Source organism: Sprattus sprattus (genome assembly GCF_963457725.1).
Source record: "Sprattus sprattus genome assembly, chromosome: 8".
NCBI classification, from domain to species: domain Eukaryota; kingdom Metazoa; phylum Chordata; class Actinopteri; order Clupeiformes; family Clupeidae; genus Sprattus; species Sprattus sprattus.
This window is the reverse complement of record NC_137927.1, coordinates 690,025-978,382: the sequence shown is the minus strand read 5'-3', so window position 1 is coordinate 978,382 and position 288,358 is coordinate 690,025. Positions and strand designations below refer to the sequence as shown.

Sequence of the window (288,358 nt, the reverse complement as noted above, 5' to 3'; positions counted from 1 at the left end):
TCGCTGCTTGGAAAAAGCAGAGCCCCTCCTAGGGTCACCATAGCAGAGGAAAGCTGATTCGACCGCCGAATACCTGCGGTCACAGCCACATATGCCCTCAGGGCCCGCACAGGGCACAGTAATTTCAACCTGTCTTCCCCCTCAGGGGGAATAAGTTGCGGCAGGTGGATAGGTCGATTGAGGTTGACTGTGTAAACCTTCAGAAGAAACTGAATTCGGCCACAGGGTAATCCCTGGGCCATCCAGACTCCACCTCAACAGGGGCCGCTCATGGACAGTGCATGGAGCTTTTTAACATGCTTCGCCAATGCGACAGCGACGAGAAAGCCGTCTTGTTAGAGACCCACTTTAGCTCTGCCTGAGCCAGGGGTTCAAGGAGACAACACAAGGCATCAAGCACAAGGTGCAGATCCCATGCTGGGGTGCGCCGTGCTTGTGGGGGGCGCAGCCCTAGTGCGCCCCTCAGAAAAAAGGGGACACCAACCTGTGGCTCCCCACCGTGTCATTATCCACCAGAGCATGTCGGGAGGATAGCTGCCACATACACCCCAAAGGTAACCGGGGACCGGCCCCCATCCAGGAGTGACTGGAGGAACTCTAAGGCGCTAGGGACCACGCAATGCACGGGGCCCTCGCCATGCGGCAAACAGCTGCCACCTGTTCTCATACTGCTTCCGGGTAGAGGGTGCCCGGGCATTCAGTATGGCATTACGGACAACGTCCAAACATCTGTCAGCAGTGGGTTGGGCCCTGCGGGGCCAGACCAACAGCTGCAACCGATGAGGGTCAGGATGCCATATCCGACCCTGTAACTGAGACAGGAGATCCTTCCTGTCGGGGAGGCGCAGCGGCATCCCGCTGCAGCCTGCACAGAAGTGGGAACCACGTCCTCCCTGGCCATAAGGGGCTACCAGCAGCAGTCTGTGGCCCTGCTGGAGAACTCCCTGTAGAGTTGGAAAAATCAACGGGATTGGCGGAATGCAACTCCCTGGTGATTGATATGGGAGACGGTCGAAACCTTGTCTGACCGCACGAGCACATGTCGGCCTTCCAAGAAGGGCAGAAGCCTGCAATGCCCTGTGCACAGCCCGCAGCCCTAGAGCATCAACAAGGTGACACCCTGAGTCTCCTGTGCCAGTGCTGCTCGGCGTCCAGATGAAAACTGTGAAGCCACCACTGGAGGGGGCGTAGCGACAGCAGGCCTAGGGGAACCACAGTAGCAGCTGCTGTCAGCTTCCCCAGAAGGCGCAGAATTCCGCGTAACGCAACTGCCTGCCTTCCTGAACTGGGAAAGAAGGTGTAGGCTGTCGTACAATCGCCGTGGCGATGGACAAGCCCTCATGGCCACTGAATCGAGAGTCACCCTGAGAAGAGTGTGATCTGCGATTGGACCAGGCAGCTCTTTGTTAAATTGAAGGAGATGCGTCGTGTACAGGGCCATCTGAGCCCGGGACGGGGCACAAGGGGCCAGGCGTCAAGGTACGGCAAGATTGTCATGCCCTGCGACTGTAGGGGTGAGAGGGCTGCCGCCCCACCCCTGATGAAGGCACGTGGGAAAGGGAGAGGCCAACTGGGAGCACCCTGAACTGAGGTGATGTCCCTGAAACGCAACTGCAGAACCCGTCTGTGGTGTGGCGCTATGGGTACATGAAAGTAGGCATCCTTGAGGTCTACTGACGTAAACCACTACCCCCTGGTTATTGTACGCAGATCCCCTTGCCATGCTCAGCATGCGGAACCTCAAGACCCTCGGGAGCCTGTTGAGGCCCCTCAGGTCGAGGATGGGATGGAGTCCGCCATCTTTCTTTGATACTAGAAAGTAGGCTGAGTAGAACCCCCCGGGTTGTGTCAGGGGGTCTACCGGCTCAATGGCACCCCTGTCCAGGAGGGTGGACCGCTCCTGGGTAAGGGCCCGGGCTTTCGCCGGGTCTTCATGATGGTCATTTTGACCCGGCCATAGGCTGGGGGTCGGCGTCGGAACTGAAGTCGGCATCAGTGGGCTAGGTGGAAACCACCCCGGGTCCCTGATAGAAGCAGCCCAGTAGCTGAGCTGCAGCTGGGAACGCAGACGGCCGGCCACTGGGCCTCAGCGCCTGGCCCCCCTGCCCCTAGGGGCTCTGGGGGGACGATGGGCCGCGCACGAAGCGTGAGGTTGGCCTGAGGGCTGTCGCTCTGGACTCTGAAGGCCCGCGCTTGCCGCTGAACAGGCTGTGGGCGTTGGGCCCCGTAGTGACCCCTTGGGTGGAACTGTGACTGCGAGCTGCGCCGTGGGGCAGCCGCAGACCTTCACGGCCTAAGTCGGATCGGCAGAGCTTGGTTGCATCGCTGGGCCGGGGTCATTTATATTTACATTGTCATTTAGCAGGCGCTTTTATCCAAAGCGACATACAATGTATACACATTTCTACATTTACACTGATGGCACACTGCACATCAGGAGCAATCAGGGGTCCAGTGTCTGTTCAAGGGCGCTTCGACAGGAATCGAACTAGCAACCTCTTGTCAGCTGTTCAGGTGACAGACCCCACAGCTGCTCTGCCCCAGCCAATCTAGCCGCCCTCACTGCCTGTGGTATGTAGCTGCAATTCATGCAGGGGTTGTCTGAAAACCCTGCCCTCAGGTGCTCGACACAGAGACAAGAGGGGCATCGCTCATGGCCACCCTCCACCTGCAGAGGGCCATGCAGACCGCACGAGAGTGGTTGCTCACCATGTCTGCAACCCACGCACCACTGAGAGAGAACGGTAGTAGTTAGCCTCAGTAGAGGATAATGGTCCCAACATAATGGGGACAATCAGAATAGACTAGGCGCAGGGAAAGGTAGGCAGGAACCGGTGCCTCCACCGACAATATTCACAGGCCATCAGTTACAACCCACACCTGTGCTGGGAGTGGGGAGCGAGAGCACTGCCCTCACCAGGAGAGGGGAATGGCCACACTCGATGGGTTAATCAGCATAAATATAGGATAGATATAGATGCAGAATAGATGCCGGGAGAGGGAGGCAGGAATTGCTGCCTTCACCGACAAAATATTTGCAGGCCAAACTACAAACCACACCTGTGCTGGGAGCGGTTAGCGAGAGCACTACCTTCACCAGGAGCGGGTGGATGGCCACACACAACGAATTACACGGTGCAGAGCAGATGCCGGGAGAGTGAGGCAGGAACCGCTGCCGTCACCGACAAATACTTGCAGGCCAAACTGCAAACCACACCTGTGCTGGGAGCAGGTAGCGAGAGCGCTACCCTCACCAGGAGCGGGTGGATATCCACGCACAATGAGCTACACAGTGTAGACTAGATGCCGGGAGAGGGGGCAGGAACCGCTGCCTTCACCGACCAATATTCTCAGGCCAACAATTACAAACCACACCTGTGCTGTGAGCGGGTAGCGAGAGCACTGCCCTCACCAGGAGAGGGGAATGGCTACACTCAATGGGTTAAGCAGAATAGATCTAGAATAGATATAGATGCAGAATAGATGCCGGGAGAGGGAGGCAGGAACCGCTGCCTTTACCGACAAAATATTTGCAGGCCAACAGCCACCAATACATGCATAACATGGTATGACTGTCTGCATGTATGGCCTAGGCCAGACTACTCTGTAAAGTGTCTTCGAGTATTTAGAGAAGCACTATATAATTGAATTGATCAGCTGGTTGATACAGACCACACCTGTGCTGGGAGCGGGAAGCGAGCACACTGCCTTCACCAGGAGAGGGTGGATGGCCACACACAGAACTGAATAACAGTATAATACTGGGCTTTCCCTCAAATATTGCAGGGAGAACTTATTTTAATGAATCTGACTCAATTCAATTGAGGATTCAATTTAGTGCCAGGGCGCCGGAGGCGGGGTGCGAACCATGATATCTGGCGTGGTAACCAATGGCATGTCAGGTGGGCTAAGCATCACTGAAGAAATATAGTTAACTGTAGTGATATAGCCGTTCACCATGCGCAAGTAATTCAGCTAGCGGAATTGCAATTGCGTCTCCTCTGAGCACTGGAAGAAGAAGCGAAAGCGCGTCCTTCCAGTGGCTATGGGTGTGGGACAACCACTATGACAATCAATCTCTTTTAGCCACAATAAAGCAATCTACTGCCAACTCCACCGCTAGACTGGGCCAGTGGGGGTAGCGTAACAATCGCAATAACACAACAGTGTAGTATGGACGGTGGGAGACACGCGGACACGCAAGCCTTCACCAATTACCAAACATACCAGCGATTTGAAAATGAGTTAAATTAAGGTACATTTTCACTTTGAAGCCCCGGAGGCAGGATGTGAACCCTGGTCGCTTGCGTAGTAACCGGCGACTTACCCAGTGGGCTAAGCCTGCTTAATGGGTTACAGATTTGAATTTTTAAGTCTATCTTAACCATGCAGTATACGCAAGTAATTCCCCTAGGGAATTGTAACTGCGTCTCTATGAGCGCTAGTAGAAGGAGCGTCTACATAGTATTCGCAAACACAATGAATGGTGGGGGAGGGCGAATGCAGCCGTCACCACACTTAACACAAATAATTCCCCTAGGGAGTTGTTACGCTAGTAGCATAGCGCAATACAATGAATGGTGGTGGGAGAGGGCGAAGCAGCCGTCACCGCGATTAACACAATAATTCCCCTAGGGAATTGTTACGCTAGTAGCGTAGTAACCGCAATACAATGAATGGTGGTGGGCAGAATTAGGGAATTACTACGATCACCAACTTCTTGCGGCAACAGCTGGTTAAGCAACGTAACTGGCTGTCTAGTGGTGGGAAGGGCGAAGACGCTACTTGACCACAGACAGAGTAATTACGGCCTCGCATACCCATTGGCACGCGCAGGCGATGCCAAGTTGTAACCAGCGATAATAAGAGAACCAGGGTACTTATCCCACAGTCGGTGCGGCCTCTGGAGGGTGAGAAGTTCACGGCTCCGACAGTGTCGCGAGGCCAACGGCACGGGACAGGATAAGCACCAAACTTTTTTTTTTTTTTTTTAAGCTTTTTTAGCTTCCTTAGCTTCTTAGCAAACACCAAACCTGCGTAGCGAGAAGATGAAAGGGACAGTTTCCCTGACCCCACCGGAAGATATAAACTATCCGGGGGTCATCTGGGTCACGACGTGACAATTTTGGTATTAGTCCTCGAACCTGCGCATGCGCGAGATGGATCATCCAGTGCTTGAAGCACCGTCTAGCGGTCAGTAAGGATGAAATAGAACAGAATACTATGGCCCAAGCCCAGTCGTTAGCTCCACGCCTCCCATTGCCAAGCTGACATTTCTCAACATTCTGTTAAGTCTTAGCTTAGCTTAGCTCACTTGTGGTCCTTAGCCCAAATGTAGTGTAACGGTACTAAAATGTAAGACATTTCAGACAAAGTTATTTCAGTTATTTCAGTGTTGCTACAGTCTGTCAATATGATTTACAGCCATTGCCTTTCAGAGGGAAAGCTGACAAACTCCCTCAAGATCATCCCAGATGGCCCGCAAATATCTTACAACATTACTGGTTTCCATCTTCTGGCTTGTTGTGAGTGCTTGGTGAGTGATAGCTATTTGCCAGGTCTCTCAGTCACCACCAGCCACTGGGCTGCATTTATGGGACTGCACAAATGGTGTGATCCATTTTGTCATAAAATTTTGCCACAGACATCCTAAAAAAATCTGCCATCCTCGTCTCTGGTACAGTTGTGTGTGCAGAAGTACCACCACTTTCTTTTGCCACTAGCAATTTCGTAGCAACAAAATAATAATAATAATACATTTTATTTATATGGCGCCTTTCAAGAGACCCAAGGTCGCCTTACAACATTGAAAAAAAAAAAATACATTGAATTATAAAAATACATTGAAAAAAATACATTGAATTATAAAAAAAATACATTGAATTATACATTATACGGCAACAACTTTACAGGTTATAGGCCTGCTTAAACAGGTGCGTTTTGATTAGTTTTTTAAAAAGAGCGATTGAGTAAGGGTCAATGTTCCTGATGTCAGGGGGAAGGGAGTTCCAGAGGTGAGGGGCAGAGCGGCTGAAGGCTCTGGATCCCATGGTGGACAGATGGGCTTGGGGGACGGTCAGGGTGATGGAGGAAGCAGACCTGAGAGACCGGGTAGGGACATTGATGTGGAGGAGGTCAGAGAGGTATGGAGGGGCGAGGTTATGGATTGCCTTAAATGTGTGGAGGAGGATTTTGAAATTTATGCGGTGTTCAATGGGAAGCCAGTGGAGTTGATGCAGAACGGGGGTGATGTGATTGATGGATGGCGTCCTAGTGACGATACGGGCAGCAGCATTTTGTACCAGTTGGAGTTTATGGAGAAGTTTGTGTGGGAGACCAAAGAGAAGGGAATTGCAGTAGTCCAGGCGGGAAGTGACAAGGGAGTGAACCAGGATTGCGGCGGTGTTGGGAGTGAGTGAGGGGCGGAGGCGGATGTGAAAGTAGGCAGATCGAATGGTGTTGTTGATGTGGGTATGGAATGATAGGGTGCTGTCGAGGACAACACCCAGGCTTTTAACCTGAAGAGAGGGGGTAACCAAGGAGTTATCTATGGTGAGGGTGAAACTGGGGTGTTTGGTGAGGGTGTGTTTGGAGCCAATGAGGACTGCCTCAGTTTTTTCACTGTTAAGCTTCAGGAAATTTGAAGAAAACCAGGATTTGATTTCCTGTAAACAGGCACAGAGGGAGGAGGGTGGGAAGGTGGAAGTGGCACATTCCTGCTCAGTAGACATTTACTATAAGTCACTAGCTAACTGCTGGTGGACGAGCCTTTGGGTTTACTTTGGGGAAAGGAGTTCACAATTGTTGAATGTACATTGGTGTTGAAATACAGTACATTCCTCTCACAAACCTTCAAACCATGATGCAAGCATCAAAAGAAACAATTGAAAAAAGCATAATTACCTTTTTTACATCTCTGACTACAGAATGCAAAGTGTTTGCAGGGCCCAGTCTCTATAAAAATAAATGAAACAAATGAAGCATCAATAAAGATATCTGTCTACTTATCTACTGTATATACAGTGCCACTTGAAAGTATGTGAACCCCTTGAGCACTTAAGCGTTTTCTGTTGTTTTACCATGATTATTCATTTTTTTTATCACCAATTTTCCATAGATGAAATGTCAGGTTTATGTTTATCATTTGCATGTACTTGTTTAGAGGAAATTGTTTGAGTAGCCGAAAAACTACATGAAACATGGAATTAGTCCATTTCAAAAGTAAGTGAACCCCCAGCTGAATTGATAAAGTCAAGCAGGTAACAGATTCAGTGAAACTTATTTGGGTGATTTAATTAGTCAATTGAGCAAACCGATCATCTGAGACATACTTAGGGAAAGGTTTGGGCAAAAACAGATTAAAAGAGAGAGGAAACCAACCAAACTACTGTAGTGCCAAGGTGTACCCACACAGATCAACAATGCCGAGAGGAAACGAGATATCCGAGAACATCAGGAAGAAGGTACTGTCAGCCCATCAGTCTTGGGAAAGCTATAAGACCATCTCCAAAAGATTCCAGCTCCATCCATCCATCCAAGACAAATCATTTTGAAATGGAGGGCATTCAACATGACCGCATCTCTGCATAGAAGTGGACGCCCATCAAGACCATCACCAAGACGCACCAGAAGAAGAATAAATCAGGTAAAAGTCAACCCACACATCACCTCTAAAGAGTTTTGGACCTCTCTGGCAGCATCTGGGTTAAATGTACATGGGTCTACAATCAGACGAAAATTGTTGGTTTTGATCGTGACAAAATAATTCTATCTCGGACTCATCTGTTTAAAGAAGGGACTTCCAGAAGGCCTTTAGTTTATCCACGTGCGCTTGGGCAAAGTTAAAACGGGCAGTTATGTTCTTTCTTGAGAGCAGAGGCTTCCTTCTAGCAACCCGATCATGAATGTCATGTCTATTCAATTTTCGTCTGATTGTAGACCCATGTACATTTACCCCAGATGCTGCCAGAGAGGTCTGAAACTCTTTAGAGGTGATGTGTGGGTTGACTTTTACCTGATTTATTCTTCTTCTGGTGCTTCTTGGTGATAGTCTTGATGGGCGTCCACTTCTAGGCAGAGATGCGGTCATGTTGAATGCCCTCCATTTCTAAATTATTTGTCTTGGATGGATGGATGGAGCTGGAATCTTTTAGAGATGGTCTTATAGCTTTCCCAAGACTGATGGGCTGTCAGAACCTTCTTCCTGATGTTCTCGGATATCTCGTTTCCTTTCGGCATTGTTGATCTGTGTGGGTACACCTTGGCATTACAGTAGTTTGGTTGGTTTCCTCTCTCTTTTAATCTGTGTTGCCCAAACCTTTCCCTAAGGATGTCTCAGATGATCGGTTTGCTTAATTGACTAATTAAGCACCCAAATAAGTTTCACTGAATCTGTTACCTGCTTGACTTTACCAACTTAGCTGGGGGTTCACTTACTTTTGAAATGGACTAATTCCATGTTTCATGTAGTCTTTTGGCTACTCAAACAATTCCCTCTAAAAAAAGTACATGCAAATGATAAACATAAATCTGACATTCCTTCTATGGAAAATTGGTGATGAAAAAAATGAAAAATCATGGTAAAACAACAGAAAACTCCTAAGTGGTCAAGGGGCTCACATACTTTAAAGTGGCACTGTATCTATTTATATATAAATATAAAAGGGCATTTACAAATATATTAATATATAACATTTTGTAATTATAACACTTATTATGTACTTCTTCATGTGTACACGCATTAATTGAATTATATGTTGATGTAATATATTGTAAATGTTAATATACAGTATATATAAACATACAACAAAAAGTAAGGAAATTTGTGTTTGGAAGATTATTTCTTTGTTGTAACAATGCTTTGATGAGCAGCACAACTGAGTATGTGGGGTGCGCTCATGTAAAATGTGCCAAAAAGGAGAATTTTGGAACATTTTTCATGGGCGCAACCCACATACTCAGCTGTGCTGCTCATCCCACAAATGCATGTTCCTTACAAATGTGGTACCATTTAAAAGGGAACTAAACAGGCTTTCCAATGGTATACGTTGTATTGCCGAGAAGCATTGTTACAACAAAGAAATTATCTACCAAACACACATTTTCTTACTTTTTGTGCTATGATATATATGTTATATATACTGTATGTATATATATATTTATAGATATTTTTTTACAGTGGTGCTAGAAAGTTTGTGAACCCCTTAAATATTTTTGAAAATAACTCATGACCTAAAATGTGATCAGATATTTAAATAAATAATACAAATTGATGATGAAAATTGATGATGATGTATTGACCAAATGACCATACATTAAATTATCCCAAATATTTACCATGAATATTTAAGGAATGTGAAAAATTAACCACAGCTTTCATAATTCAGCAGTGGCACAACTCTTTTTTTAAGCATCAGTTAATGTATAACTCAACATCTGCTTAATGAAAAAAATGGGTTAGTCTTGAAAAATATAAATTCATCTTGAAAAATATAAATTAATCTTGAAATATATAAATTATCTAGGATTTCATTTTCAAACTATTCAAATTATTCATAAGGGACTTTTACACCTATAAATTACATACTAACATTAAATGACATTAATAACACACCAATGAAATGTTCCGTCTCAGAACGGGTTTGTGCAAAAATCTACTTGTTGAGCATGAGTAAAGTAGTCTAAAGTGCAGTCTTAATTACCGTATTATAGAGCTCCTCCAGGTGTGGTATAGTGAGTAGGTGATGGATGTTGACTCCATTCTCAATCAGTAGTTTAACAAAATCCACTCTGTCTAACACCAATGCATCCATCATGGCTTGCTCCAGAGAGATGACCTAAAACAAACATACACAGACACGACACGACACATGTAGGTGAATATGATTAAAGCTTCAGAGAGATGACCTAAAACAAACATACACAGACACACAGTGACAGGGAGACCACATGTAGGTGAATATGAAACATACAAGAGTTTCAATGCCAATATTTCAGATAAGTTATTTTTAATCAATGCCGATTTTGTGTTTTTCAATGTCAAACTGAGGTCCCGTCCAGATGGAAACGGGATGAGCCGTTGCCGAACAAGACCAGTTTGGTTAAAACTTCGGATACTTGTAAACAGGGCCTCAAAGTCTCTATGCGTTTATTTAAAAAGGGTACATTGTTGAACATTCCCCAGAAAATGTAAATGCACCGGAATTAGCTAGGTTTGCTAGTTTTCATCCGTTGTCCCTTGGCATGGCATGATAATGAGATATGGAAATAAAAGAAAGAAATAATAATACAAAATTATATAATTAAAAGAAATAATAATAACACAAAAAGATAAGCAACAGTTTGACAAAACAGTGCAGTTAAGAAAACTAATTGTAAAAACCAGACAGACATACAAGGTAAACAACAGTGGAACAGTTTTACCTTCCCAGCCCCTTTCTCTATTGCTTTACCCAACCAGCCAAAGCCAATGGGTCCCACCTATGAGCTGGGTTATGCTCAAGGTTTCTTCCTGGGCTGTGATAGACTCCAGAAGTGAGCTCATTGCTATACAAAAAAAGCGATTGTCATTCAGCAATGCCGAAGGTGGACCGAATACATATGTCTGACTAAAATATTGCTATTTTAGGGTGGTGCTTCACATCAGAGGCAGTGTAGTTTACTAATATTTATTTGAACAGAACCCAACATGACCCAGGTTTATAAACATGGTACTAATATATAGAATAGAATCGTGTACCCAGTTGAGCAGCTCCAGTTTGCGTGGGTCCGTCTCCTCTGGAGGCTCTGGCTTGGCCTTGCCTGCCTTGCCCTTTTTCCCACGCGCTCCCTTCCCTTTCCCAGCCGCCCGCACAGCTGCTGGGCTCTTGGTCTTCTCAAGCGGTGTGCTTGTGGTTGGAAGGGCACCCCCCGCCTTCATGCATATACAGAGATCAAGCACACATGCACATTCGACTTTAACATTCACCTGAAAGCTGAAGATCTGAAGAACAAGTAGTACAAATGGATACAACTATAATGCTGTGTCTGTACATTTTGTAAACTGAAAGAGAAATGTAGTGTTGATTTGACATATGTTCTTTATTTGGAAACAATCGTCCCCAATCGGTCCCCGCCACAAGGTTCGCTAGAGGACCTTACCAGAATGTTTTTGACGTTCGTAGCAAGTCTACGTTTGGTACTTCTGTGACGTTCGCATGAGTCTTAAATCGGACTTTTAGGGAACGTTCTAATTTGGTCTCTCAGCACACGTCCCCAGGACGTCCTTTAAAAACGTCCCCATTACCTTTATCTGTGGTCCTCTGCGCGACGTTCTCATGAGCCATATAACGGACTTTTAGGGAACGTTCTGATTTGGTCTCTCAGCACACGTCCCCAGGACGTCCTTCAAAAACGTCCCGGTAACCTTTACCTGTGGTCCTCTGCGGGGCGTTCGCATTCGGTCATTCAAAAGCGTCCCCTTGACGTCCTCTGATGGTCCTCTCTGAACCAGAGGTTCCGCTAGAGAAAATTTTTCATTTGCCGGACATTTTAATGATAAGCCGGCCAAATATCTATTTCTGTTTCTAAATTAGCCTATTGAAGAAAACTGACGGTCTGCGTAGCTTAAATAATAACATAATCAGGTAGTTCAGAATGCAACATGTTTATTTTTCTTAGTTTACAATGGGAAAAAAAACATGTCTGGTGCGCGTCAATAAGTGGCCTTTAATCGCAACCTACTGTGGCGTTAAATTGAGCGCCCCAACATGGTCATTGCTCTGATTATGTTCAATGAGAGCAGAGATTCTAAAATTATTCGACCCTCTTGTGAATCCTTTGCGTCTCCTTTTCGCAGTGCTAACAGAACATTTTACTGTGACTATCAATTACCTCGCACCTTAGCCGAGAGAACTTGTCACTCCATAACGACATGAACGCCCGACATTTCGGCTTTTTCTCTGTTAATGCTGTTCGAACATCTAGGGCTTCAGGTATTCAGTTTTTGGAAAGTTCACTTTCTACATGAACTAGTTCAGTTCATAGTTCATAATTCAAAATGTTGAACTAAGTTCACAGCTCCAAAAAATTAACTTGTTCAGTTCGTTTTTTCAATATGCTGCGAGTGCGAGCTATAATTTTTCCAAATCTCTATCTGTCTGCCATACCGTTCTCGGCTCCTACGCAACTTCGGTGCGCTCACGAACGGGCTTGGACAGTATAATGAAATGAAACGCGTTCAGACGCAACACTGCAGGTATTACAGGTTCATCCTCGTCAGACGGTTTACCCTCATCAGTCGTGTTTGGCCTCTGAAAAAAAGCTTTTAAGGCTAGTCTGCTTGGCCATGTTGGATCCTTCCCACTCAGTTCGCTCCTTGTTTGCAACCGACGGTTTGCGCTTTATTTAAAATGCAGCAAATGCGTGTTGTTTAATAACTTTCACTGCACGAAAAGTAAGATTATTGGGCCTGTACACGCTGTGATACAGCCGCGAATGATCACCATTCCTGGTTTGGTCGCGGACATTCCCCCGAAATATCCGTCTGCCGCATACAAACCGAATTTCCCGGAAACAGACCGGCGAGGGGAGGGGGGGCGATGTGTTTAGCATTCTCACCTCCCGCTCTTAATGCTCTTATTAGCATATTGACTGTCAGCAGTCTAGCCACACACTGCCCCATAAAAACGAAATTAATAATTTACTCGATAATAATTTAATTGATATTCTGTCCGTCTGGGTTTTGCTCCGGGGTTATCACAATTCTTGATTTGCCTTTCGTTTTCAGAGTTTAGAGTTCTGTCTTTAGGGTTTTGCTCCGGGGTTATCACAACTCTTGATTTGCCTTTCGTTCTCAGAGTTCGAGGAGAGCAATGTACTTTCGAGGCTGTTCCACTCATATTCCGGAGCTTCCTCTCTGCAATGTTCTTGAGATTCACTTTTGGCATGTAATTATACAGAAACGGGCTTACTCTGATACTGAGGAAGTAATTTCGCAACTTGGGACCTGTTTGCCACTCGTGATTATTTAAGCTGTGTCTTTCAGGAAGATTATGAAATCTTGCGCGAGCTTCGCGAGTTTCGAACCTGCGTTCTTCAGGTTCCCGGTGCTGTGCTCTCGCCACTGACCCACCGTGCTGGTTCAGAGCTAGGCTCGTCGGTGCGAGAATGTAACTGGTTTATCATTCCCCCCTCCTCTGGGGTATTTCTCTTCTGTTACTGGAGCTTCTGATCTAGTTATAGTTAGTTTAAGTGGGAATTGTTTAGTGGACTTATGTGAAGTTTTAATTATGTAGCATTCCATATGGGACTAGTGGAAACGGGATTTCTGTTGGGGAGTTGCCATGGTAATGGGTTGACTTAGGTGTGGTTGTTCTAAGCACGAGTGGAATACGTTTTATTAAACGGAGAGCTACTGTCTCTCACAACAGGTTCCTGTTCCAGTATGCTGATGTTATGCAGGGAGTTCTTTCTTCTGCTATGTTTTGGTTGGGGGGAGTGCAGTGTAATGCAATTTTGCTTAGTTTATATTCTCTTACGTAACGTGGACGTTCCTTTTTGATGGGTGGGACGAATGTAGCATTCCATATGGGACTAGTGGAAACGGGATTTCTGTTGGGGAGTTGCCATGGTAATGGGTTGACTTAGGTGTGGTTGTTCTAAGCACGAGTGGAATATGTTTTATACGTTTTAATACAGAGAGCTACTGTCTCATCCAAAGAGATTCATTATCAGTGTGAGTTATTAAGAGAGCGCTAACTCTGACGCTACAATTATGTTCACTTAAAGGCGCCCGAGGCAACATTAGAGGCTTGAGACTCGAATAACAAACGTTAAATGTCTAGTCTTTTTTTACACATAGTAACACCATATCATTACATATCTACATTCAAGGAGCAAAGATGAGACGTCGTTGTGTGGTGAGAACTGATACAAAAATCGCCTGGCTTCTATTTTCCACGGTAAATCGCAGGTTATGCTAGAAATGGCTTTAGCATGGGTGGGATGGGTAGAGATAACATCTTTCCATCCAGACACAAATTTAGCTAATCGGAATCTGTAAGTGGTTTCCAGATATATATATAGTCCATCTGTCTTATTTGACGAAGCAGTGAGTTAGCTGTCTTTCAATATCTCTTGTCGAATTATCTCACATGTTTACGGTGGTATGTGTTTAAAAGTGTTAACTTAGGCTATGTGTAATGTAATGTAACTTATATATTATTATTTCACCTTAATGTTCTTGAGATTCGTTTCTGGCATGTAATTATACAGAGGCAGGCTTACTCTGATAACAGTCATTAAGAGTCGTTAACAGTCGACTTGGGCCAACTTTGGCCATGGTTGCCACTAGTGGGGATCGAACCTGTGACTTTCAGGTTTTTGAAATCAGTGAAGCAGTGACGGGGTGCCTCCTCTGGCGGGGGGTGTTTTCAATCCAGGTCAATTAAATTAACATATGAAAACCTAGGCCTGGCCAAGGGGAAGGGGGGGGGGCTTTCACACCAATGTGGGCTTCTACGGCAATGCACAGGGTCGAAGACTGTCGTAAATCCCACATTTCATGCAGTGTTTCTAACGGCAGATTAGCCTGTTCCTTTAAAACATAATAAGGGCAGTGCACGTTTGCTTTATAGGCCTAAATATTAGGATTGTTGTCAATTTCAGATTGTGTTTGCGAGGCGGGATTTTTAAGAAATTCCAATCAGACAATTTGACCGGTGAGCTCATTCGTTCTGTTGCAGCATCTTTGCTGAGACTTGATAGACCTTCCTATGTATGCATTGTATTGGAATCCTGCAGACATTACATTTATAGCACAGATCAGTAGAGAAGCATTTATATTTCTTTTATTTTCTCATTATTAGTTTGGCTAGTTATTAGGCTCTGCCTCCCTGACCGCACGTCCGTGACGTGCCATGGATGTTAATTAAAAAAGGAATCATTACGGAAAACCCTCAATGCGTAGTGACTGAGATCGCTACAATATCAATATGCTTTTCCTCAAACCCTCTGTGGAAAAGCACTGTGATAAACGTGTTAAAGTCACAAAATAGGAATCAGACAGTGGTAGTGCAGTAGGTAGAGAAGTGGTTTAGTAATTGGAAGTATGCCGGGTCAATTCCCAAGCATCGCAATCAAGTTTGTAAGCGTGTGTGTGTGTGTGTCTGTAAATCATATGAAATGTGCTATCTAAATAAACTTGAACTTGTGTGTGTGTGTATGTGTGTGTGCCCTGTAAGCAAAATGACGGCCCGCAATCTATTATTATTACATTTTTTTCATTTAGCTCAGCAAAAACGGTCTTTCCCCCCACCGTGCCTGCTACGTCCGCGGTGCGTCCTTTTACCGTCCTTGAATAACGTCCCCAGGACGTCTAAAACACATTTCCCAGAAGTCACCACAATGCCCTCAGGACGTTCTTGCAACATCCTGCAGAACATCCCCAGGACCTATAGAAACACGTTTTCCAGACGTCACCGCAATGTCCTAGGGACGTTCTTGCAACTTCCTGCAGAACGTCCCCAGGCCATATAGAAAACGTTTCCCAATTGTCACCGCAACGTCCTCGGGACGGTCTTGGAACGTTGTGCAAAAAGTCCTAGAGTTGTCAAGGGAACCATACACATTTACGTTTTAAAACGTTCAGAGAGACCATTACAGGACGTCGAGGGGACATCATTTTGCTTACAGGGTTGAAAACATTCTGATCAGATAGTCTGCCCCTTCTTGTTATCATGTGCAGTACGGTAGTGCCATAGGAGCTGAATATAAAACTAGAATCTTATGCCTCAGTGTCCCCACCTTTTGTCTTTTAACCTCAAAATGTAGCATTTTATTTGGGTGTAATTGTAAGTTTAATATTTCAACTATTAAACTTGTTTGTGCCATGCAACCAAGACACATTCTTATTATGTGAAAACCAAAATAAACCTTTTTCTGATTCTACATAATTACCACTAAAATAAGTAAACTGGATTATTTCATTTCAGATGTTTAATTAAACATTTAAGTTAATGTAGGCTACAGCGCCATTCATGAAATAATGAATGAATTAATGTTTTTGCTGTATACTGTGAGGGCAGATAGCTTAGCTCCTGAGTAAGATGTGAGCCAAGCCAAAGGTAAACAGCACTCTGGTAAGTTACATTACCAAATTAAAAATTACATTTCTTACAAAAAGCTTTTCACTAAATGTCTGATTCCACCACACAATTGATGTAACGTATCAATTATTGATAGATCATTAAGGAGTCATTAATAACATGTAGTTACATTAAGTTGTAATGTTATTATAGTAACAAATGGTTTGTATGCAAGCACTTCATTTTTAGATGAAAAGAAATAAGACTATTTAGTTAGACCAATTAGCTACTCATTAGCTATTGGTAATAATTAACAATTATCAATAATTGTGTTATCCCATTCTCTCCTGGCACTGAGTGCACACAGGCAGGAGGGGGTTACTGTGGTCATGGGGACGCTCTGTGTATGGGGTGATTATCATGAAATCTCATAATTTAACATATTTAGCCTGCAGTGGCGCCTCCAGAAAATTATTCCAGGGGTGGCCAGTGGGGGCCACAGCAAATCTTAGGGTGGCATACAAAAAACAAAACAAAAACATAACCCAATTTAATAATCTACTATTTATTCTAATAAATCTATATCTATGTAATATGGTGTATACAGACATATTTTGATCTCTTGACTGTTAATGGCAACTCTCAAACAAGCAATCTTGTTTTACATGTGTACGTATACTATACAGTAGCCTATTTCACAGTAGCTAAATAGTAGTACCATTTATATAACTGTACTTTTCCTTGACAATTACTGTAGTTTAATTTTGATGTTTAAATGAACAATATATTTGAAAACACCCCAAAAATATTTTTGATATTGCTTTATTGTGCAGTGCACAGATTTACAGCACAGGTTATAATAGGTCAATTTAAATAGACAGTTAAACTATTAAAACAATTAAACAGTTCCATCTTAGAATATTGCCTAAATATATTCACAAGCTTGCCATCTTCAACAAAATCTGTATGAACAGAAATGAAACATTGAAAAAACAATGGACAATACATGAACAGTTCAGATACATTAATTTGCAATGAATTTACAGAAATTGGATTGCTTTGTTTTTCCTTGAAAATAAAATTAAGATTGCACTTTGATAGAGCAAATGACCAAAAACATGTAGCCTAACCTTCTCAACCGAAATTAATCCTCAGGCATTCCTATCAAACTTTCGGATTCCTGGTATATTGAAACATGATGCCATTACATTACTGATGTTAGCCTATCTGAAATATCCATTTCAGTAGCAAGGATATCTATTTTATCTCTGTAACTTTACCTGCTGGCCCAGGAACCATCGCTGACACAGCGTGTTCTGTCCCTGATCTATCCACCTCTTCCAGTTCATTGCCTGTTCCTCCTCATTCTCATTCTCCCCTGGCTGTTTTTCCGTTTTTCGTTTCATCCTCTGAAAATTGACACACCATTTCAGTATTAGTTGTTAGCTATGCTAACTTTCCCGCTTAGCAATGCTAGCGTGAATTCAACAATAATAAAAACGTAATGAGTAAGTTCAGTTTTAAGAATGAAGTAAACATATGTATGTATTTCCTTTGAGAGTTCACCATTGTGTGATATACATACCCACTAGAAGTTTTCTCGTCGGAAATGTTGTCCAAGTGCTGTTCAAAAGGTGTTGTCCAAGTGCTGTGTACTACTACAGTCTCTGTCTTCCACGTTTCCTTCAAATCTCTCATAGTAGGCCGTAAGGTGAACATGGTTTTCGTTTCAGCCCGTTCCACTCACTGGCATCTACACAATCTTTAGCTTATAAAAAAGAACGAGTCGTGGTTAGTTGCCAAAAAAAAGTTCGTCGCTGATTTTCCAGTCGATTGTCTATATGGCTTTGTTTTATGCAGAACTAGAGACTTCAGAGCGTAATAAGATTTTTGTCGGGAGCCGTGCCACGGTTCGACACGTGATCATGCTACACCAATGAGAAGGCTGCATTTGTCAACAGAATGGAAAAATGGCGGCTCCCGTGTGGTTAGAAACATCGTTAAAGATAGAGGAAAACATCCGAACGTCCTCAAAAGTGGGCTAAATTAATTCTAATTAGTGCTGTATAGATAGCCGCGTCCAAGAATAACAATGAGCCAAATATACGATAATGTTATTTTTATGTTAAGTTATTTACATCAAGTTTGACATACATGGGAATACCCATTACTGAAGATCTTACATGGACTGTGAACACCCACCGAAGAAATCAAGGCAAAGACTGTACTTCCTACATCAGCTGAGGAAGTTCAGCACCATCAGCTGTGTGTCCTGACAGCATCACTTGGTATGGGAACTGTACAGCCTGTGACTGCAGCACCGAATCATCAGAGCATCTCTCCATATTCTGCAGGAGACCTGCAAGAGAAGACCTACCTACCAGCGCCCAAGGTATTGTAAAGGATTCCTAAAATCCTGACCATGGACTTTTCAAAACACTGAGGTCAGGCAAACGTCTCTGCTGCTACAAGACCATAACAGAGAGACTGAGGAGGAGCTTCTTTCCTCAAGCATTCCTTATCCTGAACACACACAATGACTATAAAACATCAATAACACCTTTTTGCACACACTGCTCTTTAAACTCCCTCTTGCTATTTATGAAAAATATTTCTTGATCTTTCTTTCTCCACACTCGCACAGAAAAAACAGTAGTATTTTTATGTATGTGACAAATAAACCTCCATGTATCAATAAAAGGCAGTAATTGTAAATACCAATGACCATCTGTTTGTTCATTCATTCATTCATTCTTCCACAAATGAAAACAACACTAATGAACCATAAAAACACTCTTCATGAAACATGAAATATGATAAATAAAACTGTACAAAACTGAAAAAGAAATAACAGATTAGGGACACTCAGTCCTCACTGTTAGTGTCAGTGTCAGGACAGTTATCTTCCAGTTCCTACAGCAACGACATAGGTCAACTACATGCAACACAATCCTGCAGAAAAATATCTGTCTGTCTCACAGGCACCTTTGCAGCCACAGTGTATCACATGCAAAACACTGTCAGGGGCTGGATTTCTAGTCATCCAGGTGACGTGCAAGTTCCCATCCTCTATTTGCCAACCATATCAAGCAGGTGATGGAGCACTTATATTATGTTTGAGACAGGACCTCATAATTGCAGCCTGGTAGTTTGCCCTTTTTGCAGTGCTGATGGAGGGCATCAGTGGTAGGGGGAATGGATAATTCTGGCAAGGCTGATGATGTCATACAGAAAGCCTTGAACCTAGCTTTATTTACATTATCAGCAGCCGACTGATCATATAAGTGGCATACATACTGGAAAAGAAATGCAAATGTTGACTGCTCCAAGTTTAAGTTAGTACCTAAACTTTTAAAAGCCTTTAGGTACTCATCTTTCTCACATGCAACAGAAAATGTCTTTCTTTTTCCTTTGCCATAAAAGGCACTTGTGGAGTCACACCCAGAGAATGTTTGAATTCCGATCAAGGCTGAACACACACCGGTTCCAAGAGCTGATGACACCTTGGTAATGTCAATGATACATGTCCTGTTGCCAGTCCCTGTGAAAACATATAAAAGTGCATGGCAAATCTGTCTGCACACTTACAGCAATGACTGCCACATCTGTAGATGCCAGACAGTGTAGCGGGTTAAAACGGAAACAGGGTTCACCTTACAGCCTATATTAGGATGTGCATGTGTGTGAGTGTGAGTGTGCACACACTGGGCACCTTCACGAGGCTTCTCTCCAGTCTTCTCTTCCACACACACACACACACAAACAGAGTTGAAGACCTTGTAAATGTTTTCCCACATAGTATGTTTTTGCATATGAAAATGCCAGTGAAAATGCCTTTACATATTGTAAACATATAAAAGGTCAGGCACATTTATGTGGACCTTCCCTGCCATGTACTATCAGGTGACGTTTTAAAGACCCAGCTTGTTTAGAAGTTTTTCCACATGGCATGAGTATCAACATATGCATTTAAGAAGGGCAAACTTCACACTTCAGAATTCAAGCATTTAAGTGGCTTTTCTTCACTGTGCAACCGCTGATGGCATTTCAGACTTGATGTCCTAGTGCAGTGTTTCTCAACCACTGGGCCGTTGCACTTATCATCCTTATTACTACTGTATTTTGTGCTGTGTCTTATTGATATAATGTATTTAACCCTTATTTAATGTTAATCACAATTACAAACGAGGGTCTGACAGGGCTTACAATTAGGTGTGAGTGCTCCAGATCAATGAGGAAAAGTCAACCCCCTCGCTGGATTTCTAAAGTTGAAAGTTGGGATGATTATTGTATTTCTGTAAGTGTGTGTGTGTGGGAGAGAGAGAATCTGGGAGTGGAGCTGTAATGTTATAGGGGAATGAGGGTTTATTGCTGTGAATGAAATCTCACCTGTGAGTGTGTGTGTGCGTGTGTAGGCTATGTGTCGATGTGGAGTGAAATGTGTGTGTAGCCTACTGTATGTGGGGTGTGTGTGTTTGTATGTGGAGTGTGTGTGTGGTTGTTGCCACCTTAAGGTTTTGCCCATTTTCTTAAATCCATAGTGTCAAAGTTAGTTAAACTCGCAGGCAAACATAGTTTTTGCAGGGGCAGTGAACCAGCTCAAGGATCACCTTTGGAGCTGGTGGAAGTGACATCCAGAGTCATAATTCTTGTCTTTGTTCATCTGTCAGACGATGTCATCATTTCTTTGTGATTTCTAAGAAATGCTCATGAGTTCTTACAATGTTGCATGGAATTGTTTGTGTATCATCTAAGCCTATGATTTCTCATAATTAAGATCACCTCAGCTGACGTAGGAAGTACAGTCTTTGCCTTGATTTCTTCGGTGGGTATTCCCATGTATGTCAAACTTGATGTAAATGACTTAACATAAAAATAACATTATCGTATATTTGCCTCATTGTTATTCTTGGACGCGGCTATCTATACAGCACTAATTAGAATTAATTTAGCCCACTTTTGAGGATGTTCGGATGTTTTCCTCTATCTTTAACGATGTTTCTAACCACACGGGAGCCGCCATTTTTCCATTCTGTTGACAAATGCAGCCTTGTCATTGGTGTAGCATGATCACGTGTCGAACCGTGGCACGGCTCCCGACAAAAATCTTATTACGCTCTGAAGTCTCTAGTTCTGCATAAAACAAAGCCATATAGACAATCGACTGGAAAATCAGCGACGAACTTTTTTTTGGTAACTAACCACGACTCGTTCTTTTTTATAAGCTAAAGATTGTGTAGATGCCAGTGAGTGGAACGGGATTCGTTTTCTAAAGGACTTTTCGTGCTTCACCTTGCGGCCTATAGCAATCACCAACAAGCAACGTCAGGGAGGGGGAGCTAGCTACAATGTCAGCAAGAGCAGCGCGCTGTATCTTGCTACAAAATCGTTTTCACATTACGAACAACTATTGTGAATTTAAAAAAAATCTCGAGTACATTAAATATTTAAAATAAATATGCATAATAAAATTTGTCTTAGGGGTGGCAAATGGGTTGGCAAAGAATGATTTTGGGGTGGCAGCAGCCACCCCTCGCCACCCCTCGGTGGCAGGGTTGCCAGGTCTGTGTGACAAAACCAGCCCAATGGCCAATCAAAACCAGCCCAAAACCAGCCCAATGGCCAATACAACCAGCCCAAAACCAGCCCAATATTAGACAGGGTTTTTCCTTCAAAAAATTGTGCGACTGTGTCGTGACTGCTAGATAGATAGTAGTATATCAGCTAGACATAGATAGTAGTATATCAGCTATCAGCTATGACAGCTAGATAGATAGTAGATATCTATTTTTTTTTCGCGGTGGGTCTGGGAGTCTCGTGGCAGACTGAAAGCATGGTGCTTGTGTGTATGTGGCCGTGTCCCACGCCGCGTCACATGCCCCATGTGTGTACGTGCTGATCTGAAGTTTGGTAGGATTTGGGTATAAATAAATCATTTAATTTAAAATATGGATTTGTATTCATATAATTTGCATGCAAAATAGGTCTTCACGAACCAGCGGACAGAGAATTTAACCCGCGGCAACACTTCAAAAGAAGCCCAATTCCGCGGTACAACCGCGTACCTGGCAACACTGCTTGGTGGCGCCACTGTTAGCCTGCTATTTGTTTAGCAGGAATTGAGGAATGCTGTGAGGGCTGCTTCTGTAACGTGTTTCACAAATTGTAGATGGGGAATGTGACTTGGCTTGAAAATAAATCAGTCACAACATTGGTTTTTGCCCTAATCCCTGTGGGAAGAGTGGAGAGGAAGAGGCCGAGGAGGAGGAGAAGTAAAGACATGAACAGAGCCTGCCAATGTATTATCCTGAATGATATTTCAGATATAAACTACAAAACTAAGGCAAGCAATGGTAACCAGAGTATTCGATCAGGATTGGACATGAAGAGGAGATAGATGTTTGCTAATTTCTTTGGATTGGCTGCACCAATTCCTTATTTAAAAGATAATTAACTTTAGATGTAGAATATCCAATAAAACAACTTTTCATTTTTTGCTCAACTAGAGCTGTGTACATAGTCTCTTTCTCTCTCTCTCTCTCTCTCTCTGTCTCTCTCTCTCTCTCTGCGTTTCTGTGTGTGTGTGTGTGTGTGTGTGTGCGTGTGCGTGTGCGTGTGCGTGTGCGTGTGCGTGTGCGTGTGCGTGTGTTAGACTTACAGGCAAGTTGTGACCAGTAAAAATCTGACTGCGGGCGATGTCGACTCTGTTCCAGGCTAGGGCCAGGCTGAGCTGGTCACATGCAGAGGCATTAGTCCCTAAAGGGAAGGAAAACACACTAAATCGTTGAGATGACTCAAACGAATTTGCCATTACAAAAAGGATATGGGAATTGTTTTGTAAAGGGATACACCAGAAGATGAGCACTGCATTTTCAAAAAGTTAAGCTAACCGAAACGTATTAATAGGTAGCATTCTCAATGTGGAACTTTTCCCACATGTTTAAAACTTTCCTAAAAATGAAAACAACAATGTTTGACAATTAAATTACAGCATCAGTTTCATTAATGAAGTGTCACACCTCGTATGTGGACCTCTGCCTCTCTGACTGGACATAAATACACAGCCCAATATATACAGCTGAACATTTGTAATAGTTAGAGTAGATAGAGTAAAAAAAAAATCCTATTTTCCTTCGATGGGAGTGAAGCAGAATCCTATCTCTCTCTGACCATGAGTGAATGAGTGAATGACATCAGAAATTTGCGTCCCCCAGAAATCTCAAATTATAATGAAGTTTTGGAGTTTAATTAGATCTATATTAAACCTTTTTTGTCTGTATGTATTACCCTGCTAGTTGTTTGTTACATAGTAACATTTGACCTGTTGTGAGGAAGTGAAGAAGGCTCATCAATATTAAGATATAACAGCTGCCACACTAAAAATGCTAGGTTTTTCAACCCAAATGTTGAACTGTCCAGCAGTTTTCCACATGCACTGGAAAAAGGCTTAATTATTGAGTGATATAAAGGCTTAACCTTTTTTTATCCAGCACAGAGACATGCACTTTGTGCAATGATTGAATAGGGTCGTTTACATGTGTGTTTTTTGTAAGCCGCTCTGATGGAATCGGCTTCGCGAGATGGTGTTAAAAATTCTAAGGGAAGCGGCTCTTGTTGTTAAGCTGTTTCATGGACCGAAATGTAGTCCGCTTACCTTGCCTTGGGCATGAGCAAAGGGGGTTTCTCCCACTTTCTCCCGCGAGAGCGCGAGACGACGGAGATGTGCTCCCACTCCCACATCAGCCTTCTTTGTTTACTAACAACATCAACATGGATCCGAATCGTGCACAGGCAGCTTCCGACGCCGTTCGCTGTGACGAAATCATTAATTTGCGACACTCTCCATGTGCCGAGACGTTTTGCAATCTGCAGCTCGTTTACTGTTAGTTGACGAGCCTACCAACGACAACGACTACCAACGAGTTCAGAGAGTTCACGAGTTCAGAGTTCACGCCTCATGTTAACAAAGACATTAACAAACATGAAATATCCACCTAATGTTATCAAAAACTTGCATCCCCGACTGACACTCCGTACAAATCTCTGTACAAAAAATATGATTAACTCTTTTCAGTGGACTTGTTGTCACTGAACGATGACAACCTTTAAAAGCCAGATATCTGCTGTTGTTTTATGGCTGATGTGATGAGCACTTGTCAGTATTAGGGTTGTCACAAACACTTAACAAATGGCATTCATATTAGTATTAGCCTCCAGCAAGATATTAATGAAAACGACATGGTGACATCATAGCATTGAATATACACGTATAGCGTTGTCTTTCTAAAGTTTAATTTTGACAATGAACTGGGCTTCGTTTTTGCAGCCAAATTGAAAGCTAGATCAACGTCTTAATAAACGAGAATACATGCAATAGGGCCAACCCATATGCCTTAGGCTAACCTATCTTTACAAAAGGGCCTTCTGCAACAAGAAACACGACCTGTACTGATGGAAGACTAAATGCATTACTTGCAGAATATAGCAGTTAACATTACTAGCGTGAAATATGCGGTTTAGTAACGTTAACCACACTGCATTATGATCATTGTACTACGCATCGTCAAAACTCTGTGAAAAATCGCTTGTCGCTAAACTAGGCTAAGGCTACTTGTGTTAGGCTGTATGTGGGTGACCTTGGGGGTGTTCGTGTTTATAATCACATTTGCTAACCTGTCGTTCTGAGAACTCTCTGAAAAGTTCGGGGAGCTCCTGCACATGAGGCCATGTCTCCCCTGAGATCACTCGCTGTGAGTGAGAGCTGCCTGTTGCATGTGTGAGAGCTGGGCAGCCCCGCCCTGGCAGTCAATGCGCGAAGGCAGCCTGACAGGGAGCGGAACAGCAAAATCAACTACGTCACTGCGTCATCTCCACGTAGGCACGCATGCGCATAACACTCCCGATAAGCGGCTTACCTGTCACCACTAGCTACATGTTACATCGGACTTGTTTAAGCGGCTTACCGACCGGCGTAGACTACCTCTCTCGATCGGATCAGACATCCGCCTAAATATAAGCGTTAGTTACATGAGGCTTTCAAGCTATAAGCGGCTTAAACGCCTCATGAGCGGTTTATATTGACACATGTTACCGCGGCTATTGACACATGTAACCGCGGCTAATGATAATTGAGCTGCAAACTAATTCGATAGATAGCTAGTTCAAATTATTCGTAGTGATTCTCAAAGATGGACATTAAAGTCCTGCTGTGGTAGATACATTGATGCAATACAAGAGCTTGTCTAACAAATCCTGGCTAATTTAAATAGTGACTGATGCATGTCTTTTGGGTTTGATGTAAAGATATAATGTAAAATGGATGGAACAGTGGATATCATTTTCATGATGGAAAGTAACACTTTGTTTTTAAAATTATCCTAGGCCTGTTACATTGATAAATGAACACATTAAATATTCGACTTGTACTCCAAAAAATACACCCATGAACAATTGTTATGCTTCCAAGCTACTACAAGATAGAGAGGAGTTCTGGAGAAAATTATAAAAAATCCATGTTTTTATTGTCTTTCAGATCCATGATATGGATGTATAAGAAGACTACATGAGGAGTGCAGTGAGGAGACAGAGCTGAAAGGGTTCCCTATAGCTAATAATTATGCCACACAGAAAGAAATTACAAAATGCTTTGAAACAGTGTTTATCAGTTTCTAAGCGTGCCGCATTGTATATTGGTCACTGGAACATTTCAGATTGAATGCTGGTTATTAACAGGTATCCTACATTTATGGTTGGGTTTGTGACCATTCATTTGTGACATTACCTTTCAGCAGTGCAGTAAGTATGGCCATCTCAATATCCTGTTGGCCTTCTGAACCCATGCGGAACACTGTAATCTGGAAACAGAAAATGAAGTATAGTCAGGAAAACTCTTGAAACTTTTAATTCTTAGCCAACTGTACTGATGAAAAAGCAGAGTAAAATGGAAATGACTCCTTGAGTGATTTAGTTGCTGACTAGTCTAGTTTCGCCTTCACAAATTGAGCTGAGTGTATAAACCAGTCAAATTTTCACATGAAAGTCATATATGCATCTATGCTAAGTTTTGTTCAGCTCTCTGAATGTGCCACAAAATGTATTAATTTGTTATGAAACCATGTAACAACTTAATTAGGGCTGGGCAAGTTAACGCGTTTTTATCGCGTTAATTCATGAATTATTTAACGCCGACAATTATTTCATTGCGCGTTAACGCAGGTCTTATTATTTTGTTCAAAGGCTTTCATTTTGTAAAAGTCTGCTGCGAAACCAGAAATGAATAAACCATAGATATATGTCTTGTCACATTGCCCATAGATATGTACATAAAGGCTAGATGACTCACGGCGGAGTCTTGAACGACCGCAGAGGAGGCCGTTTTGCGACAGGATAGCTTCCGGGATGGATAGTGGTACGTTAGGTAACGTCAGTGATCTTCACAATCGTTTACACTCTTATCTCGCTGAAATCTTGACAGATTTACAAATGTCATTACCTTGGTAATAATTCTGGATGCTTGAACATGTTGAAATGTGCAGCTTAATTGTGTATCACGGCTATTGTGTATCAGTCATTTTACATCAATTGGCGAGGCGTAATTGTTCTTTCTTTTCAATATAACTTAAGTTGCACATAATAAAACTGAAGTTGCACATGATTTCCAATCGGGTTGGTTTCTTAAACATCTTACATTATGATTTCGACAGGAAATTGCTGACTTTGTTGCCAATGAAGATGCCAGACTTTTGTGCAGCCTGCTCTATTGAAAGTTCCCTTGAAACGAGAACCCGTGGGATCACCTTAATTTTATTATATCAGTAATATTGTTTTTATAAAGGTGATAATAATGGTATACATTTATCTCCTGTTGCCATTCTGTATGCTGAGTTTTAGTATCCTAGATATTGATTTTACATAAATAGCTTGTGCATGTGTATTTATTGCACCTATCTGTTTTGTTCAATGTTATTTTCATATGAAAACCCATGTTTATAATTCTTCATAAGTATGCAGTGTCATAACTACATATATTACGTTTACAACAAACCAACCCGTTTGAAAATTGGTTGAAAATCGAGCAAGTTCTGGTTATTTAAAAAGTATGTACCACTACCAACACAATGTTAAGGGTGAGCGAGCTATCCTGTCGCAAAATGGCCGCCATCTGCGGTCATTCGACTCCGTTGGCCAGAAACGCGGGCAAGATATCTAGCCTTTATATACATTTATCTCCCTCTGGAACGAAATAGGTGGTTACCATTGACAACCAACGTAACGTTTTTTTTTGTTGAAAAAACAGCCTGTTCCAGGCACTACTTTCTCTAACGGGAGCACTAGGCTTCAAACAAGAATTCATCAGGTTACTATGCATATTAAGTTACCTAAAGATAAAGAAAATTCTAAATAATAATAATAATAAAAACATTTTTGGATGTTGTAAACGGGAGGTAAGCGGGATAACGGCCTCCGAGCTGTGCAGTTCTACAAAGTTAATGGACTTCGCTGCGCGTCGTGGAGTTCTTTGCCCCGCAGCGTCCATTAACTTTGTAGAACTGCACAGCTCGGAGGCCGTTATCCCTTACATATCTATGGCGTTGCTGGCCAACGGAGTCGAACGTCCGCACATGGCGGCCATCTTGCCAGCCCGATCATCCATAATATGTACTTTTTAAATAACCATAACTTGCTCAATTTTCAACCGATTTTGAAACGGTTTGGTTTGTTATAAACGTCAGAGATGTAGTTATGACACTGCATACTTATGAATCATTATAATTATAACTATGGGTTTTCATATGAAAATAACTTGAAACAGAACAGATCGGTGCAATAAATTAACACATGCACAAGGTATTTATGTAATTTATGTTAAATCAATATTTACTCAATATACTCAGCATATAGAATGGCAACATAAGATATATGTTTACTTTTATAATAGGAATATTACTAACCTAATAAAATAATTTGAATTATTACATGTTTAGTTTAAACAAGTAATATTTCTGTAGTAACTGCTACTATATAAAAACTGCACTAAAAGTGTTTTCTGGTTTCTCACTCTAACAGGGACATTTGGTAAGCTACTGAATATAGACTGGTTATACTGCTCCCTGATGAAAGTAAAATGTTTCTGCTGTTAACTCAGAAATTGCCTGATTACATTAATGTCCTGGGAGTGGCAATGAGCTTTAATTTTGTATTTGCTTATTTAACATTGTTTAAGTTGAGATTTACACTGAATATTTTAGGTACCTGCTGATATTAAAAGTGTTTGCACAACACATGTTATGGCACTTTCGTTCATACGGCAGAACATTTAAAATAAAAGTGCGCTGTACACTACTTTTGATTTTGATTTGATTATCGAATTTTGCGTATACAAATGCGATTAATCGTGATTAATCAGGGAAATCATGCGATTAATCGTGATTAAAAATTGTAATCGTTGCCCAGCCCTAAACTTAATACAATTTGTCCATGAAAAACGAATGGCCCCTTCACTGGGGTCACTGCACCCACTAAGGGCAAGCCTGCCCGAGGGGGCATGTTGTAAGGGAGACCGGAGGGTAATGAAGTTATTTTCTTCACTGGGAATTTTTTCTCCTAAGAGGGCACATCATGAGTTTGAATAAAAAAAAGGCACCCGTAGGGAACCTCAAGTGTATCCTTTTGTAAGGTCACCACACAGGGCACTGCATCAACTCCATTAGGACACGTTATCAAACCTCCTTGCTCTACAGGACACATCTTTGTATTTCATGAAGGGGCATTCAAGAGTGCACTCAATCATTTCTTTCCCATATAAAGGGCAGCAAGGGCATTTCTTCTTAATTTCACCACCCTACAGAGCACTTTAGCCACACTTTTTCAACCATGGCCCCCCTGCCACCTCCCCAAGTCTGCCACTGCACTGTACTGATATACCCTTTACACTAAGAGGTTGTGCCCTGTACTGATATGCCCTCGATTCCCACATGGGGCGCTGTAGGCTCTGAGGGGCAGGTCCTCCCCAGACCTTCAGTGCTCAGGTGGGCTATCTCCCGGGCCTTTCTGTGTGGAGTTTGCATTTCTCCCCGTGTTCACAAGGGGTTTCCTCCACTAAGAACCCCAACAGAAAAACATGCAAAATAACAGAACACATGTCCATCCCTGACCAAAGATGGACAGTTCACTTCACCTGGTCCCCGGGCGCTACAAGCTGCCCACTGCTCCTGGGGGGTCTTTGATGGTAAAAAGCAGAAAATAAATTCACCGCGACCTCACTAAGAGGTTGTGTACTGTACTGATATGCCTTCACACTAAGTGGTTGTGTACTGTACTGATATGCCTTCACACTAAGAGGTTGTGTACTGTTCTGATATGCCTTCACACTAAGAGGTTGTGCACTGTGAGTACAACAGCTGAGGCTGATTAAATGTTTAGTCTATTATAGAATAGAATAGAATACAAAAGCCTTTATTTTCATTGTATTTACATACAACGAAATTTGGAGTGATTCTCCTGTTGGTGCGACGAGGGACAACATATAACACAACAACAACATATAACACAACAATATTGCATATCTAAAAAACGGTAGGAATTGCATAATATATATATAAATATTAAGTGTGCAACAAAGCGCCGTGGAATATATTAAAGTACCTATGTATATATTATCATACAATTTATACAGCAACAGCACACACCTTAACAGAATATATATATATACTTATATACAATATATACAACACCAGTACACAGAATAAGAAATACAGAAATACAGAGATGGTATGTGTGACTTGCAGTCAATCAATAAAGTAAAGTTTAGTGCATGACTGTGTTTAGTGTTATGACTTCATGTTACAGCACAACAACTGGTTCTCAATGCCAGCTTTGAAACCTCATGTCATGGCCTTGAGTCACACAGATGAATCTCTAAAATATATGGAAGGACTGTGTGTTTCTTCTATTGCATCCACTTTGGCAACTGTTTGCTGCTTTCAGTAGACAGGCTTTTTCACCTTCTCTCCTTCATCCTTGCTTTTCTGCTCTACCTGTGACATGTAACTTTAAAAAGTCACGCTACGTGATGAATGACCACTCACTTGGGGAAATACAGCTTTTTTGAAGACACATAGCAGATTATTCTGCCCACAGTTTAGAAGTGCAAGAACTGTACAAACACTGAACTGTGTAATCAAAGCGTCACCACTAAATGGAAACCAAATCTTAGGCCTCACCAGTTCTCTCTTCTTCATGCAGTCCATGACCATGAGGTAGATCTGCTGGGCTTGACTCCGGCTGTAGTTGAATGTCTTCTGTATGGTGACCAGCAGCTGGTCCCTCACACCATCACTCATCATCCTGAGGAACAGAATACACATGTGGGAGAAAAGAAAAATCTAGATTTGCATTCCCTGAAGGAAATATAGGTGCTACACTCTATACCAGTGGTTCTCAACCGGGGGTCCGCGTACCCCTGGGGGTACGTGAAAGTAGTCCTATACTGTCTGACTCATTGTTTCTCTATCAATCAATCTATCTTTATTGCCTGTATCTGTCTCAATATATATACACTACCGTTCAAAAGTTTGGGGTCACCCAGACAATTTCATGTTTTCCATGAAAACTCACACTTGTATTTATCAAATGAGTTTAAAAATGAATACAAAATATAGTCAAGACATTGACAAGGTTGGAAATAATGATTTTTATTTGAAATATTAATTTGGTTCTTCAAACTTTGCTTTTGTCAAAAAAGGCTCCATTTGCAGCAATTGCAACATTGGAGGCCGTTGGCATTCTAGCTGTTAATTTGTTGAGGTAATCTGTAGAAATTTCACCCCACGCTTCCTGAAGCACCTCCCACAAGTTGGATTGGCTTGATGGGCACTTCTTCAGCACCATACGGCCAAGCTGCTCCCACAACAGCTCAATGGGGTTGAGATCTGGTGACTGCGCTGGCCACTCCATTACAGACAGCATACGAGCTGCCTGCTTCTTCCCTATATAGTTCTTGCATAATTTGGAGGTGCGCTTTGGGTCACTGTCCTGTTGTAGGAGGAAATTGGCTCCAATCAAGCGCTGTCCACAGGGTATGGCATGGCGTTGCAAAATGGAGTGATGGCCTTCCCTATTTAAAATCCTTTTTACCTTGACCAAATCTCCCACTTTACCAGCACCAAAGCAGCCCCAGACCATCACATTACCACCACCATGCTTGACAGATGGCGTCAGGCACTCTTCCAGCATCCTTTCGCCTGTTCTGCGTCTCACAAATGTTCTTCTGTATGATCCAAACACCTCAAACTTTAAATTTGTGCAGAACACTTTTTCCCAATCTTCCTCTGTCCAAAGTCTGTGTTCTTTTGCCCATATCAATCTTTTCTTTTTATTGGCCAGTCTCAGATATAGCTTTTTATTTGCCACTCTGTCTATAAGGCCAGCATCCCAGAGTCGCCTCTTCACTGTAGAAGGTGACACTGGCATTATGCGGGTACCATTTATAAAGCTGCCAGTTGAGGACCTGTGAGGCGTCTATTTCTTAAACTAGACACTCTAATATATTTGTCTTCTTGCTGAGTTGTGCACCGGGGCCTCCACCTTCTCTTTCTACTCTGGTTAGAGCCCGTTTCTGTTGTTCTCTAAAGGGAGTAGTACACACCTTTGTAGGAAAAGTTCAGTTTCTTCGCAATTTCTCACATGGAATAGCCTCAATTTCTAAGAACAAGAATAGACTGGCGAGTTTCACATGAACGTTATCTTTTTTGAGCCATTTTGAGAGTATAACCGAACCCACAAATGTGATAACCCTAGAACCCCCAACCAAACAGCAAGAATTCTGGCTCCCAATGACCAGTTATGTGCCCAAGAAGTACACAGATTAGTCCTCATTAGGGTCTACACAAGGTACACCTGATCTCAACTGGTGACGTTTATAAAAGAAACCTGTCCAAAGAATCATACTTCACACCTTCAACCTCACCACCATGGGCAAGACCAAAGAGTTGTCCAAGGACGTCAGAAATAAGATTGTAGACCTGCACAAGGCTGGAATGGGCTACAAAACCATTGGCAAGCAGCTTGGTGAGAAGCACACAACTATTGGTGCGATTATTCGTAAATGGAAGCAACACCAAACAACTGTCAACTTCTCTAGGTCTGGGGATCTACGCAATACTATCAGTGATCATCCGAAAGGTGCAGAATAACCCCAGAACTACACAGGGGGAGCTGGTGAATGATCTCAAGGCAGCTGGGACCACAGTCACCAAGAAAACCATTGGCAACACACTACGCCGTAATTTTTTGAAGTACTGCAGTACTCGCAAGGTCCCCCTGTTCAAGGAAGCACATGTACAGGGCCATCTGAAGTTTGCCAATTCATACTTGAATGATTCTAAGGAGGATTGGAAGACAGGATGTGGTCAGATGAGACCAAAATCAAGCTCTTTGGCATCAACTCAAACAAGTGTTTGAAATGGGGAAGAATGCTGAATATGACCCCAAGAACACCATACCCACCGTCAAGCATTGAGGTGGAAACATTATGCTTTGGGGCTGTTTCTCTGCCAAGAGTACAGGACGACTCCACCGCATCAAGGGGACTATGATGGGGCCATGCTACGTGGAATATTGGACTTGAACCTCATTCTCTCATTCCCTCCCATTGAAAATGCAACCTTAAGGATTTGGAGAGGATCTGCAGTAAACCTGGTGACCAACTACAAGAAACGTCTGATATCTTTGCTTGTCAATAAGGGTTATTCCACCAAGTACTAAGTCATGTTCTGCTAGGGGTTCAAATACTTATTTTCTGCATCAATGCAAATGAAGTCATAAATGTTATAAAATTCAGTTTCTGGATTTTTTTGTTGATATTCTGTTTCTCACTGTTAAAGTACACCTACCATTACAATTCTAGATCACAAATTTCTTTGCAAGTGGCCATCGGCAGGGGTTCAAATACTTATTTTCCCCACTGTATGTGCAAAGTATTATGTATGAACTAATGTTCAAAGCAATGTTCAAACATTTGTTTTTACCCATTTTCCTCTGAGAACTTGTGAGCAAATGAGATGATGTCAGATGCTCGTCCACTGCCATCACAGACCACCACAGGCACAGGAGGTTCCTCACGCAGGTGCTCGCACACAGTGGCGACCACATTAGGGCCTCCCTCCAGGATCAGGCACACCAGAGGCACACCCTGGCCCAGGCCTGTGAAGCACACGTGAACAAACACACAGAAACACCAGGACCTCTGATGAGGATCTTTTGAAAAGCAGTTGAAATTATGCTCCATGTGAACTCTTGGTAATGTTTTATTTTAAGCAGTCTACATCTTATATAAAAGTTTTAGACTCAAGGGGACAGATTATTTTGTCATAGATTTACAATGTAATACTTTTTAAACATAATAAGTATAACAGTGCATGTGTCTCAATGTTCAGGTACAGTTACATTGCGTAGCCTAATGATTTAGATTTATGTCTAATTTACCAAATACCATTAGATGTAGGTGATTATAAGGAATCAGAAAAATAGTTTTGTTCTAACCCATGCAGTTCCTGTGATATGAGCCAATATGTAAATGTGCTTTTTACAGCTCCCACATGAGGATGAGTAGTACAGCTTCTATGTGCCATTATGAATGATCCTATGAAGTTTAATGCAGATCGGCCTTTCACACTTCCAAAGACTGACTGCTGAAATTTGATTGGCCATTTTGTTAGCACGTGGGGCCAAGTATAAGTATACCACATTTCAGTTCCTTGTCGTAGAACACTACGACATTACCAGATGGGAAGTGACATAGTCACACATCCAATTTCGAAACACTATTCATTCACGCCTGGAAGGCTGAGACACGTCAATCATCTCCTGAGCCCGCCCCCTCAGGAGTGCATAAAAGCCACACCTGACGTGTCTCTTCCTCTTTTCTGATTTTGCGTTGCATGTACAAGGTACTTGTAACAACAAACACTTTTTTCTATTACGCTCAAATTATTATAATTATTGCAATCCTCGTATGCCACATACTCTTCGTAGTTGGTGAATTGGGTTCCACCCATCACTGGCTCTGGGTGCTACGAGTTTGGCTTTAATCTAAGAAACTCGAGGTATTGTATCTAAACTGTTACCAGCTGTCCTCGGACTAGCTTGCTAACCTTTGCTGCTCAACGTGTTTCGTTGTGATACTTGCACTCGTACTAATATTCTTCATTTCAGTTATGTCCAGGCAGTGGCCTCGTCCCGGCCTGCGACGTTTTGTGCTAACCTTTTCACATTTCAGTCCGTCCAGTTGGCGTTCATTCCGAACTCCCCTTGGCACGCTGCGCAACATGGCTCTGACCGGAGCTGCAAGGTTAGCTCATTAGCTGGCTAGTCCACGGACTATCCTGCAAAATGGGTCGGTCCCTGACGACTGTCCCTCTTGGGAAGGTAAACGAATGTTTTTCTACCCTCACTAAGGCTTATGGTCTTAAAACTCAAGTTAGCTATTTAGCTTGTTAGCGGACTAGCTCACTAAGACTTCATAGAGTTAGCTACCTAGCTTGTTAGCGGGCTAGCTCACCTTGCTATGAATGTGAATATCTCTGTCTACTCCCGCGAGTTTGGCTCATGAGAGTTAGTTAGTAAGTAAGTAAGAGTTGAGTTGGCTATTTAGCTTGATAGCGGACTAGCTCACTCAGGCTTAATGGAATTAGATACCTAGCTCGTTAGCGGGCTAGCTTATCTTTGCCTGATGGCTTGCCATTAAGAATGTAACTACTCTATCCCTCACTACCGTGAGCGCGAGTTAAACTTCAGAGAGTTGTGTTGGCTATTTAGCTTGTTAGCATCTACTATCATACTAAAGCGCCCATAGGCAATTGTATTGTTGGCGCTATATATAAATTCAATTGAATTGCATACTCTGTCACTCCCGTCACTGACGTGAGTCTGTGAGTTAAACTTCAGAGAGTTGAGTGAAATGTCTAGCTTGCTGGCTTGTTAGCTTGCTTGCTAGCTTGCTGCCGACAGCAGTGTTGATGAAGTTATTGAACTCTCTCTGTACTAATGTTTCTCTTGTTCTAGTGCTTCAGCAGGCTTAATGCCTCGCGTGCTGGGACTGCAGGGATGCGAGGAAGCAGATGTCTGCTCAAACTGGAGTTACACTCTCAGCTGAGCAGTGCACACCTCCAGCAGCAAGTGACAGGGAGCCCTGCTGTAGCTTTTACTGCCGCAACCGCTCCCAGCTGGTGGAGCTCCCTCACGGTTTCCAACCAGCCCATCCCAGACGTGGATTTTCTGACTGGATACGGAGAGCCTGCTGGATGGAGAGTTCTACTGTGGCCCTCCTGTGTCAGCCCCCACTGAAAAAGACTGCCCATGGCGCACGTGTGACCTCAGGTCGAGCACGGTGTGGTCTCCCAGCTGTGCAGTACACGCCTGCGTCAACGGGTAGCAGTGAGCCAGGCTGCCGCTTAAACGGCCGTAGCCTCACGCAAAGCGCCGTGATATCACAGGCACCAGTCCTGTAGACTCACCAGTAGTCATGCGTAGGTGAATGCCCCTCATAGCATTCGCCACGGCACCCATGGGACCATATGTTTTAAGCAACATGATGCTGTTTTTTCCCCAGATCTTGCCCCCTCCCCTACAGAAGAGGGCACAGCTCAAACAGCGACAGTTTTCCCCGCTCCAGCATGCTACCTGCAGCGGGGGAAGGCTGAACAGGTTCCAGCGCACCTGCTCACCTGCCATTTGAAGAAAGGGGAGGTGGTCCCCTACCGCCAGTAAGACTGCCTGCCGCTCACATGCAGCCTGCATGTCAGGCACAGTGTATCAGTCTGCAAAAGCATTACCCATGTCACAAGCATAACCCATGTCACGAACATAAGTCATGCTTGGTAAGTTTCCCCTCAACATTTCCTTCACTGTACACATTACCCACATTCTGTCAATGTGATGGTGTGCCCCCAGATCTTGCCCCCTCCCCAGCAGAAGAGGGCACAGCTCTAAACAGCGACAGATTTTCCCCGCTCCAGCATGCTACCTGCAGCGGGGGAAGGCTGAACAGGTTCCAGCGCACCTGCTCACCTGCCATTTGAAGGAAGGGGAGGTGGTCCCCTACCGCCAGTAAGACTGCCTTCCGCTCACATGCAACCTGCATGTCAGGCACAGTGTATCAGTCTGCATAAGCATAACCCATGTCACAAAACATATCATGTCACGAACATAGTCATGCTTGGTAAGTTTCCCCTCAACATTTCCATCACTGTACTCATTACCCACTTCTGTCAATGTGATGGTGTGCCCCCAGTATATAAACCGTCAGGGGGGGTGTTCGCTCTCCGTCGCTGCATCGCCTGACATCCCGCCTGCTCTTGTGGGCAGCAGCTCGCATCAGTTCCCTCAGAGCAGTTCATGTTCCGGGCCACCGCAACTGGGGCGCGGACTTGCTGTCGAGGGGCAATCCACAGGCTGCAGACTGGTGTCTTCACCCTCAGGTGATCGAGCAGATCTGGCTACGTTTTCACAGAGCTCAGGTGGATCTGTTTGCCAACAGAGAGAACGCCCGCTACCCGCTCTGGTTCTCGCTGGGGGGAGTCAACCCCCTGTTAGGAGTAGACGCGCTGGGCCACCAATGGCCGAACATGCGTCTTTACGCTTTTTCCCCGATCTTTCTCCTTCAGCAGGTGCTGAGCAGGATAAGGGATGAGGGCAGAGAATTAATATTAATAACTCCAGGTAATCACCCTTTAACGTCACGCTTTTGGCTGCCGTTAGGCGTCTCAGAGTGCACGAAAGGCACTTAGTACCCTCATGGGATCTGCTGGTGGTTTTACGCGCTCTCACAGGTCCTCCGTTCGAGCCCCTTGTGACAGTAGACATGAAACTTGTTTCATTTAAAACCACGCTGTTGTTGGCTTGGTGCCAGCAAAACGTGTGATATTGTAAGGCTGCGAGTTGGAATTCTCGCCACACTTTCATTAGATTCTATATGTTAGATGTGGCTATTCCTTCTTTCTTGCAAGAAGTCTTACACGCTGATAATTCAATAGCTCCCCAGAGCCTGTGAATGGTTATTAATATGAACGTTTGCCAGCTTTTACACGTTAAATGCTGACGTTCCGATAAATGGGGAAATCATGTAGACAGACGATTGGAAATCGCTTAGTCTGCGTGAGAAGGTTATTGATAACGTATGTGTTCATTAGCTTTTATACTAATGCAGATGAACCGTTATATGAGAGACTCATGTAGGCAGGTAATGTATGTGTTTATCAGCTTTTATATGATAAATGCAAATTAACCGATATAAGGGGGAATCCCGTAGGCTGGTGATCAGAGATGTTGTAGCCTATGTAAAGAAGGGATTGCCCCGTGATGTTAACCGCCAGCTGTCGTGAGAACCTCTTGGGAGGTCAGAAGTACGAGGAGCTGGCTAAGGTTTATTGACACTGTATTTTTCACGCTTGAAGGGATACGGTTCCCATCTGGTAATCTCGTAGTGTTCTACGACAAGGAACGTCTCGGTTACTTACGTAACCTCAGTTCCTTTAGTGGAACCGCAGACATTACCAAGGTTGCGTGTACAGTGTCCATTCTTCTTGGAGTGGGTGTGTTATTTTGTTACGCTCAAATTGTCCAAGAGGAAGAGACACGTCAGGTGTGGCTTTTTATGCACTCCTGAGGGGGCGGGCTCAGGAGAAGATTGACGTGTCTCAGCCTTCCAGGCGTGAATAAATAGTGTTTCGAAATTGGATGCGTGACTATGTCACTTCCCATCTGGTAATGTCTGCGGTTCCACTAAAGGAACCGAGGTTACGTAAGTAACCGAGACGATTTTGAGCGTAAGCAGATCTTGAGATATTGACACATATCAGTTCTCGCCCCCTATGGCTTAAGTTTCACAAGATTTTGCGTACGTCCATAGAATGTGAAGATATTGATAAAAAAAACAGGCAGTAACAGAAATAAGCCCAATGAAAAGTAATTCAAGAAACAATATTAAATACCAATTATTTATGTAATAATAATAATAATAATAAAAATTATAATAATAATAACAACAACAATACCAAATACCGAAGCTAAGACTACATATTGGATTGCATTTTTTTTAACCTGGAAGTAAGGCGCACAGTAACTCTGCAAGGTAAAGCGTGAATGGGTCTCTCTCTCGTTACCTGTATATTTCTCTGCTTTTTTGTCCTTTGCCAATCACATCTCTAATATAGATATATCTATAATTCAGTTTCAACATAAGGACAGTTTAAAGCAGCCTGTCAGTCCTGCTTTTGTCCAGTGTGCCAGCACATGATATTGACCAGGAGGGAGACATCCCCGCAAACAGGGAACGTCCCCAGGACGTTAACAGGACATTCGCAAGGTCCCCAATCGTCCCCAATTGGTCCCCGCCACAACGTTCGCTAGAGGACGTTACCAGAACGTTTTTGACGTTCGTAGCACGTCTACGTTTGGTCCTTCTGTGACGTTCGCATGAGTCTTAAATCGGACTTTTAGGGAACCTCATAATTTGGTCTGTCAGCACACCTCCCCAGGACGTCATTTAAAAACATCCCCGTAACCTTTACCTGCAGGTCCTCTGCGTGACGTTCGCATGAGCCTTAAAACGGACTATTAAGGAACGTTATAATTTGGTCACTCAGCACACGTCCCCAGGACGTCATTTAAAAACGTCCCCGTAACCTTTACCTGCAGGTCCTCTGCGTGACGTTCGCATGAGCCTTAAAACGGACTATTAAGGAACGTTATAATTTTGTCACTCAGCACATGTCCCCAGGACGTCCTTCAAAAACGTCCCCGTTACCTTTACCTGTGGTCCTCATGCGTGACGTTCGCATGAGCCTTAAAACGGACTATTAGGGAACCTTATAGGTCTGTTAGCACAAGTCCCCAGGACGTCCTTTAAAAACGTCCCCATAACCTATACCTGCAGGTCCTCTGCGCGACGTTCACATGAGCCTTAAAACGGACTTTTAGGGAATGTTCTTATTTGGTCTCTCAGCATACGTCCCCAGGACGTCCTTCAAAAACGTCCCCATTACCTTTACCTGTGGTCCACTGCGGGACGTTCGCATGAGCCTTAAAACAGACTTTTAGGGAATGTTCTTATTTGGTCTCTCAGCATACGTCCCCAGGACGTCCTTCACAAACGTCCCCGTAACCTTTACCTGTGGTCCTCTGCGGGACGTTCGCATTCAGTCCTTCCAAAACGTCCCCTTGACGTCCTCTGATGGTCCTCTCTGAGGTTCCGCTAGAGAATTTTTTTTTTCATTTGCCCGACATTTTAATGATAAGCCGGGCAAATATCTATTTCTGCTCTTCTATCTATTGAAGAAAACTGACGGCCTGCGTAGCTTAAATTATAACATAATCAGGTAGTTTAGAAAGCAACATGTTTATTTTCCTTAGTTTACAATGGGAAACAAAAACATTAATGTCTGATGAGCGTCAATAAGTGGCCTTTAATCTCAACCTGCTGTGGCGTTAAAATGAGCGCTGCAACATGGTCATTGCTCTGTTCAATGAGAGAAGAGATTCTTAAATTATACGACCCTCTTGTGAATCCTTTGCGTCGCCTTTTCGCAGTGCTAAAAGAACATTTTACTGTCAATTACCTCGCACCTTAGCCAAGAGAACTTGTCACTCCATAAAGACAGAAATGCCCGACATTTCGGCTTTTTTCTCTGGTGAAGCTGTTCCAACATCTAGGGCTTCAGGTAGGCTATTCAGTGTTTGGAAAGTTCACTTTCTACATGAACTAATTCAGTTCATTGTCCATAATTCAAAATGATGAACTAAGTTCACAGCTCCAATTTTCAATATGATGCGAGTGCGAGCTATAATTTTTCCAAATCTCTGACTCTCGGCTCGAACTTCGAGGCGCTCACGCATAGACAGTATAATACAATTCAGACTCAACACTACAGGTATTACAGGTTCATCCTCGTCAAAAGGTTTACCCTCATCAATTGTGTTTGGCCTCTGAAAAAAAGCTTTTAACACTCTAAGATCCAAGGCCTTTTAGACTTTTCTAAGTTGTCTGACATGCCTTGATGTTTTTGTACATTTTGCTTAACTAAAAACATTGATGCACAAATGGAATATATGATTCTATTCTAGAAGACCTCAGCAATAATATTAGAAAAGGGTTCAATGTTTCCATGGTTGTTCTTTTTATGTCTCTAAGACGAAAACTCAAAAATAAAAATATCCCGGACGAGGGATATAGACCTTTTAGTGTTAAGACTAGTCTGCTTGGCCATGTTGGATCCTTGTCACTCAGTTCGCTCCTCGTTTGAAACCGAGGGTTTGCGCTTTATTTAAAATGCAGCATGAGTGTTGTTAAATAACGTTCTAACGGCAGATTAGCCTGTTCCTTTAAAACATAACAAGGGCAGTGCACGTTTGCTTTATAGGCCTAAATATTAGGATTGTTGTCAAATCCAGATTGTGTTTGCGAGACGGGATTTTTACAATTTGACCGGTAAGCTCTAGTATACGTTCTGTTGCAGCATCTTTGAAGGCCTGCGGAAAGCTAAAATGTTAAAGCTAGACACTTGATACACCTTCCTATGTATGCATTGTATTGGAATCATGCAGACATTACATTTATAGCACAGATCAGTAGAGCAGCATTCCTATTAATTTTATTTCATCATTCTTAGTTTGGCTAGTTATTCTGCCTCCCTGCCCGCACATCCGTGACCTGCCATGGATGTTAATTAAAGAAGGAATCATTAAGGAAAACCCTCAATGCGTAGTGACTGAGATCGCTACAATATGCTTTTCCTCAAACCCTCGGGAAAAAAATGACTAAGTTTGTTGGCTGTCTCACACTGTGATAAACGTGTTAAAGTGACACAATAGTAATCAGACAGTGTTAGTACAGTGGTTAGAGAAGAGGTCTAGTAATAGGAAGGTTTACGGTTCAATTCCCATGCCTGCAATGAAGTTTGTAACCGTGTGTGGCTGTGTGTGTGTCTATGCATATCATATGAAATGTATAATATAAATAAACTTGAACTTGTGTGTGTGTGCGCCCTGTAAGCAAAATGACGGCTCAGCGATCTATTATTATTTTATTTTCTTCATTTAGCTCAGCAAAAACGGTCGTGCCTGCTACGTCCGCGGTGCGTCCTTGAATAACGTCCCCAGGACGTCTAAAACATAGACAAATATATGTCTATGCGTCTAAAACACGTTTCCCAGAAGTCACCACAATGCCCTCAGGACGTTCTTGCAACTTCCTGCAGAACGTCCCCAGGACCTATAGAAACACGTTCCCCAGACGTAACCACAATGCCCTCGGGAGGTGCTTGCAACGTCCTGCATAACGTCCCCAGGACCTATAGAAAACGTTTCCCAGTTGTCACTGCAACGTCCTCGGGACGGTCTTGGAACGTCGTGCAAAACGTCCTTGAGTTGTCAAGGGAACCATACACATTTACGTTTTTAGAACGTTCAAAGAGACCATTACAGGACGTCGAGGGGACGTCATTTTGCTTACAGGGATGAGACGAAGGCCTGAAAAGAGGATGAGTCCTCCTTCAAGTTGTCCAAAAAGGTTGGCAGCGTCATACTGCTAAATATGTTATACTGCTAAATATGTTATACTGCTGAATATGTCATACCGCTGAATATGTCAATCCGCTGAATATGACATACTGCTGCCATGTCATATTGCTGTCATGTCATACTGCTGAATATGTCCTAATGCTGAATATGTCATATTGCTGTCATGTCATACTGCTGAATATGTCATAATGCTGCCATGTCATCCTGCTGCCATGTCATATTGCTGAATATCTATCATAATCCGTACCATACTAACTGTCAGCTAACCTGTTGAGGGGTTACATGTTCCACTTACGTGTGTTGATCTTCTGAAGAGAGACGTGTTTCTCTAGTTGTCTGCGTAGCCGCACTTCTGCACCATATTTACCATGAGTGCCATTATCCACCAGGATAAAATGTGAGTGGCTGTTGTTTAGGACTGACAGCTTACTCAGTGGGTTTGACATGGTCTGGTATGGCCGTGTCACCTGTAAAAACCCCAAAAATATTATGTTAGATGATATGTGATTGTGGAGTCACTAGAAAAATGTCAATTATAAAGAAAGATGTACCATCAACACAAATCCAGACAATCCTCAAACAATCCTCAAAATGTTCAGAATCTGAGCTTTGAGTTTTGTGGCAAGCAGTAGGCTAGTAAATTGGAAACACATTGAAACTGTTATGTCCTTTTTTTTACTGATTTACACTATGGCTGTTATGCAAACACATTACACAACTGTGAAGTGAGGAATTATTTTTTTTTTTTTTAAAGTACTAGATAATAAGCAGGCCTTGTTTTAGTTGTATTTGCATAAATAATTGTTGATAGATTGTAGCCCATTCCAAAAAGGTTGAAAAACAATAAAAGTGTTAATTCATGATAGGTTGCTATCATGGGAATTGTTGAAACAAGTGTAACAGTTAAAGCGGATGACAGAACGGCAGGAACAAGCATTTATGGAATCATCTCCCATTTTTATAAGATATGGTTCCTCTTCACCATTGCCAACTCAAAAAAGTAAAGACTTTTAAGTCCTATTCAGTCTTGTGGTACGAACCAAACTTTCTCCAGCATTGTCCAAAGGGCAGCCGTGGCCTACTGGTTAGGGTTTCAGGCTGGAAACCGTTGGGTGGCCGGTTTGATCCCCGACCAGTAGGAAAAATGTGGGCGGGGGAAGTGGTAGACCACTTCTCTCCCATGCCCACATCCACGGCTGAAGTGCTCTTGAGCAAGGCACCTAACCCCGATCACTGCTCCCCGGGCGCCGCCAAAGGCAGCTCACTGCTCCGGGTGACGCCCGACTCACATTGATGCGTTGGAATGCGTTGATCCAACGGAAGGCAGAGGAGGAGTCTGGCGCATGGGGTTCTGTTGAGACCGGAGACCTTATAGTGAGATTGACAGGTCATCAAACCAATCAAGTCACTAGCAAGCTTTTCCCCTTTCAGTAGTAGCATGCTATCATTAGACAGGGTGCTCAGAGACCTCGCAAATCCTATGATACGTATTTTTCAGTTACAATAAAGGGGTTTTTACATTGTACAGTGTCTATTTCTCGGTAACTTTTAAAAAATCTAACCAAAAAAAAGTCAAACAACCAACTTGTAGGTACAAATACGACCATCTACGGAGTTTGGCAGCCATCTTTTTTTTTTTTAGTTTGCCGCTCTGTAGACGTGAGCATGTACGGGATATGATTGGCTAGCGCCTGTGCTGTCAGTTATGCATGAAAGGCAATATGATTGGCTGATGCATGCATTGCCTCTCGAAAAGTTCAACCTTCTTCAACTCTTGCCGCAAGCAAAGCATGAAACGCAACGCACGCGAACCAAACGGAGCCACAATTCAGTTCGGCAAAGGATGACGTCACCCCATGCAAAGTGAATGGGGATGCGTTAACCCTGACGCATCAACGCCTTCCAACGCAACAATGTGAGTCGGGCGTTAGTGTGTAACCTCACTTCACTGTGTGTGTGTCACTTCCCTGGATGGGTTAAATGCAGAGGTGGATTTCAGAGTGTGTGTGTCTACACCACCTCTGCCATAGAGAGGACTTTCACTTTCAAAACCCAGAACATCATACCACATGTATTCACTAACAGACTTACAGTACATCTTGGCCAAAACCCACAGCATCATACCACATGTATACAGTAGAAGACTTACATCTTGGCCAATGAGGTCCTCCTTATTCTCCACAATTCCCCAGGGGGCAATTCCAATGGCACAGACTTTCCCTCTAGATTTAGAGGAGTGCTCTTTCAATGCATCTCCCACATGACGCATCACACCTGCAAACCATAAGGCAACCATTAAAGGAATCATTGCATGCACATTTTACCACAAGTTGATATGGTTCCTTGGGGTCTTACTGAGATGTGTTACGTAGGGTGTTTTGTATGTATACATGTTGTAGGCCTACATGTATTCTGGTTCGGTTTTGTGTTGTTGTTCTGTCTCCACCTACTGTTTTCATTCTCCTACTTCTCAGATGTGAGCGCCTGGTTCCAGTCATCAATCACCACACCTGTCATGTAAATCCCATCAGCCATTCCCCACCCTTGTTTGTGTTAGAGAGAGCTTGGGTTGAGCTCTGGTTGAGCTCTGGTGGGTTTTGCTTGTTTTTTTTATTTTCCTTTAGTTATGTAAAGTTTCCATCTTGTTGTACATTTGTGAACCATTTACTTTGGTTTTTAGCAGCCAACTTTTGTTTGGTCTTTTGTTAAATCTTTGGTTTTGCGCACAGGGACAAGGGTAGGTAAGATACCCTGGGTCTACATCCACTGTACTTTGGGGTGCTTAGCACCTGTCAATGGGTGGTGGGGTTATTATATTGGGTTGGGTTCCTGTTTTTTGTGTTGACTGCACCCTCTCTTGCTCAACCTGCTGCTTTATGATGCTTCCTTCTACTCCGAGCCACCAAGGGACGTAACAAGATGTCTGTAACATACTTTGGTCAAAATACCACAAGGGTAATTTAAAACAGCCCTGCTCAGAGCAACCTTTTTTGAGTACCTGTTCCTTTAAATGCGAATGAGCCAATGTTTGTACATTGGCTAAGGTCATAGTGTCTTACTTACTCTTTCAAATATTAAAAGTTACAAGAAGACTACTGCTGCAAAAGACTACTTTTGTGTACCAGTATTGATCCCATGCCAACTTTCCATTCAGAGAGTGACTGAGGCGGGCGGAGTGGGCACCTGTGCTGACGCCTCCAGTGAAGATCCAGGCTCCTGTAGTGACCGCTGCTTTGATCAAACCTTTCCCAAACACCTGCTTGAGTTTGGGCTGTAGATCAAAGTTCTGCAGCCCTCCGTGGACTGAGATGAGAAGAGCTGGGAGCTCCTGCTGCCACTCCTGAACCATCAGCTGAAGCAGTGCATCTGGTTTAGTTTCATGGGAGACTCTGATATACTAAGAATGGGTAAACACACACATACACACAGATTGAGACACAGCCAGTTTATCCATAAACAATTTAAAAGATAATTTTCTCACTTTTACTTACAGTGGATATGTAATGAATAGATAATAGGTGGAAGCAGTGATGATAGAAGCCAGGCATCAACCATGAATTACAACACTGAAGACCTTAGTGCTCTCCTAGACCTTAGTGCTGCTTTCGACACTATAGATCATCTGATCCTGTTACAGAGACTTGAACACCACGTTGGCATCAAAGGCTGTGCCCTATCTTGGTTTAGATCTTACCTCTCTGATCGCCATCAATTTGTTCATGTCCATGAGAAGTCGTCAAATCACACCAGAGTAAGCTACGGTGTCCCACAAGGCTCTGTCCTTGGACCACTGCTTTTTTCCCTCTATATGCTACCCTTAGGTGCTGTCATAAGGAAACATGGCATTAACTTCCATTGCTATGCTGACGACACCCAACTCTACCTATCAATGAAACCTGATGAAATTGTACATCTACCCAAGATAGAAGCTTGCCTCCATGATGTAAAATCTTGGATGACTAGCAACTTCCTGCTCCTCAACTCTGATAAAACTGAGGTTATGCTTGTAGGCCCCGATCAACTGAGAACTACACTATCTACCCATTTAACCACACTCAATGGCTTCCCAACACCCAACACTAACATCAAAAACCTTGGTGTAACTATCAACCAAGACCTCCTACTTGACTCACACATAAAACAGATCTCAAAGACATAATTTTTTCATTTACGCAATATTGCCAAAATTAGAAAGGTCCTATCCCTCCAAGATGCAGAAAAACTAATCCACGCATTTATTACTTCCCGCCTCGATTATTGTAATGCTCTCCTGTCCGGATGCAGCATCAACACAATAAAGAGCCTCCAACTTATACAGAACGCTGCTGCTCGTACACTCACCAGAACTAAAAAATATGAACACATCTCACCGGTACTCGCTTCTTTGCACTGGCTCCCCGTTAAAAGTAGAATCGACTTCAAAGTACTCCTGCTAACATATAAAGCCCTAAACGATCTGGCTCCAAACTACCTCAAGGAATTAGTCGTCCCCTATTGCCCTCCAAGGCTGCTCCGTTCCCAGAGTGCAGGCCTCCTGGTAATTCCAAGAATATCAAAGACCACAATAGGAGGGAGAGCCTTTAGCTACCAAGCCCCTCTCCTCTGGAACAATCTCCCTGCCTCCATCAGAGCTGCAGACACCGTGCCTATATTCAAATCAAGACTTAAGACATTCCTCTTTAGTGCATCCTATAGCCAAAAGTAACCGCGCCAACAAACCAATCACCTGCTGTACCAGCCACCCAGACATATCCGAACACAAATTAAAATATTACTTGCATTTAGTACCGCAACATCAAATGTGTTTCCTGTTTGCCGAGTGGATGCATGTACGGCCCCGGCAAACAGATCACAACAAAAAACGAATTAAATTACTACTTGTAATTTAGTACCGCAACATCTAATGTGTTTCCTGTTTGCCGAGTGGATGCATGTACGGCCCCGGCAAACAGATCACAACCAATAAAACAAATTAAATTACTACTTGTAATTTAGTACCGCAACATCAAATGTGTTTCCTGTTTGCCGAGTGGATGCATGTACGGCCCCGGCAAACAGATCACAACAAAAAAACAAATTAAATTACTACTTGTAATTTAGTACCGCAACATCAAATGTGTTTCCTGTTTGCCGAGTGGATGCATGTACGGCCCCGGCAAACAGATCACAACAAAAAATAAATGAAATTACTACTTGTAATTTAGTACCGCAACATCAAATGTGTTTCCTGTTTGCCGAGTGGATGCATGTACGGCCCCGGCAAACAGATCACAACAAAAAACAAAATGTTAATGCCAGAAAAACTAAACATATCTAAGTACTGCAATATGCAACAGGCAAACCGACAAACAGGTGACATGTCCCTGGTTGGTGAAATGATTCATCTGTGTGTTTGTTTGTGCTGATTCCCGACTGACAGACCTGCAGACTGATTCGTCATTTCCTGTTTGTTAGATGGATCAGGAGGAGCCTCCTGGGCCTGATCACTCCCCTCCTCAGCCCGCCCCGAAACGCCCCTGCAGACCAGCTCCAGAGCAACACCAGCATCGCCCACGCCGCCCTGCTCCCCATCCTGGGCCCTCAACTCAGTCATCATCCCCTTGACGACTTCTCCCGCTGGATGTGACGACCCCCACTCTGGTCATCGGCAGCTCCATGGTCCGAGATGTCCACACCCCCCCCTTCAACAAGCGGCCCCTGCAAGGTCCACTGCCTCCCCGGAGCCAGGCGTGTTCCAATCGCTGTTGGAAGTGGAACTTTCCCTCCCCACCCCCACCACTCTGCACGTAGTCTCTCTACCTGGTCTACCTAGAGAAACCCTTGGCCAACCGCACCCACCGCCACTGCATTGCCGTACACCTACTCTACCCAATACCCTATGCTAGCATTTATGTACAATATACATTATTGCCTCCACCGAATTGTTTCCCTGTCCCTACATCCCCTACCCCTGAATCAGTAACCCTATTGCCACAGTAATCTGGCCTTGTCTGTATCATGTATTTACCACCAGATGTATGTACACATATGTCCAGTGACCAAATGCTGGCTGTGTATTGCCCCTGTTGCTTCCTTTCCCCTTCTGCCACACTACCCTTCCCCTTCCCCCCTTCCCCCCGTCCCACCTTCCTGTCTCCACCCGGCCGACCTCAAGCAGATGGGTCCCCCCTTATGTGCTGTGGTTCTGCTTAAGGTTTCTTCCTGCCCAACAGGGAGTTTTTCCTTGCCCCTGTTGCCGTTGTGCATGCACTAAGGGGGTTCAGGCTCTGGGCTCTGTTAAGCGCCGAGAGGCAATTGTATTGTTATGGCGCTATACAAATAAAATTGAATTGAATTGAATTGAAGGGGCTGCAGTCTTAACACTAAAAGTCTGTAGCCTACCACATTGGTGTAAGCAATCAGTATTAATCTGAAAGCATTGTTGGGGCTTAGTTAGCAATATATCACACAAGCTGTTGCATTGTTGGGGCTTAGTTAGCAATATATCACACAAGCTGGTGCATTGTTGGGGCTTAGTTAGCAATATATCACACAGCCTGTTGCATTTTTGGGGCTTAGTTAGCAATATATAACACAAGCTGTTGCATTGTTGTGGCTCAGTTAGCAATATATAACACAAGCTGTTGCATTGTTGGGGCTTAGTTAGCAATATATAACACAAGCTGTTGCATTGTTGGGGCTTAATTAGCAATATATAACACAAGCTGTTGCATTGTTGGGGCTTAGTTAGCAATATATCACACAAGCTGTTGCATTGTTGCGGCTTAATTAGAAATACAGTATATCACACATGCTGTTGCATTGTTGTGGCTTAGTTAGCAATATATTACATGAGCTGTTGCATTGTTGTGGTTTAGTTAGCAATATATCACATGAGCTACACTGCTCACATCATTTGTAATTGCATACATGGACAAAGACTGGTTGAGTTGATGCTCTTTGAATGTATAATGGCTGTTACTAGATCGAATCGCACTAGGTAGGTCATTCCACCATTGAGGTACCACTAATTTGAAGCATCTTGTTTGCCATCTCTTGCTGTGGAGAGAAGGCAAAGACAAAAGACATTCTACAGAAGAACAGAATGATCTTCCTAGATCTTTTTCTTTCGTAGGGCGAAGTGATAGAATCCACGTAATTGCATAGGTTACAGTATGCAATGGCTGACTGTTGTGGCGCGACAGTGGTGGACGAAGTACACTTACTATGTACTTAAGTGAAAGTATAGATACCTTGTGTAAAATATTACTTCAGTAAAAGTGAAAGTATGCACTTTAAATTTCCACTTGAGTAGAAGTATAAAAGTTTTTGCCTTCATATGTACTTAAGTATTAAAAGTAAAAGTACCTTGATGTTCAAATGGCCTTCTATCATTTTCACATCAAAGCTCCTGCTCAATCAACTGATATAAGGTGAAAATACTAATGCCACTGTTTAAATAGTGACTTACATTTGTCTATTAAAAAGAATATTATTAGTATTATTAGCATTAGTATTTTTTTTTATATCACTTATATTATAAGCACAAAACATTGAAAGCTATCTATTGCCATTAGGTAAGACAAAGTGGTTACGAAATAACAGCACTAGAGAACAATTATTTCATTTTACTTTTATTTCAACATTTATTTATAAAAAATGTGGATTAAAACATATACTCCTTAACTATATCACATCTGTATGTCTGTATCTGTATGTCACAATTTATTTCAGTCAAACTGCATTCAACTTGACAACCTCAGTGGTATAGCCTCTAGTGGCTATAACACTAGCTTGCTTAGCTAAGTGGGTGCGCAAACATCCTGGCTAGAATCACAAACACTCAAAAGTGTGCCCCACTACCAATTTCAGTATTTTCCATTTCAGTATGCAGGTACATATTCTACGAGCAGCAGTGAAACGGTACTAAATAACATTTCAATGTAGCCTACTGGATTGAATCGGATATTCCATCTCGCGCTGAGCCCTGACGGTGTGATTGTGCACTCTTTTTCCTCGTTTCCACCAAGGCCGGGCCGGTGCCGGGCCAGTGCCCAATCTGGCACCAGTTCTTGCGTTTCCACCAAAATTTTGCTGGTGCCGGAGCTGAAAATCCGGCACCGGCCCGGCTCCCTGGAGTTGCTGGGCCCAAATCGGGCACCAACTACGTCACAGAGGTGGGCGGAGTTAACCCACCAGAAACAGACATTTCCGCCGCCATTTTTTTTAGCTGTCAACCAAGATGATGAGTGAAAACGATGAAAACGTACATGGAAAGTCGATCCAGTAATGGACCATGGATTAAATAAATACCTCGATAGCAATTTAGCCATCAACAGAAATGAAAGACAAAATTGAAAAGTCAGTAAGGAAAACTAAAATATATGAGGAAATACGAGGAGAGTCGGAGATTGCAGGGTTCAAAAGGACAACATACCTAATAACAAACACATTAAAACTAATAAAGAAAGCTTTCATCCATCAAAATGTGTTGGTTTGTCTGCCTTGTATACATTAAGGGCCTGATTTACTAACATGCGACCGCTGCTTAATCTGCGCTCGCACATTAACGCACGGTGTTTTTGCGCATTTTACTTGGTATTTATCAAACCAGATCTGCGCTGAGCAAACTGTGTTTACTCCGCCCTATATAGGGCCTGATTTACTAACATGCGACCGCTGCTTAATCTGCGTTCGCACATTAACGCACGGTGTTTTTGCGCATTTTCCGTGGTATTTATTTAGGAAGAGAAAATGAAGGTTCAGCGAAGTGGAGATAGATATGTTGGTTCACGTTCGCTCAATCACTGAACCTGATTCAATGTGTGCGCTGCTATATTGTTGTTCTGCCCGCCATCACCTACAGCGAGATGTTTAAAAGAACACGATTATAAAGAATATGCTATTGGTGGCATTAATGCATAAACTGTCTATTATAACAATATAGATGTGTACATGGCGAGATTAATAATTTCTACAAGGGACATGGGTTCACTATAATATATATGGACGTGGGTGCAATCAATGGTTCATATTACGTTCAGAAAGTTTGCGATTTAAAAAAAAGTCCTGTTTGATGTCTCTAATTTCAGCTGTGGCAGTGGGGAAATGTATTGACCAGTGCGCCGTAGCAATGCCTCGAGTACCTGTGTGAATATTTGGCTGAGTGAAGGCTGAGATATACCAACTGCTGATGCTATAACTGTTTGAAATGATCCGATGGCAATATTTGCAATGTTGTCCGGAGTTTAACATGAATATGATCTGCGGTTGGAGGGTTCCATGTCGTCTCTGATGTGGTTCAGTAATTGAAGCATTGTGTGGCTGGTTAACCTGTACCGTCTAATGATTTGTGGATCGCTTAACTGAAAAAGTGTTATAAGAGTTGAAAAAAATATTTCTGTAGGCTGTCTCTGTCTATATCTTCGCCTTGTTTTTATAACTTTCGCCATATCAACGTTTTCAGACTCAATGGAAATGCGCTTCCTGGTTAAGACGTGCTTTTATGAGGCAAAGAATTATCCCGCAAATTAAAAAATAACAAGTCTATAAATTTGAAAAATAAGAAAAAAAAGAGAAAGAAAACCAATTACAAAATTACACAGATACCTTTTTAAAAAGACAAACATTGTTTTTTAATAATATACAGACCACATAGTTGCATCATTAACTGACCGTGATATAGTGCTGGTTCCTTATCGCAGAAGCTGCGATATAATAAACGGGACTTGACCTAGTGTCATGGACTTGTTCGAAGAACTTATTCATTCACGCCGCTAGGCAGGGAGAAGTGCGCCGGGCTCTGGCCCCGCCCCCACTGGAGCCTATAAAACCCACGGCGCGCTTCTCCATTTTCCTTTTCAAAATCTTCGCGTATGATTAGGACGTTCCAAGGACTATTCGACGCTCCATTCCAGACGGTCGTATTACTTGTTTCTATTTGAAACCTAACTCGATATGAGCTGGTGAGTTAAAGGTTCTCTAACCTTCACTACCTCAAGAGTGCTACAAGTTCGACTCGTCGTACAGAAAGTCGAGTTTCACTGTCTAACTTGTAAGGCTGGCTGGTCTCTGACCAGCCTGCTAGTGTGGTTTGATAGCCTACTAGCTTGGGTTGCTAGCCTACTAGCTTGCTTGGTTGGCTAGCCTACTAGCATGGGGCTAGCCTGCTAGCTTGGGTTGCTAACCTCTAGTTTACGGTGATAGTGTGCTCTTTTAATCTTTCTTGTGTTTCAGATATGTCGCGCCAAGCATCACTGACGGTGGGTATGTCTGGCCCAAAGGGGCAGTGGTTATGACACTCATGTGGGAATGTGGTGCTTGGTGGGCGCTACCCACACGGGACGACAGCGCACTGCTGGTCGTGGCAAGGGCCACAACAAACACCCCGCCACCTGAAATTCGGTCGTTGACCACGAAGCGGGGTGAGGTGGAACCATGGCCACCAAGGAAAACTACACGTTGCTCACAGGCAGAGCTCATGTCAAGCACCGTAAAAGTATTCCACCAAGCACCACATTCCCACATGAGTGTCATAACCACTGCCCCTTTGGGCCAGACATAAGGCATGCTTGTGTTTCTTCCCCCACGGTGTTCGTACACCCAATTGTATTCGTACAGTATGCGGGGGACACCCCAGATCTAGCCACCCCAGAGCTCTCCCTAGGCAGAGCGGTGGCAGGTCTAGAACTATTGAATAATGAGCGGGCCTAGGTCCCGACCAATTCTACTTGAAGCCCAGCTTGGCAAGCTGCGCGGACAGTTGGCTCACATTAACAGCGTCACTGTGGGTGTTTAATACAATAACAGTGGGTTACGTACAGCAGTTCACCCGCCCCCTCCAAGGTTCGGCGGTGTGACCCGGTCAGTTCAGAGGTTTGCATATGCTCCACTCAGTCAGCGGTGGTGCAAGCCTGCCATCTAGTGGAAGCACACTTCGACCTGACTTGTTAATACAGAGGCAAGGGCGCTGGGTGCCTCTGAGCTATGCACGGACACTTCATCATCCCCAAGACGGATAGAAGTTGTCGTCCAGTACTAGATTGATGTAAAATGAACAGAGCACTTAATAAATTGAAGTTCAGTATACTGACCCCACGCACGCTCGTTCAGTTCATACACCCAAACGATTGGTTTGTGTCGCTAAGATCTAAAGAAGGCATATTTTCATATACCAACTCGCCACAGACATCAGAGATTCTGAGGGTTGCATTCGGGGGAACTGCATGCCAATTTTGTGTTCGCCTGTTCGGCCTGTCTTGGCTGCGTATTCACGAAATGCGCAGAGGCAGCCATCGCTACGTAGAGAGAGGGAGGAGTACGCATTCTCACTTGTCTCTATGGCTGGTTAACATGTGCCCACTCAAAGTCAGCGGTGGTGCAAGACTGCCATCTAGTGGTAGCACACTTGTATCGACTCGGCTCGTTAGAAAAAACAGAGGCGAAAGCGCTCCGTACCTCGACATTGCGCTCCATTCCTAGGCATTGAACTAGACTCTACCTCAATGAAGGTCAGTATGTCCCCAGCGGGAATAAAAGCCATCCAATCATGCACACGCCGGTTCAAGCGAACACAGGCGGTAACGTCCCTCTGCCTTCAAAGGCTACTGTGGATGATGGCATCAGCCGCGGTAGCGCTGCCTTGAGGGCTATTACGCATGAGGTCATGTCAAATTATGGTACCTCTCCCTGAGGCTCAACTCCACTGAGGACAGGTACGGTAAGCTGGTGGTGAACGCCAGATGCATGATAGAGGGTCATCATGCGCGTATAAGAACGGACAACACCTCCGCTATGGCATATATATAAACTGCCAAAGAGGGTTCGTTCTCAATTACTGTTTCAATGGGCGAACCGCCTACTCCGTGGACAGCGGCGTATTTCCCCCTAATCAGAGCAGTAGGTTACACATGCCAGGCCTGCTCAACTACGGAGCAGACCTGTTATCAAGAGGCAACCCCCGGGCGGCAGACGGGTGCCTGCACCCTCAGGTGGTAGAACTGATATGGCAACGCTTTTACAAAGCAGAGGTGGACCTGTTTGCCAACAGGGAGAACACCTGTTGCCCACTGTGGTTCTAGCTGGGGGCGACAGCCCCCGATTAAGCATAGACGCCTAAGCAATGGCTGAGCTTACGTCTATATGCGTTTTTCCCCCAGAGCTGTGGCAGCTCAGAGTTGTCACCTGAAAGGCATAGGCTCCTAGCCCCAGGTTCATCTGACTCAGTGGTGGCAACGATACAGAGCACACGCACCGGTTCGACCCGGTCTCTATATACGTTAAAATGACGCAATTTCGAGAGGTGGTGTGGTTCGCATCAACATGATCCTATCAACTGCGCGCTGGGCGTCATTCTGGAATTTCGCCCGCAGTTATTTGAGGAGGGGAAGGCTGCTTCCACTCCCAAGGTTTACCTAGCAGCCATCTCCGCCGGCCACGCAGGTATTTATAATAAACCCCCGGGCTATCATCCACCAGCGCGGCTGGTGTGAGAAGTATCAGAGTGCCGGGCAGGCACCCGGTGCCGTCATGGGATTTACTGATGGTGTTACGTGCTCTGACAGGGCCTCCATTGTGCCCCTATAGACAGCGGACATAAAATGTGTTTCGTTGAATACGGCGCTGTTGCTGGCACTTGTGTCAGCAAAGCGCGTTGGTGACATGCACACCCTGTCCGTCAGTCCATCGTGCCTTCAGTTCTCGATCGCTGGGGACAAGACAGGGATGATAGCCTACCTAATGCTGCATACACACCTAAGGTGGTAGCAGCACCGTTTCGTAATCAGGTGATTGAGTTGGCAGTGTTCTTGCCTCCTCCGTTTGCTTCGGCAGAGGAGGAGCGTTTCAATACGCTGTGTACGGTGCGCGCTCGCCGTTGTTGGAGCGCACCAAGACGTTCCGACGATCAGATCAGCTGTTTTTGTGCTTCGGGGCACGGGAAAAAGGCAGACCTCTGTCTAAACTGAGCCTCTATCATTGGATAGTATACAAGTCTTATAAAGGTTTGTCTCTGGATCCCCGGCAAGGCGGCGTGCGCACTTCGTGCACACTCGACGCGTCGGGTTGTCTTCTTCCTGAGCCTTGTTAAAAGGCGTCTCAGTGGAAGAGATATATGAGGCAGGAAGCTGGAGTTCTCGCCACACTTTCATTAGATTCTATATGTTAGATGTGGCTGAGACCAATTTTTTAGTTACAATGCGTTCTGCAGCCAAGCGATCTCCTAATCGCCAGAGCCTAGGAGTAACTAAATAGTACAGGTGTTCATCAGCTCTTACGTTGTAAAAGGCATTGAACAGAGCCCTAAACATTGACAGTTTAGTTGGTGTTAGAAAGTGCTCTACAGGATGGCGATCTCCGAATCCCCAGACCCGGAGGAGAGTTACGAGTTTTATGTGTTCGTCAGCTTCTACGTGGTAGAATGCAGTGAACAAAGACCTAAACGGTGACCGTTTAGTGGTGTATTAAAAATAACTCTAGGCTTACGATCTCCGAATCTCCAGAGCCTGAAGAGAGTTACGAGTTGTATGTGTTTGCCAGATTCTACGAGGTAGAATACAGTGAACAAAGCCCTAAACGTTGACAGTTTAGTGGTCTTTTAAGAAATAACTCTGTAGGCCGACGATCTCCGTATCTCCAGAGCCTGCGGAGAGTTACGAGTTATATGTGTTTGTCAGCTTCTACGTGGTAGAATGCAGTGAACAAAGCCCTAAACGTTGACAGTTTAGTGGTGTAGGCTATTAAAACTAACTCTGTAGGCTGACGATCTCCGAATCTCCAGAACCTGAGGAGAGTGTTTTGTGTTCATCGGCCCTATTGAAGGAGTGCCATGAACAAGATACTAAACGTGAGAAGGTTTAGTAAGATATATGTTCATCAGCCTCGGCTTGGCTAACGCAATGAACTAATTAATGGGTAATCCTATGATCAGGGAGATCGGTGATCCCCTTGGCATATGTGCACATTGAGAACCTAGCGTTCACAAGCACGGGTAAGGCCCTATGAACGTTCACCACTTACGTAACCTCGGTTCCTTAAGCACAGAACAAGATATAATAATAGGTGCGTGATACAGTGTTTTTTCTTCTTTTGGGTTGGTGTTTCGACGCTCAGATTTTGATCCAAGGAAAATGGAGAAGCGCGCCGTGGGTTTTATAGGCTCCGGTGGGGGCGGGGCCAGAGCCCGGCGCACTTCTCCCTGCCTAGCGGCGTGAATGAATAAGTTCTTCGAACAAGTCCATGACACTAGGTCAAGTCCCGTTTATTATATCTTGTTCCGTGCTTAAGGAACCGAGGTTACGTAAGTAACCGAGACGTTTTGTATTGTGTGTACTGTAGAAGACGTGCCACTTGAAAACGATAGCTCTTGACTAAGCAAGTTCGTGTAGTAGCTAGCTAACTAGCACTAGCTGCTGTAAGGTACTCCTAAGGTTGTTATGGCAACTGGTTAGTATATATATGGTTCTCAATCTGTGGTACGCGAGCGCCCTCTAGTGGTACGTGGAGTATGCACGAGAAAAAAAAGTACCTCCAAGTAATCTGCGAACGCAAGCTGTACTGAATTTTTTTTTCAAACTTGTTCGTTGGGCCAACCCAGTTCATCATGATGACCTTTTTATTTCGAGTCTTCAGGTCTGTTCAAAATGGAAAGTAGCTGCCTCGATGCCGTTATAGACAGTTGTGGTACACTGCAAGAACGTTATGCTATTGTTATGCTATGTAGGCTAACGTGCCAATGTCAGACAGTTGGCTGACAGATGCCCGCAAATCACATCAACCATATTTGCTGGTTACAATAACGGTGTTATTGGATATTGCAGTGTCTATTTCTCGCTTACTTTTTAAAAAATCTAAGCGCGAAACCGCCAAAAATTGCACATTTACATAAAAGACACGGCGGAAAACAGAGTTTGATCCGGAGTTTAGCTGTTCATCACGCCACTGGATTGGAAGTCAATTTTTCAGGCTCTTGCTCGCCCCCTTCATTTAGGCAGAGGTTAGGTTTGCCTCCTCTATGTGCGTTTTCACTGTGGTTTTATGACAGATCAGCAAGATTAAACAGCTTCTACACATACGTGAAATACATTACCTATTCTATGGATACAAACGACATATGAAAAAAGTGTCTACAAATATTTCAATTAAAGTCAAACAATGAGAAGGTAAAAGGCATGAGCTCCACCCAGTTAATGAGGGATTGCACAATCTGAGATGAGGCACATCTCGTCGCTGCCTCACCTCGCGAGTCGCCTCTCTGTTCGAACAGGTCGGATTTTGATTATAAATATGATTGGAATCATACAAAAATTACATTAAAAGCACAGATCAGTAGAAACATATTAATATTTATGTTATCATTATTTTTTTTTTTCTTTTCACAATGACTTTTGCTGATTGGGTTGGCCTGTGCCCGTGCAACATTCAACACAGGAATGTTTAGGATTAAACTGTTACCAGACCACAAAATTGTTTACAACAGCACAAAGTTCTTTATAGATCTAGCCTCTTAATTTTGCTGTCAAAGTGCACCAGATTGATGCATTGAACTTTAAAATTTGCAAAATGTTCTTATATATAAAATATATTCCTGGGGAGCATGCCCTGGACCCTCCTAGAGGGTGTGCATCGTTGACATCTTTTTCATCCCTGATGACTTTTCACCCCTGAATACTTGTTAAACCTCACTAGATTGACTGGTATTTTATATCCCCATTTGCTGGGTAGGCCTATGTTTTGATCAGTAATTAGTATTGTCACCTTGTAAGTTTTTAAAAACAATACATGAGTTTACATACACTTAGTTGCTTCAGTCATGTGAACAATAAATCATTATTAATATGAATGCCTTCTGTGTATTCTCTATATAGTTACAGGCCTACGCTACTTTATTTTAATTCTGGTGGTACTTGGAGAGCCAAATCATTTCTAAGGTGGTACTCGTGGTGAAAAGTTTGAGAACCACTGGTGTATTAGCTAGGCAACTCCGGTCATGACCTGCATTGCCACTCGTCTGATCTACGTGAGGAAATATAGAAACCCTTGGCCAAGTAAACAGAACTTTAACTTTAAGTCGTATGGTACTAAAAAGAAACATAATATAAGTTTTTATTTAAAATTAATTTGCCTTCTCGCTGGAAGAAGACCACTCGTGAATAACTCACAATTGTAACCAAAGTAACATGTCACAAGATCCCATAACGTTCAGTTTTGGTGCTGGAACAGGTGGAAACACAGGCCGGTGCTGAAAGGCAAAGTATAAAGTCTCGCCAAATAAAAATACTTGAGTAAAGTACAGATACATCTATTTGTCACTTAAGTACAGGATCGAATCTACTTCGTTACTGTCCACCACTGTGGCGCGATCATATGGATAAGCATGTTTTGGTCGAAATGCATCTCTAGTTAATCTTCTTTGTTTGCCTAGGGTGTGTATGGCAGCCCCTCAGACGGCATGGTAAAAAAAGTTTCATGCCAGCGCCTCAAGCGCCATCAATAGGTTGAAGTTGGGGGTACATTTATGCATGTAACTTTTAAACCATATGGCCGATGCGGTGCCATTTTGGAGCAAGCCAATGGATGTTCCTCAATTGGATTTAATTGTGGTATTTGTCACAAGTGAAAACCTCAGGAAAATTATCACATAGATTTTGATTGATTTGATTGATTTGCATTCAACCATACCAGCCAATCAAAAGCTTTCAAACAGGAAGTGAGCCCATATCTCTGCAACACTTTGATGTATCTACAATAAACTTATCTTTGATGTATCTACACCAAACGTATCTATGATGTATCTACACCAAACGTATCTATGATGTATCTACACCAAACGTATCTATGATGTATCTACACCAAACGTATCTATGATGTATCTACACCAAACGTATCTATGATGTATCTACACCAAACGTATCTATGATGTATCTACACCAAACGTATCTATGATGTATCTACACCAAACGTATCTATGATGTATCTACACCAAACGTATCTATGATGTATCTACACCAAACGTATCTATGATGTATCTACACCAAACGTATCTATGATGTATCTACACCACCCTTATCTTTGATGTATCTACACCACCCTTATCTTTGATGTATCTACACCAAACTTATCTTTTATGTCTCTACACCAAACTTATCTTTGATGTATCTACATTAATCTTGGACAGTGGACTGTCTCAAGATCATGAGTCCAGAAAAAAATGCCCCATTTTATCCCTCTATGATCTGGATATGTTGTGATCTCATTCAATGGCGAAGCCACCAAACAGGAGGTGGGGTCATTTATTAGAACCGTAAGCACCAAACACATGGATTCTTGCCTTTCAAAAGCATTTGCGTTTGTCAGTCAACAACCGATGACATGCACTGAAAACGTTCAGCAAAGCCGCTAAACAGGAAGTAAAGTCAACATTGGTGAACATTAACCTTGGTATATGGGCTGTGGTCAAATAGTCTTTTTTGCTTAGGATGGTTCCTAACTGAGTGAAATGACCTGGAATTATCTAAGTGGCAGCCATTATAAGCACTGTACGAATTCCCTAAATGTTCAGGAAAGCTTCAGTGCTTCCTTTCTCATCTATAGGCTACACTGGACCATCCTGTACAAAAGAGAAGGAGATAATGCTGCCCCACAATTCCTCAATATGATCCACGTCAGTAGTATCCACCTTCACATAACCAACATGATCCACGTCAGTAGTATCCACCTTCACATAATCAACATGATCCACATCAGTAGTATCCACCTTCATATAATCAACTGATCAACATGATCAGTAGTAACCACCTTCACATAATCAACTGATCAACATGATCCACGTCAGAAGGGGAAGTGCAGTCAGATTCTTTTAGAACTGTGGTTGTCTTATGAATTCTTCTCCAGGGATTAGGGAATATGGGTGTCAAATGTGTAGGCCTAAAATACTCTTGGCTCTATTAAGTTGATAGCCGGTTATCATGAACATTCAAGGCAATAGTGATTGACTGGGCCAGCTATAGGTTGTTTCTTTCTTTCACAAAATAGCTTGCCTTAGCCTCAGCCATCGAGAAATTGGTTCAAGGTGAATGTTAACACTGGATGCTCACTGGATGCTGCCATCGGACACGACACACCAGTTGACCTAAAAGGGAGCATTCTTTTGGTAGCTGATGCTCAATGTAATTTTCTCTCTCTTTTTTTTTGCCAATATATGAATGTCATACATTTACAACGGTATTCTTAGCCTGGATACCAGCCCAAACCCCGCCCACAAAAATTTTGGTCAGGGAGATTTGGTCTGGCTCTTAGCTAGTTGCGAGAGTGTTTCATCGGACAGATAAAGCCGGACCAATCAAATTGTCAGGACGGGCTTTATACGATTATGGACAGATTATCAAGCGGTTCATTCGAAATCCTCCAAAAGATGGCGGCGTATCCGGCTTGTAAGTGGGACATATTTTATGTAAATTATGCTATCTACACGACTTTTTTATGTCTACATTGACTCGGTTAGTTGTATATGTGCAACACGAATGTTGCCGAGGATTGTATGTCTTAACTGAAGCGCTCTAGACCATTATTGTTAGGTCATTGCTAACGCTACACCAAAAATCCATTAAAATACATGGTAGCTAGCTATAGCCTTGTTGCTAATTAGTAACGTGAGCAGGCATATCTCAACAGATATCGACAGCGTATTCATTTTAAAAGAGGAACAGAGAAACGCGATCAAGGCATTTGTCTATCGAAAAGATGTTTTTGCCGTCCTTCCTACGGGATCAGGTTAAAGTTTTAATGTATCAGATGGTCATACTACGTTGCTCTGATTGGTTCTAGGTATCCAATTGAGCGAAGAGGCATTTTTTTTCCTGGTTCGTTGAAACACGCCCCATAATCACAGCCCAATAGTTCAGTATCAGACTCATATTCTGACTAGAATTATGAGTATGACATCGTCAGGCTAGAAAGTTCTTGGTTTTTTTTGGTCTGGGTTTAAATCTCAAAGTCACCACTGACAGCTCAGGAAAACTGTCAGTCCCTGCAAAGGAGACTCCATGCCACTTACAATAACGGAAATGATGGGAAATGAATCCTCTCAAAGGGGCTTTAATGCTTGACCTCATCATGCACTGCTCCCACAGAAACAGAGACACTAACCATGGCCTTGACCTCATCATGCACTGCTCCCACAGAAACAGAAACACAAACCATGGCCTTGACCTCATCATGCACTGCTCCCACAGAAACAGAGACACAAACCATGGCCTTGACCTCATCATGCACTGCTCCCACAGAAACAGAGACACAAACCATGGCTTTGCTGCTATGACCTCCTCCTTGGAATTCGATGACACCATAGGCATCTGTCGGTGAAGCCTGAGTGTGTTTATTCACTGACCATTTCTCCCCTTCCACTCTATCCTCTTCATTCTTAACAGCTGGGCCTGATAGGAGTCCCACATGCTGACTGGTCAATCGACCACAGCAACATCTGTTTGAGGAAAGGAACAGGTTTACAGAAATTACAATATTACACCTATTCTCTGTCACACACACACACACACACACACACACACACAGAGCTAGAGAGAGTGATGTAGCGGTGATGTCACAAACCAAATCAGGGCCATATTGGCAGAAAAGCCTTTTGTAGCCTACATCTTTAGTTGGATTTTAAGAATTGGAAATAACGTTTTAGCTTAATCAATAATTGTGGGAAATGGCGTTTAAACTGCTTGCTTCAACAGCTAAGCCAATCAACAACTAGCTTACCAACCTAATGTTACAGTGCACTATTTCATTTTGAAATTAAATAATCATACTTACTTTCCCAGTTACAATATGAAGGCTTTTTTTACTGATACTAGTGACAAACCCTTATTTGTAACTTAACCTTAAAGAGCTGCCACTGTTAACAGATAAGCTTTATGCAGATGTCTGGATACTGGTCAGGAACTTCTTGTGGAATCTAGATAGGTTTGAAAAGGATGCCTGGAAGGTCGTGGGGACTGGATAAATTATCTTTGTAGTTTTTTTAGAATAGAAGTCAATTGGGCCATGTATTCAGAGGGTTAAGGCTATTCAGCCCTATAGCAGGCTATCAAACACAACCACACACATCTATACACACAAAACACACAACATTCAATTTCACTGAAGATAGCATTTTTGGTTTGGTACCTAGTGGGGTCTTTACTTGGAAGGATGTGAATACACTCTCTCTTCTGAAATGTCTTCTCAATCCATACCTTTGGAGTCTGAAGGGGGAGAGGACAAATGAAACAGCCAGAAATTACACATTGTATGAAGACAGAGTGCACATCAGGGTGATCTAAGCACAAAGCAATAGTCTAAGGCATTGGGTCAAACGAAGCACCTGAACAGTTTGTAGATGAAGAGTGTAAATCAGTTCAATTCAGTTCAATTAAAACATGGTTCCTGCAGATCTTTAAAAAGTAATAAAAAGCATTGAGCTTGTTTATGTAAAAAAAAAAAAGGCCTTTATTGGTATTCAAAAGTCTTAGAAAGGCTTAGACATGCCCTTATTAAATGAGACACTACTTAAAGTAATACACAATTCACTAATTTCAGGATACGTTCCACAATCATTCAAAATAGCAGTTTTCAAACCATCTCTCCAAAAAAAATCTTTGATCCTGATAATCTGGCTAACGATAGATTTATATCCAACCTCCCTTTCTTAAAAAAAAGTCTCGAATAAGGGGATGGCAAAGGAACTCATCTCCTTACGCCATAACACAATATCCAAGACTACCTCCAATCTGGCTTAAGAGCCCATCACAGCACTGAAACAGCCTTAGTCAAAGTTCTGAATGACCAACTCATCGAATCTGATCATGGGTACATCTCAATACTGGTTCTTCTAGACCAGTGCTGCTTTCAACACTATAGATCATAATTTTTTGGTACAGAGACTTGAACATCATGTTGGTTTCAAAGGTTCCCTGTCGCAGAGGACTGCGACATGACAGATGGGACGTGACGTAGTCACGGGTCCAATTCGAAAACCCTATTCATTCACGGCGGAAGGCTGAGATGCATCAATCATCTCCTGAGCCCGCCCCCTCAGGAGCGCTTAAATACGAGCGCCTGACGCATCTCCTGTCTCTTTTCCAATTTCGCATTGCGGTACAAGGTACTTGTAACGACAAACATTTTTTCTATTATGCTCAATTATTATAATTATTGCTATCCTTGTATGCTACCTACTCTTCGTAGTTGGTGAGTGGGGTTCCACCCATCACTAGCTCTAAGTGCTGCGAGTTATTGGCTTTAATCTAAGAAAGTCGAGTCATTGTATTCTAGCTGTTACTAGCCAGTCCTCGTACTAGCTTGCTAACCTTTTGCTGCTCAACGTGCTTCGTTGTGATACTTGCACTCGTACTAATATTCTCTCATTTCAGATATGTCCAGGCAGTGGCTTCGTCCCGGCCTGCGACGTTTGTGATAACCTTTTCACGTTACAGTCTGTCGAGAATGGCATTCCCTACAAGGATCCCCCTCTGGCAGCTGCACAGCATGGCTCTGACCAAAGTTACCAGGTTAGCTCATTAGCTGGCTAGTCCACTGACTATCCTGCAAAGTGGGTCGGTTCCTGACGACTGTCCCTCTTGGGAAGGTAAACAAATGTTTTTCTACCTTCACTCGCTTACTGCCGCGAGTTAAGGCTTATAGTCTAAAACTCAAGTTAGCTATTTAGCTCGTTAGCGGGCTAGCTCACTGAGACTTCGGCTGAATCCCATTACTCTTAAAATGCTCTCTTAACAACCTTGGTGTCTTAGAACAAGAGAAGGAAAGGCCGTCTCAATCTGCTTAATTATTTTTTTCTGGGTCTTCGATACCTTAAAATACGTCACATAATGGTCATTTTTCAAGGAACCATCGATGTAGCCTTGATGCTGTCTATTACCCACAAACCTGTGCGCCACGACCCTCTGGCAACTGAAAAATGTAAACAAAGATGGCGGACCAACTCCGCTGACGGTCGTGTTTTGTATGTAAATGTACATTTTTTTCGTGCTTAGATTTTTCAAAAGTTACCGAGAAATAGACACCACACTATCCGATAACACCATTATTGTAACCAGCAATAATGGTTTATGTGATTTGCGAGGCGTCAATCAGCCAACTTTCTAACATCAGTACGTTAGCCTACGTAAGTTAGCTACGTAAGCTACGTAAGTAACCTACGTCCTTTCAGCATACTAACGTCATAAAAGAATTTTAAGAATGTAAACAACTCTATCCCCGTCACTACCGTGAGCCCACGAGTTGAACTTCAGAGAGTTGTGTTGGCTATTTAGCTTGTTAGCACCTACAATATCATACTAAATCGCCCAGAGGCAATTGTATTGTTGGCACTATATAAATATAATTGAATTGAATACTTTGTCACTCCCGTCACTGGCGTGAGTCTGTGAGTTAGACTTCAGAGAGTTGAGTGAGAGGTCTAGCTTGCTGGCTTGTTAGCTTGCTGGCTAGTTTGCTGCCAACGGCACCATTGATAAGGTTATTGAACTCGCTCTGTACTAATGTTTCTCTCGTTCTAGTTCCTCAGCAGGCTTAATGCCTCGTGTGCTGGGACTGCAGGGGTGCGAGGAAGCGGATGTCTGCTCAAACTGGAGTGACACCCTCAGCTGAGCAGTGCATACCTCCGGCAACAAGTAGCGTGGAGCCCGGCTGTAGCTTAGACTACTGCAGCTGCCCCCGCTGCGCCGACCCAGTCCTTCCCTCCCACCTGGTGACCGCACACCCAAGGCGGTGGAGCCCCCTCACTGCTTCCAAGCAGCCCATCCCAGATGTGGATTTTCTGGATACGGAGAGCCTGCTGGATGGAGAGTTCTACTGTGGCCCTCCTGTGTCAGCCCCCACCACTGAAAAAAGATTCTCTCCCCTCCAGAATGCTACCGCTGTTCCAGCGCACCTGATCGCCTGCCATTTTGAAGGAAGGGGAAGTGATCCCCCACCGCCAGTAAGACTGCCTGCCGCTCACATGCAGCCTGCATGTCAGGCACAGTGTAGCAGTCTGCAAAAGCATTACCCATGTCACAAGCATAACCCATGTCACGAACATAACGTGTCACAAACATAAGTCATGCTTGGGTAAGTTTCCCCTCAACATTTCCACCACTGTACTTATTACCCACATTTTGTCCAGCAATGTGATGCTGTGCCCCCAGATCTTGATCCCCCTCCCCAAAACGAAGCATGCACAGATCTAGACGGGGGCTGATTGGCTATAAGCGAGTTCACTCCCGACCAATGGTTCAGCTCAACCTAGACTTCTGTAATGCTCTCCTGTCCGGATGTAGCAACAACTCAAAAAAGAGCCTCCAACTAATACAGAATGCTGCTGCTTGCACACTTACTAGAACAATCTGAACATACAGTGCCCTCCACAAATATTCACACCCCTAGTGAATGAGCTAAACAGGCTAAAAAAAAAAAAGTCTTTGCTGTTAATGCTCTTGGTTTTTCACTCAAAATATTCACAAAAATCTTACCTTTTCATTGAAGTAAAATAAAAATTAAATAAATATTTTTCCCCAAAACGTGTGCCACAATTGTTGGCACACCAAGAAAAATCTTTAATTAAAATGTAACTGAAGTATATTTCCAGTCATATTTTACATTTTTAAGTTCACCTGTTCGATAAGGAACTCTTATGAGATCAACCATGACTTCCAGTTTCACTGGCGTACAAATATGAGGTGACACAGGCCAAATTCCATTAGTCATTCATCACTATGGGAAAGACCCAAATAACAGTGACGATGTGCAACGAAAAGTTGTTGAGCTTCATATATCAAGAAATGGACACAAGAAAATCTCTAAACAGTTGAAAATACCCATTTCCACTATCATGGCAATAATTAAGAAGTTTAAAGCGACAGGAGATGTTAAAAATTAGCCTGGAAGAGGACGTGTCTGTACATTGACCCCACGCACCGTGAGGAGGATGGTTCTACTGGCAAAATAATCTCCAAGGATCACAGCTGGAGAATTGTAGAGGTAAGTTGAGTCATGGGGTCAGAAAGTCTCCAAAACTACCATCAGACACCACCGACATCACCACAAGTTGTTTTGGAGGGTTGCCAGAATAAAGCCTCTGCTGTCAATCAACAACAAACTAAAGCGCCTACAGTTTGCCAAATGTAAGTCAGACTTTCAATGGGACCGAGTTATATGGTCAGATGAGACCAAAATAAAGCTTTTTGGCAACAAACATCAAAGGTGGGTTTGGCGTAGACAGAAAGATAGCCATATAGAAAAGCACCCCATACCCAATGTGAAGTATGGTGGCGGATCTTTGATGTTGTGGGGCTATTTTCCTTCCAAAGGCCCTGGACATCTTGTTAGGATACATGGTATCATGGATTCCATCAAATACCAGCAGATATTAAATGAAAACCTAACAGCCCCCTCCAGTAAGCCTTAAAATAGGCCATGGTTGGACCTTCCAGCAGGACAATGATCCTAGTCACACCTCAAAATCAACACAAAAATGGTTCACCGACCACAGAATAAAGGTTTTGCCATGCCATCACAGTCCCCTGACCTAAACCCCATAGAAAATCTGTGGGATGAGCTGTAGCCAAGTCTACAAACGTTGATCTCAGATTCTGAAGGATCTGAACAGATACTGCACGTAGGAATGGTCTCAGATCCTGTGCCATGTGTTCACTAACCTCATCACGCATTATAGGAGAAAACTCAGAGCTATTTTCTTGGGAAATGGAGGCTGCACAAAACATTACATTAAGGGGTGCCAATAATTGTGGCACACATGTTTTGGGGAAAAACATTTATTTAATGTCAATGTTTTTTTTTCTTTTAATAATTTCACTTCAATGAAAAGGTAAGATTTTTGTGAATATTTGAGTGAAAAACCAAGAGGATTAACAGCAAACACATATTTTTTTTTATAGCCTGTTTTGCTCATATTCGCTAGGGGTGCCAATATTTGTGGAGGGCACTGTATCTCACCTGTACTTGCCTCTCTGCACTGTTTCCTTGTCAAAAGTAGAATTGATTTCAAAATACTCCTTCTAACATAAATAACATAACGGCTTAGCTCAATTCAATTATATGACCTCAATGAATCAGTTGTCCCCTACTGTCCACCAAGACCACTTCGTTCTCAAAGTGCAGGTCTCCTTGTAATTGCAAGTATATCAAAAAGCCCAAAAGGAGGCAGAGCCTTCTGCTATCACGACCGCTCTTGTGGAATAATCGTCCTGCCTCCATTGGAGAAGCGGACACCCTTTCCATCTCGAGATCAAAGCAATTTCTCTTTAGTGCATCCTATAGTCATGAATAATGCATTAAAACCCAGCACCTGTCGCAACATACTTGTTGCCAGCCATGTTGTTGTGTCTAGCAGCAGTGAGCTACAGACAGAACATGTCCTACTGTGTAAGAGGGCCTTTACCCGATTCTGGAGGATGTCTTTGTAGAACTAAAATTCCCATGCACCATGTTAGCCAATGTAACTAAATGTAACTCAACAGAACTAAACATAAACAGCACCACACACCATGCCAGGCAGCCTCTCCCCATCCTCTCCTTTCATATCACATTATGCTGAAACATAAATACTAATAAAATGGCCATACGTATTACATACTGCTTTTTGTTAACTGAATTTTATCTCTTTATCTTAAATATCATTTCATGTTTACTAACCAAATCTTCTCTTTCTTAAAGCGTGACCTTTGCCCACTAATGCAGATGGCTGACAACATTGTTCCTCATCACCATAACCATAAGTACTACTTAATACACATATTAGACAGCCGGGCTCTGCCCACTCACTGTGTCTCTCTTTTCTTTACCCACTAAGCTGTTCTACAATATTGTAATGCTCTCTTCCTATCTTATCTAATTTTTTATGTGTCATGGCTTTACCATCTTATGTGTGTATGTATCAAGTAGCATCAAGTTTTTAAACAATATAAAGATTGCATTTTGCCACGTCACCTAGACATAGTGTGACGTCACGTAGACGTAGCGTCTGAAACCGATACCAAGCTATGTATACAAGACAAGGCATATTTTGCAGGAAGTGTTTCAAAATGTAGATAAGCTCAAATAAGTTCAAATTGATGTTAAAAATGCGTTGTGGCCATAATCCCCAAAGGGGAGTTTGGAGAAAAAAAGGAGCACCATTTGTCACCAATGTCATGAAGTCAGGCAAAAAAACTGAAGCCAGTGAGAGAAAAAGTCAGTATTTTGAGGGCCGTGCTGTGTGTACATTACAGTAGTTCAGTCTAGAGAAGACAAAAGTATTGATTTGTTTTTTGGCATCCTGCAGAGAAGACTGGAGGTCTGACTTTATTGCTATTTCTGAGACTGCTGAGGCAGATGGCTGTTGTAGTGATGTTTTAAAAACACAATAGTTACCTCAGGTTTCATTCTAGATGCCACATTTCCTGACAATGTTTGTACACAAGAATTATACACAAGACACAAGAATTTTCAGTAACATCACATTTTACAATTGATTACAGGTTTAAAGGTTTTAGTCAGAACAGTTATCCGGGTGAGTCAGAAATTGCATTGTGAAAAACCTTCCTTGATCCAGGGATTAAGGGACACCGCCACTGCCCATGCATTGTTATTTTCATACAATCCATGATCGCTTAATGGGAAAAGACTGAGAGCAAAGCTGATTATTTCAATCCTACTGTGCTTATTTAGCCATTTTATGACTGTGCTGCCAGATTAAAAACCATCTGATTGTTACACATGAAGCTGAAGTAGGATTGACTGCAGCTGTTCCACTTTCTCTCTGATTATATGGACTTGTTTAAACCCCCTAGCAGCATTCTAGTCATGGGCAGTAGATCTAGAACTGATGCAGCCTTCTAGACATGAGTAGTAGATCTAGCACTGATGCAGCATTCTAGTCATGAATAGTAGATCGAGCACTGATGCATCATGGGTAGTAGATCTAGCACTGATGCAGCATTCTTGTCATGGGTAGTAGATCTAGCACTGATGCATCATGGGTAGTAGATCTAGCACTAATGCAGAATTCTAGTCATGAGTAGTAGATCACTGATGCAGCATTCTAGTCATGAGTATTAGATCACTGATGCAGCATTCTAGTCATGAGTATTAGATCACTGATTCAGCATTCTAGCCATGAGTAGTAGATCACTGATGCAGCATTCTAGTCATGAGTATTAGATCACTGATGCAGCATTCTAGTCATGAGTATTAGATCACTGATGCAGCATTCTAGTCATGAGTAGTAGATCACTGATGCAGCATTCTAGTCATGAGTAGTACTAGATCTAGCACTGATGCAGTATTCTAGACATGAGTAGTAGAGCACTGATGCAGCATTCTAGTAATAAGTAGTAGATCACTGATGCATCATGGGTAGTAGATCTAGCACTGATGCAGGAGTACATGTGAGTGAATGTGTTGCATATCAACCATATGATACTGAAATGTCAGACAATGGTCTCACCAAACAATATCTAACACCAAATCGACACCACATACTGAATCCTATCAATATTAAACACCACCGACTGAAACCCTATCAATATTAAACACCACATACTGAAACCCTATCAATATTTAACACCACATACTGAAACCCTATCAATATTTAACACCACATACTGAAACCCTATCAATATTAAACACCACCGACTGAAACCCTATCAATATTAAACACCACATACTGAAACCCTATCAATATTTAACACCACATACTGAAACCCTATCAATATTTAACACCACATACTGAAACCCTATCAATATTAAACACCACATACTGAAACCCTATCAATATTTAACACCACATACTGAAACCCTATCAATATTTAACACCACATACTGAAACCCTATCAATATTTAACACCACATACTGAAACCCTATCAATATTTAACACCACATACTGAAACCCTATCAATATTAAACACCACATACTGAAACCCTATCAATATTTAACACCACATACTGAAATCCTATCAATATTAAACACCCCATCAACACCACGACTGAAACCCTATCAATATTAAACACCACATACTGAATCCTATCAATATTAAACACCACCGACTGAAACCCTATCAATATTAAACACCACATACTGAAACCTATCAATATTTAACACCACATACTAAACCCTATCAATATTAAACACCCCATCAACACCACCGACTGAAACCCTATCAATATTAAACAACACATACTGAAACCTATCAATATTTAACACCATATTAATACCATACTGAAACCCTATCAATATTAAACACCACATACTGAACCCTATCAATATTTAACACCATATTAATACCACATACTGAACCCTATCAATATTAAACACCACATACTGAACCCTATCACTATTAAACAACACATACTGAACCCTATCAATATTATACACCACATACTGAACCCTATCACTATTAAACAACACATACTGAAACCCTATCAATATTTAACACCACATACTAAACCCTATCAATATTTAACACCATATTAATACCACATACTGAAACCTATCAATATTAAACACCACATACTAAACCCTATCAATATTAAACACCACATACTAAACCCTATCAATATTAAACACCACATACTGAACCCTATCAATATTAAACACCACATACTGAACCCTATCACTATTAAACAACACATACTGAAACCCTATCAATATTATACACCACATCAACACCACATACTGAACCCTATCAATATTAAACACCACATCAACACCACATACCGAACCCTATCAATATTTAACACCACATTAATACCAGATACTGAAACCTATCAAGTTTTGTTTTGCAAGATTGCTTCGCAAAGAGTATTCAATTCAATTCAATTAAATTGTATTTGTATAGCGCCAAAACAATACAATTGCCTCTAGGCGCTTAACAGAGCCAAGAGCCTAAACCCCCTTAGTGCATGCACAATGGCAACAGGGGCAAGAAAAAACTCCCTGTTAGGCAGGAAGAAACCTTAAGCAGAACTACGGCACATAAGGGGGGACCCATCTGCTTGAGGTCGGCCGGGTGGAGATAGGAAGGTGGGAAGGGGGGAAGGGGGAGGGTTGTGTGGCAGAAGGGGAAAGGAAGCAACAGGGGTTGTACAGAGCCAGCATTTGGTCGCTGGACATAGTATGTATACCAAAAAATCAGCTGGCCCTGACCATGTAAGGGTAAGGGTTCTGAAGGAGTGCAGTGAACAACTAAGCCCTATATTTGCTCAGGCTTTTCAAATGTCCCTGGACACACGCTACATTCCCAAGGCCTGGAAATCCTCGCTTATAGTACCAGTTCCAAAGGTGTCAAAACCATGTGTTTTAAATGATTATCGTCCTGTTGCCCTTACGTCCATCATAATGAAGAGTCTAGAGAGGATTGTCCTGAAACATGTTCTTGATGAAGTGCAGCACAGTACTGATCCCTTACAATTTGCCTATAGGGTTATGAGGAGCACAGACGATGCTCTACTGTACATGCTCCACAACATTTATTGTCATTTGGACAGGCCCAATCGGTATGCTAGGGTTCTTTTTATAGACTTTTCGTCGGCGTTCAACACAATCAGGCCCCACTTTATGATGGAGAGGCTACTGCACTTGGGTGTGAATGCAAATATAATTAGATGGGTTGAGTCCTTTCTGACGGAGGGGACACAGTGTGTTAGAGTGAACGAGGCTGTGTCCACCCCCATTTTAACAAACACAGGGGCTCCACAAGGGAGCGTAAGTTCACCTGTATTGTTTACTCTCTATACAGATGCATGCCAAAGTAACACAGCCGATCATATTACAATTAAATTTGCTGATGATACAGCTATTGTAGGGTTAATACAGAACAAGGATGAAACACAATATAGAGACTGGGTGGACCAGTTTGGAGACTGGTGTAAGTCCAGCTGTCTTATTCTCAATGCAAGGAAAACAAAAGAGTTGATTATTGATTTCAGGACGGGGAGTCACATCCACCAGAGTATGGTCATAAATGGGGAGGGGATTGATGTTGTGGGGAGTTACAAATACCTGGGAACAATAATAGATGATAAATTAACATGGGGTTGTAATACAGATGCTATCTATAAAAAGGGGCTGCAAAGGCTCTATTTTATGCGGAAGTTAAGGCAATTCAGAGTTGACAGAGACATGATGCGTATTTTTTACAACTCTTTTGTTGAGAGCATTTTATGTTTTTGTTCTGTGGCCTGGTACTTTTCACTGTCAGTAGCAAACAAAAATAAGCTTCACAAGATAATTAACATGGCCAGCAAGATGCCAGCCATTAAATAGCTTGGCCATGACTGTTGAAGCAAGGGTGGTAAGAAAGGCACATAGTATTTGTAATGATGTGTCACACCCTTTACATCAGGCGTATGAGTTGTTGCCTTCAGGCAGGAGGTTCAGGCTGCCTTCATTACAGACAAATAGAGCCCGTAAGTCTTTTATACACACCAGTACATCCCTGTTAAATAAGAATCCAACTGTAATGTAACTACACTCATCACCACACTTTTCCATTGTATTGTATTTTGAGGGGGTTGTGTATTGTAATGAGAGCGTATTGTCCTGTCCTATGTCATGTTGTGTTCTGTCTGTATTTGTCTTTGTGTCTTTTTTCTGTTTTTGTAACTATCAGATGCACTGTCAATGGCACAGAACAAGTTTCTGCAAAGACAAATAAATAATCTATCTATCTATACAGGCATCCGGTGGTAAATACATGATACAGGCAAGACCAGATTACTGTACTAATCGGGTTACTGTTACAGGGGTAAGGGATGTGGGGACAGAGAAACATTTCAGTGTTCAGAAATACATACACTTAGTTGTCTTAACTGTGACTTATGTTGGACTAGACTAATGCTGGACATAGACGACTCTTCAATTAAAAAACAGCTGTTGTATGTGTTTGCTGCCAGTAAACATCCTAATGAAAGCAAATTTTTTCAATGAAAATACATCACAACTAATACACACATTTATTTCCTACATAAACATTGCATTCATACAAGTGAACTGGCTGGAAGAGCATTGCATATTACATATCTGCTTGCCTTGGCATACTTTATAATCTATACTTGGCATACTTTCTCTTCCTGCTTTACAATGCTGATGCTGTATCAGTCTGTATGACAATGAAACTAAAGAATGCTCAAAAATAAAGAATGCTCAATGTGACTTAGGAACATTTATGTATAGAAAAATGTATTTATATACATATATAAATAAATCAACACTATTTAACTTATACAAACTTTAATATTTTTTTCAGTTGTAGGGTCATAGCTAATGATTATTTGCTAGTATTTTGCCATGCATGGATGTCTGGCTCAACTGTGGGTTTTTTATGAGCAGACTGGGCTACAATATAGATCCTCTAAGGGACCAAGATGGGTTAACTGTTGACTGTTAACTATTGTGTGTTTCCCTATTCTCTACTGCTTTACTGTGATTGTTTGGCCCACTATGGGCAGTGAAGACTGGCAAAGAGAAATCCAAACCAGACAAGAGCCTTTGGGTTAAACATTCTCCCATGAGATGAAACCAGTAAAGATATGCTAGTCTGCCCATGCTGAGCACTCTTTGCCCAAGGTCCCTAGAAAATAATACCTTAAAAAGTAACCTACATTTGTCCCATTTCTCATTTCTATTTTCCATATTAACTGATCTCGGACACAACCACTAGGGCCGTAGGTTTTCCCTTTCCCCCCCATATATTGAATTTTTTTAAAAAGTTGAAATCGTTCAACATAGTTTATCATAGCTAATTAAATCTGTGGCGTAGTCACCAACCAGGAAGTGAGCTCATAACGTTTTTGATGAATCAAATTTGGGACATGGATCAACTACCACTTCCTGAGAATGTGCAACAAAATATTGCATCATTTGACCACTAGGGGTCATACAATGTAAGTAAAGACACATTTTGCTGTACAACTACTGATGAATTCTTGCATCTGGCTATATATTTGGGTCCTAAAGCCTAGACAGGGCATATCAACCTAATGGGTCCACCATGTTGGATTTTATGAAAAGGTTTAGAATTTTCACAGACCACAAATTTTGTCTTAATTCATTTTGGCATAGATGATCTTCGGGCCAAGCCTGATTTTTGATTTTTGAAAGCGCTTGTCTGTGACAGCTAATCGATATGACTTCAAACTGCAATAGCAACTGTGTCATGTTGAACTGCAGCTTGCACTGTTATTTGTTATGTCTTTTTCTTTGCAGTATTTAACTGGTTTGAGAAATCTGACAAAGAAAGACTAAATCCATTCATCCATTCAGACATTTTGTTTTTGAAAGTGTCAAAAATTACTGCATTCATTTCATTTTTGAAAGTCTCTAACATTAACTTCAAACTAATTTATTTTTTGAAAGTCTCTAACATCAACTTCAAACTCTTTTTCTAAGCTGCAAAGTGGTATTTTTTTTCTTGTAATATTTGGTAGAGAACTCTCATTTACATATGGTATCATGTGGTCCACCAAACAAATGAAACATTCTAACTGGTAACATACTAAAATATAGTTGCACATAAAAAGACTAAACCTCCATATTATATTACATATCAGTGTTCCGAAGGGGACAATCTAATTGTCCCATTACTTGAAGGTAATTAAGCAAAATGTAGGATAAAATAAAATTGGACAATGAAATTAACTTAATTTAATGAACCCCTACTTTTCAATCCCTTAAAACCTAGTGCACAACATCCAACAATATGTGCAACACATTCAGGTCTGCATACATTGGCATGCATCCTCTGCCAAAGGCAAAATTACACTTTTAAACTTTGGACCCAAGCGATGAAGTAATATCTGAACAGGCCTACATAGTACAGTGGAAGCAAGTTGCCAGACCAATATTTTTAATCAGAAATTCTCATCAGGTCAAGAGAAGGAAGAGCTGTGAAGAATGCAAGACTGAGAAACATTTGATCTGAGAATGGGACACTTTTGAACTATGGATGTATTGGCCATTATGCAATATATGCATACACATATGAGCATAATGTGCCATATTTACACACACATATGAGCATAATGTGTCAGATTTACAAACACATGTAAACTGTGAGAACAACTCATTACTCTGCAACCACGTCATCATTGGAAGGAAAGAAGAATTTCTGTGATGATCGATGTTAATCTTAATGTTAATGACTTTGAAATGATTTTGCATCATCCCATAAAATAATTAGGGTAATCCTTTTTAAAGTCAGCAGTTTACATAAATACATTGTTAGCCACAGCACTTAATGTGTAATAGAAAAAAGTCCATTTAGCATATATTGTGTTTTAGATTCCATTTGATAGGTGTTCAGGTGAGCAGTAATGTGAATTGTAGTTGTGCCATACCTTCTGAGAACCAGAGATGGTGCGTTTTATGGAAGCATGTCTGAAAGATCCGCTCTTTCTTCCTCCAGGTGCCCGACTGTCCATACTCTTCCCTCCTGAGCTGACACTTCAGACTAGAGGCAATCTTCAGGACGATGTGTGTCTGAAAACAGCCTTTTCTGTGGGAGATCCACACCCAATCTAACAAGACTATACCAATACAGACAACATCTACACTAAATACACAATCCACCTCTAAATAGGAAAGTGGAACACCACATAATAAGACTGGGCATATAGCATGCCCTGCATGACAACTAAAATAGCAGCTTATCTATCTGCTAAAACATAGGCTCTCTTTGCCCCCTTTCAATCCCCCAGTCTCTATTCCACTCTCTCATTCTCTTTTTCTCTGTATATAATCAGGCTTAATGGAGCATTACTCTTTAATGGCAGCGATTAAATCAATTGAGATTGAAGATAAATCTAAATCTACTTTGTAAATTCAGTGACATAAAGGTTTTAAAAATAAGAAAAAAAAGGCACGTGATAAAAGTGGCAGACTTTCTGCTAACAAGAACATCAACAACACAAGACCTAATTTGGATGCTCAAATTCTGACCCCTATGCCTGAAGTCTGATGCAGACTGACTGAAGTCTGTTGCATAAAAGAATCTTGTTAGTACTTAAGAGTTTCATTGAGTGACATAGTCTCTAACAATATTTGTTTTAAAACCATTTGTGTGTAGCTTTGGCTGTATGCCTGAGGTCATTGTCTTGCAGACTGAGGTCACACTTTCTTGCAGACTGAAGTCACGGTTTTCTTGCAGACTGAAGTCACAGTTTTCTTGCAGACTGCATCAGGTTTTCCTCCAGGATTTTCCTGTATTTTGCTGCATTCATTTCATCCTCCCTCACAAGTCCCGTCACGCAGTTTTTGAGGACGGCCCACTCAAGGCAGGTTTACGGTTGTGCCATATTCCTTCCAATCCTTTACTCTTTATAATCCAAACATTCCATTTTTCAAATGTGATGACCTTGTGGCACAAAAGGGCTTGTTGTCATGGTTCATAGCAGAGATAAAATGTACCCACTAATATAATCAGGAGAAACAAACCTTTTAAATGGTATGAAATAAACAAAGAATAAACTATCAAGTGCAACACACATTGTTATTTTAATAATAAAATCAAAAATCAATCAAAAAACAAAACAAAACAGAGGAGAGAAAGAGAGGATGAAGAAGAAGATGAGGGCTCTAGCTGATGGTGACTGATTCTCCATATGCTTCATTTTACCCAGAATATAAAACACACTGTGTTGTTTTTGTTTTATTTATGATTACAAATTCATAAAAAAAACAGGAAAAACAACGGTACTTACCACATTTTTACAAGCAAGCAATCAGTAACTTTATTAGAACCACAGCGATATTACGACAACAATATAACAAAGGTGAACTAAATATTTTACATGTAAAACAAAATATGCACCACAGTTTTTCCACCTGATCAACCTGCAGAAACCCTCAGCTTACAACTGCCCTTTCCCCCCAGACCATTATGCACAAATCCTCCTCTGCTTAAAACACATACTGTGTGCCAGCCTGCTTACATGTCATATAATACATAATGGCATTACTGATGGTTTTCTGCTTCATTGCTCTGCCTATCCTCATAATAGTAACCTTGTGAGGACACTGTATGCCCACTAAGCTGTAATAGTAACCTTGTGAGGACACTGTATACCCACTGAGCTGTAATAGTAACCTTGTGAGGACACTGTATGCCCACTGAGCTGTAATAGTAACCTTGTGAGGACACTGTATGCCCACTGAGCTGTAATAGTAACCTTGTGAGGACACTGTATACCCACTGAGCTGTAATAGTAACCTTGTGAGGACACTGTATGCCCACTGAGCTGTAATAGTAACCTTGTGAGGACACTGTATGCCCACTGAGCTGTAATAGTAACCTTGTGAGGACACTGTATGCCCACTGAGCTGTAATAGTAACCTTGTGAGGACACTGTATGCCCACTGAGCTGTAATAGTAACCTTGTGAGGACACTGTATGCCCACTGAGCTGTAATAGTAACCTTGTGAGGACACTGTATGCCCACTGAGCTGTAATAGTAACCTTGTGAGGACACTGTATGCCCACTGAGCTGTAATAGTAACCTTGTGAGGACACTGTATGCCCACTGAGCTGTAATAGTAACCTTGTGAGGACACTGTATACCCACTAAGCTGTAATAGTAACCTTGTGAGGACACTGTATGCCCACTGGTCTACAACCAATACTTTGAAGGCTGGTTCTCTCCATTTTTATCCACTAATAATTCTGTATATTTCATGTACAACCCCAAATCAGAAAAACTTGTGACAGTATGGAGAATCCAAATTAAAAAAGAGAGCAGCGATTTATAAATGTACCTTACCCCATACCTTTCATACCTTAAGACTTGTTTACAGGTAGAATGGGACAAAGTTACACCTGAAATGCTTCCTCACTCGGTGTTTTCAGTCCCTAAACGTCTTTTAAGTGTTGTGAAAAGGAATGGCATCATAACAAAGTGATAAATGCTTTACTGTCCCAAATTAAAAATATATATATATTGTAAGAATCAAAATTAAATGAGGTGTTTACTATAAAAAAAAACACAATACAATTCATGAGGTAATACATCAAATAATGTTCTGTTGTATTGTTTTCAAGTAATACAGGTCAAAAATAATTTACAAATTACTTTTTTAGTTTTAATTTAAATATATACCGTCCCAACTTTTTCTGATTTGGGGTTGTATATGCCTTCCACCATGGTTCTAGAAATCATATACAGTATGTATCATGAACACATGTCTCATTTGTGGTGATATATACTGTATATATATAAAGACTAGTGCTGTCAAACGATTAAAATATTTAATCGCGATTAATCGCATTTTTGTCATTGTTAACTCAAAATGAATCGCGATTAATCGTAAATGTATTAATCGCAATTTTTTTTTTTAATGCTCGTATCAACATGGAAAAGTGGATTGGCTTGCTTTATGCAATATTTTATTTGATTGAAAAACAACATTGCCAAACAAGGCGGTACAAAATGAAATTATAAAATCCACATTTCAAAAAACAAGGACTCAGCCTATAGTGCAGTTAAACCATGGCTTAATATTTTCTTTTTTTCAAGTTTGCTGTGAACATAGAAGTCAGGCCTCTTATTTCAAAAACAATGAACCGTAACAGTTAGGTTACCAATAAAAGGTAAGTTGTTACATAGAAACACAGAGTGGGTTTGGGGCTGATTGACAGTAGACACAAGAAACCTACGCCTGATCTAGAACATCTTGAATGCCACTCCAAGAAACAACTCCTCTCGCTAACTACACACACACACACACACACACACACACACACGCACGCACACGCACACACACATGCACACACACACACGCACACACACAGACACATACACTAACTACACAAAACATTTTCATCTTTTAAAGAAACAACTCCCCTCACTAACTACCAAAACATTTTCATCTTTTAAAGAAACAACTCCCCTCACTAACTACCAAAACATTTTAATCTTTTCATCTCTAACTTACATTTTCTGTGACATAGCTAACAGCTTTTTTTAACTCCTCTAGTACGGTAACGAGTGATTTCAGGATGGCAACAGAGAAACTATTGGAGAAATTCACGCTGGCAAGATAGATTTTCCTAAATCTTATGTCCTGGTGTTGTATTACAACGTTGCTAATCCTGAAAACAGAAAAGAATCATACCTAGATTGAAAGCATCCTGTCCAGCTGCATCACTGTGTGGGGCAGTAGCTGCACTGAACACGCAATGCATAGTGAACACAGCTGGTAAGATCATTGGTGCCCCCCCCCCCCCCCCCCCCAAAAAAAATCACTCAGGATAATGAATATTTATGTTCACTTAGGTGCAATGCACACGAAGTCTAGGGCCTCCGAATCGGATTTACTTTTCACACCAATCGAATCTTTTAATTTCGTACATACGGAGGCTGGCAACGACAGATTTGCGTAAACACGGAGGCAGCAGATTGTGGTGAACCGACTGTAGTACATCCCCCACGCCTGTTGGTGTCGCTCTAACGGTGTTACAAACAACTGGCAGACAACTGAAGAAAGCGGAAAATAAGACAAGCGCATGCGTATAAAACAAGCGCGACCTCAAACTCCACTGCAGAAGAAGAAGGAGAGGAAAACAAATACAGACGAATGCGAAGAAGAAGAAGAAGACAAGAAGACAAGAAGACAAGAAGACAACCAAAAGAACCGAAAGAACAGACAGAACATGGCAAACGCCAAAAATGTTATGGTTTGGAGTGACGATGAAACCGTGCAGACGAACACCAGCCCCCGTACCGATTCAAATCTACTCACTTTTTACCCCGGACTGCGATCGTTGCAGAAACAAGGTGCGGATAGAGAGTGTTCGTATGGATGATAGGGCTATCTGTATTAGCTATCCATATCAGTTTGACAAACTAGGCTCCATGTAAACGACACTTTAGTTTTAGGAAATGTCTTGTCTTATCTGTTGTGCCTGTGCACCTTTATATGTTTCACCGTGGGAGAGTGGGAAACGTCTTATTGATTCCTTTGTATGTCTTGACATATTAAGTTATTGACAATAAAGCTACTTTGACTTTGACTTTTTTGAAGAAGGCTGTATGCATTTATCATTTGATCTGACCTGTCAACACCGCCCTTACATTAAGTATGGTAGTCTGGCTAGATACTATTCTTTCCCAGACTGTATCCTTTCTTACACATCTTTAGACTTTTAACATTTCATTAGTATTGTGGAAACTGGATGAGCATGTGACTGCTATGTATCTTTCCACTGGTCCTGTCCTTCTGTCTCTTTACGCCTCATCATAAGAGCTGATAAGAGAATAGATAAATTAAACTTAGGCCTCTTTTTTCCCCACCGAAAATATACATATTTTCCTAAACTGAAAATATTTTCTGTTTCTTTGAGAAGGTGCAATAAAACATTGCAATGACTGGGTGTTGACTGCTTCCTTCATTTTGATAGAGATACCAGTGTAATGTTGCCGTCATAGGCTATGTACAAGGCTTGTGAAATTAATGTGAGCATTGGTATTGATTTTTTAGAAACTAAACAAGTTTAGCTTGATCAGTTGGAATGAAGGATTCAGTTTTGAGTAATACTTACTTAACAAACTGAGTTAAATTGATGGCTCGGGAATGGTTGATTGAAGTTAATACGTAACTTGGTTATTAGTACATTAAACTTGCATTTTCCATTCCATTCAATTTAGGGTGTAAGTAGATTGAACATAACCAACTTAATTTGCACAACACAAGGCAACAAGTTAAAACATATTTTTCAGGGGGTTGAGGGGTAAATTTGAAGTCATGGTTTTTTCTATCAGTGTTAAATTCCATTATCCTGCAAAACACTGTTTAAAGATATATAAAAGAAGATATGTAGAAGATATATATATATATATATATATATCACTAAATGTAACCACCACTAGAGTAAAATACCTGTATGATATTAAAGTATGTTTATATACAGTGTATTGGTGGTTACATTTTTCAACAAACATATTTATTAAATCATTTCATTAATCAAAGCCAAATATACTTAAGATATACATTGCACATACAAAGTTTTTTGTTTGATCTACAAGTCATGAGTAGTCATTTGAACAGTGGATGATAACCATAATACACACATGTGTGAATTAGTGTTAGGTAAAAAGGGACAGACACAATTTTAATTATATGTACTATGTTTTATTTTTAAATATTTGTCCACAGGTGACATAGCATTAAACATCATAGTTTGACCTTAAAACAAAAGTGTGTTTTAAACAAAATAACACAAAAGTACCCCATGCCACCCAAACATAACATACATATCTATAGTACCACAACAAAGCATATTTACATCAAAAAAATAAAAAAATGTTTAATAGAAAAAAGAATTCAAACATTACATAAATAGGGAGATTACTATGACACGAGGACCGGTGTACTGTTTTTTTGGAGAACCTGTCTCGTTGAATTCTACCAAGCCTGCATGTTAAAGCATTGTGAACTTTACTACGCTGTCTGCATTGAGTATAATTGTGTGGTTACACTCAGTCCTGTTGAAGGTATCATAAACATATCCCAATATTCCTGAGCGCATTGTCTTAATTGTTTAAATCTTACCAAACCATATTAGACTAAATCAAATTTAAGATCATTAATGTATATATATATATATATATACACATATATATATTGCTGCAAGCAACTTGGTGCCATCATTTCAAGGTCATGTTGAGGCTAGAACTTCCCAAAAAAGTTATGGCAACACTTCCAGTTTGGAAGCTTTGACATAAAATTTGATGCGTCGCCTTTGTGCTTAGTCTCCGATAAAAATGCAATGTTCCTTCTTTCACTCAATGGCCCCTGTTTTGAGGACGATAACGCCCAGTCGCACCGAACTCTCCCGTGACGCATGGAATGTTCAATATGGGCATGGCAAAATATTATTCTCTGACAGGGAATATTAGAATGCATCAATCATAAACCCTTATTTCCCAAGTGTGATTTATTTAAATATTATGTTCGTTTGGAAGAGTAGTGCATTATGCTTACATATTTCTGTATCAGCAAGGAAGCAGAGGCAAACCTGTGATACGGGTTCATGCAATTAATCATGCCTGCAAAGTGGTTTGAATATTATTTTGAAAAACCTTTACCAGCAAAGTCTGTAAAGGATTCTAACCCATTTTTGTGTATTCTAATACAAAAATGTAACTGCACATCAAAACGCTTTGCTGCTTTTCTTTGTTTGAAGGCTTTGTATGACCATAGAAATGTGTGTACAAAAATACAAGGACCATTCAGAAGGGATAACTATTTCTGGTGACATTTGATTGGCTGTTAAAAATAACAGTAAACAGTCAAACAGAATACTTAAGTGACCTTTTACACAGCAAGCCTCAACTGCAAGCAAGCTGGTGAACAAAAGATATATGTTGACTTCGGGTGGCCATAAAATATCAAACTCTGTGGCCACAACATATCAAACTCTAAATTGAAAATGGCATGAGGATGTAAACCTCCTGGACTTGTCTGTGATAATCTCTGTCACATGTCTAGTGACTAGACTGATCCATGAAACATTCATGTGGCTCTGGGCCAGATCCCTTTCATTGTTTCATTACATTGGAGGATGATGCTGACATGTTTAGACAGAGGAGATTGCTCTATGTCCAAGCTAACATGTTGCTTAGAAAATTCCACCACTGTACATATGATGTAAAAATGAATTTGTTTAGAGCCTACTGCACCCCTCTCTATACAGCTCCACTCTGGGTGAATTACAAGAAGGAGAGCTTGCGTAAATTGAAAGTAGCCTATAATGACTGTCTTAGGATACTGTCTTATTGTCTTGACATATTAAGTTATTGACAATAAAGCTACTTTGACTTTGACTTTTTTGAAGAAGGCTGTATGCATTTATCATTTGATCTGACCTGTCAACACCGCCCTTACATTAAGTATGGTATTCTGGCTAGATACTATTCTTTCCCAGACTGTATCCTTTCTTACACATCTTTAGACTTTTAACATTTCATTAGTATTGTGGAAACTGGATGAGCATGTGACTGCTATGTATCTTTCCACTGGTCCTGTCCTTCTGTCTCTTTACGCCTCATCATAAGAGCTGATTTTTAAAAATGAATTTGTTTAGAGCCTACTGCACCCCTCTCTATACAGCTCCACTCTGAGTGAATTACAAGAAGGAGAGCTTGCGTAAATTGAAAGTAGCCTATAATGACTGTCTTAGGATACTCCTGAAGAAACCCAGGAGTACTAGAGCCAGTCAGCTGTTCTGTAGTAGAGGTCTAACCACCTTCATGGCCTTGCTGAGGAACCTTACTTTTAAGTTTATGTGTCGGATGGACCGCTCTTCAAATGTTATAATTGATCTGATGACAGACCCTGGCCGCAGCTCTGTCAAGTACACATCTAAGATTTGGGAACACTGGCATAAGTGCCTTTTTTAGCCCTTCTTTCCTTGTGTATTTATATGTATTTATGATTGTATGTATGTATATTTATATGTAATGTATTGATTTTATGTATTGTACATCTTCCATGTGGGCCTTGAGCCTGTAATAAAGTGTATTATTGTCACTTTCATCATACTGAATACTATGCAGAACAGAGATATTGCAGCATTCTGTTCCATGTTCCAAAATCTCCATGATCTATTTGGACTTTATGATGTATTCATAATCTCATCTAAAGCCTTTAAATGGAATGTGCAAACCTGACACTACAGCACATATTCTGTGGCTAAGCCTATTCAGTCTCTTCATCTCAACCCCTACGTAATAGGGTGGTCTTTTTTCTGTTGTATGCGCCAGTAGTTTCAGTTTGACGACTTAGGCACTGAAGGTGAAACTATGAGGCCGTCCAAGAACAAGGCAGAGGCTGAATGCATGCGTTTAAAAGCCAAGTGCAATATCCAACCATGATGACATGGAATAAAGAGTTTCTCATCAGGCCTGGACATGAAATGGGCAAGAGTGTATCCTGTTGCACTGTTTAATGTGAATGCTGTGATGGTACTGTATGACGTTGCACTGTTTAATCTGGACGCTGTTATGGTACTGTATCACGTTGCACTGTTTAAACATGGACGCTGTGCTGTGATGGTACTGTCCGTTCACCTTTTTCGTAATGTCTTGCCAGTACAATGAGTATGCCCTTGCCTTTTCAGTGTATTTTCTGGAAACATTGGCATAAATACATTTTTTACACCATAATCTATCACTCAAACGATACAACTATTGACTACATAATCTTTCAGTATCACGCAGACGATAAATATTGACATAAAATATGATTAAAGGATGTTTTTAAGGGATTGAAAATAAGAAATGGGCAGAAATCACCCACTTTGGAATAGCTTTTCTAGGCTTGTTTGGTAAATCCCAATGCAGTATACATTATCCCGCTTATTATACGACTACTTAATAGAACTACTTAGAGGTGGTGCATAGCAACCTATCACTTGCTGACAATTTACAGTTACAATGAATTCCCGTTACATTATATGAATGGACTAATTGCAGAATGATATAAAATATTTGAATTAGAAGCACAAAACCTGTTGCAAATGGCAGGGGTGATTCATATTTTGCAGTGGTCATTATAAAGAGATATCGCATCCCCTAACACTGAAGGGGGCCCATTCAAATCAATGGAACTTTTGACAACATTCTGAGAAGCTGAATTATAAGATGATTCATCCAATAACACCAATTCCTCAAAGACTGTATTTACGTATATCTATTTGGTTGCATTTTGACAATTTTTAAATGAAAATTGATTGAAAATTATTCAAATTCATGTTTATAAAATTTGGCTGTAATAGAATGATCATTTTTAAGATTTTAGTATAGGAATATTTGAATATGGGAAAAGATGTCAAATTCCTTGTTGGGGTTGGGGACTTCCGGCAGCAGCCAAACCTCTCACAGTACAAAACAACAACAACAAACCTCTCCTAGAACTTAACAACAACAACAAAGTAGCTTTTGTGAGCACTTCTCTGGGCTTGTCAAGTGGGCAACTTCCTTTGTTCATTGAATTAGGCCTAAAACACCTCTAGAATGCTCAACAGTGGAATCTGGAATCCTACACCCACTCCCCTCTATACTCAAAATAGGTTAGGACACAACAAAGGGCACACCTCAAGATACACCCAAGCATTAGAGACACCTCCCCACAACAACCATGACCGGATATCAGTCTATACTAGGAAAGACATCATAAGAGGTTCCAACAATGAATTTAATTCGGTTAGCATCCATAGCCCACAATTTTCTCCAGCTGATTAAGTGTAATAATGGCAACATTCATTTTAAGTATTTAGAAATGAATGAGTGCAGAGGTTTGGACAATCCCTGAATTTCAAATAGTGCAATACAAAAATGGGAGGCAGTCACGTCAAGGCTTAAAAAGAGTTAGTAGCAAACGTTTTTTTTCAGAATCCTTTAAGAATCCTTAAATTAGGTCCCTATTCCCCACTCCAACTCTATATGTAGTGGCTTACTTAAGCAATAAGCCCCAAGAGGCCGTGCTTTGTGCTGATTATAGAACAGGTAAGGGGAGTTGCTAGGCACGACGTGAAGCGTCGGAGACTGGAACAATCAGTTTTAGAAATATGGCTTCCGTCTTGATGTGTATTACATTTACATTTTACATTCAAAAAAATAAACATTTTCATCAGAACTTGAACTTTACCCTGGCCACGACCTTGGTTTTGTTTTGCTCTATCAGAAGAGTGCTTTGAAAATAGTATTTGGTCCCTGTCCTCTTATCTTGTGACGATTTTTGTGCACCCAAAAAATAGGGCCCAGTGTGTAAGAGTTAAGAAGAACATTTAGAAGAACCTTTTCACACTGACTTTGTTCACTGACTTTGTTCACAGCCATTGTTCACATTCTGATTAAAGTAGGGCAGTTTTTATCCTGTGTGCTAGGAGAAGCTAAGTGTTTCTCTGTGTGTTGGAGCTGTGTGCTAGGAGAAGCTAAGTGTTTCTCTGTGTGTTGGAGCTGTGTGCTAGGAGAAGCTAAGTGTTTCTCTGTGTGTTTCTCTTTGTGCTAGGAGAAGCTAAGTGTTTCTCTGTGTGTTGGAGCTGGGGCGTGAGCGTGCCAGAGGTGGGCTGTGTTGGCTCTGGACGCTCCGAGGTGGTTTCTTCCCCTGCTCCTCCTTCATGAAGAGATCCACCAGAAGGGCCTTCTCCCTGTGGATCTGGAGACTGATGTCTTTGGGGATGTCAGGGATCAGCCAGTCGATGAAGTCACTCATCAGCATCACAGCATTCTGCAATCAGAGGTAAGATTATTTGGAGCCTTATTAAAAAGGTGCTGACAACAATCATGGCTATAATGGCTTTCAGGGGAGCCTGGTAGAATAATTACAGACGCATGTCTGCAAGATAACGTGACGTGTGATTGCTCAACAGCAGCAGAAAATCATAACCCTTTCCCAACAAATGACAGATTATACAGCTTTAACACTGATTATTATTATTATTATTATTATATAATCTGGATCACATGAGCATACACCACACAGGGTTGGTTTTTTGATTCATAAAAAAGTATTGAAAATGAGCAATTATTTGCTAATTTGTTGTGTGCAATACTAAAGTGTAATAATATTCTATCCATCCTCCATGCTTTAGGCGTAAAGAATGTCAGAGATACTTAGAATACTTTGAAATCCTCAAATACCACAGAGTCAGCTGGTATAATGAGTGTACATTAGGGTATGGACAAATAGTCTTACTGTTGTAAGATCAGAGAATTTCATAGAATGTAGCAGATTTATCCAAAAATACCCTGAGCAACTAAAGAAACCCACGTCTTGGAAAATTGGAAAAGTCTGATGGTTTAATGTGTATGCTGAGTATACCTAGATGCTTTGTGTTACGTGGGGAGCCGTATTGTGCCCGTCTGTGCGCTGGTTTCTATCTGTCCCCCTCTACAGGTGACCTGGTGTCCAATTGGGACGCATTTGTGGGCGGGCCTTCGCCTATAAAAGACGCCCCTTGCGCGTTTCATGGCTGTCTTTCCAGCTCTCTGGCTTTTTGGCTCTCCCCCGTTCGTCCAGCTACACCGCTTCCGGTTTTCGTTGGGCCTGCTGCACGGCGCTCCGCTGGTGCCCTGCTTTATTGTTATCATCGTTACCAGAGTTTCGTTTACTCGCAGTTTAATCCAGAGTAAACCTTTTGCTTTATGTGCATTGGAGGTTGGTGGTGTTTGGTGGTAGGCTTTTGGAAACGCTTTCAGATCAGGTTAGTCTAGAGTAGAAGGCAGTTTACCCGGAAGACTCACCACATTCCCGTGTCCTTTTATTTAACGCGAGCAGCTTATATCTCCCTTTTATTTCCAGCAGACAGTGTGAGTGTTTGCTTTCTATTTTGTTACTGATTATTTTCATCACCACCTTCTCCTTCCGTTAACTCTTGGTTTGTTAATAAATATATTTACTTTCACCGTCACCAGTTCTCTTTGGCTTCTTTATGTTATGCTACCATTTCGTTACGTTATGGTTTTGTAACATAAATGGGGGCTCGACCGGTTTTGAACCAAATTCTTAGTTAAAACATTAGCTCTGATTAACTCTAACCCAATCTTTTTCGATGTGGGCGCACTGCTCCGCACAGCTGCCTACTGCGGTTGTCTTTTTAACCATAGTCTTGGTGACTTATGCAGGATATGCCCAGTGTTAATTATTTATTTATTGCCTTTGCTGTGGCAGCGAAAGATATCGTAGTATAGTAATGTTTGACATAGATGCGTTTGTGTTGTCTCCGACTCCGGAGGCATTATTGACGGCTAAACGCGATGATCTGGTCCGAATCGCTGGCCACTACAAACTGGAAGTTCGTGGTTCTCCAAGGCTAGGTGAGCTGCAGGAGAAGCTCACTGCAGACTTGCGTGGTCTTGGATTGTTGGGAGGTGAGAGCCCTGATGAGCCCGAAGCCGGTAAGACCATTCGCTCTCCTGGCCAGTCTTCTACAAAGTCTGGTTTAGAGTGGAAACGTTTAGAGCTGCGGGAAAATGAAATTGCGTGGGAACGTTAGAAACATAAGTTGGAGGCTGATAGGCAGACTCTTAGAGACCGTGAGCGAAGAGAACAGGAGTGCAAATTAAAGGATATGGAATACGCACAAGCGTTACGTATCAAAGAGATGGAGTTGAAGGCCCGTGAGGCTGGTGTACTACTTAGGCCAGAAAGTTTTGACGTGACGCGAAACATTCGCGTTGTCCCTCCCTTCAGAGAAGATGAGGTGGATAAGTTCTTTGCGCACTTTGAGCGTGTTGCAACAACGCTTAAATGGCCCAAAGAAGCTTGGCCCATGACTCTCCAATGTGTCTTTGTAGGCAAGGCGCAGGAGGCGTACTCCTCGTTGAGCATGGAAGACGCGGCGGATTATGAGAAGGTGAAACAGTCCGTCTTGCTTATTTACGCGCTCGTGCCGGAGGCTTATAGACAAAAGTTTCGAAATTATCGTAAGCCTGAATCCCTCGCACATGTAGAGTTTGTTAGCGAAAAAGAGATGCTCTTTGATCGTTGGCTAGGCTCTCAAGAAGTTACATCATTCCAAGCTCTTCGTGATCTCATGGTTCTTGAGGACTCTAAAAACTGTCTGCCACAATCAGTCGCAACTTATATAAGTGAGCATAAAGATTTGACACCTGCTAGTGCTGCCGTGCTTGCTGACGAGTTTGTACTCATGCACAACCGTATGCCTGCTCTCACTCATTCTCTGCAAAATGTTTCAATTTCCCCGGAGTTATATGAAGTTTCTGACTCTGTCGCTCCTTCTCTCGAGAAGCGTGCGCCTTTGGGTTTCAGAGGAACCCCAACGTGCAGCTACTGTAAGAAGCGTGGTCATGTTCTTGCCAAGTGCTTTTCGTTAAAACGCAAGAACCAGGCACAACAATATGCAAGTTAATGGGTTCCTGGATCTAATTTGTTTATTGCTGTTTTGCCTTTTGTGAATGACCCTAAACGTGACAATTTTCGCTCCGTTCATATTGGACGGATTCGTTTTATGCAAAGTATGTTGCCTTTAGTGATCAGCCTTGTACTAGTTCAAGGTTTTGAGATGTAATTGTTCTCATTGAGACTTTTCTTGTTCAACCTTCACTCTTTGGTGGCGACCCCATGTTACATTTGTCGCCATCTCTTTCCGATGCTCCTAAATTGGCTGAGCCGAGAGCATCTTGTACAGGAACTTCAAAATGACCCTTCTCTTCCTACGCTCTTTTCTGCAGTTATGTCCGACGAGGACATTGAGCGATGGCCTCATGGCTATTTTTCTCGAGATGGTGTCTTAATGCGCAAGTGGAGACCTCTTACGGCCCCGGCACAAGATGAGTGTAGAGTTCCCTATTAAATTGTTGTACCTGGGCGAGTCACTCGTTCTTTCTATGTGCCAGGTATGACCGTGATGTTGCTAAATATTGTCGTACGTGACAATGATGTCGGCGCCTTGCGCCCAATTAAGCATCATCCTTATGGCGCGCTTCCACACGGGCCTTTTCAAGGGTTTTAATGTATTGGTTATTGTTAAATAAATTGTGTCTTTAGTCAAAAACGAAGTTCGTCTTCTCTGATGAGTCCAATTTTCAGCTTTGCCCAACAAATGGTCGTCTGATGGTTAGACGGAGACCTGGAGAGGCCTACAAGCCACAGAGTCTTGCACCTACTGTGAAATTGGACTCATCAGAGAAGACGAACTTAGAAGACCCTCCAGTCCGCTTTGGTTAAATCCTTATGGTCTTTTACAAACCTCAGCCAGGCAAAGTACAACGTTGTCCCGGAAGAAAAACTTGCTTCCTTTTGCTCTGACAATGCTCCCCAACTCTGAGAAGTGTTTTTTCCAGCAGGGCAATGCTCCATGCCCACACAGCCAGGCCAGTAAAGGTGTGGATGGAGTACCACCAGATCAGGACCCTGTCATGGCCAGCCCAATTTCGAGACCTGAATCCCATAAAAAAACCTCTGAAATGTGATCAAGAGGAAGATGGATGGTCACAAGCCATGAAAAGAAGCCGAGCTGCTTGAATTCTTGCGCCAGGAGTAGCATAAAGTCACCCAACGGCAATGTGAAAGACTGGTGGAGAGCATGCCAAGACACATGAAAGTTGTGATTTTAAATCAAGGTTATTCCACAAAATATTGATTTCTGAACTCTTCCTAAGTTAAAGCATTAGTATTAGGTAGTTTAAAAATGAATATGAGCTTGTTTTCTTTGCATTATTCGAGATCTGAAGACACTGCATCTTTTTTGCTATTTTGACCAATTGTCATTTTTCTGCAAATAAATGATCTAAATGACAATATTTTTATTTGAAATTTGGTAGGAATGTTGCCAGTAGGTTATAGAATAAAACAAAAATGTACATTTTACTTTAACTAGTAGTTAAATAGTAAAACCAGAGAAACTGATCATTTTGAAGTGGTCTCTTAATTTTTTCCGCGGCTGTATCTAACAAAATCACAGATTTCCCTCCATTTCCGTCAACGAGAAAACTTCCATTGTTAAAGTTGATAGGCTAGAGAAAAATATCGAAAAGGAAAAAAAAAGTATTGTGCATCCCTGGTGTTTCTATCGGCGATTTTGAAATAGAGGTTGCCGACCTGACCTCGTCTGGCATCTGGGTGGGCAAGTTTAAATCACTAAACGATCAGCTGGAAGGAATCACACGTCAGCGAGCACAGCTTGCGAGTGAACACAAGTGGACTGACATGGGAAAGCTTCCATCTCAAGACGAACTGCTTCTAAAAACTTGGAATTAACTGCCCATTACATATCGCACATTGCAATATGTTAGTATTGCTGTGTTACCCATGTTCGGTTCCACTTATGCATGCGAGAAATCTTTCTCACATGAAAAATATAAAGGCGAACCTGCGCTCGCGTTTAAACGACGAAAGCCTCAATGCTTGCATGAAGCTTCACCTCACTGAATATGAGCCAGACTACAAGGCCATCAGCAAGTCTATGCAGCACCAGAAGTCGCATTAATCTCTGGTAGGCCTAATGTTCAATTTCGAGTGTAGAGTTGTCAACTTTGTTAACTTCATGTCGTTGTTACGCTGTAACGTTGTTAACTTCTGTCATTTCCCATTGCCATTTACATTTCAAGTTACTAGTAGGCTACAATAACTTTTAAAACTAGTAGAAAATGTATTTAAAAAACTCTGTTGAATAAAAGAAAACTGTTAGTTAAATATCCAAACTTTTTCTTGTAACTGTCTTTTTGTGACTCTTCTGAGGTATAAAAAAAATGGTAAAAGTGGCTCTCCAGGCAAAAAAGGTTCCCGACCCCTGCTCTAGGTTCTCGCCCTTCCGCCTGATGGATGGGCGTGAGCCACGTCTCTTTTGTGAGGTAATTCAATTCACCTGAAACTTTTTGAATGTAGTATACAAATATTATAGACTACGATGTTCTGTCATGTTATTTGACATTGCATTACATGATACATTAGGTCACTGGCGTAGACTCTCCAGAGGAAGTACTTGTGGCCAGTCCAGAAGAGGCGGACGTCGAGGCCTATGTCGAGGAGCGACACAGGAGAGATGGGGAGGTTTTTGAAAAGGTAATTAAATATTTAGCGAGTTGACACCTGTTGCGTTTAGAAAATGTTAACAAAGGTCAGTTGTGAACAAAATTGCTTTCGTACATAACCAGGTGCATGCAAACCTGGAGAGGGCCCAGCAGAGGCAAAAAGATGCCTACGGGAAGCGGATAAAGAAGGGGACCAAGAGGTATATGATCAGGCCAGGGATGGTGGTGTTGAAGAAGAATGAGAGGAAGCGTGGGAAGCCAGGCATGACGATGAAGCCTACTTGGCCAAACAAGTACAAGTAAGTAGACATGTTTCGTTTTCAGTGGTTTCTGACGTAGTGTGGTGGTTTGAGGCACATTAACTTATACAACATATGCAACCCCATCAAAAAGAATGCTCTGAAGCTGCATGTGAGAAGTATAAGTTACTATGGAGTAACTTGGCACTAATTTCACATCTTAACAATTTCAAGGGTGGTGAAGGTGGAGGACCATTTTGTGGAGCTGGAGACCATGGATGGAATCCCCCTGAATTCCAGGACACCCTACGCGTCAGTGAAGCCAGTTCGTATCAGTATGTGCTCTACTGTTATACTTATACTCATACTAATGTTAGTCTGCTATGCCTAAACATCTTTTCTTACTTGCTCTGGTGCATTTCCAAATTTGTCATTTATGTGTGCACAGTAGTCAGAGAGAATAAAGTTCACGCCTTTACTCTTTTGCCAGGGTCCCAGACAGGTCACCCCATTGAGGAGATTGTAGAGGTTTCCTCTGACAGCTCTATGTCGGGGAGCGACACCCTTGAGGTGCGTTGAAATTCACATGTGAACACCTGTGGGAATATCCATTACCAACCCTCACAATCACATGTGCCATAATGCTTAAGTATTACCAGCTCGTCATTCTAAAAAATAACCAAACTGTGCCTTCACAACAGCGTCATGTAACAAACAGTACTCTGAACATGCATGTTTCTCTTTCAGGTGACTGTACCTCCTGGCACACCGTCCCCACAAGAAGAGACAGGACAGTCTTATGGTCTGCCCGGCTCTGTGACAGAGGATTACAGGCATCATCAGGACGATGCTGCTCCAGCCCCAGTCTTGGTTGGATGACTCTGCCATCGATCATGCCATGGCACTCCTGAGGTTCCAACACCCCCATGTCGGAGGCCTCCTCTCCACCACCTCCCTGGCCCTATTGACACCTCTTCCAGCACCAACCCAGGGATTCGTACAAATAATGAATATTTGTGGGAATCACTGGGTTGTGGTAAGTAATGTCGGCTGCAAGGTAGGCGAAGTAAACATCTTTGATTCCCTGTATCGTACTTGCACCGATGACTTTGTTGCCCAAGTCACTGGCATTCTTCAGTTTGCAGGGAAGACAGTTCGCCTGCAGTGGCCAGACGTCTAGGGACAGAAGGGGGGTGCAGATTGTGGACTGTTTGCCATTGCAAACAGTCTTACTCTCTGCAGAGGTGAGGATCCTCGCATGGTACAGTACCACCAAGACCACATGCGGACTCATCTCTGTTCCTCTTTACATATTATTTATTGAAAAAACTAATGAAAAACAGAAGATTTAGCTCTAGTATTAATCATTAGAATAGGTTTAATTATTAGTTATTGCCTAATTTAAATTGTTTAAATAGTTTTATGTGTCAATCATACATACAGTATAGGGATGCATTTTTAGATTTTACAAAAACAAAAAACAAAAAAACCCTCTCTATGGCCTGTACCTTGACGTTGGTGAGAGGGCTTTCTACTAAAACAGGACTTAGGAATAACATGCCACATCCATGTATCTGAGTGCACATCTACTGTTTGTGTGATCAAGACTTGTCATCAAGCCTTCTCTGTTACTTGCTGCCTTTCTCTGTGTCCCTTAGCGGTTCGAGGTGTGATCGTGGGCAGGACTGTCACTTAACAGCTGATCGACTACACCAGCGCGAAGGAGCTGCCCCTGTGACCTGAGTCCCATTTCATGACTCTGGAACATTCGACATGCACACATCACATTCCACACATTACAACTACTTATCACTTTGTGATCAACTTTAATAATTAAATAAATCTATCATTTTGTGATTGCATTCCAAAAGCCTCTGCCGTCCTATTACCTTTACGGTAACAGCGATAATGAAATTTTGAGTTGTTTGGGGAACAAAATTATTAAATATGTATTACTATCAAGTGCTGGTTAAGTGTTGCTTACCTATGTATGCTAAAGAGTTTTCAATTGGTAAAACACATTTGAGTGAAATTATGTTCTCAAACAGAGGTGGTGCACACACCATAAAACAAGTCAAAGTGCCATCTTAAGAGTGCAGGAACTCTTTCTTTATCATGGGATTTATTGATGGAAAAACATTTCCATTGAAATGGCCAAATAACTCCAAAATGTTTTACATAAGGTATTAGCTTATTTATGGAGCAAGATGGCTGGCTAGGTGGGAGAATGAACGTTAACTTTTAATTGGGTAAATGTATTATGATATTTACTACCGTGTAAATCAATTTCTGCACATACAGTGCCACTTGAAAGTATGTGAACCCCTTGAGCACTTAAGCGTTTTCTGTTGTTTTACCATGATTTTTCATTTTTTTATCACCAATTTTCCATAGATGAAATGTCAGGTTTATGCTTATCATTTGCATGTACTTGTTCAGAGGAAATTGTTTGAGTAGCCGAAAAACTACATGAAACATGGAATTAGTCCATTTCAAAAGTAAGTGAACCCCCAGCTGAATTGATAAAGTCAAGCAGGTAACAGATTCAGTGAAACTTATTTGGGTGATTAATTAGTCAATTGAGCAAACCGATCATCTGAGACATCCTTAGGGAAAGGTTTGGGCAACACAGATTAAAAGAGAGAGGAAACCAACCAAACTACTGTAGTGCCAAGGTGTACCCACACAATGCAGAGAGGAAACGAGATATCCGAGAACATCAGGAAGAAGGTACTGACAGCCCATCAGTCTTGGGAAAGCTATAAGACCATCTCCAAAAGATTCCAGCTCCATCCATCCATCCAAGACAAATAATTTAGAAATGGAGGGCATTCAACATGACTGCATCTCTGCCTAGAAGTGGACGCCCATCAAGACCATCACCAAGAAGCACCAGAAGAAGAATAAATCAGGTAAAAGTCAACCCACACATCACCTCTAAAGAGTTTCGGACCTCTCTGGCAGCATCTGGGGTAAATGTACATGGGTCTACAATCAGATGAAAATTGTTGGTTTTAATCGTGACAAAATAATTCTATCTCGGACTCATCTGTTTAAAGAAGGGACTTCCAGAAGGCCTTTGGTTTATCCAAGTGCTCTTGGGCAAAGTTGAAACGGCAGTTTTGTTCTTTCTTGAGAGCAGAGGCTTCCTTCTAGCAACCCGATCATGAATGTTATGTCTATTCAATTTTCGTCTGATTGTAGAAAGTATAAATAATCACTTTGTAAGGAGGATATAACTAATCCCTTGCACATTTCAGCCTCTGAGTGAGGTTTTGACCCTCCCATTAGCAAATGACAACTATTCATATGATAATTCAGTGATCACCATTGGTTCCTGATGTGTCAAGAAAACCTGTAGGTGGTAGTGGGGCACAAAGACATTCCAGGGCTATTACGTCATGGCCATTGTCATTTGACCAAGGTGTCAGAGAATGTTCACACCTCTCTCATCAATATGCATAGTGGTCTAAGTGAAGAAAAGTGTCACTTTCTATAATACTCATAATTAGTATAGAAACCACACACACTTTCTTAATGCTAAACTCACCTATGTGGAGCAAACACCTATGTTTATGTTTATGTTTACAAGGTTCAGAGTAAAAAAGAAAACTTCCAAAATATTAACAATGTGTTTTTATACAAAGTCTGAGCACCTCTAAAACTAGATTTCATTTTAGGGTCTTTAGATTTCATTTTAATAAAAAAAACTTGTTTTACTACATTCCTCATGGTTTTAAGTTGGGTGAAATATACAAAAATATCAGGCATGGCAGAACACTTAACAGAGTCAAAAAAGGCCTTAGTGTTGTAAGTGTTAAAGGAGGAGTCCTTGATCCAAATTAAGTTTGAGACGTCCAAAGCGAGCTTTAAATAAACAGAATCGGTGATATTAAGTTATTTGATACGTATTTATTGCCGTTATTACCTATTAATGTTCGTTGTGACATGAAGATTCTATATCATTCACGTGAAAAAGCAAAACAGCTGATCGGAACGTCTGTTGCGTCATCCGGAACTTCTCGCTAGCCGGCTAAACAGCTTTTCGCTCATGACAGCTCCTATTTGGCCCGTAACATAAGCAGATATAAAGGGAGCAGAAGTGATCTGTGGTATAAATGTCACTTACAAGGGATTTAAGCGTCTTTGGGTACTTAGAAAAGCACTTTTTAAGTCTAAGGTATTATTATTATAATTATTATTATGGGGTTGAGAGTACAGAATGTCTACTCCACTAACACCTGGAGCTCTTAGCCACATTTTGCCACTCTAAACACAAGATCCAAATGTTAAATGTTGGGTAAAGGATTCTGTGCTGACCTTTTCTCTAAAATATTCTGAGGTTATAGCTGGTGCACACTGGCCTAGAACTATGCCAGATAGTGATGCGGCATGGGAAGTGCATCTCAGTGCGAAAGAATAACTCAGGACATTTTAGGTAGAGACTATCAATCATTCACCTCTGTCCACATGTCCAAATGAGACTGTTACTGATGCAGTATTTCACACCAAACCATCCTTTACTACTGTTGAAGCAGGCATGGAGTCACAGGGCAGCCATGAAGGCCTGATGTCAGACACTTTTCTAAAGGGTTACGTAACAAACAAGAGTTACGTACAAAATTATCCTACACCAGAGAGAGGAGCAGAGAGGACTGGTATCTAGCAGAAACTTTTATCCAAAGTAACATACAAACAACCTGCAACAATCGGGAAACAAAGCTGCTCTGCGCCCAATACACCCTCCTGACTCTGCAAACCTCAGTCAGTGGGAGTGTGAAGACTGAGAAGTTGTGTTGACTGTTGGCTCATTAAAGCATAAATGAAGTGAAAGTGACTCTATGGCAGAGGTGGTGCATTTGACCCATCCAGGGAAGTGACACACACACAGCACCCAGTGACACACACACATTGAAGTGAAGTTACACTAACCCGGAGCACTGAGCTGCCTTTGGCGGCGCCCGGGGAGCAGTGATCGGGGTTAGGTGCAAACCTCAGTCAGTGCGCACGCACGCACTCACACAACACGCACGCACGCACTCACACAACAGATTGACTAGTGAACAGTGGATGTGCAGACGGATGTGATTGCTGTTTCCCCACGGACCCTATTCTCAGAAGCTCCGGACGCTACTTCCTGCTAATAGGCTTGCTACTGAGTCGCCTTGTCTAACCCCGGAACGCTGCTTATCTGCTTTGTACTTAAGTATCCCAGTGACTGCGCTCACTATCACTACTTTTCACACTACATCGAATCTGGGAATTCTCTCTCTCCCCCCCCTATTTCCTGTCGCTCTCAGCTAACGCTTAGCTGGCCATGGCGTCTTATTCGACCCCTGTCCGTTGCCCGACGTGTAATATGTTTAGCGACTCTCTAACAACTTTCAATGGCCACAATACTTGCACTAAGTGTAGGCTACTGGCAAGCTTTGAACAGAGGATATCTCTACTTGAGTCGCGTCTCCTCAGCATTGACTTTATAAGTTTGTTAACCCAAACTAGCGATATTCAGCATGCAGATCTACACTAACCGACGATACTCTGCCTTCTAGCTCACCCGTGATAACACCGCAACCCAAACCCCACAATAAATGGGTGACTGTAAAACGAGGAAGTAGTAGAAGACACTCAAAGCCCGTATCACACTCGTATCCCAATCCCATCCCAACTTCAAACCGTTTCTCTCCCATTAATACCACCGATACTGATGATAAAGTTCTCGTTATTGGCGACTCCACCCTGAGCCATATCCAACTCACAACCCCGTTACAAACAGTGAACTGTATATTGGAAGCTAGAGCAAATGACATCGAATCCCACTTAAAACTAATCGCTGATCGGAGATTCTCGAAAATAATTATTCACACAAGCGTAAACGATGTCCGCCTACGGCAATCAGAAACCACCAAGCTTATTTTTTAATCGTCATTCACTACCGCAACACAAATGGCAGACTCTGTAGTGTGTTCTGGCCCTATGCCTATTAACCGCGGTGACAAAATGTACAGTAGACTATCGGTACTTAATAACTGGCTAGCAGAATGGTGCTCACACAATAACGCAGATTTCATAAATAACGGGCCAACTTTTTGGAGGAAGCCTGGGCTACTACAAAAGGATGGCATCCACCCCTCCAAAGTGGGTGCTAGCCTCCTTTCACAAAACTTAAAACACCACCTAGCCCAAACGTACTACTGACAACCAATAACTAGAACTGGAAGGCAGACCTATTACCCAACACTAACTTCTGCTGCACCAGTACACTCTCTGCCCATATTAAACCACATACAAACGGTATCTATACCCAGAATACATAAACCCAACGCAAATCATACTAGAAGAAGTATTAATCAGGAAAACCTAATAAAGATACAAACCTTATCAGCACAAAATTAAACTTAATTAAATACTAAAACTGGGCCTTATTAACATTCGGTCCCTAACATCAAAAGGTGCACTTATAAATGAGCTGATAACAGACAACAACAGCAAAATATTTTTCATAACTGAAACCTGGCTAAGACCAGATGTGAAAGTGAAAGTCCTCTCTATGGCAGAGATGGTGTTGACACACACACTCTGAAATCCACCTCTGCATTTAACCCATCCAGGGAAGTGAACACACACACTGAAGTGAGGTTACACACTAACCCGGAGCAGTGAGCTGCCATTGGCGGCGCCCGGGGAGCAGTGATCAGGGGTAGGTGTCTTGCTCAAGGGCACTTCAGCCGTGGATGTGGGCATGGGAGAGCAGTGGTCTACCACTTCCCCTGCGCACATTTTTCCTACTGGTCGGGGATCGAACCGGCCACCCTACGGTTTCCTGCCTGAAACCCTAACCAGTAGGCCACGGCTGCCCCATATGAACGCATGTATGACGCCTTCAGTTAGTAGGTCGATATGAGGTGGGGGAGTGCATATGCCATTTACTTTGCCAGCGGTAGGAGCTGAGGTGAATAGATGAATTCATAGCCTTAAATTAATCTACCCCTCCAAGTCATGCTAACTGCCACATCCCCCGCAGCACTGGACGTGGAGGTGGAGTTGCTTCAATTTCCCTCGCTAATCTAGGTATTTCCCCAAGACCTACATTTAAATTTACATCATTTGTACTTCATCTTATGCATCCAAACTCAAAAGCCACTAACCCCGTCACTCTTGTGACACTATATAGACCACCAGGTCCCTACACTGAATTTTTATCCGAATTATCTGATTTCCTATCCGCCCTGATTGTAAATTCTGATAAAATCCTGATAGTGGGAGATTTTAATATCCATATGGATAATGAAAATAATAGCCTTACAATTGCATTCCAATCACTGATAGACTCTATCGGGTTCTCACAACATGTAAACACACCAACTCACTACCATAATCAGACCATTGACCTTGTATTAACGCATGGCCCAGAAATTGACCGCCCTTTAGTTCTACCCCAAAATACTACCCTCTCAGATCACCACCTAATTACATTCAACATGAAATTAGAACTCCGTCCAACATCGGAAATAACCCACTTCTACAGCCGTTGTCTATCCGACAGGACTACAGCTGAATTTATATCAAAACTACCCTTCGCCCTCACCTCAGCTCCTACCGCTGGCAAAGTAAATGGCATATGCACTCCCCCACCTCATATCGACCTACTAACTGAAGGCGTCATACATGCGCTGCACTCAACCCTTGACGCTGTTGCACCACTAAAAAAGAGAATAAGAAAACTAAAAAAACTGGCCCCATGGTACACGGATCAGACTCGTGCACTTAAACAAACCACACGAAAACTAGAAAAAAAATGGTACTCCACCAAACTTGAGGTATTCCTCCTGGCATGGAAGGATAGTCTTCTAAGCTATAAACGAGTACTCTTTGAGGCGAGATCAGCTTACTATTCTTCATTGATTGATAGTAATAAAAACAACCCAAAGTTCCTATTTAACACTATTTCTAGGCTAACAAAAAACCACAACATAATCGAACATTCGGTTCCCATAATCTTTAGTGGTAATGATTTCATGACCTTTTTCAATAATAAAATCCTCAAAATAAGAGAACAAATCCATAGTTTCCTCCCCCTCTGTGACCCTACACCCCTTCCAAAATGCGCCATGGCAACACCCCCTCAACCGGGTGCTGTCCTTGAATTCTTCGCATCCACCGACCTCCCTGAATCCTCCTTGATCCTCTCATCTAAATCATCGTCGTGCCTACTAGACCCTATCCCCACAAAATGACTTAAACATGCACTTCCCTTATTAAGTGAGACATTACTCAATGTAATGAATAATTCACTCATTTCAGGATACGTCCCACAATCATTCAAAATAGCAGTGATAAAACCATCTCTTAAAAAACCTAACCTCGATCCCGATAATCTCGCTAACTATAGACCCATATCTAACCTCCCTTTCTTGTCAAAAATACTTGAAAAACTAGTAGCTAAGCAACTTACTTCCTTTCTACAACAAAACAAAATTGAAGAAACCTTCCAATCCGGTTTTAGGGCCCACCACAGCACTGAAATGGCCTTAGTCAAAGTCTTGAATGACCTACTAATCGCTTGTCTGGGAATTCCCTGCCCCTTCACTGCATTGCATTTGCTCAGTTAGTCTGGCCAACTACTCATCAGCGATCCACTTCACTCACGTAATTGGACACGCCTTTAACCAATCAGACCAACGATACTATACAACGATACAACGATCGGTAATAAAGCAAACACATATTTTTTCTGTATGAATTGTTCCAGGGCAAGTTTCTGTTCTGTTTTCAAAGAAAACTTGCCTTATCGAAGTTTTGCGGTGCTTCGGCGGCCACCATGTCCAATGTTTAAAAACTCTCCGTGCAGTAGATTTTGTAAAGTAGCCGTGGTAAGTTTAAATCCGCCAATGGCGCGCCAGGTAGCCAAAAGCCAGTTTGTGATTGGCTCCAAGGATTCTGGAAATCTTGAAATGAACGGGTATCCAAAGTTGGCCAGACCCACTGCAGAGGCAAAATCAATTTGGCCGAAAGAAGTGGGGCGGGACTTCCCAGACTAACTAATCGCATCTGATCATGGGTGCACCTCAATACTAGTTCTTCTAGACCTTAGTGCTGCTTTCGACACTAAAGATCATCATATCCTGTTACAGAGACTTGAACATCACATTGGCATCAAAGGCTGTGCCCTATTTTGGTTTAGATCTTACCTCTCTGATCGCCATCAATTTGTCCTGTCACCAGCCTGTGTATACTGCAACCCTAAACAAAGCTTACGACTAAATAATGTTCTAATAAAAAAATATTTCATCTGTGTTTGTGCAGGTTGCAAGTTGCAGGCAGTGTATGTTGCACTGTGAAAGAGTGCTATAACAGATCTCGGGTGTGACATGCAGCTGTCCTCACTCACCAGAGCTAAAAAAAAAGAAAGAAAACTTACGACTGATATATCCATATGTACACTACCAAACGAAATAACAACTGCCAGTATTACTAAACATATCTTTTCCCTTTCTCTTTCTCTTTCTCTCTCTCTCCTTCCATATCAAAAAAATAAAATGAAATATTTCATCTGTGTGTGTGCAGGTTGCAAGTTGCAAGCAGTGTATGTTGCACTGTGAAAGAGTGCTATAACAGATCTCGGGTGTGACATGCAGCTGTCCTCACTAACCAGAACTAAAAAAGAAAACTTACGACTGATATATCCATATGTACACTACCAAACTAAATAACAAATGCCAGTATAACTAAACATATCTTCTCCCTTTCTCTTTCTCTCTCTCTCTCTCCTTCCATACCATATTGCTTATGCCTATAATAACACTGATAAAATAGCCATATTGCCTACTGTTAAATCTACTACCCAAATGTATCTCCCTATCTGTTTCTGAAATTGATGTCTACTAACATAAATGTTCTCTCTCCCTTATAGCATGTTCCAATCGCTGATGGAAGTGGAACTATTGCTCCTCACCTCCACCACTCCGCATCTACGCACATGGACAGCTGAACTCTTCCCACTCACTTTCTTCCTTTTCTCTCCCTACTAATCAGGACTATCTCCGCTATGGGACGCTGCTATAGTCTCTCCACCTGGTCTACCTGGAGAAACCCTCGGCCAATCGCACCCACTGCCACTGCATAGCCGTACACCTACTCTACCCAATACCCTATGCTAGCATTTATATAGAATATACATTATTGCCACCACTGAAATGTTTCTCTGTCCCTACATCCCTTACCCTTGTAACAGTAACCCTATTGGTACAGTAATCTGGTCTTGTCTGTATCATTTACCACCGGATGTCTGTATACATACTATGTCCAGCGACCAAATGCTTGCTGTGTATAACCCCTGTTGCTTCCTTTCCCCTTCTGCCACACAACCCTCCCCCTTTCCCCCTTCCCACCTTCCTGTCTCCACCCGGCCGACCTCAAGCAGATGGGTCCCCCCTTATGTGCCGTGGTTCTGCCTAAGGTTTCTTCCTGCCTAACAGGGAGTTTTTCCTTGCCCCTGTTGCCATTGTGCATGCACTAAGGGGGTTTAGGCTCTGGGCTCTGTTAAGCGCCTAGAGGCAATTGTATTGTTTTGGCGCTATACAAATAAAATTGAATTGAATTGAATTGAATTGAATTGAATTAGGTGCCTTTCTCAAGGGCACTTCAGCTGTGGATGTGGGCATGGGAGAGCAGTGCTCTACCACTTCCCCCGCCCACATTTTTCCTACTGGTCGGGGATCGAACTGGCCACCCTCCGGTTTCCAGCCTGAAATCCTAACCAGTAGGCCATTGTCTGGATGTAAAACTAGCCTGACCTTGGGTCGCTACACAAAATCAGGTTTTAAAATCATCTGCGTGTTTGTTTGAGAACTAACTTTGAGGTAAAACATTTGCGTATTAATGACAGGGACAGTAAGGTATCTTTTGTGTTAGAGGAACAGAAAAATGGAAACCAGGCATGGACAAACAGCACTGTCTGGCCAATGGGGCAAAGCACGGGATTGGAGATTGCTGAAAATGAGAAATCATTTAAAAGGAAAAAGCTAAAGTAAGCTGAACTGGAAGTGGAAGCGAGGGAACGCGGTTGGCAAGCACAGACACTATACCAGGGTGAGAGGTTTCACAGCTCAATCTACCACAACATTTCAGTCACTTCACTACCGGTGTCACAGCTCAATCTACCACAACACTTCTGTCACTTCACTACCGGTGTCACAGCTCAATCTACCACAACACTTCAGTCACTTCCCTACCGGTTGGTTTCACAGCTCAATTTACCACAACACTTCAGTCACATCACTACCAGTTGGTTTCACAGCTCAATCTACCACAACACTTCTGTCACTTCACTACCGGTGTCACAGCTCAATCTACCACAACACTTCAGTCACTTCCCTACCGGTTGGTTTCACAGCTCAATCTACAACAACACTTCTGTCACTTCACTACCGGTGTCACAGCTCAATCTACCACAACACTTCAGTCACTTCCCTACCGGTTGGTTTCACAGCTCAATTTACCACAACACTTCAGTCACATCACTACCAGTTGGTTTCACAGCTCAATCTACCACAACACTTCAGTCACTTCTCGAATTGCTGTGCTAGCTATGGAAACTTTAAATAACCTTAGCATAAACGATTTCAATGGAAGAGTTACATTTGCATGAAATGATAGCTATTTCATCACAAGCTAGCAGCTGCCAACTGTATGTACCTTACCTATGTGTGTTAAGAATGATACTATGAAATATGATAAACAACCAGTAGACAATGTGCAAGGTGCCAATTGAATGTTGATTTTACATGTTGCTGGTGCTTACTCCCTTGGCTAAAACAACACGGCGACACAACTGTCTTTTATTCTTTTATGGTCGAGATTGGAGGCTTTGAACCCAAACCAGTTCAAAACGACAGAGGTGCCCCCTTTTCTTTTTAACCAATTCTTCATCATCCTGCTCTTGAGCAACATCACTTTCTGCGTGTTCGCTCATCCTCGATTGTTCACTTTTGCACTGATAATAATCTCTATATTTGAATAATATTAGTATGTAGCCTACTAAGTGTTCTTGTTACAAGCCCTGTTTCGATAAAGCCTGTGTAAAGTTAATTTGTTTTCAATGTACCGGTAGGCACCTGCAGCTTATAGACATGTGCGGCTTATTTATGTTCAAAATAAGTATATATTTTTTTTAATCAGTGGGTGCGGTTTATATTCAGGTGCGCTCAATAGTCCGGAAATTACGGTACTTAGAAAGCGCAGAGCTTCACCGAACCAAATGCCGCATCTCGCAACTTCAGCGAAGGTGAAACTAGTCAGATCCACTCAAAATTGAATGTGTTAGTCCTACGTGATCATTCAGAACTGTCTTAACAATGTTCTGCAGGTGACATGTTAGTATAAAAGAGTTGCGTTCATGAGCTCTCAATTCTTTTGTCTGGGATAATAGCTGATGGTTCTTCTATACAGTTGAAAAGACTTTAAAAAACATCAGTAAATAGTTTTGTTCTTGAAATTCCTCACGTTGATTACACTGTGACTATGGACACAATCATCTTGCAACATTTAAACAGGACACTTAATATAGAGGTTATTATCTTCAAAATTGGAAGCCTCTAGCATTAAAACCTTTTAAGATAATAAATCACAGTTTGTTCGTCTGTGAGCACGTCAAAGATGGTTCTGTGATCAGGAAGTATTTAACATCAAGCTGACTATTAGTTTAGAAGGTCACACTTTATGGAGTTACATTTTCAAGAATATCTGAGTTGGTCAAACAGAACTCATTTGTTGATTTGAAGGGGAGTGACCCTATATAAATGAATAAAATCGAACTGTGCCTAAATACATTTTGAAAATTTCAAATCTGACCAGCAACTGAAAAATGTGCAGAATTTATTATTTTAGTTTTTTGCACTGTAAAAAGACATAAGACCAGCAACCAACTAATGTTAAGTCTGTACACACATAAATGAACACAGAATCACCTGAACTCACCTGAAAAATAATGACGAATGCTAGCCTGGCAGCGAGTATGGCCCAAAACTCTCGAGAGAACTCATAGGGTGTCTCTGACCATGGGGGGTCCCTGTAGTCCTTATACCTGATATTACACAAAGTACAAGTTTGGACAGTTTTTACATTGCTTAAATACTTAATGATGAAAGTTGAATTATTTCTTAGAGAAGCAAAGTTAATACGTTTAATGAGTCTAAATGCCTCAATGCCAGTCAGGGAAGTGCTCATCCAAATGGCAACAGTTGTAGGCCAATGAGGCCACAGTGTGATGCCAATTAAGATAACAAATATATTAATAAGCACTTTAACCATTTAAAGTTGACTTTGGTAGCTTGATTAACAAGGTGCCCTAGTATATCTGGCCTGTACCTGCAGAAGTCCACACTGTAACCCAGGTGCATAGGCTGCAGGGGTGCAGTCCCAGGCTGGAAGTCAGACACATTAAAGTAGGAGAGGGTGTGATTGACAAATCCATGCAGGGTGCCATCTGGACTATACATGTACTGGTAAAAAAGCCGTGGAATAAAGTCAGACGTGAATGCAATAACGAATGCCTGGAAAAAAGGAAAAAGAAGTGATAGTCAGCAACATATCTGTACACTTCTGAATAACCTTTATAATCATTAGATAAAACTTTATAAACACAAATTAAATGCTCACGTTCACAATCACTGCCACTTTGCTGAGCCCTCTTAGAAGGTTATACCAGATACCTACAAAAAAAAACCCTGAATTACATTATTTTAATAATTGACCACTATCCTGGATCCCATCACATCACCATAGTTGCTTTAAAGCAATGAAATATGTATGCGACAGATGAGGAATACAGAAGAACGCATGTTTGCCTTTCATTTATCAAACTCACCAATATCCTTTGCCCTTGCTGCAGGAGGTCTTCTCAATTCTGTGACAAACTTCTTAGCGTCCAGTCGGATCTCAATGACATTGTTCAATAGAGCAAAGAGTGGGGCCAGGGGAAAAGACGCCACAAAGAGTGTCACCATGCCAAACTGGATAACTGTTGGAAAGACAATATAAACATTGGAACTATTTTAAAATAAGCCAAGTTATATGGTTGATGCTTTACCAGACCCTGCCATCAGGTTAATAGTTAAAAATCATTCAAAATTGTATCAACTCTCAATAATTGCATTATTTGTAAGTTCACACGTAGCTGATTTCCTTTTATGAACATTCAAAACAAATACTTTAGAATAATATATTACAGTTAGAAAACAGTTATGTCTAACCTAAATTGAGTACACCTGTTATGTCCAATTAGCCTGAGTGCATGAACATGTTATACAATGCACTGTGAACACCAGAATGTTCTGAATTTTGGTCCTTAAAATAGCTATTCAATATGGTAATTTGTATGTTGATTGTCAGAAACCTTCCAGAGGTAACATATGGTAGCAGTGTTCCTTAACGTGAGAAGCCCAAGATCAAGCAGAAGTTGGTTCATCTTGTATTTAAAACCATCAAAACTGTTAAATCTGAGATGTGTCAAAGATGGAAATAAATCAGAAATGTTTTACCTTTTATACCTATTTTATGCTTACATGTGAATTTACTTAACAGCATACACCTTGATCTGTTATTATTTACAATCAGGTCCATGTGCCAATCATTTGTTAATAATTAAAGAAGGTTATTAAAGAAGATTAATCATTTTCACATGTAGGTGTACAGTCAGGTTACATGGGGATCGTGAGGAAACAGCCCTTTTCAAGTCCAGCCTCAAATTCTGGACTCTGACTTGATCACTTTACAACAGTAACATTGTTGCTCAAGAGAACTGCTGTTGGATGTTTTCATTCTCAGTAAACTCTAAAGACTGTTTATGCATTGACTTTCTAACATATGAATAGCTGATTAGAGATATTTTCATTAGCAAGCAGGTGTAGGGATGCAGCTAATACAGTGTCCACTGAGTGTACTGAAACATATGGATCAAAAGCTCTTCAATGCAAGCTTTGTTGAACTCAGAGAAGTGTTTGTGTGGGTGGGCATCCAGTGACTCACTCATTTCCATATACTCTGGGTTGAGGCCAGCAAAGGCCCCCAGGAAGTGGTCCCTCTCATGGCGCTGCAGAGTCTTCTTCAACTCCTCCTCCTGCTGAGCGTCCATTTTGGTCTTTCGTCGCCGCATCATCTTCTTCAGTTTACTGCAGTACACAAAATTGTGTTTGACTACTTTTTACCGTATATCTTTTTTATAATCCATGTCAGCAACACTGGTAAATCAACTAACATGTTCACATGTCAATACTAAAGCAGAAAATATTATATTCTTTTCAAAATTATAAAAGAGCATGTTACAACTGATTGACCATTAAAACTTGTACTTGTACTGGAGAACTCTCTGACCTAAGGTAGACAACAATGTCACCACATAGGAGAGATTTGTCTGGAGAACAATCATTTCTTTGCACAAAAGCGTTCAAGAGTAGGGTACAAGAAGATTAGTAAATCACTGTTATAATAAAGAAGACTGTACTTTGATACAAAGATAATAAATTCAGCTTTTGATGAGTCATTTTCGCTTATAAAAGTAAAAAACAATTGCAAAGCAAGAGCTTTAGAATCCTTCTATGTCCTATTGCTCTCTCTCTCTCTCCCTCTCCTTCTATGTCCTTTTGCTCTCTCTCTCTCTCCCTCTCCTTCTGTCCTATTGCTCTCTCTCTCTCTCCCTCTCCTTCTATGTCCTTTTGCTCTCTCTCTCTCTCTCCCTCTCCTTCTATGTCCTTTTGCTCTCTCTCTCTCTCTCCCTCTCCTTCTATGTCCTGTTGCTCTCTCTCTCTCTCTCCCTCTCCTTCTATGTCCTATTGCTCTCTCTCTCTCTCTCCCTCTCCTTCTATGTCCTATTGCTATCTCTTTCTCTCCCCCTCCGTCTATATCCTATTGCTAATTCTTTTACTGATAAAGTGGCCACAATACCCACTTAGCTAAATGTATCTCCTTATCTGTTTATCAAAATGTTCTCTCTTATAGTCTGACCTTTGCTTGCAAATACTGATGGATGTGGAAACATTGTTCCTCATCACCATATCCATTAGGCACATTTACATTTAGTGGCAGACAAACTCTACCCACTCGATTTGTCTCTTTCTTCCCCTCCTAGTCCAGACTATCTTCTCTGTGGGATGCTGCAGTAGTGTCTCCACCTGATCTACTGTAGAAACCCTCGGCCTACACTTACCCACCCCCACCACACTGTCATGCACCTATTCTACCCCTCTCTGGGCTAGCATTTTCATATAATGTAAACTATTGCCACCATCCACATAGTTTTCTGTTCCTACTCTACTTACCCTTGTAATAGTAACCCTAAAGGCACACTGTATACCCACTAGCTGTATCCAATACTCCAATGCTCTGTCCTTCACTACCAATTATGTAGTAATCATGTATATACCATATTAAGTTTTAATTTATTATGTACATTTACCACATGTATGCTGTGTACATCTTTCTCTATCTCTAGCCAGCTGGCCTCGAAAAATAGCCTGACCAACAGAATTCTGGTAGTATCAAAAGAGCCTTATTTGATCAAATGAGTGTCTCCAAATGCACTTTTGCACGAAACCATGATATGTGAATATGATCAAATGTTCTGATCGAATATAAGATCAATTATTGTGCATACCAAGTGCTTACAGTTTTTCTCAGTTGCTAAAACTAATTTTTTCAAAGCATGCCTCGGTTTCTCTTAGCTCTAAACACAAATCCCAAAACCACTCACACAAAATGCAAAACCCTTTATATCTCCTGCAAAATGCTACTTTGGTTTCAAAACACTATTATGTCACCTCAAAAGGGTATTTTGTTTTCAAATGACAAACACAGACCATTATTTGAGTGGACATTCTAAGCATTGATTGAACACTGATGTGCTCAATGGAAAACACTACTATAAAATGGGAAAACACTAGTATGAAGGCCTTATCAGGAGCATTATGCCTTTTTTATCTATATTGTTACCGTACACTTTCTCCTGTTGTAAATAGGGATGCAAATTATCGATGAATTCATTAATCATTAGTTGATAATCTTATCGATCGACTTTCGATTAATTGATAAGCGGCGTTTTTCACCTGAGTTTCAGTGCTTCAATAGGGCCTTTATAAATATCAGCTAAATAGTTGAGTTATTATATTACATTACATTATGATAATTATATTCTATTCTATTATACATTCCTCAAGTAATTATGCATTAGGAAAAGAAAGCAGAAAAGTTTTTTTTATGGTATAACAAAATACATTCTTTAATTTAAAACAAAGAAATAAATTATGGACTGGCTCAGTTCTTGCATTTGAAACAGACGTAAAAAAAAAAAAAAAAAAGAATAGAAGAAATTAAATAGAGAGCCAAACAGAATATTATTGAGCCTATAGATTATGAAGAAACTGCATCTAGGCTATTACAAGCTAAATAGCCAACACAACTCTCTGAAGTTTAACTCGCGCTCACGGTAGTGAGGGATAGAGTAGTTACATTCTTAATGGCAAGCCATCAGGCAAAGGTAAGCTAGCCCGCTAACGAGCTAGGTATATAATATCATTAAGCCTGCCTGAGTGAGCTAGTCCGCTATCAAGCTAAATAGCCAACTCAACTCTTACTTACTTACTTACTAACTCTCATGAGCCAAACTCGCGGGCACACGTTAGCGCGGGAGTAGACAGATATTCACATTCATAGCAAGGTGAGCTAGCCCGCTAACGAGCTAACAGCTAACCTGAGTTTTAAGCCTGAACTCGCGGCAGTAAGCGAGAGAAGGTATAATACAGTGTAGCTATGATTTCAGGTTGACCAGGTGAACTGGTGGTGCCATGCAGGACAGCAGCATGCACGGCGTTCAAATGATAACTGAGTGAGCTAGTGGAACTATTGTATTTCAATACTGCATTACACAGAGAACATTTGACTTGCCTGAATTAACAATGTTGAAGTGGTCCCACACCGCACTTCTTTTCGCCCGCTTCATTTTGTTTTCAACCGGTCTCTCACGCTAGCGCCCTCTAGCGATTAATCGTGATTAATACATTTTGATCGAGCAACCTCTTGATCGACAATTAATCTAAAGTCGATTAATCATTTGCATCCCTAGTTGTAAATTATTATAACTGTATAATGTTTTAACTCATATATAAAACCACACAAATATACAACTTCAATATTTCTTTTTTTCCCAAAAGTGCTGTAGCCTTTACATCAGAGCAAACACAACTGAATGTGAAGATGATTTGCACAGAACAAACAATAGGATATAGGCCAGTACAGTCAACTAAAAAAGAAACATTTAAAATAAAAAAGAACAAAAAAACTATGCTGCATCCTGTTCTTGCTCAAGACAATATTGACAATTGTTGTGTTGTGAAACATATTACAGTAAAATAACATTGGATTGGATCGCAATACAGTACAGTTGTGGAAATGTATATGACTTACATAGTCATAGTCATAGTGTTGCTTATGTCTCTTCCAACATCATGGCTGTTGTTGTTAGGTCTATTGCGCTTTCACATTTGGAATACTGTCCAGTTGTCTGGTCTAGTGCTGCCAGAAAACATCTACTGAGGCTCCAAGTTGCACAAAACAGAGCAGCCAGATTAGTGCTTAATTGCTCCTCACGATCAAATGTCATGGAAATGCACAGAAAGCTATCATGGCTAACTGTAGAAGCTAAGTGTGCATACCACACTATAAGATTCATGCATAATGCGATATGGAAAAAGACCCCTAATTTCTTTTGTGAAAGGTTGCTACGCACAGGCTTTAGCCATTCATATACAACGCGTCAGGTTTCCAATGGTCTTTTAGTGACACCGGCTCCACGTACAAATTATATGTTTAAAACTGTTCTCTTCAGAGCTTCTTTGAGTTGGAACAAGCTGCCCTTTGTTATAAGAAATATAGAGAATAGCACAACTTTTAAGAGGTCAGTAAGACGTCACTTTTTGTCATTCTTAGAACAGATTCTTGAGTAATTTATTAGCTATTAAAAGCGTAATTGTGTTTGTTAGATCCTTTTTATCTGTGTGATTTTGTGTAGATCGTGTTTATATTCTATTTATGATGTATTGATTGATGTATATTTTGTGACACGTGAATGCTACAATTTGATGTATTTTTCTATGTATCACTGTGTTTTATATCCATGTATACTCACGACGGACCCCAGGGAGACTAGCTACCACTCTATGGAAGCTAATGGGGATCAAATAAATAAACAAACAAATAAACAAATAGCATAATTGTTTGACTATCTGAATTTCTGTCAAAAGGCACCCTGTACACCTGCTTTATTCTCAAGGTGTTCTGCCTTAGAACGTGGTCCACTGTGGCTAGGCTCACTGTATTGATGTTTAGGAACATGTCTTGGTCATCAATGGTTGCACTTTGTATTTGTTTATAATTTTACAAATACAGTACAATGTAAAATACTCTAAATACAAGAATACTATGCTTCTGATAAGGCATTCAAACTACCGTATTTTCCGGACTATAAGGCGCACTTAAAAGCCTTTAATTGTCTTAAAAATCGACAGTGCGCCTTATAATCCGGAGCGCCTTATATATGGATTAATTTTGGTTGTGCTTACTAACCTCGAAGCGTTTTGTGTGGTACACGGCGCTCTGTCAAAATGTTTTAGTACGACTTTGGTAAACAACAAAGCTGCACCGCTTGCAGCATTACGGTTAACGTACTTTATATAAACCCTCGAACAGTACACAGCTTCCGACCACTGTTGCTCTCTTGTGGCTCGGTGTTGGAAGTGCCTTCTCCAACAATTTGCTGGAGTTATGCGTTGCTCTCTATCCAATAAATAGAGAATGTATTTCACTTATGTGTAGAACCTATTTAGAATGGCTAACCTTACATAAAACGGCAGTGAAAGAGACTGGAGGCAAATAGTACCTCTGCCTCAACGAGGGGGGCTTGTGAGTGCAAATCAGCATGCTAACATTATACTTATTAGCAGCGAGGCTAGCTAGCTACTATGTGTTTTAAACGATTTATGGTCTAAGCGTTAGCAGAACTTCAGTTAAGACCTACAATACTCAAATACATTTTGAGAGTTATTGTGAATACACTAACGTTTGATTTAGCGGTATCAGACTGTTTTTTTTAGGTGTTACAACTGAACAAGGTTGGGAATTATTGTGAATACACTAATTAACGTTCGAACAATGTTAAGAGTTATTGTGAACACGTTTAATAAAGTTTGATGAAAGACTGACTGTTTTGTTTCGCTTACTGCGCCTGTTACGACCATGGCGGGTCTAGGCCCCACCCCTTGATATTGCATGCCTGTTCTTCCTCTGTCTCTTCAGCAGGTAATTAGAAGCAGGTGGACAGCGGGTGATTGTAAACAGGTGGACCCCATGATTGGCTGGGCTACAAAAGCCCTGATCAGTCTGCAGTCAAGAGAGCGTTGGAGTGGACCGTTGGATTGGAGTGTTGGATTGTTTGTTGGATAGCGTTGGATAGCGTTGGATTTAGTGATTGGATTTAGTGATTGGACTTGGGATTTGTCGTTGGTTTTGGATTGTGGTTTTGTATATTCGTCGTTGTTTGTTTTGTATTATCATCTAACTAACTTTGCACAACATTGTTTGTTTCTACTCACAACACTGACATTCACCACACATTGGCTGTCATTATTCGATTAGAACTGTATAACTATAACCTTTAATAAATAACTTATATATATGTTTTTATATAAATTCTGCGTGGTCTCCTCTTTATGTTTCGGACATGGAGCTATGATCGTAACACGCCTTATAGTCAGGTGCGCTTTGTATATAAAAAAAGATCGAAAATAGTGTTGAAAAACATGACACTTTAAGTAGAATGAATAATCCCTGAGTTATTATTAAGCCTGTATGTTTTCAGTTGTTTATTCTGTGTGGCAATCAGTCTGTTAGAATACTGATGTGTTTGATTTAAAAGAACATTCTATGTCAGTTAGTTTGTAACGTCTCTTAGGTTGGATGTGCTGTATGTAACCTGCTTTAATGCTGAGAAGAGATCATTAGTAAAAGGGCTATGCCATTGCCTATTTATTCTCAACACAGTGTCGACTCTCATTATTGAAACCAATAGGTTATGGGCCCAGACTAAGCTGAATAGAGCCGTGAGATAGTTTTCGGAAAACTTTGAAGAGGAAAGATATGTCGGAATTGAAGATTGCGATTATTCCACTGAATGGCTCTAACTATCCAACCTGGAGAGTGCAATGTCGGATGGCGTTAATGAGAGATGGCTTGTGGGGAATTGTTGACGGCACCACGGGCAGTCCTAGCCGCTCAAAGCCGGAGGATTTTGAGAAGTATGTGTTACGGAAGAATCGCGCTTTATCTACAATTGTGCTATCGATCGAACCGTCCTTGCTTTACCTAATAGGAGACCCTACGGATCCCTCTGCTGTTTGGCAAAAGCTGGCCAATCAGTTTCAAGCAAGAACATGGGCAAACAGACTGGCACTAAGACGCAAACTTCATGCACTTCGTCTGAATGATGGTGAGTGTGTTCAAGATCATATTAAGACTATGTTAGAAACATTTGACGCGCTGTCAATCATCGGAGATCCGATAGATGACGACGATCGCGTAGTTCATCTGCTAGCAAGTCTGCCAGAGTCATTTAATATGATAGTTACTGCATTAGAAGCAAGTGTTGATGTTCCAAAAATGGAAGTAGTGACAGAATGATTGCTGCATGAAGAGCGCAAAATGAAGCAGCGTGATGCTGATACAAGCAGTGATGTCAAAGCCATGACCAGTAAGCAGAGATTTAAAGGGACAGGTCCGAAATGTCATCATTGTGAAAAGTTTGAACACATTAAACGAAATTGCAGAGATCTGATCACAAATGAACAAAATGGAGACAGGCATGTTCAAAAAGGTTCAAAGCAAAAAATGAACAAAGCTGAAGTGAAAAGAAAAACAAGTTCAGAAAGTGAAAGTGTTGGGTTAGTAGTGAGTCAAGCATTATCTGTGAAGTCTGGTGAAAGACTGAAGAGCTGGATAGTGGACTCTGGAGCTACTTGTCACATGTGCAATGACAGGAAGATGTTTGTTGAATTTAGTAGCTTACAGTCAACACAAGAAGTGACACTGGGTGATGGATACTCAGTACAAGCAACAGGACAAGGTGTTGTAATGCTGGAGATGATTCTCGCTGACTAGAGATGCGCTGTTGGCGGTTGCACCCGCGGACTCCGCGGTTAAACCGCGGATCGGGCGGGTGACGTGACAAAAAATAATATTTTAATTAAATTGGGCGGGTGGCGGTTTACCCAACGAAATTCAAAATATCTACACGTTGTTAAATGTCGTTACCTACATCCAAGCACATTTTTAAATAATCAAATTTTCATCAGGCAGTAAATTGGCCTAGTTCCGTGTATGCATACAAAGCAAACAAAGGAAGCAAAAAAGTTCAAATTAAGTGACGACCCCATGTCGCGTCTCTTTGCAACGCCGCAAACCTGCAAGCTATGAGTCAGCTGTCAGTATTGGAAGAAGCCTTAACGTGTCGTAGATGAAACTGCCTGGGTTATTTTGTTTCGTTAGGCTATTAGTTATATTTTAAAACAGCCAGTCATTGTAGCCTATACCACTCGTGGAATAAGGAATTTCAAAGAGCTGATGGAGTGATTTGACTCAGAAGTGACATTGGGCATTGGCAGCGCGAGATGTTCAGAACAACTTAAACTTCTAGCTCAGTAACTTCTAGCTCAGTAACATCACCAGCTAAGAAAGAAGGTAAGAAAAATAGTCGGAAAACTTTGATTTGCAAGGCAAGCAGGCAAGTGTTGGGGTTGTTACAGTATAAAGCCTACAATGCGGTGAAATTTCGGAATTAGGCTAACAGACTCTGCGTTTCCTTCTAAACTAAAAACAAGGCTATATTACCATATTCAAATGGTGTACCAAATTGCGTTTTATTACAATGATAAAAAAAAGTGTAGGCCTACTAGCCTATGGTAAGGTCAGGTTTGCCGATGTGCTTGGCTATTTTAAAGTTTCTCCCTGTGCATCGATCAGAGACAGACGTCACTTCACTGATAATATTCTGGGGATAGGCTACAACATAGCCAAAAGGCTTTCATACTAGGGGCTTTATCCTTTAAATATCTTTGAGGCATTGGATCAGTCTCATTTCAAGAACTTTCTAGCCTTGTGTCAGCAGCGCCTATACCTAAAAACAACAGGCGGATGGCGGGCGGGTGCGGTTTTGAAAATTGGTCAAAAAAATTGGTGCGGATGGATAGCGGACGGATCATGCGTTTTGTGATGCGGTTGCGGATGAAATAATAGCCCATCCGCGCATCTCTATCACTGACACAACTCAAATGTGTAAGCTGAACAATGTCTTGTATGTTCCACGCTTATCATACAACTTGTTGAGTGTATCCATGGCAACACAGTCAGGGAAGATTGTGAAGTTCAAGGAAGATGAGTGTAGTTTGATGGAAGACAATGGAAAGCAGATTGCAGTTGCAAAAAAGGTGGAGAGTCTGTACTACATTTGTTGCAAAGACCATGAGAAAGCAAATTCAGCTGCCACTGAGAGCGTGCACAAGGAGACGAAAGAAACTGTCTGGCATCGCCGCTACGGGCACCTCGGAGTGCAGAATCTAAAGATGCTAGCCAAAGAACAGTTAGTGGAAGGATTAAACTATGATGTGCTTAAAGACACAGAATTCTGTGAGTCGTGTGCTGAAGGCAAACATCATCGTAGTAAATTTCCAACTGATGGCAGAACACGAGCCAAAGAACCACTTGGTCTAGTGCACAGTGATGTATGTGGAAAAATTAATGAGAAGTCACTGAGTGGAGCAGAATATTTTCTCACGTTCATTGATGACAAAACTCACTATGTGTGGATGTATGTTCTGAAACGCAAAGATGAAGTCTTCAACAAGTTTATTCAATGGAAAGCAGAAGTGGAAACAATTACTGGAAGGAAACTAAAAGTTCTACGCACAGATAATGGAGGAGAATACACCTCAACAGAGTTCAAAGACTTTCTGAAGACAGCAGGAGTGCGACATGAACTGACTGTTCCGAAGACACCCGAACAGAATGGAGTTGCAGAGAGGATGAACAGAACCCTGATTGAGACAGTGAGGTCAATGCTCGCTGATGCAAAGCTGCCTCAGAGGTTTTGGGCTGAAGCTCTCTCAACAGCAGTCTACCTGAGAAATCGGAGTCCAACAAAAGCTGTAGCTGGCATGACACCGTTTGAAGCCTGGACAGGAGAGAAACCCGAAGTGGACCATCTGCGTGTGTTTGGATGTGATACCTATGCCCACATACCAAAGGATGAAAGAAAGAAGCTAGACCCAAAGGCAAGAAAGTGTGTTATGCTGGGATATGGAACCGAAACAAAAGGATACAGACTGTATGACACAAAACAAAGCAAAGTGTTCTACAGTAGAGATGTGATGTTCAATGAAGCTGTCTGTGGCGCTGAGAAGTCAGACTCAGGAAATCAGAACATTGAGTACAATCTGGTTGAATTTGATTACACTGACAGTGAAGAACAATTCGTCACTGAAACTGCAGAGCCTGAGATCCGAAGATCAGGAAGAACCACAAGACCACCTGATTGTTATGGAGAGTGGGTGACTGTTGCCCACAGTAACCTGCATGAACCTGAAACCGTGCGTGATGCACTGACCAGTCCTGAGAAGTCAAAATGGAAAGACGCAATGCAGAAGGAGATGCAGTCTCTGTATGTGAATGAAGTGTGGGATCTAGTAGAATTACCTGAGAGCAAGAAAGCCGTGGGAAGCAAGTGGGTCTTCAAGGTCAAAGTTGATGCCTACGGGACAGTTGAAAGACACAAAGCTCGCCTGGTGGCTCAAGGTTTTTCTCAGAGGTTTGGATTTGACTATGATGAGACATTCAGTCCAGTCGTCAGATTTTAGTCTGTCCGCACTGTTGTTGCACTTGCAGCAAAACATGGACTGAAGTTACATCAAATGGATGTAAAGACGGCCTTCTTGAATGGAGAACTTAAAGAAGAAGTCTTCATGAAACAGCCAGAAGGGTTTGTCGTGAAAGGAAAGGAAAACTTTGTGTGCAAACTGAAACGCAGCATTTATGGACTGAAACAGTCTCCTAGATGCTGGAACATCGTTCTTGATGAGAAATTAAGGAAGATGGGATTCATGCAAACAAAGAGTGACCCCTGCATATATACAGCTGCTGATGGAGAGATGTTTTTAGTTGCTGTTTATGTGGACGACATAATTCTTGGAGGGAGGAGTGACAGCCGTATAACAGAGGTTAAGAAGGAGCTTGCAAGATACTTTGACATGAAAGACATGGGAGAGCTCAAACACTTCCTTGGAGTGAAGATCATTCAGCGTCCAAACGGAAACATCTGGATGGGCCAGACGTCTTACACAAAAAGTGTTTTGGAGAAGTTTGGAATGGAGACCGCCAAAGCTGTCTCTACCCCAGCTGATGTGAGCACAAAGCTTGTCAAAGCATCTGAAGACTCAGAGAAGGTTGAGCAAGCGCTGTATCAGTGTGCTGTGGGTAGCCTACTCTACCTATCGACCAGAACAAGACCAGATATTGCATTTGCTGTCAGCAATGTGGCAAGATTTTGTTCTGATCCAACTAAGCAACACTGGACAGCTGTGAAGCGTATCTTGAGATACCTGAACGGAACACAAACACTAGGTCTGCTCTATTGTAAGGAAAGAGAGGAAGAGTGCATTGGATACTCTGATGCAGATTGGGCAGGAGACCTCAACGACAGAAGATCCGTGTCTGGCTATATGTTCAAGATGAGTGGCGCAGCAGTAAGCTGGAGGAGTAAGAAGCAGCCATGTGTTGCTTTGTCTACAGCAGAGTCTGAGTACATGGCACTAGCCAGTGCTGCACAAGAGGCAGTGGATGCGACAACTGCTGTCAGATCTGAAAAACAGTCCTGCTGGAGCAACAGTTATCTTTGAAGACAACCAGTCAGCTATCTGCATGGCCAAGAATCCGCAGTTTCATGGACGTGCAAAGCACATTGACATCAAGCATCATTTCGTTCGAGAGCTAATTGCAAGTGGAGCAATGGAACTGAAGTACTGCAAAACTGAAGACATGATTGCTGATATGCTAACCAAAGGCTTATCACAGGCGAAGTTCACCAAGTTGAGAGAAATGGCTGGACTTAAACCATAAGTCTAAATGGACATTCTACCTGCTAGTGAGAAGGAGTGTTGGAAAACATGACACTTTAAGTAGAATGAATAATCCCTGAGTTATTATTAAGCCTGTGTGTTTTCAGTTGTTTATTCTGTGTGGCAATCAGTCTGTTAGAATACTGATGTGTTTGATTTAAAAGAACATTCTATGTCAGTTAGTTTGTAACGTCTCTTAGGTTGGATGCACTGTATGTAACCTGCTTTAATGCTGAGAAGAGATCATTAGTAAAAGGGCTATGCCATTGGCTATTTATTCTCAACACAGTGTCGACTCTCATTATTGAAACCAATAAATAGACCATTCATTGACAGTGCGCCTTATAATCCAGTGCGCCCCTATAGTGCAGAAAATACGGTAGTGTTTTACTGTCATAGTAGTGTTTCTTACCCATTCTGTTCTAAATGTCCAGAGAATGGATGCAATTGAGAAGCGGCTTATGTTTGGTTGAACCCTCTGGCCAGCCTCCTGCATGGTCAAACCCATGTTGACCACATGGTTGAACACATTGGCCTGAATGTCATCAGAGATACAGTAATGGCTCTCCTTCTTGCTCTTCCTCTTCATCCTTTTACTCCTCCTCCTACACCTCCTCTTACTCTCACTCCTCTGCCTCTCTGATCACCTCTCACTTCAATGTTGCCATAAATTGTTCTCCAAACCAGGAGCTTAAGTTTTGATTTAAAAATGGAATTGCATTTGAAAATGGAAGTTTTGCCTTTTGAATAGCAGTGTGTTCTGTATGAAAACAAGGAGGTTTTGGCATTGATGTTGATGTTGGCATTGGTGTGCAAAGTAGAGAGGATGGTGTTTAGTGTTTTGAAGAAAGTGTGGCTAACAATTGAAATCTGTGTCTAAAGCAGAGAATTGTGCTTATAGTTTAGCAGAATTGGTTTAGGGAGTTGGCACATGAGGTACAGGTTGTGGTCATTGTGCCATAAGTTCCAGTTTTTCAGTGTTATCAACGGAGAAAAACTGTAATACATTATTTAATGTAGCACGTAATATTGAATCCACATGACTTAAATTCCCCTGTGCATCTCAAGATTAACACTCTTAACCTATGGTCATCACTGTGATGTGGTGTGTGGTGTGTGTGTGTGTGTGTGTGTGTGTGTGTGTGTGTGTGTGTGTGTGTGTGTGTGTGTGTGTGTGTGTGTGTGTGGTGTGGTGTCCATGGTTGCGGTGCATATGAGGGGACTTGCTTACGGAATGCCAATCTCAAACAGGTTGTTCTGTATGAGCTGTTTTCCCAGCATGGTGATGCATAACTGGATGCATAACTCCATCAGACAGCCAGCATGGGCACACTGTGAAATCAAAAAGAGACGGACAACATGTAAATAAAAAAAATTATAAACATTTTAAAATACATACACTCCTTCCATAGTTCTCTCTCCTCCTAATGGGCACTGTTCACATTTCCATCAAATAAGGTGCAAAATAAATAGAAACTATAGCACCTATAAATGTTTTTATCCTGTTGTTGTCAGAAGAAGCACATATAAATGTTTTTATTCTGTTGTCAGAAATAGCACGTATAAATGTTTTTATTCTGTTGTCCGAAGTAGCACATATAAATGTTTTTATTCTGTTGTCAGAAGTAGCACATATAAATGTTTTTATTCTGTTGTCAGAAGAAGCACATATACATGTTTTTATTCTGTTGTCAGATGTAGCATGTATAAATGTTTGGGATATTCTTATACTCTCCCTCACTAAAGAGTTTGGGTTGCATCATTGAAATGACAACGCCCCCTTTTAGGGGAAAACAAACTCAACCATTGTGGTTCACCTGAATGAATACCTGGACCAATCTGAATGCAAACTCAACCATTGTGGTTCACCTGAATGAATACCTGAAGCAATCTGAATGCAAACTCTTTCTGCATTCCATTGCAGCCAAGAAAAATTGACATTTTATCATTTTGTATTTACATCATGGATATTTGTTTACTGCTGGCTGAGCATTTTATAAGTCAGACAGGCTATGAAAAAATATCTTTGCTGTTTATCCTCTCAGTCTTTCACTCGAAATATTCACAAAAATCTTACCTTTTCATTGAAGTAAAATTATTATAAAAAAAAAAAAAAAAACATTGACATTAAAAAAAGATTTTTTCCCAAAACATGTGTGCCACAATTATTGGCACCCCGTAATGTAATGTTTTGTGCAGCCTCCATTTGCCAAGATAAAAGCTCTGAGTCTTTTCCTATAATGCATGATGAGGTTAGTGAACACATGGCACGGGATCTGAGACCATTCCTACATGCAGTATCTCTCCAGATCCTTCAGAATCTGAGGTCAACGTTTGTAGACTTGGCTACAGCTCTTCCCACAGATGTTCTATGGGGTTTAGGTCAGGGGACTGTGAAAACCTTTATTCTGTGGTCGGTGAACCATTTTTGTGTTGATTTTGAGGTGTGCATTGGATCATTGTCCTGCTGGAAGGTCCAACCAGGGGCTGTTTTAAGACTTACTGGAGGGGGCTGTTAGGTTTTCATTTAATATCTGCTGGTATTTGATGGAGTCCATGATACCATGTATCCTAACAAGATGTCCAGGGCCTTTGGAAGAAAAACAGCCCCACAACATCAAAGATCCACCACCATACTTCACATTGGGTAGTGGGTGCTTTTCTAAATGTATATGGCTATCTTTCTGTCTACGCCAAACCCACCTTTGATGTTTGTTGCCAAAAAGCTTTATTTTGGTCTCATCTGACCATATAACTCGGTCCCATTGAAAGTCTGTTTTACATTTGGCAAATTGTAGGCGCTTTTGTTTGTTGTTGATTGACAGCAGAGGCTTTTTTCTGGCAACCCTCCAAAACAACTTGTGGTGATGTAGGTGGCGTCTTATGGTAGTTTTGGAGACTTTCTGACCCCAATACTCAACTAACCTCTACAATTCTCCAGCTATGATCCTTGGAGATTATTTTGCCAGTAGATCCATCCCCCTCACGGTGCGTGGGGTCAATGTACAGACACGTCCTCTTCCAGGCTGATTCTTAACTCCTGTCGCTTTAAACCTCTTAATTATTTCCATGATGGTGGAAATGGGTATTTTCAACTGTGTAGAGATTTTCTTGTGTCAATGTCTTGATTTGTGCAGCTCAACAACTTTTCGTCGCACATCGTCGCTATGTTATTTGGGTCTTTCCCATAGTGATGAAAGACTAATGGAATTTGGCCTGTGTCGCTTCATATTTGTATGCCAGTGGAACTGGAAACCATGGTTGACCTCATAAGAGTTCCTTATCAAACAGGTGAACTTAAAAATGTCAAACAACTGGAAATATACTTCAGTTAAATTTGAATTAAAGATTTTTCTAGTGGTGCCAATAATTGTGGCACACATGTTTTGGGGAAAAATATTTATTTAATGTCAACAGTTTTTTTTTTTCTTTCAATAATTTTACCTCAAAGAAGAGGTAGGATTTTTGTGAATATTTTGAGTGAAAGACCGAGAGGATAAACAGCAAAGACATCTTTTTTTATGCCTGTTTAGCTCATATTTACTAGGAGTGCCAATATTTGTGGAGGGCACTGTATGTGTACATCGAGAATATCCAAGATAGATTTATAGCATTAACCTATAACACAGATTTGCTTGTGCATGTGCCATTCTCCCAGTAAAGGGAATGGGATATTTCTGGGTTAGGGATAGATGAATCAGACTTGGGCAGTGATGGTTTGTGAAGAGTGTCTGGAAGGAAGAGTGGGTGAGTGGGTGGGAGTTCACTGACTACAAAAACTAGGTCCTACCTTAGTATGGTGCTTAAAACTTTTCACATGGTGTAATTACTGTATACAGTTTAAAAGTAACACAGTAATACATTGGAAATTCTCATGGTTTAATGTTTGTAAGCTGTAAGAGTTCTATAAACTTTTTTTCATTTAAAAAATGAACACAATCTGTCATGTACACAGTGGTCCCCAGACTGTTGTACATACATTTCCAATGAGGATTTGTTTATAAATTAAATACAATTTTGAAAAACAAGGAATTTCCCAGTAATTCTAACAGAAGTAAGTAGTGTATATCTGCCAAACCTAGGTATATATACACAGAAACCTTAGTTCAGGGACAGAGACACACATGAGACCATACATAGAAGAGATGAGAAGACAGTAAATAGTTACCTCCTCCATGCGGTAGGTCCCCACAACATAGAGATATTTGCCAGGTCGCCCAACAAGCCTGTAGAGAGAAGATGGATGGGCTTTCAGTGGCCATGACTCTAGTAACTGATCATCCCTCTGCACAGCACACATACGAACATCAGAGCAACAGTGCTTCAGGGAAATTAAACCCTTCCTACAGAGGCTTGCAAAATAATTCAACCCCTCTGAATAGTCATCACCATTCTCACAATTACAAAAGATACTTACACATATTTTTCCAATCAATATATTTATTTCGATCATTTATGGTCTAGTATATTTCCAGAGCCAAAATATTGTATTTGTCTGTTAACATACATTAATTGAAACCTCTTCTATACTACTTGCATAAGTATTCAAAAATCTGTGTTTTTGAGTTCCAGATCAAATTATGTGAATACTGCAGAGGTAGCACTTATTTCACTTAACTAATCATCATTAGGTGCTACCTATGAGTGGTTTAAGTAGAGGTGTGCTCGTCAGAGCTGCATGGGGCGAAGAGAGCGAAGCCAGGGCGAAGGGCATTTGTGTATTCAGACATTCATCTACTGCTGACGGAGCATTTCATTCAAGTCAGATACATTTGATGACCTCTTCCTAGACAAGGGCTTTAACCAGTTCAAATAAACAATATATTCTTCTTTAAAATCCTGTCTGGATATGGGTTATCTTCGAGGATACCAAGGTTACTCTGAGATGGCTTAATTGATGAATTGCATTAACCCTTAACACAGATGTGCTCCTGCTTCCTTGCTGATACAGGACTATGTAGGCATAATGGGCCACTTTTCCAATAAAGATAGATAGATAAATCAGACTTGGGCAGTGGGGGTTTGTGATTGGCACATTCAAATGTACCCAGTCAGAGAAGAATATATTTACACACCCTTATCCAAAATCTACAGCTCGGAAAGTTTATTTCAATGTCTGGAACTGGGGTGGCAAAAAAGTTTTAGAAGATCCACATTAAAGCATGGTTGGAGGTTGCTGACTATGTGGGGTTGGGTTTTCAATGGTCAGATGAGACCAAAATGGAGCTTTCTGGCCAATTCTTAAAGCACTACAAGTGGAGTTATATTTTGTATACAAAGTTCAGGAGGAGCTAATGGGGATGATTGGCAGCCTTCAACTCACCCCACTTCTGCATTATAGGATATTTAAAGCTGCCCTACCTTCCCCTTACATCACACGCAGTCAGCAGACACGCAGTCGGCTAACATGCTATCCTTGTTATAGGCATTCCAGGATCACGGCAAGCTACCAAGCCAAACATGCTTCTTATCAATTGCTCTAAATCAAGTGATAGGTGAAAAATCACCCTAGTTAGTTCAGGACTCCGGAGCTGCATGTAAGTATATTTATTAGACAAACAAACACAAACAATTGCAATCAGGCTCCCCTCCCAGCACAAGGCTGAAAGTGAAGGCAATGATAAACCCATCGCACAAGGTTTATATAGTCAGAAGTTTAGCTTTCAGCAGGGATAACCACGTGGTGGATTTTTCACGTCCGAGGCTCCCTGTCTTGCGAGGATGGCAGTTTTGCACAAGGTCAGAAGAAGCACAGTTCCCTTCTTATCTCCTCTGGTCTAAACATGCTCTTGTTCATATGCAGACTAAGTGGCACCTAATATTCAAGTTACACACACACAGAGAAAATCCATGTTCCTACTTACATAAGCACATGATTCATACAAGGAATATATGAATACAAGGCACTTGACTATTATTAACCGTGTTTGGAAATAATCTCTATCATCAAGCATTTTGTCAGGCGAACTATTGAAACACTGTCTATAGTTCAAGAAATAACATTTTAAACAGTGAAATATGGCAGTGATAAGTCCATGACGTGGTGATATTTCTTATCCCTCAGAACTAGAAAACATTTTAGAATTTCGAATTTGAATGGGATGATTGATTGAAAATAAAAGTGGTAACACTTAACACATAACACATAACATAACATCTCACATTATCTATATATATATAAGTATCATATTTTGAGATTGTTGCAGCCATGTATGTGCTCGCCAAAGTCTTTTTCATATTTTTTGATCGGTAAATATTGTGTGTTATTATGATATCACATTCATTAAATGGGGCTGTTGCAATTTCTATTATTAGCATTGATGTACATTCACTGGAACAAATGGTTCCTACCTTCCCCTGAAAAAAGCCAGGTAGACAATGGGTGTGAAGGCATTGACAAACTTTAAGATAAATGTCTTAAAGATGAGTCTCTCCTCAAAACTCTGGTCTGTCTTAGGAACCTCTGGAAAGAGAACACAAAAGAACAAACAGAAAGAAGCTAAAGGTCAGCAGGGGCTTTTATCCAAAACGTGAGACAATCGGCACGTCAGCTACTTATAATTATTAACTCAGTACAAGTGCAAGAAAGAAAATAAGATGATAAAGTCTAGACTATTTGTCTGCCTACAGAAGATTCCAGATCAGAAACAGAGAGACCGCACATGCCACAGATTTTCAGTAAAATTTTGATCAACACTTTCTAGAACAGTGGTTCTCAACCTTTTTTCAGTATTGTACCCCCTGTGAAATATTTTTTCAGCCAAGTACCCCCTAACCAGCGCAAAGCATTTTTGATTGAAAAAAATATGTTATACACAGCGCTTTGCCATCATTGTCTGATTTATTAAACTGTCAGCACTGAAGATTGAACATTGAACATTGTTGCATTGAACTGAGTGCGTTTGCAATTACATTTTAGTAAGAAACTTGTGCTTCACTGAAAATCTTTGTCAGTCTTGGTGGCAAGGAGGCAACTGCTGTGATCAAGCTCTTCTCCAGGCACAGTCTGTTTCTCTGCTTTGTTTTGATCACAGTCATTGCAGAGAAGGAGGCCTCACATAAATATGTGGAGGCATAGGGTAGTAGCTGCTTCAAAGCTTTCTCTCCCAGGTCAGGGTGCTCCTGCTTCACACAAATCCAAAACTGTGTGAGTGTGGATGTGGCAAACTTCATCTGGAGCCCACGGTCAGATGACACTTCCATGAGTGTTTCCTGATTAGTGACAGAGCTTCCACATGCTTCGGACAAGAGAAATGGGTTTTTCACCCAATCCAGCTGTGTAGATTTCTCCTCCATGTCAGGAAAGTAGGACATTGAAAATTAAAATGTTGAATCAAATTGGTCTAATGTCCCACGATGACCAACTGGACTGGAGCTCTGTCCACATCCTCACTAGAGAGAAAATCATCCATCTGAGGAAATCAGGTGAAATCCCCCTGTGCAGAGGCTCTTCTCCACAGCACTACTTTCTTCGGGAAGTCTACCACCTTGTCATGCAGGTTTAAAATGCTGGTGTCCTTTCCCTGCAGACATATTCAGTTCGTTCAGTTTGCTGAATATCTGCCAGATAGCACATATTTGCAAGCCAGTCTGTGTGGCATTGGGGGATCTGTGCTCAATCAGAAAGGTCTGTACTTCACATCGTAATTCCAACAGCCGTTTGAGTATTCTCCCTCGAGAAAGCCAACGCACTTCTGTGTGCAGCAGCAGTTGTATGTGTTCAGCTCCCATGTTTTCGCGAAATAAAATCGCGCTTATTATACAGTTACTTGCCAAAACGATAGAAGACATTCCTCCAGAATACCTCTTTTGAATGAGTTTGTTGCCATTTTGTGATTTCCGCTAAGAAAAAAATAGTTCTGCACGCAAATGCTTAGCAATCCACCTTCTGACTTCAAGTTTCAATGACTTTCCGTTACGTTAACTAACCAAAATACTTGCGGAATGATATGAAAGATGTGAATTAGAAGCAAAAAACCCGTTGCCAATGACAGCAGTGATAAACTTGCCGCAGCAGTGAATATCAAGGAATTACAAACCTGCGAACGCAGACATTTAACCCACATATGGCCCATACAAATCAACGTTCATTTTGGAACATTCTGAAGAGCCGTATAATAACTATTTTTAAATTGTTTTTGAATGGAGGCTAATTTTAAATATATCTTTTAAAAATCTCACGTACCCCCTGGACTACCTTCACGTACCCCCAGGGGTACGCGGACCCCCGGTTGAGAACCACTGTTCTAGAACATGCACTCAAGTGTTGCTTTAGCCTTGTGCCTCGGGTATCTGTCCTCTTGATTGGTAAACCCTCTCCCAAGCCTTACGTTGCTTTAAAACAGACTGCACAGGCTTTCTTACAATATGGTGTACAATGTCTTTCCATTAATTCTCCCTTCAATTCTAGAAGGTTTCGTAGTTCCAGTTGATGAGAAATATCCCCACGGCATAGTTACCACTGTGATATGATGCTATAGGGTTGGTGGATAGGAAACTCTTCTTAAGCCCTTAGTAGTGGTAGATTTGAAGACAATACAACTGTCAACTTTTGGTTAAAAAATACCACACTCCCATATGCACCCAACCAAACAATACATTTACAACGAAACAATACATTGAATGATCTATGATCAAAAACTTAAGGTTTAGAACTTTGTTCGTACTGTGGAAAAGGGGTTTTGTGCAAAAAAATTAATAATTCAAAAACCCACCAAGGACAGTGAGCCAGCGAGCCAGGGCCCCATAGATCTCATCCATGATTATTATGATGATGAGGTTGATGACCGCAGCGGTAGACTTCACAGTTGCACGCACATTTGAGCGGAAGGTAGATGTAGAACTCATATGCAAGGCTGTTTTGATGGAGATCCGGTACAGGACAACCCCAAACACAATGGCAAAGGTAACAGAAATCTGTGCAATGGAAGAAAGGTAGAGTCAATTCACGATTTCCCTAAACTGTTTCTGTTAATAAAATGAAATACAATCAATATGGGAAAAGATGCTAATGAGTTTTAGCATTTGTACAATTAAATGTCTCCAAATACTTTACCATAAAACACGTCATGATATAGACGGTCATATATGCAATCTTTACCATAAAACACATCATGAAGAAGATGGTCATATATAAAATCTTTACCATAAAACACATCATGATGAAGACGGTCATGTATGCAGGCATCCTGTCTGTGCAGGTAAGTTTCACCTTCTCATTCTGAAACGGAAAAGAAATGGTTGTAATTATGAATTTAATTATTAATCAAGTTCCAAATTGTTAGTTGTAAAGAACTGATGTCCACTCAATAAGCATATTTAAGTGCAAAGTTCTCTATTGAACAAATGTGGGGGTTACACAGGCAGGAAATAAATCTTACATTCAGCATCAACGTGAGACTAAACTATACCCCGAGGCCCCTGATTTCCCGTGAGGTCACTCAAGGGTCCTAAAGGTCCTAGAAGTTATATGGTCCCATATACGTACTGTAACGGTATGACAATTTTCAACTAGAAAATGCATTTCCTGAAGGAAATACCAGTGCATGAAATGCAAAGGTTAAGAAAGGAAGAAGAAAAGAAAGAAGAGTGAAAGAAGGAAAGAAGAAAGGAAAGAAGAGTGGAAGAAGGAAAGACAAAAGGAAAGAAGAGTGAAGAAAGGAGAGAAGAGCGGAAGAAGGAAAGAAGAGTGAAAGAAGGAAAGAAGAAAAGAAAGAAGAGTGAAGAAAGGAAAGAAGAGTGGAAGAAGGAAAGAAGAAAAGAAAGAAGAGTGAAATAATGAAAGAAGAAAGGAAAGAAGAGTGAAGGAAGGAAAGAAGAGTGGAAGAAGGAAATAAGAAAAGAAAGAAGAGTGAAAGAAGGAAAGAACAAAGGAAAGAAGAGTGAAAGAAGAAAATAAGAAAGGAAAGAAGAGTGGAAGAAGGAAAGAAGAGTGAACAAGAGTGGCTCTGGATGAAGAGATAAAGAGAGAGTGAAAATATTGAAAAAAGGAGATAAAAATGGAGTGAAGAAGAGAGATTGAGTGTGAGAGAAAGTTGACTGAGAGAGAAAGATGGAGAGATGGAGAGAAAAAAAAGTAGAGAATGGATGGTGTCTTAATGTTCCTAGTTACAGTTAAATTGAGAGGGACAGAGAGAGTAGAGGTTCCTTTGATTTGGTGCAGCTGTCAGTGAAGCACAGGTGCAAGCCAGTTTAAAGACCCTATTATGATGTCATAATGGCCCAATGTAAGTCAATGGGAGAAATTTATATTTGTTTTTCTTTAATATCTTAAAAAGTATAAAGTTTAGAACAGTGAAAAATACATAGCATAAGTGTCGTTTACAAGACCTACGCGTCAAAGTTTGAATGAAGTTTCTACGTTAAGCGGTTCGGGCTGAATTAATCGCAGAAAAAGGTAACAAGAATAAGAAGAAGAAGAAGAAGAAGAAGAAGAAGAAGAAGAAGCCTAGGAATAACAATACAGGGCATTTCATGCACTGTAATTAATGCCACTTGTCACAAAGGTTCAAACAAAAACAACATTAGATGAAACACATACAATAGTTTAGTTGAACCCATATAATTTGAGACCATCAGTGAACAGGGTAACACAGATAAATGTGGGTTCGTTTCTCAAACAAAGTCAATCACAAGTACTACAACCATACAAGTCCAGTAGCCTACCATCGGAGACAGAGGCAGAGGGTGGCGCTGGCGTGCGAATGTGTGTGCGGCGATCGGATATGTACGTGTGTGCGCGGGGCTCTGGAAGCCAGGTCGGAAAGTCCGTGCGGAGGGGTTCTACACAATAAACGTTCCAGAAATAATTGTAGTCTTTTTTCACACAAAAATAACAGATTCACCAGCAAGACGCTGTTCCAGGCAAACGAAAAATAAAGTGTCCAAGCAAATCTCAATTCACAAGAGGCCAAACATTCACAACACTCCAAATACAATTCAGGTAACCAAAACAATACCTTGCTAGCAAGACGCTGTTCCAGGCAAACGAAAAATAAAGTGTCCACACAAATCTCAATTCACAAGAGGCCAAACATTCACAAACACTCCAAATACAATTCATGCAACCAAAACAATACCTCACTAGCAAGACGCTGTTCCAGGCAAACTAAAAATAAAGTGTCCAAACAAATCTCAATTCACAAGAGGCCAAACAATCACCAACACTCCAAATACATTTCGTATATGCAACCAAAACAATACGCTTAACACAACTCGTACAAGCAAACAAAACAATAACCAACGTTTATAACAAAACAGGCTCATACGAGAAGCTACGCTTAACACAACTCGTACAAGCAAACACAATGATACCAGAAGTTTCTATCTAAACAGGTACATACGAAAGCTATGCTTAACACAACTCGTACAAGCAAACACAATAATACCAGAAGTTTCTATCTAAACAGGCTCATACGAGAGGCTACTCTAAACACCCCTCGTATAAGCAAACACACTAATATCCAAAGTAGGGCTAGGGCTATGCGGCTGTTGCACCGGGGCTAAAGGCCCCCACATACTTATCCGACCCTGCTCTCCGATCTCACGAGGCACGCCCTAAAACGCCCTCCTTGAAGTGGGACCACACCTTTGAGCACCTCGGAGAGCCATCCGAGGGTGTCGGATAGCCTCTGGAGCACCGCTTGAATTTTCTCACTATCCGATCCAAGCTATCCGACACCCCTGGCTAAAATCACATTTCCTGTTTCGTTCCCTATATGACAGCACCGCCGTTTTAAAAAAATCGCTGAGAGATCGCTGGGAACCTGGGGCTGGAGGTCCAGGAGTGCATTAGGAGTTGGAGGAAGATCAGGGACAAGTTTGTAAAAATGAAAAAAACTATGAAGGGCACCAACGGCGATGCAGGAGGAAAACCGAGATCTCTCTTCTTCCTTGCTCTATCGGGCTCTCGCCGCATATAAAGCATAGGGAGACGTCGTCTAATTACAGCAATAATAAAAACATTTCTTGGTACACCCGTGTATTTTCCGTTAATGATCAGAGGCTGTTGTTGTGAAATGAATTACTAACGACAATGACCAAGCTCGCTGTTATTGCCGAGTATTTTCTATTATTATACCACACAAACAGTTCTGCTTTTTTACGTCTACAATTCAGGTTTGTAAAAATTAAAAAAAAACTATGAATGGCAACAGTGGCGATGCAGGAGGAAAACCGAGATCTCCCTTCTTCCTTGCTCTATCGTGGCTCTCGCCGCATATAAAGCATAGGGAGACGTCGTCTAATTACAGCAATAATAAAAACATTTCTTGGTTTTCGAACAGCCTCTTTGTGTTTGAGCTAGCAGAACATGCAGTGTAAATGATTAAATTGTAAAAGAACCTGAATTGTAGACGTAAAAAAGCAGAACTATTTGTGTGGAATAATAATAGAAAATATTCGGCAATAACCGCAAGCTTGGTCATTGTCGTTAGTAATTCATTTCACAACAGCCTCTGATCATTAACGGAACATACACAGGATAAAAACAAACGATTTCTTATTTTATAGTTCTACTGTTGTTGATGATGATGTAATGGCCTTGTAACATCATAATAAACCGTTGGTAATCTCCACAGCCCCTAGTAGAACCCTGCAGGTAAAGGTGAGTCGTACGATCATCAGATTAGAAAGGGCGTGTCTCTCGTGAAGTCGTACGAGGTGAGTTGGATAATCCTGCAGATGCCTTAAGGTGTTAACACAAAACAAACACAGTTCCTCACATCAACCTTAGATATCAGCCATTTGAATTCCTCTCAACCTGGCTTGCTTCTAAATTTCACCAATGCCTTCTCTGTCAGTCCTCTCATCTGTAATCCTAAATCAAATGTAGAGGTGGGCGATATATATCGTCTGCGATAATATCGTCATTGTTGTTCAAACGATGTGCAAAATTACATTATCGAGTATTTAAATGACTTCGCCAAAAACAATGACACGCACAGGGAAACTGTTCACATCATGTTCTTAATATAGCCTACGGCGCAGCAGCGCTCCCCACAGCACGGCACTCACACGACTAGTGGGCCTATGTGATCACGTGACATGGCTTCTCGCATCCACTTTGCAACAGGTTAACAGCGAACGGTGATGTCTGTTGTGCCTCCGTTGGTGTTGCATAAAACGTGAGTTTTATTAAAACATAGCGTGTGTAATGTGTAGCTATTTCATTCCGTTTGTTTACCTTTCCTGCTGCAGGGGAGTAAAATGCTCCATGGCCGAAGTAGATTACATGTTTTTAACTTCGGGGTTAATTCCCTTTCCTTTACGTCTGCTGCTGGTTAGTAAATACAGACAGCAGGAAAGGTTAGCAAACGGAATGAAATAGCTACACATTACGCACGCTATGCTTTAATAAAACTCACGTTACTCACATACAGGTTAACACTTTTACAGCACATAAATGTTTGTCGCTACATCCAAACTATGAGTCACCGTTGTCCCTCCCTGTACGTGCTCTTAAAGGAGCGGCGCCATTTTACTTAACGTTCTTGCAATGTGAATCATTTAATTTAAATATGCTTATTGGCCTTATTGTGTACGCTTGTGCGTTTAACAGCGCTTGTTTGTGAGAGAGAGCATTTAACTGTTGATGCCCCAGAATATAAAGCCAGGCTATTCATAAAAAACGTACGTCAATGTGGCATTAGTACTATGAACAGTTGAGAATTGATTCCGTCGGGCTCGGTTCGGATTCGAAAAAAATATATTTGAATGGCTGTCGGACCGGGCCGGGCTCAGACATAAAAATTCTTCCCGATCCATGTTCTAATGCTCGAATTTGTATTTTTGTACAATCTTGGACAGAATTTTAAGTTTAATAAGGCCATAAGCACTGCTGTTGATGTGCAATAATTCTCATGGATGCATGAAGCACTTTATTACAAGAGTTCAATATTTCTGCATTGCAGTTCAATAAAGTTATTTTTGTTTAAAGACAAGAAAGAAGTGTTTTCTTTAAACATTGTGCCCATTAATGTAATCTCCACGAAGGTATAACTCTGAGATTTCCAATCACATTTTTTTTTAAATATCGTCTAATTATCGTTATCGTCAGGAATTATCTTATGTATTACCCCCTTATTTATGTATTTTTGATTTTAGCCAGGGGTGTCGGACAGCTCGGATCGGATATTGAGAAAATTCAAGCAGTGCTCCAGAGGCCATCCGACACCCTCGGATGGCTCTCCGAGGTGCTCAAAGTTGTGGTCCCACTTCAAGGAGGGCGTTTTAGGGCGTGCCTCGTGAGATCGGAGAGCAGGGTCAGATAAGTATGTGGGGGCCTTCAGTGTACAGGACAGTGCGGTTGGCTCACAGCGGACGCTCCAAACCCAATATAAGGAAATAGGGACCAGTGGCCTACTTTGTCGTTGTCCGTCACGGAGATGCAGAGTATTACTCTTTCTTACTCTCTCTCCCTCTCCCGCAAAAACCCCTATTTCAAAACTCATCAGGAGCTGTGCTGATTGAGCAACAAAGGGGGTGTGTCCTCTACCTCAAGCCTGACGGCTATCGCGGCTAATCAAAGGTGCCGTCGCTCACGTCAGGGCGTGTTACTAATTTGAGAGTTGCACTTGTGCGTCTCCTGGGCAGGAGCGTCACAGTACATGTACACATTATATGACAATAGTGTCATATTTTATGAGGCTAATATACTGTATATTAGATTGATTTATAAGACTGATTTGTGACTGATCTTTATTTTAGACCACTGTGGAAGAGCCTATATTTTGTGTGGCACCCCATGTGTTCAACTTAATTGATGTGCTTAATTGATGTGCCAAGAGAATCTTACCTTGGAGCTGTGAGATTCCTTTTGAAGGGTTTTCTGCATTACTCTGAACTCATAATCAGGTCGTGGATGGTCCTGGGCAGCAGTGAAGAAAGAGACAGAATCTTATTCAATCTCAGTTCTGGCCCCTGGGGTAACAACTTAAAATAATAATGACATGAAAAGAGGACAGTGACAGGATTTGACACTACTACAAGAATCTTGGCCCCTACAAATGTCTGAATATCATACATATAATATCACTTAAATATAAATATAAATAAAACATAAACTGTGTAGAATTAAGGGGGATCAATTAGCAGAAATGGAAATATGGTAATCATTATTATGTTTTCATTAGTGTATACTATAACCTGAAACTATAAATTGTGTTTTCGTTAGCTTAGAATAAAACCTTGATATCTACATTGGGAGCGGGTCCCCTTCTAAGGAGCCTGCCATGTTGCACCACCATGTATCTACAGCAGCCTAGAACAGACTACTGGCTCTCGAAAGGGCCTTTCACATTTTTATGTTGAAGTGGCAGCATGAATATGGTGACAAAGACAAAGAAGAATAAGAGGAATAAGGGGTTGTGGGTGCTGGCTAACCATTTTGTTCTGTGAGAAGTTCGAGAACCCTAATTTTGAAAAATGGAGGATCATACTTATTATTCGCCGTTGTGTTGCGAATGGATGTCCAAGCATGTGAGGAAATGTAAGTGAACTGGCCCTAGACACCTTTACACTAGACATTCTTGTATCATGTATTATGTGTACTTACTGTGTCAATCAGATCCTCCTCTTCAAGGCCTGTGAGGTCCCAGATGTAGTTCAGCCTCATCTGCCTCCTCTTCCAGTGCTCCATGAACATAGTGGCTGGAAAGAGAAGTGGTGGGGAGAGTTTAGACAGATGACTTTGATTCTCTTTGAGTGGAAGGGAAGTTTAGACAGATGACTTTGATTCTCTTTGAGTGGTGGGGAGAGTTTAGACAGATGACTTTGATTCTCTTTGAGTGGAAGGGAAGTTTAGACAGATGACTTTGATTCTCTTTGAGTGGAAGGGAAGTTTATACAGATGACTGTTTCTCTTTGAGTGGAAGGGAAGTTTATACAGATGACTTTGATTCTCTTTGAGTGGAAGGGAAGTTTATACAGATGACTTTGATTCTCTTTGAGTGGAAGGGAAGTTTAGACAGATGACTTTGTTTCTCTTTGAGTGGTGGGGAGAGTTTAGACAGATGACTTTGATTCTCTTTGAGTGGTGGGGAGAGTTTAGACAGATGACTTTGATTCTCTTTGAGTGGTGGGGAGAGTTTAGACAGATGACTTTGATTCTCTTTGAGTGGAAGGGAAGTTTATACAGATGACTGTTTCTCTTTGAGTGGAAGGGAAGTTTATACAGATGACTGTTTCTCTTTGAGTGGAAGGGAAGTTTAGACAGATGACTTTGATTCTCTTTGAGTGGTGGGGAGAGTTTATACAGATGACTGTTTCTCTTTGAGTGGTGGGGAGAGTTTAGACAGATGACTTTGATTCTCTTTGAGTGGTGGGGAGAGTTTAGACAGATGACTTTGATTCTCTTTGAGTGGTGGGGAGAGTTTAGACAGATGACTGTTTCTCTTTGAGTGGTGGGGAGAGTTTAGACAGATGACTTTGATTCTCTTTGAGTGGTGGGGAGAGTTTAGACAGATGACTGTTTCTCTTTGAGTGGTGGGGAGAGTTTAGACAGATGACTTTGATTCTCTTTGAGTGGTGGGGAGAGTTTAGACAGATGACTTTGATTCTCTTTGAGTGGTGGGGAGAGTTTAGACAGATGACTTTGATTCTCTTTGAGTGGAAGGGAAGTTTATACAGATGACTTTGATTCTCTTTGAGTGGTGGGGAAGTTTATCCAGATGACTTTGATTCTCTTTGAGTGGAAGGGAAGTTTATACAGATGACTGTTTCTCTTTGAGTGGAAGGGAAGTTTAGACAGATGACTTTGATTCTCTTTGAGTGGAAGGGAAGTTTATACAGATGACTGTTTCTCTTTGAGTGGAAGGGAAGTTTATCCAGATGACTTTGATTCTCTTTGAGTGGAAGGGAAGTTTATACAGATGACTGTTTCTCTTTGAGTGGAAGGGAAGTTTATACAGATGACTTTGATTCTCTTTGAGTGGTGGGGAAGTTTATACAGATGACTTTGATTCTCTTTGAGTGGAAGGGAAGTTTATACAGATGACTGTTTCTCTTTGAGTGGAAGGGAAGTTTATACAGATGACTGTTTCTCTTTGAGTGGAAGGGAAGTTTATACAGATGACTGTTTCTCTTTGAGTGGTGGGGAGAGTTTAGACAGATGACTTTGATTCTCTTTGAGTGGAAGGGAAGTTTATACAGATGACTTTGATTCTCTTTGAGTGGTGAGGAAGTTTATACAGATGACTTTGATTCTCTTTGAGTGGAAGGGAAGTTTATACAGATGACTGTTTCTATTTGAGTGGAAGGGAAGTTTAGACAGATGACTTTGATTCTCTTTGAGTGGTGGGGAAGTTTATACAGATGACTTTGATTCTCTTTGAGTGGAAGGGAAGTTTATACAGATGACTGTTTCTCTTTGAGTGGAAGGGAAGTTTATACAGATGACTTTGATTCTCTTTGAGTGGAAGGGAAGTTTATACAGATGACTTTGATTCTCTTTGAGTGGAAGGGAAGTTTATACAGATGACTTTGATTCTCTTTGAGTGGAAGGGAAGTTTATACAGATGACTTTGATTCTCTTTGAGTGGAAGGGAAGTTTATACAGATGACTGTTTCTCTTTGAGTGGAAGGGAAGTTTATACAGATGACTGTTTCTCTTTGAGTGGAAGGGAAGTTTATACAGATGACTGTTTCTCTTTGAGTGGAAGGGAAGTTTATACAGATGACTTTGATTCTCTTTGAGTGGAAGGGAAGTTTATAAAGATGACTTTGATTCTCTTTGAGTGGAAGGGAAGTTTATACAGATGACTGTTTCTCTTTGAGTGGAAGGGAAGTTTATACAGATGACTGATTCTCTTTGAGTGGAAGGGAAGTTTATACAGATGACTGTTTCTCTTTGAGTGGAAGGGAAGTTTATACAGATGACTGTTTCTCTTTGAGTGGAAGGGAAGTTTATACAGATGACTGTTTCTCTTTGAGTGGAAGGGAAGTTTATACAGATGACTTTGATTCTCTTTGAGTGGAAGGGAAGTTTATACAGATGACTTTGATTCTCTTTGAGTGGAAGGGAAGTTTATACAGATGACTGTTTCTCTTTGAGTGGTGGGGAGAGTTTAGACAGATGACTGTTTCTCTTTGAGTGGTGGGGAGAGTTTAGACAGATGACTTTGATTCTCTTTGAGTGGAAGGGAAGTTTATACAGATGACTTTGATTCTCTTTGAGTGGAAGGGAAGTTTATACAGATGACTTTTATTCTCTTTGAGTGGAAGGGAAGTTTAGACAGATGACTTTGATTCTCTTTGAGTGGTGGGGAGAGTTTAGACAGATGACTTTGATTCTCTTTGAGTGGAAGGGAAGTTTTTACAGATGACTGTTTCTCTTTGAGTGGAAGGGAAGTTTATACAGATGACGTTGATTCTCTTTGAGTGGAAGGGAAGTTTATACAGATGACTTTGATTCTCTTTGAGTGGAAGGGAAGTTTATACAGATGACTGTTTCTGGGGAGAGTTTAGACAGATGACTTTGATTCTCTTTGAGTGGAAGGGAAGTTTATACAGATGACTTTGATTCTCTTTGAGTGGAAGGGAAGTTTATACAGATGACTGATTCTCTTTGAGTGGAAGGGAAGTTTAGACAGATGACTTTGATTCTCTTTGAGTGGTGGGGAGAGTTTAGACAGATGACTTTGATTCTCTTTGAGTGGAAGGGAAGTTTATACAGATGACTGTTTCTCTTTGAGTGGAAGGGAAGTTTATACAGATGACTGTTTCTCTTTGAGTGGAAGGGAAGCTTATACAGATGACTGTTTCTCTTTGAGTGGTGGGGAGAGTTTAGACAGATGACTTTGATTCTCTTTGAGTGGAAGGGAAGTTTATACAGATGACTGTTTCTCTTGGAGTGGAAGGGAAGTTTATACAGATGACTGTTTCTCTTTGAGTGGAAGGGAAGTTTATACAGATGACTGTTTCTCTTTGAGTGGTGGGGAGAGTTTAGACAGATGACTTTGATTCTCTTTGAGTGGAAGGGAAGTTTATACAGATGACTTTGATTCTCTTTGAGTGGAAGGGAAGTTTATACAGATGACTGTTTCTCTTTGAGTGGAAGGGAAGTTTAGACAGATGACTGATTCTCTTTGAGTGGAAGGGAAGTTTATACAGATGACTGTTTCTCTTTGAGTGGAAGGGAAGTTTATACAGATGACTGTTTCTCTTTGAGTGGAAGGGAAGTTTATACAGATGACTTTGATTCTCTTTGAGTGGAAGGGAAGTTTATACAGATGACTGATTCTCTTTGAGTGGAAGGGAAGTTTAGACAGATGACTGATTCTCTTTGAGTGGAAGGGAAGTTTATACAGATGACTGTTTCTCTTTGAGTGGAAGGGAAGTTTATACAGATGACTGTTTCTCTTTGAGTGGAAGGGAAGAGTGGAAGGGAAGTTTATACAGATGACTTTGATTCTCTTTGAGTGGAAGGGAAGTTTATACAGATGACTTTGATTCTCTTTGAGTGGAAGGGAAGTTTATACAGATGACTATTTCTCTTTGAGTGGTGGGGAGAGTTTAGACAGATGACTGTTTCTCTTTGAGTGGTGGGGAGAGTTTAGACAGATGACTTTGATTCTCTTTGAGTGGAAGGGAAGTTTATACAGATGACTTTGATTCTCTTTGAGTGGAAGGGAAGTTTATACAGATGACTTTGATTCTCTTTGATTGGAAGGGAAGTTTAGACAGATGACTTTGATTCTCTTTGAGTGGTGGGGAGAGTTTAGACAGATGACTTTGATTCTCTTTGAGTGGAAGGGAAGTTTTTACAGATGACTGTTTCTCTTTGAGTGGAAGGGAAGTTTATACAGATGACTTTGATTCTCTTTGAGTGGAAGGGAAGTTTATACAGATGACTGTTTCTCTTTGAGTGGAAGGGAAGTTTATACATATGACTGTTTCTGGGGAGAGTTTAGACAGATGACTTTGATTCTCTTTGAGTGGAAGGGAAGTTTATACAGATGACTTTGATTCTCTTTGAGTGGAAGGGAAGTTTATACAGATGACTGATTCTCTTTGAGTGGAAGGGAAGTTTAGACAGATGACTTTGATTCTCTTTGAGTGGAAGGGAAGTTTATACAGATGACTGTTTCTCTTTGAGTGGAAGGGAAGTTTATACAGATGACTGTTTCTCTTTGAGTGGAAGGGAAGTTTATACAGATGACTGTTTCTCTTTGAGTGGTGGGGAGAGTTTAGACAGATGACTTTGATTCTCTTTGAGTGGAAGGGAAGTTTATACAGATGACTGTTTCTCTTGGAGTGGAAGGGAAGTTTATACAGATGACTGTTTCTCTTTGAGTGGAAGGGAAGTTTATACAGATGACTGTTTCTCTTTGAGTGGTGGGGAGAGTTTAGACAGATGACTTTGATTCTCTTTGAGTGGAAGGGAAGTTTATACAGATGACTTTGATTCTCTTTGAGTGGAAGGGAAGTTTATACAGATGACTTTGATTCTCTTTGAGTGGAAGGGAAGTTTATACAGATGACTTTGATTCTCTTTGAGTGGAAGGGAAGTTTATACAGATGACTGTTTCTCTTTGAGTGGAAGGGAAGTTTAGACAGATGACTTTGATTCTCTTTGAGTGGAAGGGAAGTTTATACAGATGACTGTTTCTCTTTGAGTGGAAGGGAAGTTTATACAGATGACTGTTTCTCTTTGAGTGGAAGGGAAGTTTATACAGATGACTTTGATTCTCTTTGAGTGGAAGGGAAGTTTAGACAGATGACTTTGATTCTCTTTGAGTGGAAGGGAAGTTTATACAGATGACTGTTTCTCTTTGAGTGGAAGGGAAGTTTATACAGATGACTGTTTCTCTTTGAGTGGAAGGGAAGTTTATACAGATGACTTTGATTCTCTTTGAGTGGAAGGGAAGTTTATACAGATGACTTTGATTCTCTTTGAGTGGAAGGGAAGTTTATACAGATGACTGTTTCTCTTTGAGTGGAAGGGAAGTTTATACAGATGACTGTTTCTCTTTGAGTGGAAGGGAAGTTTATACAGATGACTGTTTCTCTTTGAGTGGAAGGGAAGTTTATAAAGACTGTTTCTCTTTGAGTGGAAGGGAAGTTTATACAGATGACTGTTTCTCTTTGAGTGGAAGGGAAGTTTATACAGATGACTGTTTCTCTTTGAGTGGAAGGGAAGTTTATAAAGACTGTTTCTCTTTGAGTGGAAGGGAAGTTTATAAAGACTGTTTCTCTTTGAGTGGAAGATCTGTGGAACTCCTGTTATGTTTTCTGATAAATGTTATCTACAACCTACCAACAGCAATAAACATACCACCTATACTCAACCATCCAAATAATCATAACTTCCCTGATTTGCAAACCTGTATGTTTACATGACCTGCACTGATTGTTTGTGGCATAGGTGACATAACCAATTGCCTGCGGTGCCAGCGCGTAATGGAAAATTTGAAAAAGATATGTTGGGTACCCCCTATGAGTGGTTAAAGCAGAGATCTTCTGGATATAAAAATAACTCTGTCTAAGGGTAATCAATCAGCCAGGTTATGAAATAACAGAGACCATGAAGAGTAAAGAGACAAGGTGATTCAAAAGCTTGTGGAAAATACAAAATATAAAACTAGTGTTTTGATGTTGAATTGAGCAACACTTGTTGGGTACAGTGCCTGTGATAATGGAACATGGCCAAGGTCTCAAGAAATAGCACTCAATCATGCTGATGTTCTTTTACTTAGTTAGGCTACTTATCTAGCCTTATGTAGTCATTTAGCACTGCAGAAGTGTTCACAATTAAAATACTGAAAATACCTTCATAAACCAGAAAATGGTGATTAACTTAAGTTATGTCAAAGATCCAAGTCACCTCAAAAGTGCCTGTGGATACAGCAGCAGCACTACGGGTGCGGTGCCAAGAAGTTTTCGAGCTGTATATCAAGCTCACCTAGTTAGTGTAGGATTTTGGTTACTGTGATCATCGACCATGGCGTTTGCAGTTCAGGAAACTGGCTCTTTTTTGGGGGTAGTCTATCTCTTTCTCCAGATTTATGCAACACATCTAACGCTAGGCATTGTTTGCATTACCAGACACTCCCACTGTAACAGTAAAAGGACATAGCAAGAGTGAGAGAGTAGGCTGACAGGCTTACCCCACAGAGCCATGAAGACAGAGAAGAAGACAGTGGCTGGGTTGTCAAACAGGTGGCTTGCTCGGGCGGTCCCACAGGCTGTCTGGAGCTTCCAGTAGCTACAGGCACGATCGCAGAGAGGGCACATGGTGATGTTGTTGCGAGGGTCACAGATCTCCATGCTGTACAAAAGGTTGAACAGAAATATGGTTTTGAATGTGTGTAATGATAATGCTAAAGGCAAAGTATGAGGCAAATGTTTTGCTTTAACTTAAATGTCATCAACATCCTACTCTAATGAAAACCTTTTGAGCTTAACTGTACACTTCCATTGCAGCGAATTTTCCTTTACCGTCTTTCAGATTGTATGCGAAATTCGCTGTGGGAGAAATCTGAGCAAAATTGAGCCTATGCAAATGAAACCATGTGAGAACCAATGAGATCGGTGTGTAATGTGTCTCATACGTGACATTCCCTAGAGGGGCAGGAGTAATGTAAAACAGTCTGACCAAGATAGCAGAGGCTCAAGGCTTCATGCAGCATGAAAATATTTATATAACTATGTCTGAGCGACTGTCTAGTGTAGATCTTCATTTCATTATTCGGAGCTAGTACTTTATAGCTAGCTGACAGGCTAATTGTTCTATAACTACACTTGCTACTAACAGGATTACCAAACTTGCTTGCTGTTTTTGCGACCACAACCCCCAAACAAAAAGTGGGTAGGTAAGGCTGCAAGGTGTTTTGCTGCAATGGCAGCCTAGCGTAAGAGTGCTATTCTGTACTATAACTACAACTGTGAGAGGGCTGGAATATATTTATTGTAACATTACAGGTTTTGCAAGCAAAAGCTCCACCTAAGCGATACCAACATTAACAGCAAAACTACAAATGATACCACCCCCTTTACGGTGCAAACCCATGACACCGTTATGAGCGACGCGATTTCTAAACCCAATGCATTTCAACTGGAGCCAATCCATTGTGACATAGACCAGTGATTTGGGCGACGTGACCGATGAAAATTCGAACATGTTGAAACTTATGCAAATGAGGAGCGATTTTTCCTGGCAGAGGCCAATGAGATTGTTTGGTGTCGTCTTTGACGGTTTAAAATTGTAGGACTGTGGCATCGTTTGGTTGTTTAATTTGCTAAAAAGAAAGGCTTGGGTGGCATTGTAAGGGCTTGTTGTTGCTCCTGGTATGTTATATATTTAATCCTGGGCTTATTTGAACACAATGACAGTTTTTATATAAAGACAAGTGACTAGATAGCTTCTAACTGACTAGCCTGCTCACTAGCTCAATAGTCCAGTCTGTTATGCCATTTCCACACGCTACACCACGCCCACTCAAAGCGATGGAACTTGGTCGCGTCGCTGTCATGGGTTTGCACTGTAACGCTACGGCTACACCAGACGCGGAAATTCTGCCTTGCGGAAATAGAACGTTCACCAAGCGGATATTTTATGGAACCGGCTACACCGGACGCGTTAAAAATGAAACCAATATCGGTTTTGCTGTCTTTGTTTACTTATTTTATCAATCAAAGTTCCTCCATATCCCTTCATCTGGATTAGAGTAACATGTTTAAGTATGAAGTCTACAGAAACCCGTTATTCAAACAAGATTCAAGTAACGTTTAATTTATGGCAGACTTGGTTACCAAGCAAACATCAACGGACATAAACCATTTGAAACTTGCAGTGCTGCCGTGACTAGACGGAAGGCACTTGCCACGTATTTCCTTTGATTGTATACTAAAATATTATCAATCAATAATATCCATAACTTACTAAATGTAGCCTATTCATAATTAGCTCATAAACATGAAGTGCGACTTTGTCTCGTGTGGTGTACAGTTGAGACACCCATTTAAACCCATTGATGGTGACCAAGCATTACAAATACATTCAACTTTCTTTTAAAAGACAACTGGACAAAATAAAGCACAAACATAAATCCATAGGCTACAGGCTACAAAACATGGCCAACAGTCACACATATACACATTCATATACACTGCATGCCTTTTTAATTTGTACTATGAGTAGCATAGGCTATATCACAATCAAGTTGTACCAACTGCACCCGATCTCCCATCTTGCTTATTTAGACCCCAAGATAAAACATTGTTATAATTTTCATGTTTGAAAAAACACCCATTAATAGAACAGGTCTAATATCAAAAAATATAACATTTTATTTTCATTTGCTTTGTTTGTTGTCTGACTTCTAAACTGCTGATCGCGGGTACAGTTGATACATTGTGTCTCAACTGTACCCCGCTGGCCACCTCACGCTTTTCGCTAAATTATGCAATGGCCCTGCATGGCATGATGATAGCATGGAATATGTAGATTTATAGTTCACAGTTTAACGTTTGCAATAATGTAAGTTGCGTTTGTTGATGAGGTAAGGTTAAATAACATATTCATTGAAGGGACACGATAAAATCAATATCTTAGGTAGGCTAGTTAAAAAAACTTTCGCCGACATCTCTGACGTTATATGCAGGTGCAAACTAAAAATCACGTTTTATGATTGCTGCGCATGCAAGTTATTGTTAAAGACATCCCAACCTGCAAAAAGTCATTTCAGGGAGGTAGGCTATTCCATTTCAGGGAGGCCTACGTATTTTTGTTGTGGTCCCTAAAAGTTATAAAAGCATAATATCATTCTATAGGCTATAGCCCTATGTTCTTTGTGAATTATGTTTAAATATGTAGATTAGTCTACTTATACTATTTATTAGCATATATGCTGCTAAAACTATCCTATTTATGTCTACCTATCTACTTTTATTTGAGGCACACACGCACACTGCCTCATGCACTAGATCCCTATCCCTCTCTGTTGTGCGCTCGCTACACAGATTTCAACGCGGTTTGGAGCACGTCTGTCTGTCTTGTTTGCTCGCTTTAGATTCCGGGAGATTTTAAGTAATTTGCGGGCATCCCTGTGGTCGTAAAGCTGTCCTCGTTTTTCAAGTTTATTAATGAATATAAAGTAATTAATTCTTGAACACTGACAACTATCTTACTTGCTATATATCTACTTACACTGTCTATATAGGTCTATCTTCTACACTGTCGTATCTTCAAACAGAAAAGTAACGTTAAAAATGCTCTTGAGGGTTTTGGAAAATAATCGGAGTTGGCCTTCTTCATTATTCACAGCAAATATATAATGAATGTCATTACATTTCATTGATTTATTGCCATACTCTATGTAAAAAGGCCGACGCAAACCTCGCGGAAAATAGAAACCAGTCTATTTCTTAATTTTCCGCGCGGAAATGTCGGCGCGGTACATTCCGTTTCGGCGTCCGGTGTAGCCACTCTCATTGCTTTCAACGGTTTCGAACTCTGCTGCGTTCTCACCGCGTCCGCAAAGCAAAATTTCCGCGTCTGGTGTAGCCGCGGCCTAAGCCTCATCACATTCAGCTCATGCTGATGGAATTCCACATGGTTAATTGTTCATGACAAAACATGTTCTAAATCATAGACTGGCCATGATCCCTGATACCTGTGGCACATGACCATAGACTTTGAAAATGCCCTGGGGACTTACAAACCTGGGAATGTTATCATCTACAGTTGCACAGCCGTACAGGAACACAATTACGCCCACAATGGCTGCCGGGATCAGCATTTGAGTGTATACACCCAGCCAAGCAAAGTAAAGGGCCACCTTCTCCCCAAAGTACTTTCTGTTGTGACGGAGAAAGAGGTCAGCATAAAATGGATGACAAAAAAAATGCAAAGTCATAAACATGTGACATTTGATTTCCTAATAGCATCAGAACGACACTCAGTAGTCACTCAACAGAAATGAAGAGGATCTGGCAACGGCGCAGCACCTCTTTAAACTTCGATCCTCAGGACTTCTTCCTGAATCATAATTATGTAAACATTTGAACAAATATGAGCTTTATAGCCGACACTGCTAGCTACTTAGGTACTGGTCAGATGGCCGAATCCATGTCAAACAGGAAGGCAAGGCAAGAAACACAAGCAACACTTACAACAGTCTTAAGCATCACTAAAAAAAAAAAATTATAATAATACTAATAATAACAACAAAAACAACAATGCCCTTTGTGTAGTTCTATGAAAGAACGTTCTAGTTAAAAAGCACAGAGGGTCCCTCTTTGTGTGCTCCTCACCATACTCACAACAGCACGGCTGAAAACATACATACGATACTTCCATGGTCATCTTTAGACAGAGAGCTGATGGCTGATTGCATCATATCATACCTGATGAGGCCAATGGGCTGGTACTTGTAGAAAATGCTGTAGCACGCCCACTCCTCATACAGGGTCTGTGGAACAGAATGAGTTCAACATAACATATGTAAGGGATATACTACTTGTGGGATCATTTTAATCATACAATAAATCCTTTCAAAAAATACAGTGGATTTAAAAGCAGATTACACAACAAGACCTAATATAGTCTGAGTCCATTGCTGCATGAGGTCCACATTCTAGATATTTGTTTTTTGAAGTATAAAGACGACATTTTACTCTCAATTAAGTTTTAAAATTCACGGTCATGCACACTTTTATTTATTTATTTATTTTAAAACACAGACATGCACACTTTCATCTATTTATTGATATTTGACCTCTTTGGTAGAAATTAGGTATGGAACTAATGACTGGGCTTTGGCCACCATCCATGTAGAATCCATGTTGAATGATAACAGACCCGTTGATCTTTATTTAAACACTGGAACTTTTCAAATACAGCTTACAATTATACGATAGGCTTGCTTCTTACTGATGTCCACTACAGTTGACAATCTTCTGCTCTAGGATGCTGTACACACCGGGACATTATGTGTCTTTCTTACGTACTATTAAACATGTATTGGGTTTTTTTATAGTGCAGAGCTTAATGTCTGGACTCAGTCTCACCTTCCGGTCATTGGGTTCTGCCTGTATGCCATCAATATCTCCCTGTAGGAAAACACAAGTGACAGACACACAAAAAGAAATATATCATACAGACCTCTTACTTAAACGTGCATGCATGCATGTGTGTGTGTGGGGGGGGGAATCATCATAATGCCTTAGCATAGAGCGCAAAATAGGTAACACTGCACCCTGCAATTTTACACATGTAGTGTAATATACTAATTATAAAACAGCCAATTGATGTGGTGTTCGTTTATGCTTACATCCTAATCCTTATGGATGGAAATACAGCCTTAGTATTCCCTCATGTTTTAGGTTACACTAAACTACATACTTGTGTGGTAACAATGTAACAAGACTTCTGTAAGAACTGCTGTAAGGGTGTGGAGTGCGGTTTCATCAGTTTATGGCTTGTAGTTAAAAGTGTGTTTATTAAATTTAGTATACCATTATATTACTTGAGGCAACTTACATCATGAGGAGGGTAAGCAGAGGTATAAACTCCATTTCCAAGGAGGCTGGTAATTCCTGCATAACATGGATGTATTGTTACATTTTCAGATGTTGTAAAGAGATATCACAAGACACATGAAAGTGAGAGCCTGGGCTTCCAAGGAGGTGTATTCCAGAAGATAATGATTGCATGATATATTGCATGACTAAATCTTAAGAATAGGATATGGTACATCTTCACTTCTCTGGCAATGACTTGATTGGATTCATGAAGATGTTCCGGGGGCGCTCCTTCGCGTGCGACCCAGCAGCCTGTGTCTCTACCTTTCAATGTTTGGAACTGCTGAAACGGACTCTTTAAAACTTTAATTTCGTGTATGAATGTGTCGGTAGTCCCACAAAAGACTTCATTACCCACAATTCCCTTATCACCTAAACTGTTATCTGCATTTCAGTACTGAGACAGCAATTGGCTGAAAACAAGGTGGTAAAAACCGTGACGCACTTTCTCATTTAAAACTGCGTTGAAATGATACATTCTCTCTCTTTGCGCTCTTCTCAACACTGGCTTTGCCAGGCACTGCAACATTCCTGCAACATTCCGGGCGTAACTACAGTGAAACGACGACATCAAAGCAAGGACAACTTTTTCATCTCTTCTCTGCCTCAGGAACATCGGATGCGCCAACACTTTTCCAAAGGACTGGTAACTTCGACTGGGCAGCTAGCTATTCACAACCTGGCTAAGCATAGGACTGTTTACATATGCCATTGTTCATGTATTGTATCTGTTTTGTTTACCGAACATAACTGATATATACTTTCATTGTTAATTGGTAGTTGGCTTCGCCACACCATCTAAGGGAAATCGTTAGGATTGCTTATCAGACACACGAGTCTTGCATGCATCACTAACCATCTCTTCTAACATGGCATCTTAAATCACATACGATTACAAATACATTGGCCTTCATATAGCCACACACGTGAAGCACAAAATCGAACTTCGCGCTTCACACCACACATGTATGTTCACGAACGCGTACACACATGCACGCGGAACTACGTGGTCAGACAAAGGGACACACACACATACTTTCAGGCGCGCTCCTAAAAGCGCAACTCAGAGCGTACGCTCGCGCACACACACACTCCCTCTCTCCCTTACACATACATACAGTATACTCCTTCAATTCATTAGTTAGATACATTTAGCTAGATTACATATTGTGTGTTATTCTCTTATCATTGTGTAAATAAATACTTTGATTTATATACGCTGGTTTATTTAATGTTACACAAGAATGGACGTTGTCAACCTCTTCTATTCAGAACTCCAATGACCTTCAACCATACTATTAATAAGGTAACTTTGTTTGTAGTTATTAATTTAATTATTAATCAGAGTTCCAAATTGATAGTATAATATATTTTATGAGACTGATATATTTAATGAGACTGATTTGTGGATTATCAACTTAATTGATCTGCCTTTGTGTTGAATGGTTGATCCCTGTCCAATCGGGTGAGATTACCAACATATTGTTGCTGTTGCAAGGACAGCGCCAGTGTGTCTTGGTGGCCCTCGTGGAGACAATATCACAATTCATACACATTTGCACCCACATTTACCCGGCGCCTGCTCATTATGTAAGATACCTACATAATCTGGTACTCCCATATGAGAATGGTACCCATTTTACCTACAAATCTGTACTGTCAGTGATTTTCAGCCATGCAAATTATTGGAACTCTCTTGGAGCTTTTTGTGCTCTTCCTCTCGGTATCGTTGGTGCTGGGTTCCCCAGCCTGTTTGGAAGCAGGTGGACGCGGAATTACCAGGAGAGCGTACAGCAGAGAGTTTCTCCTCTCGTTGCGGACTTCAACCTCTGGGATTATCCCTAATACCATCCCGAGGGCTCTGCAGTATAAACCGCCGGCCCCGAGGTCTCGGAAGAGGGGGAAGAGAGGCGGCCTACGCCGGAGACTCAAAAGTCTTCGGTTGGACAATCGCCGCAAGTTACCACCACTCCCCACTATACTGCTATCAAATGTGCAATCCATCCGCAACAAGACCGACGAACTGGAATTATGGACTAAGACTAGAGGGGAGATACGGTAGTCGTGTTTACTCGCTTTCACTGAGTCATGGCTCACCGACCAGGATCGAGACGAGGATCTGTCAATAACTGGGTTTGAAAAGCCCAATTCGGCTTGACAGTTCATCGGAGACGACAGGGAAACGCAGAGGAGGAGGGGTGTGTTTTTATATTAATGAGCGGTATTGCAACATCATCACGGTCAGGGAAAAAATCTGTACCGCCGACATAGAACTGCTTTCAATCTCACTCCGCCCCTTCTACCTTCCGCGTGAGTTTCAACAACTTTTTTATACACTGGTATATATTCATCCACGCGCTAATGCAGCAGCTGCTGCTCAGCTGATTGCAGACACTACGCACAAACTGGACGAAATTTGCCCCGACGCACCCAAATTCATTTTGGGGGATTTTAACACTTCCAACACTAAGGCCTTTTTTGACTGTTAAGTATTCTGCCATGCCTGATATTTTTGTATATTTCACCCAACTAAAAACCATGAGGCCAAAGTGGCATTTATGATTATATTCTAGAACACCTCAGCAAAAAATGAATGAAAGTAAAAGGAATGTAGTAAAACAAGTTTTTTATTAAAATGAAATCTAGTTTTAGAGGTGCTCAGACTTTGTACAAAAACACATTGTTAATATTTTGGAAGTTTTGTTTTTCACTCTGAACCTTGTAAACATAGGTGTTTGCTCCACATCGGTGAGTTTAGCATTTAAAAATTGTGTGTGGTTTCTATACTAATTATGAGTATTATAGAAAGTGACACTTTTCTTCACTTAGACCACTATGCATATTGATGAGAGAGGTGTGAACATTCTGGGACACCTTGGTCAAATGACAATGGCCATGACGTAATAGCCCTGGAATGTCTTTGTGCCCCACTACCCCCTACAGGTTTTCTTGACACATCAGGAACCAATGGTGATCACTGAATTACCATCCCCTTATCATATGAATAGTTGTCATTTGCTAATGGGAGGGTCAAAACCTCACTCAGAGGCTGAAATGTGCAAGGGATTAGTTATAATCTCCTTACAAAGTGTTTATTTATACTTTAGTTTCTGTATGTATTTAAAAAGTAAAGGGTTCAAGGTTGCTCTGGGTGTTAGTTTTATGTTTGTAGGACAAAAACTCGCTGAGATTTTAAATTCTATTAATAAAAATACCACAAAGTGCCCCACGGGGCACCTTAGTGCTGGAAGGTTTAACCACTGTGATTTGAGTAGGACTATGAGAACTTATGAGCAATATGTGAATTGCGCTACAACACAGAAAAAGACGTGTATTGATCTGTGTTATGGGTCAGTAGGTGGGGCTTACAGCTCCATACCCATGCCGTCCTTGGGAGCTTCCTACCACAACAGCGTTTACCTCATACCAGTGTACAAACCCTCTTTTAGACGCTTAGAACATGAGGAGAGAACTGTGAAAGTCTGGTCTGAGGACAGTATCTCCTCACTTCAAGCATGTTTTGAGTGTACGGACTGGGAGTGCTTTCAAGAGGGGTCTGAGAACATTGATGAACTATCAGACATTGTATCATCATACGTCACATTCTGTGTGGACATGGACATTATCCCCACTAAGACAACTGTCACTTTTCCGAACAATAAACCATGGGTGACGAAAGAACTTAAATCTGTCATTAACAAGAAAAAGAGGACTTTCAACACTGGGGATATTTGGGAGATTAAAGCAGTGTCCAAAGAAGTAAAACATGAGATCAGGAAAGCTAAAATGAAATATAGAAGGAAAGTAGAAGAACAATACAGTGGGGGGGATCTTAGAGCCGCCTGGCGAGGAATTAAGTCAATGGCATCATTAAATCAACAACCTGAAAGGAGGATGCCTGTTTCTGTTCAAGGGGTTCAGTCATGTGATCTTCCTAATGCTTTTAATTTATTTTATTCACATTTGAATCATCTGACTTCTCTGACAATATTTCTGGGTTGAGAAACACGTTGGTTCCAGATAATTACATAATGATATCTCAGGAACAAGTAACATCCTTGTTGAAGAAGGTCAATATTAGGAAGGCTGCTGGTCCTGATGCTGTTTGTGGGCGCACATTACGCTTCTGTGCAGACCAACTAAGTGGAGTATTCACCTGCCTCTTCAATATGTGTGCAAAAGAAGGCCATATTCCCCAAATATGGAAGAGCTCCACCATAATCCCACTAGCTAAACTAAATAAACCCAAGGAGTTGAAAGATTTCAGACCAGTAGCTCTTACGTCCTTGGTGATGAACATTTTTGAGAAAATCCTTTAAGCTGAAATTATGTGTCACAACCTTAGCTGCACGCTCCTCTGTTTCTGTTCCTGCTCTTTCTCCATATGCTACTCCAACCCGTTCATCCTCTCCTGTGTTTAGTATTTCCCTCACTACTTAAATTTTCCTCGATGTTTGGTTACTTACCGATACTTCACCAAGCTGGATCTGCGAAGCGCATACAACCTGGTGAGGATCCGGGAAGGAGATGAATGGAAAACTGCATTCTCCACTACCACTGGTCACTATGAATACCTTGTTTTACCGTATAGGTTAGTCAATGCTCCTTCTGTGTTCCAGTCATTTGTGAATGAGGTTCTCAGAGACATGCTCCATAGGTTTGTTGCTGTTTATATTGATGACATTCTTATATACTCAGACAATGTTCAGGATCATGTAAAACATGTGAAGGCAGTACTTAACAGACTGCTTGAGCATGACCTCTTTGTCAAAGCTGAGAAATGTCTCTTCCATCAGTCTTCCATCTCATTCCTAGGCTACGTGTTGAATTCACAGGGAGTGCAGATGGATGAGGAAAAGGTGCAAGCTGTTCTGAACTGGCCGAGGCCCAAAACTACAAAGGAACTTCAAAGATTTCTTGGCTTTTCTAATTTTTACTGCAGGTTTATTAGGAATTTCAGTTCTGTAGCGGCTCCTCTGACTTCTCTCCTGAAAGGATCTCCTCGTCTTTTTTCCTGGTCACCTGAAGCAGAGGAGGCATTCAGGACTCTCAAAACAAGGTTCACATCGTCCCCTCTGCTGAAGCATCCTGACCCTGCGCTTCCTTTTGTTGTAGAGGTGGATGCCTCAGAGGTGGGGGTAGGTGGCATCCTGTCTCAACGTCAAGGTAATCCTGCTAAACTCTTCCCATGTGCTTACTTCTCCAGGAAGCTGACCAAGGCTGAGAGAAATTACGATGTGGGTAATAGGGAGCTACTGGCCATCAAGCTTGCCCTGGAAGAGTGGCGTCACTGGCTGGAGGGGGCACAACAGCCTTTTGTGATATTTACAGATCACAAAAATTTGGAATATATCCGCACAGCCAAGCGGCTCAACCCCCGACAAGCCAGGTGGGCCTTATTCCTCACTCGTTTCCAATTCACCATCTCATATCGTCCTGGTTCAAAAAACACCAAAGCCGACTCACTCTCTCGCATGTTTGAAGCAATACCACATCCTGACACCCCAGAACCCATTGTCCCTCCCACCTGTATTGTGGCCCCCATTCGATGGGATCTGGAGAGAGAGCTCCTGGAGGCTTCAGCTCAGGACCCTAAACCACCTGAATGCCCTCCGAACAGGGTCTACGTGCCTGATTCTTTGCGCAGTCGTCTCATTACCTGGGCGCACACATCTCTTGGCACGGGTCACCCTGGCACCACTCGCACACAACAGCTGCTATCCTCTCAGTATTGGTGGCCTACCCTAAACAAGGATGTCCAGTCTCATGTTCAGTCGTGTAGTGTTTGTGCTCAATCTAAGGTTCCCCGACACCTACCTGCAGGCACCCTGGAGCCACTGCCTTTACCTCAGCGCCCGTGGACCCATCTGTCCATAGATTTTGTCACCGACCTGCCTCCATCTGAAGGTAATACCACAATTTTTGTTATAGTGGACAGATTTTCAAAGGGTTGCTGTCTTGTTCCTCTGCCGTGTATCCCCACAGCTCTCCAGACTGCCGAGGCCATATTCCACAATGTCTTCAGACGTTTTGGCCTCCCTGAAGACATCGTCTCTGACCGGGGCACTCAGTTCACCTCACAGGTTTGGCGGGCCTTCATGGAGAGGCTGACCTCATGTCATCACCCGCAGTCTAATGGTCAGGTGGAGAGGTTAAACCAGGAACTCAGGCGGTACCTCCGAAGCTACTGTCAGGACAGACAGGGTGATTGGTGTAGATTTCTCCCCTGGGCAGAATACGCTCAAAACTCACTCAAGCACTCCTCTTCCGGTTTGACACCATTTCAATGCTTTTTGGGTTTTCAACCACCACTTTTCCCTTGGAATCCAAGCAGTACTAAAGTTCCAGCAGTGGAGGAGTGGTATACTCGTAGCGATGATGTCTGGTCTTCAGCTCACGTTCACCTCCAGAGGGCCATCAAGAGGCATAAGGAGGCAGCCGACCGCCATCGCCGAGAGGCTCCAACCTAACATCCAGGCCAGAGAGTGTGGTTATCCACAAAGGACATCAATCTCCGCCAGCCATGCAGAAAGCTTGGGCCACGCTTCATTGGACCATTCAAGATCCTAAAACAAATAAACAGGGTAACATATCGCCTGCAATTACCATCACAGTTCAAAGTCTCACCCTCATTTCATGTTTCCCTCATTAGGCCGGTGGTTCCAGGTCCACTGCAGGAGGCAGAGCCCCTGGACACTCCACCTCCAGTATTTAATGTTGATGGAGAACCTGCATATGCTGTGAGAGCACTGCTGAACTCGAGACGGAGAGCTGGCCGACTCCAATACCTCGTTGATTGGGAAGGGTATGGCCCAGAGGAGCGATCTTGGGTGGCGTCTAATGACATCCTGGACCCCATGTTCAAAGCAGAATTTCACCGGAGATGCCCTGACCGTCCTGCTCCACGTAAGCGAGGCCGTCCCCCCGGTCAGCATTCTAGAGCATCTGGAGCTGCTCGTCAGAGGGGGGATTCTGTCACAACCTTAGCTGCATGCTCCTCTGTTTCTGTTCCTGCTCTTTCTCCATATGCTACTCCAACCCGTTCATCCTCTCCTGTGTTTAGTATTTCCCTCACTACTTAGATTTTCCTCGATGTTTGGTTTCCTCGATGTTTCCTTTCCTCAATGTTTGGTTCACCTGTAGGCAATGTGTTAATTTGGTTATGTTCTCCCCTCTAGCCATTGTGTTAATAAGTTTAGTTCTCACCTGTAGCCAATGTATTAATTAAGCTCCTATGTAAGCCTTGGACTTCTCCTTTGTCTTTGTGTGTAATTGTTTGTGAACAGTAAGACATGCTGTGTTCTCCAGTCCTGTGAACTTTGCCTTTTTTGCCCATCGTGGCACTTTGATTTATTTAAGTAAAACACGCCCTGAGCGTTTGCATCCTATTTCTTGTTTCAAGTCTCCAGTTTGTGACATTATGTCCTTGGTCACTGGAAAACTGGATCCATTACAGTTTGCTTATCAAACTGGTAGAAGTGTGGATGACGCAAAACGTTTTATTTTAGACACAGTATATAAACATTTGGAGAAGCCTGGGTCCAATGTTAGGGTTTTATTTGCAGATTTTTCTTCTGCTTTCAACAAAATGCAGCCACATATTCTGATCAAGAGATTGGCACATGATTTTTAGATACCAAATCAACTATTTCTGCTTTTAAAGTTTTTAACAGATAGAATACAGAGAGTCTTTGTAAATGGTCAGTTGTCCCAACCTATTGCTTCAAATACTGGCTCGCCGCAAGGTTGTGTACTCTCTCCCTTGTTATTTATTTTGTACACAGATAGCTGCAGGTCTTCCCAACAAGGAAGCTACCTAGTAAAATTTTCAGATGACACTGCATTGCTATCTTTATTCCAAGGTCCACATTCCAGTCATGGGCTAGCGTTGACCTCATTTGTGAAATGGTGCGACAATAATTTTTTAGATTTAAATGTAGCCAAAACAAAAGAGCTCATAATTGATTTTAGGAGGGCAAAGACAGAACCAATAGCAAGTGTCATACATGAGGGGGATGTGGAAATCATTGATTCTTACAAGTACTTAGGTACAATATTTGACAGTGAGCTTAAGTTTCATATTAACACTGAGACAATTGTCAAAAAGGGACAACAGAGAATTCATCTGCTGAGGAAGCTAAACTCCTTCAGTGTCTCTAAAACTATTCTACGTAACTTTTATCAGTCTTTTATTGAGAGTCTGTTAACTTTCTCTTTTTTATGTTGGTTCAATAGCCTATCAGTCAAAGACAAGAACAGTCTCAGTAGCATTGTTAACACTTCATCAAAGATTATTGGAACACAGCTATAGTCTGAGTGCTCTGTTTAACAAACAGGCAGTCCAAAAGGCTAAAAGTATCATCCGTCAGCCTGATCATGTGTTAGGTGGTGAATTTTCATTAATGCCCTCTGGGAGGCACTACTATTCTGTCAGGGCAAGGCACTACCTATCTGTCAGGGCAAAACCAAAAAGGTATTCTGGATCTTTCATCCCTACAACCATTAGATTATTATTAAACAAGGTTGTAGGGATAGAGTACACTACTGACAATTTCATTTACTGAGCGCTGTTCATCACTGACAGGACAGGGTGTTTGACTGTATGTGTGTGTTAACTGTATGTGTGTGTTGATGCATATGCATACTTATTTATAAGCTTACTATTTATTGTTGATTGATGGAGACTGGGACTGCAAACTTCATTGCCCACTGATGGGATTAATAAAGTTTTCTGAATCTGAATCTGATGTTGTGTTATCTTGCTTATGAATGTGTTATTAAATCCTTACGCAGGTACCCTTAAACTAAACCGTTACAGAGAACCCCTGAAATGTCAGATGATGCATTGAAAATCTCCACTCGTGAGGAGGCGTGTCTGACAGACTAAAAGTATGCCTCCCTCTCTTGAATTATGTTTTGCTTTTGCATTGAGCTTTTGTTTGAATCACGATTGGCTAAATTCTTGGTCCTTTGCTTTTTAATTTGTACATGTTACCAATTGGATCTATCATTTGGCAACACAACATCTCCTACCATTCATATGCTGATGATACCTAACTTTACCTATCCATCTCCTCTGATGACCCCAGTCTGGTAAATGACCTCACTTGTTGTATCTCCGACATTAAAAATTGGATGGCCCAAAATGTTCTAAGGCTAAATAATGCCAAGACAGAGATTCTGGTTGTAGGCCCTAAGGCCCTTAGAAATCACTTTCAACCAATTCTTACCTCCCTCTGGGCAAAACCATGTGAGAATGTTAAAAATGTAGGAGTGACCCTTGATGCAGATCTTAATTTTCAAAAGCATATATCTAACATTACTGAGACAGCCTTTTGCCACCTCAGAAATATTTCTAAAGTCTGTGGCTTCCTGTCTTTACAGGATTCTGACAATTAGTTCATGCATTTATCTCAAGTCGGTTAGATTACTGCAACGCACCCTATGCTGGTCTAACAAAACAGATGTTAAACAAACTTCAACTTATCCAAAATGCAGCTGCTAGAATAGTCACTAGGACTTCAAAATTCAAATCATATCACCCCCTGTTCTTAAATCACTTCACTGGCTCCATGTACAACAAAGAATTGAGTTTAAAATACTCCTTCTTGTCTATAAATCACTAAACGGCCTTGCCCAACCCTATATTTCCGATTTGATTTCTTTTTATGATCCATCGCGTTGCCTAAGATCCTCCAATAAATGTCTTCTCACGACCCCAAGAATAAACACCAATGCTGCACACGGTGCCTTTAGTTACTGTGCCCCAACCCTCTGGAATAGCCTACCTCTGGAGTTAAGGTCATCGCACTCAGGGCCTGATTTACTAAAAGGATTGCGGCCATTTCAGGCGTAAAATAGCGGGTGTAAACATAAAACGGTATTTACAAAGGAAGCGCATTTGAGTAGAAGCGCATATTCGCGCTGTGTGGGTGTGAGCCGCAAACAGGTGGGAGGGTATAAGGAAACGTGGGCGTGTGCCACCAAGAGAGGCATTAGGTGCGCCTAATTATGTATTCTGTGGTATTTACTAAAACCGACTGGCGAGCGTGCATCTCTAATTTGCGGGATAATTCTCCGCCTCATAAAAGCCTTAACCAGGAAGCGCTATTTTGATTGAGTCTGAAAACTTCGATATGGCAGCAGTTATTAGAACAAGGCGAAGACCGAGACAAGAACAACGCGCAGAAAAAATGTTTTCAACACGAATAACACTTTTCCAGTTAAGCGAACCAGAAATCATTAAAAGGTACAGGTTAACCAGCCACACAATACTACAATTACTGAACCAGATCAGAGACGACATCGAACCCTCCACCCGGCGATCATATTCCATTCCATCAGTTGTTAACCCTCTACTGCAGGGGTCTTCAACAGGGGGTTCGCGGTACTGCAGGGGGGTTGCGAAATCTTTGGTTGATAAGACAATTTTTTTTTATATAAAAAAAAAAAAATAAATAAAAATTCAACCAATTTTTTTTCCCACAAATTTTTATGTCTTCCGAATCAGAATTGCATTTATTCCCTTTAAATTAACATTAACATAAATCCAACATATTGTAGCGAACGTTTAAATTGATCGAGAAGACGTTATCTTTCAGTCCAATCGACACATTCAGCTACCCACAGGAGCTTTCTCAAGCTGGGCACCGGTTCACTCACAGCACCTTTCATGCAAATACGACAGCACAGGCACTAGCCAATCGTCTCTGCTCAAGTCTAAAGAGCGCGAAGATCAAAAATAAAAGATGGCGGACCAAACTCCATAGCTGGTCTTGTTTGTACCTATAAATTGTTAGTTTGACATTTTTTTGCTTCGATTTAAAAAAAAAGAAAAAGAGAAATAGACACTGTACAAGGTCAAAAAACGTTAATTGTAACTGAAAAATAAGTCTGAGAGGATTTGCAAGGTGTATGAGCCCCCTAGCTAATGTTAGCATGCTACTACCTACAATCTTAACAACTTGCTAGCGGTGTGATTGGTTTGTTGACCTGTCAATCTCACTATAACATCTATATGTTGTCAACACAACTCCATGCGACAGACTCCTCCTACGTCATCCGTGTCAATCAGGAGTTATTGAAAAGAAGATACATCTCACTAATGTGGGAGGATGTGTGCCATCGACAGATGCTTGAGGATTCACTGTCCCTTTTTTATGTATGATAAAATAAAAACATATATCTTTGAATTATTTTAATAAGTTGTTATTAATTGTTAGCTCAGAGTTGTTTGCAAGATGTTTGTTTATAAATGGCAGTGGCACGGCCACCCTGTACCTTTCATGTTGTTAAATGTTAAATTAAATTCAATGTTAAAAAATGTTAAGTTAAATTTGTTGTTCAAAAATGTTAGGTTAAATTCAATGTTAAAAAATAAAAATGTTAATGAAATTAACCTTTGTATTATTTGAATAGCTTAGTATTGAATACACAATAACAGGGTAGCTATGTTTATTTGGCACTAGGCCTAGTATATTATAAACAATATTTTATGCAATTTATATAGTAGGGGGTCCCTGCTAACCTCGCCGTCAGTTTGGGGGTCCCTGGCCTGAAAAACGTTGAAGACCCCTGCTCTACTGCATGGTGTTGCCATATGGCAACATTCCCTTTCTTGGGCCATTTCTTGAAATTTGAAAATAAACATGAGCTCTGATTAGTCTGGTGGTATCCAATGATATGCTTTGATGACATCACATGACACTACACACCCTTGCACTGCCATTTTGTTCACACACTTCCGATCGCTCTGGTTGCTGAAGAAGTGCTCGTCAATCTGTGAAGATTTTCATAATTTTGTCATACTTCTTCAGAATTTTAAATTCCATCAAGCATTTGGGGTAAGTTCTGGTCTTTTTTAAATCATTGTCACATTGTTTTGATACAACTATTACCTTTTTATTCAATAAAATAGGTATGTTGCCATATGGCAACATTGTGCCGTAATGGAACAATATTTGCCCATGCTAATGCAGTAGCTTTGTATGAATGACAATGTATGGATGCACTGATATAGTTAAATGGTTGTATTTTTACTCATATATTTATATACAGTACTGTGCAAAAGTTTTAGGCAGGTGTGAAAAAATGCTATGAACTAAGAATGCTTTGAAAAATGTAAACAATAAATGTTTATTTTTTATCCATTTACATGGTAAGACTGAGCACAGCAACAAGACACAACGTAGTTATACTGCATCAGCAGGGTCTCTCCCAGACAAAGATTTCAAAGCAGACAGGGGTTTCAAAATGTGCAGTTCCAGCTCTTTTGAAGAAGACGTTGAGGATCGTAGACGCAGTGTTCAGCCAAGGAAACTTAATGCAGCTGATGAAAAACACATCAAGCTTATTTACCTTCGAAATCGGAAGATTTCAAGCAGTGGCATCAGCTCAGAACTGGCAGAAACCAGTGGTACCCAGGTACAGACATTTACTGTCCGGGGAAGTCTGGCCAGAAGTGGTCTTCATGGAAGAGTTGCAGCCAAAAAGCTCTACCCCGACAAGGAAACAAGGCCAAGTGACTGAACTAAGCACGTAAACATAGAAACTAGGGTGCAGAAACATGGCAGAAGGTGCTCTGGACTGATGAGTCAAAATTAGAAATATTTGGCTGTAGAAGAAGGCAGTTTGTTTGCTGGAGGCTGGAGAGAGGTACAATAATGAGAGTCTGCAGGCAACAGTGAAGCATGGTAGAGGTTCCTTTCCAGTTTGGGGCTGCATTTCTGCAAGTGGAGTTGGAGATTTGGTCAGGATGAATGGTGTCCTCAATGCTGAGAAATACAGGCAGATACTAATCCATCATGCAATACCATCAGGGAGGCGTATGATTGGCACCAAATGTATTCTGCAGCAGGAACATAACCCCAAACATACAGCCAATGTCATTAACAACTATCTTCAGCTTAAAGAAGAACAGAAAGTCCTGCAAGTGATGGTATGACCCCCACAGAGCCCTAATCTCTACATCATCGAGTCTGTCTGGGTTTACATGAAGAGACAGAAGAATTTTAGGAAGCCTACATCCACAGAAGATCTGTGGTTAGTTCTCTAAGATGTTTGGAACAATTTACCAGCCGTGTTCCTTCAAAAACTGCGCAAGTGTATCTGGAAGAATTGATGCTATTTTGAAGGCAAAGGGTGGTCACACCAAATATTGATTTAATTTAGAATTTTCTTCTGTTCCTTCACTGCATTTTGTTAATTTATGAAGAATTGATGAAAATAAACTGTTAACACTTCCATTTTTGAAAGCATTCTTAGTTTACAGCATTTTTTCACACCTGCCTAAAACTTTTGCACAGTACTGTATATTTTTATATATTTATAAAATAAAGTAAAAGTAAAGTATAAAAGTAAAATATATTGATACATGCATTATCAGTTTGAATCATATGTTTTTTTTTAAATATTGTTGAATACTTTGAAAATTAATTTAATATTTTGTACACAAAGCTCTTGAAAACATTGTAACTAATAAAAACAATTTAATTTAAAAAAGACTGAAAAGGTATGTAATTATCTATGAATTTCATGTCATTTTGGGAGAAAACACATCAAGAAAACACATCAAGCAGTTCCATTGTCGCACAATGTTGCCATATGGCAACGCACCTAAAAGTACCCCCCAAAAAATTTAATTTAAAAAAAAAATAATGAATATGTTAATTTGAGTCCATATTATATATGAAAAAACACTGTAACATTTTTTTCCATGACTGCATAATAATGCGTGCTGTAGAGGGTTAAACTTCGGGCAACATTGCAAATATTGGCATCCGGATCATTTCAAACAGTTATAGCATCAGCAGTTGGTATAGCTCAGCCTTCACTCAGCCAAATATTCACCCAGGTACTCGACGCATTGCTACGGTGCACTGGTCAATACATCTCCCCACTGCCATAGCTGACATTAGAGACATCAAACAGGACTTTTATCAAATTGCAAACTTTCCGAACGTAATTGGAGCCATGGATTGCACCCACATCCAAACAGTCCCACCTTCAATCCACGAATACATTAACCGAAAGAGAAAGCACACATATTCAATGAATGTCCAGGTCATTACTAACGTGGTAGCCAAATACCCTGGATCTGTCCATGACAGTTTTATCTTCCGGAATAGTGCCATCTATCCAAGATTGAGCAAAAGGGATTTTGGAGAGGCCTGGCTACTTGGTAAATGTATAAGTTTCAGTGGGGATATATTGTAGTGAACCCATGTCCCTTGTAGAAATTATTAATCTCGCCATGTACACATCTATATTGTTATATTAGACAGTTTATGCATTAATGCCACCAATAGCATATTCTTTATAATCGTGTTCTTTGAAACATCTCGCTGTAGGTGATGGCGGGTATCGCCAACAGCCATGGATAATGACACCTATACCTAACCCAGCATCGGCCGCAGAACAACAATATAACCGTGCGCACATTGAATCAGGTTCAGTGATTGAGCGAACGTGAACCAATATATCTATCTCCTCTTCGCTGAACCTTCGTTTTCTCTTCCTCGAATCTCCATGGTGGCAGTAACATGCAGGCGGTTTCTCCCGTCTTTTACCCGGTGTGCTAAATAACACTAAAGGGCGGAGTAAGGCGCCGATTACCCAGCGCGGATCTGGTTTGATAAATACCACGGAAAATGCGGAAAAACACTGTGCGTTAATATGCGCTTTGGCAAAGGCGCAGATTAAGCTGCGGTCGCAATGTTAGTAAATCAGGCCCAATGGGCCGGGTTAGGCGCTAAGGACAAGATGACGTTCTTGTTTGATAAAAAGGGTGAAAAACACTGTGCGTTAATTTGCGCTTTGGCAAAGGCGCAGATTAAGCTGCGGTCGCAATGTTAATACATCAGGCCCTCAGTGTTCTCTTTTAAAAAGGGAAATAAAACTTTTGTATTTGCTTCAGCCTATTCATGACTATAGGTCTTTTTGTTTTTAACACTTCATTTTATTGTTTTTATTTTATTCATTTTACTGTTTTTTATTTCATGTATATACATATACATATATATACATATACATATTTTGCTAAGTGTGCTTGTTTGCTTGTTTATCTCAAAGCACATTGTGTCTATGTACACTACCGTTCAAAAGTTTGGGGTCACTTAGAAATGTCCTTATTTTTCAAAGAAAAGCGCTGTTTTTTTCAAAGAAGATTACATTAAATTAGTCAGAAATACACTCTATACATTGTTAATGTGGCAAATGACTATTCTAGGTGGAAATATCTGTTTTTTAATGAAATACCTACATAGGTGTATAGAGGCCATTTTTCACAACCTGATCGGAGATCAGCCTAACATTTCTCAAACTGGATCTACATGTTGATGAGACAGTAGAGGAACTGGAAGCTTATATCGACAAGTTTTACCACAAAAACATAATGCCGGCGGACAACAAACCCGACGGCAAACGCACTCGAAGTGAGCTGGTCTCAAGTGACTTGGATGAGTCATACTCCGATATACGTGAGTCTTTAAAGGCCAAATAGCAACTCCAGAAGCTTAATCTACTTGAACAACTGACAAATTATGTCAAATACCTGAAAGCTTCTGTCGAGTTCAACAACTCACTAATCGAGGTGCTAAAGGCTGACAACTCCTCTCTCAGAATTGACGTCAACAATCTGAAACGCTTGACAGATGAATTTCAACACGACAAAGTCAACATGACTAATGACATTCTTGATTTACAGTGCAGGAGTATGAGAGACAATATTATCGTTCATGGACTCGCTGAAGTAAAAAATGAAACTCACCAGAAATCCGAAGAATTGTTAAAGTCATTCCTGTCCGATAACCTGAAAATGGACGTTAATGAAGTAGAAGCTGTCCACTTTTACCGAGTCCATCGCCTGGGTAAAGCCAAAGCTGACCAGCAGAGGCCCCGTCCCATCGTGGCCAAAACCATTGACTCTAAAATGAAGTACGCTGTTATGTCCAAGGGTGGGGAACTGAAGGGAACCAATTATGCCATCAGCGATCAGTTTCCAGCTGAGATTATGAGAAGACGCAGGCTTCTTTATCCGATCATGGCAGAGGCAAGGCAAAGAAACAAAAGGGCTCGCCTTTTTGCTGATAAACTGTACATCGATGGGAAGCTATACAGGAATTATCGCATCACATACTGGCTGGATGGGGGCGAAGAGGCCAGTTTTCATGAGGATCACAGGGATCCCCCGGGTCGCACTCTCCAGGCTCCAAAACACCGGCATCAATGTTCCCTCTAACCTTGTAGACATATTGATGCATTTGCTGTCATCTTTTTTGGAAACCTATGGCAAACGCAGGCTCGTGGTCATTTTCGTAAGGTTGCGTGGTTTACGAATTGCTCACAGTGCTGAAATGTGCGCTCAGAATAAAAAATATTTGCTCAGTGCTGAAAAAAATTAGAGGGAACATTGACCGGCATGCTTCCCCAGCTGCTGAGAACAATGACGCGTGCTGATGATGTCATTGTCAGTTCTTTCAATCATCTACCAAGTATGTTTTCATCTGTCTCTCCACTCTCTCTGTCGTTTTGATGAACATGACTCAGTCTCTCTCCCTCTCGCTCTCTCTCTCTCTATTGCTATCTTTTTATTTATTTTTGGCTTGGGAAACTTGGTTAACCGTGGGCTACTCACCCTCATCCTTGGGCCTATGGGTTTAAGGCTATTTGTGGTGGCCTTGGGTTACTTTGGCTTTTTGTTTTTTCCGTTACTTGATCTTCCTGTCTATATGTTTGTTTATGTTCAGTGTTTGCTTGTCTGGTCTATATATGTATGTCATTTATGTGTTTAACACTTTATATTTTGTGATCTTTGCTTATGGTTATGTCGTGACAGTCCTCTATGATTTTGTGACAGTACTCTTAAACTTATACCAATATGGATAGTGTATAAGGTCTTAAAATAATACATATAAATATCAGGAGCCTCAAACATAAAATTGATTTATTGAGGCCATGGGTTGAACAACACAAACCGAATATAATTACATTATCAGAAACCTGGCTCAACGACAAGATATCGAACAATGAAATCAAATTAACAAACTATGTCCTATACAGAGCAGCAGGGCCGTTGCTAGGAATTCTGGGCCCCCTGAAAGAAAATTGCTGTGGGACACCCCCCCCCCCCCCCCCCCCGCCCCCCCAACTTGTCATCGCCAAAGATCAATTTTACACAACTTTTTTTCTTAGACTACTGTATATGTATTATAATTTGTACTGACTTTATGTTTTGACCTTGTGATCAGCATCACTGATATTCAGGATTTGCTTCAGTATCTTACGCCCCTCGTCCTTATCCGACAATGAATGTCAGGAACTAAAATCGGAGTACGGACAACTAATGCCCGTTGGCGTTGAGGATGCAGATTAGAGCATGGATCGGGCCGAATTTTTCTGTCCGAGCCCGGCCCGGTCTGGCAGAATAGTAACCGAGCCCGGACAGAGTCCGACAGCCATTAAAATATGTTTTTTTCGAATCCGAACCAAGCCCGACGGAATCAATTTCTCAACTGTTCATAGTAGCCTACTAATGCCAGATTTACGTACGTTGTTTATGAATAGCCTGTCTTTTTTTAAACTGGGGCATCAACAGTTAAATGCTCTCTCACACAAAAAAGCGCTGTTAAACACACAATGGTGCACAATAAGGCCAAAAAGCACATTTAAATTAAATGATTCACATTGCAAGAACGTTTAGTAAAATTGTACGGCTCCTTTAAGAGGAGCACGTACAGGGAGGGAAAATGGTGACGCATAGTTTGGATGCAGCACCAAAGATTTATGTGCTGTAACAGTGTTAACCAGTATGTGAGTAACGTGAGTTTTAATAAAGCATAGCATGTGTAATGTGTAGCTATTTCATTCCGTTTTGTAACTTTTCCTGCTGTCTGTATAGGGAAGGGAGGTAAAGGAAAGGGAATTAACCGCAAAGTTAAAAACATCTAACTAATCTACTTCGGCCGTGGAGCATTTTACTCCCCTGCAATCCCCAACTACGGGCAGACAGACAGCAGGAAAGGTTAACAAACGGAATGAAATAGATACACATTACACACGCTATGCTTTAATAAAACTCACGTTTTATGATACACCAACGGAGGCACAAGTCTTACCATTGAAGATCTTTTTGCACGCCGACGTTCGTTATGAAACTATCTACATCCAACCATTGAGAGTTGCATCAATCATATTTCATTAAAACGTCACACTTCTTACATTGGACATATCCAACAGCCTAATTAGAATCTGCATCGTCTATAAAGCAGAAATATCTCCATACAGTAGATTTCCCTTCGTTAAGTATCATTTTAAACTCTCCAGATGACAGTTTCTCTTTAACTTGCGCGAGTCTTAATGTGCCTATGGACCAAACCATATTTAAAAAAAGGGGGTTATTGCTCGGAAAAAATAATATTTAAAAAAAAATGTTGCTTGATTTTTTTCGCTTTGTTTTATCTCTGATGCATTAGTATGAACATAAGATATGCCTATACATAATAATATAATCATAGAAAGGGAAGCTTACATAATAGGCTACTGGGGTTTTTGTGGGCCCCCCCTGGGCTGTGGGCCCCTAGAATTGTCCCAACCTTTCACCCCTTTACGACGGCCCTGCAGAGCAGATAGAGGTACAAGGGCCGGAGGCGTTATCACATATGTCTCATCCAATCTTGCCTCCGAGCTGGTTGTGCCCACAGTTGAGCCGGTCCACTTTGAAGGTATCTTTGTGAAAATCATCCTACATGAGAGCAAATACTTAACTATTGGAAATATTTATAGACCCCCTTCAGCTCCTGCTGAATCCTTCAAGTGTATTATATCTACTATTAACTCCATCAAGGACAAAAATGAGCTGGCACTTCTTGGAGATTTTAATAAGGACTGGGCAGACAGATCTTCTTATACAGCTAAAAATACTATTAGGAATTTGAACCTAACACAGCTAATTAGTGAGCCCACTCGGGTCACACCTACAAGTCAATCTTTGCTTGACTGGATTCTGGTCTCACATCCGAACAGATACATTAAATCAGGGATAATGTCCGACTGCTTCAGTGATCATTGTACCATCTTTTGCATCTGGAAAATAAAGTTGCCTAAGCTCCCTTCGAGACTAATACAAATTAGACAATACAAGAAAATCAATGTTGATGCATTCATTAACGATCTTATTTCAATTAACTGGGACCGGTACCAAATCATATAAAATGTTCACGATGCATGGGCATTCTTACACTCAGAACTCACAAAAATGATTGATAAACATGCCCCTTTCAAAACTATTAAAGTTAAGGGCAGCCATCTTCCGTGGATCTGATCTCATTAGCACCTTCAAGCAGAGAGATAAAGCCTGGGCTGTGTATCGCAGGACAAGAGATCCCGCTGACTGGGAGAAATACAGATTGCTGAGAAATAAAAGCAAAATCTTGACCAGAAACTCTAAATCAAATTACTACAATGAATCACTTACCAATGATTATAAAAATACTAAACAATTTTGGAAAAAAATTAAAACATTAACCAACGCACCAGATAAAACCGCTCATCATACTCAGTTAAAAGTCAACAACACAATTTTACATAATCCTCTTCTTGTAGCTCAAGCTTTCAATCAACATTTCTCCTCAGTCTGTACTCCCACAGCTGATCCCTATGTCATTAACAATACACCACCATGCCACAGCACATTCTCCTTCAGGAGAATTACACCGGTTGAAGTTCTGAACACAATTAATGACCTCAAAGTATGCAGTGGTCCCGGCTTAGATGGCGTAGAAGCCAAATTTCTTAAACTTCTCATGTACCCTCTTTGTGACCTTTTTAATTTATCACCATCAACCCATGACATCCCCTCCATATGGAAATGGTCTCGAATCACTCCACTCTACAAAGCAGGTAATCAACTTGACCCCAATAACTACAGACCAATTTCAATCATTTGCTCAATAGCTAAAGTTTTCGAAAAATTAGTATATAACCAACTGTCTAATTATCTGTCCAGACACAACATCCTGTCACCTGCTCAATCTGGTTTTCGTCCAAAACACTCCACAACTACCGCTTTACTGAAACTCACCAATGACATACACTCTGCATCTGCTAATCGTAAACTGACCGGTGCAATCTTTATTGACCTTACCAAGGCTTTTGACCTTGTCGACCACTACCTTTCTCCTCAATAAATTATATTCCATTGGTATTTCACGAAACGCTTTACTCTGGTTTAATTCATACCTGCACAATAGAAGACATTGTGTTGTCATTCAGGGCACAACATCTGACCTTGCAGTTCAGGAACGTGGTGTGCCACAAGGCTCAACACTAGGACCACTTCTGTTTTCTATATTTATTAATGATCTTCCTTCCATTTTCTCTGGTTGCAACGTTCAACTCTATGCTGATGACACAGTCATATACACGTCACAAACTAACCTTAAACAAACTCAGTCAACATTGCAACTTAACCTCAATTATCTCGAATCATGGCTCAGAGAAAATAAATTACTTATCAACAAAACAAAAACAAATACAATGCTCTTCGGGACCAATCAGAATATCAAAGCACAAACTTACAGTCAATCCTTCAATATTTCTTGCCTTGATGGTACACTACTGCATAGAGTTGAACAAACAAAATATCTTGGTCTCTGGCTTGATTCAACTTTATCATTCAAATGCCATATAGATTACATAGCCCGGAAAATTAACTTCAGCACTGGTGTTCTCTACCGAAATAGAAACTGCTTTACATTTACAGTACGAAAGAGACTAGCTCAACAACTCATACTACCAATACTTGATTATGCAGACGTAATTTATCAGACCGCCCCTAAAACACACCTTCTTCCGCTCAATTCAGTTTACAATCAATTATGCAGATTCGTCCTTGACTGTCCATACATGACCCACCACTGCACCCTTTATGAAACACTCAATTTTCCATCTCCCACCTCAAGAAGACACCAGCACTGGCTACAATTCATATTCAAATGCATTTACTTCAATTATCCACAGTACTTAAAACAACTTTTGGTCCCATACACAACTTCACATCACCTCAGGCATTGTTCACAAATCTACTTCAATACACCTACATCATCTGGCAAAAAAGCATTTATATCCAAAGCTCCCTGTGACTGGAACAATCTACCAATCCATATTCACTCCATAACATCACTCAACCTCTTTAAAACTGCACTATCATCCCATCTAGAGACCACCTGTTCATGTTTTTAATAACCATCATTTGAACAGATATATGACGCAATGATATATGTGCTATGTCCATGTGTTTTGTTTTGTTTTGTTTCGTTTGTCTTGTCTTGCTGAATTGTACGATAAAATGTCCATATTGTAGTTTATAGGACCCCCTTGAAAACGAGATGATTCATCTCACGGGATTGTTCCTAATAAAGAATTTCCAACAACAACATAGATCTGTACAAGGTAAAAGGGATTTTAAATAGGGAAGGCTATCACTCCATTTTGCAACGCCATGCCATACCCTGTGGACAGCGCTTGATTGGAGCCAATTTCCTCCTACAGGACAATGACCCAAAGCGCACCTCCAAATTATGCAAGAACTATATAGGAAAGAAGCAGGCAGCTTGTATGCTGTCTGTAATGGAGTTGCCAGCGCAGTCACCGGATCTCAACCCCATTGAGCTGTTGTGGGAGCAGCTTGGCCATATGGTACACAACATGTGCCCATCAAGTCAATCCAATTTGTGGGAGGTGCTTCAGGAAGCGTGGGGTGAAATTTCTACAGATTACCTCAACAAATTAACAGCTAGAATGCCAAAGGTCTCCAATGCTGTAATTACTGCAAATTAAGCCTTTTTTGACAAAAGCAAAGTTTATATTAATTACTAATATTTCAAATAAAATTCATTATTTCCAACTTTGTCAATGTCTTGACTATATTCTCTATCCATTTTGCAACTTATTTGATAAATACAAGTGTGAGTTTTCATGGAAAACATGAAATTGTCTGGGTGACCCCAAACATTTGAACGGTAGTGTATATCATATGAAATGTGCTATATAAATAAACTTGAACGATTGCCAGTAGATTTGACATAATTCATGCACTGTATTTCTTTTAATGGATTTTGCTCTTGTATGTAATTAAATTGTTCAGCTCCACTTAATTCTGTGGTCTATTAACTGGGTCTTCAGAAAATTGCCTCTAACTGCAAAGGAATCAGTCAGATGTAGAAGTGCATTCTAACCGTGGGCCAGTGACATTAGGGCCTAACTTGTACACAAACATTCCTATGTTCGGTCTACACAGACATTCTTCTTTACTACTTTCCTGAAGTGTGTGGATGAATTTCTGATGGCAAGACGTGCATCCCACTGATGTTGTGTAATATAGTAATATTTTGATGCTCCTGCTGAGAATGTCAGTTTTTTAAACCAGTATAAATTGGCCTCTAGAGGATCTGTAAGGCCCAATGCAAAAAAGTGTGTCAGAGATAAGGTTTACCCATGATGTATTTTGTCCGTGTGCACTTTGTTCTCTTCAACACTCCATACACCTGATGAAGAAAATGCAGCTTCATGATTTTGTTTTTTACATTTTAAGCATGTGGCAACCAAGAGTATGCTACCAATTTGGTTATTATTGGTTGACCTTTAAGTCAAATGAACTTCATTAACTCATATCACAGCAATGAATGAATGCAAATGCTAAAAACAGTAACAGTTAGTCGTAGTGTGTGTAGTACTTACGATAGAATTCCTGGTTTTGCTGCTAAAGAATGAAGCTCTGTCTGAGAGGTCAAACCTGCCAAAACAATAACAGTAAACATTTCCCTTAATTATTGCTATTGTATATTTGTTTCAAATGGTTATATGTAATAATTGAATTAATCAGGCAGGATGTGCATCTCCTCTGGGAGCTCCAGTGAGGGCAACTGGGAAGCCTTTTGCTGTAGTAGTTTTTGTGTTTGTGTCTTTTGTGCTTGCCTCAATATGCAGGAGTTATGCTTGAACCTGGGTAGCATTTTGTGAATAGTGGAGACATCAAATATTTTTCCTCATGTTTTTTTCCCTCCCTTAAAACTATACTAAACAAAGTCTTTAGCATGTGAATCGAACAGTTAATGAAGGGGCTTGTTCTACTGTCCTATGGCCCACTGTCCTTTACCCTTGCCCTTAACGTCTCCTGTGTCCTGTCTGTGGCTGTGTGTAGCATATCCTGTGTACTGTCTGTGGCTGTGTGTAGCGTGTCCCGTGTCCTGTCTATGGCTGTGTGTAGCGTCTTCTGTGTCCTGTCTATGGCTGTGTATCGAACAGTTAATGAAGGGGCTTGTTCTACTGTCCTATGGCCCACTGTCCTTTACCCTTGCCCTTAACGTCTCCTGTGTCCTGTCTGTGGCTGTGTGTAGCATATCCTGTGTACTGTCTGTGGCTGTGTGTAGCGTGTCCCGTGTCCTGTCTATGGCTGTGTGTAGCGTCTTCTGTGTCCTGTCTATGGCTGTGTATCGAACAGTTAATGAAGGGGCTTGTTCTACTGTCCTATGGCCCACTGTCCTTTACCCTTGCCCTTAACGTCTCCTGTGTCCTGTCTGTGGCTGTGTGTAGCATATCCTGTGTACTGTCTGTGGCTGTGTGTAGCGTGTCCCGTGTCCTGTCTATGGCTGTGTGTAGCGTCTTCTGTGTCCTGTCTATGGCTGTGTGTAACATCTCCTGTGTCCTGTCTATGGCTGTGTTTAACGTCTCCTGTGTCCTGTCTATGGCTGTGTGTAACGTCTTCTGTGTCCTGGCTATGGCTGTGTGGAGACACTACCGCTTCCCCTTCTGCAGACGTTTGGAAGAATTTGCTTATGTTGGTCTATTAGCAAAGTAGCAGGAGTCGGGAATCAAAAAGTTCAAAAAGTTCCTGTTGTTAATGAATGGAGCACAGGACTGAAATTACTGTGCGAACAAGTATTGTTCAATATCAGCACTTGTGTAACACGTGTTTTTATGACCACTGCTACATGCGCATTTCAAACCCTTGAAATACTTCAGAAAGCCCTCGGCAATGAAGCAATGAGCCAGTGAGGTGTTTTGAGTGGCATTCGTATTTGAAGATGGGTAGAACGTCACTGGAGGACAACAAGAGTTTAGGGAGACCCACCACAAGCATAACCCCCAAAAACCTCCAAGGAAATGTTGCATCAGGATAGTTGGATCACCCATAAGGGAAATCTCTGACATCGTCAACGTTTCATTTAGAACAGTTCATGCAATCCTCTTGTCCAATTTGAACCTGCACCGCATCACTGCCTAGTTAGTGTCCAGGCTCCTGCCTCCTGAGCAGAACAAGCACCTTAAAGTGTGCAAGGATCTCCATCAACAGGTCTGGGATGACCCAAACTTCGTTTTGAGGATCATCACCGGTTCCGAGTCGGGTCTATGGCTACAACCCAGAGTCCACATTCTGAAGTCTGAATTCTGATCCTGATGTGTATGTTCATAAAAGACATACATGGAGTGTGCAAGGATCTCCATCAACAGGTCTGGGATGACCCAAACTTTGTTTTGAGGATCATCACCGGTTCCGAGTCGGGTCTATGGCTACAACCCAGAGTCCACATTCTGAAGTCTGAATTCTGATCCTGATGTGTATGTTCATAAAAGACATACATGGAATTAAGGTGTACACTGCCTTTTCCAAAATAAAGCCAATTGAAAGTCCATTTCAAATTTGCTCTTAGTAAAGCCTTAAGTGAACCACGTTTTCACAGCTTCACAAACTATCTTTACCGATGTCAAGCAACACTCAAAGACAGTGTATCTTTGTTAACGAAATCAGACTCGTCAGACTCCTCTATTGCACAAATCTGCCATGTAATGGAATAGTAGTTCATTTAGCAATCCTGATCTCGGGAAGCCTGAAGATGTAGCTCTAATATAAGGCAGCCAACAGGATGGGCATAGTTCACTGTTAGATGGCTAGCTAATGTTACAGCCTCAGTTGTTTACATAAGTAACTTAACCCAGTGTTAAGCACGCTGCAACTCTCATGGTATGCTAATCATCCATTGCATAACATGCTAATAGTTCCTTGCAATAAATAATCATCCAATCTGAATGTGATCCATACATATTTTGTTAATTTTGGCCAGCTGTGTTTTGCATTGAAATGTGTGATATTAGATCCACAAATGTTGTTGATCATGACATTAGGCTAAACTTTCATCATGTATGGTCAAACTTTAAATGCATAGTGGAACGCATCAGAGTTTCTTCAGAGTTTCTGAACAGGGCTGGCCTAGAGGGGGTGCAAACGGTACTGTAGTGCTTGCGTGTTTGCTTATTATGACCAAAGCAGGTCACAGACATTTCACCACTCACTTCGGCTCACAATGTTATTATAAGTGTTTGACAACATGGGGAAGATTCCTTACAGAGATAGACCTGTGTCTGTCTACCTCAATAACTGTAAAAATATTAGAAAAATGACTGTATGATCGGACTGACTGTATTGTACCGTTTTCAATAGTTTTTGTCCCTAGTAAAAAAAAATGACCTAAAAGATGGGAAAACAGGGACCAAGTTAATAAACACAGATGTTTCCCTTCAAGGCTATTCTATTCCATCCAAAAAATGACCAAGAAACTGAAGCTACCTTACAAAGGTGCAGAGCAAATCCTTAACAGAAAAGTGCAAACCAACTCTACCCAGAAAACAAAGATAAGTGCACAACTGTGCAGGCAGATAAAAACATCATAATCTAATAAATCTAAATAGATACCTCTCAGTTCCTCAGCTGGTAGTTACCACCTATGAATCCCCCAAAAACAGTAATCTGATTTTCAACTGATAAGAGACACTGGAATGCTGGCCTACTAAACAGAGTTTCAGCCAATGAAAGGCTAAATTAAATAGATACTGGGTGGGGGACTAAAAAAAATGTTAGACAAACCTAAATTGAGATGATAAGATGCTGTGTGACAGCATGATGTGTGACACCATCTCCTGAGTACAATAGAGGACATGTGATGTACTGGGGTGTTTTGGTGCTGGTAGTCTTTTTGACAGAGTAAAAGGAATCTTAAAAAAGGAAGGCCATTGCTCATCACTCCATAGGTCCATCCCCATGCCAACCCTGTGAACAGCATTTGACTGGAGCTAATATCATCCTACAACAAGACCCAAAGCACTGCTTCAAACTATGACAGACCTAATATCATCCTACAACAAGACCCAAAGCACTGCTTGAAACTATGACAGACCTAGTTAGGAAAGAAGGAGTCAAGGAGTAATGCTGCAAAGAGGATTTTTGATGAAAGCTAATTTTCAAGAACAAACCCATCATTTCAAGCTGAAATCATCATTTTTAACATTGATTCATTTTACATCTTATTTGACAGATGAAGATATAAGTTTTGAACAGTAGTGGATACTTCTAGCATTATTAAGCATAATTCCATACTCACAGGTGCTGTCTCTCTCTGGAGAAGGGGTAGCTCAAAGGCTTTGCAGTTTGCCTCTTGCTCTCTTCAACTTTTGGATGTAATGGTTCTGTCACTTTATGAATAAACAGATTGATCTTCTCTACTATATTGCTGCCTTGCTTGACTTCATACATCTGTACGTGAATTCAAAGAATAAATAGATATTATGGTTATAGTCAGAGGGGGCAGGATATGGCACCTACACCGTCAGATCATATAATGGTTATAGTCAGAGGGGGGAGGATATGGCACCTACACCGTCAGATCATATTATGGTTATAGTCAGAGGGTGCAGGATATGGCACCTACACCGTCAGATCATATAATGGTTATAGTCAGATAGGGCAGGATATGGCACCTACACCGTCAGATCATATAATGGTTATAGTCAGAGGGGGCAGGATATGGCACCTACACCGTCAGATCATATTATGGTTATAGTCAGAGGGGGAAGGATATGGCACCTACACCGTCAGATCATATTATGGTTATAGTCAGAGGGGGCAGGATATGGCACCTACACCGTCAGACCATATTATGGTTATAGTCAGAGGGGGCAGGATATGGCACCTACACCGTCAGATCATATTATGGTTATAGTCAGAGGGGGCAGGATATGGCACCTACACCGTCAGATCATATTATGGTTATAGACACCGTCAGATAATTTGCAGTTCACACCTTTTTGGTGGGCATCTTCAACTTCATAAACTCTGCCTCTCTGCAGAGAACACTCCACGGTGCATGGATCTTCAGGAAACCAATACCAGGGATTGTGGTCTAACATGATACAAAAAGATGATGAATGAATTGCATTCATGAAAAATTGTAAGAAGTATGATTTAGATATCCTGGTCTTGCTCAGCTAATTTTATGACAAAATTCAAAATGTCACGCTCACCCCTTCATCCCTCTCCAACTCTAACCCCATCTCCCTAAGGTTCTCTTCAAACTCCTCCCGCCGGAAAAGCTGGTCATCTTCATGGTAGTCTGGCTGATGTTCCTGTGCAGCAATTTCTGGGTCCTCTTGGGTATCTGGTGTTTGGCGGGTCCGTCTGAAGCTTCGCATCAGGCTTTCCCTCATACTCCGTGCCAATGAGCGCGAGGGCTTCCGCCGCATACTGGTAGGTGTCTTCTGCACATGGTAGGTGAGGACATAGTCTACAGTAATAATATATGATACAGCATGATTAATAACAATATATAAATAAATATATAAATATAAATTCCCAGAACACAAAGACCTAAAAAATAATGTATATAAAACTTGTTAGAGGCCAATGTCAATGCATAACTGTTAAAACAAAGTTGAAATGGGAACCCTTTCAGAGCTAATACTGCCTGATATAACAGGCCAGTTATACATTCTGTGTGTGTGTACATCCAACAGGGGGTCGAGAAAATGTTGTTCCCTGAAGGTAGAGCCAGTACCTATCTGTCGGAGCCCATCTCTAAAGTAAGGTCCTTGCCTTCCCACTTTTGATGCTTCATCCGCCTTCAGTGCCTTCAGGGGCTGTCCAAACAAAACAAAACACAAAAGCACATATAACTTTCCTTCAACCTTCGTTGTGATTTGGGTGGTTTCATTATATAAAAACTATAAAATAATCCAAAATGATTTCATGATTTTTTTTTCGCCCCTTAAGTAGGCTTCAGTGAGTAGCCTTTTAGAATTTTGAAATTCATATGATTCCAATAACTGCTTATGCTTATGCAAGAACTACATACATCACAGTGTTTTTTAAAGAAATTGATTAAAATATAAAGATGATTTTAGCTATGGTTGGAAGCACAATAATGGATACTACACTCCAGACTTCTTCTCAGGACCTGCAAATCTTTTCCAGGAAGGGGAACTTAAGGATGACAGTATGGAGGAGTTCAATCTTTTCCAGGAAGGGGAACTAAGGGACGACAGTATGGAGGAGTTCAATCTTTTCCAGGAAGGGGAACTATAGGACAGTATGGAGGAGTTCAATCTTTTCCTGGAAGGGGAACTATATGACAGTATGGAGGAGTTCAATCTTTTCCAGGAAGGGGAACTATATAACAGTATGGAGGAGCTTCAGAGCAACCAACCAGACGTACCTACAGAGTTCAACACTGCTGATGATTCAAGTAACTACAAGTCAACTACCCTGGAGTGTTGACTTAAAGATCACAGCATCCATCAAACTTAAGGATTTAATTCATAGACTATTTTGTGTACTTAGGAATGTACTTGTTGCTGTAAATATATCAGCCAAAGTTTTTTTTAAATTAGTTTCAAGTAGTATTTAAATAATCACTTCAACATTTTGGGGTGACTTAGCCCTACGTAGCAGATGTTTTGCCTTGCAGTCGCCATTTGCCATGTGAGATGAATTGATTCATTTGAAATTGGTTTCATGTGATACCTGCAATGTTTGATTTAGACCCATTTTTAAGGGCCCTTTTTGGGCAGTAGAGAGCAGGGGCCATTCTGTACTGTGTGTTCATTTTAGATGGTACATCAAATGTTTGATCAAGTGCATTTGGATGAATCCAAATTGTGATTTTTGGTTCCAACCACTGCGTCTTCGTAAGACGCAGAGACGGTGAGTGGATGGTTTCTATGTGTTTCCCATTGTGAAGCATGAAGGAGGAGGGGTGATGGTATGGGGGTGCTTTGCTGGTGTCACTATTCGTGATTGTTTTCAAAATTCAAGGCACACTTAACCAGCATGGCTACCTCATCTGGCCATCTCATCTGGTTTGCGCTTAGTGTGACCATAATTTGTTTTTCAAGAGGACAATGACCCAAACACACCTCCAGGCTATGTCAGGGCTATTTGACCAAGAAGGAGACTGATGGAGTGACCCCAATCACACCTCCAGGCTATGTTAGAGCTATTTGACCAAGAAGGAGACTGATGGAGTGACCCCAAACACACCTCCAGGCTATGTTAGGGCTATTTGACCAAGAAGGAGACTGATGGAGTGCTGCGTCAGATGACTCAGCAAGAGTACATTATGTCAAAACAGTTATGTATTCATAACCTGTTGATATTTTTAGTAAGTGAGTAACAAAAAATATTGTATATAGCACCTTCAACACAAGTTTCCTTGTACCACTGTCAGGTAAGTATTTTGTATTTACAGTGGAATATAATAGGAGACAAACTTACTATGGCCTGTGCCTCCCCACCATTCGTCCCCCTCTCATTGGCTGGCACAGGAGCGTAGGCGTCATTACGCCACATATTTCCCTCTTGGTCCAAGTTGGACAAATGGTCTCTTGAGCAACTCTGAACCAAAAAGGTTTTTCCTGTAGGAGACATATGGGAATTTGTTGTGACTGTTCAACATAAGAAAACATTTTTATCTTCCAAACATTACACAGTTACATTATAGTTGCACTGCTGCCAATTGCATTCTATAGGACACATTTACATGACCATTGAACCATGTGCAAGAAATAGAAAATAAAATGAACCATCATTGAATTCCTTGGTTCAACCTGACTCAGTGCATCCAGTGAGGTGAATTTCCACCGTATTGGATTATAGCCTTTAAAGCAGCCGAGAGAACAAAATTGTTAACACCTGTAGCAAGCTAGGTATTGCATGTTCCATTAGAAGTTTTGGTCCTACATTTCTGTTTTTTTTCTGCCGGACCAAAGGACTACTCAGTGAATAGCCAGCTATTGGGAATGACAAGTGTGTTTATACGTACTTCCATATACCATGAAAATGGTTTTTAATCAAAACTAAAAACAACATTCCATGACATTCTCTGTGCTTCTACAAAATAAGACATTAGTCTAATCATTTTGAAATAATTGAAGGTTCACACTCAATAGCCTTCCTTTAAACCATGAATAGTCATCATTAGGTTTAAGGACATGGTAATTTGTGAGGTTTGCAAGCCCGGTCATATTTGTCTCTGAGGGTTATAGTCCTGACCCTTTAAAGAAACCCAGTGAAAACCTTTCACATTATACCTCTGCAAGTGTGGCTTCAACCTGAACTTCTTCATCTAACCAAACTGTGCAGCTTCCCATCATAGAACGGTGTAGGCGTGATGCCCTAAGCCAAATTACTACAAAAATGCATTTGGAGAGCTCACCTCGCTGAAAAAAAAAAATAAGAAAAACTTGCAGCTTTCTCCTCCAGCATGTCAGCATAGAAACTTACAGAAGTTCACATTTTTGTGGTACATAGGGAGCAGGTGGCAGCAACTGTACCATATTCAGGAAGCAAAAGCAATGATCGAAATTAAAGTTTCTTGTAAAACACGTTCAAAAACAGAAGCCTGGTAAAGCAGGTCTGTAGCATGTAGGTCACAGTCTACGGTATGAGTATGGGGTAGGTCACAGTCTACAGTATGAGTATGTAGTAGGTCACAGTCTACAGTATGAGTATGGAGTAGGTCACAGTCTACAGTATGAGTATGGAGTAGGTCACAGTCTACAGTATGAGTATGGAGTAGGTCACAGTCTACAGTATGAGTATGGAGTAGGTCACAGTCTACAGTATGAGTATGGGGTAGGTCACAGTCTACAGTATAAGTATGGAGTAGGTCACAGTCTACAGTATGAGTATGGAGTAGGTCACAGTCTACAGCAGGGGTTCCCAACATTTTCGACTCCGAGGCCCAACAGCTCGGGGCCCAAACAGACACCCCGCTTATATGAGCAATCTATATTCCATTAGGCTAATTGAATATAAAATCCATTCATTCTAACTAATTAGCGATTGTTAGGTGTCACAAAAAGCAACATCAGCACCTGCTACAGGTGGAAGTCTAGAAATGAATAAAAGAAAATCTAACTGTAGATCTGTTTCGACCTCACTCTGACCATCACTACGGTCTAAAATGGAATGGTAACCGTTGTTCTGCCTTTCATCGAGACATATGTCAAAAAAGTCATGTCCATGACCTCCGGAAGCAGAACGACACGCGTTAATAAATAACAGCGAATGCTCCCGGTTCATCCTCTCACCTTGATCGCCTCGTACGAGACGTGAGTATACCTAATGAGACTACACACAGGTGCTGGGAACACTAGGGCCCTGTTCCCAGTAGTCAATGGCACACTGCGCCCCCCAGATTCCCTTCCCCCACACTTCTACTCCACTGACCACTGTAACACCCTGATGTCATTTTTTAATACAAAAATAGCCACCATCCACCAGCAACTAACCCCTCACATGTCTAGTTGTCCACCCCCTCTAGTTCTCAACTCCCCCATCTCTGTACCACTTTCATGCTTACAAATCCCGTCTGCCGGCGAGTTATCAGATGCCATCCGGAAATCCAAATCATCCACCTGCCAACTCGACCCCCTGCCATCCTCCCTGGTTATAGCCTCCCTCCCCTCTCTACTGCCCCTGATAACTGCCATTATCCATTCTTCCATGACCTCTGGTTCAGTCCCATCTTCTCTTAAATCTGCTGCAGTGACACCGACGCTGAAAAAACCTGGTTCAGACCCCAACAACTTCAACAACCTTCGTCCCATCTCCAAACTGCCATTTCTCTCAAAAATCCTGGAAAAAGTAGTGGCATCACAGGTCCATGCCCATCTTTCCAACAATAACCTCTATGAACAATTCCAATCCGGTTTCTGCCCCCGCCACAGCACAGAAACGGCCCTCATCAAAATCACTAATGACCTCCTGATGGCAGCTGACTCAGGACTATTATCCATCCTCATCCTTCTCTACCTGAGCGCGGCTTTTGACACCATATCCCACTCCACCCTCCTTGACAGACTAGCCTCCATTGGCATAACTCACACACCCCTAGACTGGTTCCGCTCATATCTCTCTGGACGTACTCAGTTCATCCAGTTTAAAATCATTCTCATCCCACCCATCCCCCCTCTCCACTGGTGTTCCCCAGGGCTCTGTCCTTGGCCCTATCCTATTCATCATATACCTCCTCCGACTTGGACTGTTTTTCCGTAAATACAATATTCATTTCCACTGTTATGCAGATGACACCCAGCTCTACGTTTCCACCAAACCCACTTCCACCTTCCCACCCTCCTCCCTCTGTGCCTGTTTACAGGAAATCAAATCCTGGTTTTCTTCCAATTTCCTAAAGCTTAACAGTGAAAAAACTGAGGCAGTCCTCATTGGCTCCAAACACACCCTCACCAAACACCCCAGTTTCACCCTCACCATAGATAACTCCTCGGTTACCCCCTCTCCTCAGGTTAAAAGCCTGGGTGTGGTCCTCGACAGCACCCTATCATTCCATACCCACATCAACAACACCATCCGATCTGCCTACTTTCACATCCGCAATATCAACCGCCTCCCCCCCTCACTCACTCCCAACACCGCCGCAATCCTGGTTCACTCCCTTGTCACTTCCCGCCTGGACTACTGCAATTCCCTTCTCTTTGGTCTCCCACACAAACTCTTCCATAAACTTCAACTTGTACAAAATGCTGCTGCCCGTATCATCACTAGGACGCCATCAGTCACATCACCCCCGTTCTACATCAACTCCACTGGCTTCCCATTAAACATTTAAGGCAATCCATAACCTCGCCCCTCCATACCTCTCTGACCTTCTCCACATCAATGTCCCTACCCGGTCTCTCAGGTCTGCCTCCTCCATCACCCTGACCGTCCCCCAAGCCATTTGTCCACCATGGGATCCAGAGCCTTCAGCCGCTCTGCCCCTCACCTCTGGAACTCCCTCCCCCCTGACATCAGGAACATTGACCCTAACTCAATCGCTCTTTTTAAAACTCACATCAAAACACACCTGTTTAGGCAAGCCTATAACCTGTAAAGGTCCTGCCAACTGAAGTTGTTGCTGTTGCTGTATTATGTATTACTCAATGTTTTATTCACTGTTGTAAGGCGACCTTGGGTTTCTTGAAAGGCGCCCTATAAATAAAATGTATTATTATTATTATTATTACATATCTCAGGTAAGTCCTGATTACATGCCATTTTCTAATAATTCGCTACCTAAATGGTACAGGTGCCTTGTGCCCCTGAGAATTGATGTGGTTTTGTGTGTTTGAGCTGTGCTCAGCTCGTTTTTTCAGGTAACCTTTTTGTTGAATTATATGCGCTAGATTTCCGGGTTATTTTGAGTTTGTTTACATTGTGCCTATACAGCTGTTCGCAGCCGTGGGTTTTGTGCGAGCCTATAAGGTGCGTTAGCGCACTGGTGTGGGCCGCCGTAATACTTTTGTTCTGTGTTTTACTGCTGTTGGCAGCCGGAAATCTTGTAGCCTGTCTGACACTGCTCAGACTGCCTAGCGCTTCTCTCTGTCGTGAATTTGTGGCTGTTTGTCCTACATTGCACGGTAAGTAGTTTATTATTTTGTTTGTACTGCTTGTGTGTGCCTGCTAGGTGCATCCACGCACTGTGCAGGACACGACTGTACTCCTGTGGCATACCCTGTACCCCTGTTACAGCTGGTTGGGTGAATGTGCACTGTGTAACTGTACTGTGCCTTCTGCTTATTAACTGGGTCAGCCTGCTAGGTGCTTTTAGCGCTTGTGCAGGCCTCTGCAGTGTCCCTCTGCCACGCCCTACACCCCTGTTCCCAGCAGGTGGGGCTAGTGTGCGCCTGCTAGCTGCATTCGTTCACTGGTGCAGGCCATCATTTACTGTGCTGTGTTTCCCGTGTTTTTATTAGGAGCCTCCTCTGCAATAGCCTTATCTGCCCCGCCCTATACTCCTGTTTGCAGCTGATGGGGCTAGTGTGTGCCTACTAAGCGCATTCGTGCGCCGGTGTGGGCCACCACTGTGGTCCTGTTGCATACCCTATACCCCTGTTTGCAGCTGGTGGGGCTAGTGTGCGCCTGCTAAGCGCATTCGTGCGCTAGTGCGGGCCACCATAACACCTGGGTAGATTGCTGGAGGACGACGCTGGACATCAGCCTAGGCTTCTAATGGCTTCTCACTACTGCAGGATCTGCAGGGCCTCCATGAGTTCCAGAGATGGGCACAGGGAGTGCCCCACGTGCCTTGGAGCTGCCCACGTGCTGGAGGACGTCGACAACCCCTGCAGTGCGGCCTGCGACCTCTCCAGGGAGGAGCGACAGCGCCAGGCCAACCAGGTGGGCGGACATGGGCGTGTGGACAAGCAGGCATGGGCGTAAGCGTTCGCGTGACCAGCAGCGCTACTCCCCCCAAGGGCCTGCTCAGGATGAGGCACCCAGACCTACTAAGCGCCCTGCCTCAGCTACGGTGGCGGAGAGCGATAGCGCGGAGTCGCGCCAGATCCTCTCAGCTCTCCAGGCGCTGTCACGGAGGATGGACAGGCTGGAAGGCCAAGCTCCATCATCTGCCTCCATGCCCCCTGGCCAGGAAGGTCCCCTCTCATCCAGGCCTGAGAGCTACGGTGAGGAGGAGGAACGGGGCGATGTGGACGTGTTATCCCTCTACGCCCCCCAAACGGCAGTGGACGACACCACAGAGCGGGGCAGCATCGGGGGAGATCTGCATTCCGGATCTGCAGAGCCGGCTGACGACTCTACAGAGACGAGGGAGGCCCCGGTTGGCTCCCTGTTGCTACGGGTGCTGAGTGCGGCCAAGGTCCTGGGCCTTCAGGCGCCTACACCTACCCCAGCTTCTGTTGGAGGTGTTTGGAAGGGCGTTTCCAGCCCTGACCCACCACCGGGTATACCTGTCTCGGACGAGTACAGCTGAGACAGGGCTGGGGGACATGCCGCCAGTGGAGCCATGGGTTGCCGCATGGACGTCCCTGGGCCTCTCCTGTGTATCCCCCAATCCGTGGTGCCCTCGGAAGGAGTGTGCAAAGACTGACAGTCTGGCCACTCGGGCTTTCAACGCATCAGCACGAGCGGCCCGTATGGGTAATGCGTTGGCCATCACCCTGGCGGCTCTTCGGAAGACACTGAGCCCCGACGATCAGGACGGCAGGGCCCTAGTGGACGCAGCGCTTTCGTCACACTCGCAGCTGACGAGTGACGTGGGTGACGCTATGGCCTCGGCGGTACAGTGCCGCAGACAGGTTTGGCTGGCACAAACCTCCCTGCCCGAAGCCATGAAACAGGAGCTGCGCAGCCTCCCAGTGACACCAGGGCATGTCTTCCACCCAGGGTCCCAAGAGAGGCTTGACCGCGCTGAGCGCACTGCAGCATCGAGGGAAGCTGTCCAGCGTGCGTGCCGTAGGTCGGGTCCAACTGCCGGCCGGCCGCCTATGACCAGGTATAGGCTGCGGCAGGCCACCCAGCCTCCCCCAGCAGCTAGCATCCCGGTGGCCCTTACAGGACTGGCGATTTCGTGCGGCCCGCCGAGGAAGGCCCCCAAATTCCAGTCGTCGAGGCGGTCCTGCATAGGAGGCAGGGGTCGCCCGTCGATTGTCCATCCCAGTTGGCACGAACTTCCTGGGAGGGCATTGTGCCAGACCCTTGGGTTGTGGCTACGGTGGCTCGGGGCTAACGAATACAATTTCGACAGCGACCCCCTACATTTTCAGGGGTCAGGGTAACATCCGTAAAAGACCCAGTTTTAAGCTCCGTGCTCGGCAAGGAGGGCCAGGAGCTACTTCTGAAAGGGCCGTCTCAGAAGTACCGCCCAGCGCACTGGATTTTATTTCAAATATTTTTTAGTACCCAAAAAAGACGGCGGCCATCGGCCTGTTCTCGACCTCAGGCCCTTGAACCGGTTTCTCAAGGTGCTGCCGTTCAAGATGGTCCACACAGGAGTGGTGATGCGATCCATCCAACAGGGGGAGTGGTTCACATCTCTGGACCTGAAGGACGCTTATTTCGGAGAATTTTGTATGAATATTGGCGAGAGCTTGGGTGGCCGATATATAATAACAAACAGTACCGATTCGGTTTTGAGCTCTATAGCAAAATATTCAATTGATGTAAATTCATCTATTCACCTACTAGCTCAGTGATTTTGAACAACAGTTTAGATGAGAAAATAGCTGCGACTCCTCCACCTCTTTTTGATTTCCTAGAAACTTGGTGGAAGCTGTAATCAGGAGGACACGCTTCTATCAAAGTTGCTGTTGCTGTGTCATCGTTTAGCCAGGTTTCTGTGAGACAGATACAATCTAAATTGTTTTCTTTAACCGCAACGTCCGCGATTACAACGTGGTGTAAAAAAAAAAGATGGGAAAATAAATTGTTTTTTTTTAAGATGGAAAATTTTGCACACAGTCAGTGTGTCTCAAAGTTACACTTTGCACAGGACCCTGTAATACAGTGTCCTGTATTACAGGGCCCTGACATCTACAGTGCACTCCCCGTCACTCAAGGGTGGTTTATCAAATAGAACACTTACGTTAAGCACCTGGTGGAAGTGACGGACACAAATCTGCTCGCGATTCCCACGAAAACGAAATAGCCAGCTATCTAGCATAACTGCCATGCAATTCTAATGGTAATGCTACCTAGCTTGGTATGCTGACTGTCGGTAGCCTATACATCTAACGTATGCTAACTGTCGGTAGTATATAATACCAAGATGGCGGCGCGTGAACAACGCAAGGCTCAGCGTTTCTCCAGTATTTGTAAAATAGTAGTTTTCTGCCTATTTGTTTCGAGTCTGTTCACTAAGAACAGCCTTGCAAACCTATCTTATAGCCGTCAGCAACTTCTGGACATCGGAACATGCGATTCTGACAACTTTATCGACAGTCTCCGGCTCATTCCAGAGATCTCCAGGACAGCGGTACCTATCAACCCGGCTACGCCGACCGGAAGTGCTCACAGGCGGCGTCGAGACCGTAAACAAAAGCGGGGTACGCGAGGAGGGCTACGAGCTAGGCTAAAGCTAACTCCTCACCGGCTTTCTCTACCCAGCATTTTCCTCGCCAATGTTCGGTCTCTGGCGAATAAGATGGATGAACTGCGGCCGCAGATCACCACTCATAAATGGATTATGGACTGCAACATCATGATTTTCACTGAAACATGGCTCAACAGCGGCGTTCCTGATAGCGCCATCGAGCTAACGGGGCGCTACATCCTCCGAGCAGATAGAACAACAGAGGACTCCGGTAAGACCAGAGGCGGTCAACTATGCATCTATGTAAACTAGGGCTTTGACTCCGAACTTCGAAATTCGAATATAATTCGAATATCAAAAAATAAATAAATATTCAAACGAATATTAGGCAGCCCTTAATATTCGAACTTGTTATGGGCATTATTTTTTTGTAAATGTCTTTGCTTGAACGTTGTTTTCAATTCAGATTCCGAAGCTTTTTCAGGCATGAAGTTGTGTGAATCGCGAGCTCGTTAGCAAAGCTGTCATTGGCAGTGGCGGTCCGTGCATTTCACGACTAGGCCTTCAGCGATGTCCTACACAACAGTTAAACTGAGTGAATCCACCTCTTAATACCATTATTATGACGCCATGGCTCTCGAGCCATATATTTATACAGAAAGGCAGTATAAGTGAGCATTGAATCACCTTAACATAGTCGAGTACAACAGACTTCATTAATATTTCCGGAGCATTTAAAATCAATACACTCGTATTAACAATTAAGAGTAGTAAACTGTCAGTTATATGATCGCTTGGATACTGTCACAACTTCAAAATAAAAGGCGATTTTCAGGGATTAGTCTACAAAGTTTTATTAAGTCCACCGAAAGTAGCCTATGTGAGCTTTAACAAGTTTGTCCACTAAACATCACATTGTCCCACCTGCAAAGCAATTACATTAAACTGACCCGATCCTCACGATATCCATTTTTTTCTTGAAAGGTCCGTCTTGAAAATGGCGTTTCTATTATATTAGCGACCAGATCGATATCTCCTTCTCCTTCAGCCATTGTGGGTTGAAAATAAACTTACATTTCCGTTTTCGCTAATTCACCACCACCATTCGCCAACTAAAATGAGCACTTCCTGAGGCACTGCGTCAGTCTGCCGCACTAGTGCGAATCCAATCAAAGTACGTGTACGTGTCACGTTCAACGTGATGCCTGCTAGCTTGCCCCAATGTCGCCAACTCGAATTCTGATTGGTTATCACAACTGTCTGTTTCAGTTCATTCAATTTAAATGATTTAAAAGTTCATTGACGTTGACTGATACACTGCCCTCTGGTGGACAAAACATATACAACTTAAGTTTTATACCATATAGGTCTTACTGAAGGCATTTAATGGTCAAACTATTATTAATAAATAATCGAATATATTCGAATATTAATATTAATAAACAAACGAACTTCGAATATGATTTTTAGGCAAAAGTCAAAGCCCTAATGTAAACAAAGCTTGGTGTACGGACACTGCTATCATCGTGAGTCACTGTTCTGCTAACCTTTAATATCTCATGGTTAGGTGTAGACCGTTCTATCTGCCCAGAGAGTTTACATCTACTGTTGTGACTGCAGCCTATATCCCCCCAGACGCTAATGCTAAGCTGGCAATGAAAGAACTGCATTCTGCCATTAGCAAGCAACAGACTTTACACCCGGAGGCAGCCTTTATTGTTGCGGGTGACTTTAACCACTCCAACCTGAAGACTGTACTCCCCAAGTTTCATCAACAAGTCTCCTGCCCCACTAGAGGAGACAAGACTTTGGACAAAGTATATACAAACATGGCTGATGCCTACAAGGCAGCCCCCCTCCCCAACCTAGGTCAGTCTGACCACCTCTCTTTGTTCCTTCTCCCCAAATACACACCACTCATCAAACGTGTGAAACCCACAGTGAGGACAGTTAAAGTGTGGCCAGAGGGAGCAGACTCTGCACTACAGCACCGGTTTGAACACACGGACTGGAGTGTGTTTGCCACTCAAGCCACACTGCACTCCCACACGGACATTGACTCCTATGCCTCATCCGTTCTGGACTTCATCAACTCCAACATTGACAGCGTCACCCGAGCGTATCACCACCTTCCCCAACCAGAAGCCTTGGATGAACAAAGAGGTCCGCCTACTACTGAAGGCACGAGACACCGCTTTCAGATCAGGTGATGCTCAGGCCTACAGTTCATCCAGGGCTGACCGGAAGAGGGGCATCAAGCAGGCCAAGCACTGCCACAGCTAAGGATTGAGGAGCACTTCAAGAACAACTCCGATCCCCAACACATGTGGCAAGGTATCCAGGCCATAACTGACTACAAACCCACCAGCACCACCCCCCATAACAGTGCGGCCTACTTCCCTGACGAGCTGAACAGCTTTCATGCACGCTTCGACAGAGACAACCAGGAGGCTGCCATCAAGGCTGTGCTCACTTCAGACCACCAACCTCTCACACTCTCCTCCACTGACGTGTGTGCTGCACTGAGCAGGATCAATGCACGCAAGGCCGCTGGCCCTGATGGCATCCCTGGACGGGTGCTCAGGGCCTGTGCTGGGCAGCTAGCTGAGGTCTTGACTGACATATTCAACCTGTCTCTGGCCCAAGCTACTGTCCCCCCGTGCTTTAAAACCACCTCCATCGTGCCGGTGCCGAAACACTCCGCTGCAGTGAGCCTTAACGACTTCCGCCCCGTTGCACTCACCCCCACAATCATGAAGTGCTTCGAGAGGATGGTCCTGGCTCACCTCAAAACCTGCTTACCACCCACACTGGACCCTTTTCAATTCGCCTACCGCAAGAACAGGAGTACGGAGGATGCCATCTCCACAGCATTACACTCCGCCATTTCTCACCTTGACAGTAATAACACCTATGTGAGGATGCTGTTTATTGACTTCAGTTCAGCCTTCAACACTGTCATTCCCTCCAAACTGATCACTAAACTCAATCACCTGGGTATCAACACTTCTCTCTGCAATTGGATACTTGACCAACAGACCCCAGTCTGTTCGGTTAGAGAACCACACCTCCTAAACCCTCATCCTCAACACAGGCGTGCCACAGGGCTGCGTGCTTAGTCCTCTGCAGGGATTAAAAACGAAATATTTTTCATTTCGTTTCGTTCTGACCAGAAACGTTATTTTTGTGTTCCGTTCCAGTGTTCCTATGCTTCTCTTCATGTTATTAACCGGTTAGAACCTTCTTTTCAAAAATGTCATGGGGGGGGGGGGTGCGGGGGTGCGCGTGCCTAATGTTTGTCATTATGCGGGGGGGGGGGAATTGGTGCGCGTGTTTGTCATTATTCGGGTGCGTGCGTGAAGCCTATAGGCTAAATGCAATGCGCACTTTTCCAACGTTGTGGAAATGGAGTTTGCCTACAACTTATAATAAATAATGAAACAACATTATATCACCTTGCAGCTCATGAAATTAGGCTGCAGGACCATTTAAACGCAAACATGTCTTTCGAACTGAAGTCCGTTCAAAAAAAAGAAAGCAAAAAATGCAGCAGCTTAGACCCATGGCTATTCAAAACAAAATGACAACAAACTCAGCCGGTCACATTTAGGCCTACATTCAAATTCGGAAAGCATCTCCAACAAAACGTTCTCCATTACGCGCAAAATAAACACAACTCATGTCCATAGCTAGAGGCCTATGCCTACTCTCTTCTATTAACTCGAGAGTTAGCCTATTTGAAATGGACAACAGATAGCTTACATACCAAATTGCTAATTCAGTTTAAGGAAAAGTATGTCCTCCAAAACATTCTCCTTCAGATTGCTGCGCAAAGGAGACAGGATATATTTGAGAGGCGAAAAGGCACGCTCTGCACTGACCTAGGTAACGGGCACAGGCAGCACAATCATTGCAGATCTGTTAGGCTACTCGCAGCTCGCTAGTGTCATCAGTAGTTTCACTTCAGCCAGGCGGTCTGGGTAACATTTAGCGGGCAGGTAGCCAAGCCCATCACTTCCGGAATAAAACTTTATTTCAAGATTTATTTTAACAATAACAATTATTTTATTCCCACAATATTTCAAGAAAGGTTATTTGGAACGAAAAATAACGTTATTAACCGGTTATTTAAAATTGAAAATATTGTTTTCACTCCGGAACAGCTGAAATTGTTTTTGTTCCGGTTTTCGATTACGTTCATCACAAAATTTCGTTCTTTACCGGTTTTCGTTTTCGTTCTTTGAACCGTTTCTAATCCCTGGTCCTCTGCGTGCTTAGTCCTGTTAGATACAACAGTGATTGGCCTCATCAGTGACAACGATGAGTCGGCCTATAGAGAAGAGGTCCAGCACCTGGCGGTGTGGTGCGCCGACAACAACTTGGCTCTTAACACCACAAAGACCAAGGAACTCATTGTGGACTTTAGGAAGAAAGTTGGCACACACACCCCCATCCATATCAACGGGATGGAGGTTGAGCGTGTTGCCAGCTTCAAGTTCCTGGGTGTCCACATCTCCGACGACCTTTCTTGGACCCTTAACACCTCATCCATAGTAAAGAAGGCACACCAGCGTCTCTTTTTTCTGAGGAGACTAAAGAAGGTCCACCTGTCTCCTCAGATTCTGGAGAATTTCTACCGCTGTACCATTGAGAGCATTCTCACAAACTGCATCTCAACATGGTACAGCAGCTGCTCTGTTGCCGACCGCAAAAGACTGCAGAGGGTGGTGAAAACTGCCCAACGCATCACCGGTTCCACTCTCCCCACCATTGAGGCTGTCCAGAGCAAGAGATGTCTGCGGAGGGCATGCAGCATTATCAAGGACAACTCTCACCCCAACCACAGACTGTTTGCCCTCCTCCCCTCTGGGAGGCGCTACAGGGTCCTACGTTCCCGTACCAGCAGGTTCAAGAACAGCTTCATCCCTGCGGCTGTCACCCTGCTGAACTCTGCTCCACGGGGGTTAGCCCCCCCACCCCTTCCCACACCTCCCCCAGTGACTGTTCCCTCCCCCCCCCCCCTCCAGCAACTGAACATTTGCACCACTCACTTCTCCCCCCCCCCCACCCCTACCCTGGCTTGACTGCCACTCACCCTCCTCTAGCCATTGAACATTTGCACTGTACTTCACTTCACCCCCCCCTGGCTTGACTGCCACACACCCTCCTCCAGTACTGAACATTTGCACTATACCTGACTCTCCTCCCCCCCCCCCTAAACCTGGCTTGACTGCCACACACCCTTCTCCAGCCACTGAACATTTGCACCATATTGTCTTTTTAATACTGTATCCACTTTACTCCATTACCTGTATTGATTGTACTTTTCTACCTCATTCACTTGATTTCACTTGTTACCACCAGTTTACTTTCACCTGCAATGTATATACTTATCATACCTCACTCTTACCTCAATTGCTGCTATTCAATTTTGTTTATACTACAATTCTGTATCATATTTAACTCTTATTGTACATATCCTATTTATTCACTTATGTCCACCCTACATTTGCACATACTCTGCACTTTTATTGCTATTTTGCACTTACTGGTTAGATGCTAAACTGCATTTCGTTGTCTCAGTACTTGTACTCTGTACAATGACAATAAAGTTGAATCTAATCTAATCGTGAAATCAACCAAAATACTCATGTTACTGGCTTTAATTTGATAATGGCATGTTAGTAGAACATTTAATATCAGTACAGTTGTTTAACACTGTCCCATGACTGACATAGCCATCTGTCATTGAACTGCCCATGCCACATGCCCCCGCTCGCCAAGCGAAGTCACCCGATTTAGATGTACCTTCTTCGGACTAGCCTCAGGCGCTGGGTGGGGATATAGCCCGATAGCTTGGTATGCTAACTCTCGGTAGCCTATACATACTCATGTCACTGGTATTAATTTGATAATGGCATGTAAGTAGTACATGTAATATCAGTACAGCTGTTTAATTACTGCTGATATTTACATTTAGGGTCTGTAGCCTGGTTATCTACAGCCTCTGCCACCGTAGCCACCGTTAACCATCATGTCCGCCATTGTTTTCGTAAAAAAGTGAAAAGCTGGCTTGGGCTCCTCCTGTTCCGTACGTAGCCAAGATGGCGCCCGTTAGGGCGAGTAGTGAGCATGAAATCACACTATTATTTTTGACTGTTTTGGGGGCATCATCCGGGCACTTTCAGTGCTCTGGATTCTGCTGATTTTGTCAGTGTGGCGCCCTAAGCCCTGAAAGTTAGGGCTCAAGGGGTCGAATTGGGACACAGTCAGTGATTAAAGCCGCATAACGGATCAATTGCTAATCGCTAACGAGATGCTAGTGGCTCAAACTAGCGAAATCTCTTGAAATGTGCTTACTTTGACACTCTGACCAACTAGTTAGTCAACAACTGTCCTAACACAGTCAAACATCAAGCAAAAGCAACACAAGACGGCAAATAAGCTACTTACTAGTTCGGCAGACAGTAAAAACCGGGCAGCTTCAGGCGCACCTACATAACGCATATTAAAAGTAATTTTAGCGCTCCAATTTTTTCAAAGCTGTTATTTGAAGGTACAACTGCTTATCCTAACCCTGAAGTACAATTACTGCATAAGGCCACTTTAAAAAGTGCATGCCTTGTGTTTATACTTGACTTTGTTCAAATTACTTAAATGCGCAGTGGCAAAGCCACGGATTTGTTTTTGTAATGAGCAGTAAATAAAAACGTAGTATGTGGGAAAGAATGTTTTACACTAAATGTATCTAATATTGTGTTGGTCATATTTAAATCATTCAGTACGTTTTGTTGGAAAAAAAGAGGATAAAATGAAAAGAAATCGCAATATTTGGGGGGAAAAATCGCAATTACATTATTTCCCCAAATTGTTCAGCCCTACTATTTATTCCATGCAAGTGGCTCATCATTGGTAAAACTAAAAAAAAAAAAGCCTGCACAGTATTAGCAGTTGTCACACTGGTGATTTCTTCAAAACTTGGGGCACAATCTCAAAACTAAAATATCTCGAGTCACCACCATTACAGACAAAAGAGCTTTTTTCCCGTTATCTGAGAGTGCTGCAACTCTCATGTAGCTTTTGAAAACTCAAAATCACTTTTGAAAAGGATCACATCTACATTACATTTTGTTTTCTCTGTCCACACGACAAGTAGGAAACTATTCTGAGACAGCTTGCAACAGCACCAATGTTTCCATAACAATGCCTTTGTAACACCACCTGTAGTCAGATATGAAATAGCTAGCTGGTTAGATAGCCAGCAAAGTTACCCAACTAGCTGACAAGCCAGCAGTCAGTGGAAGTGTGTTTGTTTTTGACTGTGTACAACATCAGTCAAAAAGTGTATGCTTACAGACTTCAGCCTCCTCTGACCAAAAGCTGGTAAGTTACTGCGCCAGTGACAATGGCTGCCGTCGCTCAGTGTCTTCTTCAACTTTGTACTTTTCTTGTTTTTCAAATGTTATTTTCTTGCTTTGTTGTTCTTGTTTCAGAACTAAAGTGTTAATTAAGCCAACAGACAGACTCTCCTGGATATGACACTAAATTTGCCATCTGGAACTACACAGACAACTGTCCTTTGGCTGGATGTAACGTTAACCTACCTTATTTACCTTGGTTACCAGGGCGGTAACGTCACCAGAGGAGGAAAAGGGGGGAAAGGTCCTGGGGTCCTGGTCAAGCTGAGGAACAGACAACAGTGTTACCCCCTTCCTAGTGTTCTCCAAGAACTCTTACATCTTTGTTTGTCCCTGACTTGGCTATTCTACATGAGGGTCTCCCCATTCATTGCAGACAACAACAGTCAGACAAGGGTCAACAAACAACGGTGTGTGGATGTAAACAATATCGATGGGGTATTCTCCTGACCCTGAACAACACTGGGCAAAATAGGCTGGAATCCAGAGATCTTGTGTTGGAAATTTCCAATGACAAAGCACATCTCCGGAGTAGATTTTGGTCATATCCAGACTAATTAAAAATCCAGGAAAATATTGATGATTTCTGGCTCCGGATATGTGAATGCAAGTTTCCGGAGATCTGGTGACTAGATATTTTTGACGTTGAGATGGCCCGGTATATCAACGGCTTGCGGATGAGGAGCGGTTAAGGATGCCCACACCAAGGCGGTCGTCAGAGGAGTTGGCTAGTGCTTGGCGGGCTTGGCAAGTGCCCGCCTTTTCCCAGGGGCTAGCCCTAGAGAGGGTACAGGGAACGGCAAATATAAGAGACGTTTTGAGGTAAGTTTGATGAGTATAATTTATGAACAAAATGCTAACAAACGTCATGTATACAAAATGTTTTTCGAAGTTGTTAGATTGTAAGAAGGTAGCAAGCTAACCAAACTAGCTAATAGATGATTAAACTAGCTGCTAAATATCCCAGGAATCCGCTAGCTTCCTGTCATTAGGTGGGTTTCCATCTCATGTTTTAATGCACATTTCTCTATATTCGCATAGAGAAAATGCACATTAAAACATGGGATGGAAACCCACCTATTGACTGACCAATGCGCAAACTAGTGAGAAGTTAGCATTAGCACTAGCGCTGTACTCGACTGATTTACCATCGTCGTTCGGGAATAGCTATTTGATCAGTTATGTGGTTGACATAAATGCCCGTTATCAGTCCAGCGATAACACAAGCACAATCACACTGTCATTTGGTTTAATTAGACATCCGGAATGTCTGGATAACTATAGCTACTAGCAAGCTAATGTCTTAGGTCTTAGCAGAAATCATGTGAAAGTAAACCCATGATGCTAGATAGCTAGCTGCTACACCCGGTAGCCAGGTCAGATGGCCAATTCACCGCAGAACTATCAAGGAAGCTAATAGCTACTAGATGGAGGCATTGAGTTTCTGTCTACCGGTAGCCATGTTACTATGCATAAATGCTGCCTTCCTGGCCAATTGCCACTGCCATTTAAATGTATGTTGCTAGAAGACAATGAGCAGTATTTATAAATATTCTACAGCATATTTGGTTTTCCACTTATAATTGTGAATTATTCAGATATGCCTTTGATAGTTTGGAATCCAAAGTTTATTTATGAGGCATCATTTCTATCACCCCTACCTACTCCTCCCTTCCAAAGATCCTCTTCACCCATGTCTGATTTTCTGTGTGTTGTGATGCAGGGCAATAAGTGAGGTGAAGGAGAAGGTGGAGGAAATGCAGAAGTCGGTGGACCGCAATTCTGCCCCAATCGAGGAATTGCTGGGGTCAGGCCAGCAGCCTTGCCAGGGGAAAGTGCCACATGAGTTGTCGGTATGGTATTTTCAATGCATGAGTTGGATTTAAAATAATAGTAATAAAAAACCTGTGACCTGTATGTCTTTTTGTTGTTGTTGTTAAACTAAAACACCATAGTTGATTGTGTAATTTAACAGGCGTTTTGCTAACAATATGTTTGCACACATTTGCTTCTCCCTCAATGTGATCCCACTGTCAGGCACGAGTGAGGCAAATACATCGCAGTCTGGGCGAGTCTCTGCAGTGGCAAGTTGGTCCTCAGGATTTGTAAGTTCAATTTCAGAGCTATTAGTTTGAACATGGCAGCATTTTAGAAAATGTATCCAGTTGACTAACTTTACAGCTAGATAGATTTCTAAGGACAGCATGATACCTCTTAAATATCAAAATAATTTAATGAATAAATCTTCTCATCCCACATGCTACTGAATCACAGTGCCAGAGGAATTAAAATACCCTAGAGCGACACCTGTCCATCTGCCTGCCATCACCATGCTTCACTTAAAAGCAGGGTTTACTGTTCATGGGTATTCTTGATTCTTTATCCTCCAGACATAGCTACTCCAAATTCTGTTCCATTGCTCTGTTTATATCCTTGTACAGTATTCTGTTCGGTTCATGCATGATTCAGGTACAAAAAGACAGTTGTTGTGAAGGGGTGGGATTATTTGGACATAAATGTAATAGATTAAGCATCAACGTACACTTTTCCCCTCATCATGTAATTGCATTGCGCTTAAAATGAATTGATCTTCAATGCACTTATACATAGGTCTGTTTCATTCAACCAAACTTTTCTAACTTATTGCCTGTGCACATTACTGTATTTTATTGTTGTTCAGTTTCAAGCCGTCTCACAATGAGGAGGTGACTCATGCTGTCATTCAGACCATTGTGGATTCGGGGGAGAACTGGGGAAAGGAGAGCCTAATAAGAAGTAAGATACTGTTACTGTTAAACATCTAGGCTATAACTTTGCAATTATTTGGTTTTCTGTGCTATGTAGTCAAGTATTTTATTGTCAGATGCACAGTACAACAGAGTCGGACTGGGCACTGAAATTCTTAGGACAGGACACCGCACCACAACTAACATAACATAACATAACTTAGTTTTGCTGATGTTGAGAGAGAGGTTATTGTATTCTTCTGTTTTATTCATTGGTTTGTTTCAAACAGGAGCCTGCAACAGGTACCTTAAAAACTTAAAAAGTCAGCGGAAAATGGACCTGGTGGGGAGGACAGAGGAAGTGAGGAGAAAAAAACTTCTCCGAAGCAGGCGAGAGTGGGTACACTGCAAAAAATGCTTTTCTAACCCGCCTTAGGGAAGTACCGGACATTAGGCACGCGCCCCATGAAACCCGATCGTCCGTTTTCGGCTAACGGAGCACTTTTTTCGGCAACCCTTGCCGGGGTCACCGGATGCCGTGAAAAATAGCAAACACGTCTGGCAATTACCTAGATTTTTGCCGCTGCCGCCCGGGAGCGTCGGTTTGCCGGAGTGGCCCCCAGGGGCCGGTCAGGAATTCTTCAAAGTTTCGGGCCATGGGTCCCATTTGTCCCAGTACCGCTTTTGGCCACAAGGCGGAGAACAATTGGGAACAATGGGGGACAATTGGCAGGCATTTTGGAGTGGAAAATCCTGGACAGTCGGGAACTGTTGGGACATTCAAGGGGAGCACCTGGGGAGCTCATATGTCCCGAATGTTCCCATTTGTCCCGAATTTATGGGACAATTGGGAACAGTTCTGCCAATTGAGAGCCTTTGCACCCTAAATGTCCCAACTGTTCCCATTTTTCCCAGGGACAACTGGGAACAGTTCTGCCATTTTAAGTTTGGGGGGGGGGGCAATCAGAGCCTGTATGCATGGGACATTAGAGAACTTCTGGGACAAAGGGGACAATCTTTCGTGGCCCCTAGCTCCTCCCCCGTAAGGGACACTGACACCAAAATTTGCAAAGAGACAGCCATTGGGGCCTTGTATGAGGTCAAAAGGTCAAAATATTTTTAAAACACTTCTGGCTCTTATTTGATTGTCCTGACTTCTCCATCCGGAATGGTATAGGCCGCTTAGCCGACAAGACCGTTGTGAAAAGTCGTTCCAATCGGGGCTACTTTTGTTCCGTACGTCTCCCAGAACCAAGCTCGAAATATGTTGTTCGTGGGTCCGTGTCGGTCGCGTGAGCGTTGGTCTTGACCTCGTGGCACGTACCGTTTTGCCGCGGGAGACGGGACAATTGGCATGCGTTTGAATGGGTTTTTGGGGGATTTTTTTGCAAGGGAAAATGAATGAGAATGTATACCCAAATGTCCTTTACTCAAGGCTCCTCATCTCCTCAAAAAACTTGTCCAAAATCATCCAAATTTGTAGGGACGTTGCGTCTTTTGTCCAGGGAACACCGGTTCGAACGGCGAGACGCATGGACCTTCCTTTGGCAAACTCGGTCGGGGAACGCGTGACAGTCACGAAACCAACGCCCTCTAGTCCGCCATGTCCCATTATGCGACATAGTTTGAGCTCGAGCAGATCGGCAAATGTTAGGTGCAAAATTCCTCAAACAAGGGATGTCTGACACTAGTTTGGGACAATTGAGAACTTTTGGGACAAATGGGACAATCTTTCGGGGCCCCTAGCTCCTCCCCCGTAAGGGCCATTGACACCAAAATTTGCACAGAGACAGCCATTGGGGCCTAGTATGAGGTCAAAAGGTCAAAATATTTTTAAAGCCCTTCTGGCTCTTAATTGATTGTCCTGACTTCTCCATCCGGAATGGTATAGGCCGCATAGCCGACAAGACCGTTGTGAAAAGTTGTTCCAATCGGGGCTACTTTTGTTCCGTACGTCTCCCGGAACCAAGCTCGAAATATGTTGTTCGTGGGTCCGTGTCGGTCGCGTGAGCGTTGGTGTTGACCTCGTAGTACGTACCGTTTTGCCGCGGGAGACGGGACAATTGGCATGCGTTTGAATGGGTTTTTGGGGGATTTTTTGCAAAGGGAAAATGAATGGGAATGTATACCCAAAAGTCCTTTACGCAAGACTCCTCATCTCCTCCAAAACTTGTCCAAAATCATCCAAATTTGCACGGACGTTGCGTCTTTTGTCCAGGGAACACCGGTTCGAACGTCGAGATGCAGGGACCTTCCTATGGCTAACTCCGTCAGGGAACTTGTGGCCAAAACGAAACCAACGCAGGCTAGTCCGACTTTAGGTGCTATGCGACATAGTCCGATCTCGAGGCAATCGGACATTGCCTCATGAAAAAAGCTAAAATCAAAAATCTTCGTCACAAAAATTTCCGAGGGAATAGGGTGGAGGGGTAAAAACTTATGAGAAAGGGTTGGGGCATTTGGGGGGCTTTAGGGAAATTTGGGTAGGACATTTGGGTTGGAATAATTGAGAACATAACTGACATATGGGGGACTTATGGGACATTTGGGTAGGGACATTTGGGTTAGGATAATTGGGAACATAACTGAGATTTGAGACACTTTCGGGACATTTGGGTTAGGACGTTTCGGAACATAACTGACATTGGAGAACTATAAATACAAAACCTACATTTTTGATGAATGAAAGTATTGATGAACCTGAAACCCCACCCCTCCCCTTAATTGAGGGATGGGCTTTCGAATGAACCCACCCTTAAGATGCTACGTGCTTTGAGCAAAGAGATAAGATGATTTAAACTTTTTGGCCTGAAGGGTTCTAAGGTTTTTCATATATTACTTTGGCCATGAGGGTCACACAGGAATGCAACCACTATGTACCCCCACTAAAGTGACCATGGCCTTTCCAAAGAGCCTAAAGTTGAGTTTGTGCGACCTTGCCTTGCAGAGATACTCCAATGCCAGGGGTCACATTTTATGGACTCATAAATCTGGAACAGAGGGTAGAGCGGTCACAATTCTTATCCCGCTATCGTAATTCAATAATTTCCTTTCCAACGAGACCATGTTCAACCTTGTACGTTATTGCTGGACCGAAGGAAGGGAAAGGTACAACCTGGGACCATGGGACTTTTGAGGCACTCTTGGGACATATGTGTGCCCGAAAATAGTGCATGGTCGTCGGACTGACTGTTTTGGCTCGGGGGGGGTATGGGACACTTGAGAACATAGCTGACATTTGAGAAGAATGAAAACCAAGGAAAGTAACAGTGACTCTCTTAAGGTAAAGTAACTACTAGTCTCTTCCAAATATGCAGGGACGTTGCGTCTTTTGTCCAGGGAACACCGGTTCGAACGGCGAGACGCAGGAACCTTCCTATGGCTAACTCCGTCAGGGAACGTTTGGCCTAAACGAAACCAACGCAGGCTAGTCCGACTTTAGGCGCTATGCGACATAGTCGGATCTCGAGGCAATCGGACATGGCTTCATGAAAAAAGCTTAAATCAAAAATCTTCGTCGCAAAAATTTCCAAGGGAATAGGGTGGAGAGGTAAACACTTATGAGAAAGGGTTGGGACATTTTGGGGGCTTATGGGAAGTTTAGGTGGGACATTTGGGTTGGGACAATTGAGAACATAACTAACATTTGAAGGCACTTAAGGGACTTTTGGGTAGGGACAGTTGGGTTAGGACAATTGGGAACATAACTGACATATGAGGCACTTTCGGGATAATTGGGGTAGGACGTTTGGGAACATAACTGATATTAGAGAACTATAAATACAAAACCTACATTTTTGATGAATGAAAGTATTTATGAACCTGAAACCCCACCCCTCCCCTTAATTGAGGGATGGGCTTTCGAATGAACCCACCCTTAAGATTCTACATGCTTCGAGCAAAGACATACAATGATTTAAACTTTTTGGCCTGAAGGGTTCTAAGGTTTTTCATATATTACTTTGGCCATGAGGGTCACACAGGAATGCAACCACTATGTACCCCCACTAAAGTGACCATGGCCTTTCCAAAGAGCCTAAAGTTGAGTTTGTGCGACCTTGCCTTGCAGAGATACTCCAATGCCAGGGGTCACATTTTATGGACTCATAAATCTGGAACAGAGGGTAGAGCGGTCACAATTCTTATCCCGCTATCGTAATTCAATAATTTCCTTTCCAACGAGACCATGTTCAACCTTGTACGTTATTGCTGGACCGAAGGAAGGGAAAGGTACAACCTGGGACCATGGGACTTTTGAGGCACTCTTGGGACATATGTGTGCCCGAAAATAGTGCATGGTCGTCGGACTGACTGTTTTGGCTCGGGGGGGGTATGGGACACTTGAGAACATAGCTGACATTTGAGAAGAATGAAAACCAAGGAAAGTAACAGTGACTCTCTTAAGGTAAAGTAACTACTAGTCTCTTCCAAATATGCAGGGACGTTGCGTCTTTTGTCCAGGGAACACCGGTTCGAACGGCGAGACGCAGGAACCTTCCTATGGCTAACTCCGTCAGGGAACGTGTGGCCAAAACGAAACCAACGCAGGCTAGTCCGACCTTAGACGCTATGCGACATAGTCCGATATCGAGGCAATCAGAGATTGCCTCATGAAAAAAACCTTAAATCAAAAATCTAATTTCCAAGGGTGGAGAGGTAAAAGCTTATGAGAAATGTTTGGGACATTTGGAAGGCTTTTGGGAAATTTGGGTAGGGGATTAGGGTTAGGACAATTGGGAACATATCTCAAGACATAAAAGCATTGTTTCCTTATGTCCCGTGGCTCTGAAGGTGGTCTGGGACATGAAGGCATAAGAAGCGGTGTTCCCTTGTGTCCCGTGGCTTTGAAGGTGGTCTGGTACATTTGGGCTTAAAAAGGATGTTCCCTTATGTCCCGGGGCTCTGAAGGTGGTCTGGGACATTTGGGGTTAAAAAGGATGTTCCCTTTAGTCCCGTGGCTCTGAAGGTGGTCTGGGACATATGGGCTAAAAAAGCGGTGTTCCCCTTTGTCCGGTGGCTCTGAAAGGCCTTTCGGAGGATTTTTGGGGCCTGTGGTGTCTCTAATGGCCTTTAGTGTTCCTAATGTCCAATGGCTCAATGAGTCCCCTCAGTGGACTTTTGGGCTCGGTACGGTTGTTCCCTATTGAGTCATCATGTTCCCCATCGTCCCTCCCAAGAGTCCCTCATTGTTCCCAAATCGGCACCGCACTTCCCATTGGGGAGCATCGGGGACATTTTCAATACCTGACCATGTTAAAGTTGGGCCAAAAAGGGCTACTTCCCTTACCTAGCGTTATTACTCTTATATTGAGATGAAAAAATCTAGTTGGTCTTGTTTCTAGCTAAATTGTACTCACCTAGTGCTTTCTTGGTAAGGTTATTTTTACCTATTTCAAGCAAATATTACTTATTTTAAGAAATCTTAACAAGCCAAATTTGCTTAACGCACTGGCAGCCTAATTTGCTTGTTTTAAGCAAAATCCTGCTTAAATATGTAATTATTTGTCTTAAATCTAGAGGGGCCTTTTTTGCAGTGTACGTGGCATGAAGTGAAATAAAAAAATATCACCCCATCTGAAAAGGAGTCAATTTTCATCCACACTAGGCTTTCATTTAAACTGAGTCTACTCTAGTTACTATTTGGTCTTGACGTTGCTTGACACTATGCCTCTCTCTTTTGCAGCTTTTCCAGAAGCGCCTGCTGGCGGCGCGGGATCTGCTGGCACCAGAAGAACACCTGCTTTCAAGGAAGCAGACGCCAGCTTCATGTCTGATGAGGAGAGTGATGAAGAGGACAAGCTTAAAATCAACATCCTGCCTCCCAGGTGGAGGTGCGCTCGGCTGAGCCGCCTCACCCTGCGCTGCCAGCAGGCGCTCGAAAGCAATGGCCGGAGGGGCGTCAAGCCGGGTCATACCAGGCGGCGAGTGACAGAGAGGGGCCACTTCTCTACAAGGAGCCCTCCAGCCCAAAAGGAGGCCTATGTTGAGAATTAAAATTAAAAAAATTAAATAATAGCCTATTGTTTTTGTTGTCATAGTGTGTAACTTAGTACCAATCAGTCATAGAGGTTATAGATGGGTCATGAATATCCTAACCGTAGTCACTTGAGCAACTTTGTTTTTACTTAGGTTAAGAAGGAGGATTTACTGTTTGCATGGTAGACTTTGGCCAAACGGTGCTTCATTACAACTTCAACATGGATAATTGAAGATTAAGATTTAAAAGATAAAATATTTGATATGATAAAAGGGTTGCTACATGCCGATTTATTAGTTAAATACTGCAATGTTAAACATAATATACTACTTAAAACAGGCATGAGATAAATGCCAATAGACATTCGGGTCCTGAAGCTTTTTGGATCGCGCCGCGCGCGGCCCGGGCCATGCTGTGGGTATACGGAGTTAAACACCCACGGAAACGATGACTGTCAGGAGCGTTTCCGTGCAGAATATTAGATACACGGGCGATTTCTGGTGAGTACCCGGGGTCCGGATTTGTCGCGTGTGACATAGTCCCATTCCGGAGTCAAAACATGCTCCGGATGTGAGAATTGAGACTAACGTTTCCAGCGTGTTTCTGTTCCTGATTTTTCCGGAAAGTCTAAATATCAGGGAGTCTCACGTTAATAAGATCTCCGGAAATAAGGCGTTTTAGCCCAGTGCAACCCATAATCAAATGCAGACCTTTTCACGACTGTTTACGGCTGCCCACATGCCAACCCCACACGCGCGCTGGATGAACTGGACAGAGTCATCAACCAGCATGAAACAGTGGTGACTCTAAAAACAAGCCAAGTTCACTCCCTAAGGACATGCTTATTAAGTCCATCCCCACCCAGCCTGGTCATGAGGTGAGAACAACCTGGATCAAGTTCACTCCATAAGGACATGCTTATGAAGTCCATCCCCACCCAGCCTGGTTATTCAGATCATGGCATCAGCCTATAGGCAGACTGAATTACAAGCAGCCTGTGACGGGCTGTAGTGTGGGTGAAAGGGCTGTATTGTGGAGGTAAGGGCTATAGCGTGGCAGAAAGGTGCCTAGATAGTAAGAACGTGATAATGATGCATTTAAAATATATTAGGCAGTATATCCTTTAAGGTAAATGCATGCAAATCTTCTGGACTGAACAATATCCGTGGCCATGCTCTGAAAGCATGTCCCTTACCAACTAGCAGAGATCCTCAGACATCTTTAACCTTTCCTTTCTGTAGTCTCTGTGTGTTTCAAGAATACCACTATCATCCCAATCGCCAAAGAAACCCAAAGGAAGTCGCCTACATAACTATAGCCTGAGCAGATAGTCAAGCTCACATTATATCCTACCTGCCCCCCACACTAGACCGACTCCAGTTTGTCTACAAGCCAAACCGCTCCATAGGATATATCACCCGGCCCTCTCCGACCTGGACCAGGAAAACGCTGAAGTGCCTTTGCTATTCATCGACTACAGTTCAGGGTCTCATACCACTCAGTCAAGTCATGACTACAGTGCAGGGTCTCATCCCATAGTGCCACTCAGACTAGTCATGACTACAGTGGAGGGCTTCATACCATAGTGCCACTCAGACTAGTTATGAAGATCCCAAACTATTCCCTGAAGGGAGGGAGTCTAGCCCCATCCACATGGAGGGAACAGCAGGAGGGGCGCGGCAGCTTCAACACCCTGGGGATAAACATCAGCAAAGATCTGAGCTGGATACACCACATAGGTGTGGTCACAATGGCAGCGAGACAGAGACCCCTCTTCCTCCAACGAGATGGCATTCTTTAACTTGTTAGGAAATCTCTATACAGCTGACGCCCTATTCTTAGGTTAAACTAGTCTTAAGATTTAGCCCTAAGCTAAAGGGAGTTTGGGGCAAGTTATCACATGTGTTGAGTATTTTAAGCCCTGGCAGGTTTTCTCCCTTGAGGTGCAACTGGTAGGGTAGATTTACTTTGGTTTACTGCAAAGTGGTGCAGCATTTGAACCCCCCTCCTATGTGGGCAGAGAAACCAAAGGCCTGTGCAGAAAGGGAAGAAAGTCAGGGTTGGGGAAGACAAAGTGGGCAACAAAGCATTTCATTAAACATTTCATTGGATTAAACATACATGTTTTAATAATTCCGGCCATTGTTCACTGATGAGTGTAATTTGTCATAATTTATACACTGTGTGCACAATTTTTAGGCAAGTGAGTATTTTGACCATATCATCATTTTTATGCATATTTTCCCACTCAAAGCTGTATAAACTTAAGTGCTTATTGGATTTAAGCATATCGGGTGTGATGTATCTGTGTAATGAGGGAGGGTGTGGCCTAAGGAGATCAACACCCTATATGAAGGTGTGCATAATTATTAGGCCTTTCCTCAGGCAAAATGGGCCAAAAAAGAGGTTTAGCTGACTCTGAAAAGTCAAAAATTGTAAAAAGCCTTTCAGAGGGATGCAGCACGCTTGAAATTGCTAAGATATTGGGGCGTGATCACAGAACCATCAAACGTTTTGTTGCAAATAATCGACAGTGTCGCTAGAAACGTTTTGAGAAAAAAAGACGCAAATTAACTGCCAAAGATTTGAGAAGAATCAAACGTGAAGCTACCAGGAACCCATTTTCCTCCAGTGCTGTCATATTCCAGAACTGCAACCTACCTGGAGTGCCCAGAAGTACAAGGTGTTCAGTGCTCAGAGACATGGCCAAGGTAAGGAAGGCTGAAACCCGACCACCACTGAACAAGACACATAAGTTAAAACGTCAAGACTGGGCCAAGAACTATCTAAAGACAGATTTTTCAAAGGTGTTATGGACTGATGAGATGAGAGTTTCTCTTGACGGACCAGATGGATGGGCCCGTAGCTGGATCAGTAACGGGCACAGAGTTCCACTTTGACTCAGACGCCAGCAAGGTGGAGGTGGTGTACTGGTATGGGCTGGTATTATTAAAGATGAGCTATTTGGACCTTTTCGGGTTGATCATGGACTCAAAGTCACCTCTCGAACCTACTGCAAGTTTTTAGAAGACACTTTCTTCAAGCAGTGGTACAGGAAAAGGTCTGCATCTTTCAAGAAGACCATGATCTTTATGCAGGACAATGCTCCAGCGCATGCATCAAAGTACTCCATAGCGTGGCTAGCCAGTAAAGGCCTTAAAAATGAAAGAATAATGACATGGCCTCCTTCCTCACCTGACCTTAACCCTATTGAGAACTTGTGGAGCCTTCTTAAACAGGAGATTTACAGTGCAGGAAAACGGCACACCTCTCTGAACAGTGTCTGGGAGGCTGTGGTTGCTGCTACACAAAACATTGATCGTCAACAGATCAAGAAACTGACAGACTCCATGAATGGAAGGCTTAATACTGTAATTGAAAAGAAGGGTGGCTATATTGGTCACTGACTTTTTATTTTTTTTAAATGTTAGAAATGTTTTTTTGTACATTTTAAGTTGTTTGTTTATTATTCTCACTTTAACAGATGGAAATAAACAAGTGAGATAGGAAATTTGTCGTTTTTTCATTTAGTTGCATTATAATTCTGCACACTCATAATTCTCCTAAGAGAGCCATCAGTCTTTTATTGAGAGTCTGTTAACTTTCTCTTTTTTATGTTGGTTCAATAGCCTATCAGTCAAAGACAAGAACAGTCTCAGTAGTATTGTTAACACTTCATCAAAGATTATTGGAACACTGTTAAACAGAGCACTCAGACTATTTAGCTAACAGGCAGTCCAAAAGGCTAAAAGTATCATCCGTCAGCCTGATCATGTGTTAGGTGGTGAATTTTCTTGATTGCCCTCTGGGAGGCGCTACTATTCTGTCAGGGCAAAAACAAAAAGGTATTCTGGATCTTTCATCCCTACAGCCATTAGATCTATCTATAAATCCAGGAATCTCTGTGTGTCTGTCAGTCTGTCAGTCTAGGGCGCATCTCACTGACGGTAGTTACGTTAGTTATGAGATTTTGCATGTAGCTTACGCATGTCATGAACCTGTGCATCCTTGATTTTGAAGGTTTTTGAAATTATAGTTCGCGAGATATTTGTATTTTACCGTTTCCCGTAGCCACTAATGGGTTATCGTTTCCCGTCCCGTCGGCACTTTGGTAGTGACGTCACAATCAAACAATATACGCCTAGCAGTATTAAACTATCCTGCCTTCACTCAAAGTTCAGAATAGCGTTGGATACGAGGAGGTCCGCATTCAAATTCTTCTTGGTGAACAGATACAGACTTTTGCTCAGGTAATCTTAAGACAGTGATTGATTTGATCTATTCGTTTATTTTTAAGCTTCTTTATGTTAAGTTTCAAAGTAATGTAGCTAACGCATGTCATGAACCTGTGCATCCTAGATTTTGAAGATGTTTGAATTCATAGTTCGCGAGATATTTGTATTTTACCGTTTGCCGTACGGTGCAAACCCATGTCACCGTTTTAGCGGTGTAGTACTGCACTCTTGCGTTGTGATTTTGATTGGCACCCAGCCTTTTATTCATACACTCTGACAGGTTTAATGAACACAGAGCAAAGGCGATCACACACAGTATCTTCCGAATGACAGCCTCTCCCAGCCAGGGTAAATGCAGACTGAGGTTTATAATATTGCAATAATGAGAAAACAAAGTACAAACGAATTACAACAGATACATCGGGACACTTTTTTGTGAATGATGTCATAGTCATAGAACAGTCGTCGTCATAGATGTTACCCCCTACGGGCACTGCACTAGTTATTATTAAAACAAGGTTGTAGGGATAGAGTACACTACTGACAATTTGATTTACTGAGCGCTGTTCATCACTGACAGGACAGGGTGTTTGACTGTATGTGTGTGTTAACTGTATGTGTTAACTGTATGTGTGTGTTGATGCATATGCATATTTATTTATAAGCTTATTATTCATTGTTGATTGATGGAGACTGGGACTGCAAACTTCATTGCCCACTGATGGGATTAATAAAGTTTTCTGAATCTGAATCTGAAACAACCTCACTTTTACTTTCTTAAATATTCAGGATTGAGGTTTCTTGACATTTAGGATTGACGAGAGCACTGTAGTTGTTCAATTATCAAATAAATCCTCAAAAATACAACTTGCCTAATAATTTTTCACACAGTGTAGATAATTTAGACTATTTTAATCTATTAGAATACCCCATTCCATTTTCTTATTATGTTCTTTCTTCCCCTCTCACTTTAGACATTTCACTGCCCCAGGTATGCCAGTCTGATGTCTATCTGAAGTATTTGCTTGATCCCATGTATGAATTATCTGCTTATCTCTTCTTCTCTGAGGTCACGGTTTCTCCTTTCTTTCCCTTTTGGCTTGTGCTTGCCCTTGGGGCTTTAGTTCTTAGGCAACAATTTGTGACAATGTCTATATTTATGGGCACTATGTAAACCATGGAGGCTATGTAAAGTGAGCTCTTCACTAATAACATGAACAACTCCACTGCTGTATCTCATGGTACTTGGACCCTTCCTATTTTCCATTTAAACTACTTTATTAGGTTAGAGTCTTATACCATCTACTCCCATTGCTGCCATCACCGTCTTGCGGATAAGACTTAGCAGTACTATCAAAGACTCAAACATAATCATGGGTTAACTAGGTCAACAAATTCTGATGGATATGCAACGGTCCACTACATGGGGTCAAAGAACCATTAAAAGTTCATAGGCTGTAGGTCATAGTCTTGCTTGTTTGTTCAATTATTTTCATCCCAGTACAACAATGCACCTCTATTTACCAAACCACCTTCTTAGGCCACTCCAATCAACCTTAAATGTGTGCATGGCACAATGTGAAAGTACCCAATAGGCTAACATTATGTGCAACAGCAGCGCAACATTTGTATTAGTCGTGTTTTGTTATGCTGACCTGCAAACACTCAGCCTTTCAAATACTTTGTCTCCCCATTAGTAGTTTAGGTGGTATTAAGGGTAATATTCAGTATATACTATGAAAGAACTTTGATTCTTTCATCTGACTGATATTTCACTATTTTGAATCAATATAATTGTCTCAAAAGAATCTTTCATTAAGTGCTTTGCAACATAGGCCTACTGTAGACCTATGTAATAGGAAAGATGTGATATTAGTGGTAAACTCAAGGGAATAATGCCACTGGTGGTGAAGCCCATCTGACAGACTGTAGAAGACAAAGAAACTGTAAAAGACATCTGGGTGTTTTTTCTGGCTTTTTGTAATAAAGGAGGAACAATTGATATGGTCCAAAAATAGTACATTGTAAAGTGAACAGAAAATGTAAAGGACTTTTATCCATAGCGACGTACAGAACACCTGCAGCAATCAGGACTCAACCCTGGGTCAATCACCATACCACCGCACCCACAGGCCAGAGCTGCTGTTCCACAAATAGACCAAGAGGCTTCCCTATGGGAGACTGCAACAATAGATCTAGATGAAGAGGACATTTCTGACTGAAGGCCAGTGTGGGTTGTCCCGCCTCCAGCCCATATTACACAGACGTCTACCCTTTATGGTGAAGAATATAGGTGTTTTTCATATACTCTCTAAGTAGTTGCAACACATGTGAATTCCTCCCCCACAACAATGTGTCACATTTACACCACGTTCATTAACACACAAATAATCAGCCAGACCTTTTCTGTCTGCAGACCTTCACGTCTTTCATATCTAAAACTGATGTCAAGATAGAGGGAAAAAACCTAAATGGAACTCATTGCATACAATGTGTGCCTCCAGAACAACCATCCCTTCTGAAAGACATGCAGAATAAACAGACACCCTACCCATCAGGCTGGCTTTCCATCGAGTCCTTTGCCAAATTAGCAACCGCAACTAACTTCAGTGTGTGCAGAAGTGCCTTGTGAATCCCCATGCATGCGTCAATGGTGGCACAGGAGACCCGAGTCAGAAGCTTGGTTCTTCTTGAGAATGCTCAGTGATCAGTGGTTCCTTCTTACTCACTAAAAGCCTTTGTTTTGTCATGTTTCATTATATCATATCATGATACATTCATATCATGAACATTATACATTGATGTATATTGCCAATTTATAGGTCTAATCATTTATATTTTACTGTATTTTTTATTTCAAATAAAAACATTTGTGTATTTCATTTTTGTTTGTCAGACTATGTACTGTATTTAACCTACCAAAGAACAACATACATAAACAAAACATTCAAATTATGTCTGAGGAGACACACTGGACCAAAGGGGAGGAGTCTTAGTGGCATGAGTACACTGCAAACATTCCACGGTCAAACTTGACAAACTGAAGGATACCTACTTAACCAAGGTGAGAAATGCAAATGTTCCCTAGCGAGCACCCACATGGGATTATTCATCACAGCATGGCGTTAGCATTTCGAGGGGTATTCCCATTACCCTAACAAACCGCAAACTCCCAGAAACATCTCATTATCTGTTGAGTTTAAAGGAGTTTCCAGTCCAGTTAAACCTCGTTTCCCTCAATCTTCACAACAAATCTGAGATATGCCTGGATTCATGACCAGAAAGTATCCAGTGTGTAAATAAACTAAATCTTGGTGATGTCAGCCTTACAAACAGGAGGTAGGAGCTAATATCAGCGATGTCTGCGCATTTCCACCAAACTTGGTGCATCACATTGTCTCTACATGACCTACGCATACTGAACGTGTGGTCATATTTTAAATGCAAAAGCACGATGCCCTAAGAGCAGGACAGGCAATGTATCAGTGATGATTTATGAACTATCTAGAGCACTCAGTTCATTGTCCGAAAAGTGCTGTCAATAAATTATAAGTCTGTTATTCATCATCATAATTTTGTCGTTACAATCAACAAAAATACGGTTCTTGTTTTAAAACCCAAATCAGCCACGTTACCAACCTAGAATAAGGCTATACAACCCATAACAGTAAACTAGTCTCGTTTACTTGAACCACGGCATTGGTTTTGTAACCTGCTTCCACTTTTCTAAGCGGTGCTATATGGTCCATATTGGTTCATAATTCAAAGCTTTGGCCGTTTTCAGCGTTTAGACCCGTAGCCTATTATGTACAAATTCAAAACAAAATACAAATCCACCCCAATAATATGGACGACGGGTTTCAGCGAACCTGTGAAATAGCTGCGTTTGGCATTTGCGTTTATCGACATGTAAGGCTACTACTGTTGACAGCAATGGTAATGCATGCTATTACCTCCCACACATAGCTTTTGTCAAAAAATCTTATCAAAGTGCATGTGGTTTGCGAATGTTGTGCACAAAATCAATGACAATGCAAGTTGCCGTTGTTATCAGAACATGTAGCCTACTAAAATATAGGCTACGGGTATTACTTACCAGCTTACTAGCGTGCCATTACTATTTTATTAAATAAAAACTAGACCCATATCTTACCAGATTCATTAACATGCTTGATTCCCTCCCGATAACCTCCATACACATCCATCAGAGCGAATAATTCAGGATTTAAATAATTTCAAGCAAAACGTTGCCAGATATTATTCCCCACCCCCACCCCCCCTCCCGATTTTCCTCCAGTGCATCAGATATAAAGCGCATATACGTGCTTTTCTTTTGCATCATGCTCGCGCGTGGAAGAGAGACGTGTTAGTCGAAATTGAAGCAATGGGTGGGTGGGTGTTTGTATGAGCAGCGTATGCTCCCTTCTGTTCAACACATTTCAATTAGACCGGCCTTATTGGTGATCAAACCATTCTTTTGATTGACAGACATTTGTTGGTGAAACCTCGCTATTTAACAATTGACTGACGGAGGCAAGTGTAAAATCGGTAAAGACCCTCTAAAAGATAAACAACTGTGAGTTTATGCATTTACAATACCCCTAGGTCGGGTTATGTTAGGGTAGGCTACAGTATGATATAGGCTACAGGTGGGCAAAATAAAAATCACAGCTGAATTACTAGGCCCACCTTTTTAGCTTACATTTTGCAGTCACACACCTTCCACTGTGTGTGGAGGTTTCTTCGTTGGATGGACTGCAGTCACACACCTTCTTAACTGTGTGTGGAGGGTTCTTTGATGGATGGTCTGCTGGCAGTAATGAACACTGCAAAAAATTAGCATGAACACCGAAACATTGTGAAGTCATGATTGTGTATCTGTTTTGACCCCCCAGTATGATGGTTAATGTTCATTCTACCCATTGTGAGGTCATGATTGTGTATCTGTTTTGACCCCTAGTATGATGGTTATTTAAGCAATAAGCCCCAAGAGGCCGTGCTTTGCGCTGATTTTAGAACAGGTAAGGGAGTTGTTAGGCACGACGCGAAGCGGAGTGCCGTTAAACCCCCTTACCTGTTCTAAAATCAGCGCAAAGCACGGACTCGCGGGGCTTATTGCTTTTCTAAACCTGTTACTACACATATTTGATATGGTTTCATAAATAAAGACAATTCAATTTAAGAAACAATAGTTTAATGATAAACCGTCATTCTTCCGCCACTAAAAATTATAGTTCCTAAATAAATCGTTGCCACGCAACCCTTGAAGCAACGCAACAGCCAGATGGAACACTGGTATGAAATGCGCTCTATGAATGCCTTGCCAATTGCTGCGCAGTAATATGGAATGTAATCAGGTCAAATTGTAAGGTAATGCTGGATTTTACAACGGCTTTTAGCCAATCACAATCAAGGATTTGAACAATCAGGTTTAGAATGTTCATTCTACCCATTCTGGCCGCCTGTGTTCCAAACTCATATGTTTATAGCAGGGTTATCATCTTGGGGCCTTTTCACCTCTATTGTCAATTTGCTCTGGCCAGAATCAGTTCATGATTTTGTAAAGTTGGAGCATTTTCCCCTCACCTTGGTTCACTTTCTGGCTAGCTGCAGCTACAACTACTACAAATGAACCGCTCCGGAGATCATTTGGGACCGGACCGAAACAACCTCCTCTCAAGGGTTGTTCTTTTGGTCAACACCCAAGTGCAATAACTGTTATTTGGGAGAACAAACCAAATTAAGTCCAATTTAGATGGACTAAAAAGCACAGGTGTGAAAACACCCTTACATTCATATCCCAAACCTACCAAAGCATTTGAAATAAGAAAATAATAAATAAATAAATAAATAACTGTTTGGGGACAGGTGTCAGTACAAACCTATTTTAGCCAAGCCCATTGTCTATAAATAACTCCAAATGAATACTCACAAAATTAAGAAAAAATAGGCTTCTACCTGTCAAGTGTAATAAGTTTTTATTTTAGTCAATAAATACATAATTCTCTAATATGGTATTATTTGTGATACAAGGGCAGCATTGCACATTGACAAAAGAGTGCAATCATTCATTAAAAAGCACTCATTCTTTTGTTTCTGCAAATTTAATTTAGCCACAAAGGGTCCATGTTATCTGACTAATCAACAATATATTATTATTATTGTAATTATTGTTATTATTATCGTCATCATTTTAATATAAATCCAATGGAACTTGTCAGATTTTAACATGAACATGTATGCTCCGGCTTGCACTACAGAGTAGCTACCCAATGAATAGGTTTTAGTTTCAAAATAGCAGCTCTCCTCTTAGCTGGACCAGGACAAATGTAATTATTTTGTCGTTTAGTATACCAAAGACAAATATTACTTTCAAAATCTGTTGCCTTAAATAAAACAAAATGACCACAACAACATAAGATAAATTCACACGTGTGTTGTTAGTATGTTACTCAACTACACCAGGATAATCAGCAAGAGGTACCAATCTTTAACCATCACTTCTCCGAACTCTCACCAAACTCAGATTTCTTTCCAAATTCGTTGCCTTTGAAATTGAATAACATGAGCACAACAACATAAGATAAATGCAACACCTCCTCTGATGCTGTGACATTAGAGAGACATGTTAGGATTTAAAACAATGGGATATTGGCAAACAAGGGGAACCTAATTGTATGCTTCACTTCTCCAAACTTGAACTCCACACATCTATGTTCTCAGCAAACACCACAGACTGAAGAATCAGACATTGAAAATAAATGTATCTTGTGAGAAATGAGAAATGATGGAAAACATTTTTGACTTAATACAATCAAAAATAATGTGCTATTGTGTGCTGTATGCACACTCACTTACATTACACTTACACTGAGACTGCAATGAGCACCTTGGCGTGTTACCCCTTCTGTAGGGCAGTTTAAATTTGAACACATCCCCCACCCCACCCACATTCATTTACGTTTAACCTGTCAGGCAGGTTTTTGCAACCAAAGGGTTATCAGATGGCTTGCTTTCTCAACCTGGACCATGCAGGGCGTGTCCGGTCAGTACATTTCCATATTCACTTAACACCAACACTAGTCTATGTATTTGTCTTGTCATTGTTAAAAACCTAACGTCCAGCAGACTGATTTTAACTTGAATTTACAGACACAGCAATTATGGCTGTTGTGCTCATTAATTACACAGTTTATCAGTTGACATTTTGTTGTCAAAATACTCTCTTTAACAACACTTTAGTTTTAAACAAAAAGGACAAGATCATTTCATGGGGTGTTCTGACTTGTTTTGATTATTGACATTGATAGCAATGTTTGGAACTTCCAGACATTCTTTTGTGTAGAACAAATTGGAGCTGAGAGACGTCATGTGAAAAGTAGACATGTAACATGTCATAGCTTGCCTCGACTACCAGGATGTTTCAACTCTGGGTAGGCGTATTTCTGTCCCAGGGGCAGTAAACAGAGTGAAGACAGAATAGGGCCTAATATTGAGCTGTGCCGTGCACTGCCCCAACTCCAGATTGGTACAGGTCAAGGATCCTATTCCCAGTCAGATAATTGATTAAAAACAGCCTTCAAGTATTTTTGATAAAAATGGAGGCTTAGATTTGTTAATGATGCCAAGGACATCACTCACAACATGAAACACGTATTTGTAAAAGATGAAAGGGAATCAAATCTATAGGGCTTGTTGTGGGTTTGATATGAGACACTAGGTCAGTGAGGCAGCCTGACATTGAAATGATCCAGAGTAAAGGAGACGTTACACACATTATTGCAGCCAGTTGTTGAATAGCTAAATTGATCTGACTCCATTCAATTTGAATCAACCTTTGAAAAAATGATCACTGAAGATTGAAGAAGAAGTTGTGCAATCACCTGGAGTGTTACAATTACTGATAGTATTAAATAGACTTATAGTGGCGCTTTGACAGTTTCAGATAATTTCTAGCTTTTTTTGACAGCATTCTGATAGTTAATAGAGCATGAACGCATAATATAAAATGCTTACAATCTGTACTTTTCCACTTAAGTACCTTATCCACATTTGCCTCGACGTGCGTGACGGCTGAATATAACTTTTGGATCTACACACCCTCTTAGGCGCAATAGCATCAGTAATTCAGGAAGGCTACATCCGGAGTTGAAATAACCAATAGCTCATTATCGTCTGTCTGAGAATAAGACCTAAAGATGGAAAAGAAGCACAAAAGTGGCTAAAGCTCTTTATTGGTCTCCTAACGCTCGGCGGCAAGTGTCCAATAGTTGTAAACTGTGTAAAAGCGTGGCCAAGTTTTAAGCAGATACTTCTGACCCTGCTTAGTATCAACTGAAACACACTGTAGATTGGGAAAGCCAACAAACAGATTTAATTCTGCCAATCAGTAGCCTATTCATTCATTTAATTAGCAACCATAGTCTGAGCCTGCAATTAACGGCTGATGTTAAAGAAAAAGCACCCAATATCTTCAATTCGTCTTGTAGACTTAAACATGACCTATTGATTTGATGAGCAAACTCCTGTTAACTCATGTTATTCATCATGCCAAGGTCAATTCAGAGCGCTATCCTACTTCTGTCCTGTAATTAAATTAAAGAAGGCTTTGGATATTTGTACATAAGCTAGGCAAAGAACGATAACCTGCGTGTTTTAGATACACGTCTCGATATAGCTAACCTCGACAGCAGCTACGAAGGTAACTTTGCGTACCTATGCTCGCAGTAATTTCAGTTAACCTATCTGGTAGTAGGCCATATGTCCGTCTCTTCAAATGGATAGACGTGGGATTCTATCTCAGAGAGTAAACTAAATTGCAAAATTGGTCTATTTCCGCGAAATACGTCTTCATCTAGGCTATGCAACATAAAAGGTGACCAGACACACCCATCGCTTCAATTCCTTAACACCATTCAAAATTCTTACTAATCAACGTAAATTCATAGTAACGAGGTCAAATAAATTAAACTTACCAAAGGGTAAGCCAATCTGTAAGACTATACCATGAGAGTATTGTTTCTGAATAATCCACTTCGAAGAGCCACCGTGAACTGCGCACACCTGTGAAATGCAACTCCTGCGGGGTGTTAAGGTAGTACAGGTGTACAATAGGCTATCGGCAAACAGAGAGGAAATACCATGCCGTAGTGAGGAAAGCTATACGTCATACATTTGTATCCCAAACCAATCCCATGACGACAATACAGCGTGACTACAGCAAGTATTCTACTAAAAACACATTCAATAAGTAGCACTGGGCTATAGGACCTTCCGTGTTGTCAGGCAGAGTGAACAGGTAGGCGTACGAGTTTTTTATAATACAAAACAAGTGTGCATCAATTTGACAAGTTGGGATATGTGACTAATAAACATCCTAATATTATTGTTGTTTTTGTTAATATTATTAATAAATAATAATACAACCTAATGGAACTACTATTAATTTATAAACTAATGGAAAAGAGTGCAAAAGTCTATGCAATCAGCCACAAGAAAGCACTCCTTTTTTTTGTTTCTGCAAATGTAATTATGCATTTTAACCACGTGTATTTCAGGTCCATATTGGGACTTATCACCATCACATTATCATTATTGTAATTATTGTTATTATTATCGTCATCATATGAATATACAACCTATGGAACTTGTCAGTTTTAACATGAACATGTAGGCTCCTGCTTGCACTACAGAGTAGGCTAACCAATGAATAGGTTTCAGTTTCAAAATAGCCTCTGTCCTCCTTTTGTTGTTTAGTCAAATACCAAAGACAAATATTTCTTTCAAAATCTGTTGCCCTAAATGAAATACAATGACCACAACAACATAAGATAAATTCAAACATGTGTTGTTAGAATGTAACTCAACTACACCAGGATAATCAGCAAGAGGTACCAATCTTTAACCATCACTTCTCCAAACTCTCACCAAATACCACACAGGAGATAACAGATGTGAAGTGCCTCTGAAATGTAAAGTTTTTCTTTTTTTCTATTGCATTACATTGTAAAAACAGTCAGCCATTGAACATTTAATGGAAGTGTCTTCAGCAATGAGAAATGTAGCTTAACAGTGTATGAAATAACATCATATTATGTGCTTTGTGGACATTATGCCTACTACACCTCCACAGCAGTAAACATCTTGGTGTTTTCCTCTTTCGTAGAGTGGGTTGAGTTTGGACACATCCCCTTCAATCATGCTACTTGTTTCAACCTGTCAGATAGGTTTTTCAACCTAATTTCAGATGGCTTTGTTTTCTCAGCCCGAACCATGCAAAGTGTGTCTGGTCAGCAGTATCCTTTGTATTTGCCTTGTTATTATTAAGATTAGAAGTTCATAATCTAGTGGCCACCAGAATGATTATACCATTTGTAACCTAGTAGTCTAATAAGGTCTTGGCTCTGAATTGCGACTAGGCCACCTGGTGACTTTCACACCAAGATATAGTTTTAGATATAATTTGTACCATTTTGCTAGAGACAAGTGGGTTCTCACTCAGGTACGCTCCAGTAAGGACAGAGACGAGGTATTCAAAATAGAAGAATGACAATATTTATTGTCAATATATTAATACACGGCTAGAGTTTGTTGGTAATGGCTGCCACCAGGATAGTAGGGGGTAAAGGGAGCAGCTGGTGCAGGGGGTTACCTGTCCTGGAAAAGGGGAGTGAGACCGACACGCCACCCGTGCTCTTGGTTCTTATGCCTACTCACACACAAACACCTCTGCACACAACACACATAGGCACAGGCACTGCAAACAGGTATTAAAGCAATGGTGAGGTGCACGTTACCACTCAATGACATGCAGTGCAGGAAGAAAAGGACTCAGATCCGGCGACCTGCCCCGCAGACAGCTGCAATACTCTGGTGTGGGAGGGGGATGAGAAGTTTGGGTTAAACCTAACAGGCTAAAACCAGGCAGAGTTCCAGGATAAGAAAAGGCTTATTCCAACTAGGGAACTATGCTGGGGCAGCCAATACAACATCTATAGCTCTAGCACCGCGTGGAGGAGAGGGGACAAATAATGGAAGAAAATAGAAAGTAGTGCGCTAAACCTAGCTCACACCTAGGTTAAGGCTAGGTCAAACCAAACACAAAAGCAAACAAACCAAAAACTACAAAGGGTAAAAGCTGAAATTAAACTAAATGTATATCAAAACAAAGCAGCAGTGGCAAATCTCCTGAAGAAAGGAAATACAATGATCTAAATCTGTTATGTATCTAATCATACATAATCAACATGTATTTATAAAAAACAAAACATTTAACATTCTCAGGTTACATTCATACAGCAATGACAGAGCAAGCACTGACAATTGGCTATCAGGCGTCTCACAACCAACCTACATGAGCACAAACAGTTAAAATACAACAGACATTGAAATCATCTGCAGACAAATGAAGGTGTAAAAGCCATCAGTCACTTTGCATCAGTGGCGCATCCATACAAAGCTTACACACCCACAAGCATTTCATTCAGCAAGTAAAGTTTTACCTCGACCAGTCTTCTCAATGTACCACCGCGGGGTATGCTCGCTCAGTGTCGTCCGACCAAAACCTTCAGTAGCAAACTGGTACGCTACCCGGAAGCGTTTGGTGGATTGTCAACACCTGTTGCCAGACAGTAAACTAGAGATGTATGGTCATACAGCTAGACGCTAACAGTTGAAATACCGAACATAGCACATACCTTTTAGAAGCAACAGCTTGGAGAGAAAGAGTGTAGAAACCCAGAGACCGCTACCATCTACCTGGTGAGCCTGTTTAATAGTAGCAGCATAGTGTGCTAATGAATACACAGCCATTGAGTGCTACTTGGGGGCGTGGCAGAGCAGGACCAGCGCAACGGGGCTGCTTGGAGACAGGACCGTAGTTCTGCCGGTTACACTTACCTTTATAGACACAGAAATGATGAGCATCTATCACAAACAACAGGTAGTCTGACAGAAGGTAGCAAGCTTCTAATATATAAGGCTGGAATAGACATTAAAGCCTTGGCTGTCTACTCATTTATCTGTGAAATGAGGATACAGGCTTGTGAGAAGGTGAAATCCCTTCTTTTCACCGTTCACACTAAGAATGGAGTCTGACTCGCGTTGTCCCCATGAGCAGGAGAGAGACATTGGAGTGACATACACACACAAACAGCGCCGCCGACAGGGGGGGACAAACGGGTACGTTGTCCCGGGCCCTGGACTGGCCCTGGAATGGGGGAGGCCCATAACTGGACCCCCATGAAGTTGGGATTACTTATTGTGGGCCGGTCGACATTTCGGTGTGCGAGGGCCGGCCATCCTTCAATCATACCGGCCCCATTATTTATTATACGACCGCCTTACTTACCTGACAATATGGATAACTCTAGAGCCCAAGAAAGAACCTATCGTCAAATTGCTAAGAAGGTGCATCCAATATATATAGCGCTTCCTTGTCATGCACATCATGTGACGGTTGGTATATGGTATAATTTTCTATTTCTTCAAACTGTAAAATCCTGTTTCTTCAAACTGTACAATCATTGCAACAAACTAAATCAAAATAAAACTAAAATGCTTTCTTCAAACTAAACTACGATGTTCTTATATTTGGCGAATTTATGTTCGAATATTTTGCAAAAATATGTTGCGGTGCATGATGGGATTATACATCTAACTTGTGCAGTAGTTGGCTGTACAAACTCAAGAAAACACCTGAACGAGTGGTTAGATAGAGAGTGCTTTGACCACAAACCAGCCTCCAAGAGACAATGTTCATGTCCTCCGTTGTTTACGTTTTTTCGCAAGCCTGATGCCGACTCGGAATCACGGGCCTGGCATGTAACCAACTCTCATTTTACCCTACAACGGATTCTCTCTATTTTACCCTACAACGGATTCTAATGTGAATTAGCAATGCAAACATAATCCATTGCTTGCTAGCAGGGCTGTCCGGGTATGTTAAACCGTGTGGATTAATGTGGAATAATTGCAACTTGCAAGAAGCCCCGCGATCAAGACAGCGTCAAGGTAGGCCGTTTGGTTTTTAATTGTGCCCACCGCGACATGTTGACTTCGGCTCACAGGTCTTGCTTAAGTAGGTTGGGGCCGGTGTAGATGGAAAAATGCCAGGGCCGAAAATCGTTCCCAGTCCAAGCCTGGGCTCCGCCTTGTTCCCCAAACATTCTCTGGAAGTTCAGGGGACATACACGCGGGTCTGGCGATAAATAAAAGTACCCTTGACATGATTCCCCTTGGTCAAGTGAAAAATGGTCGATGAAATGTGCAGTTAATGACCACTAAGTGAATACAATAGCGTGAGTTTTATTGTGGTATGATTCTGAAAGTATGACTTCACTCAGTCCATACCCATAGCCTATCCAATTAAAGTTGTAAATAATCCTTTTGGTTTATCCGTAATAAATGGGCTTGTCATCCCGACGTCATGTGTTTGGGAGCTGCACAAGGGAATTCTGTGGTTGTGGTTTTTTTTGGGGGGGGGGGCCCATTGAGAGAATTTTGTTCCGGGCCCAGCCAAACCTGTCAGCGGCCCTGCACACACACACTCACATGCCTAACTATGTATTTCGCTAGCCACCCCTTCCATGCGCCTATATACCCCGAGCTGCAGACACGTTGCTCTAATCAAGTAAAGTGGTGAGATTGCGCTTCTTAGGCTGTGTGGATGTGCCTCTCAACACATTGGGCATGTCAACTACCGTGCACTTGTGCACTTCAAACACTGACTTTCAGTACTAAGGGCGTTCACACTGACAGAACCAGCTTCAGGGCACTGAAAGTACCCGCATGGCGCACTGCAAGCGGTAAAAAAATGCAGATTGAAACGATGGACACTACTCGCCCTAAACGGGCGCCATCTTGGCTACGTAGTGGGAGAGGAGGAGCCCTTTCGGCAGCTTTTCTGTTGGAAAGTTGGCTGACTGACGCCTTGCAAATCACTTCAACAATTATTGCTGGCTACATTAACTGTGTTATCTTATAGTACAGTGTCTATTTCCCTGTAAATTAAAACAAATCTAAGCGAGAAAACATTTGTGTCCCTCAGTGTTCCATTTGAGACAACACTAATCAGCGACAGAACGCACTACAGAAGTGCTTAATGTGCACTACGCACTGTATTGCAGTGTACTTCATAAAGTGTGCGGTAGTAGACATAGCTACAGTAAGACGTTCAAAATCACTCTGCACCGGACGAAACTTCGTTTAGTGAGTATGTGGTTTGATTGTGTATTGTGTAAATATACGAGGTGAATTGTTTTTCAATGTTACTAAGTGGGCTGAGGGCAGCTGTTTATGGCAGGCTCACTAGGCCATTCAAGACCATCTCACTTGCCCTTTAGTATTGCGCACACAATTGTATAATTTGTATTATACAACATTGCATTATCAGCACATTCCTGATTACATTTCATACATTTGCATACATTTTCACATCGCTGCGGCACTATTCCCTTCAGTGATGTCCATGATTAACCAGCAGGGTGCACCCATGGGTGGTGGCACTGATGAAGGAAGTGCAGGTTCTCTGATTGACATGTTCCAAGATTCCAACACATCAGATAAGTTCAATCCCCAAAGTCACGTCACTACTGGACACATCCGCAGTGGAGTTACAGAAATAACCACCCTGTTGGAAACCATGTATCTAGTGGATGGCGCAGATGAGCAGCACATATTAAGTGATGAGATGGAGAATGTGGCAGGTCTGCTTCAGGAGCTTCATTTTAATGCGGTGGTCACTGAGTTCATTGAGCAGTGTGATTTGTCTCACTCTTCGGCCACTGAGTGGCATTGAACTCATGGGCACCCTGAACGCTGTTCCGAAGGGGCCGGCGCAGAGCTGGTGGCAGGCTGCTCGTAATGAAATCGCCAACTGGGATGGATTCAAAGCTGCGTTCGACTATTCATCTGAAATAGAAGAACAACTACGTGCAAGTGTCCAAGCAACCACGCAATGCTGTGCCTGTGGCGATTCGTGGCTTAATGGGCGATGCTGTCTTGGACACAGGGTGCACGTATTCCTTGATTAGCAGCACTCCGTGGACTAACATCCAGAAGGCAGGTGAGTCCTTGTGTGGCGAGTGCCAGAGGTTCAACATGGCCAATGGGCAAGAGAGTAAGGCAGTAGGAAAAGCTACCCTGCTCCTTACACTCAATAACGCCCATTACACTGTTAATGTGTATGTCCTCGACAACAACCAACTGTGCATGCCTCTACTGCTGGGCCTGGACTTCATGTGTACCAGCCAATTCATCTTAAAGCCACGCATTGGGAAGTAAGTGATGCCGGGGGGAAGGTAATACAAGTTCCTTCACAAGGCTCGAGACGCATTGGAATGGAGCCATGTGGAGCCTTCAGCCTTTGAAGACTTCAGCAACAATCAGCCTACTGCTCCACTCTTGGAGGCTCAACCTGAACCAATTACTTTAGCTCACTGGATTTCCAGAGTGGCTATTGACAGGTCGTCATGGGCCAAGACAGCAAAAGGAAGGCTGCCATGATCACCCATCGAGGACTCATTCATTTTAAGGTGATGCCATTCAGTTTGTGCAACGCCGGCGCCACCTTGTAGCGACTGATGGAGACAGTCCTGGGGAACTTGAAGGGGGGTATCTGCTTTGTATACATCGATGACATAATCGTCTTCTCTAGGACTGTTACGCCCCTCTACACCCCTACTGGCTTTGCAGTGGCAGTGCAATAGCTTTTAGGTGGTGAATGGGTATAATTAGCCTGATTGTCCACACCTGGGGATCTTTTGAACCTTTCTTTGTGGAGACTAGATTGCAGAGTTTAGCATAGGGTAAGTGAAGATGCAGGTGTTAAGCAAACTCTCCTAGTTAGAGTGCTTCAGCTGGGTGGCTGTGCTGCCCTTCCATCGAAGCACTTGTTTGTTATTTTGCTTTGATGTTTTTGTTTATTGTTTTGGGTGGTTATCCTGGGTGAGGGTACGCTTCGGAGTTAGGCAGTGGACTATATCTGTGGTCTGCTGTCTACTTGCGAGTTCAGCGTTTAAAGTCGCCTCGAGCCCGGTACACCACTGAAGACCTAGAGAGGTATAGTTTAGTTTTTTCATGGGTAGATTGAGAGTTGCTCGAAACATTTAGAACCAGTGACACTCTTGAGTTTGATAGGGTTTATTCATTGGCATATTGCTGGGGCCTGCATGCTTAACTTTCAGTACCTGTTTGTATCTGGCTTGTGGTAAGCCTTTGTAGTGTATGAGCATGGCAGGAATGCTATATACCTTTGGTGTGCAACCCTGTGTGTTGAGTGTTGCAGCTGTGTGTGTTTGTGGACTTGACCACTTTGAACATTTGTAGATTACCTAGATGTGAATGTTCATGAGGTGAGTTGTGTTTTTTCAGTGACAATTAATTATTGTGGAAAAGTCTGCCCCATTGTGAATCACAGGTGAATGTTATTAGTCAGGTGAAGGCAATGACGTGTGTGTGTGGTAGTGAGCCACACTAGTTGTGATTGTGGGTGTGGTTTTCCAATCTTGATTGGTTACGTGTGCGTTCGTGCTGCATTGAGCTCAGAAGTTTCTAGTAACATGTTGTGGTATGGGACCACTGTGTGTGTGTGTGTGTGTGTGTGTGTGTGACCTTTTTGTTGTGGTGACAACAGTGCACTTTTGTTGGGATTGTGTGTTGCTACAGTGGTAGTAGTTATTGTGAATAATCCGTTTGTGACTGTTGTGCTTCACTTTGTGTTGGTCACTTGACTGCATGAAATGTGGGATTTAGGACAGTCAGCGACTCTGTGTATTGCCATGGAATCCCAAATGGTGTGAAAGGCCCCCCTTTCCCTTGCCCAGCTGGCTGAGGTTTTCATATGTTAATTGAATTGACCTGGATTGAAAACAACACCCCCCCCCCTGTGATACAGCCGCGAATGATCACCATTCCTGGCTGATCGCGGACATTCCCCTGAAATATCCGTCTGCCGCATACTGACGGAATTTCCCGGGAAGGGACCTGCAAGGGGAGAGGGGGGAAGGGGAGGGGGGTGTTTAGCATTCACACCTCCCGCTGACAGAGGTGCGAAATGCTCTTATTAGCATAATTGACTGTCAGCAGTCTAGCCACACACACCCTGCTGCAGCCATTGGTTGAAAACGACAAGGAATTGAATTAAAACGTCTTGTGATGAGACGGAATGAGATTCTGTCTAAAGGTCAGCTTTCAACTGACAAAACGTATCCCTTCCCATTTACAGCTATTGCCCCATAAAAACGAAATTAAAAATGATTTAATCAATATTCTGTCTTTAGGGTTTTGGTCCGGGATTATCACATTTCTTGATTCGCTTTCCGTTTTCAGAGTTCTGTCTTTAGGGTTTTGATTTCGGGGATGTCACGATGCTTGCTTTGCTTTGCCTTTCATTTTCAGAGTTCGAGGGTTGCAATGTACTTTGGAGGCTGTTCCACTTATATTCCGGAGCTTCCTCTCTGTAATGTTCTTGAGATTCACTTTTGGCATGTAATTATACAGAGTCGGGCTTACTCTGATATTGAGATAGTCATTTCGCACCTTGGGACATGTTTGCCACTCATGAATATCTATCCTGTGTCTTTTCAGGTAGATTTTGAAATCTTGCGCGAGCTTTGAACCTGCCCTCTTCAGGTTAATGGTATTGTATACCTGTGTCTAACCGCTTAGCCACGTTGCTGGTAAGGATCAAGCTCGTCGGTGCGACCAAGTACCTGGTTTATCATTCCTCCCTCCTCTGGCGTATTTCTCTTCTGTTACTGGAGCGTGCGAATTGGGAATTGTTTAGTGGACTTATGTGACGTTTAAATTATGTTCACGTAAAGGCGCCCGAGGCAACATTAGAAACTTTAGACTCGAATAATAAACGTTCAATTTCTAGTCTTTTTTACACGTAGTAAGTTTTAATAAAATCATACCATTACATATCGACATTCACAGTGGTAGTGGTCCCTGGAGAAGTGGGTATACGTTTTATTTATTCATACAGCACAGGATAAACACCCTGTTTTGAGAAGTGTATATTGGTATACCCAATGCTGACTAAAAAAATAAGTGGGTATACTCCGTATACCTGCGTATACACTGGACTACACCACTGGACATTCAAGGAGCAAAGATGAGACGTCGTTGTGTGGTGAGAACTGATAAAAAAAAAAAATCGCCTGCCTTCTGTTTTCCACGGTAGATCGCATGTTATGCTAGAAATGGCTTAGCATGGGTGGGATGGGGAAAGATAACACCTTGTGACTTTCAGGTTTTTTAAATCAGTGAAGCAGTGACGGGGTGCCTCCCCTAGCAGAGGGGGGGGGGGGGGGGGGGGGTTGTTTTCAATCCAGGTCAATTCAATTAACATAACAAAACCTAGGCCTGGTCAAGGGAAGGGGTGGGGGGGCTTTCACACCAATGTGGGCTTCTACGGCAATACACAGGGTCGAATACTGTCGTAAATCCCACATTTCATGCAGTGTGCTTCACTGATTTAAAAAACGACCTGAAAGTCACAGGTTCGATCCCCATGGCACAAGTTGCCTGTTAACGACTCTTAATGACTGTTATCAGAGTAAGCCTGACTCTGTATAATTACATGCCAGAAACGAATCTCAAGAACATTAAGGTGAAATAATTATATATAAGTTAGGAACATTACACATAGCCTAAGTTAAAACTTTTAAACACATAGCACAAAGCTCAAGCTTAAGGGAGCCCAAAGCAACATTAGGGCATCAAAACTGGAAATATTCTGGATAAGACAATCTTTATGATATTGACATTTACTTCACCATATTAGCACATTTGCATCATTATTTGATACTTTGGGCGTTAAAAAGAGCGCTAAAACTAGCCGCAAGAGCGTAGCATATGTTGGTGCCACCAAAAAACATACTGAAACGTACTGAAACGTGTCTTGCGTACTGAAACGTGTTTGAAAGATTCCATCCTCTACCAGTCTTACTACCGTGGAAAATAGAAGCCAGGCGGCAATTTGCCCCGCCAATCACCGTAAACATGTGAGATAATTCGACAAGAGATATTGAAAGACAGCTAACTCACTGCTTCGTCAAATAAGACAGATCAACTATATATACAGCCGCGGAAAAAATTAAGAGACCACTTCAAAATTATCAGTTTCTCTGGTTTTACTATTTATTGGTATGGGTTAAAGTAAAATGTACATTTTTGTTTTATTCTATAACCTACTGGCAACATTCCTACCAAATTTCAAATACAAATATTGTCATTTAGATCATTTATTTGCAGAAAAATGACAATTGGTCAAAATAGCAAAAAAGATGCAGTGTCTTCAGATCTCGAATAATGCAAAGAAAACAAGCTCATATTCATTTTTAAACTACACAATACTAATGCTTTAACTTAGGAAGAGTTCAGAAATCAATATTTGGTGGAATAACCTTGATTTAAAATCACAACTTTCATGTGTCTTGGCATGCTCTCCACCAGTCTTTCACATTGCCGTTGGGTGACTTTATGCTACTCCTGGTGCAAGAATTCAAGCAGCTCGGCTTCTTTTCATGGCTTGTGACCATCCATCTTCCTCTTGATCACATTTCAGAGGTTTTTTATGGGATTCAGGTCTCGAAATTGGGCTGGCCATGACAGGGTCCTGATCTGGTGGTACTCCATCCACACCTTTACTGGCCTGGCTGTGTGGCATGGAGCATGGCACTGCTGGAAAAAACACTTCTCAGAGTTGGGGAACATTGTCAGAGCAAAAGGAAGCAAGTTTTTCTTCCGGGACAACGTTGTTCTGTGCCTGGCTGAGGTTTGTAAAAGACCATAAGAATTGAACCAAAGCGGACTAGAGGTTCTTCTAAGTTTGTCTTCTCTGATGAGTCCAATTTCACAGTAGGTGCAAAACTCTGTGGCTTGTAGGCCTCTCCAGGTCTCCGTCTAACCATCAGACGACCATGTGTTGGGCAAAGCTGAAAATTGGACTCATCAGAGAAGACGAACTTAGAAGAACCTCCAGTCCGCTTTGGTTCAATTCTTGTGGTCTTTTACAAACCTCAGCCAGGCAAAGTACAACGTTGTCCCGGAAGAAAAACTTGCTTCCTTTTGCTCTGACAATGTTCCCCAACTCTGAGAAGTGTTTTTTCCAGCAGGGCAATGCTCCATGCCACACAGCCAGGCCAGTAAAGGTGTGGATGGAGTACCACCAGATCAGGACCCTGTCATGGCCAGCCCAATTTCGAGACCTGAATCCCATAAAAAACCTCTGAAATGTGATCAAGAGGAAGATGGATGGTCACAAGCCATGAAAAGAAGCCGAGCTGCTTGAATTCTTGCGCCAGGAGTAGCATAAAGTCACCCAACGGCAATGTGAAAGACTGGTGGAGAGCATGCCAAGACACATGAAAGTTGTGATTTTAAATCAAGGTTATTCCACCAAATATTGATTTCTGAACTCTTCCTAAGTTAAAGCATTAGTATTGTGTAGTTTAAAAATGAATATGAGCTTGTTTTCTTTGCATTATTCGAGATCTGAAGACACTGCATCTTTTTTGCTATTTTGACCAATTGTCATTTTTCTGCAAATAAATGATCTAAATGACAATATTTGTATTTGAAATTTGGTAGGAATGTTGCCAGTAGGTTATAGAATAAAACAAAAATGTACATTTTACTTCAACCCATGCCAATAAATAGTAAAACCAGAGAAACTGATAATTTTGAAGTGGTCTCTTAATTTTTTCCGCGGCTGTATATACCTGGAAACCACTTACAGATTCCGATTAGCTAAGTTTGCGTCTGGGTGGAAAGATGTATCTTTCCCCATCCCACCAAGCCATTTTTTGGGGGGGTATTTCTAGCATAACCTGCGATCTACCGTGGAAAATTGAAGCCAGGCGATTTTCTATCAGTTCTCACCACACAACGATGTCTCATCTTTGCTCCTTGAATGTCGATATGTAATGGTATGGTGTTATTGAAACTTACTACGTGTAAAAAAGACTAGAAATTGAACGTTTATTATTCGAGTCTTAAGCATCTAATGTTGCCTCGGGCGCCTTTAAGTGAACATTATTAAAACTTCACATAAGTCCGGTAAACAATTCCCACTTAAACTAACTATAACTAGATCAGAAGCTCCAGTAACAGAAGAGAAATACCCCAGGAGGGGGGAATGATATGATAAACCAGTGACTTGCTCGCACCGACGAGCGGATATCTGTACCAGCGCGGTGGCTCAGCGGCTAGCACACAGCCCCATAAACCTGAAGAGCACAGGTTCGGAACACGCGCAATATTTCAAAATCTACCTGAAAGACACAGGTTAGAATACTCACAAGTGGCAAACATGTCCCAAGTTGCGAAATGACTACCCCAGTACCAGAGTAAGCCTGACTCTGTATAATTACATGCCAAAAGTCAATCTCAAGAACATTACAGAGAGGGAGCTCCGGAATATGAGTGGAACAGCCTCGAAAGCAAATTGTGATCCTCCAACTCTGAAAACAAAAGGCAGATCAAGAATTGTCATAACCCCGGACCAAAACCCTAAAGACAGAATATCAATTAAAGTATTAAGTACATTATTCATTTCGTTTGTATTGGGCAATAGCTGTAAATGGGAGGGGATACGTTTTTGTCAGTTGAAAGCTGACCAATAGACAGAATCTCATTCCGTCTCATCACATTTTGTTTTAATTCAAATCCTCGTCGTTTTCAACCAATGGCTGCAGCAGGGTGTGTGAGGCTAGAGTGCTGACAGTCAATATGCTAATAAGAGCCTTTTGCACCTCTGTTAGCTGGAGGTGAGAAGTATGCTAAACACATCGCCCTCCCCTCGCGAGTTCCTTCCCGGGAATTTCCGTTCATATGCGGCAGACGGATATTTCGGGGGAATGTCCGCGATCGACCAGGAATGCTGATCATTCGGGGCTGTATCACAGCGTGTACGGGCCCGATAATCTTAGTTTTCGTGCAGTGCTTGTTGCTAGTTGTGTGTGTTCAAGTGCAGCTTGTGTTTGAACCTGTTGTGCATGGTCATGTGTAAAAGTATCTATGTATGGCTATTGGGCAAAGTCCACTTAGATCTACCTGGTGAGAGCATATGGTTCTATGGGTTTGGTTGTGTGCCTCGTTGAAAAGTGTTTTGGGCTGTGCGTGATCAGGCAATATGTAAATTTTTAGGAGTCTATATTACTAGTGGCTCAGAGTGCCTGTTGCAGGAGATGCAATTAATGGCATCTGTGGCACGAGCTGTGTTTCTGTCTTTCTCTTCCTCTTTCTCCTTTTCCCTATGTGTGGAGAGCTGAAGAATGGAGGAAGCAGCAGAGGGGCTTTACCTTTGGTTTTAGGGCTCCTAGAGGAACCCTTTTAAGGGGGAAACTGTTACGCCCCTCTACACCCCTACTGGCTTTGCAGTGGCAGTGCAATAGCTTTTAGGTGGTGAATGGGCATGATTAGCCTGATTGTCCACACCTGGGGAGGTGTGGATATAAGACATGCAGTGTGCCCTCAGGGAGAGGCCTTGCATTCACACCTTGTTTCGGAGGCTGGTGAACACTATATTGGGTTTTGGTGCGTGGCACTTACTATTTTACTCTGTGCTTGTGTGTTATAGAAATAAATGCTATTTTCGTACAACTCTGTGGTCTGTCTCCAATTTACGTCGCGGCTCACGAGCCAGGTCGTAACAAGGACTGAACAACATCTCCTTGACCTCGATGCAGTGTTTCAGAGGCTCCACCATGCCAATCTCACCCTCAATGTCGAGAAATGCTATCTTCTATATAGCATTATCATATCCTGGGGCATGTCGTATCAGCCAGGGGTGGTGTGGAGGTGGATCCAGCCAAGGTCAATGCCATCAGGGCCTATCCAGTTCCTACAGACCTCAAAGGTCTCATTTGAAGTCTTCACAGACCACAGTGCTCCATTCAACTGCCCAAAAACAACATACCGTCTGACCAGATAGACGCTACGGCTTCAGTCCATCTCCTTCAGAGTCCATTATAAGAAGGGCTGCTTCAACGCCTTACCAGATGCACTCTCCCGTGCACCTCAACCAGGCGACCAACCGTCTGAAGATGCTTGTGTGCCTGTTGCTGCTGCAAAATCCTACTGGTCCAATCTGCACACATCCTTGCAGGTAGTGATGGGAAGTTTGGATAATTTTACTGACTCCAATCTTTGAGTCTCGTTCAGTATATTGAACCAATCTTTTTCGATGAAATGGTCATTTATTATCACACTAGCATTTCATTGTCACAGCAAACAAGTACGCTGCACTGAACTGTAAGTAAAGTACAAAAAAGTTAAAATAATCTGTAAGTATTACTTGTATACGAATATCATTCACGTCTTACTAATTCTAGTCACACGAAAGTGAACGAGGTTAACAAATCCTTTCTGTTTCCTTTTTCCTCTTCAGGTTATATTAAAAATTATCCAAAGATCCGTATCCGAAGACCCAGTCAAAATGAACGAATCATTTCTGTTTTCTCTAGCTACCAGTGAACCTATGCAGGTCACGTGAAAAATGAATTGTTCACCTCCCGAACGTATCCTACATAGGCTCAGTATCTGGTAGCTGGAGTAAACAGAAATTATTCGTTCATTTTCCGACTGGGTCTTTGTACGAGTCTTTGGATCCTTTTTCACGTGACCTTAGCTGAGCCTATGCAACAGTCCCGATGCGCAGCCACGAGAAAATGAACGAATCACTTTTTGAGAGGACTCGTTACTCTCGAGTCCTTATAAGGATTAGTTCAAAACGAACGACACATCACTACTTGCAGGACATTGAGAAGGCTGAAGACCGTGACACACTATGCCAGGAGCTCATCCACTCCATCTGTGAGCCTACACCAGGTCGTATTCACTACCAACTCCAGCAGGGTGTGCTCTACAGGTTTGGCGGCTTCAACTAGCAGATGGTCGTTCCGGCTGTGCTCATCCCTGAATTTCTGGCCATGACCGCCCCTTTAGTCAGGTAGAATCCAATCCAATCCAATCCACTTTGTTTAAACTGTGCTATATAAATAAACACATGGGTTTCCAAAGTGCTGCAAACAGAAAAAGAGATAAAATAAGTATAAAATAAGTAAAACACATGACCCACCCAACACTTCTACATCACATCAACACGCCATCTAGTGTCCAAAGGCCAAATAAAAAAGGTGCGTTTTTACCAAGGTTTTAAAAAGACACAGGGATGTAGTTTGTCTAATATGGAGTGGCAAAGTGTTCCACAATTTTGGGGCTGCTACCGCAAAGGCACGCTCTCCTCTGTGTTTTTGCCTGGTACGGGGTGTGGCCAGAAACAGCTGGTCAGCTGACCTAAGCGAACGGCTAGGAGTGTAGGGTTTGAGCAGCTCGGAGAGGTATGGTGGGGCAAGGCCATTTAAGGCTTTAAACGCAAATAAAAGTATTTTAAAATGAATCCTAAAACGTACAGGTAGCCAGTGCAATGAAGTCAGAATAGGTGTAATGTGGTCGTACTTTCTAGTGTTGGTCAAGAGACGAGCTGCGGCATTTTGAACTAATTGTAGGCGGGCAATGGAGGCCTCACTAATCCCCATGTAAAGTGCATTACAGTAGTCCAGCCGGGTGGTCACAAATGCATGGATCACTGTTTCAAAATGCTGTCTCTGAAGCATTGGTTTTATTTTTGCCAGCTGCCTTAGCTGGAAGAAGCTGGACTTCACCACAGCTTTTACCTGGGTGTCAAATTTTAGGTCAGTGTCCACCTTAACCCCCAGGTTATTTATGATTGGCCTACGGAACTGTTCCAGGTAGCCTAGGTCAACCAGGGGGGACACACCAGAGCCACTGAAAACCATAACCTCTGTCTTTTTTTCATTAAAATTTAAAAAGTTTAGGGACATCCAAGCTTTAATGTCTTCCAGGCAGTCTAATAAAGGCTTAATACTGTACGCTTCTGACTTTCTAAGAGGGACATAAATCTGGCTGTCATCAGCATAGCAATGAAAAGAAATACCATGCTTCCTAAGAATTGAGCCAAGTGGGAGTAAATAAAGGGAAAATAAAAGGGGGCCAAGCACCGAACCCTGCGGAACCCCATGTAATAGCGGGACAGTGGAGGACACATGGTCAGCAAGGCTAACACAGAATGACCGCTGGGTTAAATAAGACCTGAACCATTGTAGTGCTGTGCCTCTGACACCCACCCACTGCTCCAGACGAGCAATGAGGATGTCATGGTCTACTGTGTCGAAGGCTGCAGTCAAATCTAGGAGCACAAGGACAACACTATGGCCAGAGTCAGTAGCTAAATATATATCATTAAAAACTCTAAGCAGCGCTGATTCGGTGCTGTGTAATGTTTTAAAACCAGATTGGAAAATCTCTATAATGTTCTGTCCATTTATAAAGTCCATGAGCTGACAGTGAACAATCTTTTCCAAGACTTTTGATAGAAAAGACAGTTTGGAGATAGGTCTGAAATTAGACAAAACAGTAGGATCAAGTCCAGGTTTTTTTAACAAGGGTTGCACAAAAGCATGTTTAAATTGAGCCGGCACGACTCCCGATGATAGGCTACTGTTAATGACAGCAGTAAAAGAAGGTCCAATAGTTTGAAAAATCTCCTTAAAAAGTCGAGGAGGAACAATATCTGCTGGAGAGCCTGAGGGCTTCAGGTGGCCAACAATCTCCTCTACAAAGGACAAGGTAGAACCCCAGGATAGGTGTCACATAAGGTACTAATGCAATTTTTTTTTGCATAAATTGATAGTTTAGGGGTTGTAGACTCAGAATCTGACGGGTGCCGCTCCGGCACCCTTGAGCATTAAAAAAAAAAAAATGACATAATAGGCCACGCTCCCTTTTTGACCATACAAAAAGAATACCAGATGCACATTATTGTATAAACCCATCATGTGTGGTATCAAATGAAAGCTCTTCTCATACAGAAATCAGATTTGACAAAAACAATGGTAAAAAAAAATAGTTTAGGTCCCTCCAGAGAACAAATTACCTTTTACAAAGTGACCTTAACAATCTGTTTTCCAATGCAAAGGATCCTAGTGGATTACAGATCTCTCTTTCACCCGTGTACAAAACAATCTGCAATTTAGCATTGCTGTGTCTAGCCCACCCCCCTCCTCACACTTTACTTTACCTCCAATTAATTGTCTATGTTGTAAGAGCTCCTCTTATGCTGTTACCTAAGTACTAGCTTTGAGTCTTTGCTACAGTGCAATATTAAATGTGTTTGTGGATAATACAATATAAAACTACACTCCATTGCTTAAGAGAGGTGGCCAATCAACTGTATGGACATCTTGGGGGATGATTAGACACAAACGTTATTTAAGCCCAGCACCACTGATTGGCATGGGTTGGTCAAAATAATAGAAACACTCGTCAGTACAACGCAATACAATTCAATAGCACTACAAACTGCAGCCTCTTAAAAAGTAGAATGGTCTTTAGTTTATCATGAGAACCATCTTTTCTATTAAGTAGTAGTTTGGGGTGTCCATTATGTGTGCAAACTTCTGTGCGCATGCTTCCAATCCATCAGGTACTGACGCAACAGATCTGCAATGCTGAAGCCAACAAAGACCCCGGTTATGATCAGCATTGGAAGTTGTCGTGCCATGTTTCATGACTTTCTGGCAGGCCAAGATTTCAACTGGCAGACCGATGATGTAAGTAAAACTTAAATACATTTTTATTTTATTTTTTTCTAATCAGATTTCTTTTTCTTTGTTGTACATTGTGAATACGTGCATTGCAGCAATTGTTGCAGATCATAAACAACGTTCCACTGTAAGTAGTTTCTATTTTCTCTCTAGTCTGACAACCTATCAGAATCTGTTATTGTTTTGTAGAAGTTTTTTTTGTCTTCACAGGACAAAGCAGTGTTCCACGCCCTTACTACAGACGCATACATGTTGTAGTGTCGTGACTGGACAGCACATAGTTGTGTTACTGACGTGCTGTGTCAATGACGTGGTGCTACTGCCCCATCTCGTTGGTCTTCACTCTCCTGACTGTGGCTACTTTGTGTTTTCATTAACCTGGTCTTGTCTTTTCTCACTACCACCCCACCCATAACATGTACCTTTCAACTAAACAGCGTCGTAATGTAGCTGTACAGGTTTGGTCAGTGGACAGCTGGGGTTAGATGCGTCGTACTTTAGCTGTACAGGTTTGTCAATGCCTGCCACTTGGAGTTAAAGGTATGTAAGCATAACTTGTATATTTCCACAGGCCTACAGAATTAAACACATCAAGGCTCCGTTAATTTTGACTGACCACAGCATAAAAGATCCTCCACCTGAAGACTGGCATCTACCTGAAGAAAGATCCTCCACCTGAAGACTGAAGACATGACTATCTCCCTTTAAACACCAGACACTAAAACATGCAAACACACATTTTAATCAACAGCTCTTGCGCTTGTAGGAAGTCTTTTAGAGTTCCCGAGTGTGCTTGAAATCTGTCAGCGCGCACCTGGGGCTAGTTGCATGGTTTACTGTTTAGATATGTTATAGATAGATAGATAGATAGATAGATGGATGGATACTTTATTGATCCCGAGGGAAATTAAGGTCATCCAGTAGTTTACACTTACAAACAAACATGAATAACAATAAATACAAAAACAATACACATAGGGAGAACATGTACACATGGGGGTGGGGTGTTTACATATAACATATACATATAACAATGTGCTTTACATGTGACAGGGCTGTAAGTAGTGGAAAGTAGTGCAAAAGTGTTCCTGTGCATGTGAGGATAGTGCAAAGAGTCCTGTGCTTGTGTGTGTGGGGAAAGTGTAAAGTTGTAACAATTCGCCCCTTCTCATGGAGAGTAAACAGTTACTAAACGCGATTAAGGTCACTGGCCGATCCTATTTTGCGCTTTCTACCACTGCTGCAGGCACAACTATTGAAGAACAAACCAATAGAGAGACAACCCGAGGTTTCCCCAACAACACGACACAAACACAGGGCAAATAAGTGCGTCTGACAATGTATTGAAAATGCATGATATTAAGCGCTACTCTGGCGCACCATGACTACACACGTCGGAAACAAGCCGACCATTAACAAACATCGCCAAACAATTTACCAAACAAACCCCCCCAAACCCCACCCCGCATTAAACCCCCCAATAGTTCCCCAAGTCTCGAGATTAAATCATAGAGAGTCCACTCAAAAATAGTTCAAAATAAGCACGATCGTTTAGTGGAAACAACAAGTTTTCAATGGCTTACGACGTGATGAGAGGCCGCTCCACACCGCCTCGGAAGCGCAATCTCACCCCTAACGACGTTCAGACAGTAATCCACAATTTGGGGAAATCCACTGCTTGCTGCAATGCTGGAAGTAATCCGTATCGCGGGTAATCCAGTGCCGGAAAAGGCAGGGTAAATTCCAAACAATTGGGTCCTCTGAGCGCATTCGCCTCCACTCTCCACCTATACTCAGGTAAACAGCGACAGTCCCCCCGCGTCACGTCCCCCATGCCCTTTAAAGAAAGTGCAATAAGAGCCCCATGACCCCGAAACCAACGTTCCTCAGGTCAGCTGACTACAAACTCTCATACATGGCGGGATACACATGAGAAAACAGATTACAATAAATAATAATCTCATATTATGTGCCATGTAACAAGGTGAATTTTAGGCAACCTTTACAAAGTGATATAAATACTTAAATAAAGGAAAGGCAGTCCAAGGGGCTAGTGTAGCCAGTAAAAAAAGTAGAAAAATGTAGAAAAGGATGGAAAAAGGATGGGCAGTGGGATGGAATAAAGTGTGATGAGAAGAGGAGGGCAGACTGAGGTAGACTCATGCAGTCCATCTCCCTCCCCCTCCCTTTCTGTGTGGCGTTGAAGAGCTGAATGGCCCTGGGGACAAAGGACTTCCTCAGCCTGTCTGATGAGCATGACAGTGACAGGAGTCTGCCACTGAAGATGCTCCTCTGTCCATTAAAAGTATTGAACAGTGGGTGGTGGTCATTGTCCATGATTGTTAGCAGCCTGCTCAGGGTCCTACTCTCCGCCACTGTTGTTTTGCAGTCCAGATCGGTGCCAACAACAGCTCCTGCCTTTCTCACCAGCCTGTGAAGTCGCCCAGCATCCCTCTTCTTTGTGCTGCCTCCCCAGCACACCACACACACACACACACACACACACACACACACACACACACACTCTCCACCCAGCATCCCTCTTCTTTATGCTGCCTCCCCAGCACACCACAGCATAGAAAAGGATGCTGGCAACATCAGACTGATAAAACATACGCAGGAGTTTGTTGCAGACATTGAAGGACCTCAGCCTCCTCAAGAAGTAGAGTCGGCTTTGGCCCTTCTTATAGATGGCATCTATGTTAGCTGACCAGTCCAGTTTATTGTCCAGGTGAACTCCTAAGTACTTGTAGGTGCTGACCACCTCCACACTGACACCCTCTATGGAGATTGGTAGCAGAGGAGGCTGAGACCTCCTAAAGTCTACCACCATCTCCTTGGTCTTGGAGGTGTTCAGCTGCAGGTGGTTATTCCTACACCACTGCACAAAGTTGTCCACCAGGCTCCTGTACTCACCCTCCTGTCCATCCCTGATACACCCCACAACAGCAGAGTCATCAGAGAACTTCTGGATGTGGCACGACTCTGTGTTGTAAGTGAAGTCTGATGTGTACAGGGTGAACAGCACTGGTGAGAGTACAGTCCCCTGTGGAGCGCCGGTGCTGCACAACACAGTCTCAGATACGCAGTCTTTCAGCCTGACAAACTGCGGCCTCTCCGTCAGGTAGTCCGTGACCCAGGATACAAGGGTATATTATATGTATATCATGTTCTATGTATGTCCCTGTGAAGTTTGTATGTCTTTGTCACATGTCCTTGTGACATACGTATTTGTCACACAATAAAGGTATGTAAGGATGCTTTTCATTTTTCATTAACCGTGTCTCCCGTTTTGTCCTGTCTCTCTAACACCCCACCCATAACCTGTACCTTTACGTGGTGAGTGGGCTTTCAACTAAACAGGTCTTGCTTTGAGTAGTGTTAGTTAGCAGGTTTTTAAAAACAAGTTTATGCTTTGCAGTTTGTCTTGTATATCTCTACAGGTCTCCAGAATTAAACACATCAAGACAAGTTAATTTTGACTGACCACAGCATACAAGACCCTCCACCTGAAGACTGGCATCTATCTTCTTTCAATCACCTACACTAAATGTCTTACATTGAAATGAAATATAAATCCTGTACATTTGCATAGTTCTGCAATTAGGTCTACTGAATTTTAGTTAAATTGTGCATATATGGCATCAGCTACTTTGCTATATGAACATTGCTTGTTATATCTGGGGCACTGTGGTTCTCTCAATTTCCCCCTTAAAAAGCAAGCAAGCAACCTGTCACTCAATGTGACGTATTTATTGATATATCTACTGACGGCTGTTATGTTTTAGTCAGATGTCAGTACATAACTTCAATTTCAGAAAGATTATGGCAAGATTAGATTTGTTTCAAAGACATCAATTAAAAACTGTTTGATAATAATTTCGATCTCTGACAAGCTGCTGCTCGGAAGTGGACAGCCAGATTGTAAACCTACGTTACGATGTAAACATCCAAGATGAACAAAAATTGTGAGGAATAGTGCTGTTTTTTTGTAACAATTTCTGAAATAAAGAAACGTCAACATGCTTCAGTGGTCTGCTTGTTAAAAAAAACAATTTTTCATTTTCGGTAACTAATTTCAATAACATGATGCATACGAGGAGGTGTTGCGCTACCTTGTAACTATTAATAGCTTATTTGACACGGTGTAAACGTTTGATTAGCACGCTAGCTGAGTATTTTGGTCATATAGCTTCGTAAAAGTTCGGTTTACAAGTAACTTGTGTGTGTTTAGTTTTATGACTTCGTAAAAGTTCAGTCAACAAGTCAGTTGAGTATTGAGCCGTATAACTTCACAAAAATAATAAATACATAAATAAAACGATCGTTTAAACGTCAGGCGATCAAGACAAGTTCTCAACGAAAAAGTAAAGGTCCTGGTATTAGCCAATCAAACGGAGTAAATCACCCACTTCCGGTTTCAATACGTTTTCGTCTCCTTGACCGACAGAGGACAACAAATATCTCGAAGTGAGAGTATCTAAAGGTTACGACGGTAACCCCGGTTCTCTGATAACATGAGTGAGGTATCTCACTATGGGACACGCCCCCTCGCGAGTTCCCCAGAAGGCATACAGCCGCGGAAAAAATTAAGAGACCACTTCAAAATTATCAGTTTCTCTGGTTTTACTATTTATTGGTATGTGTTAAAGTAAAATGTACATTTTTGTTTTATTCTATAAACTACTGGCAACATTCCTACCAAATTTCAAATAAAAATATTGTCATTTAGATCATTTATTTGCAGAAAAATGACAATTGGTCAAAATAGCAAAAAATATGCAGTGTCTTCAGATCTCGAATAATGCAAAGAAAACAAGCTCATATTCATTTTTAAACTACACAATACTAATGCTTACACTTAGGAAGAGTTCAGAAATCAATATTTGGTGGAATAACTTTGATTTAAAATCACAACGTTCATGTGTCTTGGCATGCTCTCCACCAGTCTTTCACATTGCCGTTGGGTGACTTTATGCTACTCCTGGCGCAAGAATTCAAGCAGCTCGGCTTCTTTTCATGGCTTTTGACCATCCATCTTCCTCTTGATCACATTTCAGAGGTTTTTTTATGGGATTCAGGTCTCGAAATTGGGCTGGCCATGACAGGGTCCTGATCTGGTGGTACTCCATCCACACCTTTACTGGCCTGGCTGTGTGGCATGGAGCATTGCCCTGCTGGAAAAAACATTTCTCAGAGTTGGGGAACATTGTCAGAGCTAAAGGAAGCAAGTTTTTCTTCCGGGACAACGTTGTACTTTGCCTGGCAGAGGTTTGTAAAAGACCATAAGGATTGAAAAAAGCGGACTGGAGGGTCTTCTAGTTCGTCTTCTCTGATGAGTCCAATTTTCAGCTTTGCCCAACACATGGTCGTCTGATGGTTAGACGGAGACCTGGAGAGGCCTACAAGCCAGAGAGTCTTGCACCTACTGTGAAATCGGACTCATCAGAGAAGACGAACTAGAAGACCCTCCAGTCCGCTTTTTTCAATCCTTATGTGTCCCAAGACACATGAAAGTTGTGATTTTAAATCAAGGTTATTCCACCAAATATTGATTTCTGAACTCTTCCTAAGTGTAAGCATTAGTATTGTGTAGTTTCAAAATGAATATGAGCTTGTTTTCTTTGCATTATTCGAGATCTGAAGACACTGCATCATTTTTGCTATTTTGACCAATTGTCATTTTTCTGCAAATAAATTATCTAAATGACAATATTTTTATTTGAAATTTGGTAGGAATGTTGCCAGTAGGTTATAGAATAAAACAAAAATGTACATTTTACTTTAACACATACCAATAAATAGTAAAACCAGAGAAACTGATAATTTTGAAGTGGTCTCTTAATTTTTTCCGCGGCTGTATATCATTACGCCAGCCAATAGTCTTTGGCTGGCCGTCTGACGCAAGCGACGTGGAGGAGGTACTTCCTCCCCCATTATAATCCGCGGCGCAGCGTCAGAGCCTCAGTCTAGCTAACCAACCTCTTCTCGCCACAGGCAAGAAGGGCGGTCTGGTGAGATACCTCACTCATGTTATCAGAGAACCGGGGTTACGGTCGTAACATTTAGTTCTCTTTCTAATGGGATATTGTGACTCCCGGATTGTCAGACAGGCTTGCGATCCCCATCAATGAGTCAGTGCGCCCCGCTACCAGGCATCTCAGTGCCTAACACTGAATGCGCCAAGGTCGGGTCTGTGACATCAAGTCTGTAAAACCTGACAAACGTTGTCGGATTCGCCCAACACGCTGCCAAGCACACATCTTCAATGGGGAAACCCTGAAATAAAGCCCATGAAGCCGACATTCCACGAGTGGAATGAGCTCGTAAACCAGCTGGGGGTTGCAACCCCTTGATGGTATAGGCCAGGGCAATAGCTGCCACGATCCATTGCGATAGCTGCTGCTTAGTGAGCGGTCTACCCAGGTGTGACTTCGCACAAGACACAAACAGTTGGTCCGACTTTCGTGACTCCGCTGTTTTGTCTACATACGCACGCAACGCTCTGACCGGGCAGAGGGCATTCAGCCGCTCCTGCTCCAGGGAGGCGAAAGGCGGTGGGTTGAAAGCAAATAATTCAATCGGACGGCACGACAGTGACGGATTGAAAACCTTCGGAATGAACGCTGGGTTGGGTTTTAGTACAACCTTCGTGTCACCCGGAGAAAATTGCATACAGGCTGGATTCACAGACAATGCGTGAATAACGCTTACGCGTTTAGCCGTAGATAAGGCCACCAACAAAGCCGTCTTAAGTGAGAGCACTTTAAGATCCAACTGCTGTAATGGCTCGAAGGGAGGGCGAGACAGAACATCCAAAACCATAGGTAGATCCCATGAAGGGGCCAGTGGTTTAGAGACCGGGCGGAGACGTTGCGCTCCTTTCATAAACTGACGTATGAGAGGATGCTGGCCCGCAGTTTTGTCTTCAAAGCCTACATGGCATGCCGAGATGGCAGCAAGGTAAACTTTGACAGTGGAGAAGGACTTGTTCTTATCCAGTAAGTCTTGTAGGAACGTAAGGATAACGTCCACAGAGCACTGGAAGGCTACAGTCCCTGTTTTAATGCACCAATCATTAAATACACGCCACTTGCCATCATACACCGTTCTGGTTGATGACGCTCTAGCGCTCTGAATGGTGGCAATGACATTGCAGGGCAGCCCTGCAGCTGTCAGATTCAGCCTTTCACGGGCCAAACCCAGAGTGCCAAGCGCTCTGGATGAGGGTGAAATATCTCCCCGCCCGCTTGGGATAGCAGGTCACTGTGGAGCGGCAGTGGCCACGGCGGGGAACAGAGTAACGGGATGATTTCCGCAAGCCAGGTTTTCCCTGGCCAGCGCGGGGCTATCAGGATAAGTGAGAGGCCCCGTTCCCGCACCCTGGCGAGTGTTGGAGTGATCAGTCCCAACGGCGGGAAGGCGTAGAGTAGAACGTATGGCCACTGATGTGCCAACGCATCTATTCCTAGCGGAGCATTCCGATCGCGCAGGGAGAAAAACATCAGACATTGCGCATTCTCCCCGGAGGCGAATAAGTCTACATTCGCCCGACCGTTCCGCTGCCAAATCTGAGCTACCACATCGCTGTGGAGTTTCCAGTCTCCGTAGCGAGGGTTGCCCCTGGATAACAAATCTGCACCCAAATTCAATACACCGGGGACGTGAGTGGCTTTCAGTGACAGGAGCCGTGTGCTGCTCCATAAAATCAGTCTGTGTGCCAACGTGTGCATATGGAGGGACCTCAGACCCCCCTGCTTGTTGACATAAGCCATCACCGTGGTGTTGTCTGTTCTGACCAGGACATGATGTCCTCTCAGGATGGGCAGAAAGTATCTCAGTGCAAGCCAGACCGCTAGACGTTCTAGACGGTTTATGTGCAGAGATCGCAAGTGTGCGTCCCACAGCCCGTTTATTGACCTGCCTTCGTGAGTGGCTCCCCAGCCACTCAACGAGGCGTCCGTCGTCACCACTTTCCTGTGTAGGACAGCGCCCATCGGAGATCCCTCTGTGAGGAAGAGTGGGCGTTCCCAGGGCCGCAGCGCAGCGCAGCAGGCTGCTGAGATCGCGACGCGGTGGTGGCCGTGACGCGAGGGGTCCAGTCTGAGTGATGCCACCCATCGCTGGATTGCCCTCATGTGTAAGCGGCCGAGTGGTATGACTACTAAGGCTGACGCCATGAGACCCAGGAGTCTGAGGCAGACTCTGAATTTCAGGATGAGGGGGTGATCTGACATGGGCGCAAAACGCTTTTCCCCTAATTTATTCTGAAACCCAGTAACATTAAGTGCTCCGTTAGGAGTGCTGTATGTTGCTGTGCTTCCTGGCGCGAGTGCGCTGCCAGCAGCCAGTCGTCGATGAAGGTAGCCAGGCGCAAACCTTTTTCCCAGAGCGGCGCGATAGCCGCTTCGGTGACCTTCACGAAGACGCGCGGACTGAGCGCAAGGCCGAATGGGAGGGCAAGCCACTCGTAGGTTACACCCCGAAAGGCGAACCTGAGAAACTTTCTGTGAGGCGGATAGACCGGGACATGTAGGAACGCATCGAGGTGAACCAATCGCCTGGGCGCACGAAGCGCATCAGTGCGTCGTTGGTCAACATTCTGAACCTGTACTTTCTTAGGTATCTGTTCAGAGCACGCAGGTCTAATATCGGGCGCAGACCTCCCCCTTTCTTGGGAACCAGAAAATACCTTGAGTAGAAGCCGTGACTGCTGTGCTCGAAAGGGACTATTCTGATGGCTTGCTTGTTTAACATGGAGGTTATTTCCTCCTGTAAAACGCGTGCGGATTCCCCCGTGGCGTGGGATTGTATTATCCCATTGAACGGGGGCGGAGGGGTAGCGAACTGTAGGCGGTAGCCCTTCGCTATAGTGTTTATTATCCAGACTGACTTCACATGCGTGCGCCAGTGCTGGATGCGCTCGGTTAGTGGCGAAACAACGCCATCTAGTGGCCGAGCCGGCGTGGGCTGCACAGCTAGCGTGCTTATTTTGCCCGTCGCCATTGGTGGAGCTTTGGCTCCATCTAGTGGCGTTATTAGGGATTGCTTGCACATTTTTGCCACCGAACATCGCTTGTAATCCTGTGTGAGAGCTTTTTTGTTCGTTTGGCATTGCTTTACACTCTGATGTCGGATACGCCCTTGGCCCACGGCCTGGCTGCGTACCGAAACATTTATTGTGAAGGGGGACACTGGTGTGTGTTTGTGAGACAGATGGGGCTTGAACTGGCACTCCACGTCTCTTCTCCGCTTCAGTGGGCTGTGAACTGCGAGCGCCTCTGTGGCCTCTGCACGCCTTTTGGTGGGCAGGGAACGTGCCACCTTGAACAGGCCCATGAACGGGGCCGGTGTGGCTCGAGGAGGGGTGAGCGCCTGGCTGGACTCGCTCCTCCTCGCCTGCAAAGAGCTGGCTAGGCACGCTTCTTCTTCCTCGCTCCCTGCGCCGCGTTGGGGTTTTGCTGACCTCCCTGCGTCGCGTTGGGGATGAAGGGCTTTTTAGTCCAGGTACCTTTGAGCTTGGGGGTCTTGCCGAGGCCATGAGTGGCAGTCTGGGCTGTGGGCTGACGTCTCGCTGCGCGGAAGTGCGGCGGTGAACGTCTGCCTGGGTGCTTTCGGAGCGGGGGCTTGTGCCTTTCTCGGAAGGCATAGCTGAAGCGCTTCGCCGTCCTGTTTCTTTTCCTCGCACCGCTTCTGCATAGTGGCCACGGCTGGTCCAAATAGGCCTTTGGGGTCCACGGGCACGTCAAGCAGCTGGGTCTTCTCCTTGTGGGAGAGGCTGGACAGGTTGAGCCAGCGCACTCTCTCTTGGGAGACCATGAGGGCCATAGCCCGCCCCGTAGTTTGCACTGCACATCTGTGTAGCCGTAGACAGAGGTCCGTGACCACACATACTTCGTCCCACACCGCTGGTTGGTTAGGGGAGGACGAGAAGTCTTCCTCCAGCTCAGCCTGGTAAGCCATGAGCAGAGATGAGGCATTGAGCGCTCTCACCGCTGACGCCACAGCTTTATAGCATTTCTCAGTCATGGCAGACTGGAAATTGTCGGCTTTGGAGGGGAATGCGGGTCCCGAAGGAGTCATCGCAGACTTCTGTGCAGGGTGGAGGTGGGAGGCCAGGAGCGGTTCGACAGGGGGCAGGTGGGAGAATCCGCTGCTTTCCATGTCTGGCCATTCCAGCGCCGCGACCCCTTGAGCCGGGTTTTTCGCTGAGAATGGGCTGCTCCATGCCCGTGTCGCTTCCTCGAGGCACTCGGGGAAGACGGGCAGCAGTTGTAGAGCTTTTAGCCTTCGGGAGCCTCTTTCCTTCGTAGCGATAGGATACAGTCTCCATCTGGGCTTCCGGCCAGGGAACGCCGAGCTTTTCAGCTGCTCTCTTGCAGACGTCGTGAAGACCCACGCTTGCGGCTGCGTCATCCTCAGTGGCGGGGCTATCACTTCTCATGCCGCCCGGACGTGTTTCAGTCTGAGTGGATTGGGGGAATAGGTCGTCGCATTCCTCATCCCCGAGGGATAGTATGTCGACAGAATCCTCTTCCGAGTAGAGTTCAGCATCGCCAGTCGCACCTAGCATCCGCGTGGGGCTGACTTCGGTGTCGGACATAGGTGATAGGGCGTCGAGCTGGTCACCCCAGCTGGCGCCCTGTCCTCCAGTGCCGGCCGGCTCCTGGGTAATAGCTGACTCAAAGGGAGGGAGGTTATCCGCTCCGAGCATGGGGTCGTCGTCGGTGAGACAGGCTAGGTGTGCAAGTCTGCGTCGACGAGACCGGAGGGAAAGACGGGCGCAGTGTTCACACACTCCCGGGGATGTTACCGCGGCTTGGACGTGTTGCAGCCCGAGGCACGCGATACACACCTTGTCGCACTTCCTCGCGGGGAGGGGGGGCACAGGCGTCGACATGTTCATTCGTTTCTGTTTGGTGACAGGCAAACGGTGGCTACTGTTTGGTGACAGGCTAGCTTGGGTGCTACTGTTTGGAGACAGGCTAGCTTGGGTGCTACTGTTTGGTGACAGACTAGCTTTAGCTACTGTATGGAGACAGACTAGCTTGAAGTTATGGATGCAACTGTTTGGAGACAGACTAGCAGAGGAAAGGCTACTGTTTGGAGACAGACTAGCCAAGTCCAAACCAATGCTCTTCGAAGATGAAGCGGCGTAAGAAGTGTTCGGGGACCGAGTCGTTACCTCGCTCAATGAACAGTTAAGCCTCCTAGCCACAGCACCTGTATACGAGAGAGCAAGCCTCAGGGGGCGAGAAGAGGTTTTAGACTGAGGCTCTGACGCTGCGCCGCGGATTATAATGGGGGAGGAAGTACCTCCTCCACGTCGCTTGCGTCAGACGGCCAGCCAAAGACTATTGGCTGGCGTAATAATATATGCCTTCTGGGGAACTCGCGACGAGGCGTGTCCCATCGTGAGATACCGAACGAATGTTAGAAAGAGAACCTACATCGCCTGCTGCACCCGTGGTGTGCCTTGACTGGACGTCATTCTACTGCCTGGCTTGTGTTGGCGAGAGTTTCGCCATATTCAGCGCAAGGTTGCGTGAGTACTCTGACTTTGAAAAGGATAGCGACACGGGACTGTGTAACAGCAGCCTGCGCAAACTATTTGGTTAACCTACGGACACGGTTCACTGCTTACTTTTGGATGTTTCAATGTGCACCAACGTGACAACTAGGCCCTAACGTATTTAGTATTCAAGCGCTTGGTTAGGATAAGAAGGTGTCTGTTTTCATTTGAACTGTTATATATACAGCCGCGTAAAAAATTAAGAGACCACTTCAAAATTATCAGTTTCTCTGGTTTTACTATTTATTGGTATGTGTTAAAGTAAAATGTACATTTTTGTTTTATTCTATAACCTACTGAGTTTTTTTTATGGGATTCAGGTCGAAATTGGGCTGGCCATGACAGGGTCCTGATCTGGTGATACTCCATCCACACCTTTACTGGCCTGGCTGTGTGGCATGGAGCATTGCCCTGCTGGAAAAAACACTTCTCAGAGTTGGGGAACATTGTCAGAGCAAAAGGAAGCAAGTTTTTCTTCCGGGACAACGTTGTACTAAAAAATGAATATGAGCTTGTTTTCTTTGCATTATTCGAGATCTGAAGACACTGCATCTTTTTTGCTATTTTGACCAATTGTCATTTTTCTGCAAATAAATGATCTAAATGACAATATTTTTATTTGAAATTTGGTAGGAATGTTGCCAGTAGGTTATAGAATGAAACAAAAATGTACATTTTACTTTAACACATATCAATAAATAGTAAAACCAGAGAAACTGATCATTTTGAAGTGGTCTCTTAATTTTTTCCGCGGCTGTATGGGTTACTGGTATGTATATTTGCACACTGTTTTCATGTAAGAGTGTCACATATTCCAATTCTGATTTGATATGTGCATTTTATTTTTAATGAGCTGGGTACTATTCGGCGACGCTCGCTAAGCGGTTTAGCGAGCTAATTTCCAGGCTAAAAAAAGACAACACCACTTTAGCGAGTTCGCGGAAGCAACTTTTTATCAATCTCCATGGTAATTAATCGCTTAGCCTTAGCCTGCTCCAGGGCAGGCTAAGCAAAGTTTAGCTGGCTAAACTTGCCATACCCACGCCAAAAGGAGGGATCCCATTGACAAGGAGTCAGTTTGATTAGCGTAGGAAGAGTTCTTTGCGATCGCCAAGAAGATCCATTTTTCCATAATGATGAGTTCTTGTATGAGCGCTACCGATCCACCCGACAAGGAATAATTCATTTAGAAGACCTTCTCGAGTCATTTATTGCATAGGCTACACCACCGTCAAACATTGAATGTCATCACTTTCTTGCCAGTGGTAGCCTTCATTTTTGTAATGTCGGCGATGCGGAGAACAAAGCACTCATAATTATATGACAGTGGTAGATAGATAGTACAGTTGAGACATACAGTTGATAAACCCGAAATAACTTTCATGTAAACGTTAGTATTCATGTGCAAACTAAAAATCACGTCTCAGGCTGCCTGAGACGTGATTTTTAGTTTGCACATGAATACTAACGTTTTCTTTGATCCCAGGAAATTTGAGCACATAACCCAAATAGATATTGGCTAAAGTTGTTTTACCTACTTTAACTTACATCATTGCAAACGTTTAGTTTTGGAAACGTGTCTAGTGTTTGTGCGGTAGTGAATGGTGGTGGAGGTGGGTGCATGATAAGAAGAGAGAAATAGACACAATTTCTTTTCATTGCTTAAATGTATTGAATCTCTTATTAATACATTCACATTTAGCAGACGGTTTTATTCAAAGCGATTTAAAACTACAATTCTTACGAGGGTGAGGGGAGTCGAACCAGTGATCTATTGCATGCAAGCCAGACGCTTAACCCGCTGCACCATAGTACCATATCGTTTAGGGAGAAGATGTCACGTATTATACCTCTTATAGACAGTTTCTTTTATTGCTGTGGTAGCCACGGGAGTGTTGAATTTTGACATGATTATGGTCTTGAATTCTTCATAACGCGTTCATGATCATATCCTGCGTTATCGGAGAAAAAAAATAGTCTTTTTCTTTGAGTTTAGACCATTATACCTTTCAAAAAAAATCATGGTTTTGGGGATCGACCTTTCTTGCCTTTTGAAGCAAGACGTGCACGCGCAATTTAGCTGACGAGATAAATTAACTTGAGGTTAAAATAAATTAGCGCCCGTCGCCAGACCGGTTTGGCCTGTTCTCATTTAGCGAGCTAGTTAATCTCCAGTTGCGAGCTAAATTAATTATCTTAGCTTCAGTCGTACGCCGAACAGGGCCCTGGACTATATACATGTTTTTGTTTTTGTGTTACTGAATCCATATTCAACCAGAACCTTTTCTACAAGTCAACAATCAAGGGAACAATAAATGTTGTTATGTTCAAAGTCCCTTACATGGTGGTAAAGTACTTTAGTTAGTATAAGCTACATCTGTCACTAATTTAGGAACATAAACAATAGTAATAATAGTTCTGGGGAGTTTCTACCAGGAACACTGGTTAAGTAATTATTCAGTGGAGGCACCGCGCTAGTTAACAACGATTACATTTAACAACAATTACATTTATCAAACTCTGAGCTTTCTAGCTCTAACTGGTAGACAGGAAGTTCAATCACATCATCATTCAGCTAGAAACCCAGGATCCTGTTTAAATGCTATACGAGTGTGACCTCAGTGTGTTAGAACACTGGGAAAAGGGGGTTACAATAAGCTCACATTATATTGTTCAACTCTTGTAATAATGCAGCTAGTATATCTTGCCCTTGAAAATATTCCAGTTTACCTGAAGGTAGTATCCAGCTCATCCATTTGGACGAATTAAGTACTTTCCATCATCCAATATTTTGATGCCACCTTTTGGACGGGTGAGAAGTTCTTCAAGAGACATCTGACTCTTGAAGGGGTACTTGATCTCGAGAAGTTTTGTCCCATCTAGAATCCCATCTGGACTGGCTGCCAACCAGGGGTGGTCAGGATGCACCACAAGGCCTTTGTTGTGCACAGCATGCACTCTGCCCTCAAGGAGTGTGATGACCCTCAATTAATTTTCAGAGCCATATTTTGTGTCTGCGTTCCCGGTGAAGGTGGGGTACACATGCTCATTAAGGAATTTGTTGGGGTTTGTGGTTAGTCGTTTGGGGACTCGTTTCACTGTGCTTGCAGTTATACGTAGTCTCCTAGCATCATGCCACACCTGTGACCTACCCTGGTTCTTTGTTTCTAATTCCAATTTAGATACTTGATTGGGGGATAAAGCAATATGTGAATGGTAAAAAAAAAATGAACATTTCCTACCAACCCAGTCTCATTGAGGAAATGTACCCCGGAGCACGTATTCGCAAGACACTAAAAACGTACCTGGGAGAACATTTTGAGGAACAAGCGTCCACTGGGGGTGCTAAAGAGACTGAAATTACTGGTTGAAATAGAGAGACGTCAGGTTCCGTCAGACAAAATTGGCGCCACGTAAATTTGTCTGACAGAAAGTGTGTGGTTAGAGAGAGGTATGTATCATTGGTAAACAGAGACACCCATTATCCACACTCACACATCATCAAAAAATGATATAAAGCACAGTTCAGCAGAAAACACACACATGTGTTGAAGTTTGTAGTTGTTGGTATAGGATAAGCAAGTGACTAGTTAGCTTGGGTTAGCTTCATTTTGTCAGGTCTCGATAGCATTTATGCTAATAATAATTATACCTGCCTGTATGGGTTTTGATGTGGGGCTAGGCTAATTTCCCAGCCTCCTTTAGCAATGGGAGTTCGTGGGTTTTTTATCAATGACTTGGTTAAGCCAAGGATTGTTCAAAATGTAGTGTTTGTACCTGAAGATCTCGTAATAGTTCGTTACCACAACGCAGCGTGAAAATAAAAGCCACCGGTTACACTTGCTGCTTGTACATTCATTTTGTCTAGGTCGCGCTAGCATTTATGCTATTAAGGTAGGCTAGCTAGTGAAGGAATTATTTAATAAGTAAGAAGTAATGTAAGATAATTCATTTCAGGGATTAGTCACACACACACACACAATACGATGTCAAGGAGGGGTTATACCTAGGAAATGGGTGTGGTATAAGGTGCCAGGGACACCTTTAGATTTGGTTGGAGTCAGATGAGGTCATGTTTTAATTGGCTGGCTAGGTCAGCCAATGAAGCAAAGATGGGTGGTGTTTTATGTTGGTTTAAATGCCTTGGCGGGACGTTTAAGGGCAGATGTATTTCCGGTGTGCATCTCTACTGTAGGCCTAACTTACTTACAGTAAATCCATTTTGAACAATGCGTCCTTTGTCTGACTTCTGATTGTGAATTAGTTTATAATACTTAATATTTGGCTCCAACATATTTTGGTGATCCCGAACGCGATGGGATATAGGATTATGGACGGATTGTTTAAACGTGGCCTTGATCGACTCGTGTCCTGTTGAAGGTATGGGTTCATGCTTATTGATGGATGCGAGTTGGTTTGCGTCCGCGTGGAACGGTCCGGTAAGTATCCTCCCTTAACAAACCGCAGATACAGCTTCAGACGCGTTGTTCAAATGGAATAGTTTAATTGAATTGGATTGCAACCAGTTCATGTTTAAGGTTAAAGGTATGAAAAGCATGGTAAGGGTTCCAGCGTGCTGAGCTGTGGAAATACTAGTTTGCAGAAACTATGGATAAAACTGTTTTTGGTTTAACGGGTAAATACTAGTTTGCAGAAACTATGGACAAAACTGTTTTTGGTTTAACGGGTAAATACTAGTTTGCAGAAACTATGGACAAAACTGTTTTTGGTTTAACGGGTAAATACTAGTTTGCAGAAACTATGGACAAAACTGTTTTTGGTGTATCGGGTTGGTTCCAGTTTTGCAGAGACTGTTGGAAAAAAATGTTTAGTTTAAATAAGACGGTGGGCTAATTCCTGTTTGCAGACCAGTGGAAAAAACTGTTTTGGGCTTATAATTTAATTTGAGGGGAGTTAAGGACAACCGGGTGGTTGATTTATTGGTCACGAAATAGGAAGATGGCCGCGCGCTTGCTGTTGTCTTTGTGTTTGTATTGTGTTGCGTGGAAGTGAATCATTACTTTCACCGTGTATTGTGTATGTTTGGATTTGTATTTGTCGTTTGTGTTGTTGGGTATCTTTGTTTAGTAAATGTGTGTAGGTTTTGTTGAGCAGATATCGTGATGGCTTGCTGGATGGCGAGAAATGAGGACGGGACGATTCACTAAATGATGGGACATGCTAAAGATTTTTAATTGTTTAATTGTTTCACAGGGAAAGTTTTTAAAGTGTTAACAAGTGGTTTGTAGTGCATGTTTTTGTTAAAACAGAGGCGAGTTCATTCATGAGACGAGTGACCTGGCTTACCTGAGGGGCAAACCACGTGATTAACGGAGGTGAGTAGGCTATGAAAAGACGCTCCAAGCACGAATAAGGTAAGATGCATGCTCTTTGCTAGAAAGGTAAAGTAGTTATTATATAAATAAGATATTTGGAAGTTTGAATGAAGCACAATTATATAAATATTGGGTAGCATTTAATACATCTAGGCGAAAGCGCATAGCTGGTGGTAATCTGTGAGTGGCACACGTGGGATTGTTTTCATTCTGAGGCTGGGGAACTGTTCGCTTATGGAATATAGCGTGATATATTTTATCGGGTAATCGTTGGTGGAATGGGCTAAATGCTGATAGTTGGATAGTTGCAGCAAGATTGTAAGAATGTTATTCTGATGAAAATTTAAAGATGGTGTTGTAGAGATATTGCGTTTAGGAGCTTAGTCACTTGAGCTGTTATTGGGTTGATTTGAACGCATCAACGCTCCGTATTTTCCGGTTAATTTCAGGTAGGACTATTTGTTGAATTACTAGTTGAAGTGATAATCGTAGATACGTTGTTAAATCTATCTGGAAAATAGTAGGCTACTCATACCAGTTTAATTTGTGTTTTTGGATAGGTTGATTTTGAACTGCTTATCTTAACATAAAGGCGTCTGGAAGTTGTTGTTGTATTAACATAAGATAGTTTTGTTGATTGTGTTATAATTATAATATAGGGATATTAGCTCCGGTGAAAAGCATTGAATAGGTAGGATACGAAAGAAAGTTGAACTGAACTTGGTTGGCTTATTGTTTGGCGTGGAAGAAGGCATTGTTTTACACGTGGGTTTTAAAACTTAGACTATAGACTTGTATTAGTGGCTAATGGTTTGGAACGAAAGTTCATAGTTATATAAACTTTTGCAGTTGAAGAATATTATATTATTTCGAGGTGGGGTTAATTTGCATTGCATTGTTGTCTTAGTGGCTGTGAGTGGTATTGCTTCTTTGTAGAGGAGGCAATCCGCAGGAGACAGAGATACAGAGAGAGAGAGAGAGAGATAAGAGAGGGGGCAGGGTGGTTCCCTTCAAATTTCACATACAGTTGTTAAAGTTAGTAGTTTTATTTTGAGATGGACTTAGAAGTAGAACCTTGTACACCTTTAGAGGCAGTAGTTCAATTATATCCATTAGATGAAGAGTTGATAAGACATCACTGCAAAAAGTGGTCAGAAAGAACTCAAAACCATAATACTCCATGGCCAACCCAGGGGTCTTGTGACCTGACGTTAGTGATTCAAATGCAAGGACATATATTAAACTAGAAAATGCATTTCCTGAAGGAAATACCAGTGCATGAAATGCAAAGGTTAAGAAAGGAAGAAGAAAAGAAAGAAGAGTGAAAGAAGGAAAGAAGAAAGGAAAGAAGAGTGGAAGAAGGAAAGACAAAAGAAAAGAAGAGTGAAGAAAGGAGAGAAGAGTGGAAGAAGGAAAGAAGAGTGAAAGAAGGAAAGAAGAAAAGAAAGAAGAGTGAAGAAAGGAAAGAAGAGTGGAAGAAGGAAAGAAAGAAGAGTGAAATAATGAAAGAAGAAAGGAAAGAAGAGTGAAGGAAGGAAAGAAGAGTGGAAGAAGGAAAGAAGAAAAGAAAGAAGAGTGAAAGAAGAAAGGAAAGAAGAGTGTAAGAAGGAAAGAAGAGTGAAGAAAGGAAAGAAAAGTGGAAGAAGGAAAGAAGAGTGGATGAAGGAAAAAAGAAAGGCAAGAAGAGTGGAAGAAGGAAAGAAAAATGGAAGAAGAAAATAAGAAAGGAAAGAAGAGTGGAAGAAGGAAAGAAGAGTGAACAAGAGTGGCTCTGGATGAAGAGATAAAGAGAGAGTGAAAATATTGAAAAAAGGAGATAAAAATGGAGTGAAGAAGAGAGATTGAGTGTGAGAGAAAGTTGACTGAGAGAGAAAGATGGAGAGAAAAAAAATAGAGAATGGATGGTGTCTTAATGTTCCTAGTTACAGTTAAATTAATGGGGACAGAGAGAGAAGAGGTTCCTTGGATTTGGCACAGGTGTCAGTAAAGCACAGGTACAAGCCAGTTTAAAGACCCTATTATGATGTCATAATGGCCCAATGTAAGTCAATGGGAGAAATTTATATTCGTTTTTCTTTAATATCTTAAAAAGTATAAAGTTTACAAAAGTGAAAAATACATAGCATAAGTGTCGTTTACAAGACCTACGCGACAAAGTTTGAATGAAGTTTCTACGTTAAGCGGTTCGGGCTGAATTAATCGCAGAAAAAGGTAACAAGAATAAGAAGAAGAAGAAGAAGCCTAGGAATAACAATACAGGGCATTTCATGCACTGTAATTACAGGAATAAGGATAAAAGTGGAAGGAGAGAAATTAAGAGGCAGAAGGAGCTGCATACTTTAACATTGTTTATGGAATTTGCTCAGGAGAAGGAAATGGAACATGAGACACTCTCACAATTGTCAGATGAGATTGAAAGAGAAGGTGAGATGGAGATGGAGACTGGAGAGGGGCAGATGTCCCGTGGAGTGATTGATCTGGATGCAAATGTGAGGAATGTTTCAACTGAAGCAGATGGTTGTAAAATGCAGGACCCTGTGCCTGGCCAGTTGTTATCTGACCAATGCATCAAAGTCTATTTTGAAAGTGTAGGGAATGTAACTTCGGGGGTAGTGGCAAGGTTGGGCAGACCTCCCTTGGTGCCAGGAACAGTGGAGGAAGGTGAGAATAATGGCAATTTAACCGCAGGGTATCAGGAGATGCTTAGAATGGGATTACAGTTGGAAAAACAAAGAAAAGAAATGAGGAAGGTTAAACGTAAAGTTAAACGGTTGGAAAATGTCTTGATGCAAAAAGAGAATGAGGAGAGAGAGAGGGATAGGATGCAGCCATCAGTGGATTTGATTATGCCTTTAATTACAGAAAAGAATGTTACACATTACCAGCCATTTGGTCACACAGATTTAGATGGATTAATTTTCAGACTTCCTGTTTTACAACATGGAGCTGGGGTTTGGATTGGGAAGCTGGAATCTGAGATGTTAGGGAAGCGTTTAGCCGTAGGGGATATAAAGACATTGTTGAGTCAGATTCTCACCAGAGAGAGGACTACTTCACTTCTCAGTGAAGTGGGATTGGGATGGATTATGGAAGATTCAATGATCGATGAGGTGGCATTCGATAAATATAGGAATGCTGTGTGGAGATGTTTGAGGAATGCTTATCCTAATGTGTGTTCTGTGGCAAGCATCTGTGTGAATGAAATCAAAGCATTTGAGAATCCGGCTATGTTCTTGGAGACGGTTGAGCAGGACTGGCGTGTGAGGGTGGAGACAGAACCGGAGAACAATCATATGGTTAGGCTTATGATGCGTAAGGCCATAATCGATGCTCTTCCTTTGTCAGTAAGAAATAAGTTTGAAGATGATCACCGAATTTGTTCAATGACAAAAATGGAGTTCACAGATACTGTTACTCATTTTGTTAGTTTACAGAGGAAGGTTGATGCTGAATTGAAAAAACAAGATGTGGTAAGACGGAGGCAGTTGGATCAGAACCAGTTGGATAAGGATGAAGGGGCGACAAGGGGTCAAGTACAAGCACTGCAAGTAGGCGTAACTGCTCAGGCACCTAAACAGGACCTGGGGAAATGTAATGTGTTTGTTTCAGGACCTGCTCCATTGGCAATACAGCAGCCAACACCTTTTCCTCAGGTAGCACATAATCCTTTACCACAAATGCACAGGCAGCCATATTGGGAACGGCCACCTCAGCCTTACCCGCAGTGGCAGGGCCAACAGTGGGAGCATATTCAGGTAAGATACGGCGGAGCAGGCAGAGGCAGAAAAGCAAGAGGACAGAACAACAGAGATGGGCCACAGAGGTGTTGGGCGTGTGGCCAAGTGGGACATATCTTTAGACATTGCTTTAAAGAACAGAATGTGGGGGAATGGAGAGATTACCAACCACAGATGGGTGAGTATGATTGGTAGAGTCTAGAGAAGGATTTAAAAAGAGTGTTAGAAATAATGTATAACAAAGGGGTTCATTGATAAACCAGAGCACTAGGCATAAGGGGCATATGGAGGTATGTTATGATGTATGAAAAAGTTAAAGTTAGAATATGAACTATACATAAAGGATTTAGTGGGAATAAATAATAAGGGGGTAATACATAAGATAATTCCTGAAATAACATTAAGAACAGTTTTAATTACATAGTAGTTAAAGATTGAGGGAATGGGAAAATAGCTAGACAAAGAGGGTAAATGGAAAAGTAAATAGATGGAGAAAGAAAGAATATGGAATATTTGATTTAGGATTACAGATGAGAGGATTTACAGAGAAGGTATTGGTGAAACTTAGAAGCAAGCCAGGTTGGGGAGAAATTCAAATGGCTGATATCTAAGGTTCATGTGAGGAATTGTGTTTGTGTTGTGTTAACACCTTACAAGTATGTATGCAAATACATGGATTTTAAGTGTTTTACAGGTTTGGTGGAACTTAAGTAGGTGTTTTGGGATGAGATGGTGTACCATTTGTATTTTCTTTGGGGGATGGGCATGAGGAAGGAGAGACATGCCCTTTGAAGTATTATATCCTGGTTCGAGTGGGGTGAAGTAAGTATTCAAGCCAGGTTATAACAACCAAGGTAAGGTCTTTTTTATGATTATAATGTGACTAGGGGGAGTTTAGTCTTTATGTTGTGATAAGCCGTATGGGCAATGGTTGTCTGCTGAACAGGGTTCAGCAATCACGTTGCAGCCAAACTTGGTTATAATATATATGATGTATATAGGTGATGAGATTAGTTTATAGAATGAGACCACATGGATTTAAAGAGGGGTAAACTGCAGGCTTGGTAAACTATGGATGGACTTACTATGATGGCCACATGGTAACTTCATACATGTTATCTGCCTTGCCTATTTACACACACTTTTAGTTTTAAGTGTGTAAGGGGGGAGGATACAGAAAATTAGATTTATGGGCTTTTGGTCATTCATTTATGGGAAGTTTTGGAAAGTAAAATTTTGCATAATGCTACGGTTGTAGCATCTATATTGATGAATAAAGGAGTAAAGATTGGACTTTGGGGCATGTTATGGGGTGTGAGTACAGGTATTACTCACTGATATGCTTATTTATTCTTTTTATGGTTCAGGAAAAGTTAAATTTGATTACCTGAGCTCAGCGGTAAAATAAAGGTGAAAGCCCTGGATTGGGCCGCTGAATTTCATTGTTTCCTGGCTGTATTATACTGAAAGGTATAAGTGTACAGGTAGTGTACTATATATGATGAGGTATAACTAATATAGACATTACAGAAGAGTGATGGATATATTTATATGATGGGTAAAGGTATGTCTGATGACAGAACTGAAGCCAAGAGATGGTAAGTGTCATGAGCTGTGGGAGATACTGTAGCTAAACTGATGGTAGTTTATTTAAGGAACTGAAGTTATGGTGAGTAGAGAATAATTATGGATAAGATGAAAATGGTTTATATTTATATGTAAGGTAACTAGGTAAACTACTGGAAAGTTTTTTAAGTCTACACGGAGCAGTCATGCTGGGACGAGAGTTAATTGAAGGAGCATGTGAGTGGAAGAACTGAATGTTTGTCAGTTGCATATAACAGAGGTGTGAATGGAGAGGAAATGCAACTGGAAGTGTGAATGTCAAGAAAGGAACAGGTGTGTGAGTGTGCCGAAGGGGGGTTCAGCACACTTGCAGGTAAGTATATGTTTAATGTGGAGAATTTGTGGAATCTTTGTTTTAATCAAGAAGTTTGGGAATATTTTAGTATAACAATAATACATTTATGGGAAATAGGCAGTAAAGTCATGCAAGCGCTGGACATTGTACTACACAATTTGAAGTATGTTTAGGAAATATGTGAAAACAATGTGTATAGATTGTTTTTAATCTTTGAAATTATGTATACACAGGTGGACGCATATGGACTGGTCCAGTCGGGAGACTGGTTAAGGTTCTTGAAACCATGGAGCCTCCAGCCAATAGGGCTGGGAGGTAGAATGATTAATTGTGTTGTACTGTGTCGACTGTTTTGCAGGGCGTAGGATCACTAGGCGGTGGGACGACCACAATTCAAAGGAGCTGATGCTCTATTGGGGACCAATAAGATGCAACTCGACCTGGCTGAGAGGTTGCCAAGGTCATGGATATGCTGCAGAAGATGGATGTGTCCCATCCTTGAGGGAAGGAGCCTGATGGGACATCTTCAGAGAATGCTCTCTGGCCGAATCAGATGAAAGGCCTCATCAGTGGAACTTGAAGGAGATGCTTGTTATGGGACATCTACAGCAGTTCTACAATGGCGCGCAGAACATTCATACATATTAGGACGGATCATCTGCATAACATTGCATTCACAACTGGAGCTGAATTGTTCATTCGTATATGTTTTGTTTGTTTGTTTTGTATGTTTCTTATTTTGCACAATAATACAGTTAGAAATTGGTGTTCCGAGGTGCAGGGAGTTGCCGCTTGCATCTTGCGGAAAGCAAGTGTCGTCATAGAGAAAATGAGGCAGTGAGTCCATTTTTTCACCTTAAAATAGGTTTTTGTTCTCACATGCAAGGTCTAGGGACTTCGACACCTCAGGAGATGAACACCAAAACATGGACATAAAAGATGATCACTTTCAAGAACATTCACTGATATGGAAATCACACATGCAAGGCTTTGCATTGAATTTTGTATTTCTGTAAACATTACAGTGTGCTCATTTAGGACTGCCCTAATGAGACTGATGTTTTGTATGGGGGTATTATGGACTGTTTAAAATAATGCTAAAAATGGGTTTTGATTTATAGGAGTTCAAAGGTAATTGTTTCATCATATAGGGGATTGATAGTGTGTATTTGATAGAGTAATGGGGATATTGTTTAGTGTGGCTGATCATCCACAAAGGGGGGAATATGAAGGAATTATTTAATAAGTAAGAAGTAATGTAAGATAATTCATTTCAGGGATTAGTCACACACACACATACGATGTCAAGGAGGGGTTATACCTAGGAAATGGGTGTGGTATAAGGTGCCAGGGACACCTTTAGATTTGGTTGGAGTCAGATGAGGTCATGTTTTAATTGGCTGGCTAGGTCAGCCAATGAAGCAAAGATGGGTGGTGTTTTATGTTGGTTTAAATGCCTTGGCGGGACGTTTAAGGGCAGATGTATTTCCGGTGTGCATCTCTACTGTAGGCCTAACTTACTTACAGTAAATCCATTTTGAACAATGCGTCCTTTGTCTGACTTCTGATTGTGAATTAGTTTATAATACTTAATATTTGGCTCCAACACTAGCTAGCTGCCTGTATGGGTTTGGTGTGGGGCTAAGCTAGTCTCCTTGCCTCCTTTAGCAATGGAGTTCGTGAGCTTTTTTATTAATGACTTTGTGAAGGGATTGTTGTCAAACTGTTGTCTTTGTACCTGAAGATATCGTATTCGTTTGTTATCATAAGGCAGAGGGGAAAATACAAGCCACCGGTTACACTTGCATTACACTTGTTGCCATCTTTCGCAGTCGATCGTTAGTGCGAGGCATACCTTGGGAACCATAGATATGAAAGCGACATAGTCAGTTCAGTACGTAAGGGGTCAGGGGTCACGGGTATTTAAACCTGAGAGGGATCCATTCTAACATAAACCCCATATGTGCAGGCTACATACTATAGCATGATTGGAGCTGCAATGTAGATCTAGTCTCCCAAGGCGGAGCTAGTGACACTAGCTGTTGTTCAAGTACGAGAGTAAAATAGATAAATCACATACAGATTTTGAACCTGCACATATGGCAGTGGATGAATGGAACCACAAAAGGTAAGGGTGCTGCTTCTGCCATAGTGTGTACAGGAAACGCTGCATTCTTCCAGTCATTCTTTGCGTTAAAGCAGAGACTTTGAATTAAAGTTATGTTAATAATGTTATGTTAATAATGCTGTCAACTACTCGTGCAGAAATGGTTAGCATAGCTAATTCAACTATGGCGTTTGGTCATGTTGTTTTGGTTGTCCCTCTCAATATTCATGGAATCCTTAGACTGACTGTAAGCTGACCTACAGACTAAATGGGATGATTTTAAGAGGAATTCAATCATGAGCTGCTTTTGCAGCTACTGTATGTGTTTGTGTTGATGTCAGTCTAAGGACAGAAAGATGTGTCTCTGGTACACAATGCCTTACCTAGAGACAGAACTGGGATCTGATAGGATTCACTCTTAACTGTGGAGGTCCTGAATGTACTGATGAATTTCTATCAATTTCCCTTCCTGGAGTTCAATGATTGATTGAATTTGTATACCGTCCAAACAGATCTACTGATGATGCCATCGCCCTGACAATGCACATCTACATTGTATTCGTGGACTACAGTTCAGCATTCAACACAATTGTGCCTACCAAGCTCGTCCCTAAGCTCAGGAGCCTGTAACTGGATCCTGGACTTCCTGACGAGCAGACCCCAGGTGGTGAGAACACACTCATCTCAAACAGCGATGAGACCGCCTACAGAGACGAGGTAAAGTCTACAAGTCTAAACATCTGCAAGACTAAGGAAATGATCGTGGACTTCAGGAAGAGGCAGAGGGGGTTCACAACCCCATACACATCAACGGAGCTGTAGTGGAGTGAGTGTCCGACATCAAAGATGCTGCTAGCCTTCCTTAATTTAAATTTGCTGTTTCCAATGTATATTTTGTTGTTCTTATATCCGTCTACTGCGTAGATGCTGCCTGCCATGTCACAAGAATTCCACTGCTCTGATGATGCTAAGCTGTTTTGGTGCATATGACAATAAAAACACTTTGATTTGACTTTGACTTTGATTGTGTAGTGCAAAGTGATATCATGTGTATGGTTACATTTTCCTTATCAAAACCTGTTTTTATTTGAAATTGTACAGTACTGTGCAAAAGTTTTAGGCAGGTGTGAAAAAATGCTATGACCTAAGAATGCTTAGAAAAATGTAAACAATACATGTTTATTTTTTATCCATTTACATGGTAAGACTGAGCACAGCAACAAGACACAACGTAGTTATACTGCATCAGCAGGGTCTCTCCCAGACAAAGATTTCAAAGCAGACAGGGGTTTCAAAATGTGCAGTTCAAGCTCTTTTGAAGTAGACGTTAAGGATCGTAGACGCAGTGGTCAGCCAAGGAAACTTAATGCAGCTGATGAAACACACATTAAGCTTATTTACCTTCGAAATCGGAAGATTTCAAGCAGTGGCATCAGCTCAGAACTGGCAGAAACCAGTGGTACCCAGGTACAGACATTTACTGTCCGGGGAAGTCTGGCCAGAAGTGGTCTTCATGGAAGAGTTGCAGCCAAAAAGCTCTACCCCGACAAGGAAACAAGGCCAAGTGACTGAACTAAGCACGAAAACATAGAAACTGGGGTGCAGAAACATGGCAGAAGGTGCTCTGAACTGATGAGTCAAAATTAGAAATATTTGGCTGTAGAAGAAGGCAGTTTGTTTGCCGAAGGGCTGGAGAGAGGTACAATAATGAGAGTCTGCAGGCAACAGTGAAGCATGGTAGAGGTTCTTTTGCAGTTTGGGGCTGCATTTCTGCAAGTGGAGTTGGAGATTTGGTCAGGATGAATGGTGTCCTCAATGCTGAGAAATACAGGCAGGTACTAATCCATCATGCAATACCATCAGGGAGGCGTATGATTGGCACCAAATGTATTCTGCAGCAGGAACATAACCCCAAACATACAGCCAATGTCATTAACAACTATCTTCAGCTTAAAGAAGAACAGAAAGTCCTGCAAGTGATGGTATGACCCCGACAGAGCCCTGATCTCTACATCATCGAGTCTGTCTGGGATTACATGAAGAGACAGAAGAATTTTAGGAAGCCTACATCCACAGAAGGTCTGTGGTTAGTTCTCCAAGATATTTGGAACAATTTACCAGCCGAGTTCCTTCAAAAACTGTGCGCAAGTGTATCTGGAAGAATTGATGCTATTTTGAAGGCAAAGGGTGGTCACACCAAATATTGATTTAATTTAGAATTTTCTTCTGTTCCATCACTGCATTTTGTTAATTTATGAAGAATTGATGAAAATAAACTGTTAACACTTACCTGTCAAAATGGTCTCTATCGTTAGTGCTACGTTTGTGATGCTTTGTGCTGTCAAAAGAAATGTTTGTGTCACTATAGTTTAAAAGATAATCCCGTTTGATTTTTCTCACGTGACGCCACTCCCCCATTCAAATCGCGTCAAAATGGTCTCTATGTTAAGTGCTACGTTAGTGCTGGTTTGTGCTGTTCAAATATTTTTTTTTGATACTTTACTTTTTAAGTAATTAATACAACTTCCTGTGTTTGTTTACCTTTGTAAATATTCTCTATTAGCCACTTTGTCACAGTATCAGCTGTCAGTAGCAGGGTCATGAGATGACGGCGCACAAACAAGTGGCTGCACAGAGTGTAAACTCACCCAGCAGTCAACCACTAAACCACCTGACTGGCAAATCAGAGTTGGAAGGCTTTTTTTGTATGTGCAGGTGCAGCTGACCTCATACAGAAGTTGTGCTGACATCACACAGATACATAGGCTAGGCCGGTATTGGGTATCTTAACAAGTAAGCCTAGAACAATCAATTATTTTGACGGCACAAACGATAGAGACTATTTTGAGACTGGGGGCTGGTGAGGTCAAGCGTGGGCATAAGCTTTAATATTAACCTAAAAACTATAGGCCTAGTTGTTACGAATTGAAGGTGATGTGCAGAACTTAAATGCACAACTCAGAACTCAGCAGTTGAATAAAGAACAAACGTTTACTGACAGGATACGGTACACAGGTAGGCAAACATAATCCAAATAGGGCACACAGGCAATAGAATAGTCGTTGTTCAGTCCGAGGTCGGAAACACGAGTAAACAATGAACATACGGAGCACGGAGAAATACAATGAACACAACCTGAAATGACGAGAACGCGACGAGGAACAAGAATACAAGATTCTATACACCAACACCATGGATAACGAGGTAGGCTACAGGTGAAAACATTCAAGGCGGTGCAGACAATGAAGGGGAAGGGGCGTGAGGAGTCAGACATGAGACAAAGGTAAACAAACACAGTAAGGAAGAACACGTGACAACCCAAGGGAGACAAACTTATAAAACAGAAAAAGGATAGAGCACAGACCTGACAATAGTATCACAAACATTTATTTTAACAGCACAAACCAGCACAAACCTGGCACAAACGATAGAGACCATTTTGCCGCGATTTGAAGGTTGACGGTCGGTTGGTTGTTGCATAACAAAAGGGGAAAATAAAGTTGTATTAATTACTTAAAAAGTAAAGTATCAAAAAAAAATATTTGAACAGCACAAACCAGCACCAACGTAGCACTTAACATACAGACCATTTTGACGCGATTTGAATGAGGACGGGGGAGTGACGTCACATGAGAAAAAGCAAACAGGATTATCTTTTAAACTATAGTGGCACAAACATTTCTTTTGACAGCACAAAGCAGCACAAACGTAGCACTAACGATAGAGACCATTTTGACACGATTTGAACGTTCTAGGGGTGCTGGTTGCATAACAAGTGGTCTGTTTACATAACAAGAAGACAAAATAAAGTTGTATTAATTACTTAAAAAGTAATGTATCAAAAACTATTTTCTATCTATTTTAACAGCACAAACCAGCACTAACGTAGCACTAAAAATAGAGACCATTTTGACTCGATTTGAATGTGGACGGGGGGCTGAGTGACGTCACGTGAGAAAAATCAAACGGGATTATCTTTTAAACTATAGTGGCACAAACATTTCTTTTAACAGCACAAACCAGCACAAACGTAGCACTAACGATAGAGACCATTTTGACGCGATTTGAGGGTGGACGGGGGGCTGAGTGACGTCATTTGTGAAAAATCAAACGGGATTATCTTTGAAACCATAATAGCAAATCAATTTATTTTGACGGCACAAACCAGCACTAACGTAGCACTAACGATTGGGACTATTTTTATGAGATTTGGGCGTGAACGGGGGGCTGAGTGACGTCACATGCCAGAAAATGCAATTTTGAATTACTCAAAATTCTTATCAGCACAAACGATAATTTTTACGGCACAAACCAGCACAAACCTAGCACAAACGAACAGCAGTGTTATTTTAATATTTTGAATGAGACGGGGGGCCAACTTCACACAGGTTATGTAAACAGACCCCTTGTTATGCAACCAGCACCCCTAGAACGTTCAAATCGTGTCAAAATGGTCTCTATCGTTAGTGCTACGTTTGTGCTGGTTTGTGCAGTCAAAAGAAATGTTTGTGCCACTATAGTTTAAAATAAATTCCCGTTTGAATTCTCTCATGTGACTACACTCAACCCCTCAACCACCTTCAAATCGCGTCAATATGGTCTCTATCGTTAGTGCTTCGTTAGTGCTCTTTTGTGCTGTTAAAAGAAATGTTTTTGATACTATACTTTTTAAATAATTATTAAAACTTGATTTTGCTATGTTGTTTTGTTATGTAACAGCCCTCTGTCAACGTCAAAATGTCATACAAATAGTCTCAATTGTTTGTCCTAAGTTTGTGATTTTTTTCTGCTATATTTGTACCAATTAGTAAATGTTTATAAACTATTGTGAAGTGATAAAATAAGGGGGATATGTGAATGAATGAATCCCAAAAGGATTTGTATGAAGGCCACTGATTGTCCGGTAAGAACAGATGATGTCAAAGTCCTAATAACAAAATAATAGCGGTATGTATTTCCACACGCACACTCTCAAGATATGGATGGCAGGATGAACGTGATTTGACTGATGAACACGCTAATGATGACGCTCTCCTCCAGCTTCTGTATTGACAACAACTGGACAGGTGGGTCAGTCAGGGGGGGTGCGGGGGACCATGAAACTGGACTTGGATAGCCAGTGAAGGTCAGGATCTCTATGGAACTCTGGGATCAAGTGATTGGGTGACCTCTCTATCGTTCCCCAATCCCTTTTGACCTGCACAACGGGGTGTACAGCTGGAAGCCGCTGGTAGAGAGCAGGTTTTTGAAGAGGAGTAATGAGCGACAGGATTACTGAACACCACAATAAAAGGTAAGATATAGCACCCAACATTACAATTGTGCCGCTACAATTACTTTAAATACGGAGAATGGCATCTCCGGCCTTGCCATGGGTGTCGGTAGGGAAATTACTAGGGGAGCCAAAAACTCCTTAGTGCTGCTTGAACGTTTTGCGCTAGGAGTAGCCTACGAGGGCACATTGTACCTCATCACAGGGGAAAGGGCGTGAGGAGTCAGACACGAGGAGACAAAGGTAAACAAACACAGGAAGAAAGAACACGTGACAACACAAGGGAGACAAAGTTATAAAACAGAAAAAGGGCAGAGCACAGACCTGACAATAGTATCACAAACATTTATTTTAACAGCACAAACCAGCACAAACCTGGCACAAACGATAGAGACCATTTTGCCGCGATTTGAAGGTTGACAGTGTGGGCTGTGTGCATAACAAGAGGGCAAAATCAAGTTTGAATAATGACTTAAAAAGTATAGTATCAAAAACATTTCTTTTAACAGCACAAAAGAGCACTAACGAAGCACTAACGATAATGACCATATTGACGCGATTTGAAGGTGGTTGAGGGGTTGAGTGACGTCACATGAGAGAATTCAAATGGGAATATATTTTAAACTATAGTAGCACAAACATTTCTTTTGACTGCACAAACCAGCACAAACGTAGCACTAACGATAGAGACCATTTTGACACGATTTGAACGTTCTAGGGGTGCTGGTTGCAACAAGTGGTCTGTTTACATAACAAGAAGGGAAAATAAAGTTTTATTAATTACTTAAAAAGTAAAGTATCAAAAACATTTCTTTTAACAGCACAAACCAGCACTAACGTAGCACTAAACATAGAGACCATTTTGACGCAATTTGAAGATGGACGGGGGGCTGAGTGACGTCACGTGAGAAAAATCAAACTGGAATACCTTTTAAACTATAGTTGCACAAATATTTCTTTTGACTGCACAAACCAGCACAAACGTAGCACTAACGATAGAGACCATTTTGACGCGATTTGAAGGTGGAGGGGGGGCTGAGTGACGTCATGTGTGAAAAATCAAACGGGAATGTCTATGAAACCATAATAGCAAAACAATTTCTTTTGACGGCACAAACCAGCACAAACGTAGCACTAACGATTGGGACTATTTTGATGAGATTTGGGCGTGAACGGGGGGCTGGGTGACGTCACATGCCAGAAAATGCAATTTTGAATTACTCACAATCCATACCAGCACAAACGATAATTTTTACGGCACAAACCAGCACAAACCTAGCTAAAACGAACAGCAGTGTTATTTTAATATTTTGAATGAGACGGGGGGCCAACTTCACACAGGTGTTTACATAACAAGAAGGGAAAATAAAGTTGTATTAATTACTTAAAAAGTAAAGTATCAAAAACATTTCTTTTAACAGCACGAACCAGCACTAACGTAGCACTAAACATAGAGACCATTTTGACGCAATTTGAAGATGGACGGGGGGCTGAGTGACGTCACGTGAGAAAAATCAAACTGGAATACCTTTTAAACTATAGTTGCACAAATATTTCTTTTGACTGCACAAACCAGCACAAACGTAGCACTAACGATAGAGACCATTTTGACGCGATTTGAAGGTGGAGGGGGGACTGAGTGACGTCATGTGTGAAAAATCAAACGGGAATGTCTATGAAACCATAATAGCAAAACAATTTCTTTTGACGGCACAAACCAGCACAAACGTAGCACTAACGATTGGGACTATTTTGATGAGATTTGGGTGTGAACGAGTGACGTCACATGCCAGAAAATGCAATTTTGAATTACTCAAAATCCTTACCAGCACAAACGTTCATTTTTACGGCACAAATCAGCACAAACCTAGCACAAAAAAAACAGCAGTGTTATTTTAATATTTTGAATGAGACGGGGGGCCAACTTCACACAGGCTTAACACCTCCATTTTTGAAAGCATTCTTAGGCTGAATCCCATTTCTCCCCCTACCCCTTCGTCTCTCCCCTTCCCCTCCGTTTTGCGCGTTCATGTGGAGGGGTAGGGTTGTCCCAATTCACGTTAAGACAGAGGGGTAGGGGAAGGGGAAGCGCTTTCTACCCCTCCAAACGGAGATTTTCCGAGGGCACACTTCAAACGGAGGGGTAGACTGATTTCCCTCAATGCATTGCGAACCCGTGATCATTGAAGAAGAAACATCGCAGGAGTCAATTTAAAAATGTCGGAAACAGCAGGGAAAGCATCACACAAATGAAAGTATTTTCTTTGTAATTCATGATTTTAAAACTTATTTGATGAAATGTTGCATTGTGTAAATAACAGCTGCAGGCGCCATGTTTGTTTATGTCTGGTGAGTGACAGCTGTCGCTCTCCGGTAACGTAACAGCTGACGCTTCGTACTGATGACGTACGTAATTGTTGAAGTGCTATCCCAATTCGAAGGGCTAGCGTTTCAACCCCTTCGGCTACCCCTCCGTTTGAAAAAGCGAAGGCAAAGGGGTAGGGGTAAGGGTAGGGGTAGAGATTAGAAATGGGATTGGGCCTTAGTTTACAGCATTTTTTCACACCTGCCTAAAACTTTTGCACAGTACTGTACATTTTCTAGATTTGGATGTAGAAAAATGACAGCCCAACCAACATCACACCTTGAAGCATCACAACTTGATGTAGCATTTGCTGATTTGGAAGGGATGGAGGTGTGTTAATATTACACTCTGAAGGTCATATGTTTCTGATCTATGTGCAGTGTTGGGAGGTATTCTGAATACAAAATATGAGAAAAATGTATTTAGTTAGTCACATTTTCAATGAGTTCTATTCACAATACAGTAACTTTGGCCAATGTAATCAATTACTTTTGCAATCCTTCTCATATGAATTTTAAACTGAATTTGTAATATTTTTGTGGAAAACTAAATGTATAATGTTACATCAGTTCAATCTATGAAGTTTAGAAGTGGGTTTTTGCTGGCATCGCCTATTGGTCTTGCAATCTCTGAAATGGAGGCTTGATTCACACTTCATAAAATGTAAAACAGCGCTGATGTAATCCAAGTATTTAGAATGGAGTAATGTCATGGAATATGTTACAAATTCGTTACAAATTGTATTTTAGGGCAAGTATTCTGTAACTGAATACATTTGAAAAGTATCCTTCCCAACTGTATCCAAAAGTAGTGTTGATTCATGCAATTACACCCACATGAAATGCTACACCAAATGCAATGTAATCTCAATTAGTATGAATAGTAATATCGACTTGGCCCTACAACACCAATAGCAGCCTCCTCAGTGAGGAAGAATTTCAACAAGGTTTTTCCAGGGCTATTGAGGTTTCTGTCCAGTTATTATGATGAGTATTTTTTTGTTTTAGTTTATGTTTGGTGCTTTTTTCTGTGGTCTGGCCAAGTTCTTTCTCACCAAACCTGCCCAATGAGCACAAACACATTTGGTTTGTACTAGAAATTACAATGACTGTGTTTACATGGACAGCATTAATCTGACTATGGACCTTGTTCTGAATAAGGTAATATTGTGATTAAGATGTTTACTTGAGTTGTTAAAAGAATACTCTGTTTATATACTATCACGAAAAAAGTAATGCATAATTATAGTGTATTGACATACTGTATAGTGAAATGGGCAACTCCTTTTGCTCTTTCATGTTTGTTTACATGTGTAATACAGAGAGAGGAAGGAATTGATCCAACACCTCGGAAAAAGAAAAGGAAGAAAAGGGACACAGGTGCAAAAATACACTTGACAACGCGAAACCAAGAAGGCTTTCTGGTCTCTGAGCAACGCAAACCAAAGACAGGTATATTTTGTTGTTTTCATGACTATTTCTTTGGTCTTTGTTGTGCATAGCAAAACATTGTATGTTTTTGCTTTGTTTTAGATCAAGCTGGAGGATCAGAGGCCTCAACAGCAAGTCACCCTACTAAATTTGGTGAGCTATTTATGCTCCTTTTATCAGGGACATTACTAGACACAAGTTTACTTGTCAATGTTACTAGATAATGTTTGTATAATGTTAACTATGGCATCAGGGGTGATTTATTGAAGGTTGTAAAAATACCTCTCAATCTGTAAACCTTACACTTTTTCTAAGATGTTTCCAATATGAACTTATGAATGATATGTGTATTTGCATTAAAAATATGTATTTGCATATTTGTACATAAAGGCGTTAAAAGATTGATTGTTGCACCAAATGCAAGCCCAATGGAAGCCTCAACTATTTAAGAAATCGTAGGAGATACAGATTCTCAACAAGTTTTTGGTAGGTACTTCATACCTTAACCAATTAACCATCTTAACTCTAGTTCTGTCTACCATGTCTGACTTTATAACAATTAATTGTAAAGAGGAGACATAATCAGGAGAAGAAATCCCACACACTGTCCATTTTGTATGCAATTATTTATTGTTACAATGTTTCGGTTGAAGTATTGAAGTATGAAAATAAAATGGATTTTTAATGTTACATCTTTAGAATGTTAAAGTGTAGCCTTACAATGACTATTTGCTCCATGTGTTCTTGAAAAATAAGTTTGATGCTTTTGTTACTTTTTGTTACTACTTTTTCTTTTTCTTCTGCCAGATTTACAATTACAAATCCTTCAGGATGCACTAGACTGTGGCACTGAAACCCACAAACCAACTGCATCCCATGACTGGGCTCTTAGAAAGTCACTGTCGGGAGGTCGCTGGCGTGCAGCAAGACCCAAACTTTTTGAGAACTTGCTGGCATCAAATGTTGTGCAGAGTGGTCTGTGTAACCACTGCCACCTGAAGGAAGCAGTGGTCAGATGCAAAGACTGCTTGCCGTTAGCACGTTACTGTGGCACTTGTGATCTTTCAGCACATAAAAATCTTGTGCTCCACAACAGAGAGACACATACAGATGGTTACTACAAATCAATCCCACCATCAACTGGTATTAATGACCTTGATGGTCAAAATATCCTTTATGAGAAAGGTAAAATGGATTGAATACTGATATTGATTTGTCCTTTCGTCTTTGCAGTAATATGGTCTTTCTTTCTGATTGAATATTGGTTGATATTGATTTGTCCTTCCTTCTTTGTAGTAACATGGTCTTTCTTTCTGTTAGTGTGTTTACTGCCAACGACACTCCCCGATAAAATCTGCGATTGTGATCGACAAAATCGCTTTATTGAGAAGGGACGATCAGTCGCCCTCATTACTTTCAATGGTATGGTGATCTGACCCTAATTTGTATGCGTTCATTCGTATGATCTCAGATGCATCAGAGTGTAGGCTATGGTTACTGGCCTGGCAGTATTCATTTTCAAACTATTTTTCAGATTGATCTCTTCTCCAGTTTTGAAGAATTTAAGATCACTGCACCAGGCCTGTCCAGACAAGCATTTGTGAAAATGCCTGAAAACCGCTCACAACAGTTTGGAAGGGTAAGACTACAGTAACATAGCCATTGTTCTTTATCCAGTCTCTAGTCTGCATGTCCCATTGCTTGATGTTTTCCTACCTCCAGAGTGGTAATATATCCGGCGACGTCTTCCAGAAGGCATTTCTTGAGTGGACGTACTGCCGGCATGAGGAAGAAAAACTCTTGGCCATTGATAATTTCTCCTGCCCTGCATGCACCCCAAACACAAAAGCAGTGTCTGCTGATTGAAATCGAAAATTATATCGCTTCAAAACAGCAAAAGGGTATATCAATATTAATACCTTAAGGTAGTGAAAGTCTCTTTGCACATTTGTTGTGTTATGACAATGTTTTCCTTTTTACAGCGTGGACGAACAACCCTTTTTTGATGGCGTTTTCCTTGCCAAGGACAAAGACGTTGGGTCATTTGTTGATTGTGTTCGAAATAAGCTCAAGCCAGTAAGATATTTGTTTGTTTTCTATGCTGTCCTTTGAGTTGAACATGAATGGAAGTGGCAAAAAAGTATATCAAATTCAGGGGGGCACATGCTGATAAGTCCCCTTATTCTGGGCTACATTGCCCAAGGTTCAAGTCCGGCCTGTGTCATGTCCCGATCCTCTCCCCACATCTTCTCCTGCTCACTTCCTGTCCAAAGCCTCACAAGCTTCTCTGTCCTGTCAAATAAAGCATAAAAAGCCCATAAATAAATCTTTAAAAATAAAGTATATCAAATTCAAATTTCACTTTACAAAATGTTCAGTGGTTAAAGTGGGATTTGGAAAATTCTGAATTTGGTGAATGGCCAGCTGGAAATGAACACTTAGTTCTGACATTTAGATTTGATTTAAGTGATTCAAACATTTAAGAATATGTTGGCCTGTAGTATTTACATAGATTTGGCCATTAAATAACAACACTGCAGACTAACTATATAACTATAACTAATATAGCTAAAGTTATATTAAAATATGTTACTGTTCAGTTCATTATCATGTACTATCTATTGCTTGATAGAGAGCGTTAGAGAAAACAAATAACTCAGAGCCTTATTCTTTCTTTACGTTGTGTTTGTTGCCCTATTTAAAATATGGAAGTTTGACATTAGCCTACGTCACCTTGAACTCCAACATGCACTCGCTCCGGCTGGAACAGTCTAAATACTTCAACAAGTTGGGGAGTCACGTGACCATCTCGAGGGATGCAGTAGTTTCTCAACACAGCTCCGCGGTTCCCCCTATATATTGACATTTTAACCGCATATTTCAACTTTTGGTCGATTTTATTGTTTTTCTAAAAAGTTTCCAACACATTGTGATGACTTCAACATTGAGGAAGACGGCTGCTAAGCAGACAATGTCTCGTTCAGTCGACAGTGAAGAGTTAGCCGAGCTAGTTAAGCTAGCAGTCGCAGAAGCTATCAAGGAAGCTATCCCTAAATTCGTGGATGATGTGGTGGCTCAACTTTCAGCTAAAACGCAAGCCTTGGTGGCAGAACAAATGGCAGAATTTAGGAGCAAAATGGTGGCCATGCGGGCTGACACTTCAAAGTGTATGGAAGTCATGCAGACAAGTAAAACCCGCCTGGGTGAGGTGGATGGCCGCCTCTCTTTATTTGTAAGTAAGTTAACTGCCATATGTGCCAGTCTGGAAGACAAGGTAACTGACATGGGAGACAGGTCGCGCAGAGACAATATACGAGTGCATGGGATTCCTGAAAACTCGGATACATCAAATCCGCTTACCTATTTGTCTGCTGCTATTCCAAAGTGGTTTCCGAAGCTTGGTTCAGTGGAAATCATGCGTGCACATCGGGTAGGTGCAGCAAAGGAAAATGCTAACGTAAACCTTTTCCTCGCACTCTCCTGTTGAAGCTGTTAAGGTTTACCGACAGAGATAGGATCCTAGGCGCCGCACGGAAAACAACGGTGCAGGTGGATGGAGTGGCTATTCGCTTTGCTCCAGACTACAGCACACAAACTTTCAGACGCAGGCTGGCCTTCTCGAACTCCATGGATACTTTGCAGCGGATGGGCTTTCGCACTTTTCTCCTTTACCCTGCCAGGCTGAAAGCAATGCGAGGAGGAGCAAGCCATTTTCTCAACACTCCGCAAGAGGCGAATGATTTCATTGAGTCTCTCGATGGCTAAAAACGTTTTCTTTTCTTTTCTTCCCATTAAGGTAATAAGAGTAAGGTACTTTCATTTACTTAATACTACTGTATATAACTCTGCCATGCGTCCTAAGTTGGACTGTTTAATGCCAGAAGCAAAGCTGACTGCGCGTTTTTTTTTTCTTGTATATTTTGTCATTATTATCATCTTCAAACTCTTAATGACCAAAGTTACTTATTATTTTTTGTCATTACTGTGGTATCCTATGATATCTATAATGGGGGGTGGGGGGCTGCGGGAATTTGAGGATGATGCTCTACTCAAGGATCACGGGTCCAACGTTTAGGGGAACAGCAGACTCTTTAAGAGATGTCTCGAATGTGGGTTATAATTATATAAGGGTGTGATTGTTATTCAAGCACTCTCCCGTTCAATGGAGAGGGCTAGGGTTGTGGCGACAGGGTTTATCAGGGTTGGTATGGATCTCTCTCTGTTTTTTTTCTTCTTTTACTTTTTAATTGCTGCACTGCTCAACCTCATGTTTATTGTATGTATATCAGAGCATGTGAGCGGAGCGGAGCGTGGAGCGGGTGGTGGAGCGGAGCGGAAGAAATAGGTTGGAGCGGGTTGGAGCGCAGAGCGGTTTTAAATTCAAAGGCCGGATCGGTGATTTCACTCTGCTCCAGTCCGCTCCGATTTTAACTGCTTCTAGCGGCTTATAGGTGGTTCACGTAGAATAGAATGGGTTTCAATGGGAGCATCCAAGCAACCTGATTGGATAAAACGCGTCATGTGAGACCCTCTCCCCCCCCCCCCCCCCCCCTGCAACACTGGCTCGTGTGCCCGCGAGAGTAGCAAGATGGAGTTTGGGAAGTACTTCGAAAAGCTAGGTGAAAAAATAAAGTCGTTCTTGCTGGTTTGAAATAAACTGTTTCTCTGGTTGTTGGCATTTGCTCAATGGAATAGACTTTACTTAAATTCATGTTTGACTTAAAACCTAAGTCAATGCCTATGCTGTAGTCTGTGCCTATAATCGGTTATAGTCTGTGTTTCAACTTCACCACGGAATCGCCAATGTTAGTGACCATATACAAGCTAGAGTGTTATTTCTGAATGTTACTTACAAGCCTAATACATATATTTGACTCTTGTCAACATATATTCATGATTATAACCATATACAAGTATTGAACTAATTTGGGATAATTTCGTTTTTTATGAGTTACATCAGTGTCTGCATCAGAGGGAGCGGAGTTCTCCTGAAGTCAGTGGTTATCTTACATCTACCTATACCCAGTAAAAGTTACCTGTCCCAGCTAATTCTTTGAAACACCAGCGATTCATTTATTACATTTTACTCACTTTCCCTAATCATTTGTAATAAATACACCACTCTACATCGCAGTTTTCGTCAGTGCCTGTTACCAACGATAGTTGATCATTTTAGCTATTTGTGCTAGTCTATCTTTATAACGTAGCTACGTTTCAGGCAGGGCTGTATGGAGTGGGCTAGATAGCTGTTTATCATACCTGGTCGTAATTGATGACTCAAAGATGACTTGTTAACTGTCCTTGTACTGTTATCACATCTTCTAGTACCTTTTTACGATATTGGAATGAGTTTACGGGTATTTATCTAAGTGTAAACTTTGTCAGTTGTAGCTTTGGGTAATCCTGCAGTTGTAGGCGATTAGCACACAAAACGTTCCTGCAAAGCGATGGGTCTGACGATAACTCAGATTTGTTTACACTTTTATTGGTACAGCAAGATAAACGTGACACTTTTCGTTCAAAAACTTGACAGTCATACTGGTTTAGGCCCATTATTATCAGCAGGTTAGGTGATATGACCGTCCGTTTGTCTGCATCATTTCGAGTAACTGAATGAGACTTGACACATGTATCGGTGACATCATTAAATCAAACGCCATTTGTCCCAGGGCCCTGGCATAATTACATGAAGGGAAAATGTCAGAAAATAATTTCTCCTAAAAATTTGAGCGGAGCGTGGAGCGATTTCGCCGGAGCGGCAGGAAATTTAAGATGAGCGCGGAGCGGTTTTGAGCGGAGCGCCCTGGCACAACGTTGAGCGGCAGAGCGAATGAGCGGACATCCTCCTGAGCAGGGAGCGGAATTGCGCGGCGCTCCGCTCCGCTCACATGCTCTGATGTATACAGATTAATTTTCTGATAGATAAACATGGCTAAGTTACATTTTATTAGCTGGAATGTAAATGGGCTAAATGGCCAAATTAAGCGTACTGCATGCTTAGACTACCTACGTAGACAACAAGTTGATGTTGCTCTCATACAAGAATCCCATTTAAGAACTGCTGACACTAATTGCTTCGCAAATAGACACTACTATGTGGCTGCCTCTGCATCCCTGAACTCTAAAACCAGGGGTGCATTAGTAGTACTGAAACGCAACCTCTCATTAAATATACTAGAAAAGTTTGGAAGTGAGGATGGCAGGGTTGCATACATTAAAACTATCATTATAGGATGTAAATTTGCCTTTATCTCCATCTATGCCCCATCTCAATATGAACCTGATTTTTTCCCTAATCTAAACACTGTTTTATCACATCTTCAAGATTTCTCACTAATCATAGGTGCAGACATGAACGCTTGTGTAAACTTAGCATTGGATAAGTCTCTTCAACAGTCTACTTCCACACAGTTACGTGCCTCCAAGGACTTGAACAACTTTCTTTCAGCTCTTAGTTTATCAGACCTATACCGTACAATTAATCCCACTTTCAAAGAGTACACCTTTTACTCAGCCAGACATCAGACCTTCTCCAGAATAGATTATTTATTAGCTTCACCTACCTCTTTCTCTAAAATTCATACTGTTTCAATTAAACCCTGCTCATTGTCAGATCATAGTTTAGTCTCAGCTCATCTTACCCTCCTGGGCACTCCTCCTAGAGCATCACGCTGGCGTTTCAACACCTCTCTTCTCAAAAATGAAGATTTCTGTGTCTTTTACAGCAATGCACTAACATTATTTATAGAACTTAACATAGGTTCAGTGGGGGACCCCAGAATTGTATGGGATGCAATTAAAGGCTCAATAAGAGATTCATCAATCTCTTTTTCCTCTCACCTTAAAAAAAGCAGACTCCTCAAAATAAACACACTGGAAGGCGCCCTTGCACAACTCGAGGCCAGACGACAGAGTACACAAACTGATGCCTTACTAGCTGAAATATCTGCAACTAGAACTGAGTTAAACTCGTTACTGAGGCAAAGGGCAGAGTTCTTAATGCATAGAACTAGGAGAACATATTATTTCAACGGACCTAGGCCAAGTCATTTATTAGCTTTAAGACTGAAAAATAATGAAAAATATTCTAACATCCTGGCCATCAAATCACACCTTCGCACTTTAACTGAGCCTGGTGAAATTAATTTAGCATTTAAAACTTTCTATTCTAATCTTTACAAATCTGAAGTAACACTGGACTCAAACACTTCAAAAAACGTTTTCCATGGTCTGGATTTGCCCTCTCTCTCCGAACAGGAGTCCGAAAAACTAAATTCTCCCATCTCCCTAGAAGAGTTACGAGAGGCTCTTGTCCACATGCAGAGAGGGATATCCCCAGGCTGGGATGGCATTCCACCGGAATTATACCTTGCTTTCTGGGGCATTCTTGGCCCACCGCTGTTGGATATGATAAATACTGCAATTGATAAAGGTGTACTCAGGTGCTAGCTCAGGTGCTAATACTGCTATAATCACGCTGCTTCCCAAGCCCAACAAAGACCCTTCCCAATGCAGTATTTATAGACCCCTTTTCCTTCTAAATGGGGATGTTAAACTCTACGCTAAGGTGCTTGCGATACGCCTAGAAACGTATCTCACAAAATTGATTCATAACGACCAAACTGGATTTATTAAAACCCGATTGGCATCTGATAATGTGCGTCGCCTTCTACATATTATCCATGCAGCCGATACAATTAATTTACCCTGCTCAGTCCTGTCACTAGATGCTGAAAAAGCCTTTGACAGGCTAGAGTGGGATTATCTTTGGACTGCTCTGGACACATTTGGATTGGGTCCACAATTTATTAAGATGGTCAAGGTCTTGTATGCCAATCCTTCAGCAATGGTCTACACAGGCAATATTTGCTCCACCCAGTTTCCTGTAGCAAGGGGCACCCGTCAGGGTTGTCCCCTCTCACCATTACTTTTCGCCCTTTCTCTTGAACCCTTGGCTCAGAAAATTAGACAGCACCCCTCTGTACCTCCCATAACTTTCTGCAATACCGAGCATAGGATATCATTATATGCTGACGATATCTTACTCTATGTCAGCGATGCAGGGTCCTCAATTCCACATTTATTATCCACCTTCGACTTATTCAGCTCTTTATCTGGTTATAAAATCAATTGGAGTAAATCATCATTAATGCACTTAAATTCAGTCCCATCAAACTCGCCCCTGCCATCCTACATTCCAATAGTAAGGCAGTTTAGGTACCTTGGTGTGGATATATTCCCCTCAACATCTCTCATTGCATCACGGAATTTCCAAGGCATATATAACAAAATTGAGAAAGATCTTGAACGCTGGTCTAAGCTCCCAAACTCCCTTCAAGCCCGCATATCAATAATAAAAATGGATGTACTTCCTCGCATTAACTTTTACTCCTCTATGGTTCCCCTGACACCCCCAAAGAGGTTTTGTAAAAATTAGAATCAATCACATCTAAATTTGTATGAAATGGGAAGAGACCACGTTTGAAATTAAAAACCCTTCAACGAGACAGGACACAAGGTGGTTTAGCTTTACCTAACTTTAAAATGTATTTTTGGTCTTTTGTTCTTCGCCCTCTGTCTGCATGGTTTAATCCCAATGCCTCTGTCTCCTGGAGACCAATTGAGGAGAACTTGTCACAGCCCCATAGATTCCAAGACCTGATGTACTCCAATATACCATCTAAAAAAGCTAAAAAAAAGTTAGGTCCTCTAATGTCTTTTTTGCTCATAACCTTCCGCACTGTCTTGAAACACGCTAAGGTCAATCTTAAATGGCAAAAGCATTCTCCTCTATTCAATAATTTTTCTCTTCTTATTGGCAACACACCTTTTTCATTTCCACAGTGGATGGAAAGGGGAGTTTATGTTCTTCAAGATTTTTATGATGACAATGGTCTACGAGCTTTCAATGATTTGCAAGATGAATACAGTTTGCCTGGCAAATCATTTTTCTTTTACTTGCAACTGAGATCTGCCATGAAGGCATATGGTGTCCCTTGGGGTGTACCACTCCTAACACACCCTTTGCATAACATATTTGCTGTACAAAGACAGACACGTGGGATGGTTTCAAAACTTTATAAATTTATCTCTGAATCTTATGCATCTTTACCAGTAGAAAGTGTATGGTGTAGGGATCTACCTTCTGAGGATGAGAGGGAGATTTGCTGGAACACAGTGTGGGAGAATCTTCATGATACCTCCAAAAACCCTGATCACCAACTAATACAATTTAAATTCATACACAGGATGTATCTTACTCCTAGAAAACGACACGCAATGAAAATCATCACATCTCCTAATTGTGACCTATGTACACTGAATGTTTCAGGGACTTTCTTACATATGTTTTGGGAATGCCCTAATGTGTTTGCTTTCTGGAGACATATATGCTCTACTTTAAGTGATATGCTTGAGGTTAATATTCCATTGTCACCAACCTTACTTTTACTTAATGATGACTCTTCCTTGGAACTTACTTTACAGCAGAGGCGCATATTATGGGCTAGTCTTACTGCATCAAAGAAAATGTTGGCCTTGCGATGGCAGCCGCCTCTACGGTGTTCATTTTAGGACATTGTCAGATCTCAGTCTCAGTTGTCATTCTCACTTGGTCAATTGTCATTCTCACTTGGTCAATTGTCATTCTCACTTGGTCAATTCTCATCCTCACGTGTAATTTTGTCAGTTCTCATTCTCACATGGCATTTGTCAATTCTCATCCTCACATGGCATTTTTGTCAGTTCTCATTCTCACATGGCAAATTTGTCAATTCTCATCCTCACATGGCATTTTTGTCAGTTCTCATTCTCACATGGCAAATTTGTCAATTCTCATCCTCACATGGCATTTTTATCAGTTCTCATTCTCACATGGCAAATTTGTCAATTCTCATCCTCACATGGCATTTTTGTCAGTTCTCATTCTCACATGGCAAATTTGTCAATTCTCATCCTCACATGCCATTTTTGTCAGTTCTCATTCTCACATGGCAAATTTGTCAGTTCTCATCCTCACATGGCATTTTTGTCAGTTCTCATTCTCACATGGCAAATTTGTCATTTCTCATCCTCACATGGCATTTTTGTCAGTTCTCATTCTCACATGGCAAATTTGTCAATTCTCATCCTCACATGGCATTTTTGTCAGTTCTCATTCTCACATGGCAAATTTGTCAATTCTCATCCTCACATGCCATTTTTGTCAGTTCTCATTCTCACATGGCAAATTTGTCAATTCTCATCCTCACATGGCATTTTTGTCAGTTCTCATTCTCACATGGCAAATTTGTCAATTCTCATCCTCACATGGCATTTTTGTCAGTTCTCATTCTCACATGGCAAATTTGTCAATTCTCATCCTCGCATGGCATTCTGTCAGAAAAAAAGTTGTCAGTCAGAGCCACCTGGGGGGGTTGTTGACTAGTTTTCTGCAGCTTTTACAATGAATACCGCTGTGGTGTTTATGTTAACTGGTACAGCAAGAACTTTTGATACAACACGAAATAGTTGTTTTCTGCAAGCTAGTTCACTCGTGTAAAGTAAACCCATATTTAATCCACCGGTGGCCATGGATACTTCAAAGAAACTTTCCAGAAGAGTCTGTAGTCATCAACACACGGCGCGACGATAGGAACAACCCTTCCGCCAGTACAGTGGTAAGTTGACCCTTGCATCCTCAATAATACAAGTTACAAAAAAACCATTGTTAGGAAGTGAAGTATTGCATTTGCCATGTTAATGAACATTTAAAATGAATGCCTCCATTTCTTGTCGCTAAACTAACTTCGCTAGCTAGTCAAAGTTAGCGAGCTACAAGGTCTACGATAGTTACGTACATAGCCTGGCGCTGAATTAAAATATCTGACAGCACCCACAATTACATTTGAGCAAAACAGGGCATTGTTTGCACAACATTTTACTTAATGTCGACTGTGTTGTGTAATTAGAGCTATGTATTAGTCATTAATTAATGGTTAACGAAACTTTATATCAACAGAGTAAGCTTAGCAATTCTGAAATAGCTATTTCTATTGAAACTGCATAAGCCCTAGGCAGGAGTACAATTTAACAGATAGGTAATAGACATAATTTAAATGTACCCACATAATACAATAGAATAGAATAGGCTTTATTTGTCATTGTGCATTAGATAGACAACGAAATGTGTTTGTGCAACCACTAAAAAAAGTGCAGTTGTATTGACTGAAGCATGAGCTGTTATTTCAGCTCAACTCAGTAGGACTGTTATTGTGCCATTGAGCCTCTCAATTTTTTTTTGCACTAGCCTTTTGATATTGTTTTCCAGTGGTGCCCAAACCTTTGCTATCTACTGTGCTACAGTCACATGTCATTTAGTTTATATGATGTGTGTATGTGTCCAAGTCTTTGCAATAACAGCTTAGTTGTCTGTTTTCCAGAGATATTTCCAAAATGTCAGCTCAGAAAGAGAATGAAAGAAGTATCCTTTCCGAACCAAGTACTTATCTAATTAGGACCAAACAAGACTGGTTGAAGGGAACTTTTTGTGTTGTTATTAACTAGGTTAACGCTATAGGCCTATGTCCAGTTTCTCACTGGTTTGTATGCATGGCCCTTCACGTCATTAAGCCAATGATGACATTGAGATTTAATATGTTGTTCTCATCAAGTCATTTTGATAGATTATCTCAGAGACTTTAAATTAAGAAAGATGTTTCATACTGGGTAGTGGCCTGTTCCCACTTTTGAAATGTAAATGGGGCTATTGGGCTTCAGTACAGATGAAGTTTGTAGCCTTCATGTGTTTTCCTTAAGTTGTGTGGATGAATTGATAGTTACTTTTCAGCAATGGCTTCAAACAGGCGGAAATCTGTTTGACACTGGAGTTATATGGATATAAAATGAGGTATGGGTGTTGTTCAATACCAAAGCATCTCTTCTACACAGAAACACTTATGCTTAAGCAAGAAGCAAATGGCCACTATAAAGATCCAGTCCACCTTAAGAATTGGAGGCCTCTTACACTGCAAAATTATGATGCCAAAATATTAGCTAAATGTATTGCCACTCGTATAAAAAATGTAGTTTCATATCTAATACACCAAGATCAAACAGGTTTCATACAGGGACGCAATATTTCAAATAACATTAGACAGATCTAAGAGATAATAGAACACTATGATAACGCAAATAAACCAGGATTACTGTTTATAGCAGACTTCGAAAAAGCCTTCGACAAGATTTATTGGGAATTTATCTACAAATGCTTGAATTACTTTAATTTTGGTCATTCATTAATAACATGGATCAAAGTAATGTACAATGATTCTGCCACTAAAGTAATAAACAATGGACATTTATCAAAACCCTTTTCCCTCTCTAGAGGGGTGAAACAGGGATGCCCCCTATCACCTTATTTGTTTATTATTGCAATAGAGATATTAGGAAATAAAATAAGATCAAATGGAAGTATAAAAGGCCTGAAACTGGGAGGATTAAATACCAAAATCTCCATGTATGCAGACGATACAACTTTTATGATAAATCCTGATAATGGGTCATTACAAAACCTCATTGAAGATTTAAATAACTTTTCTAAATTATCTGGTTTAAAACCTAACTTTGACAAATGTAATATAATGCGATTAGGCTCCTTAAAAAAAACCACCTTTGCCCTACCGTGTGAAATGCCAATTACCTGGACAGATGGCCCAGTTCATATACTTGGTATCCATCTACCAGAAGAGTCGAGTGATATTTCAACGTTGAACTTTAATATTAAACTTAATAGGTTCTCAAAAATAGTGCAGCCTTGGCAAGGAAATAAATTGACTATATATGGAAAAACAATATTGATAAATACTTTGATTGTGTCTCAGTTCACATACTTAATGCTAGCATTGCCAACCCCAGAAGAAGCTTTCTTTAAGGAATATGAGCAGAAAATATTAAAATTTATATGGAATGGGAAAAAAGATCAAATTAAACGTGCATATTTATATAATGACTATGAAATGGGGGGAACTAAGTTAATAAATATACGGGCGCTAAATGTATCATTGAAGGCCTCACTTATACCCAAACTATATTTTAACAAGGATTGGTTTTCAACCAAATTGCTGGAGAACGTACATCCTATGTTTAAGAAAGGTTTTTTTCCGTTTCTTCAAATACACCACGACAAATATTTTTTAATTAAAGAGATAATCATCAAATTGTCCACTTTTCTGTCAGAAGCACTGATGAGCTGGTTACAATTCCAGTACCACCCACCAGATAACACAGATCAGTTCCTACAACAAACATTATGGCTAAATTCTAGCATAGTATGTGGAAGGAAAACCTTTTTTTTTTAAAGCAATGTTTGATAAAGGACTCATATTTGTTAAAGACATTGTAAAGGAAGGGAAATTTATGGCATACACTCAAATAAAACAAACATTTGGTGAAGTCTGCACAGTACATCAATATAATCAACTAATTGGATCCCTGCCCCAGACATGGAAAAAAGGCATGCAGACGGCAGCAGGCAGGATCATATTTAGTGTGTAGACCTCACATGAGAATGCCTAAATGGCTCACAAGAGTGAAACTTAACAAAGACATGTATAATTTTTATTTGAAAACAAAAAAGTTGGTGGAAATACCATACAAATTCTCACGAGCTGGGAAAACATTATTGATGTTCCCATACCATGGAAACAAGTATTTCTAAACATTTATAAAACAACAATCGATGTTAAACTGAGATATTTTCAATACAAAATGATATTTAAATTTATAGAAACAAATAGAATGTTATATATATGGGGAAAAGAAGCAACACCAAAATGTCGCCTCTGTCAAGAGGAAGAGGAGACAACAGAACATCTTTTCTGGTACTGCGTCAAAACTGCTCATCTGTGGTTAAAAGATGGGAAATGGCTAAGGGCTGGCGGAATCACCTGGAAATGTGATTTGTTTTCTGTATTGTTTGGCAGTCTGTCAGAAACAGCTGATTCACTGCAAAACATAATAACTCTCCTTGGAAAATCTTTCATTATTAAGTCAAATATCAATAACATAAACTGTTTAGTGAGATTTAAAAACCAGGTCAAACTATACTGTAAAATTGAATGTTTAATGGCACATGAAACCAATGAGTTAAAGTATGCAGACAGATGGGGTAGGTTAAAAGAATTAGAAGGATGGAATGAATAAATATTTAACCAAAACAAACGTTAGAAGTAAATAGGTACTTTTCCTTCCCTTGGGGTGGTTGAGGGAGGGTTTTGGGAGGGGATCTATGGAGGCCTTTATTTATTTGTATATATTTTCTTCTTTATTTATATATATATAATTTAATGTATTATTATATTATTTTATGTTTAATAATGTGATATACAGTATTACCCTTTTCTTTTCTTATCTGTTTTGCCCTTCTTAAGTTGTATTCATTCTGGTGTACTGTCCTTAAGAGTGAAAGGAAAAGAAAAGACTACATAAAGAAGTAAATAAAGAAGTCCTCCTTAGAGGGGGGGGGGGGTGGTGGTGGTGGAAAAAAAACATTTTGCGTGTTTGATTGAACAGTGAGAGGCACTTGATAAGACTCCCGAGGTCACTGGGGTTGAGGCGGAGAAGCCAACAGAGACCGCTTGACATGCTCGAACTTGACAATCCTGTGCACATGTAAGCTAAGAGTCTTTTGCTTTGTAAATAACAAATCGGTGGCTAAATCCCAATGTCCTATCTAACAGTAAACCCTGACACCAGTCAGTCACAAAGTTGAATCAGCATTGTTTAGTCCCCCTCACCCCAGAAATAAACAGAATTGGTCTTGGTAAAAAAATGATGCCTGGTTGTCTTTGAGGATTCAGGGCTTAGGGGGATATTTTGGAATGTAGCCAGGGTAGGGGCATTTCTAAAGATATTTATTTCCATTTCTTTTGAAATAGAAACTGCCTGCAGTACACCCACCTTCGTTTACTCCAGGACGAACTCGATATTGAGCGGAGACTCTGGAATACGCACAACATTAGGAAACAGCCCCATGCTCCTGGTCCTTTCGGGAAGCCTGACGTGCTCTACACCACCTACCGGTATTGTAATTGTAATGTAGTGCTACGTTTTGTGTATTATGCATGCTTGATAACTTTGTATAATACCAAAAAAAAAAAACCCCACACCAGGGTTTGTCAATATGTTGGTCCCAGTGGAGCCAGACCTCATTCGCTATGCCACCCACTTCATCTGTGACATGGATGAGCAGTTGCTGGTCTCAAATGAAGAATTCCGACGTTTGTGTGGGACCATTCTTGAAGGATTCAGGTTTCCACATAGTCGATGGCTGCCTGGCTGCCTACATGAAACTACAGGACGACATGATGGTGTGGATGACCAGAAATGGGGCTCAAACACCCTCTACATTTGAAGAGGCAATGGATTTGTACATAATTATGTTGAGGGAAAGAGAGTGAAAGAAGGAATTATAAATCATGAACCATATTTGTAACAAAAGTTCTTTAATAAAGTGCACTAAAAAAAGACAGTGATTCTGTACTGGAACAAAGGAACAAAAACAAAAACAACTCCACACACAGACAGCAATTCACTACCATTTGAACCCATACCGGGTCTCTAAGTCAAGCATTAGGCCTGACTTAAAAAATTCTACAACCTCCGAAGCGGTGGGTCGCGTTTGTGGCTCATAGTTCAATAATGCACTCAAAAAATGATACCTCTCATTAAGTTGCGAGAGAGCATGTGGTGCAGTGTTTTTAGACATGGCAGCAGCCAGCTCTCTTTGTTTTGTCACGACCCACGGGGTTGACCTGGTGTAGAGTTCAAGGTAGGTGGCCCTCAAGGACCACATATCAGTGACACAAGAGGCATCCTGATACTGCAGGATGCACTCAGGTGCCATGTACAAACAGGTCCCCCCCGTGGGCCCTACAGCCCGTCCATGAACACGGCTGCCCTGTAGAAGCTGGACCGTGTCCCTTATGTTTGCCAGCCCCCAGTCTGTGAGGACAGCTTTCTTGGGCTGTAATTGAATCTGAAAGGTACAGAAAAATAATGTTGTACAAAAGTACTGTAGGACCTGGGAAGGCATATTTAAACTTATAAAAGCAAAGCAAGCAAAAAGGGCTGCACTAAATTTGATATGGAGCCAAATTATTGATATTTATGGTTCAGTTTGTCATCTGTCAACCTATACACAATCATCATGGTCTACAAGGACTGCATTTTGACATTAACTATGCTTGTGCACCCTGTCACTTTAAAGGCACCCAGTGCAACTTTATGTAAACATTCAATGAAAAATAAACATTCAATTTCTAGTCTTTTTTACACGTAGTAAGTTTCAATAACTCCATACCATTACATATCGACATTCAAGGAGCAAAGATGAGACGTCGTTGTGTGGTGAGAACTGATAGAAAATCATAAACAACAACAATCGCCGGTGGGGAGAAGCCATTTTTCCATTGACTGGAAGCCTGCTTTATTTATTGTAGGTTACAAAAAATAAAGGAAATGGCGGTGATTGTTGTTGTTATCGATTTTCTATCAGTTCTCACCACACAACGACGTTTCATCTTTGCTGCTTGAATGTCGGTATGTAATGGTATGGAGTTATTGAAACTTACTACGTGTAAAAAAGACTAGAAATTGAATGTTTATTTTTAAGCCTCCAAAGTTGCACTGGGTGCCTTTAAATAATGCAAAAAGTTAAAACTCTGGAGTATATTTTCAGCACATATTTCTTAAAAAAAAAAAAAAAAAAAATTACTTCAGAGATAATTTAAAAAGGTGATGCTTCCATTACCATCTCCAGTTGGCTTATTTCAGAAGGAAAAATAACTTACCATAACATTGGCAGGCTTAAGATCCTGGTGAATCACCTGCTGCGCATGAATATATTCTGTCGCCATTGCCAGTTCAAGAGCGATGAAGTCGTCATCTTGTCCTTCCAGCTAAGACAACAAATAATTAGTCATTTCAATGGACTTTGCTTATTTCCCCTAAAAAAAAAGGATGTGCAGTGACACATTTAAGCATTTCAACTTCAGGTAACTGAAATTACAATAACAAAAATACCTTAACAATGCAGCTGTCAGAGTAGATGACTCGATCAAGAGGAGCTCCGTGAATGTACTCCGTGGCCAACAAAAAAAAGGTGTCACAGCGAACTGCTGCCAGAAGTCTCACAATGTTGGGATGTGACAGTCTCCTGTGGTTATTGAAAAGATCACAATGTAATCTCATTCTTTCACAACTAAGAAGACATCTCAGGTTGCCTACCCCATTCTGTCTTTCCAGTTATTAAAGACAAATGGTTTCTTGATTTTTTTTTTTAAAAAACAATCATGCATTTGCAACAGTAATTCTATTTGGCCAAAGCAAGGCTAAACTGTGTTATAAATACTGTTAGCATTATGTAATTCATTTTTAGTAATCAAAAGTAACACATTACAAAAGCCACACAGAGCACAGAAAAATGAATTTAAATGAAATATTCTTACAGAGACACATGAATTTCGTGTATGATGTCCTTCTCCTCAGCTTTGGCAACTCCCAACAGAATTCTTTTTACAGCTGCAGGTGTACCTTGGTAGGAGCCTCCATACACCTGACCAAATGTTCCTTCTCCAAGGAGAATGCTTTCGTCATATTTGACCAAGGACCTGTCCACAAATGGGACACGTGGAAGATACACTAAGGGACACAAGCACACCGAAGGACACATATCAAGCACAACATTTCGTACATTGCAATTGGATTTGTTATTGGAGCCATTCACATATATGGGGAATAAGCAATAGAACATGGGATAGAAATGTAATTGAGCAACCTCAGGGTCACCAATCGACTCACAATTGAAGTTTAAATAATTTTAGCTTCTGGTGCAACAAGCATAAAACTAGTCAAGCTTTTAAAGGGTCCCTTCCCTTAATACATGAGATGTTCATCTTTCCATAAATGATATGGGAAAAGAAAATATCTGGTTAGAAAAAAAATTCTTACAAGTGGGCATACTTTGATTGGGAGATGTTCTGGAAGACCTCACACTTCCCTCCACTGCACTCTCCGGTGTCCAACCTACCGCTCCCCCAGCAGCTGACCCTGACTGCAGTTGACTTGAACTGTTGACCCTTAGATGGAAAATGCTTCCAGTTGCGCCTGTCCCCGCAATACTTCCTTGTACCACTTCCTCAGCACTGGAATCCTACAAACACAAACAGTGAATGTATCATATCCTCTTCTTAAAACGTTTTAGCAATACAATTCTAACCATTACACTGACAGTATCGTTGAGAATGTGTGGGTGCAAGATCAGACCAGATCATGCTGTTACCTCAAACATATCCTGATCCACTTTATCTACAAAACACAACAGCAAAAACAAACAAAAATTCAGTTGAAATTCCATTGGTACATACAGTATACAGAGACTACTTCATAACTAGAACATGTAGCTATGCGTATAGACACTAAAATATTTCCACTATGGCAATTAGTTTTGGCTGACATGAACACACCTTGTGCCAGAGTTTCATCCTCCATGCAGATGACTTCTGCAAAAATGACAGACATTTAGTACTAAAGCGCTATTAAACGTGTGATATGAATTATAACAATACCCAACATTACCCAATTTACCCAATTCTTTTTTTCCAACATAAAGGACCCTTTTCCATGGATCAGTCATATCCGAAATTGTCCGGAACTCTTGTTCAAATTCCTCCTTGGTCCACCTACCACCGTCGGGATGGCAAAGGGTGAAATCACTGTGGCCATGCTCATCTGGCCAAAACCTTTCTCTGCCAATCTTTAGCAGATCATCATAGGTCTCATCTCCCTGCAGGACAACACGGGGAGGCATCTCTTCCAAAATTATCTTTTGGAATTTGCCTGGCCTTTTTGCTGTCTTTGGCCTCCACTCCATGGGAGCCATTTTAACCTAAGTTTGAGAAAAAGAAAGAATACATTCTATCTGACTAAAGCATTTCACTGAGACACCTTGTGTTTCTTCACCTAATATTGTGTATATTTAGGGTCAGAAAATACTTTTCTAACCTTAATAGGTGCACTCCTCTTAGCTGCCAGTGAATGCTGCTTTTTCTTCACAGCCTGTGGCTGTGCAAGTTTTTTTGCTTTTGCAAAAACTTCTGCTGCAGCTGAAATGAACACAGACATTTATTTGAGTAACTGTGCCAAATCCAACCAACCCAACATCTTTGTCATCTTTTTGTGAAAATGCATAGTATGGAGCTTGCTTACTCAAATAATCCTTGGCAGTACTGGGGTTGCCAGGGTTGCTCCCTTCACTCTGCCCTACAATGGAAGTGGTGGTGGTATAACAAGGCATAACAAGGCACAAACAAGTACTCAGTGAAATCAAAGAATTACTCACATCCAATTTTATATGTAATCGTCATATGTTGGCTATAGTACATGACATTATACTATATGAGGATCTGATGTTAATACTGAAAATGTGCAGCAATACTGAAGCCTAGCCTACCAGTTTCCTTTGCCACCAGGAGCCTTTTCACTCGTGCGTCAAATCCTTTTTCAGTCAGCTCTCCTAGAAATTAAATTTCAAGTAATCAAGGTCTATTGCAAAAATCATATTCACATGCAATTAGGAGACAATCGGACCGCCACTGAAATGAGGGACACTTGTGAAAAATATTAATAATTTCTGTCTGTGTGGGGTGATGGGTAAAAGTGTCCCATCCTGCTATCCTGCTTGTCATGTTAGCAGGCGCATAACGTTCATTTGTGTCTCAGTCTTATGTGCATTTTCATACAGTATGACAATATGTTATCATTTTAGTAATGTTAATAGGAATGTTAATGTTTAGCCCATGCCAACATTAACACAAGGTTAATAACTATTTTCTAAGTTCTGGCTATACATACATAAAAACATTCCTGGAGCATTGCATTTGTGTTAAGATGTTTCTCTGCACAGGTTAAACCGCATACCTAACTGAAAATATGATCCCCTAAAACTTACCATTTTCCAGTTGTTGTTTCAAGCTTTCGTATTCTTTTACTTTATCCATTGTCTGTGGTTACAGAAAAATAGAGGTGAATTAAAGATAAGCCTAAAATAATTTAGGTTTGTTATTCATTCTTCCTCCGTGTTGCTCAAGCTAACGTTAGCAGTTGTATCGAAAGCTCACGCACTGACATTGAAACATAAATTACAACGTCGTAATGACAAGACAAGTAGACATTTGCACTTGCTCACTTAAAATTGTATTTTAGGGTTCTGAATCCGATCAAGCACATAATGTGACAACAATTGAAAAAAAGTGGAGACTATTTTTTCTGGTCAGACATGTGTAGAAGCCACTGTGGTGAATCCCCAACCTTGTTCAGTTGTAACACGTGATAAAAACTGTCTAAATCAAACGTTAGCATATTCACAATAACTCTCAAAATGTTGCTGAGTATTGTTGGTCTTCACTTTGTTGGTCTTGAAGCTATCGCTAACGCTTAGTCCAAAAAACATAGCAGTTAGCTAGCCTCCTGCTAATACGCCCCCTTCGTTGATGCAGAGGTACTGTCTGCCTCCAGCAACCGTGGTCGGAAGCGATGTACTGTTCGAGGGTTTATATAAAATACAGTAGCCTTAATTCTGCAAGCGGTTCGGCTTTGTAGTCGTACTAAAACATTTTGACAGAACGCCATGTACCACACAAAACAAGTGTTCAGTGTTCGCCTAAACAAACGCAGGGAAAAATACTATACAACGATTTCATTATTTGTGAAAGAGATGGAAGAGAAGAACACAAGTGATTGACGTCTTTTAGACTGTTCTAAAGAGTACAAACAACCGATGTTTTTCTTCCAAAAAACTCGGATCATAGCGAACACAAAGTAACACCTTTTTGTTCTGTGGAAATATATATCACGACAGGTTATATATTTCTACAGAACAAAAAGGTGTTATTTTGCGTTCGCTATGATCCGAGTTTTTTGGAAGAAAAACATTGTTTTTTGTAGGCTACTCTTTAGAACGAGGGGGTGCATCTGACGCGGAGGGTGCTGAATCGGGTACAACACCGGCATACATTAAATATACACCCGCGATCATAAACGCATTAACAACATCAATGACATGTCTAACAAACACAGACTAATAACAGCATAACTAAAATAGCACATTAACATTATAGATACTTACAGGTATCTTAACGCACACGATTTCTCACTGTAATTGTTGAAATGTAAACCAAATACGTCTAGTACCGTCACTGTCCACTGCTCTACTATTCACGCCACTGGGTACCATCAGCAAAAGCATCCTCAGACTGCAATCTAATTGGCTGTGCAAGTGGAGCCATGAGATGTGCATGCACTAAGAGCATGACCCAGCAGCAGCTGTTCACGTGGACAGTCTTATAGGACGTAAGGTGAACTCGGTTTTCGTTTCAACCCGTTCCACTCACTGGCATCTACACAATCTTTAGCTTATAAAAAAGAACGAGTCGTGGTTAGTTACCCAAAAAAATTCGCCGCTAAAATTCCAGTCGATTGTCTATATGTCTTTGTTTTATGCAGAACTAGAGACTTCAGAGCGTAATAAGATTTTTTGTCGGGAGCCCGTACCACTCGCTTGATCGTAAAGGGAAGCAGTTCGCCTGAATAAACGCAGGGAAAAATACTATACAACGATTTCATTATTTGTGAAAGAGATGGAAGAGAAGAAAACAAGTGATTGCAGTCTTTTAAACTGTTCTAAAGAGTACAAACAACCGATGTTTTTCTTCCAAAAAACTCGGATCATAGCGAACGCAAAGTAACACCTTTTTGTTCTGTGGAAATATATATCACGACAGGCTATATATTTTTACAGAACAAAAAGGTGTTATTTTGCGTTCGCTATGATCCGAGTTTTTTTGGAAGAAAAACATTGTTTTTTTGTAGGCTACTCTTTAGAACGAGGGGGTGCATCTGACGCGGAGGGTGCTGAATCGGGTACAACACCGGCATACATTAAATATACACCCGCGATCATAAACGCATTAACAACATCAATGACATGTCTCACAAACACAGACTAATAACAGCATAACTAAAATAGCACATTAACATTATAGATACTTACAGGTATCTTAACGCACACGATTTCTCACTGTAATTGTTGAAATGTAAACCACATACGTCTAGTACCGTCACTGTCCACTGCTCTACTATTCACGCCACTGGGTACCATCAGCAAAAGCATCCTCAGACTGCAATCTAATTGGCTGTGCAAGTGGAGCCATGAGATGTGCATGCACTAAGAGCATGACCCAGCAGCAGCTGTTCACGTGGACAGTCTTATAGGACGTAAGGTGAACACGGTTTTCGTTTCAACACGTTCCACTCACTGGCATCTACACAATCTTTAGCTTATAAAAAAGAACGAGTCGTGGTTAGTTATTAAAAAAAAAGTTCGTCGCTGAAATTCCAGTCGATTGTCTATATTGTTTTATGCAGAACTAGAGACTTCGAAGCATAATAAGATTTTTGTCGGCAACTGTGCCACGGTTCGACACGTGATCAATGAGAAGGCTGCTTTTTGTCACAGAATGGCAAAATGGCGGCTCCCGTGAAGGAACATAGATGTCAAATGCAATACTTCACTTTCTTACAATTCCTTATTATTTTATTTGTATTATTAAGGATGCAAGGGTCAACTTACCACTGTACTGGCGGAACGGTTGTTCCTATCATCGCGCCGTGTGTTGATGATACAGACTCCTCAGGAAAGTTTGTTTGTAGTATCCATGGCCACCGGTGGATTAAATATGGGTTTACTTTACACGAGTGAACTAGCTTGCGGAAAACAACTATTTCGTGTTGTATCAAAAGTTCTTGCTGTATCAGTTAACATAAACACCACAGCGGTATTCATTGTAAAAGCTGCAGAAAACTAGTCAACAACCCCCCCATGTTGCTCTGACTGACAACTTTTTTTCTGACAGAATGCCATGTGAGGATGATAATTGACAAATGCCATGTGAGAATGAGAACTGACAAAAATGCCATGTGAGGATGATAATTGACAAATGCCATGTGAGAATGAGAACTGGCAAAAATGCCATGTGAGAATGAGAATTGACAAATGCCATGTGACAATGAGAACTGACAAAAATGCCATGTGAGGATGAGAATTGACAAATGCCATGTGAGAATGAGAACTGACAAAATTCCATGTGAGGATGAGAATTGACAAATGCCATGTGAGAATGAGAACTGACAAAATTCCATGTGAGGATGAGAATTGACAAATGCCATGTGAGAATGAGAACTCACAAAATTCCATGTGAGGATGAGAATTGACAAATGCCATGTGAGAATGAGAACTTACAAAATTCCATGTGAGGATGAGAATTGACAAATGCCATGTGAGAATGAGAACTGACAAAATTCCATGTGAGGATAAGAATTGACAAATGCCATGTGAGAATGAGAACTGACAAAATTCCATGTGAGGATGAGAATTGACAAATGCCATGTGAGAATGAAAACTGACAAAATGCCATGTGAGGATGAGAATTGACAAATGCCATGTGAGAATGAGAACTGACAAAATTCCATGTGAGGATGAGAATTGACAAATGCCATGTGAGAATGAGAACTGACAAAATTCCATATGAGGATGAGAATTGACAAATGCCATGTGAGAATGAGAACTGACAAAATTCCATGTGAGGATGAGAATTGACAAATGCCATGTGAGAATGAGAACTGACAAAATTCCATGTGAGGATGAGAATTGACAAATGCCATGTGAGAATGAGAACTGACAAAATTCCATGTGAGGATGAGAATTGACAAATGCCATGTGAGAATGAGAACTGACAAAATTCCATGTGAGGATGAGAATTGACAAATGCCATGTGAGAATGAGAACTGACAAAATGCCATGTGAGGATGAGAATTGACCAAGTGAGAATGACAATTGACCAAGTGAGAATGACAATTGAGTCCTTGAGACGAAGAACCATTTATGTCCATATTTTCAAATTTCAAATAATAACTTTTTTTTATTATTTGGCCTGTGAACATTATATAATATATTTATTTTTACTTGAAGATAGACAACAACAGCTTCCCAATTCTATTGAGATAACATTTTTCAGTGTCAATCTTAAAAATAAACAGTTACAGCAATTTACATTTATGGAATGTGGAAGAACGGTATACAGTATGTCCAGTTAATGTGGAATAACAGTATAAGTCCAATTCATCATATCAATTCAAACCACTGGAGATCTAATTCCTTTATCTTAGTTTTAATACAGTAACAGAGCCTTACAGAAAATAAGCACGTAATTCTTTCAATTTTTTTTATTTAACACCAACCTCACTTAGAGAGCGCATAAATACTCACACCATTCATTCATTTAATAAATAAATACATACATCCATACATAAATACCTATATTATTATTATTATACATAAATACCTATATTATTATTATTATTATTCATACCTATATTATTATAATTATAAATATTATTATTAAAATAATAATAATTATTATATTATATATCAGATCGCGAGTCTGGGGATGTTTTCTACTCTTCATATTCTAATTTTTCATAAAATGATTGGGCCTCCGCTGGCATGTAGGCTAGCATTGTCATGAGGTCATGGTGCTTCTCCTTTTTGACAGGGAGAGGGTCCTCGTATGCGCGAGCGTATGTGGTGGAAAACAAGGGAGCTTGAGGTGGTTGTTTCTTCCTCTGCTTGGTGATCAGCCAAGTCTTCCATTCCTCATAGTGGCTGTGGCTGCCTTTTGTGTGGACACACCATGGATCAGCAGCTGAAATCATGATTCAACAAGAAATTCAATTAAGATTACCCAACATATCCCCAACACTGATAATCTCAGAAACCCAACTCATTAGTTTTTACCTGACACTTTCAACCACATCATGGATGTGATTAGGAAGCCAGGTGGACGCTTTAGAGTAGCATCAGGGAGCTGTCTTAAGTCTGCACACTGCATTTCTATCACGCTGAATGGCTGCTGCCTGGCTCCCCGGATCATCTCGGTGACATCGCTGGGGGTGTAGAGCGTGGAGACCTTACGCCTCTTCTCCAGTGTGGCAAAGGAGCGGTCACAGGAAAGGAAGGAGTGACCAGATACCATGAACTTCTGCTCTATCTGGCTGAAGTACCCTCTAGATACGAGCAGGGCCATGAGGTTAAGTACTCTCCAGTTATTGTTCTGCCCACAGCATCGGTCACTATAGATGACACGTTTCCTTTCCTTCGCCTGGACAAGGGGAGCAAAAGATGCTTCTGCCCACTTCAAAAGGCAGCTTGCCACCTCTATTGAACCTCTGCGCGCAATGCCCTCATGCCAGAGGCACATTGTAGGTGGACTGCC

General features: G+C 41.9%; 2 protein-coding genes across 2 annotated transcripts in view; both read right to left on the bottom strand.

Annotated features, from left to right (window-relative positions):
- LOC308369642 (transient receptor potential cation channel subfamily M member 1-like) overlaps positions 1-62,866 on the bottom strand; it is a gene marked incomplete at both ends in the record, with an annotated part of 120,576 nt that extends 57,710 nt beyond the window's left edge. The window contains 13 exons of the mRNA XM_080844143.1: positions 6,904-6,954; positions 9,702-9,836; positions 10,739-10,912; positions 22,723-22,820; positions 25,846-25,918; positions 30,287-30,410; positions 33,092-33,266; positions 41,935-42,106; positions 43,789-43,913; positions 44,823-45,036; positions 60,915-61,095; positions 61,853-61,861; positions 62,835-62,866. Of these exons, the coding sequence (XP_080700269.1) occupies positions 6,904-6,954; positions 9,702-9,836; positions 10,739-10,912; positions 22,723-22,820; positions 25,846-25,918; positions 30,287-30,410; positions 33,092-33,266; positions 41,935-42,106; positions 43,789-43,913; positions 44,823-45,036; positions 60,915-61,095; positions 61,853-61,861; positions 62,835-62,866 (1,563 nt within the window). The remainder of the gene's footprint in view (positions 1-6,903; positions 6,955-9,701; positions 9,837-10,738; positions 10,913-22,722; positions 22,821-25,845; positions 25,919-30,286; positions 30,411-33,091; positions 33,267-41,934; positions 42,107-43,788; positions 43,914-44,822; positions 45,037-60,914; positions 61,096-61,852; positions 61,862-62,834) is intronic.
- Positions 62,867-85,663: 22,797 nt separating this feature from the next.
- Positions 85,664-206,823, bottom strand: LOC308368797 (anoctamin-1-like; the record flags this gene model as incomplete). Its single annotated transcript, XM_080843056.1, has 26 exons — positions 85,664-85,876; positions 104,361-104,466; positions 104,751-104,935; positions 105,042-105,094; positions 105,250-105,402; positions 106,410-106,552; positions 118,821-118,921; positions 121,758-121,815; positions 123,941-124,052; positions 126,304-126,505; positions 126,735-126,809; positions 132,384-132,455; positions 133,143-133,237; positions 139,693-139,853; positions 143,249-143,383; positions 143,933-143,997; positions 144,596-144,637; positions 145,068-145,123; positions 167,598-167,649; positions 167,843-167,897; positions 171,541-171,692; positions 172,240-172,338; positions 172,460-172,719; positions 172,990-173,071; positions 174,705-174,844; positions 206,772-206,823. 26 exons carry the CDS (start codon positions 206,821-206,823, stop codon positions 85,664-85,666), a joined length of 2,919 nt encoding a protein of 972 aa, XP_080699182.1.
- Positions 206,824-288,358: the final 81,535 nt, after the last annotated feature.